The 285,114-nt window shown below is 47.8% G+C and overlaps 6 protein-coding genes, 1 long non-coding RNA gene and 2 other non-coding genes across 13 annotated transcripts; 5 read left to right on the top strand and 4 right to left on the bottom strand.

Annotated features, from left to right (window-relative positions):
• Positions 1-3,272: 3,272 nt before the first annotated feature.
• ZC3H7B (zinc finger CCCH-type containing 7B) lies at positions 3,273-59,254 on the bottom strand. Of its 4 annotated transcripts, none has more exons than XM_026479561.4 (23): positions 59,167-59,254; positions 37,006-37,064; positions 34,148-34,181; positions 33,817-34,014; positions 32,754-32,912; positions 30,029-30,109; positions 29,158-29,214; positions 23,324-23,366; positions 22,584-22,777; positions 21,917-22,238; positions 20,861-20,949; positions 19,949-20,048; positions 18,359-18,520; positions 16,421-16,626; positions 15,370-15,470; positions 13,793-13,974; positions 11,337-11,422; positions 7,696-7,829; positions 7,449-7,554; positions 7,214-7,322; positions 6,824-6,957; positions 6,527-6,690; positions 3,273-6,161 (listed from the first exon to the last, which is right to left on the bottom strand). In XM_026479561.4, exons 2-23 carry the CDS (start codon positions 37,056-37,058, stop codon positions 5,915-5,917), a joined length of 2,961 nt encoding a protein of 986 aa, XP_026335346.1. In that variant the 5' UTR covers positions 37,059-37,064; positions 59,167-59,254; the 3' UTR covers positions 3,273-5,914. The 4 variants fall into 4 exon arrangements, with proteins under 4 accessions (XP_026335346.1, XP_026335344.1, XP_026335345.1 ...); XM_026479559.4 differs by lacking the exon at positions 59,167-59,254 and adding an exon at positions 56,608-56,801; XM_026479560.4 differs by lacking the exon at positions 59,167-59,254 and adding an exon at positions 56,608-56,800 and having other exon boundaries at positions 20,861-20,919.
• A 9,102-nt stretch (positions 59,255-68,356) lies between these two features.
• RANGAP1 (Ran GTPase activating protein 1) lies at positions 68,357-97,996 on the top strand. Its single transcript, XM_026479562.4, has 16 exons — positions 68,357-68,667; positions 71,392-71,541; positions 75,849-75,976; positions 79,125-79,184; positions 81,651-81,830; positions 84,518-84,652; positions 87,040-87,198; positions 88,200-88,313; positions 88,962-89,061; positions 89,160-89,244; positions 90,242-90,434; positions 91,361-91,480; positions 93,156-93,258; positions 94,441-94,529; positions 94,774-94,895; positions 96,949-97,996. Exons 2-16 carry the CDS (start codon positions 71,430-71,432, stop codon positions 97,016-97,018), a joined length of 1,770 nt encoding a protein of 589 aa, XP_026335347.1. The 5' UTR covers positions 68,357-68,667; positions 71,392-71,429; the 3' UTR covers positions 97,019-97,996.
• A 7,023-nt stretch (positions 97,997-105,019) lies between these two features.
• Positions 105,020-109,567, top strand: LOC113241572 (chondroadherin-like protein). Its single transcript, XM_057316138.1, has 3 exons — positions 105,020-105,040; positions 105,716-106,139; positions 107,783-109,567. The coding sequence occupies exons 1-3, from the start codon at positions 105,020-105,022 to the stop codon at positions 109,558-109,560; spliced, it is 2,223 nt and encodes a 740-aa protein (XP_057172121.1). The 3' UTR covers positions 109,561-109,567.
• A 448-nt stretch (positions 109,568-110,015) lies between these two features.
• LOC130544432 (chondroadherin-like protein) lies at positions 110,016-111,226 on the top strand. Its single transcript, XM_057316139.1, has 2 exons — positions 110,016-110,233; positions 110,950-111,226. Exons 1-2 carry the CDS (start codon positions 110,016-110,018, stop codon positions 111,224-111,226), a joined length of 495 nt encoding a protein of 164 aa, XP_057172122.1.
• A 4,210-nt stretch (positions 111,227-115,436) lies between these two features.
• Positions 115,437-133,812, bottom strand: L3MBTL2 (L3MBTL histone methyl-lysine binding protein 2). The gene is made up of 17 exons (XM_026479563.4): positions 133,686-133,812; positions 131,629-131,872; positions 130,209-130,342; positions 127,243-127,366; positions 126,471-126,550; positions 124,844-124,961; positions 124,270-124,404; positions 123,907-123,995; positions 120,584-120,815; positions 120,121-120,197; positions 119,843-119,947; positions 118,990-119,137; positions 118,504-118,586; positions 117,944-118,178; positions 117,382-117,447; positions 116,305-116,424; positions 115,437-115,923 (listed from the first exon to the last, which is right to left on the bottom strand). Exons 1-17 carry the CDS (start codon positions 133,707-133,709, stop codon positions 115,811-115,813), a joined length of 2,127 nt encoding a protein of 708 aa, XP_026335348.1. The 5' UTR covers positions 133,710-133,812; the 3' UTR covers positions 115,437-115,810.
• A 5,108-nt stretch (positions 133,813-138,920) lies between these two features.
• LOC113241589 (uncharacterized) lies at positions 138,921-147,757 on the top strand. Of its 2 annotated transcripts, XR_006412038.3 has the most exons (5): positions 138,921-139,670; positions 140,203-140,242; positions 142,590-142,822; positions 142,951-143,075; positions 145,750-147,454. It is a non-coding gene; the product is annotated as an uncharacterized LOC113241589 (long non-coding RNA). The 2 variants fall into 2 exon arrangements; XR_003311627.4 differs by having other exon boundaries at positions 142,590-143,075; positions 145,750-147,757.
• On the top strand, positions 147,604-147,708 carry LOC113241821 (small nucleolar RNA U13). Its single transcript, XR_003311725.2, has one exon. It is a non-coding gene; the product is annotated as a small nucleolar RNA U13 (small nucleolar RNA).
• A 35,796-nt stretch (positions 147,758-183,553) lies between the features above and the next one.
• On the bottom strand, positions 183,554-265,804 carry EP300 (E1A binding protein p300). The gene is made up of 31 exons (XM_026479564.4): positions 264,460-265,804; positions 246,531-247,168; positions 236,863-237,039; positions 235,352-235,613; positions 234,606-234,719; positions 233,367-233,612; positions 225,800-225,893; positions 225,108-225,245; positions 222,939-223,056; positions 221,893-222,067; positions 214,983-215,060; positions 213,850-213,959; positions 211,816-211,953; positions 210,773-211,210; positions 209,328-209,507; positions 208,978-209,122; positions 206,695-206,813; positions 205,176-205,415; positions 204,256-204,344; positions 202,163-202,243; positions 200,031-200,087; positions 198,884-198,961; positions 196,988-197,055; positions 195,798-195,948; positions 195,546-195,692; positions 194,831-194,944; positions 193,966-194,131; positions 193,047-193,211; positions 191,873-192,034; positions 189,727-190,008; positions 183,554-189,485 (listed from the first exon to the last, which is right to left on the bottom strand). Exons 1-31 carry the CDS (start codon positions 264,551-264,553, stop codon positions 187,278-187,280), a joined length of 7,272 nt encoding a protein of 2,423 aa, XP_026335349.1. The 5' UTR covers positions 264,554-265,804; the 3' UTR covers positions 183,554-187,277.
• LOC113241815 (U6 spliceosomal RNA) lies at positions 196,125-196,226 on the bottom strand. The gene has a single exon (XR_003311720.1). It is a non-coding gene; the product is annotated as a U6 spliceosomal RNA (small nuclear RNA).
• Positions 265,805-285,114: the final 19,310 nt, after the last annotated feature.

Raw genomic sequence — 285,114 nt, forward strand, 5'->3', positions numbered from 1 at the left:
GTTCCCCAAATCTCAGTTCCCAAACTCCTGTGCGGCGACCTCTAAAGTTCCCCTCAGCTCTGGCTCCATGTCTCTAACGCTCCAAATTTGATGCAATAAGCATTTGGTTCCCCGCATGTAGATGATTTCTAGGCAGTTCTTCACTGCCTTCCAAAACTCTATTTTGTACAGAAGCAAAAAATTCTCCAGGAACCTCTCTGGCCTCTCTCTTCCCAACAGCTCTCTGCCTCTCCTCTAATTACTCTCCCTTCCTCCCTAATAGCCCTCCCCAAACTATGCTCTTTCCCCCGATTAATTAAAAAATAATTTCAAGTTTTGAATACAAAAAACATTATGTGGCACAAAGCTCAACACTTTTGATTTCTATTCCTGTCCTTCCTCCCCATTCCTCTTTCTCATAAGCATATTTAGTTTCTTATTTATCCTTCCAGTGCCCTTTGCTTCCGAGACCCTGGATGCTAAGGGTGAGGCGGGCCTGGTGTGCTGGTTGCCTCAAGCTGACCTGGGATTTGCAGGCTGGGGCTGACTGAACCGCTCCTTGGCCCAAGAACGCACTCAAGTGCTAGACTGGCTTACCACAAAGGTGGAGTGGGAAGGTGACCACAGAGCACGATTCCAGAGGCAACAGGAAATGCCCTACGTGTCTCAAAAACACCCACCTGCCGAATACCATTTCATCCTTGGAGATCCATTCCTGTGAACTCTCTGCAGAACTTTCTTTCTTCCCTCCTTCCTTCCCTCCTTCCTTCCTTCCTTCCTTCCTTCCTTCCTTCCTTCCTTCCTTCCCTTTCTTTTCCCTTTCCCTTCCCTTTCCTCCCTCCCTCCGTCCCTCTCTCTTTCGTTCTTTCAGATTTTATTTATTTGTTTGAGAGAGAGAGAAAAAGCATGAGTGGGGGGGAGGGGCAGAGGGAGAGGGACAAGCAGACTCCCCGCTGAGCAGGGAGCCCAACCTGGGGGTCCATCCCAGGACTCCGAGATCATGACCTGAGCGGAAGGCAGACGCTTCACCGGCTGAGCCACCAAGTGCCCCTCTGAAGAACCCTTTCATTGTACAAATGAACTAAGCGTCTAAGACCGTAAGTGCGTGCTTAGTGTGTACCTGGCACCAGCTTAGACCTTGTGAGGGATTCAAAGTTAAGTACCAAACCCGGCCAGGCAGGTCCCTACCCTTAGGGGATTTTCATGCAAGTCAGTCCACGTGGCACCCCTACTCTGCACCTGGGGTGTCCAGCTGGCAGTGTCACCTATGGTCACACAGGAGCCGCATCAGCGGGTTGCTGGGTCAAGTGGCAAGAGATAGGGAGAGGGGAGGCCGCATAGAAACCTGGAGATATTTGGAAGGGGCCTCAAGGCGGCCATGTTGGGACTGTCTGCACTTCTTGCGTTTCCTGGCTCCTAGGTCTGACGCTGGCTGCAGATGGCTCCCCGGTGGGGGGTATTATGTGGACCCAGTTTCTGGCAGAGCCCTCAAGGGTTTTCTCTAGAGAGGTGCAGAGCTTCCCCCCACCCACCTGCAGGTCCCTGACAGCCACCCAACCTGCCCAGGTGGCCCTCAGAAGCAGCTTCCCCAGACGCAGGGAGGAGCCTGCTGGGGCCCCATGGTGGTGGCGTGCTCACTGCGGCCCTTCCCACAGGAGTGACGACCAGAAACGGACATGTGCTCACTAACTGGAGGCTGCTCAAGCCAGCTCTGGCCCCTTGAGGGACGAAGTGTCGGCCACTGACCGTAAATACCTAGCTTGCCTCAGGGCTTAGAGACGCACATGTGAAATACAATAGAAAAAGAAAGATGCAGGACAGTAAGTGCACATTGCAGACAGTGATACAATCTTTCTAAGCGTCTAGTCCAGTTTCACCTCCTTCAGGAAGCCCTCCCTGGATCTGGCACCTGGAGTACCCCCCCGCCACTGTGCCTGCCCTGCATTCCTACACTCTCCCACGGCCAAGGGAAGCCACGTTTCTTCAGTAACCGTGTCCCCAGGACCTGAGGTGGCGTGGGTGCTCAGTGACTGTTTAGCAACCTGAGCTGAAGGACCAGAAGAGAATTTAGGTGAATGTAGAGAATTTAAGAATTTCGTCCACCAGGTCCACTGAGGTCCTGCTTATCTTACTTTCCTTGATTTTTCTGACTTCAAGGGAGGTCCGGATGCAGGTTCATGATCTCTCCAGCCTGAGGACGGGTCTGCATTTTTCCTTTGGGAGTGGTACCTTGCCATGCCGCTCTGGTTTTTCACGGTGCTGCCAGGGGTGCCGAGAACCCCAGAGCATCAGTGCTGAAGAGACCTTTACCAGTCACTCAGTTCCCAGTGGTCCTTGTTTCATTGTCTCCTTTCTGAGGGTCCTCGGAGCCTCTGCTGAATGGAAGAGGTGGACGTCAGACGTTCGGGTTGTCGTAGAGCACAGACACGCCGTATCCAGTGCCTGATGCACGGAAGGTGCTCAGTCAAGTTGGTGGTTTCTCTTGCTCTTCTGGTCATTTATCAAGCACCCGAGCCCCTGCGCATATCTGGCCCAGATGACTCCGCCCGTGGAGAATTCATAGGCCTTGGACCCCTGTTCCTGGTGCCACTCCACACTGCAGTTGCAAGCCGTCCGGGGAGAGCTCGCTCCTGAACACACGCAGCCCCTCCCATCAGGATTCCCCTCCATCGCCTGCAACACGCATGATGCAAGAGATCTGGAAAAGTACCTCTCACCCCAGCAGATATGGGCTTCCCCGATCGAGAATTCCCAATCTAATATACTCTCTCCTTCTAAAGATGAGAATTCTGGGCCCAGACGAGTCCAGGGTGCAGCCAGAATCCTATCCCGAAGCATGGCATGGCCCCTTACTTTTCTGGAAAAGCCACACCCAGAAAGGGCACAGAGCCAGCCCTCTGGAACTCAAGACAGTGCCCTTGATTGAAGCAGGGAGGTGCGGGCACCTCTGGACAGCCCCATGCGGAGGGCTGTGAGTGGGCAGGCTGCAGCAGGCGAAGGGTGGCTGCTGGGCCCACTTGTACACAGTACAGCCTGTCCCCGCCAGCCGAGGTGCTGCTGGAGCTGGGGTCAGCTGGGTTGCCCTGTTTACACAGGGACACAGACCTTCTGCCCCTCACCCCTTGGAATGTCCGCCTTTAGGCATGCCCAGCAGCCGGCAGCTCTGCCCCACGGGTACAGAGCAGCCCAGGCCCCCAGGCACAAGTGCCAGACAGGGAGGAACAGGAGCGACACCTCGGGGAAAGAGGTCAAAGCACACACGTTTATTTTCTAGGACAAAGGCTAAAAGAATCAAGTTTCTTTCATTTTATTTAAAGAAGGACAAAAATTGTTATTAAAACATCTACATTATTATCAAGATACTAGACCTTATGAATATTTAATATTAAAGTGTGGTATTCTTAAATTTTTAATACACAGACATTTTAAAAGGACCATTAAATTGATTACTGCCCAGCTGAGAAATGCAGCATCCCTCTTTCCCCCACCCCAAAGGGACACGCACATCGGGGGCACCTGACCCCCCCCACCACGTTCGAAGTCTTGTCTCTGCCTGCTGGCAGTGGGCATAGGCCCCTGATTCAACTCTCCAAGCCTCCCAGTCGGGGTCGTGACTGAAATAATCACCCTCATCATTCAAAGAGGACTCCTGTCCCCCCGCCCCCTGCCTCTTGCTCTCTTCCCAACTCTGGGGGACCCAGCTCTGGCCAGGCCAGGGAGCCCCAGATTCCAAGGGCCCCTGGACAGATAACAGGTTGAAGAAGAAAAATCTGGACTCTAATCCTATTCTGGGTGGGAGACAAACACCAAGCATTTTCTTTCCTGGAGCACCACTGCTCTCTCCCGGTGAGGCCGGAGTGGTCTGGAAACTGGGCCCAGGCAGGGCCACTCCTGCCCCTGCTGCCAAACCACCTCCAACCCGCGGCTCCAAGTCCCTGCATCTGAAAAATCCCTCTTAATTACACCAGGATGGCTGCATTTTCTGGCCAAATTCTTTATCTTTAGCCCTCATTAGAAGTGATTCCTTGGATACCACACACATATATAATATTATATAGAGCGATATATTTAATACCTGTGTATATATGCATCACGGGGGCGACATATATACACACTAAAAACGAGGCTGGTGACGACAGACTGCAACACCACGGATCAGGGAAAACAAGTGTCATCGACATTCACAGCCACGGCCCCCACCTTGGGTGTGGTCTCTCCTCCCCTCCAGTCATGCCACCAGCACCACGGTGCCGGCCTGCTGGGGGAAGGGGGCAGGGAGAGGAAAGGGTGCATGCCATAATTACTGGGGAAGGCTGGGCAGTGACGGCAAGAGGAACAGTGTTCTCTGTGCCCGGGGTGCCCAGAATCAAATCATCGCTCACTATCAATCCTTGCATGAGGAGAAATGAGGGGGATTCCATTCTCTCTGTCTCACCCCCACCCCCAACTTCAGCTGTGGTCCCTGGTTCCTTCCGGGGGGCCCCACTCCTTGTGCCAACCACGTGGGACATTCTGGAATGTCTCGGGAACCAGGGGAGGCTGGGTCTGCCCACAGGGGGTGGGATGGAGAGGAGGGGGTGCACGCAGACAGGTCAGACGAGAGGGATGGGAGAGGGCTTGGCGGCTGGGGGCAGGGGCTGGGGGTCGGCTGAGGTGCCAGGCAGCTGGCAGGGCCGGGAGTCAGGGAGGGCTAGGACAGACAGGCGCAACTGTACGTCTAGGTCTGGGGAGAAGGGGGAGAGGGCCATGCTGGGTCCCCAAGAAAGAGGGGCTGTGTCCGATCCTAGAATGGCCCCTGGTGCCCAGCGTCATCTCCCTTCTCTCCATATTCCCTGACCCCCACCCTTCCCCTTCCTTCCAGTTCATCCTGCAGAAGCGAGCCCATGGGTGCCCTGCCCGTTACCACCACCTGAAGTGGGCATGGGCAGTAACATGCTGCTACACTCCCCATAACCACCCTCAGGAGGGGAAGTCCCTCTACAGAGTGCTGACACGACCAACCCCCTGAGCCTCCCTTCCTCAGCCCACAGGGGGCACTGCCTGGGACCCCAATGCATACCGATTCAGAGACTGTCATATTCCTGCTAAGAGCCCGGAGGCTCCGGCAGACAACTGGCCCTTAGCCTTTTGACTAGTTTGCCTCCTGGCTCTACTTTGTGCCTTGGGCTGGAGACCCTGGGCAGGTCACCCATCCCTTCCAGGCCTTAGTCTCCCTCTCTGCAATAAGGGCATTTGGGCTGAGTCATCTCTAAGGACTCTGAGCACCTACAGTCTATATTCAGTGGCCCACAAGGAAGAGGGCTGGGCTGGTGGCCTGACTGGAGAGGCTCCAGAGATCATCAAGCCCAGCCCCTCCCACTCTGCCAACCAGAGGGGAAACTGAGGCCCCAGTGGGCGAGCGACCAGGACTGTGTTCCCAGCTCCATCCTGGGGCTGCATTTTAAAGCTAATTGGGGCCTCCAGCCCTCTGTTGTGTCCTGATCTGCCCCTTGGGGGAGGTGGGGGAGGGTGGGGGAGGGTGAGGGTGAGGCATGGAAAGGAATCCCGCTGAAGATTCAAGTGGGGACCCCAGGCTCCCCAGCCCTGAGCTCTGGGCCCCCTTTAGGACCAGACAGAAGTTAAAGCTGTAGGCTGAAGCTGGAGGGGTCAGTCAGGCCCCTCCCTCCCCAACCAGGAGAGCCGGGGGGTGGGGGGTATCTGCCCAGGGTTCCAGCAGGATGAGGACCCTGGGACCGCTTCGGGCTGCAGCACGTGCACCTGGGTATGCACACAGGTGGTGGGGGCAGAGAGGATGGACAGGGCCCCAGGGGGCCGGGGGCTGCCTGAGGAGGGCGGCCCCCCACCCCCAGCCCTGGCCTGCCCTGGCCCTCCTATCAGGCCCTCTGTCCCCACCCCCGCCCGACCCTAAGACTTCACCCGAGGCCCAGAGCTGGCCCTACTCCCCAGTGACAGCGGCGGCCACAGGGGCTTCTGGGGTGGCACCAGCGGCACTCCCATCCTCTTGCAGCAGGAAGTTGTATTTGCCAAAGTCGTCATCCCGTGGGCACAGAAGCATATCCTTACGGGCCTTGGCCAGCTTCTGCTTCAGCACTTCACGCCGGTCCAGCCACTCGGTGAGCTCCTCCTGCCCGTGAGCGCAGCGGCACTTGTCCCCATCTGGGCAGGCCTTGCCCTTCTGGAGCCTGTGGGCAGCAGGAGGCTCACTGCCCAAGCCCCGGTGCCCTTTGCACCACGGGCTGCGGACCTGGGGCCGGCCGCTTAACCTCCCCCCAGCCTTTCCCCCGGCGGCCTCAGTCCGGGTGAAAGTTGGCACATCCCAGCCTTCTCTAGGACCTGCCACAGGGCTGCAGGCGGGGGTCTGGCAGTTCTGAGCCCACCCCATCCCACCCCGCCCTGCCCCCATGCTCGTCACATTCAGGAGCAGCTGCTTGAGGACACCCCCCTCTGCATGCTACTCCAGGCCAAGGGGAGCCAGGGCTGGCGCCCACCCTGCTGCCCACCGGGTCCCACCGTGCCCACCCCACGGCCCCGGCCTCCCCGGGAGCACCTGTCGCAGAGCCGGAACTCGCCCATGGGGAAGCGGTAGGCCCAGCCGCTGGCGTCGCTGTCGGACGTGAAGACCTTCTCCTTGTGCTTCTCGGACTGGATGTGCTGCTGCCACTGCTTCTTGCTGTTGCTGTTTTTGCCGCAGAGCCAGCAGTGGTAGCCCATCTGGGGGCACAGCCGCCATGGGTGCCCATTCCTCACCCTTCGGCCCGGACTGTCCCCCCGGGGGAGGCCGGGCCCCCCCCACGCCCTCCCAGAGCAGGCTCAGACCCGGGCCGAGCATGTGCGAGGCCGTTACCATGATGTCAGCGTAGTCCGTGGGCATCTGGATCTGCTTCTCTCCTTCCCGAGAACTGATTGGGGTCCCTTCCCCTGGCTTCCCTGGGTTGTGTTTCTTCAGCCACATGTCATAGGTCTGCTGCATGTCCAGGACTGATAGGAAGGAGAGGACAGGGTGCTCGGTGGGAGAGGATCCTCCCTCCATTCTGCCCCCTCCCCCTCCCCCCAACCCCAGACTTGGGAGCTGGGGGCACCCCAGGCCTTGCTGTCAGGCTGTCGGTCAGCAACGGAGGACGCAGAGAGGGTACGGTCTGGGGTGGCAGAGGGAGAGGGAGCAGGAGCTCTTGGGCCTGCTGATGGGTGGCGGTGTCTGGCAATGCAGGGTCACTGGGCCTGCCCTTGCACTCACTCTTGTTCTCTTTCATGAAGGTCCACATGTCCCTCTCCTCCGGGCTGTGTGCAAAGGAGCAGTTCCCCACGTACTGGCACTTGCGGCCGCTCTGCGCGTGGATGCAGAGCTGCAGGGTGGGCATGGGGAGAGCCGGCTGAGTCCCACCGGATTCTGGTATAGCACCAGCTTGGGGCCCCTCAGCCCCCACATCTGAGCTCCCACCACCACCCTGCACCCCATTCCCGGCGCTCACATCGTATTGCTGTGGGAAGTTGCGAATGGAAGGCAGGGGCCTCACCGACACCCATTTCCTCTTGGCCTTTGACATCACCAGAAGGACCCGCCGCTCCTTGGTCCAGCTGTAGGACAGAGGAGGGGCTTGTTGGGGGCAGCCCGGGGCAGGGCCTTGGCTGTGTGATGTCCACAGAGCGCCCCGGCCTCCTTATTCGTGCTGCTCGGGTGGGCCCCCCCAGCCCGTCCCCGCCTGGCGCCTGGCTCACCAGTGCCGGGCCTTGGCACTGCAGTACTTGAGGTCTTTGTCAGGCTCTACCACCTGCCCGTTCCTCCAGCACTGGCCACACACAAACTTCATCTGCAGGTCGAAGGTGCTGGGTCCATGCGTCCGAGGAGCGCCCTGTTGGGGAAAGAGGCTGGTGAATCCAAAGGCATTAGAGCTGAGGCCTGGGGTCTGTCATGCAGGTGGCGTGCATGAGTGTTACAGCCCTAGAATGAGTGAGCCCATTACCGCTTCCCAGAGGGAAATAACTCTAGGGCCCCTGGCCTCTCAGTGTGGGAGCCAGGCCTGGGACGGGGCTCCCGATTCCCAATCAGCTACTCTCCGCCTTGTCTGGCTAGTCCCCAGTGGTCTGCTCTTTGGAGCTGCTGGCATGTCCCTGAGCATGGCATGCTTTTGCACATGCTGTTCCCTCTGCCTGGAATGCCCTTCCTCTGTAATTCATCAGGCTGATTCTGGAAACTTTCCAAACTCAGCTTGAGCACCACCGCCTTTAGGAAGCCTTCGCTCGCGCTCTCCTAGGTGGCAGCTGCCCATTCTAGGAGCTCCCACAGTACCTGAGAAACCCAGCTCGTTATGAGGGCTGGGCCTGGTGGACAGCAGGGCCCAGGTGGGAAGCCTGCCTTGGGTGGTGGCACAGGCTTCTGGGCGGCCCCGGACTCCTGAAGGGCCCACCGTGTTCATTCCCCATTCTCTGCTCTAGCCTTTCCTTTGCAGGCAGGAGGGCCTGCTCTTCTGCACCCTGGGATGGGGGGGGGGATGAAAGGTGGGAAACATGCCCACGCACCCTTGTCTTCTGCCACTTTCAACCCCCTCACCCAGCTGTGTTGGCTAACCTACTGACTCTCCTGTTACCTAGAGTCTCCCTGTCCTCCCTGGAGCCTCAGACGTGGGGTCACCCCTCCAGCGGCTCTCTCTCCTCCAGGCTGTCCCCCACCATGGGAGTACCCTATGTGCTTGTCACTACCTAGCTCAGGGCCTGTCCTTGAGAGGAAGGGGTTCTGTCCACGTGTGTTCACTGACGCCTGGCCCGGTGCTGGATGACTCGCAGCTTGGCTCGGCCCCAGGATGACCCCCACATCACCTCAGTGACAAGGTAAAAGCAGACCTTTGTAACTGGGGCACGGCCTGTGCTAGAGCGGGCAGGAGGTTCTCCACATCACTCCTGATTTCCAGGTGTTCTACTGGATTCTCACAGAAGCCTGAGGGGACCCATTTCACAGGTGAGGTATGTGGGGACGGCTCTCATGAACAGCCATGCCGGTTCACTGAACTTCCCTTTTCACCAACCCCTTGCTGCAGCCCTGGGGGGTAGATGGGTTCATTCCCACTTGACTGGATAGAAGCGGAGGCTCAGAGAGGTCACTAATCCACCCTTGGGTAAGTGGCCCGAGGACAGGAAGCTGGTGAGAGGCGGGTGCTCGTGCCTCTCTGTGGGATGGCACAGCTGCGTTGCCATGGGCACTGCGCCCGAGCAGCTTCGACCCTGGCACCTCATCCTCGGCCTCACGGTGGCGCCGGCCCCGCCCTCAGACGGCAGACAAGCAGGACGCCTCAGGCCCTGGTCGTGGCCAGGCCGGGCACAGTAGCCCTGTTCCTGAGCCAGGCCCAAGGGTGACATCTTGGGTGGGCTGGGGGGGTGGGGGGGCTCTGGCAGCAAGAGGAGGTGTCATGGCACCTGGGGACCCTGGCGGTAGCCCTGAGGAGGAAGAAGGGGTAGGAGGTGGTGAGGACTCCGAGTTCTCTTAGAAGATAACACTGCAGGTCCAACCCAAGCCCCTCACTGCCTTCCAGCCGGGATCCTGGCCAGGAACAAAAAACAAACCACATGGCAGAGAGGGGGCAGGGAGAAGAGGACAGCACAGGAAGGGACAGGGAGGGGAGCAATCAGGAAGCGGGGAGAGAAAGAAAAAGTAGCAGAAAGATGGGCTAGGGAGAGAGAGGGGAAGTCCCAAGGGGATCAGGCAGCCCTGTGGGCCAGCCTGCCCTGCTCCCTGGCTCACTGCCACACCCATGCCGGCCTCAGGAGGGGCCAGGGACCCAGCCTTCTCCCAAAGCGACCAGTAGGTGGGCCTGGGGAGGGGGTCGTCCCTCATGTGTGGATGGCACGGAGGCCTCACCTCACCCTATCTCTTGGGCCTGAGACCACCCCTCTGTCCCCGCGGTCACCCAGGGCCACAATGGTCCCTACCTCTTGGGGAGGATATGAGGACTGGGGAAGGCACGGGGCCCAGTGCAGAGCAGGAACTCAGCAAGCTGCAGCCTAGTCAGCTTCTGTGACCCTCATGCCCATCCTGGGAGATGGCAGACAGGATTACGATCCCCATTTTATGGGTGAGGATCAGGAGAGATGGGAGATGACACGGTCAGTGGGGAGGAGCACCAGGATATGTACACGGTCTCAAGGACCCTCCCTAGAAGATACTTATTTATTACAAAGGGGGAAAAACGTAACTTCACAGGAGAGAAACATTTGTAGTGGAGGTGCCTTTAACCAAGTGATCACCAGTAAAGGGACACATCGAGATGATGAGCCTCCTGACGAGTGAGCCGAGAACGTAACATCCCCTCTGGGATTTGAGGAACCATCAGACAATCCCAAACGGATGATGGGCCTTTCACAGGACAACTGCTCCGCAACACCACCAGCATCATGCAAGACAAGAAAGACTAGGGTCTGCTCTAGATTAAAAGAGACTAGACAGGGGCGCCAGGGCGGCTCAGTTGGTAAAGCCTCTGCCTTCGGCTCAGGTCATGATCTCAGGGTCCTGGGATCGAGTCCCGAGTCGGGCTCCCTGCTCAGCGGGGACTCTGCTTCTCCTTCTCCCTCTGCCTCTCCTCCCCACTTGTGCTCTCTCTGTCCCTCTCTCTTTCTCAAATAAATAAATAAAATCTTTAAAAAAGAGAGAGAGAGAGAGAGACTAGACAACACATGAATGCAGCGTCCCTTGGGATTTAGGGACGAGTCACAAAAACTAAATAATAGGACACCATAATCTGGGGCGCCTGGGTGGCACAGCGGTTAAGCGTCTGCCTTCGGCTCAGGGCGTGATCCCAGCGTTCTGGGATCGAGCCCCACATCAGTCTCCTCCGCTGGGAGCCTGCTTCTTCCTCTCCCACTCCCCCTGCTGTGTTCCCTCTCTCGCTGGCTGTCTCTCTCTGTCAAATAAATAAATAAAATCTTTAAAAGAAAAAAAAAAAAATAGGACACCATAATCTGAAAAATTACACCAATGTTAGTTCTGTGATGCTGATAATTGTCTTGTGGTTATTTGTAAGACAGTGTCCTTATTTTTAGGAAACAGATACTGAAGTATTTAGGGGTGATGAGGCATCATGTCTACTACTTACTCTCAAATGGTTCAGAAGAAGATACGTATATAATTGTATACAAATGTCTATGTGTGGATGTCCACACACACACACACACACACACACACACAGGACGAAGTGAGTGTGGAATGTGGTAAAATAGTTACTAACTAGGGAATCCAGAAACGGGTATACACTAATTCTTCGTACTATTCTGATAATTTTCTGGTAAGTCTGAAATTAGGTTCCGTTAAAGGGATGGGGAATGGGCCTCGGGGACCCGATCCCACCCCCAACACCGATCGAGGGCCTCACCAAGCCGCTGCTGGCCTTCCCTGCATGGGCCTCCATCTGCTGCCAGTACTTCTTGGATTCCTGGACGATGTCTTCGTGGGTCATGCCTGTGGAGGGCGGGACCAGACACGGGCGTCCATGAAGGAGCTCAGCGAGGAGGGAGGTGGGAGATCTGCAGGGAGCCACCCAGGCCCAGGCGAAGGAGCCCCAGTCCCCAGTCAGGCCCTACCACAGAAAGACATGGGGAGCAGGGGAAGCACTCATCCTCTCTCGGCCTGTTTGTTCACCTGCAGCTGGGAATGGAGGACCTGCTCCAAGCCCTCATGGGGGACAGGAGAATCAAATGCAGCCAAGAGTGGGGGAAATGCAGGAGAAAGGTGTTGGCCCTGCAGCATGGCACAGTGACTCCCCTGCCTTCATGCCAGGGTCCCCCCAGCTGCTCAGCACCCTTCTTGACCCCCACCTCCCTCAGTGGGGTCTCAGGCCTGACTCCTGCTTGGCAGCCTCTAGCCCACTGTTCTTAGGGCTCTGGGCCTGGCCTCTCCTGGCTCACTAGCTCACTGAGGGGCCGCTGTTCTTTACTGCAGGTCCGCAAAGGGGCAGACACCCGAACCTGGTGGCCCAGACCTTCCCAATCTGACTGACTACGGAACCCACCCTCTGAGGTACAGCTTAAAGCCTCTCCCATCTCCTCCAGGCCCTTTCGCAGGATGATTTCTTTTCGACCTTGTCCTGTGGATACTGCTCCACGGTGACCGCTTGTCACTGGGGGCTTACTCTGGGCCAGGCACTGTGTTGACACCCATTTTCTTGCTGAGGATTCCCAAATACAGATCGCCAGCCCAGACCTCTCCTGTGAACTTCCAGACTTCCACATCCGGCTGCCCACTCGACATCTCCACTTGCAGTCCAAGAGGCAGCTCCCCACGTCCCACACTGAGCCCTGATGGGAGCCCCCCAAACCTGGTCCTCCTACAGCCTCCCCTTCTGAGAACACAGCAACCCCATCCTTCCAGTTACTCTGGTCAAAAACCTTGCAGGTGACCTTGATGCCATCCTTTGTCTCATACTTCACAGCTGGTCCATCAACCACTCCTGTTGGCTTCACCATCAACATATCCCCAGAATCTGATCACTCCTTCCAACCCCGCCACTATCACCCTGGCTGGAGCCACACCTTCCCTGGTCCCCCTCTGTCCGCCCTCACCCCTCTATCCTCCACCCAGTAGCCAGAGATAGTTTTAAAAAATATTGATCAGATCGTATACCTCCACCCACTTAAACCCTCCAGATCTTGCACATTATATTTAGAACGATCCTGACTCTACGTATGACCTAGAGACTTCTACACACTCGGGTCTCTACCAACCTCTCAGGCCCCCTTCCCACCATGCACTAAGCTGCTCCACTCTCACGGACAGTGTTTCTGTACCAAGCTTGCTCCCGCCTCAGGGCCTCCAGCCTTGCTCTTCCCTCTGCCTGGCATGCTCTCCCTATCCTTCCTTGCTCAAATGCCACGTCCTCACAGAGGCCCTCCCTGACCATCTTATCCCAAATGCCCCTGCCTGAGTCCCTCCCCATCCTATTGCTCTGCCTTACTTTCCTCTCAGCACTGAGCATGTCTGAAGTTACATAACCCTATTTCACCAACTCTAAGACATCAATTGTTAGATGCACCAGTATTTTATGTTACATCCAAAACAATGCTGTTAAATTACATCACGATACGCAGTGAGGGAAACGTGTGTCCTAGAACAGATTACCTACTTGCTACACTGTCTGTCTTGCCCTTGCTTATAGATCTCAGATGTTCTCAGAGAGCAAGGACCTCGAGTAGTTCTTGCTTGGGACCTGACACACGGCAGGTGTACTCGTCACCCTATTAGATGAACGAGTAAGTATCTTTTAATCTCCTCAGCTCTGAGGTGGAGTTTTTTTTTTTTTAAAGATTTTTTAAATTTATTTTTGAGAGACAGAAAGGGAGAACAAGCAGGGAGGAGGGGCAGAGGGAGAAGCAGACTCCCTGCTGAGCAGGGCATCAGATGGGGGACTCGATCCCAGGGTCCTGGGATCATGACCTGAGCCGAAGGCAGACACTTAACCGACTGAGCCACCCAGGCGCCCTGAGATGGAGATTATGATCACCAGTTCACAGGTGGGCAAATGGAGGCTCAGCGAGGGGAAGTGACCTGCTGGTGACCAACCAGGCAGCCCGGCTCTGCCCCCTCTCCCTTTTCCCCGTGTGTTCCCCTGGCAGTGCCTGGCTAGGAATAAACCCAGGACATGTTAAGCCTGGAAGCTTCCTGAGAGCAGAGCCTTTGTGTCCTCCGTGATGTCTAGGGGGCAGGGGCTCCTGCAGAGCCCCCCCCCACCCGCCCCCCTGAACTCCCTCTGCCACCTGCCGCGGGCTGGCCCATCTGCCCTCAGCCAATCCCGCATCCCCCGCCCCCCCCCCCACCCCCACCCCGCCCCCTCACCTGAGTACTGCTGCAGCAGCCAGACTTTGAGCTCGATGAAGCTGTGGGCGAAGTGGCAGCTGTCTTCCCGCAGGCAGCCATAGCGCACCTCGTGGCGGCACACGTCGAACTGGAAATGCTCCTGGAACTGGCGGATCTTGGAGTACTTGAGGGAGGTGGAGCGGACGATGTGCACCAGGCACCTGGCGGGCAGAGGACGGGGCGCGATGTAGTCTGTGGGCCCCCTCCCCTTCCCCACCATTCCCGCCGGGGCTGCTATCCCTGGTACTGCGCCAGCCTGAGGGGAGGGGCTTCGCCCTCAGTGTTCCTGCCCTATCAAGACGCTTCTAGAACAAGAGAGCACAGTAGGCAAGAGGTGGGGGTCCTACACTTAGGCCGTCCCAGCTGTAGGCTCCTCCCCTGGCCTCAATCCAGGGCCAGCTCAAAGGTGGCGCTGCCAGCAGGAGGGCACCTGCTAGGAGGCTGGGAGAAGGGGGTGCGCGTGGGTAGGAGAAGGAGGTTTCCCATCTTGATGCTCCAGGGCTGCTCCTGCATCCATAATAATAATCGAGCACCTCCTCTGGGACGGCAATTTTATTTTATTTTATTTTACTATTTGTTGTCGTTTTTAGTTCATATTTCCTAATCATAAACTTAACTCTGCAGATTGTGATCTCGGGGTCGTGAGATTGAGCCTGGGTGTGGGGCTCCGCATTCAGCATGGAGTCTGCTTGAGATTCTCTCTCCCTTTGCCCTTCCTGCTCATGCTCCCTCCCTCCCTCTGAAATAAATAAGTAAATCTTGAAAAAAAAAAAAAACCAAAAAAACCAAAACCCATAATTCTGCAATCCAGCTAGATTTGGAGAGGAGTAAGGAAAATATGGAACCCACAGACCTGCAGCGAGAGCACAAAGATGACAGGGTATTTTGAGCCGCTGGGGGGAAGGGGTGCTCTCCTGAGCTACAGAAGGAATGGTCTGGTAGGTAGGATAAAACACAAGTCAAATATATCAGATTTGTGGGACAGGATTTTAATTATGCTCGCGGAAACCCTGGGAGACTGGGATCATTGTCAACTTCACAGGCAGGGAAACCAAGGGCCACGAGACATGAAACAGGCATTGACCAGGCTGGATGTGGACCCAGGTTTGTCTGACCCAGGGCCTGGGCTCTAACATCCATGCGGGGGCATGGGGGGTCAGAGGGAGCAAAGGTGGGGGCCAGGCCTGACCCAGGCCCTCCCACTCATTGTCTGACACCGATGTCATGATAGTGGAGGGTGCCAGATGGAAGTCAGAGGCGTGGCCACGTAGATGTTGAGTGAGCTACTTCTAAGCCCATCGGTACAAAAGAGACTGTAACTTCTCCTTACGGGACCGTGGAGATCGTTAAAATACCCAAGAAAAAGCTTGGAATACAGATCTCGATAAATGTGATTCCATCCTTTCCAGGTAGATGCTGGATCTGAGCCCTACATTCCGCCCCTCGCCTTGACACCCTGGGTCCGCCCCCCGGCGTCTGTGGCTCCCCAGGCATCTAGAGTACCCCGGCTCTCTGTGGGCCCCTGTTCCCAGGCCCAGGCCGTGGGTCCCACTCACTTGTTGTTGTAGAAGCTGTGCTTGGCAGCCAGGTTGGAGCAGACAGACGGGGAGTCCTTGGTGCCTTTGCTGATGATCCGGGGCTTACTGTCAAAGCAGATCTGCCCGGGGAAGGGATGGGCTGGGACCCAGCACGGCCGCCCACGGAGGGGCAGACCGGGTCCCTGCCAGCCCTGCTCTAAGTCAGGGGAGTGAGAGATAGGGCACCTCGGGCTCCGTGGTCATCACTCTCTGGCTCTAGCTCCCGGATAACCTGGGCTTTGGCTCTCTCTGGTCCCACCACTCCAGACGCCTGGGGCGGGGGGTAACTCCAAGTCTCTGAGCCTGAGTTTCCTCAACAGGAAACTGGGGTGACCACACCTGCTGTCCCACAGGCTCACTGTGAAGCTCAGAAAGGACATAACAGAACCGCAAGTGCTTTGTAAAGTACACGCAGCTGCTGGCTGGGAGCTCCGAAGGGAGCGGCCAGTTCACCTGCTCTGAGAGTTGGGGGGAAGGGCTGGCTGTGCAACGGGTCAAGGTTGGGCTGAGCCGCACCAACCCTGCCAGCAACCCGGGTCCAGAGCTCTGGCTCCACGGAGAGGGACCTGACGCCGTTACTGCCCTCACCATGCTCTGATCAGGCAGGGAAGCAGGGGGCCGGCAGGGTCTGCTGTGGCAGCTCCGGGGAAGGAATTAAGGACAACTTGCTGGAGCTGCTGGGATCAGAGCTGAGCTGCAGAGGGCCCAAGATGCAGAAACACAGGGAAGTGGGCAGGAAGGCGTACTGGGCATCGGAGCCAGCACAGCTAGACAAGGAGGCGTGGGGGGGATGAGTACCCACAGAGCCTCTGATGGCCATCCGGAAAGAGTGGGAATGATTTTCTCTCTTTCTTTAGCAAGATAGGGCCTATGGCCCTTGCTGGCAGTCTAAGGACCTACTGATTCTAAAGTCAGGCCTCCCAAACCCCCAGGTGCCAGGACTGACATTTGATAAGGGAGCCCCTCCCCCAGCCCCAACTGTGCCATCGCCCGTGAAGGTGGCAGGTGAGTGGGGCGGGGGCGCGGGTACCTCACAGAGGAAAGTGAAGATGCCCTGGTGCTCCTTAAGGAGCTTGGCGATGGTGAGGCTGCCGCGCTTGACGCCCCCCAGCGGGTCAAAGAGCAGGTCGCGGTTGAGGGTACCCTTCCGCTCCTCTGTCCACACGTCGATCTCCTCCTGATGGTAGGCGAAGGTGCAGTTATCCCCGTACTTACAGTCCTGCTTGTTAATCATGTCTGCAAAGAGGCAACAGGACACACGTTCTGCCAGGCGGGACGGCAGCCTGCAGAGCCCCCAGGACCTCCACTGCAGCAGGCCTGCTCCTCGGGACTCAGGAGGGGCCGAGTGGCCAAGTTGGGGAAAGCCCTTCCCAGGCCAGGACCCTTCTTTGCTCTACACCTGTGTTGAAGGGGGCACCTGCATTTTCCATCTACAAAGCATGCAGTCATCCCACTCGACCACCCCACGAAGCCGCCTTGGCCTCATCCTTGGTCAGGCAGGATGAGAAGTGGGACGAAGGGCTTTGTAGATGAATACAAGCCTCCACATAAACATAAGGGGTTTTATTCTTATTATTCACCAGGAAAATAGCATTGGTTAAGGGCCTGGGCCTCGGAATCCAGCAGTCCTGGGCTAGGATTCCCCGTTATTCCTCAGCTGTCTGTCCCATAAACAGAGAACACTGGGCTGTTGTGGGGATTAAGTGAAATAATAAATAAAACCCCTGGGGACCAGGGGCGCCTGGCTGGCTCAGTCAGTAGAGCAGGCAACTCTTGATCTTGGGGCTGTGAGTACAAACCCCATGTTGGGTGTGGAACCTACTTTAAAACAAAACAAAACAAAAAAAACCCAAAACAAAAAACCCCTGGGGACCAGGGAGTTGGGAGGGCAGCAGGCTCACAACCCTGAGCCCTGCCATCTCCTGGTGGTGGAAACTGTTTTTCTTTCTCTCCCCTGCTCACACTCTCTCTAGGTCTGCCCTGCCCCATCCCTCTGCCAGGCTGCTGGCACACAAGGACAAGGGGGCCCATGCACAGACGATCACCACCGACTGCTCTGTGCGAGAACCAGCTCTGCACCCAGCGGGGAACCCTGTAGGGAATGGCTTCCCAAGATCTGGGTGCCACTTGATCAAGTTCAAAGGAGTGTGCGAAGGAGTCCAAGTTCTGCGTATTTGGGGAGTGGTGAGGGCAGACGGGGGGCTTGTAAGCCTCACAGAATTTGGACTTCATCCACACTGGCCAGGGGAGAGCTGAGACCTTCAAGCCCAGAAGCAACATGTCCTTAAGATCCTGCTGGGAAAACAGCGAGCTGTTCCAGAGAGCCTGGGGCTACTGCCACCGGCTGGGTGGGGGGACAAAGGCGGAGCCTCCCGAAGGCTCAGTTTCATAGCCCGGAGTTGTGAGGATGCGTGATGGTGGGTACAGAAAGGCAACACCATAAAGCACTTAACAATGTCCTGTTTGCACAGAGCCATGAAGACTGCACCAAGACGCTTGCTTGGGGAAATCAAAGCTGGCAAATAAGGTACGCGACAAATGACCATTAAATACTGGCCACATTGACGTGAGCCAGAAGTGGGGACAACAATAACACAATAATATTTAAAAACTAATATTTATCAAGACTTTTACTATCCTATGTACCCGTCTTATGTGCTTTACACGGATTCTCCCCACACCTTTCCCACAGCCCTTCGGGACCCTGCAGCCCCGACAGCAACTGCTCTCCGCGCACCGCCCGACCCTCACACTTGGTAAGGGCTTCAGCTGGAATAGAACATCCCGAATGTTCCAGCCCCCCCGCCCCTGGGTCTGTGGAGCGGTCAAGGGAGCTAGATGCTCCTTCTGACGTGGGATTCATCCTCGATGAATGTCCCCCTCCTTCTACCGGTGACAAAGAGCAGAGCCACAGCTGAGAGGAGCTCGGCCCCGGCCACGCTGCCCGCCCCTGCCGCAGCCCACCCACCTTTGCACAGGTAGTAGGAGCCCACAAAGCTGGTCTTGGTGGGCCGGGGCCGGATCCGCTTCCAGGTCTGGTCCTCAGAGCTCCGGAGCCGGCCAAGCAGTATGTCCCGCTTGCACTTGTGCTCAAGGCCCTCGCGGTAGGTGTAGTCGCCCGCCCTGGGCCCTGTGGGGATGCGTGGACAGAGACAGGTTTCAGGTGGAGGGCTGAAGGGTGACAGCTAGGCACCCAAGCAGTGGGCCCTACCTCCATCAGCCAGGCCTCCCGCCGGCTCCTGCCACACCCTTCCTAGCCAAGTGCTCCCTAGAGACAGGGGGCCCGGGTTGAGGGGAAGCCCCCTCTACCTACCCCTTCCATCACCACTCTGACTCTCCAGGGAGCCAGACATTTTAGTGTTTCCCTAGAAGGAATGAGGAAGATAGCTCCTGGCAGAGAGCAGGCCCGCCCCTTTCTTGTCCTGCCTGGAAGGGCGCTATTTGGATTCACCCTCCCAGCCCCGCTCCTGCCAAGTGTCTGACCCAGGGCCTCCTTCCCACTGACGATGGGGAAATAGCCCTGTGGGGACCCCGTATGACACTGCTGTTCCAGCACCAGCTGCACGGCAGTTCATAGGGCATACGAGGCAGCGGGCGTGTGGACTGGGGAAGCAGTCTGAGGTCCGTGTGAGGAAGAACTTCATCACGGGCACAGCCACCCAACAAGATGGCGCCCTGCTCCCCGCCCCTGCAAGTCCATGAGTGCTTTGGTGGGATAACTCTCGGGTGACATGCATGTGGCCGGGGAATGAAGGGGAGGCCCTGAAGTGGACGACAACTAGACAACCTCTAAGGTCCTGTCAACTCTAATAGCCCTGAGATGGAGAATTCTAGACTGCTAGGATTTTTAACCCCAGCATCCCAAGGCAATATCACACTAACTCTTCAGGGATTCTGGCCAAGGAGTCTTAGACTAGAATTCTGAGATTCCAGGTGTGCTGAAAATTGTCTCCCAGCATTGGGCATCATTCTGAACTGTTTCTGTTGCCTCCCTTGGATCTGGGGGCTGGGACTCTAGGAACTACATTTCCCAGACTCCTTTGCCATCTGGGCTCCAGGCCAGGTTTGCATTCACCCAGGGAGATGCACTCATGGGAGAAGTGGACTGTGAGGGGAAGGTGGCACGAGGTGTGGGGGCTACATTTCCTCTGGCTAATGTGTTCCTGCAGCAGCCAGCTGGACTCCACTCCATGGCCGGGCACCAGCCTCTGGGCTGTGGGCGGCTGTCATACAGGCCAGAGGGTCCAGCAGCCCCTGACCCCGGTGTGAGAGCAGCACAACCCAACTCTGGTCCTTGGCTTCTGGAGGAGCAGCCTAGAGGCCAGTGGAGACTCCTGGCTTCTGCTCCTCTAGCCTTTCTGGCAATTTTGAAAGCCCCCAAACCCCATGTTCTACACCTCCCCACCTCCCACCTGCTCAAAATACCCGGAGGGGCTCCTTTTTTCCCACACTTATCTCTGACTGATACACTACGGTTCTGTCATCCTGGGAGGCTACACTCTTGGATTCCTAGTATCTCTGGGCAGAGGAGTAGAGGAGTATGAAGGTGTGACATTACCTGTTTTGGGGTAGCAGAGCTGGCAGGCCTGCTTGAACTCATGGGTGGCAGCCAAGGGGTTCTTGATGAGCAAGGCAGTGTTGGGCATGGAGGGCTCTGGCTGCAATGGGAGGACGTTGGCCATCTTGGGCACTGGACCATGGCTGGAGTCACCAGAGCCAGCCTGGGCACCAGAGGCTGGGGGGCTCTATGACCCCCCCATCCTATCCGAGAGCAGAACTGTAGCCCAGCACCCTCCCCTTTCTCCTACCCTCCTGGCCAGGGAATTCCTTATAACATGATCCAAGAATGTATAACATGGGGATTGAACGAGCCTAGTGGGGGTGCATGGGTGACAGTGATCTTGGCCCAGAACCTTCCCTTGAGCAAAAGCCCGACATGAAAGCAGAGAAACAGGAATGGCTCCAACTGAGGCCAATGCACATGCCCTCCCCACTCCCAGCCTCCATCTCCCAAGCCCCCAAGGCATCAGCAGATGGGGACAAAGGCAAGACTCAGAGAGGTTAGGTTACTTCCCCAGGGCCACCTAGCTAGTGTCTAGGCTGAGGCCAGAGTGCAGGCTGCCTGCCACCCACCCAAGGGCTCTCCTAAACTCAGAACCCAGCTGAGTCCCAAGAACAGGGATGTTACTGACCCTGGAGAAGTCACTTAACCCCTCTGAGCCTCAATGTCCTCTTCTGTCAGACAGGGGCTGGGCCATGTCCTCAGCTCACCCTCCCAGCATGTGGCTCCATTTGGAAGGGCTAGGGAGAGACCATCTCTGGCCCATCCACTCTGAGGGTGCCTCTCCTTGGGGAATGCCGCACCTCATCCCACGCAGAAGGCCCACCTCTACTCTGGAGCCCACAGCTACTTCCCTTCCACCCGAGAGGGCACAGGGTACCCGGTCACGGACCTGCGCCAAGTACTCACCGAGGGGGCTGGTTTCTGAGTACCACTTGGGGGACGATGGTCCTGTGAGTTGGTTTCCTCTGGGCAAGAAGATACAGGGGTCACCTGCCCTGCTCGGAAGGGGTGAGAAGTCCTCTGAGGACGTTCTCGTATGCATTTATAACTCGTACAGACCACCCAGGCCACACATCCTCTACTCCTCGTGCTGACCCCCTGACTCTACCCTCAAGGCCTCTGCCCAGGGACAGGGCAATGTCCCAGCCTGAGCATGTGTGCCCTGTCCTTATACCTGCTGCGCCCCCACTGCCCCTGGAAGAAAGCCCAAGCTCTCAGGGTGGCTCAAAGGTCCTCTGACACTGGCTTCAGGTCTTCAAGGCCCCCAACCCATGCTCCCCTCTGGCTGACGACTTTGCTCATTGGCCAGTCCCTCCGCCATGCAAGCCTGTGTCATACTGCTTCCCCCACCAGCAGAGGACTTCTCCTTTAAGACCTCTTCTCAGCCACCGGCTCCTCCAGGAAGTCTCCCTTTGGCTCCAGGGCTGAGTGAGGCACATCTGTGCTCCTGCGGCCTTGTGAATCCCCCTGAGCCACGACAGCCATGGGCTAGGTCTGACTGTCTGAAAGCTGGTCCTGCAAGGGCCCAGACAGGTCTGCTTCCTCTCTGGGTTCCCAGCACCCCGCTCAGAGTGGTGCTGAAGGAGCTTGTGGCCTGGCAACCCCTTCCCCCAGCCTCAGGATCATCCCTCTGGGACCCTTCCAGCGTGGCGACCCCAGGGCCCCAGAAGGCTGGGCAGAGAGCACCACACGGCAAGTCCAGAGTCCCGGACTATCCCAGCTCTGCTGTTTGATCTTGAACAAGACACCCAGCCCCTCTGGCCTCAGCCCCACGCTATGCTGAGCACTGCAGGAGACACGGCAACTCAGAGACGGTGGCCTTCGACCACAGTGGGGAGAGAGGGCCCGGACCTTGGCTGAATAGAGCTGGAATCCCAACTCCACTCCCCAGAGACTGGAGATGCGGTGGTACTTTGAAAACTGTCAAGGGGGTGGGGGTGAACGTGCCCACCCAGGCCTTACCCACAAAGGAGTTGGGCTTGTCCAGGGCACCACGGGTCGACCCAAAGCTGTCGAGGGCATCCAGCCGCGTATCCGAGTACGGCAGCAGGTCGAGGGAGTCCAGTGCCGAGCCTGGAGGGTCGAGGGCATCCAGCACAGAGGCGGCCAGCTTCTTGGAGGGGTCCATGACGAGACCAAAGGAGGCCGGGGGCAGTGGGCTGGAGACGGGGATGGACCCACCCACTACAGGTGGCAGCAGTGGGGTCCCACCGGGGAACACGGGTATCAGCTGGGGCAACTCGCTGGGCACACCGCTGCCGGGCAGGCCACCCTGGACCAGGGACTGTGAGGTGGGGAACAGAAGGAGGGGTTGGAGGAGAACGTGACCACCCAGGCCTGGGCAGGGGCAGGCACTGCAGGCCCCAGGCAAGCCAACCCCTCTGTGCCTCAGCCCCCACCCGTCCCGCGCGTGGAGCCAGGGATCTTTATGGTCCCTCTGGCTGTACATTCTAGAGCTCCGTGTTTGTACCCCAAGCAGGTCCCTTTCCCTCCGCGGGCCTCAGTTTCTCCAACTGTGACACGGGGATGGAACCTTCCCTCCACACCTTGTGGGACAGGAGGATGAATGTGCTGGGGTCCTAGGTGGGGGAGGGGTTCAGGGGAGCTGAAGGGTGGCAACACGTCTCACCAGTGAGTCCAGTAGGGTGTCCAGCTCTGGCCCAAAGACATCCCCGTCAGAAAAGTCGTCCAGGCTCTCAGTGCCAGGGAGGGCCCTGCTGCTACTGTCCAGGGGGGCCAGCAGGTCCAGAACATGAGGGAACAGGGGCATCGTGGGGGTTGAGGGGAGAGGGGCTGGGGAGCCTCGTAGGTCCACGTAGCAGTCTGTGGATGGGAGGGTGGGATCAGTAGCCACAGGGAGTCCTGCTTGGTGATGGGGGAGCTAGGGTCCTCATACAACACCTTCCTTCCTTTCTCTAGCTCGTTGTCAGGAACCCTGTCTGTTCCGCTGGCCTGACTCCATGGCTGGAGGCCCAGGCACAGTGAAGGATGGCCACTGCAGAGCAGGAGAGGGTCCCTCAGTCCTGCGATATCTCTCGAATGAACGTGGCTCAGTGCCTGAATATCCTACCTGGGCAGAAGCAATGCCCTCTCTAAGGGACACTTGGTAAGTGTGACTCTTCCTGGAAGCCAGTGAGGAAGAGAAGGGGACTCCAAGTTGGGGGAGGTGCTGGCCTGCAGCGGAGGACGACACGAGGTCAGCGCTACCCTACTGTGTGGCAGACCCCCACCCTTTCCTTCCTGAGAGGGAGTGGGGTTTCCTAGACCCAATATTTTCTTTCATGCTTCAGGGAGTCGCTAGGGCAGGGAGCCCTCAGGCTGGGGCTGGGGACCCATCTCCGCACTGTGCCCTCAAATCAGGGATATTACCTGTTTCTATGTCATCTATGGACCCCAATCCATTGGAAGTTCCCTGTGGAGAGGAAGGACACAGAGGGTCAGGCAGACATGGGCCAGGAAGGCCATGGTGCCCGTCCCACCCCCAGAACTATTGTCCATGGAATTAAGCACAGGGCTGGACGGGGAGGGGCCAGGAGGCAGGGGGAGTGGGGTCAGATAAATCTCCCATCTGCCTCTTGCTGGAGGGGTACCCTGGGAGGAAAGAGACAGAACCTCTGAGCCTCAGTTTCCTTATCCATCATAGGATAGGGTCCATACCCTGGGGAGGATAGCTCGCAGCTCAAAGACAAAAGTGCCATTTCCCAAATCACTAGTGTCCCTATCCGCCCCCCCCCATTACAGCCCCAGGCTGCATGAACCCAGGTGGGATCCCACTGCTGCAGGTGGACCTGTTGTTGGAGGGAAAGCTGGGCCGGAGCTCATCCTCCCTGGGCCCACTCCCTTACCTGTAGAGTAAGGATGGTACGGTCACCCGCATTCTAGGACTGTTTCAGGTTTGAAATCACTCGACATTTGCGTAGAACTTAGAAAGTGCTTTCTGTGTCTGTTAGGAGGTTGACCTGGATGGACTGGGCACTTTTGTCACTAGCCTCCACATTCTGGCCCCACAGACTCGCCTGCCACCTCTCCCCCACCTCGTGTCCCCCTCTGGCTGGGGCCTGACTCATTCCTCCATCCTGGCACATCCTCCCCTTCTCTGAGTCCTGCATGGTCCAGCTGAAGTCCTCCTTCCCTGGCAGGGCCCCAGGTGAGCCCATTTCCTCTGTGCGCCCGCCGAGGGCGGCAGGAGGACCAGAGCCTCCCTCCTAGCCCTCCCATCCCGTGGATCGCAGGGGGATCCTGGGGCCCTGCCTCTTGCCACCCGGGCCAGCACTTCGTGGCCAATCACGTTCGGCCCTTGGTCCAGGTGCCCTGCAAGGTGTTGTCCCCCCACCCACCCCCACCACTGCAGAGAGGAGATGTCGGTCCAGGGGTCCAGGGAGGCTGCCACTCCTGGGCCAGAGAGGGGCTGTCTGACTCGGGACTCCGGAGTCAGCCCCAACCCCAGCCCCAGGCCTCTGCACTCCCTACCCCACCTGCACAGAACCCCTTCTCAGGCCTGGCATGGCAAAGATGGGCAGTTCAGTGTCTCGGGGCTGTTTGGCTGCACAAACCAAGGCTGCCGTGCTGGGTCAGAACTGCGGCTCTCTCGGTGAGCACATAAACCATGTGAGGCGGGAGAAGAGGTACCAGATGAACAACGCCAGGGACAGCTGTGCGTCTCCCTGCCCAGTGTGTCCATGGCTCACAGGTCCCCTGCCCGCCACCCAGCTCCAGCCCATCTTGCTAGGCTCGTCCGTCCCTGCCCTTCCCTGCTAGGGACACGCACATAGCAACAAGGTTGATGGAGCACCCCCTCTGATGGGCCTCATGCCGGTGGCTTTCCTAGAGGACCCACTGTCTCCCTACAGCCACCACAACGTGGCAGGGACCAGCGGCTCCCCGAGAGGTGGCGGGGCCACCTCAGATAAGGGTGCACTCAAGACCCGTCCCAGAACACACGCCCGGCTCCAGAGCCCAGGCTCTTCCAAACCCCATGGGGAGAACTAGTCTCGGGGTCTAGGGTACGCCTTTCCCTCTCCTGCCTCTCGGCCTGCGCTCCAGCTGTTTCTCTGGCTTTGAGCTCTGCTCCCTCCTCTCCACCCGCCCGAATCCTGCCACGCGGGCCCTGTGAAGTCCTCTCCAAACAAGGCCACCTCAGGTTCTATCTGTTCCTTGAACTCACAGCCTTCCTCCTGTCTTGCCCCTCACACTGCCAAGCCCTGGCACGGACACCATGCCTGCCCGTCTCATCTCTGGGTCCCACGAAGCTCCCTGTGGGTACAGCTCAGGAGTCTCCACGACCAGGCACACACGTGGAATGACCGGTTGGCTGAATGATGGGGACTCAGGTGCTGGAGAGTCCCGCAGGGGTGCCTGCGGCCAGGCTCACACGCGATGTCTGTGTAAAACTTCCAGGGCAGGGGATCTGGCTGGCACGCTCCCCCCGGCCCACTCCGTGTATCCTTAGGCCACTGTGTGTGTGTGCGTGCGTGTGTGTGTGAGTGTGTGTGTGTGTGTGTGTGTGTGCAGGTGTGCAGCACCATGCTGGACCCCGAAGCAGGATCTGATCTGATCTCCACTGTGGAGCCCACTCTGCTTGGGCTCCTCACGGATCCCCAGCCCCATGACCAGCCCTGGCCCTATGCACGTGGTGGGGGCCCCAGCACGGTTGCAGGGGTGGGTGAATGGTTTGGCCGCGGCCAGGGTGCCCAGTGCCGTGTGTGGCACCATCTGTGGTCCCCTGGCGGCAGACTCAGTGGACACCGAGGGGTGGCCCTTGTGGAGCCGGGCATCCCAGCCACAGCTGCTGCGGCCCTGCCTGCTGCGAGGAGCGGCGGATTCCTTGTACACTCAGGCACTGGCCTGGGAGGAGCCTGGAGGCTCCCCCATCCCTGACCCTGAGGAAAGACTTGTGGGCTGGGCTGGAACGGGACGGGGAGGGGCCCCAACCCTGCCCGGGGTGCCAGGCTGCTGGCTTCCCAGGCTGCCTTCATGTCATCCACACAAGCACCCTGGGGACTGAGCCCAATCATTGGTTTTACAGAGGGGGACCCAAAGCTCAGAGACAGACCATTTCCTCTAGGTCACGGCACCAGTGAGCAGAGACCTGACCTATCTGACTCCAAAGGGTGCCACGTGGAGGCACAGGACAGAGGAACCCACAGTCCTGCTCTCGGAGGAGCTTGTCGCAGAGCCCGGCAGAAATGCACGCACACAGTCCAGGGCATGAGTAGGAGGTGCGGACGGGGAGGGGCGTCGGAACTAGACTGTCGGGGAGCCTAAATGCCAGGCAAGAGCATCCGGAGTTGATTAATTTTAAACAGACACTTTAATTAATAACCGCTGAGGGTCTCTATGCTGGGGAGAGACCTAGAGGTCTGACTGTCAGAGCTCACCTTGGGGTACAGGAAGGGGAGGCTAGCCCAAGTGGGATGTGGCTTTAACCAGGGCAGTCACTGTGGGAAGGGAAGGAAGGAACAGGGACATCCCATCACATACTCAGCCAGGGTCACCCCTGCATAGTCTTATGAGGCGCAGTCATACCACTATCAGCAGAAAACGGAAGGGAACCCCAGTTTCTTCAGCTCCAGGACTGAGGCAAGAGCCCTTGATAACCAAGAACTCTAAGATCTGCCTGAGTAACTCCCTGCCTCCCTATCACCTATGGCAAGAAGAAAGAGGAGCCCTGCACCCTGGCCTCTAGCTGCCCCCGCCTCCTGGCTGTTCTCCCCACATACTGGGCACACCCCTGCCTCAGGGCCTTTGCACTGGCCATTCCCTCTGCCTGCTCCCCTAGACCTCCTCAAGGCATATCCCTCATCTTCAGGTCTTTGCTCCAGCGTCTCCTTCTCATTGAGGTCTTCTCTGCTCACTGTTTAAAACTGCAACCGCCCCCCCCCCCCACTGCCCCAGCATTCCCCAGCCCCCGTCTCCACAGCACTGATCACGTTTGTTGTCTCTTCCAGTTACACTGCAAGTTCCACGAGGATGGGGCTCCTTGGCTGTTTGTCCCTCTGCTGTACATCCAGTGCCTCAATCAACTCTATGCTGGGTACATAGGAGCCCTCAATAAATCCCTTCTGAATTAATCAACAGAATCAATACTCTTCCCTTTCAATGCCTTCCCAACACTCCTATGATAAAGACTCAGCTCCTCCCCAGGGGCGAGGTGGTCTGGCTTCTATCTACCGTTCCAGCCCCACTAGGGCCCTGCCTCCCCTCCACCTGGTTCCTCCCATTCTCTGAGCTCCTCCTAGCCTCAGGGCCTTTGCACATACGATCCCCTGTCTGAAATGCAGTTTTACCAGCACCCCGTCCCCCTACTCCTCAACATTCAGGTCTCATTTGAAGTCACTGATGACCAATCTAAATCAGGCCTCCCTATTTCAGTGGCCCTGTGGCTCCCCATACTTTGCCTTTACTGCTCTCATGATGGTTTGTAACCAGAAATTATCAGGTTGGTATCCATTTGCCCTGGACTGTGAACCCTTTGAGGGCAGGAACCACGAATGTGTTGTTTACCACGTTCCAAGCCCCAGGCTCAGTGAACTCAGGCAAGTCATCTAACTTCTTGGGCCTTGGTTTCTTCTTTGTAATAGGGGTAAGTAGTACCTCCCTTGAGGCATTGTGGAATTATCTGCAATTCTTCAGTCATTCATTCACTGCTACAGTCTGAATATTTGCCAAATCTTCAACATATGTCAAATTCATGTTGAAATCCAACCCCCCAAGGAGATAGTATTAGGAGGTGTGGCCTTTGGGAGGTGATTAGGTCATGAGGGTGAAGCCCTTATAAAAGAGACACCAGAGAGCTCCCTCAGCCCTTCCGCCATGTGAAGGTGCCATCTGTGAGCCAGGAAGCAGGTCCTCACCAGATACCAAACTTGCCAGCACCTTGATCTTAGACTTCCCAGTCTCCAGAACTGCCAGAAATGAATTTGTTGTTTACAAGCTGCCCAGTCCATGGCACTTTGTTATAGCAAAATGTGTTTGTTTAGTTTTGAGCATGTAATATGTGCCAGGCCCCCAAATTTCTGGTTACAATCCATGAGGAGATCCACACCTGCCTCCCGTGGCACCCGGAAGTCCCCAAGGACAAGGCCGTGCCTGCCTGACCCAGCCCAAGGCCAAGAAGGGGTTCCCTGGGAGTTTGCTGAATGAATGAATAAAAGCCTCGTACACTTGGAAGGCAGCCAGGCCTGCCGCCGCCTTGCTCTGTGATGTGGGCCAAGTCCCCTCCTTGCTCTGTGCCTCAGTCTCCCCTTATGTACAAGGAGAAAGGACCCCAGCCTTCATCAGTGCTCCTAGAACCTGTCCCCTGTCTTCCAAAAAGCCTCAAAGTCCAGCTGAGCATGTGTGGTGAGCAGTGGGGGAGTCCAGTGTGTGCGCTGGGTCCTGCCACCACCCCCAAGATGAGCCAGGGTTGTACAAGGGTCTTGGCCCTGGGAGTGGGGACATGCAAAACCTAGGATAATGCTGAACTATCAGCAGTTACTGCTCCTCACGGCTCCCGCGGGCGCCACACTTCTCAGGGCATGTTCCCTTGTTCTGGCTGATGGACAGAACACCCTCATTTCACAGGTTCGAAATCTGAGGCTCAGAGGTGAAGGTTCTGCTCAAGAACAGCCTGCACAGAGACAGACTGGGCTCCTCTCTATGGGAGCCCCCACTTCTGCGCCTCTCCCCAGCAGTCACTTGGGCAGGGGTCCCAGGAAGGGCCTTGGTAGGGGTGTGTGCTTTAGCTGGGTCTTGAAAATGGAAAAGCAGAGAAAGTACAGTAGGTTGGAGGGAGGACCTTAGAGCCCTGGGGGCCTAGATGCAGAAAGGCCATTGGGGAGGAAAGCAATAACAGCAGGAAGGGTAGGGGTGAGGAAGCAGAAAGGTCATCAGGACTAGGCCACCTGCCCGTCAACAGCGGCCACAGCCTGTCCCCACACTTTGCCCCTGTGGTCACAGGAGGTCCCTCTTAAGAGGTGGAGGTGCTGTGCGTCCCAGAGCTATCCTTGAGTCTGGCCCAGGCCCAGGGTGTCAGTCACCCCTCTTCCCAGGGCAGGTGCCTGGCTCACAGGGGTGCAGACTAGGACAGATTGAGCCCAACCCTCAGTCTTATGGCCCTGGACCCACTGCTGGGGTCGTTGTGCCCCACAGAGTGAATCCAAAGCTCTCACGACAGGTTGGTACTGGAGGCAGAAAGGGTGCTTGGAGTCCAGGCCCCATCCTACCTGATCTGCCCCGCCAGCCGCAGTGCCATTACTGAGCAGAGAAAATGTTTCCAATTCCTGCAGAGATTAGAGAAGTGGGAGGAGATGAGGATTCTGGAAAGACGCTCCGGGTCCCATCAGCCAGGGCAGCAGAGGGGCCCCGACACAAGCAGTTGGGGTCTGTAGTACGCTAAGGCTCCCTGCCCCTGGCCTGCCCGAAGTTACCTGCCCTGTCTCTGGGTCAGATTCGGGCATTTTCTTCCTGTAACTGGGACCCAAGCAGAGGACTTCCACATACATGCTCCTACTGTGTGCCAGGCACTGTGCCAGGTTTCACACCAAACATTCCTTCATTTCGATCCTCCCGCGAACCCCGAGGTGGGCATAATTATCCCGATGTCCCAGATGTAGAGACCCCAGGGGAGGGAGACCGAAGCTGTGCAAGGTCGCTGACTCTGGGGCCACACCCTCTCTCCCATGCAGCTTTCTGACACAAAAGAGGTGCCAAATGAATAAAAGTGGCTCTGAAAGATGCCAAGGTCTCCAACACGCGCCTACAGAGGTTGTTTGAGAACATAAGGCCGAAGGACACCAGTGTCAACTCAGGCCACCTCTGGGGCGCTGAAGTCGGCCAGAGCACGGGAGGGAACAGGCTTCAGCAGCTGGCGTCTAAGGTGAACTGAAAGCTTTGGCTGTTCTTTCCTTTTCCAAAAGGTTCTGGAAGTCAGTCCAGGGCTTCCAGCCAACAGAGAGAGAAGATCACCTGTTATCATTCCCCTCTGTCCTGACCCGGCCCTGGCCACCCCCCCCCACTTCTGCCTGAGGGTGCCTGGTCCCCCATCAGACCTCCCCATCTCCACCCCCGCCCCCTCAGCGCCCAGAGCCCACCGACCTGGGGCCTCTTATATGCTTTCCGAACTCGAAGCCCAAGCTTCTGAGCCAGCTCCTGACCAAGCTGAGTTACGCTTTCATCCTGGAAAGGCAAGACACGGGGCGGGGGGAGGGTGTTAGTTTGCCCTAGCTCCCAGGGCTCTGCTCCGGAGACCCTGAGCAGCCTTTCTGGGGGGTTGTGCAGGGTATATGTGTGTGTGTGTGGGGGGGGATGTCCACTGCTACCCCAAGTTACTGGGGAGTGAGGCCCCAGGAGGGGTCGCTGCTGCCCAGGTCACACAGCTTGTGCATGGTGGGGCTGAACCAGAACTCATTCTTCTCTTTGTCCTTTTACTGTGGGGAGGGGAAAGGAACAATTTTTATTTTGGAATTTAGTTAAGATGATCTTTTTATTTCTAGAACTCAGCAAGTCGTAGTGTCACTGTAGAGAGCTAAAATGTTGCAGAGAGAGCAAGCACTCCCCTGGATCACCCCCCTCCCCACCCTCACCCTAGGCTCCTCCCCGGGGGGAGCAGGCCTTGCGTTCTGATCTGCTTCCTTACTGATCTTTTCTAGGAATTTACATATGTTCCCATAGACCTACAAAGGATGCTCGGTTTTGCTTTGTGAGGATCTTCTCCTTTTTTTTACATAAGTCAGATCACATCGTACCTATTGTTCTACAACTGGCTTCTTTCACCACGCAGCGTCTTGGAACTCTTTGCAAGAGAGGACATGTGGGTGGTGCCCAGGCCCATAGGAGTAAGAATGTGGGAAGTCTGGAACATGGCTGGCCCACGGTTAGTGCTCAGTACCAGCACCCAACATTCCTTCCTCCCTCCAAGGCTGTATCACTGTATGCACATTACGTGCCAGGCAAGGGCTAGGAGCCAGGGACACCACCGTCACAGGGAAGACAGGGCCTGGGCCTCATGGAGGCTCCAGTCCAGTGAGGGACACCCACCAATAAACAAAGAAACGGTGCCTATAGTCCAGGCACCTAAGGGGCAATGAGGATGCTGTTAACAACCTGTGCCTCTGTCCACCTCCCTAGCTGATGAGCTCCTGGAACCCGGGGCCAGAGCCTTAGTCATCTCTGGTCCCCAGCACCCAGTGCAGAGCAGGGCTCAGCCAGAATTTGCCAACAAAGACTGAAAAACGGGGGAGTCCCCCAACTGAGAGTCAGAAGTCCTCATCTGAGACCTTTTTTAGGCAAGCTAGCAGCCTCGCTGGGCCCCGGCGTCCTCACCCATACAGTGGGGTAAACGCCAACCTGCCTGCCCATGAACAGCAGACATGAGACTTGGATGTGACCCACTACAGACACTAGAAAATGCTGTACAGCTCAGGGACTGTTATCATGGGAGAGGATCTCATTTATGAACTAAACTGAATTAGAGGGATGCCTGGGTGGCTCAGTTGGTTAAGAGTCTGCCTTTAGTTCAGGTCATGATCCCAGGGTGCTGGGATCGAATCCTGCACCGGGCTCCTTGCTCAGCGGGAAGTCTGCTTCTCCCTCTGCCTGCCGCTGCCCCTGCTTGTGCGCACATGCTCTCTCTCTCTCTCTCTCTGACAAACAGATAAATAAAATCTTTAACCTGAATTGGAGTAGCATGAATAATAAACAAAAAGCATAGTAACAGTGAATGTTTTCTGAACTTATTGTGCCTGGCCATTGTGCCAACTGCCTTGTATGATTTTCGGATTCCATTCTCATAGCCCAATGATGCATGGCATATTATCACCCCTGTTTGACAGGGGTACAAACCAAGGCTCAGAGAGACTAAGCAATGTGTGCCCAAGGTCACATGGCTAGTAGATGGCTGCTTCAAGATTAGAATCCAAACCCAGCTCTCTGACACCAACATCCTGGACCACTATGCACATGGCCTCCCCTCTGTTCTGACCACGCAGATCCTTCCTGTATCTTCTGGCCCCACTCAAGCCCACCTTCCTCCAGGGAGGGAGCCCTCCAAGATCCTGATCACTCCTGGGAAGAACCGAGCCTTTTCTGAGCCCTTTTATACTCATTATTTCAGGGATAAAGTAGGAGGGGTGCGTTCTAGACATGGAGCTGATGTGCAGAGAGGGGAAGTGTTTTGTCCAAGGTCATGCTGGGGGTCAGTGGTGGAGCCAGGCCTAGACCCCAGGGCTGTTTCCATGTCTCCCAGTGGATTGTTGGGTCCCTGAAGGGCACAGATCTGGGCATTTCGTGGGTGCTTAGTAAATACTTAGTAAAGACTCTGGCCTGGGGCTCCAGGAGCTCATCAGCTAGGGAGGTGGGGCACAGGTCGTGGGTGGGCCAGGGCGAACGAGGCTCACTACTGGTCAATTCCCCGGCTCTCCTCCACCTAGGGACAGGCTGGACATCAGGATCCTGGCACATGTGGTACCCCTTTTAGTCCCACTGCAACCCTGTACCGTCCTAGGACAGAGGTTAAGATGCCAAGTCTAGAATCAGACTGCCTGGGTTCAAGGGTGAGCTCTGCCACCCCCAGCTGTGATGTTGGGTAAGTTCCTATCTCTCTATGCCTCTCTCCTCATCTTTAATATGGGGACAGTAACAGTATTTTCCTCACAGGGCTGACGCAAGGATTAAGTGAGTTAACACACACAGTGTGTTTTCAGCAGTGCCTGAAACATAGCCAGAGCTCAGGGTCCGTATCAGTATGTGCGAGTCCATGTCCCGGGGAGGAAGCTGGCTTCGAAGCACCGGGACGCAGGGCGCGGGGACGCAGGGCACTCACGTGGGGCCGTGCGAGGGAGCACCGGCTGCTGCACTCGTACGCCTCCTTGTGGCGCCCCAGCTCACTGAGGGCCCGTGCCTTGCGGAACAGTGCCCGGATGTTCTCGCCATCCAGGCCCAGCGCTTTCTCGCTGTCCTCCAGCGCCTTCTCATACAGGCCCTGCGGAGAGGAGCGGGAGGCTCAGCGAGCGGCACCTGTTACCCCCTCCCCCTCCAGGCCTCCTGCCCCTTTCCCTGCAGAGATGGAGGATGCTGGAGAACCGGGGTCAGGGAGGGGGGTTCCAGAGCTCCAGGAAACCGCTCTGGCGTTCCTACTCTGGTCAAGGGCATCCACAAGTCCAGCTGAAGGGGCTGCCCACGGGCGCTGACAGGCTACTGGGGCCGCCGGGCCTTCAAACTGTACAGTGATGAGCGTGGTGTTTCAGACACATCTACTTCCACATCTGCCTTCGGCTCAGAGCGCCATGGACCGAGAGTAATAAAGGCACCTCTGAGAGGAAGGGAAACCGTGTGGGCAGCTCAGGGTACAGAAAAGGGTGTGACCAGGCACCTGGTAGACGCGCTGATCCAGAAGAGTCCACCCTGCACTGCACAGGTGTTACCGGGTCCTCTACGGAGCTCACAGCAGAGCCTCCCAAAGGATCCGGCAAGTGACTGAGTCCAGGAGCAAGAGGCCAGAGCTTCAAGGGGGCAGGGGAGACAGGAGGGAGGGAGGGAGCCCAGGAGGGAGGAACAGGAGAGGCCTGGGGTTGAGGCTGGCGGTTCTGAGCCCTGACTGCCCACAGACTCCCGCCAATGCCCAGGCCACCCTGACAGTCTAACTTAACTCCTCTGGGGCAGGGCTTAGTATCATCACAAACCGTTTTGTGTATCATGTGTTAGTACTTTGAAGGCTCTCCAGGGGCATGGGCTTGAGGGCCACGGAGTAGACGGTGAGACTCGCACAGGAGGTGGAGGAGCCGGCCCTGCAGCAGCTCGCTGGGGGACCAGCCTGCCTCGGCCTGGGGGTCATGGTGGTCAGGGCCCGGGGGGTAGAGGAGAGGAAGGGAGGGCGTCAGGCTCACCATGGTGAAGTAGCAGGCGGCCCTGTTGACATGCAGTTTGCACAGCAGCTCCTGGGGCAGGGCCACCTGGTCGGAGGCGGCGTAGTCGGCCACGTTCAGCCCCTCCATGTACTGCACCAGGGCCTGCTTATAGTCCTTCTCCCGGAACAGGTCATTGCCCTCAGCAAACAGGTTCTGCACCAGCTTGAGCAGAAAGGCCTGCCAGGGAGAGGGTGCAGAGGGGGCTCAAGGGTCTTCATGCAGCCCGAGGCCTGGCACCTGGCCTCTACACGCCCCACCTCCTGGACGCCCCTGCCCTTCACCTTCCCGCAGCCCAGCACCTGACACTCACCTCATATTCTTCTTGCTTTAGGGGTAGTGTCGACCTAGCAGGAAAAGGAGAGGGGTACGAAGTCTGGGTGAGCCCAGGGGTCTCAGACTCATGGAGGCCCCAGGAGCCTGAGCCAAAGGCCACAGATCATGCCAGGAATGGACTTCTGTAGCTCGGACCTCAGATGTCACCTTGCAGATTGGGATAAGGGGACAGCAGTTTTTTCTCCCTAAACCAACACCATGTTCGTCTTCCATTTCTGATGGAAGGGTTGGAGGAAGGCCTTGTGTTTGCCCCAGGGCCACAGCCAGGCTCTCCCGGGTGCAGATGCTGAGAAAGAACAGGCCAGCTCCAGCTCCAGTCAGCTGTCCTCTTCCCAAGAAACCAGTTCTCTGGGAACGACCACACCTTGACACACCAAACCTGCAGATGCAGGCCCCAGGCAGCACCGAGAGGCCAGCCCAGGTCCCCCTGGTTGGGGAGCCTCTGCCCTTCTCGCATCCCTTCCCACAAAACATGCAGGACCCCAGACAATGCAGGTACGCTCACAGCCTGACCCTGCCAGCCTCAACAAAGCGGATGTGGCTGTGGGTACCCTCTCCTCTGCCGGGGCCAACGAAATGCCAGCTCAGTACAGAAGAAAACGTCAGCCCAGGAGGATGGAGGCACATCTGTCAGGCTAAATGGCTGAGCTAGAAGGGCAGTCTCCCAGTCCTTCATGTCACAGAGGGGAAAACAGACACTCGGAGGGGGTAGTGACTTGTTCAAGGTCACACAGCAGGTCGGCGGCAGAGCCAGGGCCAGAGAGCAGGGCTGGGGCTCTTTCTGTTGCCCGGAGCTGCCGCCATCTGGGTAAGAAAGAGCAGCCTGAGCCAGTAAGTGAGAAATGGTGAGAGGAGATGCTGAGGTCCCCTGTGTGGGGGGGAGGGGGTGTCCCTGATTGGGACGGTGGGGCTCGCATCCTGCTCTCTCACTTGCCTCTCTACTGTCAGGGACCGGGGCCCATCACTGTTCCCTGTACTGACCAGCCAGGCCCCACTGCTACCCTCCCTCCTGGCTTCCCACCTCTAGCACCAGCTCCCTGTCCAGCAGGTCACACCCTGACTTAAAGGTCACCTCATCCTGGTGTTCAAGGCTCCACACAGGCCAGCACCACCCCACCTGTGCAAACCACTTTATGGTCCTACAGTGCTCTGTGCCCAGAGGTGTCTAATAAATGCTTAGTGCACAACGTCTGTATGTGAAAACACAGTTAATTTTAAAAGAAGCAGGTCCTACTGTGTTGTCTCGTAAAGCAATCCCTTAGGAGACTACCATATGTGTTCCCAGGAGGCTGTCCTATTGCTAAACCTTCTTGCAACTCCCCTTGGAACCATTTATCCCAAGCACAATGACTCTGTGAGGGAAGGGGCTGATCTCATTTCACAGGTATGGGAAGCACCCAGGAAGTGGGGGAACCAGGATGCAGGACTCAAAGGTCCAGCTCCAGTGACTTAAGAAATCAGTGACTTAAAGACAGAATTCTTAGGAAAGACAGTATTTGCAAGGTTCACTTTGTTCGTCAAATGGGCCTCTGAATAAATTTTGAGCAGTCCCCCCAAATCAAAGCCCTCCCCCAAATGGGAGGAGACTGGCCCAGAGAGGAGTGAAAAGTGGCCACAGCTCTCACGGCGGCCTGAGCAGGCTGAGGAAGGACAGTGTGCAAACGTCGGCACGCGCTCCATCAGAGCCATGCGGACACCGCGTGCGTGGCAAGGGGCCCAGCCTGTGGGGAAGAGGCATGCCGTGTTCTCTGGGTCTCTGTGAGAGAACAAAACTGGAGAGTTGATATGAGGGCATATAGGTGTAAATCCTAGTTTTGTGGGGATTCCCATTTAAGAAAAAAGACCCATTAAAAAAAAAAAACCACAAAATTAGAAACAAAGAATTGCTCAGGGAGCCTTCCATGGCTTCGGAAAGGAACCACATAAGTGAGGGGCCCTGCAGCTAACACTTCAGCACTGCCATGATAAATGTGCCTCTGGGGATCTACTTAAGAGAAATAAAAGAAAAAAGTAAAAATACTTCGTGTGTAAAGAAAAAAAAAATGGAGGGTAGGGGACTGGGCGAGGCCGGATGGGTATTAAGAAGGGCACATATTGCATGGTGCACTGGGTGTTACACGCAAATAATGAATCATGGAACATTACATCAAAAACTAAGGATGTACTGTATGGTGACTAACATCACATAATAAAAAATTATTATTAAAAAAAAAAGGAAAAAAATGGAAAAAAGTCCCCATACATGGCATGTGGGTACTCGGGGGGCAAATAATGGAAAGGAACGTGGGTTTGGGGTCAGCCAGACCTGGGTTAGAATCCTATCACTTTACAGCTGTGTGACCTTAAACAAGTTTCTTAACCTCTCTGAGCCTCAGCAAAATAGAAATAAGAGCACCTACTTCACTGGGCTGTTGTGAGGATTAAGAAGATGATGGATGTGAAGGGCCCAGCACAGAGCCTGAGAGGTGTGCTTAATAAGTGGAAACTGACTTATTGATTGATTGGTTATAAGACATACACAGACCAGCAGGAGAATTAACAGGAAGTGTGCCAGTATACGTGGAGGGTGAGGGTAAAATGATATACGGAGCAGGACTGAAGGGTACCCAGGGCCAGGGAGTGTGTGTGCACAGGGAGTTCAAGGTCTACTCTCCCCCAGAACCCCCAGCCCCTTCCTAGCACGTCCCACCTCCTCACTCCCCCGCACACATGGGAGCCTGAGCAGCAAAGGCTTAGCGAGAAGAGAAGGGGGAGCTGAGGAGGCCTGTGCGGGCCTCAGGCATTGCCGTCAGACGACCCCCCCTGCCCAGCCTGCCGAGCCTGCCCCACACTCACTGAATGAACTGCAGCCCCTTCTCGATGTCCGCCTTCCGTCTCTGCCTCTCCATCAGTCTCTGGGGGAGAGAGCAGTCTATCGGTTAGTCAGCAGGGGCTGGTGGCTGGTCACAGTCCCCACCCCACTGTTTGCTCTCTCTCATTCACACGCTCATCCCATTTCACAGGTGCCACTGAGAGTAGTGGCCCATCTCACAGCCTACAAAGACCTTCTGAACCCAGCCACACGGTTCCCATCCTCCACGCCCACGCCCCGCTGGACTCTGGTTTTGTGCGGTGACTTCGATGGGCCGGGGGCTGCCTGGAGGCCACCTGCCTTTTCTCACACATGGCTTGGGCAGCAGTTCTGCACCAGACACCCCAAGTTCAAGAAGACAACCTTGTTTTACCAGCAAACTCAGTCCAAGGAGAAGAGACACAAAATGCAAGATGATGCCAATGATTATGGCTACAGCGTAGCCCCACACACTGGGCCGGGCACTTTGTATACGAATCTCTTTGAGGGGCGCCTGGGTGGCTCAGGCGTTAAGCGTCTGCCTTCGGCTCAGGGCGTGATCCCAGAGTCCTGGAATCAAGCCCCATATTGGGCTCCTCCGCTATGAGCCTGCTTCTTCCTCTCCCACTCCCCCTGCTTGTGTTCCCTCTCTCGCTGGCTGTCTCTCTCTCTATCAAATAAATAAATAAAATCTTAAAAAAAAAAAAAAAAGAATCTCTTTGAATCTTTCAACAATGCCACGAGGCAGGTGTCATTTTGTCTCCATTTTACCAAGGTGGAAACAAACTCAGGGAGCCCCAGTCATGAGCTGGCAAGCAGGTTCCCGAGGCCGGATTTGAACCCAGGCCATCCTCTTTTACCACCAACAGTCCCTCCGCACAGCCCACATACGCCCAGAGCCGGCGTGGCCGGGTGGCATAGTGTGTGCCCCATTTTGGCAAGATGGAGGGAATGTCCCAATTCCCACGTTCTGGATGAGGAAGACAGAGGCTCAGCAAGGCTGAGGACCGGCCTGATGACACACAGCAAGTGAACGCTATTGAATGTGCGCAGGGAACCTGCTCAGGAGAGGCAGGGAGTGAAAACTGCCTAAGAAGGGAGGCTCAGGCAGAGTAGCTCGGGGTCAGGTACCTTTAGGGCAAGCCCTTCCCCCCCCCCCCGGGGGGGCCAGGAGCTCCTGGCCAGATCCAGACAGCCCACCCGGCTTCCGCAGCACCATATACGGATTAGAAGGCCCACTGAAGGTCAGCTTGTCCCACCCAGTGGCAGCCCAGAAGGGATGCGGGCCTTCCCCTGGGTCAGAACCTGAGCCTGGGGCTCCCACCACCTAGCGGGAAGGGGGCGGGAAGCTGCCTGGTCTCAAGCCAGCACTTTCTGTCCAGGCCACTCACAGGCCCCTGCCATGCTCTGCCCCACAGTGTGGCCCTCGCTCTCTCCCCCACCAGATGGTCCCAAAGAGAGGACTGCGGGCTGTGCCGGGGAACGGGGAGCGCCACCAGCAGAGGGCTGGAGTGCAGACACAGGCGGGGGTACCAAGATGTAAAAAGGTGTGAAAAACACCCAGCTACTTTGGGGAGGGAGCAAGTGTGTCAAATTAATACCGTCCCAGACTTCCTTATTTCCTTGTTCTTTTTTTTTTTTTTTAAGATTTTATTTATTTGAGAGATAGAGACAGAAATAGCGAGAGAGCAAGAGCAGGGAGGAGGGGGAGAAGCAGGCTCCCCGCCGAGCAGGAAGCCTGATGCGGGGCTTGATCCCAGGACCCCAGGCTCATGACCTGAGCTGAAGGCAGACGCTTCACCGACTGAGCCACCCAGGCACCCCGCTTCCTTGTTCTTTATTTCCATCTGCATCAACCATGTCTTCACAATCCTGTCTCGTAAGAAGGGCAGGGGTCACTAACCCATTTTACAGATGAGGACAGTGAGGCACAAAGTATGATGTTTCTTTCCCAAGATCACTCGACCAGTGAGCAGGCAAACAGCCCCGACAGACCACATGCCATGTCCTCGGCCACACTCAGAGCTGTGCAATGCCGTGTGGTCAGGGCTGGCCATCGTGTTGCTCTAGGCCTCACTTTCCTCCTCTGTGCAGCTTGTCAGGTGACAAGCCCCACCTGGAAGCATGGCTGTGAGGCTCTAGAGAAAAGAATGTGGGATCAGGGGAGCTCAGTACCCTGCATCTTGTTCTTCCCGTGAGTCCTTCCCAGGGAGGGGTGAAGCCACTCTGAGTCTTCAGGCTCCCAGAACAGTGCTCTTCACACCAGAGCCTCACCCTGGGCAGGGCCTGGGCCATCGCCATGTGCCCACTACACATCTGCTTGCCCTGCCGGGGCCTGGGGTCAGGGCTCTGGACTCAGACAGACCTGGGTGCGAATGCCAGCACTTACACTTGCCGTGTGACTGTGTGACTTTGGGCCTCGGTCTCCTGATGGGGAAAATGGGGCCGATGGCAGCTGCGGCTGTCGTGAGCATTCACGAGACAACAGGGGTAGAGCCCCTAGAGCGGAGCAACAGTCCAACCACCACGGGAACACGTGTCATCAACCCTGCTCTTCCCTCTTGCAAAAACCTGCAAGTGTTTCCTGGGATGGACACAGCTATGACCCTGTTCTCCCGCAGGAGGCAGGCGGTGAGGGCCCTGGGCTGCCTGGGCCTTGCCAAGCACGCCTTTTGGTTAGTCTCTCTGTCCTCAGCTTCCCTGTCTGGGAAACAAGGGCTCATCCCCCTCACACCCACACGCTCCTCTGGGCCCCCATGCAGAACCGGCTGTGGTGGCCTTCCTGACCCCCGGCTTTTGCCTTTAGAGGATGCCACATCCTCTAAAGGAAACTCCATCCTTCCTTCCAAGCCTGGCTCCTCCACGGAGTCTCTCCCCTCCCTTCAACGGGACCATCATATGCTCATCCATCCTATTTCCTGGGAGCCTGGGGAGCCATGGATGGCTGAGACCCAGTCCTGGCCCTGCAAGGGAGTCTCACCTGGTGGGAGAGACAAGGGTGCACCTATCACCATGCAGTGTGGCCCAGCAAGCACAGGGGCCTATGAGAGGGGGGCAGACCCCCACAGGCTTAGACAGCCAGCACCACAGGGTCATGACCGCTAAGCCCTGTCACTCTGACCTGGGTCAGAGTGCCGCCCCATCCCTCCCCACCACCTGAAGTGTTTCCAGCACCCAGACAAGCAGACCAGCCTCCTCACTGCCCCCCACCTCCCTGAGGCCATCACAGCAGGGGTGGGGGCACAGCAGGCTCTTGAGCCCTCCAATCAGACCCTGCCCTCCCCCACCTCGAGCCTCTTGATGACTCGTTTTTATTTCGGCTGGCCATGGTTCCCCGCACCAGCTCAGGCCTGTGGGAACAGCTGGCCTATCACCCTCCCGAAGCCCAGCTCGGCCTGTAGCTCTCTCAGAAAACCGCAGCGGTCAGAGCAGTGCTTCCAGTCCCCTCTCAGCCCTGCAGTCCGAGCAGACTTCACAGAAACAAGCACTGCCCACATCCATCCCAAGAGGTGATTCTGAAGTCTGAACCTGAAGCCAAGGGAAAAGCATTCCCTGCGCCAGGCTAGGTATGAAGAAGGCTCCTCACGCGGCCTGGCGTGAATCGCCCTCTCTGACCACCAAAATCCCAAAGCCGCAGCACTGCTGTGTGCATGCACGATGGAGAGGGTTCGGAGCCCAGAGCAGACTACTCTGCCCCCACCCCCGCCCCGATTTGCGGTTTCCTGCTTTGCACAGCGGAGATTACAGATAGCACCTACCGACAGGATTAGGACAGAGAAGGCACTGGTTTTAGGGCTGGGATATTGCAGGCACTTAGCAAATAGTGACTTTTGGATCAGAATTCCTATGCTGGGCATTCAATTCAATATCCGCTCTATGCCCAGTAGACACAGGTGAGAAGGCCGGGGTGCCCACCCTCCACACAGCTCTTCCCACCTGCTTAGAGACGTGGAAAGGATATCCTGGCACCTCCACCCCACACCAGACCAGACTGCTGTGGTAGAGGCTGGGATGAGGTACAACAAAGTGGAAACACTTGGAAAACAAAGAGGACCCCATTTGAATTGGGCTTTGAAGGGTGAATAGGAGTTGGCTCACTGGTGTCAGGGAAGGAGGGCGTTCTGGCAGGCTGCATTCAATCGTTTATGAAACCCCTGTCATCTCCCACATTTTATCTGATCCTGACTGACGCCCCTGGGGCTGGGCCGTTCTGGGACCCACATCTGAGAGACCAGGAAAGCGAGGCTCAGCCAGCACGAGGGGCCCAGGCCTGGAGCTACTGACTTTATGTCAGTAAAAATGCTGCTGTTCTCCCTCCTCAAAGGCGCAGTAGAGATGGAACCACTTGGTAGACTTCCTAGGCCCCTAAGGCTGTGCCTGGTGCTCGTGAATACTCGCGGCCCAGAAAATGCAGGTGTGTCTGTGAGGCGATTCAGGGGAAGTCGTGAAATTCACACAGAAGTCGTGAAAATATTATGCTTCTTCCCATGTCCTGTTCTAGGGTCTAGTATCCACCATGCTAGGGTCATTCTCTTGAGCATAAAGGCCCTAGGCCAGGGTGGGCAAATAGACTTCATCTCGTAAGCAATGCTGCCAGGCTGGTAGGTTGGTAGGGCTGCCCCCCCCCCCCCCGGGGCTGGGCCCCAGCGGGGCTTAAAGAAAGAGTGCCGCCGAGGGCAAGATTGGCCATGATAAACTAGGGATACCCAGTAGAGCAGTGTATGCCTCAGGCCTTCAAACACGCCCTCTCCAGTGAGTATAGCCACTGCTAAAATTCACCTTAACGCCAAGTAACGCCAAGCTGGAGGCCCAGGTCTTACTGGGGCCCAGGATGCAGAGGAAACCTCCATGGCCCCTCCTCGGGGAAGATTTTTCTGACTCGCGCAACATACTGTTGAGTTAGTCTCCTCTGTGCCAAGGGCAGAGAGAGCTCCAGGACGCGAGGGCGTAATTCGGTCCAATCAACATCCATGACCTTCCTACTCGGTGTGAGGCATGGGCGCTGGGGAGATAGAGAGTGAATTGGTGGCTCAGCCCCAGCCCCGCCCTCAAGGAACTCCTGGTCCAGTAGGAGGGAAAAGACAGGTGAGCCGCCAGCTGCAGCACGGGCTAGCTGTGGGTGCAAAGTGCCTGGGAACGGAGAGGAAGGAGAGGTGGGTCCGCTGGGGGAAGCCAGGCAAGGCTCTGCAGGAGGTGCTCCTTGAGCTGGATGTGAAGGAGAATGACAAGCTTCTTGGGTACCTCGGGAGAGAAGGGACAGTCCTTACAGGACACCTGTCCAAAAACGTGCACTGAGCCTGACCTGAACCCCCCAATTCCCTGTGGCATCCCACAATCTGCCCAGCTACGATGATGGGGAAGCCCAGGCCCCAATCCGCTCCGAGGCTGCCAACAGGGGTCGGCCAGTAGGCCTGGCCCACAGCCAAGAGAAAGCCAGAGGGTCACGTGGCAGCAGGGGAAGGAAGCCCACATTTCCTGGGTGCCTACCATGCACCGGATACTGGGCTTACCTCCCTCTGATTGAAGGGCCTTCTGCTGGTAGCTCCAGTGGTCCTTGCTAATGACAGGAGGGGCGCAGACCAGCCCAAGAGCTGCGTAGTCTGGTACCATATCTGGCTTTGCCCAGCTGTGCCCATCCCAGGAAACAAGCTACAGAGCACCTGCTAAGTGCCAGATACCCAGATGGAAGGGCAGGTAAAGTAGAAAGCACACCGCCTGGAAAGGAAAACCAGAGAGGCTGCCAGACAGTGGCCCTGGGTGAGCTGGGGGAAGTGGGCAAAGCACAACCACGCCCTCAATTCTGTCATTAAATGTGAGTGGCTCTTCCATCGTGCCAAGTCCTGCTCTGGGTGCAGGGACTCGGCCATGACAGAAACAAAATCCCTGCCCTCGAAGGGCTCACCGTCTAGCAGGGAAACCAGGTTGCAGGGACACTGTTACAACATGGAAGAAAAAGAAGCTTCAATGGAGCCAGCCAGCCATCCACCTGTGCCGAGCCCTTAAGGGATTCCTTCAATGTTCTAGGCCCTGGGTATTAGCAACTAACAAAGGTGACAAAATCTCTCCTCTTTCAGAGTGTCTGTTCTGGTGGAGGAGAGGTACGACAAATAAATGCATAATGGAACACAGGAAGGATACACACGGAGAAGGAAAAAATTAGGTGATAGAGTGACAGGTGCTATAATTATATGGAGGACTCAGGGAAGGGCTTTTTGACATTTGAACAGAGATCAAAATGATGGAAGGGAGCAAGCCATGTGGGGAAAAGTGTTCGGGCAGAAGGAACAGTGAGTGCAAAGGTCCTGAGGTAGAGACTGGTGTATTTGAGGAAGAGCAGCGAGGCCAGTGTGGATGGCGCAGCATGGGTGTGCAGTGCGGAGAGTGGAGAAAGGGACGTTCAGAGAGATTAGCAGGGAAGACCATACATGAGGTCTCGTCGGCGGGGCAAGGACTGTAAGATGAGAAGGCACAGGAGGTTTTGCACAAAAAAGCAGCTTTCTGTCTGGCTTTGTCCTACATGAAAATGAGTCATCATTAAATAAACGCGATTTATTTAAGTTTCGCCACAACCCTGTCAGGCAGGAAAATAGTGCTCCAAGAGGCTAGGAAACTTCTTCAAGGCCACATAGTGATCCCGGAGCCCGGGTTCAAAGGGCCTGGGGAGACGGGCATCGGACAGCCTCATTAACAATGTGCCAAGTAGGGGCACCTAGGTGGCTCAGTCAGTGAAGCATTTTACTTCGGCTCAGGTCGTGATCCCAGGGTCCTGGGATCGAGCCCCACCTCGGGCTTCCTGCCTGCTTCTCTCTCCCCCTCTGCTGTTCCCCCCTCTTGTGCTTTCTGGCGCTCTCTCTCTCTGTCGATAAATAAAATCTTAAAACAACAACAACAACTTGCCAAGTGAGCAAGAGCCCCCAACCTCAGCAAGCACCTAACGCTCACACCCTTCCCACCTTGTCAGTTTCCTTCCTCCGGAAGGAACGTTTTAATACGTGGTTGTCAGGAACTGAATGTTTTGTCTCCCCCCAAGTGCATACGCTGAAGCCCTACCCCCAACAGTACTATACGTGGAGATGGAGCCTCTAAGAAGTCAAGTTAAATGAGGTCATAAGGGTGGGGCTCCGATCCTGTATTTTGTTCCCACAGCCTGAGGAGACTAGTACAGCTTTTGGCCAAGAGGTGGGATGCTGCTGCAAGAAATACCGAAACATATGGAGGTGGCTTTGGAGCTGCACGATGGGCGGAGGCTGAGGGAGATTTGAGGTGCAGCTAGAAAAACCCGATTGCCATGAAGGGATGGCTGTAGAAATAAGGAAGTTAAAGGCAGTTCCTATGAGGCCTCAGATGGAAATGAAGAACAGGTTATTGGAACTGGAGGAAAGGTGATCCTTGTCATAAAGTGGCAAAGAACTTGGCTAAATTGTGCTCTAGTGGGGCGCCTGGCTGGCTCAGTCAATAAAGCTTGTGGCACTTTTTTTTTTTAAGATTTATTTATTTGTTTATTTTAGAGAGAAGGGGGAGGGGCAGAGGGAGAGGGACAGTGTCTCAAGCAGACTGTGCTGAGCACAGAGCCTGATGTGGGGCTTGAGTCCTTGACTCTGAGATCATGACCTGAGCTGAAACCAAGAGTCGGACGCCCAACCAACTGTGCCACCCAGGTGCCCCAAGCATGCGACTCTTGATCTTGGGGTTGTGAGTTTGAGCCCCATGTTGGGTATAGAGATTATAAATAAATAAACTTTAAAAAATTAATTAATTGTGTTCCATTTTCTTGTGAGAGGTAGAATTTGCAAGCAATGAAAATGGTTACTTAGCAGAGGAGATTTCTTTTTTTTTTTTTTAAGAGATTTTATTTATTTCAGACAGAGAGAGAGTGAGCACAAGTGGGGGTAGGGGCAGAGGGAGAGGGAGAGAGAGACTCTCAAGCAGACTCCATGTTGTGTCCAGAGCCCAACGCGGGGCTCGACACAGGACTCCATTCCATGACCCTGAGATCATGGCCTGAAACAAAACCAAGAGTCGGACACTTAACTAACTGAGCTATCCAGGCGCCCCTAAGCAGAGGAGATTTCTAAGCCAAGTATGGAAGGTGTGGCATGGGTCCTCCTTACTGCTTATAGTAAAATTTGAGAGAAAAGAGATGAATTGAAGAAGGAATTGTTAAACAAAAGGAACTAGAACTTGAAGAATTGGAAAATTCTCAGCCTATCCATATTGCAAAAAATGAGGAAGCGCGTCCTGACGAGAACACTAAGGATGTGGCTGAACAACCATTGGATAAGGAGATGAGTATGGGTATGAACCACATATCGAATCAGCTAGCAGCAGAAGTCAGAAATAGAGATGGGATTATACCAGCAGACACACTACCACTTAGAATCAGAGGGGACAGAGAAAACTGGATGACAGAACGCAGGAACGCTGCTGGACTTCCCGAATTCTACAGGACCGGACCATAGAGCTATTTAGAAGCAAACATGCTTTATCCTTCAAGAAAAGGGAAGTCTGACCCTGAGTCACAGATCATCAGAACTGCCTTTGTAGGGGCCACCGATTCCTTTTCAGAGCTGTGAGGGTGTGCTGTACCCTGATGGGCCAGCGAGGAGGAACAGCAAGTCAAAGAAGATGATTCTCAAGCCTTTAAATCAAATGGAATTCGCCGCATTGGGTTTTAGACTTGCTCGGCCCGTCACCGCTCTCCTCTTCCTGACTGATCCCTTTTGGAATGGGAATGTCAATCCTATGCCTGTCCCGCCACTGCTTTTCAGGAGCACATAACCTGTCTGGTTTCACAGGCTCACAGCTGGAGAGGAATTTACTCTGGATGAATCTGCCTCCAATCTCACCCAGACCTGATTCAGATACTTAGATGAGACTTGGGACTTAAGACTTTAGAGTTGATGCTGGAATGAGTTAAGACTTTGGGATGGAATGAATGCATTTTGCATATTATAAGAACATGAATTTGAGGGGGCAAGGGGCAGAATTTATACACTAAATGTTTGTGTCCCCCCAAAATCATATGTTGAAGCCCTAACCCCCATTATGACTGTTTGGGAAATAGGACCTCTAAGGAGGTAATTAATATTAAATGAGGTCATAGGGTGGGGCCATGGTCTGATAGGGTTAATGTTTTTATTAGAAGAGACACCAGAGAGCTCTTCCTTTCTCCCTGCCCACACAGGGAGGAAAGGTCAGATGAGGCCACAAGGAGAAGGCAGCCATCTGCAAGCCAGGAAGAGAGTTCCCATCAGAAATTGAATCTGCCAGCACCTTGATCCTGACCTTCTAGCTTCCTGAACTGTGAGAAAATAAGTTTCTGTTGTTGAAGCCACTCAGTCTACGGTATTTTGTTGTGGCAGCCCCAGCAGACTGAGACAGTGGTTAAGAGAGCATTTGTTCTCAGCTGAAGAGGGAGATGAGTTCCTTGAGGGTGAGGATAGGGATGGGGCATGCTTGGTCAGGGCACATGGGAGAAGAGCAAGAAGCATGTGAGTCAAACAAAATTTATCTCTTTTTAAAGAAAAAAGTGCAAGAAAATGAAGGAAGGGAGGGAGGGAGGGAGGGAGGGAGGAAGGAAGGAAGGAAGGAAGGAAGGAAGGAAGGAAGGAAATTGTCCAAGGAGAAAACAGGCCAGAGTCTCCCCAGGATTCCACCACCAGGCAGGGCAGTCCCCTCTCCCCTACTCTAGGTCCATATTCTTATAATTTGGGAATTTCAAGCTGAACTTACCTCAAATGGCTCTTCCCAGAAATAGCCATGAATTAAGGAACCAACAGGAAACAATCCCCTCAGCACGTCAGCACAGTATGTCACCACATACCCACGTTCACAAGCGAGTTCAAATCCAAGCCCTGTTCCTTATTAACTGTATACAAGTCGCTACATTTCTAGTGTTTCACTTCCCTCATTTCTAAAACAGGGACACTAGTACCTTCTTTTACTTCCTTTTTTTTCTTTTTTTAAGATTTTACTTATTTATTTATTTGATAGAGAGCAAGAGTGGGCCTGAGCACGTGAATGGGGGAGTAGCAAGGGAAGAAGCAGACACCCCACTGAGTGGGGACTCCCAACTCAGCGCTTGATCCCACCACCCCGAGCTCATGACCCCGGCGGAAATCAAGAGTCCCATGCCTAACTGACTGAGCCACCCAGGCGCCCCAAGGATACTAATACCTTCTTTACGGCATTGTTGTGAAGATTCAATGAGACGCCAGGCACAGAATAAGCATTTAATATCAACCATGGCTATTGTATGATCATTATGATAACTTAACAAGAGGGGCAAAGAACATACACAGGAAATCCACAGGAACTGTGAATCATGAAGAAAAGACACTCGAACTCACTGAACCGCAGGATAAACAAGACTCCACTTGGCATCTCTGCGACTACTGTGAGAGGAAAGCCTGCTTAATGCAGGCCGAGGAATGGGCACTCTCCAATGCGGCAAGCACACAGAGAGCGCGGACTGCCAACATCTACCAAAAAGAACAAGGCACCCAGTTGCCCTTCATTCTCCCGAGTACAGCCCCCAGCCTGTTCCTTTCCCAGTCACTCAGCTGGCCCTGCACTGGACTCAGCCAATCATAATGGTCCTTTTACTTGCCGGTGATTGGATTAGGCAAGGGCACGCGACATCATCCTGACCAATGAGAGAGGAGAGGAAGTCAGCAAAGGGGTTTCTGGGAATGGTTTTCTTCACACTTCAAAAGGGACAGAAGCCATCATTCCTTTCCTGCCGCTGTATGACAGCAGGTAGTGAGATGCACGCACTGGGGATGGCGGAGCGGAAAGACAGACCAAAGGTGTTGAATGACATTTCTGACCCCTCAGTTAGCTGATCCTGGGACTGCTCCGCCTCATTTATCACCTGAGATTGTAATAAACGCCCGTTTTGAGGTAGCAATTCTGTTACTTGCAGCCAAAAGCCTTCTACATGATAAAGCGCCCTTTCCTTTGACCCAGAAACTTCACTTCCAAGAATTTAATCTACTAAAATCCTTGTACAAGCACTCAGTTATATTTGTACGGGATGTATTTTTTTAAGAGTGAAAAACTAGAAGGAACTTTAACGTCCACCAGTAGAGAATCAATCCATTGAGTTAAAGTACACCCTTCCATGGAATACAATGCAGCTATTGAATCTATTTATATGCCTTGTCATCGGGATGCCGCCATTCATAGTTGAGAAAGAAAAAAAAGCAGCAGATTCCAGAACATTCTGTATTGTATGATCACATCTGTGTGCAATGTGTGTTTACATCAAGAGGAAGTCTGAAAGATATTCTCCAATTTAACTGGTTCTCTCTGGGGACTGGGGTCTGCCAAGGGGCAACAGGACACAGAACACTTTCTGCTTTACGGACCTCAGCATTATTTGGATTTTTTGCACAGAGCAAGTATTAACCTTGTAATCTAAAATACAAAATGAGATGACTAACTTGAGACCAACCTGGTAGGGCAGAGGCCAAGTGGGAACCAGTAGCCTGTTTTCAAACCCAGTGTTCCCAGGTCTGCCCAAGTGTCATGGGCCGTTCTTCCCAAGAGAAAGACCAAACCATTGACCTGCAAACCATGAAGGAAGCATACTTTTTCTTTTTCTCTCCCCCCCTCCACTTTTGAGAAGAGTTTGATTTTGACAGGATTTCAGAGATTCAGATCTTCATCAGACCAGGCAGAAACTGCGCCAGCCTCTTCAAAATCTCAATGCCTGGCCCTGTGCTTGGTGCAGAACCAAGTGCTCCGTAAATGGTGGTAAAAGAAATGGACCAATGAATCAATTCACCCAACCCAGGCATTATATAGATAAGAATGAATGAGTTGAATAAATGAGAAAAATGGACACTGAAATAATCAAGTAATAATATTAACATTTGCTGAGGGGTTACCATGTGCCAGGGGCTGGCATGATCTCTCTCTCTCTCTCTCTCTCTCTCGGCATGTCATGATCTCTTTAGACATACTACTTTTCAGCACACCCTGTGAGACAGCCTGTCATCCTCATTTTGCAGAGGACAAAAGAGAAGCACAGAGAAGTTACATGACTTCCCCAAGGTCACACAGCCGGCACATGATAGAGCTGGGATTTAAATCCTGGCAGCCTGGCCCTGGGGCCCACACGCATCACCATCTCTGTTGCCCATTAAGCAACCAGACTCAGCCTTAGGACTCCTCAACCTGTCCTCATGCTCCAGTCTGCCCCACCCCCAAATAATTCCCTCCCCTGATCCTGAATCCCCTTCTGAATAATGTACAACCTCTCTTCCTTTTCTTGGTCACGTTTCATGAAACAGTAGTCTACACTGTCTCTACATCCTCACCTCCCACTCCACTCCCCAAATCTCAGCAACCCCCCTTCCACTCCACCAAAGGTGCTTGCCAAGGGTCCTCTCCATCCCAGAGACCTCCTGGTTGCTGAGTCCAGAAGAGGGACAGTTTGTCACTCGCCTTTTTCAGGACTCTCAGCTGCAACTGCCAGGTCCTTCTCACACCTCTCTGATCGGTCCTGTTCTGTCTGTTAGGGGCTCCTCTTCCTCTGCCCAGGTCTCAAGACCAATGCATTCGAGCTTCCGTTTAAGGGACAGTGCTCCTGCTCTCCTCACTCTGCATGCTCTCCCCAGATGAGCTCTTACATTTCATGATCTCATGAGTCATGTCGATGACTCACAAATCTGTTCCTCCTGCCAGGCTCGCCCCCTCCCCAATATTTCAGATTCATGTCTCTTACTCTCTGAGTGGTGCTACCTAGATGTCCAACACCCAGGCTGCTTAGGACCTCTATGCTTTTCCAAATCCTGAGCCCTCTACCTGGAATGCCCTCTCCCCACACACGCACCTAGCCAACTCCTATTCATCCGTTAAGACCCAGCCTGAATACTTCTGTGCCCAGAAAGTTCTCCCGGGTGCCCATCCCAGTTGGGTGCTCCTCCAACTTCCCAGGTTCCAAACTTAACTCAGCAGCATCTCTCGTGCTCCTCCTCCTCCTCCATTTCCCCCGAACTCCAGTGACAGCTCCAACTGCCATCCTGTTCTCAGTCGCCAGTTCCTTCCACCATTACCTCCGAAACAGTTCTCCACTCTGCAGCTCCTCCCACCACCTCCATGACCACGGCTCTCAGGCCCTCAGCATCTCCTGCCAACAGCCTCCGACAAGCCCCCTCCAATCTGCTGCCACTTGCTGGTCGAAGATGTTTGTCCAGCACGTATGTCAATGTCACTCCCCTGCTCAAAACCCTTCCAGGTGCACACGTGCGCACACACTGATGAATGCGGCTTTTTCTTTTTTAAAGGTGAAAACTGAGTAAGGGCTATAGGCTCCTAAGTACCAATACCAACTTTCTGGTTTTGATCCCGTACAACCACTATATGCCATCATCAGGGGAAGCTGGGTGAAGGGAACTCTTTGTACTATTTTTGCTACTTCCCGTGGATAAAAGTTGAAAAACAAACAAAACCTTCATGACACCCACTACCAGAAGGACAAAGGCCAAGCTGCTCATCGCGGGCACGCAGCACTGTAGGGAGCGCCTGGCCTCCCCTCCAGCCCCATGGCTGGCCTGGAAGGTTACACTCTGATAATGTCAGACCCAAGCTACCCACTCTGTCTGGAACAACCCTCACACCCACTGCTTCCTGCCCACCCTGGCTAGCGCCTGGTGCTTCTTTAAAGCCCAGCTGAGGTGGCTCCTCTAGCCGGAAGACTCTTTCCCCAACCCCCACCCTAACGCAGCACCCGAGGCTCACCACAACCATTGCACTCGCCCTAGTTCACCGATGGTGTGTGCTTACGGCCCCATCTCTCCCGGAACTACGAGCTCTGTGAAGGCAGAAGCTGCATGTGAATCATCTCTGGGCAGCACACGGGGACTGTAAAGATGCTGATTTCAGTCCTTTATTAAGCTTTTTCTCCTACCAGGCATAGTTCAAAGAGCTTTAAAATATAATACTTAGGGGCGCCTGGGTGGCACAGCGGTTAAGCGTCTGCCTTCGGCTCAGGGCGTGATCCCGGCATTATGGGATCGAGCCCCACATCAGGCTCCTCCGCTATGAGCCTGCTTCTTCCTCTCCCACTCCCCCTGCTTGTGTTCCCTCTCTCGCTGGCTGTCTCTATCTCTGTCGAATAAATAAATAAAATATATTAAAAAAAATAAATAAATATAATACTTAATTCTCTGGGCCCCTTGGTGGCGCAGTCAGTGAAGCGTCTGACTCTTGGTTTTGGCTCAGGTCATGATCTCAGGGTTGTGAGATCAAACCCTGCACCCGGCTCTGAGTATGGCGAGGCGTCTGCTAAAGTTTCCTTCTCCCTCTGCCCCTCCTCATGCATTCTCTCTCTCCCTCTCTCTCTCTCTCAAATAAATCAATAAATCTTTAAAAAATCTCACAACACCCCATAAGAAAGTACTATTATCATGCCCATATTACAGATGGGGAGACCAAGGCACAAGGAGGTGAACTAACCTCCAAGGGTCACACAGATTGTAAGTGACAGAGTGGGGACTTGAGCCCTGGCACTTGGGCTCTGGAGCCCACACACTCTCACCTCCCAACTCAAAGGTGCTTCCTCCCCATCCCCACCAGCTGCCTCCAGCCTCATCCCACACTCCACCTGCCTGGCCCTCACCTACCCCAGGTTTTATGGAAAAGGAGCAGTCAGTGTGGACTGCAGACTTGCCACACACTGCATGAACACTACCTGAGGTTACGTCATCTCCAAAGATGGCTGACACTTCTCCTGACTCACAAGGCCCTCGACAGCTTGCTCAGAGACCAGCAAAGATTCCATTTTGCTGTCCTTGACCTCACTTGTCAGAATCCCAGGTCAGCATTTATCCCTTACCCCACAGGCTTGGTACACCCTGTCTGTCCACCTAAGAACTCTAATCCAAGGAGGTCGAGGGAGGGTCTTGGCTCATTTCTGGAGCTTATGTGTTGGGTGTCATGCACCTCTTACGGCAACGGTTTTGAATCTGTGGACCATGGCAAGAACTCAGGGGGCCATGAACTTGGATAGGAAAAAACACTTACAAGTTCTTTTCACTAACCCCTACCTGGTACTTAGCATTCCCTTTAATTACGAATGCAAGCCATAGGCTGCAGGAGTGTCGTGCTAGAAATCGTAGCTCTTTCCCTGTCACATTTCAGCTACTGTCCGCACAACAAAATATTGTTCACGCTCATTACAACTTCAAAATCATGGTGCTTGTATTAGACTCACTGCCAGATCTTGTTTTATAGTGCACTGATAGAAGAGCCCAGCCACGGTTCAGGAGAACTGGTTTCCTCCGCAATCCTGTGTATTTTACTTTATGCATTTAAAAACAGGATTCTGGGGCACCTGGGTGGCTCAGTCAGTGAAGCGTCCAACCCTTGATTTCGGCTCAGGTCATGATCTCAGCATCCTGGGATCTAGCCCCATGTCCTTGTTATCGGGCTCTGGGCTCAGCGGGGAGTCTGTTTAACCCTCTGTCCCTCCCCCTGCTCATGCCCCCTCTCTCTCAAATAAATAAAATCTCTTAAATAAATAAATAAATAAGCAAATAATAAAACCAGTATTCTGAGAGGCTGTTCCTGGGCTCCCCCAGGCTGCCCAATGGGTCTGCAGTGCAGAGACAATTTAGAAGCCCGGTCCTAAGGAATCATGTTATATCCCCACCATAATCTCAAAGGCAGGTGCTATTATCCCCACTTTCCACAGAAAAGCTAGGCTTGAAAATAAATAAATAGATAAAGTCTTAAACAGAAGTGAGGCTTGGAGAGTCTCTGACCTGCCCAAGGCCACCCAGCTGCTGAGGAAGAAAGCTAGAGGCCCTAGGCACCAGGTCAGGCTCCACCAGAAACCACCTGTCAAGGAATGAACACAAGAAATGGACCGCCCACAGGCCTCGGCAACTTGCAGATTGTTTGTTTTTAGCTACCTTGAACAGAAACCAAAGTTCAGGAAACTTCCCTCAGCCCCCCCCCCCCCACGGCCCCACTCTAAGCCAAGCCAAGAGTAAGCGGCAGAGCATAACCCTCCCGCCTGCAGCCCTCTGCTTACAAACCGCTTTTACTTTGTCTTCTGCTCATAGCTACTTGGGGGCCGCAATGCATGGGAATTGTTCACACCCACAACTCTGTCTCCAGGGGTTCTGGGGGACCTGGTTCCAATCGCAGCACAGCCCCACCCTAGCTTTGAGGGCACCTCTCTGAGCCTTGGATTTGTCATTCGGGGGATGGAGCTCATGATATACCCGCCTTGCAAGATGATTTTGCAGATTTCTATAGTGGGCCCCTAACCCCCATATCCAAGAGATCAGACATTTGCTTTTCTCCTGCACCCGTACTGTTAGAGAGCACCTGGCAACTTACAAAAGTACCCCGTAACTGCTTTTTGATCAGTCAACACCAATTCCTTTGCAGTTTTTATCTATCTAGGCCACTCTTTTTTGGCAAGGGCTGCTCCGGACCACCCTGCTACTATTATTCATTTATTCAACAAATAACCACAGAGCACCTTTATGTGCCAGGGGCTCTGCCAGATGCTGGGGGAACGAAGTTAATAAAGTCCCTGACCTTGTAGAACAAGAGGTCCAGGCGTGGGAAGACACATAAACAGGCCAAAGTTAAATGCACACGGCAAGTAAAGCTACAGAGAAGAGTTAGGACCAAACTGAAATCGGAAATGTGGCAGGGAGTGACAGCCCTTCGGGGAGGGAGCATTTAAGAGAAACAGGAAGGAGCCAGCCATGGGAACACAGAAGGTAGGTAAGTGCGCACCAGCAAAGCGTCCAGCAAAGGTAAGGGCCCTGAGGTGCGAACAAGCTCGGAATGTTCGAGGAAAAGACAGAAAGCCAGTGTGACTGCAGCGCTAGAGTGAGGGCAAGCCAAGTAGGAAGCAAGTTTCGAGAGGACGAGTAAGGCTGGTTAGAAAGCTATGTGCAGGCCGGACTGGGGAGCCAGCACTGCGTTGTGTGTGTGTGAAGAAGCCACTGGAAGCTTTACAGTAGAGGAGGGACAAGGTCCCATTTAAATCTTGAGAAGATCCATCAGGCTGCTGCATTGAGGGTAGATGACAAGAGGGGAAGCTGGAAGATGAGTTAGCAAACTACTGCAGTGGTCCTGGCCGGATCAAGGTAGGCAGTGGGGAAGATTCAGGAACATTCTGGAGGTTATAGCCACCACAACCATGCTGTCACACCAGTGGTCTTAATATATTGTTTTCAAATTCTTTTCATTTCAGTCTCTCAGCACACCCAGGGAAGATGGGACTGAATTGGTGAGGCCATTTCACAGAATGAGACACTGAGGCCAAGAGTGACAATATGATTGTGCCCCCAGAACACGCAGCTAGTGTGTGCTGGAGTTGAGAATGAAATTCAGGACTTTGGACTCCCTGCCCTAAGTTCCTCTGCCTGCCAGGGGGACAGGGCATGACATGGAATGCTCCAGAGAACAAGAGCACAGATGAACCTCTGTAAACCCCGGAAGGGTCACAGCTTCCACCTCCCCTGCAGCCCTCACAGCAGGTGATCAATGGATCTCACTGGCTGACCCCAGCACTTTGGAAGACAAGGCTCTCCCAGGGAACGTAACACCCTGTTCCCTTTCCAAGTCACAGCGTGGAAAGGATAGGAAGAGCTGGAGGGCCGGTGACCCCTCCATTTTCTTCTTCTGCAAAATAAGGGCTTCTTACCTTTTAAAGGAGTGTCAAGAGGATTCATGAGAATATGGCCCAAAGCACAATACAAACAATAGATAATTGAGATTTCTGGATAGATAAGAGCTTCAAGGAGACTAAAAGAACTTGTGGGGCGCCTGGCTGACTCAGTCGGTAGAGTACGCGACCCTTGATCTCGGAGTCGGGAGTTTGAGCCCCACATTGGGTGTAGAGATTACTAACTAACTAACTAACTAACTAAACAAAATAACTTGAAGGCACCTCTCTTGCAGAGCAGCTAAGACCCTGGGCTCAGGAGGGCAAACTGCCTGGCTCCCTCTGACCCCGACTCCCGCCTCTACGGTAGCCCAGTGATCTTGGACCCCGTTTCCTCATCTGCAAGATGGGGCTGCGAAAACTCGTTCCTGCCTCAAGGAGTTGTTGAGCGGATTCAGTAAGAGAAGGCCCAGACAGCGCCAAGCACAGGGCTGGCGCACGGCAGCCTTCAGTACGTGGTGGCTGGGGTCCCGAACGGCCGCTGCTGCCATCAAGCCCGTGGGTCAGGCTCCGAGGTGGGGCTCGGCCCCGCGGCTGCCCGAAGTCGCCTCCGGCTGGGTTCTGAACGCAGCAGTGGCCCCACAGCCTGATGGGGAAACAGCGCTCACGCACCTGCAGAAGCCATCAGGGCGAGAGCCGAGAAACAGACCTCCTAGGGAAATAAATAAGGCAGGAAGGAGCCCCATAGCTGGTGATGACAGAGAAAGGAAAGCGAGCCCGTTTTCTATGGGCCATTAAATGTGATGAAAGGAGCTGGCTTCCGTGGAGGCTCCCAGGAGCTGACACGTAGCAGTCACTTCATCAGGCCAGGCCGAGGCTCCAGCTTCGGCTTGCAGCCAGACTTCCCCAGAGGACACCTGCACCTCTGCCCTCTGGAGCTACCACTGCCCGCCCCGTCGCTCTCTCCGCCCGTCCCTCCCAGTCCCTAGTCCCACTCGGAGCCAGGTCAGGAGCCAGGCTGCCTGGGTCTGCTCTCCAGCTCTGCCGTTGCACCTCCCGTGACAGTTTCTTCATCTGTAAAATGGGGACAGTTATAGTGCTTACCTGTAGGGCTGTTACAAAGATTAAGTAAACTCATCTAGGAAAAAGCACTCACAACAGGGCCGGACTATAGGAAATGCTGGCTTGGGTAATGGCTACAGGATTAAAAATTTTAAAAACCTACCACGCGTAGTTCTCACCTGACTCTCCTGCCCTGTTCCCCGGGGCACTGGGCTTCTCCCCACAGGCTACCATCACACACCATCAAACCTCAGGGCTCGTTTTCAGAAAGGGAGATTTCGTCCCAGAGAACCCCAGGGACATGAACTCACACCTGCACCCCACATCGTGTCTGGACCAGGTGGCCTGCCGCTTCCTTCTTCACACTGCCCTGCCTTTGCCCGGCTCAGTGCTTCTCCTCAGGATGCCTTCTCTGGCCTTTCTGAACCCACCTCCCAAATGTTCAAGTGGTAGTTCTTCTAGGAAGACTTCCACCCCGGGGCAAAAAGAAAACCCTTCCTCCTCTACAAGGGGGTATAATTCAATATGACAACACATTGGCTGAATGTGTCCTTCTGTCACCTCCACTGGGGCCTGGGGCACAGGGGGTGAATCAGACCCAGTGTCTGCCCTTGGGAAGCTCAGGTTAATCCCCCGTATCTTTCTCCTTTCCAAACGACAAACTCCTTCAAGGTGTCGAGCCAGGCACCCGCAGGCACTGAGGAAGTGAACTTAGATTCCACACTCAGAGCCCAGTCCTCCTTCACCACCATTCTGCCTTCTCCAGGCATGCTTCCAGAAATCTCCTAAGTACTTTCACTGGGCCAGCCCCGTGAGTCCCTGGGATATAAGGGAGTTCAGTAAAACTCCCCAGCCTTGGGGAGCCTGCTGGTCTTTGGGCTTAAGGCCCCACCCCCATTGCATTTACCAAATCGACTGTCCTGGTCTCTGTTCTTCGTCTACACATTTGAAATGGAGGCAAGCCAATTCTGACACCAATCTCCACATAGCACCCTCGACAGTCACATAAGCCTGGGCTCCAATCCAGGTGGCGGACATCGGGCCAGCCACATGAATCCTGCATTCCTCAGTTTTTCCATCTGTGAAATGGAGACAAAAATGCCCCCGCTCCCCCCCCCCATTGGAACCACCGTAAGAGTCAGAATGTCCATCAGCCTCCCGGCACAGAAGCAACTGTGGCCAGCCCAGGAATTCCCTTCCTCTTCTCTCCCCCAGCCAAACCTCCTCATTCGGTCAAGCTCAAGATCCAGTTCCTGGAGGAAGCCTCCCCTAACTTTCCCAGGTTACCTTGAGAGCTCTCTCTTCTGCTTCCTCCCACTGCATTGACTCCAGTATTGAGCACGTCTTGGTCTTCTCATGGGTTCTACTAGGGTTGACTTTCTTTCCAGCCAGACTCTAAATGACAAACTCAACCCCAAGCCTGCCCCACAGCATCTCACCATGCTCACAGAAGGCATTCAAAAACTAACTTGCTAAGGTGGCCCAGGCCTCTGGGAAAGGCTGAAGACTGGAGTCCGAAAACTAAGTGGGAATGCTAGCTCTGCTATGTGACTTTCCAGGGGGACGTTCGATTCTAGAAGCCTCAGGTTTCTCATCTGGAAAATGAGGATTGAATAATGTCTACCTGACATGGTTGCTATGGAGCACAGACGAGCTAGCATATGTGAAAGCCCTTTTGTTATAAACGAAAAAGTTCTATTTAAGGGATTATTATTTTCAGAGTCTCAAATCCAAACCTACTGACGCCTTAACTTTCTTATACCTAGAGACTAGCTCATCCCACAGAGCTTCTTAGCCCCAAATAATCCACCCACACCCGCATTCTTAATTGTCCATCCCAAACAAAAAGCCAACAGCCTAGAATTCAGAGGATCCATGGGACACAAACCTGGTTCCTGCTCAGGGACCACAAAATCTCTGATCCTCAGATCTCATCCCTCCTCAACACGGGTTTCTCCTTCCCAGCTTGAGGTACCTCGTGCCTCAAACCTGCCCCAATAGCATTTTGACCAGGCATCATTCTACCCCGCAGTCCAATTTCTATGGGAAGTCAAAATGGGGAAAGAAGACTTTGGGGGGTACAGTTGTCTGTGGGGAGGGGGGCAGTAGTAGCCTTGGTAGTAGAACAAAGATGCCGCTGGAATTTTGTGTCCAACAGTTGCTAAATGTACTATAATTATTCCATTTGTGTGAAAATCCAAGGATCTGCATTCTGCTATTTTCATGGGACTGGATGAATTGCAGATGCTGAGGAAAATGGTAAGAAGTTGGGGTTCGAAGTCTGGTACCTAGATACCAAAGTCTCTGTGAGCAGCCCCAGAGAAATGAAATCCCCGACAAAGCTGCTGTGGGCCCCCAGTCCCCCAGTCCAGGCCCAGCCCCCTTCACTAGCCCCAGACTCCCCCTTTCCTGGCTCCAGCCCCTACTCTTCCCCATTGATGCCATGTTGGCACCACAGCCATCAGGGGCAAAGGGAACGTTCCTACGTTTTTTGTTTTTTGTTTTTTCCTCCTGGGAAAACTGCTTTGTCTCTGCGAAAGACCCCAAACCAGGCACCTTATAAACATCTGAGCCAGAGAGATTTTAAAGGGGAAGAGGGGAAAGGAGGGAGCAGGCCCGGGGAGGGGGGTTTCCCTGAGGCCCACTGAGGGTGGGAGGAGGGTCCGAGGCCCGGATCAGTGACTCTGGGGCGCCCATCTCCGGGGGGCGCCCCCAGGCGCTGGAGCTGCCCCCCTCTCCCCCGCAGTCCCCGCGCGCTCCCGGCCCAGCGACCCGCCCCGCTCAGGCCTCCCAGCCTAGGGACGGATCTCGCGACCGGAAATGCCCCCCTGCCCAGACCGCGCCCCCCTTTCCTGCCGCCCCCTCCCCCCGGGCCGGGCCGCAGGCCCCGGATCCCCGGGCTCGCGTGGCCGCCGCAGCCGGCAGAGGCGACCCGTCGGCGGCCGCAATCCTCGGCCCTTGCTGCGGTCCCTTCAACTCTTGGCGCTGCGGGGCCAAGGCGCACACAAAAGGAAGGGGTGCGCTGCCAGAATCGCCCCTGCCAGCCCCCTCGACCCTCTTCGCGGGGGCCGGCAAAGCATCCGCGCACCCCAAAGCTCCGGATGCCGGGGCGGGAGCCCCCAAGGAAGAAAATTCCAAGGCACCCCCCTGGGAGCTGCAGGGGCGGCCAAATCACCCAGCGGCAGGTGCCCCCGGCCGCACAACTTTGAAACTTTGGGCAGGGCACGGGGACGGGGAGGGAGAGCCCCAAAAAAGAGGAAATGAAGATTTGGCGGCTCTTTCTTTATTTCTGCAAAATGCACTTTGCGGGTGGCCCGGCGCAGCTCCGGCCTGGCCAGGGCTCCCCGCGCCTCCTCCCGGCCCGGCGCGGCCCCCGGGCGCCCCCGAGCCCTCCCGCGCCCGCCGCTGGGACGCGGTCGGGCCCCGGCCTCTGCCCCGCCGAGCTCGGGCCGCGCGCAGCACTCACCTCGGCCGGGCTGCGCTCCCCGCGGGCCTGCGCCGAGCCCGATAAATGGTATGCTATGACTAGAGGTATGATTACGTTATTATTATTAGTAATAATAAGAGTAAATGCTATTTAATTACGGGCGGCCGCATCCTGCTCCCGGCGCCGCCGCCCCGGCAGCTCCGTCCATGTGGCTCCGGAGCGCTTTACTTTCATTTCCAGCCCCCTCGGCCGGCCGCTCGCGGCAGCACCCGCTGGAGGCACCCTCTCCCTGCAGCTCTTCCTCCTCGGGTCCTAGAGCGCGGCTTCCCTCGCCTCGCGCCCGGGGTGGGCGGCGCGGACTGCGCACCTGGGGGCGGGGAAGTCCCCCTGCCCCGTGGAAAGCTCATGCCTGGAATCCACCTTTATTTTCTTTAAACGTGGCCTTCCCTTGTAGGGCTTTTTCGGTGGGCAAGTCTGTATTTGTGGGCTGATGCTGGTCAAGCTCAGCACCTCGGCCCTTCCCCATCGGTGTAAAAAGCCCCCGCGGTGCCAGGTGCTTTCACAGAAAGCTCCCCCCAAAACCCTAGCTGTTTTGTGCCCTAAGCAAGGATGAGGACCGGAGGCTCAGAGAGGCATCAGACCTTCAGTCGACTGGTGTTTTATGTTTGAGATCTTTCCAGAAAGGATTTGAAGCTACTTAGACCCAGTAGGTAAAGGGAGATGAACCAGAGAGACTGGCTGTATGGCATCCCTGGCACTGGCTCAGAGCGGGTCGGGCCTGGACTGGATTTGAATCCAGAGCTTCTGATTCCAAATACGGCGTCATCCTCGCTACCACTACCGGCTCCAATGATTCCAGAGGACTCCCCCATCCCATGAGAGTTCTCTCATATGTCCTTCTTTCCCTCTTTTAATTTTGTGCACACACACGCATGCACTTATACACACACACACACACACAGGTATGTGTGTGTGTATATATCCACGTACATATGTGTGTATTTAATTTATTGAGGATCAGCTGTGAGCCCGGCAGACTTTATGTTATCTCTTCCCCAAACCTTTGCAGCAGACACATCTTAGGAGCTGGGGATATATTGGTGGGACAAAAATTTTTTTTAAGATTTTATTTATCTGGGGCTCCTTGGCTCAGTCGTTAAGCGTCTGCCTTCCGCTCAAGTGTGATCCCAGAGTCCTGGGTCCAAGCCCCTGCATTGCATGGGGCTTCCTGCTCAGCGGGGAGTCTGCTTCTCCCTCTCCCTCTGCCTGCTACTCTCCCTGCTTGTGCTCTCTCATTCTTTCTCTGTCAAATAGAGAAAGGGGAAGCAGCAGGCAGAGGGAGAGGGAGAAGCAGGCTCTCCGCTGAGCAGAGAGCCTGACTTGGGGCTCAATCCCACAGGACCTGAGCCAAAGGCAGACACTTCATGACTGAGCCACACAGGTGCCCCGTGGGACAAATTTTTAACGTTTAAACACACCACAGTAAGTGCTAGGAGGGCAAGCACCTGGAGATGTGTCTACTTATTTAATTCTCACAATGATCTTGGAAGGTTTGTTTTGTTGGTTGATTGATTGATTTAGATTTATTTATTTATTTTAGAGAGAGGGAGAGGATGAGCAGGGGGAGGGGCAGAGGGAAAGAACAGACTCCCCTCTGAGTGAGGAGCCCTGGGAGAGGAGACTTGTTCTTAGGACCCCAAGATCATGACCTGAGCCGAAATCAAGAGTCAGATGCTTAGGGGCGCCTGGGTGGCTCAGTCGTAAAGTGTGCGCCTTCGGCTCAGGTCATGATCCCACCGTCCTGGGATTGAGCCCCGCATCAGGCAGCAGGGAGACTGCTTCTTCCTCTCCTACTCCCCCTTCTTGTGTTCCCTCTCTCACTGGCTGGCTGTCAAATAAGTAAATAAAATCTTAAAAAAAAAAAAAAAAAAGGAGTCAGATGCTTAACTGACTGAGCCACCCAGGTGCCCCTGGAAGGTTGATTTTAGCATGCCCATTTTATAGACAGAACACTAAGGCCGGGAGATTCATTTGTCCCAGGTGGCAATTCAGACTCCAGAGCCTATGTGTTTTATATGACCTCCCACGATTTTCTACTCTCTCTGCCTTAAGGAAGCCTTGAGATGGGGGGGAATACACCTGCACCATCAGATGTTCTCAGACTCCTTTTTCTGTGAATGCTTTCTGTCTCCTCGATACTCTAAGAAATAAAAACGGCAGCCTCTGGCATGAAGAGGATGGGCATTTATGTCCAGAAATGAAAAGCAGAGTGCAGAGGCTCTCGGACTTACCGCAGAGCAGGGTTTGCTTAAAATGCGGATTTCTAATCACCTGCTCTCAAGAGATTCTAAGTCAGCATTTCTAACAAGCACCCCTTGGGGATTCTGATATTTTGTGGGAAATCAATCCCTGGGTTACCTGGGATAGACCCAGGATCATGGGTTAAAGGCAGCCACAGGCAGAGCCTGACAATTTAGGGAGGCTGGGTAATATGGTGTGATTAGGAAGACCGGGGCGGGGGGGTCGGAGTCCCAGCTCCCACCTCTTGCTAGCTGGGTGATCTGGTGTGGGCAATCTCACAGCATCAATTTCCTCACTTGTAAAATAAGGATAAGAGTATCTGATAAATATGCCCCCTGTACAATTTACAGTGAAACACTCTTGAAAATTGATCAGATTAGGCACCACTCTTGCTATCACCCCCATGTTATGGAGGAGGACACTGAGGCCAGTTGGATCCCCACATCTTGCCTCAAATGAACTAGCTGGCAAATGATGTGATTCCACCATCCCCAGTGGCCAGGAAGAGAACACATATCCTTAAAAGACTGTCCATCATTTAAAAGGGATTCAGCTGGACATCAACCCCCCCTTCGATCTGACATCAACTAATGAAACTGTCCATGCTGCCTGAGATGGTAAATGGGCCTTTACAAGATGTCAACCCTATGTGGTGGCGTTTTTGAGAGAAAACCCTCGAGGCTGGCACCAGTAGGCTGCGTTTGGGGAAGGCCAATGTCATTGGGCAGCAAATGCCCTATGTCCACACACTGAAGCCCAAATAGCAACAGCCGGCACGTCTTATTTACTATGAGCCAAGTACTTTGTACATGTTGATTCTCTTACACCCTCCCCCCTAAAACCCTATAAGGCAGGGATTGTTTTGACCCAGTTTTGGATGAAAAAAACAGGCACAAAGCAGTTAAGTAATTTGGTTGAGGCCACACAGCTAAGAAAGAGGCAGAGACGGAATTCAGACTCAGGCCTGTCTACCTATAAAGCCTGCCCCCTGCCCCCATGATGTGGACATCTAAAGTCTGGATGCATCCCTGATCACCCGTAAGGACCAGTCCCCTGAGAGGGTTGCCAGAGAATGGGAGTCAGACACTCATGCTCTCACCTTTGAGGAACTGACAGTTATGTCGTTAGGTTATCCCTTCTGCAGGGAGCACCTCCTCTGCTGAGCTCAGGGCTGCCGGGGTCCGGCCCTCAGAGATGCCTTGTTATCTCCTGGGGGGGGGGGCTCTAAGTGCATGGCAGCCTTTGCCGCAAGCATGTGCAATGTTCATTCAGTCACTCAACAAACGTTCATTGCCAGGCCCCATGCTGGGTCCTAGACTCCAGAGAAACCCCATGTCCCCACAGCTCTAGCATGGTTCCATGTTCCAGCCCTCCAGCAAGGGATCTTAACTTGGGGTTTAGGGAAGGGCCCTGAAGATGCGACGCACAACTTGAGGCTCAGGTCGGTGATAATAAGAGCACTATCCCCACAGGGTCATTGTGAGGATTAAACGAGTCCTCGCATGCAAAACGTTGAGAACTGTGTGATGAACTAAAAATAAATAATAAATTCTTCTGGGAAGTAGTCCGGAGAATTCAGATTCTCAAAGGTGAGAGTGACTTAAAAAGAGAGAAAGGGAGGGCACTGAGATAGGCTAGTCCCCAGACTAGCATACAGGGGAGGAAATGCAGGCAATAAAACGTGGTTACATTGTTCCCAATGTGTCATTATGAAAATGTGCAAGCATATGGAAAGGTGAAAGGACTGAGCAGTGAATATTCACACGCCCTAGATCATGCTACAATTGTTAGCATTTTGCTCTGTTGCTTGATCACCTACTCATTCAGCCATCCAACCACTCATCAAGCCACATAACATTTCTGTTCAAAAAAACCCAAAACAGGTAATTTTTAACTTATTCTTTTTTTTTTTTTAAAGTAAACTCTATGCCCAACGTGGGGCTTGAACTCACGACTCTGAGATCAAGAGGCACATACTCCACTGACTGAGCCAGCCAGGTGCCCCTTAACTTTATTTTTTTTTTTTAAGATTTTATTTATTTATTTGTCAGAGAGAGTACAAGCAGGGGATCAGCAGGCAGAGGCAACTCCCTTAATTTTATTCTTTTTTTTTTTAAGATTATTTATTTATTTATTTAACAGAGAGAGACAGCCAGCGAGAGAGGGAACACAAGCAGGGGGAGTGGGAGAGGAAGAAGCAGGCTCCCAGCGGAGGAGCCTGATGTGGGGCTCGATCCTAGGACCCCGGGATCATGCCCTGAGCCGAAGGCAGACGTTTAACGACTGAGCCACCCAGGAGCCCCATAATTTTATTCTTAATACTCTTTTGCATTTATACTATTTTTTAAAAATTTCTGTATTATTTTAAAAATCATTTCCATTTTGGAACAAAATAATTCTTTTTTTAAAAGATTTATTTGGGGTGCCTGGGTGGCTCAGTCGGTTAAGCATCCACTTTTAGCTCAGGTCATGATCCCGGGGTCCTGGGATTGAGCCCCAAGTAGGGATCCCCGCTCAGTGGGAAGTCTGCTTCTCTCTCTCCCTCTGCCCCTCCCCCTGCTTGTGTTCTCTCCCTCTCTCTCTCAAATAAATAAATGTAATCTTTTTTTTTTTAAGGATTTTATTTATTTATTTGACAGAGATAGAGACAGCCAGCGAGAGAGGGAACACAAGCAGGGGGAGTGGGAGAGGAAGAAGCAGGCTCATAGTGGAGGAGCCTGATGTGGGGCTCGATCCCATAACGCCGGGATCACGCCCTGAGCCGAAGGCAGATGCTTAACCGCTGTGCCACCCAGGCGCCCCACAAATAAATAAATGTAATCTTAGGAAAAAGATTTATTTATTTATTTGAGAGAGAGACAGCACGCGGGGTAGGGGACAGAGGAAGAGGGAGAAAGAATTCTAAGCAGACTCCATGCAGGGCGTGGAGCCTCATACGGGGCTTGATCCCAGGACCCCGAGATCATCACCTGAGCCAAAACCAAGAGTTGGACATTTAACTGACTATGCCACCTGGGCGCCCCTAGGAACAAAATAATTCCTTTTTTTTTTTTAAAGATTTTATTTATTTATTTGAGAGAGAGAGAGCACAAGCACGGGGAGCGGCAGAGGGAGGAGCAGACTCCCCACTGAGCAGGGAGCCCAATGCGGGACTGGATCCCAGGACTCTCGGACCTGAGCCAAAGGCAGATGCTTAACCAACTGAGCCATCTAGGTGCCTTGGAACAAAATAATTCTTAAAAGAGGAAATAATCTATCAAAAGCATTTGGTATCAGGAAACTCCAGAAACATTAGACCAGATTTTAAGCTCCTCCACAGACGACATCCTTTTCTGTCTCACTCACCTTTGGATTCCCAGAGCCGGAACAGTGCCTGGTACATAGTAGATACTCAATTACCATTTGTGGAGGGAATGAATTATTTTAATTATGGTTATTTATCAAAGTTTAAAAAGGTCATGTATTCTGATGGGGAGCCCTGGGCTTGAACCCAGGGGAGAATGTGGTTTGAGTGGTCTTTAACAGATGATGTAGCAACCGCTTCCCAACAGGGGAGGCGACACTGGGGGTGAGGGGACAGGCTCCCCTGCAATGATGGGAGGCCAGGCCCACCACCTTTCCCTAGGAGCCCTAAGCACCCGCACCCGGATGGATCTTGGGAATTTCTCTCCACATTCCTCACATGTCTGGCATAATTCAGGCATTTGTTTTTGATCTTACTAAATGGCAAGTCTGCAGCCTTAGTAGCTCTTAGTACCAGTATAAATATTGTTATTTATTCCATTTACAATTAGCATTTAAGTTTGTTTTCAGGCACCACAATGGAATTTAAAACACTCAGTTAAAGTAAACCAAACTAATCAGAGGCAGCCTGCTTTTCTCTTCAAAACATTCTTTAAAAGAAAAGAGAAAAAAGCTGTGTAACAGAGAAAGGTCTGAAACATTCCTCTTTCCCCTTATACCCACCTCATACTCACAAAATGACTTGTTTTGCATGTGTGTCGAAAAGGACCCCAGAGATCTGGCTTCTGCTGTCTCTTATCTTGGGGTGCCTGGCTGACTCAGTTGGTAGAGCATGACACTCTTGATTAGGGGGTTATGAGTTCAAGCCCCATGTTGGGCATAGAGCTAACTTTAAAAAAAAAATCTACTGTCTCTTGTCTAAATTTCTGTGTAATTTGAGCAGGTTACTTAACCTATCTGGTCCTCAATTCTTTGTGTTGAAAAGAAGAAAGGGGTGGCTTGAGATGGCTCTATCCATCTGTCAAAGTCTATGATTCCATTTACTGGGCATGGCAAACTAGCTCTCAGGTGATAACTTGAAAGGGAGAGAGAGAGTTGGAGAAGGAGAAGGAGAGACAAATGTGTTGCTTGGAAACACTGATGGCTCTGGACTCCTCTGACAGTGTGTACCATTGGGTAACCTCCTTCTCCTTTTTAAACCCCAGTCTTCCCATTTTAAAGTGGTTTGAGATAGAATCTAGATTCAGGAGTAACAAACAGAATCTGGATCGCTAAGGGGAGATGTCTGGCTGGTTTGGTGATTTTGAGCTTTGAATGTGAACATATTCAGGCAGAACATTTACTCTCCAGTTCTCCACAAGCTCCACCAGGCTCCCATTACCTCCTAATACCTCTCTAGCCCTTGAAGGCCATTGTTTCTTTTTCTTTCTTTTTAAATTAAGTAGGCTCCACACCCAGCACGGGGCTTGAACTCACAACCCTGAAATCAAGAGTCCCATGCTCTACCAACTGAGCCAGCCAGGCACCCTGAAGGGCATTGTTTCTTGCTAAGAATTCCCTTCCAATCCTGAAAACCCTATGATCCATCAGCTAGGCGAGGACAGGAAGATCACCTAAGATGTTCTACCATCTGCCCTTCTCTTCCCTTTGGAAGGTTTTGTCAGAGGGTCAAGGGAGGCCTCAGGAAGGAAAACTGGAAAAGTGAGGCTGGGGATCACCCCAAGGGAAATCCAGACTGATTTGATCAGTCCTAGCTGTAATCAGCACAGGAATAGCATCAGGCCTAATTGGGAGCATCTCAGCCTTCTCAGAGGATGACTCATTTTAAGCAAACATCCAGTGGCCCTGACTGGAATCCAGTTCAAATGAGGAAACGTGTAGCACTTACGACAGGTGAATCCCGGAAAAGATGCTGCCAAGATGGGCACAGTACCTGCCCTGAAGCTCTCCCAGGTTGACAAGGACGCTGCCAATAACACTATTAATGTTGTGAAAAAGCCCTCAGAGCTGCAGATCAACCACGGTGGGGACTTGTAGCTTGCTGTAGGGCCCAGAGGAAGGTGACTCATTCTGGACAGGGTGGTGTAGAAAAGCTTCCCGGAGGTGATGGCATTTGACATGGGGCTTGTAGGCAGAGGAGGAGAGGGAGGGTGGAAAGAGGACCTACATCTCAGTAGTGGTGTGAACCAGGGTATGGAGTTTGTTTTCTCATCTCTGTGTTGGAAGGGGTGGCAATGATGCCCACTTCCTTTGTGGTTGTAAAGATTAAATTAACTGTGTGTGAAAAGATCTGGCACATAATATATTTAACTTTCAATTGCAGGTAAACCAAAAGCATGTGTGTGGGCCGAGTTGTGAGAGGTGACTTTGGAGAAGGCTGCATATGTTGATGGTGATTATCTCTGGGTGCTAGAGTTTCTCGGGTAATGTTTACTTTTCTCTTTATCCTGTTCTATGTTGGTTGAAGTATTTATGGCAAACACATGTTATTTATGTAATGGATAAAATGTTCTTTGCGAAGAGAAAAAAAGAAAAGCTATTTGTGTTCTGATACCTAAAAAATTCAAACCTACAGAAAAGTGGCAAAAGTATTTTAAAAAGCTCCCATATACTCCCTCACCCAGATTCACTTATTTTGAACATCTGGCCACATTTGTGCGCTCTCTCTCTATGTATATACACATTTTTTTGAACCATTGGCAAGTCAGTTGCTGGTATCACACCCCTAATTATTTCAGCATGCATTCCCAAGAACAAAGGCAGTCTCTTACATAACCCACCACAATAATAAAAATCAATAAATTTAATATTGCTACAATACTATCATCTAATATACGGTCAGGTTTTGCTAATTGTCTCCACATTGCCCTTTACGGTAATTTCCTCACCAGTCCAGGATCCAACCCACGACCATTGATTGCATTTAGTTCTCATGTCTTTTTAGTCTCCTTTAATCTGCAACAGTTCCTCAGAGTTTCTTTGTCTTTCATGACACAGACATTTTTGCAAGAGCACAGACCAGTTATTCTGTAGCAGAAGAAATTGTAACACAGTTTGGGTTTGGCTGATGCTTCCTCAGGATTAGATTAATTTTATGCACTGCTGACTGCATGGTGACGCTGTGTCCTTCTCACTGCATCACATCAGCAGGTGTGCAATGAACGTCGGTTTGTCGTGTTACTGATGTTAACGTGAACCATTTGGTTAAGATGGTGTCTCAGCTTCTCTACTCTAGGGTTAACTATTTCCCCTTTTTAATTATCAAATAATTTGCGGCTCTTTATGTGAAAGGCTTCGAATGGCCTTTCAATTTCATAGGAGAAAAAGGCGAGGCTTCCCTTAGAAGAAATGGATACCTATTTCTTGCTGAACAGATCCAACAGCTCGCCTTCGGTAGTACCAGCCTTTGTCAATAAAGTTACGTGAGCGTGAACCTTTCCGGAAGGGCTGAGTCGGATGGACCGCAAGGCATCAAGGGAATTGTAGTCTCCCTGGGCGTCCGGGGTTACACGCCTCCCTGTGGCCTGCTGGAGAAAGAGCCAGAAGCCGAAAAGGGAGGGCTCAGAGGGAGCAGGCGGAGGAGCGCTTGGGACGCGATGCATCACGGGACTAGTAGTTTGCGGGCCCGCTCTTGCCGCGGCCGCCGCGCCCCGCGCAGAAGAACTAGACTACCACACCCGGTAGGCCACGCGCGCGGGGGAAGGGGAACCTGGCCTGGGCCTCGAACAAATCAAATCGAAGGAAAGAAACTGCCGGCTTTCAAAATCCTCCTCCTCCGCCATCATCAGCCGCCGTGCGGGGAGCAGGTGGTGTCGGGCACGCGAGTGGCGAGAACTGCCGGGAGAGCTGACGGAAGAGCGGGCTGGGTATCGGGACAGCTGGGTTCCGAGGCGGCGACCCCGACCTGACCTGACCCGGACCCTAAATCATTCCCCGCCCCTGCCGGGCGGCCGCGCGCGCTCAGGTCGACCCACGCGGCGGCGCCGCCTGTTTACGGTAAGGGTCGGGGTCCCTTCCCTTTCCCCGTCACCTGCCTGGGATGGGGCGGGGGGTGGCGCGGCCCTGCAACTGGGCGAGGAAGGTATGGCGCCCCTGAGCGCCTTGTGGGTGTCTTCTCAGCCTTCTCCCCTCGCTTCGACGGCCAAACGCGAAGGGGCTGAGAGAGGGGGTGCTGGGGGGCGCAGGCCCCTTTCCCAGATGGGGAAACTGAGGCTTGGAGGGGGCGTCTGGCGCAGCTGCCAGCAGTGGCGTCTGCTCTTGGCGTCGGTGACAACTGGGGGCGGTGCGCGTCCGCCGGGGATCCGGATGGGGCTCCCGCGCCGCCCGCCTGTCATTTGCGGCCCGCACTCGAGCGTCGCTCCCCTGCCGCCGCCTCCCAGTAGTCTCACGCCCGCGGAGGGCCTGGGCTGGCGCTGTAGCCCCTGGGATCGCCATGAGTCACTGCTGACGCCTCGCAGGAGCGATAGATGTGCACCTGAGAAAATCTGCGACTTTCCTGCCCAGAAAGGAGAGGATCGTTCGTGTATTTACTGTTTGTCTTTGCCGCCGACCCTTTGCAGACCTTGGGCAAATCAAGTACCTCTCTGTGCTTCGGTTTCGTAGTCTTTAAAGTGGATGGTGCGTATGTGTATTGGACTGAGCAATAGGCCCTTTTCTAGCTGAGAAGTTCTGTGTTCCAATAGGAACATATCTGGGAGCCCCACCACCATTTTTCTTGCCTCAAATTGTCCCATCCCAGAAGTGCAAGTGGTGGCGGGGTTTCAGGCTAATCTTTATTTAGTTTCAGCTCTTCATTCTTGGAGCATCTTCTAGATGCCAGGCTTTAGGTTGCAAATAAGTGATCATGTCAAAACATCTATCAGAGCCTGCTCTTCTCTGTGAGAAATCCACCAATGACTCTCCTTTTCACTCAGAGTACAAGCCACGTTCTTTAAATGGCCTTTGTGACTTGGGCCTCTTGCTGATTCTCTTTTCTCACTGCTTGCTTTCTTTCTCCTTCCCTCTCTGCACTCCACCCCCACTGGTCTCCTTGCAGTTCCTGTAATCTGCCCCTCCAACCCCCCCGCCCCCCACAAGAGCCTCTGCTCTTCCCCCAGATATCTCTCTGGCCCAATCCTTGATATGCTTCAAGTCTTTGTTTCTTTCGTAATAATATTTTCTCTAACCATTCTGGTTTGGTGTGTGTGTGTGTGTGTATTGTTGTGTGTGTGTGTGTTGTTGTTGTTGTTTGTTTTGTTTTGTTTTTTTAAGTAGGCTGTATGCCCAGTGTAGAGCCCAGCATGGGGCTTGAACCCATGACCCTGAGAGCAAAACCTGAGCTGAGATCAATAGTTGGACAGTTAACCAACTGACCCACCAGGCGCTCCTCTAACCAAATCTGTTTTAAATTGCAACCCCCAGAAAACTCCTTACCCTCTTCTCTGTTTTTCTTCTTATCACTGTTTTAAGATACTACATATCTTGTTTAGATCACATGTTCTAGGGGGTGCCTGGCTGGCTCAGTTGGTAGAGCTTGCGACTCTTGATCTGGGTGTTGTGGGTTTGTGCTCACGTTGGGCATAGAGATTACTTAAAAAAGTAAAATCTTAAAAAAAAAGAGAGAACACTTACTTTAAGAGGGCAGGATTTTTGTTTCATTCGTTGCTGTGCTCCCGGTACCTGTAACAATGTCCAGAACACAGTAGTACACGATAAGTGTTTGTTGAATGAGTAGACGCCTCCTTACCCAGAAGAATAATTCATGCTTACAGGTAAAGCTAGGCAAACCAGGGTGATCAGGGTTAAGATAAGGACAACGAGGTGGGAAGCGCACTGTAGGAGCCCAGAGGAAGCCTGGGGCGAATAAGATGGGGGGGCCATCACAATTGTATCTTGAGGATGAATAGATTGGGGAAGAACATGTTCTGGATAAGGAGTCTCTGTGGGCACCTGCTAGTTCTGTCCCCCATATCAGTCTTCCTTGGTCTCTCCTGATTACCTGCCATTTCCTCATTGGGGAAATGGAGTAGTCCTTTCTGCCAGTCCGCTGAGTTCTGCCAGGCTGGAAGCTCCTTTCTTCAGCAACTCTGCCCTTGATCTATTGTGATGGTGGCTGTTGTGATGTAGAGACCTCTGGTCTCCTAGGAACCTCTGAGGTCTGGCCACCATGGGTTGCCCAGTCTCCTGGGCAAGGTTGAAACTGGACGTGCAGTGGGCTGACCCCTGTGCCCCACCCCCAGAGACATGCCAGCGTGGGTGGTGGGGCATTTCCTGGGATGGATGACCTGGATCCCATAGCCATCTTAGTCCTGTTTGAGGAATGGGACCCTCAAACAGAGAGCAGCCAAGATGATCAGGCAGGTGTGTGCTTGGGGCTCTTTGCAGCTATTGGTCTGGGACTCAACTGCTGTTCACTGGGGGCCCAGAAAATGGACAACTCACATGGCTATGCTTGGTGTCCCAGCTGGGGCATTTGGGCAGGGGAAGAGTTAAAGTGAGATAGTGACTCTCCAGAGGCTAAAATGATTTTATTACATTCTTGCCACTTTCTCCACCTTTCTAGAATTGTTCCTTCCGTAATGCTGTTTTCATTTCTCCCAGTAGTTTAGCTGTTGGAGTTTCCATAGTAGGGGGTGAAGGGGTCAAGCCCCTGAAGTGGCTGATGTCCTACCCTGCCCTCCCCAACCGGGGGCGGGGAGAGCAGGAGACTCCTCTCTCTTAATGAAACTTTGTCCTGCTCAGTTTGCAGATTTCCAGGGGAGCCCAGCAACGTGGCCAGCATGGCCTCTGAAGACATTGCCAAGCTAGCAGAGACGCTTGCCAAAACCCAGGTGGCCGGGGGACAGCTGAGTTTCAAGGGCAAGAGCCTCAAACTCAACACTGCAGAAGATGGTGAGTTCCTGCTTGGGCTGGCCCCCTCGGAGGAAAGGGAGTGTGCGAATGACCACTTACTCTTACTCGGGTTCGGGCTTGTTGAGCTGCATTATCACGTTGTTTGTCCTAGTAGTTCTGTGAGATATCTTTGGGCCCATCCCGCAGTGAGGCTCAGAGATGATGTGTCCACAGCACATATAGATTTCCCTGCCGGTGGTCATGTTTTTGGAGGCCATCCTTGCTGGTGACCGCTTAGGTTGGCAGGTGGAAAGGGCCCCTTTATGTCCTAGAGGGAGGGGATAATAAACACCGAGGGACCACGACAGCCGTCTTAGGATATAGCCCCTGACTTCTTACTTCAGACCATTAGCACCATGATCCTAGGCTGGTCTGAGAATACTGGTTGCCTTCCCCAGAGGTAAGGCTCTCTCGGGAGGTCTGGTCCATGCAGCTGAATGCCCCTGGGAGAGGGATGGATGTTACTGTCTGTGTGTAGGAACCAGGACTGGAGGGAATTAGGAACCAGAATGCAGGCCCTGTCTTTTCATCCCTAGCCAAAGCATGGCTAACACTGGTCAACCCCGAATCCCCTGGCGTTTGGAAGTGAAGGCACCTACGTCAGTATTTGCACGGCCTCTTGAGGTTCTGGCCCAACCAGGGAAATTGGTCTGGGCTAGGCTGGTTGTCATGGAGTGCAGGCAGGCTTGCTCTCCTGCACCGGCTCAGAAACTGCCTGAGTCCTCAGGTTGCTGGGAGCGTGGCCGTGCACATTCGTTGTATCTCTAAAGGGCCTTAAAATTTACAGAGCTCCTCCCTGTGCCCTTGTCCCTTCCGATCATTCATCATTCCGGAAGGAGGGAGGGAGAAATGTTACCATTTTATAAATAAGGAAAAAAGATCTGAAGACCTAACTTGCCCAAGGTCATACAGCTGGTACATAGCAGAGGCCAGGATTTTAACAGAGGTCCAGCTGAATCCCTGTTCCTGTGTTTCTCAGTAGACAGTCAGCTCAGTTCAGTAAATGTGAATTTGCTATTAAATTCCATTCACTGAACGCTGAGTCAGGCAGTCTTAAGTGCCATGCAAGTTGTGTCTCAGTTTATCTTCACAAAAGTCCTTGAGGTGGGTTTCATCCCCGTTTTGTAGATTGGAAAATGAAAGCCCAGGGAAGTGATAGGACTTGCCTAAGGGCGCAGCTAGAAGCCGCGAAGCTGGGGTTAGAACTCAGGCTTGTCTAGCCTTAAAATCCATGCAGATCACCACTTCACCAGCTCAGGCTGGACATGCTGCCTCCATTTGGTAGGTCACCAGGGATGCCCAACTTACAGCCCCAGCCTCTGAGGAGCTCCTAACCTGGAGGAGAAAGGAGGCACTCAAGTAACTACCGGGGGCAGAAGGTGAAGCATACTCTGAGCGACGTGAACAGAAAGCTGTGGGAAGTACGGCGAGGGAAAGGGGTCACTTCTAGTTTAGGGGGGCCCCGGAAGTCTCCATGGGTGAGGTGGTATTTGAACTGTCCTTGAGGGGGAACAGGCACTAGAGGCAGGGAGGACCACATGAGTTAGGCACAGGGGCTGAGACGCGTAGGGTGGGCTTGGAAGAGAAGAAATCAGGATGCCACAGGAAGCCTAGTGCAGAGCCCCTTGAATGCTGTGCGGATGAATCCTGGGCCCAGAAAGGGCCTCCATCTTGGCTGCGAGTGAGCTGGCACCGTCAGGAGAGGGCAAGGGCCTGTGTGAGGAAGCCACAAAACTGATGATGGGAACAGGGCTCTTTTCTCTCCCTAATAAGCATTTAAGAACCAAAGAAAGGCCTTTCTGCTTTCCATGGCTGCGTGGTGAATACCTGGAACCTGTTACCGTGTGAGGTGGGGGAGGCTGAAGAGCAAGCCCTGCGCTCAGCCTCCTGACAGCTGGCTAACCGGCAGTAGTTGGGACGCAGCCCTGACCGGTGTTCGAGTTACATAGAACTCCGTTTGGGATTGGAAACCAGTGCGAGAGGCCACCCAGCAGTGATCCTCCCTGCTCCTGTCCCTGCTCTTCCCATGTCGGTGCTTTTTCTTCCCGGCTCGTGTTGTGCCTGTGACTCTCCTCGGAGCTGAACTCGTGCACAGTCCCCGTGTATCTCTGTGCTTGCAGCACTTGTACGACAGAAGTCTTTCCTCGGGGCCCTGGCATCGCTGTCGCCTGGCTCTCAAGGACTGCATAAACATTCTTGTGAGCCGCTGTCCTCCCTCCTTGTTCACCTGGCCAGTCCCTGGGTGTTCGAGGGGCTCCGTTTTGGAGCAGGTCTTCCAAAGGCCTGAGAGATTATCTCAGCCCTCGCACAGCGCACTGTGTGCCAGCTACAGAAGACGCCTGGGCAACTGGGACCCAGGGGAGGGGGGGAGGGATTTAGGGGCTTCCTGCGGAAATGGGGTGTGGGGGAGTGCTGCATAAAATCCATGATTGTGCACGGAAGCAAGGATTTGGGGAGGAGCACATGGGTAGAGTTTTAGAAGGCCAGTCTGAAGCCTAGCTCTGCCCTTTTCCTGAATTCCTGGGCAGAGTTGCTTCATTCCTTGAACCCTCAGCTTCCCCTTCTAGAAAATGGGAGGTTCATACCTGTCCAGCCGTCCTGATTGTGAAATGAGAAAAGGAAAATGAATGCTGGTCACCACTTTCTGGCTGTGTGACCTCAGCAGGCATGTACGTCCTGTCTCTGTGTCTCGACTCACTCGGTTGTGAAATAGACGTAACAGTAACTATTAGGTGCGGGGGGAAAATGCTAAGTATTCCTCTCTGCGGGGCATGGTAGTGAGCTGAGGCAAAGTCCCGGCTGGAGCTCGTGACCCAGCGAGGAAGGGGGTATGAACAAAGTCTCCACGTAATGGTCAGGTAATCACTTAGAAGAGGGTAAAATTGTAGCAGGCAGCGTCTGTGGGGAGACCAGGGCTGTGAAACCTGCCAAGCAGGATCTGATCTGCTTGGGAGTTCAGCAGGGTTCCTGAGGAAGTTTTGCTGGCGGCTGGGGGAGGGAGGCATGTGCAGAGGCCCCCACTGGGACAGCTTCTCTGGGAGCTCCTTACAGGTTGCAAATCACCACCTTTCTGAAACCCTTTCTGTGGCCTTTCTCACCTAAAAGGTCAAATCCAACTGTTCTCTCCTGCACACATCTCCATCTCTTCCCCACCCCCCCCACTCCGTCTTGTGCCAGCTAGGCTGGCTGGGTGTTGTCTCGTGCATCTTGTGTGTTTTTGTTCGGATTGTAAACACATGGTCACTATGGTATATAGAAACATTGACAGAAAGCAAAAAAACCCACATCTTGGTTATCTCACACCCTAGGGTACAACTTCTATTAATTTGGGTGTTTTCTTTCTAGCTTTTTTCCTAACCATAGCTGAGTTCCCTTTTTCTTCTTTCTTTTTCTTTCTTTGGACCATAATTAGAGATACTTTAAAAACCTGGTTTGTAACCTGATACATTAGGAATAAATTGAGCAGATGGTGGAAAAACACAGAATCACCCATAATCACAGCACCTAGAGATAACTGTTTTAACATTGGGTTTCTATCCTTTTAGACCTTGTGGGGGGTGTGTGTGTGTGTGTGTGTGTGTGTATGTGTGCGTGTAAGATAGAATATCTAGCATTTTATTTTTTTATTTTTACTTATTTATGTATTTTTTAATAGGTGTAACATTTTAAAAGTGTGATCAGACCAAACACCTGTGGAAAACCTCCTTTTTCATTTGTCACTATGACATGAATATTTTCCAAGTCAGGTAAACACCTGTGTCACCATTCATAATGACGTCAGTGTAACTGTATAATGTACTTCGGTGAATTAACTTGTTCTTTGTTGATAGATGTTTAGCTTGTTTGGAATTTTTCATCATAACAAAAACAATACAGTGATGAACGCCCCACGCATGAATCATGTAACACTAAGAGCCTTTATGCTATTGTACCTGCTGGTCCTCTCACTTGGACGCCATTTCCCTGCTTGGCCTCGTGCACTCCCTGTGCAGGGAGGCTCCACACTCACCACCATAAGGGTGCCAAGCCTCTTCTTTGCCCCACGTGGCTAGTTTCTTTCCTCCTTTGGCTCCCAAGCCTTCTATCCGAGCCCTTTTTAACACTCAGTACAGAGGAATTTTCTTTGTAGTCGTGTCCCTGCTGGACTGTGAACTCGTCTGATTCTCCTTCACAAGCCAGGGCCCAGCACACAGCAGGCATACTATTGCTGCTGGAATTGTGAGTGACGCAGTAGTGGCCGGACTCTCTTCTGCCTCAGCTGTTCATGACTCCCAAAATCTAAGTGTCTGTTCTTTGGTCCTTGGCAGCCAAAGACGTGATTAAAGAGATTGAAGACTTTGATGGTTTAGAAGCTCTGCGCCTGGAGGGCAACACGGTGGGCGTGGAGGCAGCCAGGGTCATCGCCAAGGCCTTGGAAAAGAAGTCAGAGTTGAAGGTGAGATCTGCATGGTGAGCAGGCCCTGCCTGGTTGGGGACAAACTTCCACTCACGGCACCGCAGCCCCTGCCTATGTCCTGCGTTGTTGGCAGTCACCATGAACAGCTCCTCTTGTGCTGGCCTCCCCAGAGGGCAGAGCACTGGCCGGGGCCCCTCTCCCTGTGTCATGTGTCCATCTGGATCCCCCAGTAGCAGACAGAGTGTCAGAGGTGTATCAGGTAATATGCCTGAAAGATAAAGGGGGAGGAAGTGGGACTGGACAGGGAGAGCCTTCAGCTAGCATTGGAGATTTGGCATCTGTGAGGAGGGAAGGGCACAGAATTGGGCCACGAGAGCCTTGGACTATGGGGCCATTCTGGCATGCACTGAGCCTCCCCAGCAGGGACCTCCAGAGCAAAGATTGCCCAAAGAAGACTCGCGTGTTGGGCAGAAGTGGCCAGACCTCAGTTCAGATGCTGTGGTGGGTTTGGGAAGGTGCTGCACTCATCACAGCTGAATGGCGAGTTCGTTTTTAACGGTTAGATTCAAGTGGTGCTCCTCTTTGGCCAACACGGAGCTCCTTCTGTTTCATTGTGTCCTAAAGGGGGGTCCCACGAAACACCGTTCCTTCGAAATGCTCTGTGAGACCTCTCTGGGATATCAGGTGTTTAAAATGTCAGGAGGGTGTCCCTGCATGCTCTCCATTCCTGGGAATCCTACTGTGTATCAGCACATTAAAGCCTCTGCAGAGTCATGAGGGAGAGACCTGCTTTTCTGACTACAAATGGTGCTCAGTCCTTGCAGGGCCAGGCTAGTGCTGGGCTCTTCTGCACGTGTCGTTAGTCCTTGGGCACCCCAGGTAATAAAGATGGCGTCCATGTTGTAAGTCAAGGGAATTGAGGCTCGGAGAAGCTGAGTAAACAGCTGAGGATCCTAATGCCATGAGTAAGCCACACGGCACACTCTGAAGCCCGGTGCTCTTTCCTGGCCCCACTGTGCTTGCTCAAGGGAAAGAGTGCAGGGCAGCGCAAACGGAGTGGATTTGCCCACTGGGGACCTGGAGCTGGCTCGTGAGGTGGTCCTTGCTGTTTTCTCAGGAAGATCGTGGTCAAGGTTAATAGCCAAGGCGATGGTTGTTTCTTCTCTTCTGCCCAGGGCCTCTCGTTTCCCTGAGCAGAAGCTGGGACGTTTTCCTATGAAAAAACTCAACCCTCCCCAGTGGCCAGTGAGGGACAGGAATGGAGGAGATGTGGCCCCGGGCCTGGAAGCTGTAGGAACTGCGCTTTGTCATCTGAAGGTCTGGGTTCAAGGACTACTACCCTGTGTTCTGTGGCCTTGCACCGATCTCCGCTCTGAGTCTGGGCTCCTTTATAAAAATTTTTTCTTCCCTATGAGGCTGCCGTGGTGAGCAGATGCAGGCTTGTGTCATGAGAGAGCAGGAGTGCCTCGTGCATCGTGTCATCCCACGTGCAGGCCTAGTGCCTTGTGTCACCCCACCCTAGTGGGGTGGGGGCCGCGGCAGGTGGGAGCTGCCCTTGACCCCAGTAGTGCTCTGGCCAAGGTGCTGGTGTGAGAGATGTTACCTCTCCTGTTGGAACACAGGCACAAGTTAGGTCTTGACAGATGAGGGAAGTGAGGTCCAGGGCCACACATGCCAGGAGGGGGCTGGGCCTGGGGCCCGGATAACAGCCCAGGCTCACAACTGCTCTGCAGTAACTACTGCTCATTTAGAGATTGTTGAGGCCAGGAGCTCTATTTCAGAGATGACATACCAGGGCTCAGAGGTGGGGAGTGGGGAGTGGCAGGCCTAGAGTCCGGTTAAATCAGAATTGGAACCTAGTCCTTGTGTCCCAAATCCCCTTGCTGAGCCTTGGCCCATCAGAGTTGGGTTGGGGAAGCTTCAGGGTGAGGAGCCAGTTGCTAGAGGTTCCGGTGCTCAGGCTGTGGCCGCCTGTCCTGGCCCTGGGCACCTGCATTCAGGCGTAACTCACTGAGTAGACCCATATGGACTGTCTCCTAAGGCTCCACGTGTGTTGGTAATTTGCGTTACTGGAGGCCTTGAGAATTCTACAAAAATCAGTTTGCCTAGTACTTAAGGTTGGATTTAGTTCATACATTTCAAGGACTGGATTTTCAGAGGAAAGTGCTTTCTCTGGGTTTCATCATTCCCAGGTTTGGCCCAGGAAAGACTGGGGCTGCCAGAGTTGATATTTTGGGTGGACACAGCGACCAGAGTTGGAGGGTGGCTGTGTGCTTAGAGACTAAATTCTGCTGGCCTGCGAGGTAACACGATCTAGTTGTAGGACCACCACCTTTGTGGCTTTACCTAGTATTTTCTTTAAATCAGCTCATTTTGATATAATTTAAAAGAAAACATGATCTCTTCTGTAAATGGAAGGCGGTATTCCTTACCATAAAGATAACAAAATAGTGCTACTGAATTCTAGTCACCTAAAGGTTGTCACCTAAAGGTTCTGAGCATGAGGCCTGCTCACCCTTTGTTCAAAAGGCAGACGAGCAAGAAGTGGAGAGTTGGGCAGGATCCACCAGCCCCAACGCAAGACCACCTTCTGGAGGTGATCAGAAGGGTTGGAAAGAGTCTCGAAGGGTGCCTGGCTGGCTCAGTCAGTAGAGCCTGAGACTCTTGATCTCGGGGTCATGAGTTTGAGCCCCATGTTAGGCATAGAGATTCCCTTAACAACAACAACAACAAACACCTTAAACGAGTAACTTCCAAGCTGCTGGATCCTGTATTGCTTACTTTCTGCCTCTGCCACTCAAATCCTGTCACCTGTCACTTGGACCCACAGTGTATGGGGAAACCGGTATTAGACACAAGGAGTCTGGCATATTGGCCCTGGTCCTGCCACTGCTGTGCCTTGGCGCCTGGGGCCAGTCTCTTCCTTCTCAGAGAGCCTGATTCTCTCCTAGAAAACCAGAAGGTTGGGCAGATCAGCATTCCCCTACATTTCTGCTGAGCCCTGTATGGCCTTTGGTGGCCTTCAGGTACCTCCAGCTTCAGCCAGAGCTGGACCAGCTTTTCGTTGAGGAAACCCAACTTTAGAAGTATTGTAATGCTCAGCAGTCCATGGCCACAAGGATGAGGCGTTGTCTGCAGGCCACCTCGAGGGGCTCCACTGACCCTTCTCTTCCTCTTCCTTCCAAAGCGATGCCACTGGAGCGACATGTTCACTGGGAGGCTGCGGTCCGAGATCCCACCAGCTTTGGTGAGTGCACCAGGCCACTGTTCCCCTCCCCTGGGCACAGGGACCCCTTTGGCAATTCCCAGGACTATTTTCACACTGTGTTCACGCTGTGGGTGACTGAGGTGCTCAACGGAAGCCAGGCAAGTGCAGCATCTGCCCGTGTCCTGATGGGCTCAGCCTCTGGGAGACTTGAGACCCAGTCACTGGAGATGCAGCAGAGCCCCAGGATCCCCGGGTTCATTCCTGAGCTTTGTGCTTCACCCCCACTGTGGATCTCGCTCCCTTCACTCTTATCCCTCTTCTCTTTGCACTTCCCTGTTCTGCTCCCTCACCCGCTTCTGTGGGCCCCCCTCTCCCTCCGGGCCCTCCCTTTCTCCATACCACTCTTTTTGCTTTGCTTCTCGTGGGTGGCTTCCATCCACTCTGTTTTCCATTTCCCCATTCCTGGGGCTCAGCTTGGCTTGGGTCAAGTTCCCAGCCTGGGATTGGGTGGCTGGAGTGGCAGGGGGCGTCACTGAGCAGAATGTGGCTTGCCTGGGGCTCAAAGGAAGGAGGCAGGGCTGGTAATAGGCAGCCTTTCAGTAACATGGGGCCCAGCCCATGAGGTGCCTTCAGGATGAGGTTCTTGGTCAGTTATTGGCATGACTGTGTTACTGGGTCTCTCACCCTGTTTGAGCTGGGCTGTCTTCTTAGACCTCCATGCGTCTAGCCAGCACTGTGGTTTTTGAGGTGCCCAGGGACCACCCTCATTTCTAAAGCACCTCAGTCTGGGGGCACCTGGCTGGCTACGTTGGTAGAGCAAAAGACTCCATCTCAGCGTCGAGTTCAAGCCCCATGTTGGGTGTAGAGCTTACATTTAAATGAATGAATGAATATATTAATTAGTAAGTTATTAAGTTAGTATAATAATGATGATGACGATGCACGTTAGTCCGGTAAACAACTAAGGGTCATTCAGGGAGTGACAGATGCCCTAATGAGAACCCCAGGGGGAGGGCTCCTCCGTTGGGGGATTGAGGAAGCCCTTGGGGAGCTGGTTCCATTAGTTACCAGCCTCAAAGGGTGAACAAGAACCAGGTGAAGGGAACATTTAGAGTGTAGGTTAAGGAAATTCATTTGGGGGTTTGCAAGTAAAAGGATTTAAAGTTAGAAGAGGGGGTGAAGAAAATGTACTTGGGAGATAGGAACTTTGGGCCCTGTGTGCATTGTTTTACCTGAAGTTTAGCATTTAAGTTTCTCAGTGTTTGAGGGAGGTGTTCTTATCTCCATATTACTGATGACCAGAGTGAGTCTTAGAAAGGGGGACAAGAGAATTTGGGGTCAGGGAAAGGCATGAGATGCAGGGAAGGTAGAGCAAACACAGAGGGTTTCAGCAGCTCTGGCTGCGGGAGGGCTGGAGGCCAGTGGGGCCAGGTGACAGGGGCTGGGCCTTCTGTGGGCAGGGGCAGCCAGAAAATGGCCCTCCATTGCTGAGTCATGGTGGGGAGGACAGTGGAAACTGCCTCAGCTATCCTGTCTGAGGCCTAGGCAGGGAGAGTGTCTCCCCTCCCCAACTCTGTCCCCTGGGAACCCCGTGCAGGATGCATGCCCGGCCCTGTTTCGGCCCCCAGTCTCTGGCAGAGCCTCCTCTCCTCAGCTGTCTCTCCTGGGGAAGTGTAGGTATCCCCAGCCCAGCAGGTTCCCAGGAGAGCTTAGCATCTTGCCGCGTGGTCTTGGGCTGTGGCTCGGAGATAGGCACCCATCTCCAGGAGCCCTGGAGTCAGCACCAGGAGCCCCGGAGGCCTCAGTGGTGCCTGTCTCCTTCCTGCACATCTGCTGAACGTGCCACTTCTGCAGGTCTCCCTCCCTCTGTGGGACCGAGAACTGGCCTGAGGCTCTGTTTGCTCTCTTCTGTCTCCCACACACTGGCCAGCCAGCTTCCTCCTCTGCTGCCTGGATCACTGTCTCACACTCCTGAGCGGGCTCTCGGCCTCCAGTGTGCCCTCCTCAGGTTTGGGGGATGTGTGTTCTATATCCCTCACCCACGTCAAAGCCCTCAGAGCTCTCAGGCTCAGGTTCATGGTCCTTGGCCTGATGTTCAGGGCTCTAGCCTGATTTGATTCCTCTCTTTCCTTCCAGCCTCAGCCTCTTCTGGAGTCCACTGCTTGTCTCTAGACACACAGTATGCTGCTTCACGCTATGTCTCTTTGTTCATGTTTGTACTGTTGGCTGGAATCTCATGTTTGGTTGATTCTCATTCAGCCTGAGCTCAAGTGCCCTCTCCTATAGGAAGCTTTCCCTGACCACCCCCATGTATACCGCACCCTACGCCCCACCTGACTTGGGAGACCTCTTAAGGGTTTTGGGTCCTGGGTATAAAATAGGGACAGCTCTGTAGCGAAATGGTCTGTGTCTCTGCCTGGGTGCCCCCTGAGGGCAGGGGGGGCCTGGCATAGAAGCTGCCCCTGGGAGGTATCTGAAACTGAGCTGAACCCTCTCTGTGTCCAGACCTCACTAGGGGAGGGACTCATCACAGCCGGGGCGCAGCTGGTGGAGCTGGACCTGAGCGACAACGCATTCGGGCCCGACGGCGTGCGAGGCTTTGAGGCCCTGCTCAAGAGCTCTGCCTGCTTCACCCTTCATGAGCTGAAGCTCAACAACTGTGGCATGGGCATCGGCGGTGGCAAGGTGGGTGCGGCGGCCCTCCCCCGCATCCCCATCGTCCCTACCCTCCCTCCCGCCCTGCCCGGTCTCTTGCTGTGCTGGAGCAGGAAGGATGTGCTCTTGGCCACCATCTGGGATGGCTGGCCTGTTGTTTTTCTCTTCAGAGGAGAACGGCCTCAAAGGCAGCAGCCTGTGGCCAGTGGGGAGAGGAGGTGGAGGCCTGGAGGGCGGGGTTGCCAAGCAACCATCCCCAGTTCTCGTGTTGTCTTGGCAACACAGAGGCAGCTTCGCATACATGCGCTGACCTGCTGGCTCTGCAGAGCGCTGGGCTTGGGCATCCCAGACACGCTGTGCCCTCAGAACAGCTGGCAGAGCCACGTGAGGCCCGTGTGGGGGTGTGGGGGAGGGAGCCCAGAAAGGGAAACGGCTCAGGCCTGGGCACAGCTTACCTTTTTCCTGGACTGGCCTTGCCGGAGGTGCCTTCCCCATCCTGCCAGCCAGTCAGGCCAGTCAGTGCAGAAAGGCGTCTCTTTCCTTCCTGGAACCTGCACTGAGGGAGCTCAGCCTTGTTTATTCTTTTTTTTGACCCGTTCTCACTCCTTTAGGCCCAGACACTAGAAAGGCCAATTCCCATCCTCCCTATCCCCACTTACGTTCTGACCAAAAGGAGAAAAGGGCTGGGACACAGGGACCTACAGTGACTAAGGATGTCTTCTCTTTGAAGATGGGTTAAATGCCTTACCCTAATTCCCCCACCCACACCAAAAAGCGGGTGATGTTATTCCCAGTGTTCCACCTAACCGGACTGGGGTTAGAGACCTTGGGTCAAGTCCCCAGATGGCATCGCTGGGGTGGGACTAACGTGGGATTTGAACCTGCTTCCGTGCCCGTCAAAGCAGCAAGAGGAGCCTGTGTGATGCTCACGCAGGCTGAGGAGCCAGAGTGGCCTCCCCTACAAGGGGTGCCTGTTGCCTCTTGCCCCATGGGAGGGAGAGCTGGGGTGTGCTCCTGGGTGGCTCAGCCAGCCCCTCCCCCCCACCCCCCAGTCTAATTGGGCAGTAAGCCGTGCACGTGTGTGAAAACATTAAAATGTTGGCATCAGCACAGAATATAGGTCCAGCCCAACCTAGAGCGAGGTGTGCTGAGGGAGCTGGAGATGCACCTGGGAAATGCCCCAGCTTTCCATTGGCTCTCCTCTGCTGCGTGGCTGGCCAGGGAAACTGAGGCTCCTAGAGCTGCCTGGGGCTGGTGGTAGACCTCGCCTTTACTCGAGTGTGTGGCATGGCTCAGGGACGAAGATGGTGTGAACCCTGTAGCCAGAGGGTCTCCCTGGCAGCCCAGCTCCATGCTGGAATTTGGCCTGTACTTGTCTTTACCTCCCTCAGTCTGATTCAGTGAGACCTTTTTGTCGAATCTTGTGGGTGCTGGCCTTGCTGACCTGCACCTCCTGGGAGCTGCGAGCGCCAGGGTCTCTGGGTCCTGTGGCATCTGTTCCCTCCAGCCAGGATGTATTCACTCTGACCCATGTGCCACACACGTGGGAATTGGAGGGGCCCGAAAGATTCACTGGGAGTGAGATGTAGCCCTGTGCTTGGAGCTTTCCAGACCCAGGGTCCCCAGGTTGGACTCTTGTAGGAGCTGTGGCCTCACCATGGTGGCCCCAGAGGGAATTGGGAAGAATGGGATGCACTGGTATGGTTGGTTCCCACCTCCTCAAAGTTCCTCAGGAGGCTGGTTTACGGCGGAAGTCCACAGTCTCTGTGCTGAGCACGTGCCCGATCCCCCAAGGAGTCAGGCTGGTGGTGGCCCTTCTGTCTCCCGAGGACAGAGAGCTATGCAGTCAGGCTGACCTGGCTGCCACTTGTGGCTCCCCTGCACATTTGCTGGGGGACCTTGGCCAGCGCAGTTACCTCTCTGAGCCTTGGCTGCCTTCTTTATAGAGTCAAACCAATACCACCTTCCTCCTAGGCTTAATTTGTGGTTGAAATGAGAAGGTGTGAAAGTACTTTCTTGAGAGTGCCGGTGATGTAGGAGAGACTCTACAAACATTGCTTCTTTCCTGCTGCTCTTCTTGGGAATCTTTTATGTTTTATTTGCCGGGGTCTTTCTGACTCCCAGCAACAAGCCAGCATTTTTAAACTCTTGGTCTGTTGGTATCACCCAGGTGGAAGCTACCTGCTGGCACCACCCCAGCCGTATGGTGTGTGTCCGATGAGTGTGACAGGGCCATGGTCTCGGCCAGCTCCCCTTAGGCGCTGGGCAACATGAAAGAGATGCCAGAAGATTTGGGTTCTGGTCCAGAGTCTTCCACTTGTTTAGCAACCATAGGAATGTCTCTGTGCCTCTCTCAGCTGCGGTTTTCAGCTGGAAAGTGGGCATCACCATAGCTCCCCCCTGACAGAGGGCTTCCGGCAGCACAGTGAGCTGACTCTGACGCCCCTTCCCCAGGAGCTGTCTTTCAGTTGACCTCTCCGTGTTGGTGTCCCCCGTCCTTCCGGGTGTCTGTCCCGTCTCTCACACGAGGCTAGACCCCACAGGGTAGTGGGACACACACATGAAGCAAGCTGTAAGGTGCTGGCTGCATGTGCAGCATGACCGTGGTGCCTGTGAGCCGTTCTTTGTCCCCAGGTCTGCCACCAGTAGGCGGCATGGGATGTCGAAGACCAGGGCTTCCTGCCTCAGGGCTGGGCCTCTTGCCTTTTCCCCCACAGATCCTGGCAGCGGCTCTGACTGAGTGTCACCGGAAATCCAGTGCCCAAGGCAAGCCACTGGGCCTGAAGGTCTTCGTGGCCGGCAGAAACCGTCTGGAGAACGACGGAGCCACTGCCTTGGCAGAAGCTTTCGGGGTGAGTGGTTTCTGCACACCCTGCCCCGCCGTGCCCCGAGGCAGCAAAGCTGGTGTGCATCCAGCTCTGGAGTTGAGGTGCGAGACCCAGGGCGAGTTGCTGCCCGCCCCCCGGCGCCTGCTGGCTCGTTCTGCAGCGGGGCACAATTCCAGCCACGTGTCTGAAAAGTTGCGTGACCCACCACTGCAGGTGCCTTGGTGGCGGCTCCCCGGAGTGCTGTTCGAGAAGATGTGAGGTTGCTCCGGTCCGTGGGTGAGGTCTGCCAGGCTCGGAGTGGGAGCAGGGGTGCCAGAGCAGTTAGCGGGATGACAGCCTGGCACGGCGTTGGCCTGGGCTCACAGAGGGTCGGTGTCTGTGTACTGGGTGGCACAGAGATGGAGTGGTTAGCCTTACCTTTGAGATGGGGAGGGAGGGGAGCAGTGGTTCAGGGGCACTTCTGCCCTACTTCTCTCCTCCCACTCTCCTCTCCCTTCACAGCTGCCCCAGTGCCCCCCAGGACACTGCTGAGACCCTGACCGTGAGTTCCATGAGAGGGCCACACCTGCCCCAGGATGCTGGGAACTTTGGAGTCCATCTTTCTTTTCTCTTAATTTAAATGTTTCCTTTGGCAAACCGTATTCTAGCAGCATTAACCACACTCAGGCCAGAGCGGCACTCCCCGCCGTCTCCCTGCCGGGACTCCTCTACCTCAGGCAGAGAGTGAACGTAGCAGGGGAGAAGTGCCTGTGTCTTACTGGACCCCTGGCTGCAGGGAGCTCCTGCTGCCTCCAGAGCGGGGGGAGCCTGGTTGCCATCCTCGTAAACACCGTGCCGTTGAAGGTTCTGCCTTCTCTGTGTCCCTCAATCAGCTTGCTGTCCCCAGTGCACTGTGTCTGTGCTAGGCCTCCCACAGATGTCCTCCAGTGCTCTTGGAGTGGGGTTCTTCAGTCGGGGTCCCTGGGATGTCTCTAGTCTGTGGATAGAATTCAGGGAGTCTTTGAACGTGAACGGGGGAAGATTGCATGATTATTACCACTAAAGTAACTAAAATGTAGTGTTACCTTAAATTGTGAACGTGGGCTGTAAACCTCAGCAACTTTTGAAATGCCCGTGATTGTGGTAAGTATAGAAATCCCAGATATTTTCACGTCGAGTTACAGTTGTTACAGAGACGTAGAAACCTCTGTTTCTCACGCATCAGTGTGATGGTAGCTGTGGACTTGCCTCCAGGTCCTGTTGTTCGGCGCCTTGGTACTAAGGAGTGCGTGTACTACTGCAGCACACATTTGGGGTTTTTCTAAATATTTTGCGGACTCTCTTCCAATTGAATGGATTTCCTTTGTGGTCGTATATGATTTATCTTAAAATTTTGAAATATACTCAGAAGGGAGCCAGGGTCTTTACCAGACTTCCCAAAGGGTCTGGTATCAGAAGATACTGAGAAGCCTTGACTGGTAATATTCCTCAGTTGGCCTGCCTGCATTTACTCTTGAACCCCCTGTGCTGTTCTGGGCACTGTGGAACTATAAAAGGTACCTAGGTGGAGAGTTCTCACAGGCCTGGCCTCAGTCCTTGGTAACAGTAGAGGCGGGGACATGGCTCTCTTTGGAGCTCAGAGGCCGGTGGGATATAGACAGGAAGGCGACACTGATAGTCCAGGTTGATGAACACCACGGTAGAGGAAAGACAGTGCTCTGGCGGCATAGAGGAAAAGCACTGGACTGGGCCTGGTGGGAGGATCCTGGAAGCCCTCCTGGGGGAGGAGGTGTCCAAAATGAGAGGTATATAGAAAGACAACATAGGAGTCAAATCTACCAAGAAAATGCCAACAAATAAGGACAGAGTGTCCCAAGCAGAGAGAAGGAGGTGTCAGAACGTTGGGATGATAAAGGGCTAGGTGGTTGGAGAAGACCCCACCCCCCAGAAAAGGAGGGAATGTTGGGCACCAGTTGTACTGTGTAAATAGCACAGGAGAGCCCCAAGAAAGACAGGCACAGTGGAGCTGCATGCAGTATGCAAGGAAGGACTGTGGCTGACCCCTGGGCCAGCGCCCACAGTCCTTGCAGGGTTGAGGACACCAGATGCAGGAACCTGTGTTCTGAGCTGTGTGACCCTGCATAAGTTACTTAGCCTTTCTGATCCCTAGTCCTCTCTATCTGGTGGAGTTCCTAATCCCAGGTAGGTCTCCTCATGAGATTGTGGAGGGGATCAGATACAGCCCTGCCCAAAGTTCTGCTTTGAGATCTGTGCCCCTTGATAGCCACGGATGAGCCTAGGCCCAAGCTGATGGCAGCCTCTCCCCGTGTCTCGTGTGGTGCCCCCTTCCTGCCTGCTGGATATTGTTGGCACTGGGCCTATCCCTGGACTCGGGAGCCTACCACCCTGCTCTGTCCCTCCTGCCCTTACAGATCATTGGGACTCTGGAGGAGGTCCACATGCCACAGAATGGCATCAATCACCCGGGTGTCACAGCCCTGGCCCAGGCTTTCGCCATCAACCCCCTGCTGCGTGTCATCAACTTGAACGACAACACCTTCACTGAGAAGGGTGCCGTGGCTATGGCCAAGGTAAGGCGGGAGTGGCGGCGTCAGGGTGGAAACAGGCAGGGTCTGGCTGCTGCCTTTTTGACACACCCATCGACAGGTGAACTCCTCTGCCCATCCACCAGGTGTGTGCCCTGGCTCTTTTGAACATTCCAGAACAGGGCACATGTCACAGGCTTGCCTGTGCCCTTTTTGGGCGTGTGCATACTGCCTTCCTCTGAGCTGCCTCTGTACGCCCAGCTGTTGGTGCTGGATTTGTTCTCAGAGGCTGCATGGAAGGCTGCTCCAGCCTGGTTTTCTCACTGATTCTTTCATCAGCTGTTTATTGAGACCTGTACCTAGTGCAGGCCACGAGGAGTTGAATCAGACTCTGCCTCCAAGGAGCCCCTAGTTCGGGGCGGGGGGGGGGGGGGCAGCGACAGTGCAGGTACTGAGTCTGGCTGGCTGGCGAGACCTCACAGGGCCCCAAGCCCCACGAAAGGCTAGTCCTGCTGCTGTGGGGTGTTTGCAGAAGTGTGTGCAAGTGTGGGGGAACACACAGGAGGTTCAAATCAGACTTAGGGCAGGCCAAGTTGTATAGGACAAGTGGACTTTGAACAGAGAGGGGTGTTTGGGCAGAGGTATCAGCAGCATGGGAGAGGCCCAGAGGTGGGAGGGAGCCTTGTTCCATTGGTCCTGGTTTGAAACGACCAGGGTTCAGCATGTGTCTGAGGACTGGAGGAGAGGAGAAGGGGACAAGACCTTGTGAGCTTGCTAACTCTGAGGCTCTCCCATGAGTAATAGGCAGCCGTGTAGGCTTTTAAGTTGGGGGTTTGATTTGGTCAGATCTGTGCTTCAAGAAGGTTCTGGCTGTAGCATAGAAGTAGGGTAGAGGGAGGTTTGCCAGAGGCGGGGAGGGGACAAGAGCTGGTGAAGTACTGAGAAGGCCAGGCTAGAGGGAGGGTGATGGTGTGGCGACTGACGGGGTGTGCCGTGGGCTCTCGGAGGCCTGCACCCTCACCCTGGCCTTTGCCTCCTCCCCGCAGACACTGAAGACCTTGCGGCAGGTGGAGGCGATCAACTTCGGGGACTGCCTGGTGCGCTCCAAGGGCGCCGTCGCCATCGCGGAGGCCGTGCGTGGGGGCCTGCCCAAGCTGAAGGTGCCTGCACTCACCCGTGTCTTCCTCGTGGGTCTGGGCTTCCCCCACACTTGGGGTTGCTGCTGTGGGGGCAGGGGTGGGGTGGTCTCGAAGGCCAGGTGGGCCTCAGTGCGTGGCTTAGTCCTTCCACACCTTCCTTCTGATGTTGTGCAATTCCTTTCACCTATGTGACGTGAGCCGGTTTCTTCATTTTCGAAATGGGAGGAGGGAGCAATGAGGTCATTAGGGTATAGTGTGAGAGAACATTCTGAGCATCTGGCACGTCGCGAGGTAAATGGCAGTATTTTTTTTTTTTTTTAAGAGAACTCTTTTTTTTTTTTTTTAAGATTTTATTTATTTATTCGATAGAGATGGAGACAGCCAGCGAGAGAGGGAACACAAGCAGGGGGAGTGGGAGAGGAAGAAGCAGGCTCATAGCGGAAGAGCCTGATGTGGGGCTCGATCCCATAACGCCGGGATCATGCCCTGAGCCGAAGGCAGACGCTTAACCGCCAGGCGCCCCAAATGGCAGTATTTTTATTATGTTATTATGCCTGGCTGGAGGACAGCCTGCCTTACCCTCCCTTGGGGAAAACAGAGGCTTCGGAGTAGGCCCCAATCCCCTGGCCTGTGGTTCTGCTTGCCTCTACTCCTTCCTCTTATTTTTAGGAGCTGAACTTGTCGTTCTGTGAAATCAAGAGAGATGCTGCTTTGGCTGTTGCCGAGGCCGTGGCGGACAAGACCGAGCTGGAGAAGCTGGACCTCAACGGTAATAGGGGTGGTGGCCTTTTCCCAGACCTGCCACGCGGGCCCTGCTATCCCTCTTGACCTTCCTTCCTCCCCCCACGCCCTCCTGCTTATGAACAGGCAACACGCTGGGAGAAGAAGGCTGCGAGCAGCTCCAGGAGGTGCTGGACGGCTTCAACATGGCCAAGGTGCTGGCCTCCCTCAGGTAGGGAGCTGTGAGCCAGTGGCGCCTACGGTTATACTGTGTGAGGCATTAGGGATGCAAGGAGAAGGCAGTGAAGGTTTCTGACCCGTGGGACTTCATTCCGGCAGGACGGGTGGGCAAGGATAATTAGGTTACTGTATGTTCAGCAAAGGGGCAATAAGGGTCTGAGAACAGTCACCCTTTGGAGTGGGTGAGTGGGGGAGGCTTCTGAAGGGATGACCTTTGATCCGAGCTGACAGGTAGGTAGGGGAGCAGTGAGGTCAGGGTGGCAGTGGGGGTGGGCTCAGTCAGGATTAGAAAGGAGTCTGGAAAGGAAGAGGTTGATGCAAGAGAGTGGGGAGTTCTGGGTTTGCGGAGCCCACATGGAGCGGGAGCAGGGGCCGGGGTGGCGGTGGGGCTGCCGCCTCTGTCTGGATGGGAGTCGGTTTGGGCCATCAGCATCCATCCAGTTCCCTCTGCCCTTCTAGCCCTCAGGTCATCTTCATTCACCTGTCAGCCTCTCAGTTGTGTCCCCTCAGGGCTAGGCCTGTGCTCCTGCTAGGAACTGGGGGCTCAGAGATGGCCCCAAGAGGCTCACGGTCCCAGAAACCCACATACCCCTGCCCCCCACAACTGCAGCTTCCTGTGGGCAGTGAGATACGGGCGGCCCAGTCTTGGCGTCTCAGCCTGGGCAGTGTTCCTGCCAAGCCCTGGGCCTCAGCTGTGACAGACCGTTGTCTTCCTTTTCTCTGTTTCCCCAAGGGGACTGGGGGCCCATTTGGGACAGGGATGATATCTGGTTCTTCCGTGTTCACAACATGGGCTTCTCTGGGTGATGAGAGATGAATGATGGGCTCCCTGGTGACCCACATGCCCCCACCCTGGGAGCAGCTGCTCCCCCGCCCTCTGCAGGCTCCCTCCCACCTGCCCGGGGTCTGTGGGTTTGTGGAGCCAGTCTTCGGAGCCAACATAGGCCACTGGGTAGGGAGGGTCTGCTTTAGCCAACTCCCCTCTGCAGTGATGATGAGGGCGAGGATGACGAGGAGGAGGAGGAGGAAGAGGAGGAGGAAGAGGAAGGAGAGGAGGAGGAGGAGGAGGAAGAAGATGAAGAGGAAGAGGAGGAGGAGGAAGAGGAGGAGGAAGAGCCACAGACAGGGCAAGGAGAGGCGGCATCCACACCATCAAGGAAGATTCTGGACCCAAACAGTGGAGTGAGTTCCTTGTCGTTTGCCAGGATCAGAGCCCTGGCCCTTGAATGTGAAATCCTGAGACATCTTCCCGGGGGTGGTAGGGGTACTTAAGTACCTTGGGTGCAGACTGTTTTTGAATGCACACTCCTGTTAAGTAAAAAAAGAAAAGTTTTCCAGTGTGGCTATACTTATCTTTATTTATACTTAGCACAGATGTGTTTATTCATTTGTGCGCTGTGATGGGATTATAGCACGTATTACGCGGCTGCACTGTTTATTATGAAACACGTATAAATGTCTCTGAAAGAATAGGGTAAAAATCAGCATAAATAGAAATTCTTTTTCTACCCATCTTGGTGACCTGTACGGACAGCCCCCCGTTCTGGAGACTGTGGCCCAACCGGGACACTCGGTGTCGCCTGGCTTCACTGAGAGGCTGGTGTCGTCAGGACGGACATGTCTGTTCCCTCATAGACTCCCAAGCTTCTGGAGAGCTACGGGTTGGACAAGGACCCCCACGCTCATGTTGGATTTCAGTTTTTTTTCCAGTTTAGGAAAGCATTTCCAAATGGGTGGGCACCCCTCGGGTTCAGTTGTTCTCTGGGCACCTCTGGTGCTCGCTAGCAGTGCTTCTCCCGGCTAGATGCGAGCTCCTGCTGGGGTCCCCTTTGGCCCCCACATGCCTTACTGCATCATTTCTGGGTCATCGTGTCAAGGGGAGGAGCCCCTTGGCCTGAGGAGATGGCTTGCCCCCACCCCAGAAGCTCCTGCAGTAGGAGCCAGCCAGGGCACCATCTGCGGGCCCCTCACCCTTTGGGGACTGCCCGTGAGCGGGAGGGACAATACTGAACTCCGAGCCTTGGCCTCCTGGAGTGAGGGGTGCGTGTTCTGGGTGAGGCGTCTGGGTTCGGACCTCTGCAGAGCCACCTGTGCCACCTGTCCCTCAGGAGCCAGCTCCCGTGCTGTCCACCGCGCCTCCTACAGACGTCTCCACTTTCCTGGCTTTCCCCTCTCCGGAGAAGCTTCTGCGCCTCGGGCCCAAGAGCTCCGTGCTGATAGCCCAGCAGGTGGGTGACAGCGCCGCCAATTCCAAGCCGGCGGGTGCTGCGGCTTCGGGAGCTGCAGGGGGACAAGCAGAGCATGGATTGGGAGTGGCCGCTGTCGATGGGAGTGGGGGACTGACCGGTGTCTGTGTGTGTTTTAGTTGCAGGCGTAGAATTTAGTGATTCGTCAGTTGCATTTAACACCTAGTGCTCGGTACATGACGTGCCGTCCTTAATGCCCATCCCGTAGTTACCCCATCCCCCACCCACCTGACTCCGGCAGCGCGCAGTTTGTTCCCCGTAGTTAAGAGTCATGGTTTGCCTCTCTGTGTCGTTACCTTATTTTTCTTTTCCTTCCCTTACGTTCATCTGTTTTGTTTCTTAAATTCCAAATATGAGTGAAATCGTATTTGCCTTCTCTGACTTATTTCACTTAGCATAGTACCCTCTAGTTCCATCCACATCATTGCAAATGGTAAGGTTTCATTTTTTTTGATGGCTGAGTAGTATTCCATTGTGTGTATGTCCCACATCTTTATCCATTCATCTGGCCGTGGACATCTGCGCTCTTTCCATGGTTTGGCTCTTGTGAGCATTGCTGCTATAAACGCTGGGGTGCAGGGGCCCCTTTGGATCACTGTGTTTGTATCTTTTGGATAAACACCTAGACGTTTGTTTTTTAAATCCACGGACACATGAGTGAGTGTGACCCGGGTATCTGTCAGACCTCTGCAGGCTGCAGATGACGTGCCACTGGGAGTGCACGTGGGCTGCCGGACTAGTGACGACTGGGGAGTTAGGGAGCTTTCCCAGGACTCACTCATGTGCACACCTCGACTTCCCTCCCAGGTTCTGCAGGACCGGCTGTTCTAGAACACCTGTCCTGCCCAGGGCTCCCACGGAGGCCACATGCCTACCGTGCCCTTGCTCCGGCCTCGCTTGCTTGCTGGTCGTTTGCTCACCCAGCGGTTCGCTCCGAGGTGGCTGTCAGGCGCCTGCTGTCTGCAAGGCACTGTCCCGAGTATTCGGACACAGTTCTGGTCTTTAAGCCTTTTGGCAACCCGCCGTGTAGACTGCGTGACCCTGTGTTACAGATGAGAAAACAATTTTGATGAACAAAAGTGATAAATATAGAGAAATTAAATGGGTCCGCTCTCAGAGCTGGCTTGGCATTTTGGCTGATGTCCTTTATATGTTTTATCTGTGTTCTTTTTTTTTCTTCCTGTGATACATGAGATGAAAGGCCCACTTTTTCCTGTAATACCATTTGTCATCTCCTGTGTCTTGTTGTCGTGCTCTCCGTCCCCACCCCTAAGTGGAGGTCGCACTTAGGCAGTGCACTGTGTCTGCCCACTCGCACCGTTTCCCCTTGTCTCCACCTCGGTGAAGTTAAGCTTCCTCGCACGTGAATGTTGTCTGTACTCTGGGTTATTCAGGTTAGATTGCAAGAAGGGGGTCATGGGGTCATGGGAATAACCGTGCTTAATGCTGACTCACTTACTCTGTATGTACTGCATACCACTCTGGGCCAGGCACATGCCTAGCCCCAAGGGGACCGTGTGGGGTAAGGCAGGACCCATCCTTGCCCACTAGAGGCCTTGGCGAGACACAGGCCTCTTCCAGCCAGCAGCAGAGTGCAGGGACGTCTTCACTGCGGCTCTGGCCCCTGGTGACCAGCCATTGTCTCTTGTGTCCTCAGACTGACACATCCGACCCAGAAAAGGTGGTCTCTGCCTTCTTGAAGGTGTCCTCTGTGTTTAAGGATGAAGCCACAGTGAGGACAGCCGTGCAGGATGCAGTAGGTAACGCGGGATGGGTGGGGCGTGGCTGGGTCTGCGTCCTTGCTGCGTCAGGGCTCAGATGATGTTTATAGTTGCGGGAGCCCCTTGTCTTCGCACTAATGTATGTACTGCTCTCCGCCCCCTCCTGCCTGTTCTTCTGTTGGGTTCTTGCCATGGAGTAGGCTGGCTGTTCTCTTATTTTTTGCAGATGGGGAAACTGAGGCCTTTCCAAAGCCATACAGTTATGTCTAGTTAGAACTCATCCAGCTGGCATGTGCCATAGGAAGACCAGATAGTCACGGCCCCAAGGCCCTTATGGGGGCGGTCCTCTCAGAGGAGAGGTCATGAGAGCTGAGCTTTTGTCCTCATCTGAGCCTCTGCACACAGTCCCCTCCACCTGGAACCCTGGAGGATGCTTGCTTTCCCCATAGTGTTCCCAGGGCTTCCTGAGATTTCCTGGTCCCGTCGTGACCCTCCCTCGCTACCCCATTCCCTCCACTGCTTCCGTTGTAGCACCTGTCACCTTCCAGCTTGAGCGCGCATGTCTCGGCCCCGCTGTGCGGGCCAGGCTCGGTCAGGCAGGGAGGGAGGAAGGGCTGGGCATGTGGAAAAGGGCAGAGAGGAGTAGAGATCCGTGTGGTGCTTTGTCCTGGATTGGCGCGCCGTGGGTGGCATTGAGGCAAGAGGGCCGGTGGGGCGTGAGGCCGGGTAGGCTGGCGAGGGTGGGGTGGAGCCTCTAAGTCTGCTCCCTGAGGTCCCAGCCCTGTGGGTACTGATGGGAACAAGTTACCTGAATTCTGTTTCCCTGAACAGCCTAGCATGGAAGCACGTAGCCCCACAGTGCCTGTAGGCCCTCTGCCCCACCTTTCCCTCCCTTCTCTGCTCATCCCTCGCCCCCACAGAGTACCTGAACCCTCCTCCAGGGCGATCTGCCTCACTTCATCTCCACATGCACCCCCACCCCCTGGTTGTTCAAGGTCCCCAGGCCACTTCTCAGTGTGTGAGGTCAGGACGAGAAGGGCAAGGGGTCACGGCTGGCAGGTTGAGCCTTTCCCCTGGTGCCGGCCGTCCCCTCAGCCTGGGACCTGGGACTCATGTAGAAGGCAGGCCCAGCCCGCGTGTGCCAGGGCTGCATGCCTGTGGCTCGCGAGCAGCCATTCGCTGCCATAAGCTCCCTGCCCCCTGGCCATTTCTGCCTTGCAGATGCCTTGATGAAGAAGGCCTTCAGCTCACCGTCCTTCAACTCCAACGCCTTCCTCACCCGGCTCCTTGTCCACATGGGTCTGCTCAAGGTGCGGCTGCGGGGGAGGGAGGACACCAGGGACGGTTTAGGCCACGCCTGCCCACCTACCCCATCCCACCCCTGAGCCCTGCTGGGGCCTGGGTCTGCTTAAGCAGCCTTCCTTCATGGTGGGATTCAGCTTCGCCTCGGCCGGGGGGCTCTTGGAGCCGGGGCTGGGTGGTGGAGACCTAGGGCTTCCCAGCCCAGGGGGCCTTGTGGCTCACCCCGCCTCGTGCTGTGTGTTCCCTTCACAGAGTGAAGACAAGATCAAGGCCATTGCCAACTTGTACGGCCCTCTGATGGCGTTGAACCACATGGTGCAGCAGGACTACTTCCCCAAGGCCCTTGTACCCCTGCTGCTGGCGTTCGTGACCAAGTGAGTGTGCTCTCGTCGGCTCGCGTGGCAGCCGCATCACGCGTATGCAGACGCCTAGTCCCTGGAGGTTTCCCTGGCCTGCTCGTTCAGGCTTGTGAGCGGCTCTCCGCATCCGTGCTTGCGTCTCTCCCTCGCTGTGCCAAGCTGAGGACGTGGGGCTCAGGAACGGTGTCTTTTCCTGAGAGACAGAGGACATGGAATGGCCTCCCGTTTCCTAATGAGGAAGCAGCACCGGATAGTTAAGGGGTTTGTCTACACTCGCTGTGCTGATCAAGGTCCCGTCCTCAGGGATGTCTCTGGGAACAGTTCTGTGTCCATTCCCTCAGCCACAGGGCTGCGGCCAGAAGGGCCTGTCACACCGCCTGCCACAGCTACAGGCCCCTCCCCTGCAGATGCTGGATGCTCAGAGACTTGGAAACCTTGGCCTTGTCCTAGAGGAGGGTCCTGGGCCATGGTGGGGCAGTGGCCACAGTTGGGTAGCAAGGAGTCTTCAGACCTAGCACCTATGAGGGGTGGGTTGGAAGGCCTGTTTCCCTGTCCTCACTGAGGTTCTCTGTGGCCCCAGCCAACTCCTGGCCTTCCTCAGGCCTTAGGCTCCCTATTTGCCCCACCAGGCTATTGAGTGAGGCTGTCTCTGGTGATTCAGACCATCCACACTTCCTGTGAATCCAGTGCCTTCGGGGAAGGTGGGAATAGGGCAGGGGAGAGAGAACGTAGTCCTTGCCTGGGGGACGCGAACAAGTGTTGTGGGGTAGTCTGGCTCAGGGCATGGTGAGGAACACCGGCCAGCTTCGGGGACTGTTGGCGCCATGGCCTCTTTGGCGCCACGACATCTTGCAGTCCCCTGTGCTCACTGGGCTTGTGCTCTTGCATGTCTGCCCACCTGCCTTCCACCACACCACCCCTTCCACTGCAGTTAGACTGGCCCCTGTGAAAGGTTGAGCTCTGGGGCGCCTAGCTGGCTCAGTCGGTGGAGCCTACGACTCTCGATCTTGGGGTCATGAGTTCGAGCCCCATGGTGGCTGAAGAGCTGTGCTTGGCCCCTCTGCCTGAGTCCAGGGCAAGCCCTCACCCTGGCCACAGATCTCATGGCCCTGCCTCCCCACAAGGTACACTGTCTCCCCACAAGGTACACTGTCTCCGTGCCTGTTCCCGCAGTAGGGGACATTGCCTTGACCCCAGGGCTTAGCTTACTGGAGCATCTCCGTACAGTGGCCCCAGCCCCTGCCTGCCACCCCCTGACAAAGCCCGGCTCCTTTTGTCTCCTTCAGCCTTTAGTTAGAATTGTTCCCTTTGCCTTTTTGTCTTTCTCTGCATTGCCCTTGAAAAGAAACCCTCGCCCTTGCCCTTGTTGGTCAGTGACAGGCTGCTTGTCTGCCCCCAGCACAGGCCTCAGTCTATACCACTTTAAAAGAGGGGGATTGGTAAAAAGCTGTCCCTTCGGCCTGCTTTGAGGTGACTGAGGGACCACAGAGTGACAGGTACATTCCCCCTCCTTCAACTCCTGGCCAAATGGTCTAGGATCCCAGGGCGATGCTAGACCAGGTCAGATGTCTGTGGGCTGCAGATCCTGGCTGCACCCTATACCCGCCCAGCCTCCTTTCTTCCTCTGTAGTGAGATTCATGATCTTGATGGTGACAATGACCAGCCCGTTAACACGTGAGGACCCAGGTGGGACTCCCGTGGCTGTGAGGACGCCGTGGCCCTGTGCCCACTGGAAGGGCCCTCGGAGAGGCTGCTGGGTGGAGAGCAGGGGCCTGGGTTCCTGGCTGCACGGGCCTGCGTTCCGGCCGGCTCTGGGCCGTGTGGCCTGGGGTGCATTGCTGCGCCTCTGAGCTTCACACACGCCCCACCCCACAGTGTGCAGAAGGCGAGGCTCCTAACATCTCCCTCGCAGAGTCATCGTAATCGTCAGAGAAACGGAGTCTGGCCCATTTCTAGCCTCAGAAATGGCCCCCAGCCCCTCTCCATAGTGAGGAAAGTGCCCTTGCTGCAGCCTGAGCTGTGTGGTGTTCCCTCCCACCCCCTACACCGACTGTTCTTTCCTCACAGGCCCAATGGTGCTCTGGAGTCCTGCTCCTTTGCCCGCCACAATCTGCTGCAGACGCTGTACAAGGTCTAGATGCGAAGCCGGCCTCTCCCCACCCCTTGGCCTGGACCAGTGACTTGGGAAGGGACTCGGATGAAGGACTCTGGCCAGAGGCAGGGAGGGTCTTTGTCACTTGTGTCATGTCGGTCCCCGAGTGTGCGTGTCGGTGTGGTGCGTGTGCAGGTGTGCGCTTCCTGTCAGGGTTGGGGTTTTTAATGTCTCCCTGCTGGACTGGCTCTGGTCCCACTGGAGGGGAGCTGGCCCCCCTGAAAGGGCTGCAGGCTGCTCTGCCATTAAACTCATTGCCATCTGAGGGCACTCTGCTGATCCATGCCTCAAGCTCGAGGCCCTGGTGGCTGTCCCCTCCCACCTTGCCTTCCCTACCCTTCTGGGCTGCACCAAAGCCTGGGGAGTTGCTGTCTGTATGCCGTCCCCTCCCTCTGTGTTGCGGCTGGGCTGCGTTTCCCGCCCTGCCTAGGGCTGCTCACCTAGTGGCTGACTTTGCTTCCTGTCACTAAGCCCTGGTCCTGTAGCCACTGCCGTCCCCACCATCCATCCCTGCTGGGCTGACCTCTACGGCCTGTAGGGCAGAGACGTGGACATGGGGCCATGGGACAGTCAGCAGAAGGCAAGACCCTGGTTCCCGTGCCGTGCGGACAGGAAAAGCCAGTGGCAGACACTGGGGGTCTAGTCTAGGAGCAGGGATTGCTGGGTAGATGGTGCTGGCTTCAGATCCAGTGGGGCCTGCCCCTTGCTGCTGAGATGTCTGACTGGCCTGGGGGCCAAGCTGGAGGGGGCTCTTTGGCAGGCCCAAACCTGTCCTCCGGCCCAGGGGGTAGGGGCAGGGCCGACGGAGCCTGAGCTGCAGCTCGGGGTACTCTTAAAGGACCTGGACAGGGTGGGGACTGCGCTGGAGCCTGCCCCCTGATGCTCTGTGCTTTCCCCTTTGTGCTCTTTGTGTGTCTGGGCTGTGCCCAGGGCTTCACAAATAAAGTCATGTGTGGCAAGTGGGGACTGAGAAATCTTTCACCTTATTAAGTGGGCAGTTCTTGGGGCTTGGTACCTGGAGTCCCACCTCAGTCTGTACGGGCTCGTCCGTCTGCAGAAGAGCCCCTGCGCCAACCTTGTATCGTCCCACGGGGCAGCCTCTCCTGCTTAGGCCCAGATGTGTCTGGATGTGCCAGCTCCCCTTCAGTAGCAGTTCGTGCCCAGGAGCGGGCAGCGACTCCTGGGGGTCAGGGAGGGTGGAAGGATCTCCTTCTCTGGGCACTGAGGGTCCTGAGTTGGGCCTGTGTCATGTCTCCAGCTTTATTACCCTTTCCTTAGCCTTTGGGCTGCAATTCCGCCAGCCCCTACATTGCTCCATTTATGGACCTGGCTAAGATGGACACTGTCTGGATTTTGCCACGAGCCCCACTGGCTGCACAGTCAGGAACCCCCCTGGGTCTGGCTAGCAAGGTCACTTCACAGGGTTGAGCTTGGCTGGGAAGCCACCACAGGGTATCTGGCCGTAGGGCCCGGAGTGGAGGTACCTCCGTCAGGGTCCTTCCTTCCCTTTGCCACATGTGGTATGAAGACAGCTAAGCAGACCCTCCTTACTGCCTACCTTACACAGCAGGCACACTTGGGGAGTCCGTGTCTCCCATAGAACTGAAGAGGTCCCTCCAAGCTTTCTTGGGGGCAGTGTTTCCTTATTGGCTGTGGACCACTCAGCCAACAGGCACCGTCTGTCTTGGCCAGGTGGTGGCAGAGATGCCCATGCCTTGCCCTCTAACCCCCACCCTTTCACCAGGCCCTGTTTTGAGCTCTGGGCCACAGGCACAGCTTTTGAGGGGCTCCCAGTCTGGTGCAGGAGACTAACAGTCATGGCCCAGTGTAAGGGACAGTGGGCAGTGAGGTCAGGGAAGTAAAAAGTTAGTGGTGCAGGAGGGGGGTGGCGCCTGGGTGGCTTAGTTAAGCATCCAACTCTTGATTTCGGCTCAGGTCATGATATCAGGGTCGTGAGATCGAGCCCATCATTGGACTCTGCACTCAGCTGGGAGTCCGCTTGAGATTCCCTCTCCCTCTTCCTCTGCCCCTCCCCCTCCCTGTTCCTGTGCACGTGCTCTTTCTCAAATAGATCTTAAAATAGAAGGGATGCAAGAGCTGAGTCTGGAGATTCAAGTAGAACTTCTCACAGGTTATAATTTAACAGATGGAGAAATAGGTTCAGGGCTGAGTTAGGGGCCTGCTCAAGGTTCTCTAGCCCGGCTCTTTCTTCCAGGCTGCCTGGTGCTGGCCCCTGTCACCTCCTAGGTTATGAAGGCAGAAGCTTCAGTTCATACTGAGAAGTACACCACGGGATCTTATTTAACCTTGCAACAGGCCAGCACTGCCTGGCTCCTTGGACCCGCACACTGAGAAGGGTCCTGTTGGTCTCGGGTGTACGCCCTGTCCCCTACTCAGTCCTTCAGACCGGCTCAGAGTTCAAGACTCCTGACCAGCTGCAGGTGCAGGGAAGGGCCTGAGGCTCAGTCTCTAACTCAGCTGCTTACTGAGAGAGCTGTGTAGCCTTTGGAACTTGCCCTGACTCCAAACGCTCCCAAGAACGACAGCCAACCCTGAGATTACAGAGGCTTCGGGTCCGTGAGTGCCATGACTTGGGGTCTGCAAGATCAGAGATGCCTTGGCCTAGACGGCATGTAGCCCCCAACTCCGAAAGGCCTGCTCAGCACCAGGCTGTTCTCACTAAAGGGAGTCCAACCATGGGCTTAGGGCTAAACCAGCAATAATTTCATTCTGAAGCTCAGATGAGAAAACCCCAGGATGCATGGCCAAGCGTGCTCCCAAGCAGCACTTCCTGATCACAAGAACCTAAAAGCAACTCAGGCCAGTATCAGGAAAGGAGATCAAATGTAAAGCTATACAGCGTAACATCGCACAACCATGAAAACGCATCAACTCTGGCTACGTGCATACCATGGATGAATCAGGAAGGATGTTGAGTGAAGAAAATCTCAGTACCATACCCTGGGTTCAAAAGCAACTGTGTTTAGGCATATGCATGTATGTGGGAAACCCAGCGTTCGAGATAGGAGTTAGTCTGGGGAAGGCCGGGGACAGAATGGAGTGGAAGGACAATCACACCACAGCCGTCCACCAAACGTTCAAAGTGATCCAGATCCATCCAAGAGCCATATTTTTTTAAATAGAGGAGGTAAAGTACAAGAGCATTTTTCGATGTCGCCAAAAGCACAAGGCATAAGGAAATTTGCCTGTCAAGATAAAGAGTGAAAAACAATGACCAAAAACACCCCAAGAATTTGCAAGGTGATAGAATACAAGAAGACTGCAACATAACGTTGGTTGCATGAGGATTAGTGTTGAAAATAGTACATCCAGTTGAAAGTTGGGCAAAGGATATGAACAGGCAGTTCACAGAGGATGCAACCTGAGAAGCAAAAAATATGTTCCCCTTTACTGGAAATCAAGGAAATGTAAAATAAAACCACAGAGATGCCATTGGACCAGACTGACAGATGTCATTGAGAGGTGACCCCAGGAAAGAGCTGAATCTCTTACATTCCGCCTGTTGCTGGAGGGATATCAGACTAATAAAACCACTTTAGAGGGTGATCCGGCAGGTACTCAGGTGAAGATCGTGTTGCCTGTGACCCCAAATTCCATTTCTAAGGATCTGCTTTAGAGAAACCGATGTACACATGCACAGGGTGACAAGTTACAAGGGCGGTTTCATAAAAGATTCCAGAAAACTAATAACCTAAATGTCCACCGGGGGAAAAGTGGTTAATTACAGCGTGTACAGCATGCAGTGAGATAATATGCCGCAGTTACGGGGTGCCTGGTTGACTCAGTTGAAAGAGCATGTGACTCTTTTTTTTTTTTTTTTAAAGATATTATTTATTTGACAGAGACAGCCAGCGAGAGAGGGAACACAGGCAGGGGGAGTGGGAGAGGAAGAAGCAGGCTCCTAGCGGAGAAGCCCGATGTGGGGCTCGATCCCGGAAAGCCGGGATCACGCCCTGAGCCGAAGGCAGACGCTTAACGACTGCGCCACCCAGGCGCCCCAAAAAGAGCATGTGACTCTTGATCTCAGGGTTGTGAGTTCGACCCCTACGGTGGGTGTAGAGATTACTTAAATAAAAACCTGTAAAAAAATTTTTTTGAAGATCTTATTCATTTATTAAGCACGAGCAAGGGAGAGGGAGAAGCAGACTCCCCGCGGAGCAGGGAGCCCGATGTGGCTCGATCCCAGGACCCTGAGATCATGACCTGAGTCGAAGGCAGACGCTTAACCAACTGAGCCACCCAGGCGCCCCTAAAAAAATTTTTTTAATGCAGCAGTTAAAGAGAATACAGGAGATGCAGGAACTGTCTGCATTCATGTGAATAAACCTTGAAAATGTTGAGTGAAAAAAAAACCAAGTTTGCAGAACAGTATGTACTGTTGATAGCTTAAAGGTTTTAATGCCATATATTATAGTGAAGTTATACTACCTCAGGAAAGTGGTTGCCTCTGGGGGGAGAGAGAGAAGAGAATGAGACAAGGTGGAGAAAAGGGGTCTTCTGACTGCCTGCACTCCCACTTCCAGTGTATGTGCACCCAAAAGAAAGGAAAGCGGGGACCCCAGCAGATGCCTGCATGCCCGTGTGCACAGCAGCATTACAATAGCAAGAGGTGGAAGCAGCCTAGAGTCCATTAACAGGCAAGCAGGTTAAAATGTGGTCAATATACACACGTACTGGGTGCGCAGTCGGTTGAGCGTCCACCTCTTGGTTTCAGCTCAGATCTGATCTCAGGGTCATGAGATCGAGCCCCGTATTGGGCTCCATGCTCAGCAGCGAGTCTGCTTGAGTTTCTCTCTCCCTCTTCCTCTGCCCCCACCCCCTGCTCACTCTCTCTCACCAAAATAAATATATCTTTAAAAATACACACACACACACACACACACAGTGGAGTACTGTTCATTCATAAGAAGGGCTGAACTTCAGACACGTGCTACAATATGGATGACCCTTGAAGCAGTGTGCTCGGTGCAAGAAGCCAGACACAACAAGTAATGTGACTGCACTGGTAAGAGGCAGCTCGAAGAGAGGTTGCTAGGGGCTGGGTGAAGACACAGTTACTGTCTCTTGGGTGTAGAATTTTTCTGTTTGGGATGACGAGAAGGTTCTGGAAATGGGTTGTAATGGTTTGCACAGCATTGTGAATGCATTTAATGCCACTAAATTGTACAGCTACAGGGTTAAAATTGTAAATTTCATGTAATGTACATTTTATGTAAAATGTAAAAGACCAAACTACTGATCTTTTAGGAGTTCGTGTAGGTGAATACCTTAAAGACCTTGGGAGTATAAAAAGATTAATATATAAATCTGCATTTAACCTCCTTGGTTTGCCATTGTAGGGTATTCACACAATGGATACTGTGTAGCAATGAGAACAGAATTTTGTTTATCAAAAGGCATCATAGGGGGTCTGGGTGGCACTGTTAGTTAAGGATCCACCTCTTGGTGTCTGCTCAGGTCATCTCAGGGTCCTGAGATAGAGCCCTGCATCGGGCTTCGTGCTCAGTGTGGAGTCTGCTTGACATTCTCTCTCCCTCTGCCACTGCCCTTCCTGCTCATACTCTCATACATGCTCACTCTCTCTCTAAAATAAATAACTCTTGGGGGCGCCTGGGTGGCACAGCGGTTGGGCGTCTGCCTTCGGCTCAGGGCGTGATCCCGGCGTGATGGGATCAAGCCCCACATCAGGCTCCTCCGCTGGGAGCCTGCTTCTTCCTCTCCCACTCCCCCTGCTTGTGTTCCCTCTCTCGCTGGCTGTCTCTCTGTCACATAAATAAATAAAATCTTTAAAAAAAATAAAATAAATAACTCTTAAAAAAAAAAAGGCATCATAGGGGCACCTGGCTGGCTCAGTCGGTAGAGCTTGCCACTCTTTATCTTGGAGTCATGAGTTCAAGCCCCACATTGGGTGTAGAGATAACTTTAAATACTTAAAAAATAAAATATTGGGGGCACCTGGGTGACTCAGTTGGTTAAGCATCTGCTTACGTCTCAGGTCATGGTCTCGGGGTCCTGGTATCAAGCCCCGAGTTGGGCTTCCTGCTCAGTGGGGAGTCTGCATCTTCTCCCTCTGCCCCTCCCCCACTTGTAATCTCTCTCTCTCTCAAAATCTTCTAAAAAAATAATATATATTGCAATTATTTTCTCTCTGTGACTTGCCTTTTTACTCCCTTATTGATGTTTTTTTTTCTTAGTTTTTGTTTTTAAGTAATTGCTACACCCAGTGTGGGACCTGAACTCGTGACCCTGAGATCAAGAGTCACATGCTTCACTGACTGAGCCAGCCAGGTGCCCCTGCAGTATATATTTTTAAATAATTTGGAATATATAGAGTCTCTACAAGTTAATAAGACAACTCATTAGAAGAATGAACAAAAAGTTTTGAATGGGGACTTCACGAAAAGCATATAAAAAGCTGCTTACTCTGTTAGTCTTCAGAGAAACGCACATTAGAATCGTGTGGTGCTCCCGTACCTCAGTAGGACGGCAAAAGCGCAAGACCGACGATACCAAGCATTGGTGAGGCTGGAGCAAAGGAGCTCCGACACTGCTGGGGAAAGTGTAAATTCCTACAAACACTCCGAAAAGCTGTTTGGCAATATCCACGGAAGCTGAAAATAAGCATACTCTATGGCCATAGGTCTATCCCAACAGAGATGGGTTGGGCTATGTTCTCCAAAAGACGTGCAAATGGAGCACCTGGGTGGCTCAGTCAGTGAAGCGTCTGCCTTCGGCTCAGGTCATGATCTCAGGATCCTGGGATCAAGCCCCACATTGGGCTCCCTGCTTCTCCCTCTGCCCCCTCCCCTTGCTTGTGCACGGTCACTCTCTTTTGCTCTCTCTAAAATAAAATCTTTGAAAAAACAAACGTAACGTCGCCAGCAACCCTTTTCGTGATAGCCCCACCCTGGAAACAACTGAAATGTCCGTCAAGAGTGGAATGGATTCATTGCACCATGTGGTACCAAGAAGGTGGAGGTGAGAACGGTCCACCCAAGCAGGGAGGAATATTTTAGCATCAGTGTTGTTTAGAATCACCAGCGTGTGATGACAATAAAGAGCAAGCCAACTGGGTCCCATTGCATTTAAGTTCCCTCCCGACCGCACACCCCCTTATTGCCTGCATCAGGCAGGCAGATGGCTCTCCCGCTTCCCCCCATGCCACCGTTGTGGAATATTTATGGAATGGAGTGCTGAAATGCTGTATAAAAATTAAACAAATTTTAAAAATATGCATCACAGATGAAGTTCACAAACACAATGTTGAATGGAAAAAAACAGGAGTACACACACTGCCATGTCACTGACATGAAACTGGCGGAGTGAAATAAAGCACAAGCACAAGCCTGTGGTATGGCACTATTTCTGGTTTAAAAAAAAGAAAAAAATCCAAGCAAACTGAATAACGACAGATATAAATCCACCAGAAACATGGATCTGAACAATCACAGGATGTATAAAAGTTTGCTATGGTTTACATGAACTGTTGCATTAAAAATTTTTGTTTTGTTTCAGTGGGCTCCACGCCCAGCCCACTGCAGGGCTTGAATTCATGACCCTGAAATCAAGACCTGAGCTGCATCAGAGGTTCAACCGAGCCACCCAGGCGCCCCTGTTGCATTTTTTCTAAATGTACATGTGCCCAGGAAGATAAGTATTTGGATGTTGTTTTGCAATATTATTTGTAATAAGATGGAGGCCAAAAAAAAAAAAAAAGTTGGAGGCAACCAAAATCTCCAAGATTAACGGATAAGTAGAGTTGCCACCTGTATACAATGGAATATTACACAGCAGTTAAAATGAACATGACTAAGAAGAATCAACCAGGATCACTCGATAATTTCATGTTGAGTGAAAAAAAATTGTAGAATATCGTGTGTAGAGTGTTAGAGAATGTATGTCAATGTGTAATAATCAGGACACAGTGAACCATTCTTGGGCACCTGCTATGTTCCAGGTGCCGACATGGACCCTCACAGCAACACTGTGAGCTAGTTCCTAATACTGCTTTTTCAGAGTAGGAAATGGAGGCTCAGGGACAGGCAGTCCCACCCGACATCCCACAGCTGGGAGGGAGCCCAGGTCTGGGACCTACAAGTTGGCCCCGAGACCCCCCTGCCTGCCAGCAGGCCCGGGACCCAGCTCTCCAGGCTGGGCTCTCAGGCCTGGCCCACGATCCTGAGCCCTGAGCCGGCGCCAGGCAAGAGGCCCTGTAATTCCAGACGCCTCTCCCGCCCCTGCCTGCCCCTCCTTCACCTCAGCCTCCGTCTGGGCTGCCCACAATGCCTCCCATTCAGCCCCGTCCCTGCTGCCAGGCCTGCGGGCCCAACAGGGGGGCTCCCGCGGCATCCAGGCTGGACTGGCAGCGCGAGGCGAGGCGGCATGGAGGGGTGAGTCTTTGGGCCTTGGGGAGTACCGGGGGGTCTAGAGAAGCGGAGGGGCTGCAGGCAAGCCCCTGGCCCTCTCTGGGCCTCTGACAGGTTGGGGGACAGGGGCTCTGGGATCTGTTGGGGGAGAGATACTCCAAGGGTGTCTCCGAAGTGGTTTCTGAGGAAGGTGGTAAAGGGGAGGGCGGCTGCTTCAGCAAGCCTCCGTGAGCGCGTCCCTTGGGGCTTGTCTGAGAGCTCAGCAGGCCTCTGAACCTGGACACTTGTCCCTAAGGGCTCTGTCCCCACGGGTCCCCCTTCCCCGGTCCACCCTGAGCCTCAGGAGGATGCCAGCAGCCCCGGCCTTCAAGAGGACTGGGACCTAAAGGAGACTGAACAGTTGGCGGCGACGAGCAGTGAGGGGCTGAGGGTGGGGGCACAGCCCAGGGACCGGCAAGGGCTGCCCGGAGGCCGCGATGAGGGCTGCGAACAGCAGGAAGAGCCGGGGGCCTTAGGTGTCACAGGCGGCAAGGAGGAAGCTCTGTCGTGTGTGCTTAAGATTGGAGAGCCAAGGGCGACCCTGGAGAATTTGAGCACGTTCCAGGTGGGATCAGGAGTCAGGACTTTCCACCAACGGCAGGGGGAGATGCTGGAGGGTTTTCAGTTGGCGGTGTCGGAAGCCCGTCTGTATTTTGGAAAGTTCCCTAAGGTTGTTGGTGGTGAGCAGTGTGGGGGAGTCAGGAAAACCCCGGTGGCAGCAGTCACCCCTAAGAGGCAATAGGCAGTGGTTGTCGTTGTGAGGAGAAGGGGTCCCACTGGCTGATGGATGGATAAGTTGGGGGAAGATGGACAGGGAAGGGGATGGAGCTGCCCAAAGCGCAGCCCAAGGCCATCCCCCAGCTCTCCCATCCCAGTCCGGGCTGGTGGGGTGGCATCAGAAGGACAAAAGGGGAATAAACAGAGGCCTAAGCCTCCTGCTTACCTGCCAATGTGACTCTGACCAGCCAGTAAGGCTCCTTGAGCCTCTCGGACCCCATAATACCTGGTCCCCCAAACCTTGCCTTACACACTCGGGCCCGGCCTGGGCACCCCTCTGGCTGCAGGCCATCTTCTCACAGTGGGTGCCATTATGCTCTCTGCCACCGTGTCTGTCTGGGGACTGGTTGCTTCTCTCTCTGCCACCCTCACACTGGGAGGTCCAGGCCTCCCCCTGGACCCAGGAGCCTCACCACAGCCCGGGCACACCCTTGGAGCCTTCATGTCATCCTTGGCATTCAGCAAGGCCTCACTGAGCTGCTGGGCAGGCAGTCAAAGAGACTTGCCAGGTTGCCTTTCTGAGCCTCAGTTTCCCCCAGTGTTAAAGCTCACAATAGAACCTTTGCTGCATGGGACTCAGGGCAATGACGCCTTCCCTGGGGCCAAAGGAGGAAGACACCTGAGGGGCTCTGTAAACAGGAGCTGGGCTCAGTGAGTGCACAGCGTGGGACACTTGCCCCTGTGAACAACTGACCCTTCCTCCCTCTCCCAGGCCCCAGAGCGTCTCCTTGGTGCTGCTGCTTCCTCTGCTGCTACCACTGGGACCAGCTTGGCATACAGCTGCCCAGCGCTGCCCACAGACATGTGTTTGCGACAATCCCAGGCGGCATGTTGCCTGTCAGCACCAGAACCTCACTGAGGTGCCAAACGCCGTCCCTGAGGTCAGCAGGGTGAGGGGGGCAGGGAGGACAGCAGGAAGAGCCTGGGTTGGCACAGGTGGATCTGCCACTGCCTGGTTGGGAGACCTTGGCACGTCACTTTTCCTCTCCAAGCCTCAGTCTTCACATCTGTAAAATGGGAATAACAACCCCCACTAGGGAGACATCTACTTAAAATTCTATGTGATTGGAACAAGTGGATGACCTATAAGATAAATATGGAATTGGGACACCTGGGTGGCTCAGTTGGTTAAGGGTCTGCCTTCAGCTGAGGTCATGATCCCAAGGTCCTGGAATTGATTCCCGCATCGGGCTCCCTGCTCAGCACAGAGCCTGCTTCTTCCTCTGCCCCTCCCCCTGCTTGTGCACATGCTTGTTCGCCCTCTCTCTCTGATAAATAAACAAAAAATCTTTTAAAAAAAGATAAATATTGAATTAATTATAAACCCTGTGGGACAGAACTACAACAGGGGATATAGTAGAATAAGATAAGGTCTCTCCTCTGTGGCATCAAGAGCTGGGGGGGGAGAGAGAAGGTAAATGTGCAGCGACAGTTCAATGTGAAAAGTGTCCAGGTGGCTAGGGAGGAAGACTTCCTGGAGGAGGTGTCGGGGAGCAGGATGAAGAGAATGAGGAAAAGGTGAGGGGGAGAAGAGTGTCCAGGTGAGGAAACAGCACGTGCAAAGGCTGTAGTCCTCCGCTACTCAGCCTCCCCCTACCTCTCCCCGCTCAGCTGACTCAGCGGCTGGACCTCCAAGGCAACATGCTGAAGGTGATCCCCCCAGCTGCCTTCCAGGATCTGCCTTATCTGACACATCTGGACCTGCGGCACTGCCAGGTGGAGCTGGTGGCCGAGGGCGCCTTCCGTGGCCTGGGCCGCCTGCTCCTCCTCAACCTGGCCTCCAACCGCCTGAGCTCGCTGCCGCAGGAGGCCCTGGACGGGCTGGGCTCGCTGCGGCGGCTGGAGCTGGAGGGGAACATGCTGGAGGAGCTGCGGCCGGGGACGTTCGGGGCGCTGGGTGCGCTGGCCACCCTGAACCTGGCCCACAACGCCCTCGTCTACCTGCCAGCCATGGCCTTCCAGGGGCTGACGCGCACGCGCCGCCTGCAGCTGTCCCACAATGCGCTCAGCGTGCTGGCCCCTGAGGCCCTGGCCGGCCTGCCCGCCCTGCGCCGGCTCAGCCTGCACCACAACGAGCTGCAGGCCCTGCCGGGGCCGGCCCTGTCCCAGGCCGGCGGCCTGGCTCGCCTCGAGCTGGGCCACAACCCCTTCACCTACGTGGGCGAGGAGGATGGGCTGGCGCTGCCTGGCCTTCGGGAGCTGATGCTGGACCACGGCGCCCTGCAGGCCCTGGACCCCAGGGCCTTCGCCCACTGCCCACGCCTGCACACGCTGGACCTCCGTGGGAACCAGCTGGCCGCCCTGCCGCCGCTGCAGGGCCCCGGGCAGCTGCGCCGCCTGCGGCTGCAGGGGAACCCTCTGTGGTGTGGCTGTCAGGCCCGGCCATTGCTCGAGTGGCTGGCGCGTGCGCGCGTGCGCGCGGACGGCACGTGCCGGGGGCCGCGGCGCCTCGGAGGGGAGGCCCTGGACGCCCTGAGGCCCGCAGACCTGCGCTGCCCTGGGGACAGGGCGGAGGAGGAGGAAGAGCGGCGGGCCGCCGCGCGGCCCCGCGCCCCCACCGGCGCCCCCCAGGAGGCTGACGGGGCAGCCCAGCCCTGCCCGCGCGCCTGCGTGTGTGCCCCCGAGTCCCGGCACAGCGGCTGCGAGAGCCGGGGCCTGCGGGCCGTGCCCCGCGGCTTCCCCAACGACATCCAGCTCCTGGACCTGAGGCGGAACCACTTCCCCTCGGTACCCGGTGCGGCCTTCCCGGGCCTGGGCCGGCTGGTGTCGCTGCACCTGCAGCACTGCGGCATCACGGAGCTGGAGGCTGGCGCCCTGGCGGGGCTGAGTAGCCTGATCTACCTCTACCTCTCGGACAACCAGCTCTCCGGCCTCAGCGCCGCTGCCTTGGAGGGGGCCCCCCGCCTGGGCTACCTGTACCTGGAGCGCAACCGCTTCCTGCAAGTGCCCGGGGCCGCCCTGCGCGCCCTGCCCAGCCTCTTTTCCCTGCACCTGCAGAACAACGCGGTGGACCGCCTGGAACCTGGGGACCTGACAGGCCTGCGAACCTTGCGCTGGCTCTACCTGAGCGGCAACCGCATCACCCAGGTGTCCCCTGGAGCAATAGGCCCAGCTCCGGAGCTGGAGAAGCTGCACCTGGACAGGAACCAGCTGCAAGGGGTGCCCACTGGGGCCTTAGAGGGGCTGCCTGCCCTCTTGGAGCTGCAGCTCTCGGGGAACCCGCTCAAAACCCTGCCAGATGGGGCCTTCCGGCCCGTGGGCCGCTCCCTGCAGCACCTCTTCCTTAACAGCAGTGGCCTGGAGCAGGTGGGCACCGCAGCTTAGGGGTGGGGGAGGCAGCAGGAGGCCCCTTGCAGCATGCACTCACTCAACAAACACTGCTGCCCCCACAGTCAGGCCTGAGGCTGGGCTTGGTGGCCCTGGGATAAGCCAGAGACTATGCCTGCCCCCAGGGAGCTCAGGTGTGGTGACAGACCAGGTGGATTCCAGTGCCACACAGCGCGGCCAGCCAGGGAGGGTACTGCCAGAGCATGGAAGAAGGAGGAAGTGGGTCCATGGGGTTCTTGTGCACGTTGAGGGTGGGGCCGGAGCCACCAAGGGGATTTGCCATTATGCGGGCATGTTCAGGCATAGCAGAAAGAACCATGAACTGGGAGTCCAGGTGAAGGTGCTTTGGGATCAGACCAAGCAGGGTTTCCATCCCTGCACTGCCCTTTCTGCCTGGGCCATCTTGGGCTCTCTACTTCCCTTCTGCATGGGGCTAGCGCCCAGGCCTAGGGATGAGACGGGCCTGGCAGGAGCTCACACCAAAGCTTGGCATCTTCTTGCAGATTTCTCCCAGGGCCTTTTCTGGCCTGGGGCCCTGGCTCCAGAGCCTGCACCTGCAGAAGAACCAGCTGCGGGCCATGCCTGCCTTGCCCCATCTCAGCCAGCTGGAGCTCATTGACCTCAGCGGCAATCCCCTCCACTGTGACTGCCAGCTGCTCCCACTGCACAGGTGGGAGCCTTCACCAGGACTCTCAGCTGGGGACCCACCAGCTGTCAGTCAAGCCCCACCCTCTCCCCAGGGCACCACGCTGTGCCAGCTGAGCATCTTTGGAGGGGAGGGTCCTGCCAGAACCGGCTACTGTGCCTGAGGGAGCCAAAGTACATGGGCTTGGGGTGGACTTCTCTGGGCCTGGATTCCCTCACCCGTAACATGGGAATGCGATTGTCCCAGCCTGGTGGGTGGGACCTAATAAATATTTGTGGGCTCTTCATTAATTTCATAAGAAAATAACAACAACCTTAGACTCCGGCAGAGCTGGGCTCCAGTCCTGCTCTGTGACTGACTAACTTTGGGCCCTTTGGGACTTCTCTGTGCCATTCCCTCATCTGTAAAGGGGATGGAAGGAACTGTATCCACCTCACGGGGGTTCTTCGTGAGGATGACACGGTCAGCTCGCATATATAGGTTGATTTGAACAGTGTCTGGAGCACCATAAGCTCCCTGCAACTATTTATTACTATTACTACCCCCTTTATACAGAAAAAAGATCTGAGGATTGAAGTGACTCACTCAGAGTCCCCTAACTGGTGAGGGGCTGCGCCAGGATTCCCTCCAGAGTCTGCCCTCACCCACCAGGCTCCCCTGCCCCCAGTTCCCGAGGACCTCCTTGCTCCCCTCAGGAAGGCTCAGCACAGTGGGTTCCCTGAACTCTCTCCTCTCCTCAGATGGCTCATGGGGCTGAACCTGCGTGTGGGGGCCACCTGTGCCACCCCTCCCAGTGCCCGTGGCCAGAGGGTGAAGGCTGCAACTGCTGTCTTTGAAACCTGCCCGGGCTGGGCTGCCAGGAAGGCCAAGCGGATGTCTGCCCCCAGGCCCAGTGCCAGGAGAACCCCCATGAAGGGACGACGGTGGACAGCAGACAAGGTTGGCCTGGGGGCAGGTTTCAGGGAGGCCTCGGTGGGTGGGTCAGGTTCCAAAGAGCCCAAGGTATCAGGGATCTGACTTCTCTTGGTCCTAATTCACGTGGTTCCAGATCTGGACAATGACTATTGCTTCCATTCGTAATATCTGTCCCTGCTCTTCGCTTCCTCCACCTCTGGCTGGGCCCAGGTGGGTTTGTGAGGAAATGACTACACCCCTCATCCTGTGGGACAGTGGCCTTTCTGAGAAGCCACAGAATACCTGGACCCAACGTGTTCCTAAAAGCCATGCTGCCGTTACTGTATTTGCTGGATCATTGTTGATTCCACCCCTTCCTGGCCTCAAGGGCCTGGCTCGGCCTGGGACGGAAGGAGCAGAGGCGCAGGTGCTGTTGCCGCTGCCTCCCGCTGCTCGTCAGCCACACGCTGGCCCCTGCTCTGTGTTGTTCCGTCACCCGCCTGACATTTATGTTCGCGTACTTGAGCCCTCGGTTGTAGCAAAATTGTGCAGCACACAGTGAAGGGTGAGCAGGATATGGGGGCCCTTGCATGTGGGAACCCCTGCTGTGTGGCGAGGGCACAGGGAGGGTCTTTAGGAGAAAGGTCAGTCCTGAGAAGGAAAATGAGAACAGAAGGGGGGTCCTGGTAAGACAGAGGGCTCAGCCTGCCTCTGGACTGGCGTTTGCAGGACTTGGAGGCCTGGGAACCATGAGATGGTGTATTAGCTCTCAGGGGCTGCTGTAAAAACGTACCACAAATGGGAAGGCTTTGGACGACAGATATTTTTGTCTCACTGTTCTCAGAAGTCGGAGATCAAGGTGTTCACAGGGCTGTGCTCCCTCTGGAGCTGTAGGGGAGATCCTTCTGAGCCCCTTCCAGCTTCCGGTGGCCCCGAATGGTCCTTGGCTTGTGGTCGCACAACTGTAATCTCTGCCTGACTTCACTGGCATCTCCCCATCCCTTCACATCTTCCTGCTGGATTGGAGTCCAAATTCCCCTTCTAGAAGGTTATGAGTCATATTGGATTAGGCCCCACACTAATGACCTTGTTCTAACTTGATTACCTCTGTGAAGACCCTATTTGCAAGTAAGGCTTCATTCTGAGGTATATCTTCTTTGGGGGGAACACAGTTCTCTTCATAAGTGTTGTCAGGTAGGCTGGGAGGAAGGAACCCTTAGAAAGACCCCAAGCTGAGGGTGATCAGTTGTGCCTTAGAGGTCAGATCTGGAACTAGCATTCATGACAACGGCGTTAATCTCTGCAGACTGTGGCGCCGACTTCCTGCCAGGTGGCCTGTTGAAGAGCGTCAGTCAGTGCCCTCCCCCTGCAGCAGCCCTGGGGAGCTCCTGCGGATGCTGGACTTGGCGTGGCCGCAGCAGGTCTGATGGCTCCAGCCACAGGTCTGGGCTTTTGTTAAAAGGGAAGACCCTGCATCCTGACTCCCGCCCGTGTAATGGTGGTTGCAGCAGGAACTGGTACATCCGAGACCATTCCACCCAGCCACCCTTTCGGACATGGAGATCTTCCACCAAATGTTAGCCCTGGAGCTATAGGTCTTACATTCTTGTTGAAAGTGGCAGTTTAGTTTCCTCCCAGGAATACAAAGGAATTGAAAGATAGGGGCCCTGGGAGGCCTGGCTGGCTCAGCTGGTAGAGCGTGTGACTTTTTTTGAGCATGAGACTATTGAGCTCAACTCCCATGTTGGGCATGGAGCCCTAATACTTAAAAAAGAAAAAAAAAAAAAAAGGAAAAAGAGAAAGAGAAGGACCCTGACCTTGAGGATCAGACAGGGCCCTGAGCCCTGTTCTGGGCGGGCTCACCTTGCTCACGGCCACAGCTGGACCATGCATGCATCACGCTTTTGAGGCCCAACCTCTAGCATGCTGTCTGGCATGTGGAAAATGCTACAGAAAGGACACTGAATGAATGAATGAATGAATGAGAGTACTTACTGGTGGTAATATGGCAGACCACCCTGGGTTTAATCTCCCTGCTGTCATTTAACAGCTGTGAATTTAAGCAAACAAGTTACGCAACTCTGATAAGCCTTTTTCTCCCCCATAATATGAAGTCAAGGTGTACCTCAGGGTTCCTGTGAAGATGGACTGTGTAAACGTGTGTTTACCCTCATACTCGGCGGATGAGGCTGTTACAGATGGCAGTTGCCTCGCTTCCCCCGCCCCTGGAGCAGAGTGTCTAGACTGGGGAACAGTAAAAGAATGGTGTGTGCATTTGCACTTGGTCTAATCTACACTGGGGAGCCACTGCAGGTCATGGAGCAGGAGGCACGGGGAGTAGAAACAGTTCTTCAGGTCTCACAGACAGCAGCCCCCCCCCTCCCGCTGCTGGACTCCAAGGTCTCCGGTTCTCCCCAAGGGCAAGTGAGGTACAGAGTTGGTCCTGTGCCTGGAGTGAAAACCTCTCAGAAGCCCACATTCCATCTGTGATGAATCAAGTGGATCTTTCGGCCCCAGCAGCACGAGTCACGTATTTTCAGGTCACACTCATGGGGGTGGGGTTAGTACCAGGCTCCTGCAGCAGACAAGGTGCAGTCTCGGCCTCTGGGGAGCTCAGGGTCTTGCAGGAGAGGAACAGCAGAAACGTAAAGAAGAGTAACCCAGCGTGTGGTTGCTATGGAGATGGGGCGCTTAAATGAGGACATTTATTCTTTGTGCTCATGTGTGAACCCAGCTTTCATAATTGATCCCATGAGGTGACAGATGAGAATACACTCCTCTCTAAGAGACAGAAATCGGACAAACGACTTCAGGAAGTCTGGGGCGACCAGTCGAGGGCTGGAATGACAGCTGGCCTGCCCGCCGACCCCGCCGTCCTTAGCACAGCACACGCAGGAGTCACTTCAGTAAGGAGGAACTGAAGGTACAGTGCCGTTCAAGTCCAGTTTTCCCAGAAGCTCCACAGTCAGAGCTGGACCCCCGAACCGCAAGGCGTGCGGGGAGGAGGCACCAGCTTCAGCTGGGAGCAGGAGCCTCCAGAGTTCCACGGGGACACCGCGAGCCCAAATGCATACCCAGGCCATCTTTCTCCCCTGGGGGCTGAGGCTACTGACCTGTCATCGCCCAGGTCTGGGGTGTGTGCGTGAACGACAGAGGGGGAAGAAATGGCCCCTGTCGTTGATCTTCATTGTGTTCCAAATCTAGTGACTTTTTGGGGGAATTCAGGCTGCACCAACCAGCCACTTTCTGGGCCTGGTTTCTACACCATGTGGGGCTTTCTAGTGCCTTTAGCAAAGGAGTGGGCATCAAGTTCTCTATGGAAGAAATGGCTGGAAATCAGCTTCCCTTGGGCTGGTCACCCCATCTCTGGATAACACCAAATAGCCCAGGTCCTGAGCAATTGCACGGCCAGCACCCTACCCAGCAAGCACGGGCAGTGGCAGCCTGACAGACCAGCTTGGAGAATGTAGCTGGACACCCACAGCAGCACAGCTGCACCCCCTAAAGGACAATATGGGGACCCACCTGCAGTACATCTCCACCCAAAGACAAGAAATAAAGGTTAGCCTGCCTCCACCGTACATTCCAAGAAGAGTTATTGAAGAGATGGAGAGAGGAGACCGCTTCCAAGGAAACTAACTGGGAAAAATAAAAGCAACTGAAATTTGGGCAGATACTAGGGGAGCTTCTAGAATGTAATTTCAGAAAGGAGGATGGACAGTAAAGGACAGAGAGCCAGGAACCATGACCTGTTATCCTCTTCTCCCTTCCTCCAGGGGCTCCCTTAGGGCCACCTCAGCCAGCAGGGCTGACTACTCCCCTGCCCCATGACTCTCGGGCAGGGCCGCATCTGACCTGGTTAACATGGAGAAGGCGGGGGGGGGGGGGGGGGTGAAAGGACAGGTCCTAGCTAAGCTGGGCTCAGAGTAGGTTAGGCGCAAAGCTGGCGGTGGTCTCCCGCCCAGCTGGGGCCTCCTCATAGCACGGGCCGGCTCGCCTTCCAGTTCTGCTGCCTCTGCAGTCCCCTCTGCCACCAAGCCTCCCCAAGTGGTGCAACAGGCGCAGGCCCCACCTCCACTCCACTGTTCCTTTTGGGAAATGAGGGGTCAGTACTCTTGCCAACAGAGAAAACAGGTTAGGGCCGCCTCACAAGTCACCAGAACCTTCCTCGTTGTCACTGCTGCTTAGCTGCCTGCCAGAGGTGGGTGCCTGCATGGGGTTCCCTGCCCACCCCAGGCTGCTGGGAGGAGCACAGCGCCGTCCCCAGAGGGGAGAGGCTGCTCTACTTGGCTGCTTTCAGGCACCCACCACACCACTCACCACCAACCACAGCTGCCTCCCCCTCAGAGAGCTGCGCCAGGCCTTTATTACAGGACTTGCTTGGACACACGCACATGCACGGACTTGTCTTGCACGATGCCTGGGGGCAGCCCTCTACCCCACGGCAGGTGCGGGGTATGTGGGTGTGGGCGGAGGTTACTGTGAGGAAGAGCTTTGGGAACTGTAGCTGGAGGAGGAGTCGCTCACAGACAAATCTGGAGGCCTCGGGCAGCCCCAGTCACGCAGGCCTCGCCCGGGGTCCTTTGGCGCCCGGCCCTCACAGCACCTGCCAGAACTTAGGCAGAAAGGCTCAGTCTCCGAACTAAAGCGGTGGGGGGTGGGGGGTGGGTAGCAACAGTGGAGCCCCGGACTGGTAGTAGGGAAGGCTCAGTTGTCTGTCTCCTGTTTGATGTTCTCAATGGCAACAGGCAGCTCCGGACTCGGGGCTTTGTCAGGCGCGGCCATGTCTAGATGTTCTTCCTTCACGCGCACAGCAATGACTAAAGAGGAAGGGAGGGAAGCGGGGAGGGTGGGAGAACAGAGTGAGTATAGGTGAAACTCTGGGAAGGGCAGGGGGCTCTGACTCCCTATGAATGGGGGCCCTTGGGATGTGGCGGGGAGGTGGGAATGGCACCCTCCCCCCGGGCGGCAGGCGGCAGAGATGGAAAGGGCCCGGCTGGAGATGTGCGGCTACGTCAAATTGGTGGTGGGCGTTTGGGAAGCTCTCCAGGCCGAGTGGTCCAAGAAGGACTGCCTGGTGCCCAGAAAAGTCCCTTCACACTGGACTCTCCTCTTTTGTGCCCAGGTGGGGAAGGAGGAGGGCCGCCTCTGAGCACTGCAGCAGGCTGGCCCTGGCTTGACCCCGCCCGAGAGGCTCTTACTCTCTTCAGGAACAGGATCCGATGAGACCTTCTCTGCGCCGGCCGGCAGGTCATCCTCCAGCAGGGCCTTCTTGGACCCCTGTCTGAGGGGCCGGGTCTTGGTCGGTGGTATTCTTTTCCCTTTGAATAAAAACAGAATGAAACCCAGCACAGGCCTATCTCCATGGGAGGCTCGAAGGCTGGGGGTCTAGCGGTGAGCAGAGGGGCAGGTGCCGACGTGGGGGAACAGAGTGTAAACTCTGACACTGCCCCTCAGGGCTGTGTGCCCGAGCCTCAGAGAGCTTCTCTCCAGGAGGGGGTAACTACCAGCTGCTCCCACCCCCCCACCAGGTGTGCTTGCTGAGCTTCCTTCCTTTCTTCACCTGTGAAGTGACTTTCCCAGCCCCACCACTATGGACAGCACAGGGTCTTCCCACATGATCAACTCCATACCCTCACACGACCCTGATCCTGCCCAGGGACTGCATCTGCTTCCTCCTTGTCCTGTTTCTGGACAACCTCTTCTCTGTGTGGTGCCACCTCACGGAGACCATCTCGCTGCCACAGGCCGGCAGCTCTAAAGGACGGCTTTACCCCCCCTCCCTCCCCACCCCACCTGCCGTCCCCCCAGGCTGAGCACGCATACGGCTGAGGATCTGTTCAGAGTGGGGCCCCGCCTAAGAAAATGATATCGAAGCTCCCACCCAAGGGTCCCAAGGGAGGAATGACAGGCTTGAGGAGAAACTGCCACCCCCCCAAATATCTTACTTTCAAACAGCAGTTGTGCACTGCCGATGGGGCCAACGGGGTTGTGCTGACTTCTGACCACAGGCCAGCAGGGATGGGGATCCCTCCCCCTTTTCTCTCATAAATACCATCTTTGGCCTTTTCTCCTCGGGATCCTGAAGAGACTGAAGGCTCCCTATTTGTGCTTGCGTCCCTTAAGACACAGGCTGACAGGCCCGTTGGAGCCGAAGGGCAAAAGAGAGGAGATGGAGGGACCACGAAGAGCGCTACCTACGTGGTGACCCCCCTGCCCCAGAGGCCCAGCTGATCCCAAGTCCCACACCAGCCCAGCCGCTTGAGAGAAACACTTACTTTTCTTCCCAAACTGCTTCTTTTTCTTCTTTGTGGCCTCTTTGGCCTTCAGAGGTGTGGTTGGCTCTGTTGTTGAAAGATGAGGGGAAGAGGTAAGAAGAGTTTGAAGAGGACACAGTATAGGCACATCCCGAGACCCCCTGCCCACACTTCACTAGCCTCCCTTACACAAGGGACACCCCAAGAAGGAAAGCCAAAGTTGGGCAATGAGAATGGGGGACGGACTGGAGAGCAGCTGTCCCTTCTTCCCACCCTCGTCACCGGGGCTGCTCCGAAGGGCCTGGGTGGTTTACCTGGGTGCACAAGGGCACGAGCATATGACAGAGTGGGCAAGATCAAGGAAGGCGCTCTGCAGGCCAGAGGGAGAGGGAGACAGACAAGTCAGGAGTGGGAGGGGGGGGGACACGAGGGCCACTCTTTCATTAGAAGTGGTCCAGGAGACTTCTCGGTCTCATGCCAAAGAATGAGGTAGGCATGGGGCAGGGGGAGTGGTTGGCAGGAAGGAAAAAGGAAAAAGGAAAAAGAAAAGCCAAGAGGCCCTGGGGGCCGCGAGAGCCCAGACCTGCGGCCACAGGTGGCTGGAGCTGGTAGCCGGTGAGCTCACACCAGCCGACGGGGTAGATGTCCGGGGACTCGCAGTCCACCCACTGGTCATACTCGCTGTCCCAGCCATCGAAGTGGATGCTGAGAAGCCTGTGCACCACCCGCTTCACCGTGGCCACGCAGATGAGCCGGGGTTCCATCAGGTCCACGGCCTCCAGCTTCATGCCCACCTTGAAGCCATGGTTGGGACAGTCCTGGGGAGGGGGACGAAGCAGTGACCATGGCAGCCAGATCCCTGCCCGAGTGGGGCTGAACCGGGGAGAGGGAGTGGGCCGGGAGTGCCTGTGGGGAAGGGTCCCCTAACAGTGATCCCATTGCTCTCTGTTCCCAACACCAGCCCCTCTGGGAAAGGGAGCAGGCTGGACTGTTTGGCAGAAGCCCTGTGGCAGAGTCTGGGACTTGTACCCTGAAGTGGCTGGTCTCCATAGTACAGACTCAAGGAAGGAGAAGGGGCTGGGAATTAACACTGACGACAGTGGCAGGGCCGCCCCAGGCCCCATGCCTCCTCGCTCTCCTCACCATGTTAAAGAGTCTCGATGGGGCTGCTTTCGACTTGGTCTTCTCCAAGTAGGTGTCCCAGCAGAAAGTGTGTGCCTCGTAGCCTGGTGGGGCAGAAACACAGATGTGGAGGGACAGGAGGGGAGGTGGGAGGGAGTCTAGGAGAGGAGCACAGACCAAACAGGCACCTGAAGCTCGGTCAGGACCCAGCCCGGAGTCTCCCCAGCAGCCTTCTTCCCTCCTCCCCAGGCTGGTATCTGCTCTAGGACCCTGGTCCTATCGTATAGGTTGCTCACTGCCTAAAGGAAGAAGTGGGAGCTCTGCTCACCACGACACCCATCAGCCACGGAGCCAAGTCAGCCCAGTGTACGGGCTGGTAGTGCTGACTAGGCTGGCTCTGACAGCTCTCCAATCCACTCTGAGACTCCAAGCCCCCGGGTCTGGCCTGGCCAGGAACCTGGGCCTGTGGGCACACTTTGCCCTTTCCCACTGTGAGGACCGTCTTACCTTTTGGGGGTGTGAGCTCAATGTCATTCTTTTGGCAGAAGGTGGCTGGGAAGATGGCGTGGGAGGAGGCATGATAACAGAACCAGTCTGAGCCATCTGTGGAGGGCCCCCCATCCACACAGATCATCAGGTAGCCGTCTAGGAGAACCTAGTGTGGGGGGGCAGGTAGATACCATGGTATCATGAGCTGCACCCCCCATCCCAGGGTAAGGTGGCTATGGGTGGGACACAAGGTGGATGGTTCCAACTGGAGTTAGATCTCAGCCTTCCCTGAACTTCTGCTTCTAAGTACTCAGCCCCCCTGGAACCCATTCTTGTGAGGTTCTTTATCTTCCGCACTAGACAGCAAATGCTGTTCCCAGAGGGATTAAATCTGTCTTTTTCCAGTGTTTTGGGTGGTGAGCACATGGGACCAGCCTGGAGATGCTGGCTAGATGCACAAATCAGCATGTCCCCGGGGAGGGGGGGGGGACCAAGGTGGAGTCGTGAGCTGCTCAGGCTGCAGTAATAACGGAGGCGGTGTGCAGCGAAGTCAGCACAGCTACGGCTCTGGGCTAGGAGGGCGTGTGGCAGTGGGAAGCCCCCAGGGAGGCTGACAGGGCGGGGCCTACACCTGACACAGGACCAGGCTCAGGCCAGGTGTTCAATAAGCATCTCTCCAACGTGCCTCGGGCCTGACACGAAAGCAGGTTCTGAGCAAGGAGCAGGTTAACACCCCTACTCACAGAAGCGTGGCACTCCTGGAGCAGCCAGAGTGGGGAAGGGAGGATGGACGGGGAGTGCAGGGCTCTGCGCCACCTTGCCACCTCCCGGAAAGCCACCTTAGAGGCTGCAGGGCCAGGCCCAGGCTCACCTTGCAGATGGTTGCCACGCAGATGTTGCCCAGATTCAGGGGGTCAATGGCTTCCAGTTTCATGCCCTCCTCAAACCAACCACCTTCCGTGTAGACAGCTCGAACCTTAAAGGAACGGGACAGCTGGGGAATCTGGGTGGCCCAGGTGGAGGGTGGGGGGAGCTGGCCTCATCCACAGGCCTGGGAAGGAAACAGGGAGGGAAAGCAACACCCCGGGGTCGTGAGGCCTGGAATGGGCCTATGGGCAAGATGAGGAGTGCCTGAGGGCTGTGCCTCACCTTCTTGAACAGGTAAGGAACAGCGTCACAGTAGATTTTCCGGAAGGTGGGATGGTGGGCCATGTCGCTGCGCCTCTCTTTTGGGGCAATGGCAGGGGGAGCAAGGGAGAGAAGGGAGTTGCAGGCTGCTCACAGGGCCATCCCCCTCCCCTCCCCGGAAATGTGGGGACTGCCCTACATGTGCTGTAATCTGTATCTCGGCACCCCGTGCCTCCCTGCCTAGATCAGAAGACAGAACACATCGGGAGCACTCTGTAGGAACTCCTGAACCTCCAGATGCTTCCCACATCATGTAGCCTCCAGGTTCGAATCGGTGAAACCCTTAGGGACTGAGTGACCTTGGTCAAATACGCAACCTCTCTGGACCTCGGTACCACCATGCACATGCTGGCGATGGTCACCCCCACCACACGGTGGTGCTATGGGGTGCAGAGGTGCTCCCACCCCGGTCCCAACAGCGGACCTGACAGCTTGATGCCGTGGCCGACTCGCCGTGACCAGCCCACTGGGTGGATCAGGGGGCTCCACATGTGGCACCAGAAGTCGTCATCACTGTCGCCGTCCTCATAGAGGAGCCGAAGGCGACCCCCGATTACTGTGTCCACCACGGCCATGCGGGTCCGGGACACCTGGGACTTGTCCACCACCTCCAGCCGCATGCCTTGCCGGAAGGGGTACTTCATGCTCTCCACCATCTGCAACACCAGAGCACAGGCCTGCTGTGGTCCTGGGGCTCCCTGCCCCACCTCCCTGTGTCATCTCTTACCGTGCCCAGCACGGAGTCAGGAAATGGGCAGATGAGCCCTCCTGTCCCACCAGGTTCGACCCCAGCCCCCAATTCCCCAGGATGATGTGGGAAGACAGCACACAGCTTACAAGGTGGGCACCAAAATGCCAGCCAGTCAGTATGATGGGAAGTACAAAACCCATTTCAGACAAAGGAAACAGGTGCCCCAAAGGGCTCAAGTGACTTGCCCACACTCACCCAGATTCATTAGTGCCAGAGCTGGACCTTGAAACTGGTCCCAGCGTTCAGCCTTGTGCGCTTTCCTGCTGCCCTCCACCTCCCGGCTGATGGCACATACTACACTCATGGCCAGAGAGCTGAGGGCCCCGGGGCCTCCACGTGTCTAATTACAGCTGTGAACCCACTAGGCTGCAGCTCTGAACGGCTACCCTACTCTGACCCAGCAAGGGACAGTGACTGAGATGCCCACAAGCTGTTCTAGAGAGCCTTGATGACAGGCCACGGGATGAGGGGGTAGGAGAGTCTTTCAGGTCACTGTGATCTCAGTGCCGTCCTGCCTGGGGTAGGGAAATGGGAACAGTGAGCTCTGTAGGGCTTTCCAGCCCAGGGAAAACCAGCCCCAGCCTAGGCATGGTGGGGACTAAGCCGTGCTATTTTTTTTTTTTTTTTTTTAAGATTTATTTGTCAGAGAGAGAGAGGGAAAGAGAGCGTGCACACGCACAAGCAGGGGGAGAGGCAGGCAGAGGGAGAAGCAGGCTCCCTGCTGAGCAAGGAGCCTGATGTGGACTAGATCCCAGGACTCTGGGATCCTTAACCGACTGAGCCACCCAGGCGTCGCTAAGCCATGCTATTTCAAAGCCCACCAGGATGGGGAGCATCTCCAAGGTCACAAAGCAGCTATCAGACAAAGCTGATAAGAGTCCTACACCACAGTCAGACATCAGCTCAAAACTGACTGCCTGATTGGCCCATTTAGGAGAAAGACACAGGGTGAGGCCTGGGTTGGGGTCCCTCCGGGCCACCTTCCCCTCCTAGCCTTTCCTGACTCATTCCTTTCTTTTACGAACACCCAGGGCAGCCCACAGTCCAACACTACTTTTGTGGCCTCTGTTCAGTCACACCCAGAACCTGAGCTCCATAGTGGTAGAAGCCAGGTTTGGGAGGATTCATTTCTACTATCTCAGCTCCAAGCACAGAACTAGGCACAGAGTTAGTGCTCAATCAATGTTTTTTCTCACCTGACAAACACATAGTACACCCCTGACCTTGGCTGATGGGTCATTCATTCAAAACATTTTACTCAGCACTTATCACACTGTAGGCATCAAAGGAACTAGACTGGATTTGGATTAGAGCTTCCTTTACAAACCTACCCCCCTTTACCCTCCCTACCCCCAATCCTCAGACGCAGCTGCTTTTGTATCCACTGCAGGACTGGGTATATGACAGTGAGTCATCATGTGCTTGCTGACTGGTTCACACGGAACCAGAATCAAGCTTTTTTCTTTTTTAAAGTAGGCCCCATGCAGAGTGTAGAGCCCAACTCGGGGCTTGAACTCACGACCCTGAGATCAAGACCTCAGCTGAGATCAAGAGTTGGACGCTTAACTGACTGAGCCACCCAGGGGCCCCAGAATCAAGCTCATTTTAATTTAAGCAGTAGAGAGGTCGGCTTGATGATGCTGGTGGCCTGCACCCCCCACAATCACCTGCCTTCGCTTCAGACAAGTCCTGGCTGAGGACGAGTGAGCACTCGTTTTCAACTGCTGAATCTGCCCGCTGTGCGAGCTGCTATGAGTGCAGGAGAAAGAGCTTACAGGTTTGTTGGAGAGTATGTTGGAGAGTATGGGGCGCCTGGGTGGCTCAGTCGGTGAAGCGTCTGCCTTCGGATCAGGTAACGATCTCAGGGTTCTGGGATCGAGCCCTGTGTCGGACTCCCTGCTCAGCAGGGAGTTTGCTTCTCCCTCTTCCCCCTGCTTATGCTCTATCACGATCGCTCTCAAATAAATAAAATCTTTTTTTAAAAAAAAGTATAAAAAGAAAAATTAGCAAAATACAGAGAAATAAAGAGCAAATGAACAGTACCCAGCAAGTTCAAATAAAGCAAAAAATCATTTCTACTTTAGGGAAAAAAGCCAGGGAAAGCTTCCTCGAGGTGCTAGAACCATTCCTTTCCATAGGCCCACTCTCCACCAGCTAAGACTCACGGTGGCAACCTCCTCACCAGGTGTCCGGTGCCTTGGATGAGAGGGCCCCAGCTTCTAGTCCATCCTTACTTTCCACTCTTGGCTTCCAGACCACCCCTACCCCACCCATCAGGGTAGAATTCAAAGGCCATTTTCTCCAAGAAGCCCTCCTTGACAGCTGCTCCCCTTCAGGCCACAGGACCCGTTCAACCATCTGCCACAGCTGCAGCTGCTCGGCATCCCCTGGTCGCTGCTGTGCCGCTTACAGAGGCAATGTGGAAAGCACACCTGTGCGCATGCGGGTCAGCAGTCCAGGCCCCCATGCAAGCGAGCCCCACAACAGAGGCTCTGGCATACAGAAGTGGCAGAAACGAAGTCTTCACTATGTATCCTTGTATTCCCTTTGAATTTTTACCATGTGCGTGATTCTTTAAGTTAAAGAACTAAATTTTATAAAATTAAAATTAAAAGCCACAGAGATAATTCGGAGGCACACCCCTGGTTCAGAACCCAGGCTATTTTATAATTATTCCTGAGCTAGACTTCATTTCCTCTGCCAGACCGGAGATTCCTGAACACAGGGTCTGTATTCCCACAGTTCCCTGTACACAAGTACCTAATAAAATCTATGGAACGAATGCTCCTGAAAAATGCTATGAGCAAAGGTAAGGCTCTGGAGACAAAGCAATGTGATCAACATGGCTGGATCAGAGTCTGGGTTGGCACGGCTAGTCTGCCAGCTAAAGACTGGCAAACAAGGGAGTCTTTGAGAAATGAGTGGCATGGACAGAGAAAATGGAAAAGGGGCAGGAAGGAGATCAGTTAAGAGACCCAAAGTGCTCACTGCCAGACCTTGATATGGAAATCCACGGGAAGTGTCCTGGAGCCCACCAACCGTTTCATGAGGTACCCCTTCCAGTCGGTGAACTTGGCATGGATGGCTGTGGAGACACAGCAGAATCCTGGTTATACAGACTGACAACGCTCCCACCAACAGGGGGTGCCAGAGAAACTTATTTCTGCGTCTTCAGGCCAGCCATCACATCTTACAAAACCCGCTGTACAACCTGGATCTGCCATGGGGCTTCTGAGACTGGGGAGGACAGGAAGCAGGCTGGCAAGTGGGTTCTGTTCTGGTCTAACCTAAGACAAAGGGTGCCCCTTTTACCAAGGGCTCTGCAGGAACCACGACAGGGAATGTTCTCATCAACTCACTCCGTGGGGGCACCAGGATCTTGCTGTTGATGGCACACCAGCCAATGGGGTGGACGTCCACCGTTCCCAGGTTACACCAGAAGTCATGGCTGGCATCATTTTCAAAGCCCTCGTACCGGAGCAGTACCCGGTACCCTGAAAGAAGGAGGGCACCAGTGAGCAAGGGCGGGATGGGGAAAGGTATATTCTCAGGCCTTCTTTCTTCTCAAGCCTAAACTCGACTCTTATTCCAAGAACTCCTTCTGGGCAAGTGGGGTCCCTGTTGTTCACAAAGTCACAGCCAAAATAAACCCATGCCACTTGGAAAGCAGTATGGCATAGCAGGAAGAATTAATTTTCTGCAGCCTGGTCATTCCTGGAAAAAGCCTTAAAAGGGGGAGTTTCCAAACTTGCCATGCTTTGCAGCCTCTTCGAAGCCAGGGAAGGTAGGAGAATCCCAAGAACGGACGGGCAGAAACTCCAGCGGGTGGTCTTTTTGTTTGCTCTATGAAGCCAATTTCTGCCTGCGACACTGCCCATCTGTGCGATGTCACTCTCCGAACCTGGACCCTGTCTTGGCCAGAGGAGTACCCACCTGCGGCCTGGATGACAGAGGCGATCCAGTACACCCGGCTGGGGAGCACGGCATCGCTGTTGAGCACCTCCACCTTCATCCCCTTCATCACATCTTCCCACTGGTCATAGAGTGGGACCTGTGTGGGCATGAGAGCATTCGGGGGGACGGTGAGCAGCCTGAGCGGACAGGGGAGAGTGGCTGGCCTCATGAGCCGTCGCGTCCTTCTCTGCACCTCAGTGCACATGACTCACGGCGTGTGGCAAGCCAGGCATGGGACTAGGGATGAAGAGATGAGCAAGACGAGTCCACTGTCCCTGAAGAGCTGAGGCAGGGCTATGGGGGTGGGGGAATGGGACGGGAGGGTGGGTGTAACAGCCAGACATCCAGTCAGCCAGCCAAGTGCTGATCTTTACAGGACCAGCTCCTCACTCTATCGTCCTGGGCATATCACACCTGTGCCAGTTTGTGCACCAGTGACAACACCCAACAACGCCTGGTGCTCGCCATGTACCAGGAACTGTCCGTGGCACAAATACCACCTCTTTCAATCGTCACTCAAGCCTGGGCAGTAGTCTCCTAGCTATCACCATGCTGGCTCTCACACACTACTTCTGGTACATTCTTTCTCCACTTCTCCAACTGGTCTCCTCTTCAGATACTCTCCAGCAGCAGTGGACCCTTCCTGCTTGCCTTCCCTGTATCTAATCCTCACTTTGCACCAACAGCACCTTGATTCTCTGGAGAAACTCACCCTTTTATTCATTCTCACCCTGGCTTAAGCTAATTGGGGTATCCCATTCCACCTCTCTGGCCAGAGAGTGGGTCTCTCAGAGAACCTAGAAATGTTTATGCTACCCAGGCACACAAGGGCTGGCTTGGCAGAGCTTATGAAATCAGGTATGCTGAATGCAAGTATGACATAACTCCCCTGCAAGTGAAAACTCAGGGCAAAAGAACTTCCCACTAGGAAAGCTGTGCGCCTGCAACAGCGATGCAGAGAAACTTCCCAACTTTCCACTGTCCACGGCACTGCCAGAGTTCAGCGGCTACCAGGAGGGGATCCTGGTCAGACGACTCCAAGAGTAAAGAGGCCTCCTCTTCCACTTCCTGGCTTGGAAGACCGAACAGGGGTGCTGCTTTAGGCGGCTCCCTGGCCCACAGACAAGACAGCGGGCAGCATCTCTGCTTGTCCTTTCACTCCAGGCCCAGCCCCCCAGGGCCTCACTCTTCTGTGCTCTCTGGGCAGAAGTGGGCTCCAGGAGGATTCCCATCTGCCTCCCACGGACCAGGGGGCCCAGGGCAGTTCAGAACAAGCTTTCAGTGGGAAAACACAGAACAACGGGGAAGAAAGAAGAAAAGGATTTCTAGTACAAAGTTCCATTATGTAAATAAGCAGAGTGAGGACCTCAGAGGGAAGCATGGTGCTAGAAGGCCTTGATGAGGCTTTGTAGGAAGATGCTGAAAAAAGGTGGACAGAAAGGTAATCGAGCAAGTGGCAAAGCTGGACTGCGCCCACCCAGACCTCACCACTGTTCTCTTCCTGGTGCTAATGCCCAGCTTGGAATGCCTGGGAAGCTGGCAGGTGAGAGGGGCGGCGAGCGCCCGGGTTCCCAGCTCTTCCCTCCCTCATCTCCAGGGCACTCACATGCTTGAAACAGCTGACAGGAGCAGCTTTGTAACTGTGATCCTTCAGGAACTTCCCCCAGTCGAAACCCAAGACCAGCGCTGCAGAAAGAGGAAGAGTTGAAAGTCAGCAGCCCTGCTAGGAACCTGGCCCCCAGGAGCCTGTAGAAGCAGGTCCTTCCCCACCCGGGCGGCCCCATACCTGCCCCACCAGTGGCCATTAGAACAGGGCTGGACCTTATCCAAAAGGTGACAGACTCTCAGAAGTGGAGGAAACATTCAAGGGAAATGTCTGATCTTTCTTCCCCGGAAAAGAGAAGGGAATCCAAAGACCTTGAGGCTTAAATTCCTTTGACCTCCCCCAACCTCTCGTTGCTTATCTGAACAGGTGGGAGGGGCACAGTCAGAACTCAGACCACCTAGCGCTTATATGCTTAGAACCTGCTATACACACTCAGGGAGAGAGGTTCTTTCCTTACCCCACCACCCCTCTCCAAACCAGAGGGGGTCTCCGCTGCCCGAGGGAAATAAAAGCCACAGGGCCAAAAGCAATACAAGAGAAAAGAAGCTAATTCTTGGCTTCTGAATTCCTGGCACTTCAGGAGTGACTAAAGGGATTTTCTGGGGTAATTTCCACATGACCTACCAATGGGGAAGATGGAATCCACAGTGAGCCTGGGCCAAGCTGCCCCATCTTTCCCATTCCTGGCTCCTAAGCAGGCCACCCCAGAACAGGCACCCCACTCCCACCGACCGCCAGCAGCTTCCTGAGCACCAGTGCCCTGCTGTCTTACCGTCTTGCCCTGTTGGTGTCCCATCTGCTAGCTGTCCTGTCCCTTGCGAGTGGAGGAAGGCTCCGATTTTGGCAGACCAGGCTGCCTTGTGCAGGACTTTGGCTTTCTTGGTTGGTGGTTTACCCTGAAGGGAGGAGAACAGGTGTGTCGCCCAATGGCTGAGACTGCCTAGGTTCAAATTCTGCTATTCAGCCAGTTACTTAACCTCTCCAGTTTCATTTGTAAATCAAGTGGATAACAATAACAATCTTAACTCAGAGGGGGTGGCAAGGATGAGAGTTCCGGTATGAGGCCCAGCACTCAGTAAGTGCTTAGCTATTGTTCAGGGAGGACTGGGGTCTGCGAGCTACAGGACAGGGAGGGACACTTGTTCTATCTTTTCTTTTAAGCCTTTGATTGCTCCAGGAAATTTTCCCTCCCGGCTTCAACTCTCAGACATCTCCGCTGTCTCCTTCCTCTGGTGCTCCCACAGACTTACAGCAGAGAGTGGGCTTCGGACGTCCGTAAACTGAGTCAGGAGGCAGTATTTTGTACAAATACATGAATGTTTTGGAGCAGGTCTGTGGCTTTCATCAGGTGCTCCAAGGGGGCATCCCAAAATGTGAAAGGCCACTAATCTGGTCTATAATTTGTAACTTAAGCACTGCTCAGAAAGGCCCAGAGAATTTTTATTTTTTTATTTTTATTTTTAGAGAGGGAAGGAGGGAAAGAGAGGGGGAGAATGAAGGTGGGGAGGGGACAGAAGGAGAGGGAAAATCTTTTTTTTTTTTTTTTTTTTTTTTTTTTTTAGAGAGAATCTTAAGTAGATTCCACGCTCAGCTTGGAGCCTGACACGGGCGCCATCTCACAACGCTGAGATCATGACCTGAACCGAAATCAAGAGTCAAATGCTCAACTGACTGAGCCACCCTGCCAGATAATTTATTTAAAAAGATCAGTGAAGTAAAAGTGTGAGTTTAAAGCCCACACAGACCTGAGGTCAAAGCCTGGCTCTTAAATTTCATTTGTATACCTCTATAGTAAGTTACTAAAAATGTTTGAGCCTTTAAAATTGGAATTTAAGGGGCACCTGGGAAGCACAGTCAATGGAGCATGCAACTCTTGCTCTTGGGGTTTTAAGTTCAAGCCCCATGTTTGGTGTAGAAATTTCTTTAGGAAAAAAACCTTAAATAAAATAGGAATTAAAAAAACTCATTTTTAAGAGATCATTGGTTGAACTCAGTCCAAATGCTTAGCAAGTACTCCCAAACTGTAGCTATTAACAATACTATTATTAGCTCACCGAGGAGAGAGATTTTTCCACACCGACTAAAATCTGCACTACGAGGGAAACAACAAACAGCAATTATCTCACAAAAGTGAGAGATAAATTGTAGGAAGTACTAAGCAGAAGACCTGGCACATTGTGACTTTCAATAAATGTCAGAGCAGTGGGTCTCAAGCTTTGCTACGCATTACAGTCACCTGGGGGGGGGGGGGGAGCGTCTTTAAAGTCCCTATGTTCAGGTGGCAACTGGCTGGCTCAGTCGATGGAGTGTGTGCCTCTTAAGACTATTTATTTATTTGACAGAGAATGAGTATGAGGCGAGGAGGGGGAGGCAGACTTCCTGCAGGGAGCCTGGCACAGGGCTTGATCCCAGGACCCTGAGATCATGACCTGAGTTGAAGGCAGATACTTAACCGACTGAGCCACCCAGGCACCCCGAGTGTGTGACTGTTGATCTCGGGGTTATGAATTCGAGCCCCACGTTGGGTATATATATTTATGTGTATATATATAAATATACACATTTATATATATATATATATTTATTACATATAAAATTATATATATTAGATTTATAATTTACATAAATATATACACACACACACACACACATATATATAAAATATATATATAATAGTAAAAAATAAAGCCCAGGCCACAATCCATCCTAATTAAATCAGAACCTAGGGAGTAAGACTAAGCATCGATATTTTATTTTATTATTATTTTTTAAAAGTTTTTTTTTTTTTTTTTTGGTAATCTCTACACCCAACATGGGGCTCGAGCTCACAGCCTAAGATCAAGAGTCTCAGTATTTTGAACACTCTCCAGGTGATCCCAACGTGCAGGGAAGTTTGTAAACCAGTGTTGTGGATGGTGTCCATAGTTACCAGGAAACCACAAAGTCAGGCACCTGAGATCACAGTCCAGTTCCAGCTCTGCTGCTCTTCCAACAGAACTACCTTAGGTAAGTCATTCTTCCTCTCTGGACCTCAGCACACTTCTCAACTAATGTGTGGGTTAGACAACATATCTCTTTAAGAATCCTTCCATTTACAGGGGTGTCTGGTGGCTCAGTCCATGGAATGTCCGACTCTTGATTTTGGCTCAGGTCATGATCTCAGGGTCATGAGACTGAGCCCCAAGTTGGGCTCCACGCTGGGTGTGGGGCCTGCTTAAGTAAGATTCTCTCTCTCCCACTCACTCTGCACCGCTCACGATTGCTCTCTCTCAAAAAAAAAAAAAAAAAAAAAGTAAGACTTTCTAGGTGGCTGCCTGTGACATGGAGGCAGAGACAAGTTATCAACTTCCCAAACCTACACTGTGGTTGGTGAAACATATGCCTGTCTTCTAGCTTCCTTTCAGAGCATTTATAAAAGAATGGGGGGGGGGGCAAAGACCAAGGGTATCAGGCTCCCCCAAGGCTCTTGTTTAAAACATACTAAACACATCAGACTATGCAGGAGGTGAAGGTGGGGAATGAGAGCAGCTCTAGAAATCTGCAATTTAACAAGCTCCATAAATGGATTCCTCTGCCCTTTAAATTTCAGAGCACAATAAATAGCAGGAAACTTACAACCTCAGATGGCCACAAGCAAGCTCCTCCCCAGCCCTCTTGGCCTCTTGCCATCAGCCAGTTGGTTGCTCCTGTCTCTGCTCCCAGGACCCCAGAAGGGTCTTCCAAGTGACTGCCTCTCACCTGTAATCTGGCCAAGATACTGGCTTTCTTGGAGTTGGAGGAGTAGCTCCTGGAACAGGAAACGCTGCAGAATCTCTTAGTCTTGGAGAAGAAGGCTTCCCTTGTACCCACGATACCACACATCTCACAGACAGCTGGGAAGAGAACTTAGCACGTGACCCACCTAATATGATCACGCCAAATCAAACAAAACGATGGGCTCTTCAAAACCTGGAACGGTGCATTAAGCAGGTGAGTCCCAGCCCCCAGTCAGACTGACACGACTGGAACAGGAGCAGGAGGTTTGTGTACAGCTGAATCTGTTTTGTCTAAGATAAGCTGCCTGGCATCCCCTGGCTATATGTCAACAGTGGAGCGAAGGAAAATCCACAGGGCAACACGTGAGTGTTGGAAAGTCTGTAAAGAGGAAAACGAGAAGAAAAAAAGTGCCTACATACCTAACTTCTGTGGATTTTCTTCTCATCTATAAAGAGACTGAACTAGATCAGTGTTTCCATCCTGACATCATATTAGAATCACCTGAGGAGCTTAAAAACTACCTAAGCCTGAGATTCTCATTAACTGGTCTATGGCGGGACATAGGCATCTGTAGTCTGTTAAAAGCTCCCCAGGTGATCCTAATGCACAGCCATGATAGAGAACCCCTGGACTCAATGGTCTCTAATGGTTCTAGTTCTGGAGTTCTAAGATTCTAAGAGAAAGGCTGGAAGAAGATAGAAGAGAGAAAGATTTTTAAAAAAAGGGGGGGGGGAGAAGACAGGTAGATGGAAAGGAAGAGGCAAGTGGCAGAGTATTAGATCACTGTTCTAAAGAGTGCAGGCACTAGGGGACAGGAGTATCCTCACAGACATCTAGCCCCTCCTTCTTCACGGGCAGTCCATACACTGGGGCCCCTGACACAGGGATCCAGCAGCTGTCCAAGTAGCACAGCTTGGAAATTAACTGGCTTCCAGATGCTCTATGGGGATTCTCATCAGTAATCCTCTCCCCAGGAAGTCACTTTGTTCTGTATTTTCCACACCCCCATCCCAACCAAAGTCCAATCCACAAGCTATTTCTTGTCCTTTCCCGGATAGTAAATCAGAACATTTTAGGTGTCCTTCTCAACATCCAGGCTTAAAAATCAACCAGCTATTCACAAAAATGTAAAAGCAGCACCACATTAATGACTGGCATCTAATGTGTGCCACATAAATATTACTCGTATGAAAGACCAAAGGAAATCGCAATTTGAAATCAGATTGCAGCAGAGGAAATGCCCCTTGGGGCTACTTGGGGCACTTCTGTCTCTTTCAGAGGCCCTTAGACATCAGGTCAAGCAACTTTTACACCTGGACAGCTCTGCCCACATGGCCTATATCCCCCTCTTCCTCCATAGCCTCCCGAAACCGCCCATCTTCAGGGGACACTCTGAAAGCACCTGGCTCAGAACCACTGCCATCCAAGGAGCGGGGAGTCCCAGGGCTGAGCAAATGCAGGGGGGAGGTAGGCAGCTCCCCTGCTTCCCGATCCTCATTTTCTGCTTCACTTGACTCCTCCAGATAGGAGCTGCTCTCGCTGCCCGCACTGCTGTTATAGCTCCGGAAACTGTCATAGCCACCAAAGAGCTCCAAGTCGTCCTCCTCTTCCTCTTCTTCTTCCATACGTTCTGAAGATGGAGTCTCCTAGTGGAAGGATGACACAAACCAGGCAGGAAGAATCAGGTCTGACATAGTGTATGGACAAGGATGCAGGTGTGTGTCAACTCCCTTTTTAATTCTTGGTCAACACCTTTGGGCCAAGTGGCAGGCAGAATCAAATACCCCTTTTGCAAACACCAGGATCATTACTCTTGTTTATACAGTTCTTAACTGCAACTCATCAGAATAGCTTAACAAGACAGAAAATATGTATTAGGAATTCACCGAGCCCCTCCTGTGGATTTGTAAATGATGACATTTTAGCATGATTTACATAGAATACAATGATGTGAAAATACTCTTATTTCATAAAGACTTTCTGGGGAAGATGTATATTAGAATATCATTCTTCCCCCTTTAGCATATGTACACCAAAACAATCTCAATTCAGAAACAATTTCAGCCACAGAAAAGTTAATTTGGGACACAGACTGCCCTAAGGAGGATTTGGGAAAGAGAAGACACAGTAGTTAGAACATAGTGGGATGTACCATAGCTCTGGACTCAGCTCCGATCCTAACTAGCTGTGGGTCTTTGTGCAAGTCATTTAACCACTCTGGGTCTCAACTTTCTCATCTATGAAATAAGAAAAGTAGTTAGTTCACAGGATGTGAAATGTAAATGAGGTATTGTGTATCAGTCTAACTGGCACTTGGTAGAAAAGGTCCCAGACCAGGGCTCAAATACCATCTCTACTCCTGACTAGCTGTATGATCTGCAGCAAATCAGTCTCTTGGTGCATTAGTTCCCACATCTGTAAATGAGGATATCACCGCTTTCAGAAGCTTTGAGGGAGAAATAAGGATTAATACAAGTATAGCACTCAAAACAGTGACTTGCATGTAGCAAGTGTTCGGTACATGTTGGCAATTATTACTGGTTAAAACCATGGGCTTTCAAACCAGATTTGCCTGGGTTTGAATCCTGGCTCTACCACTTAACTGTGATTTTGTGCAAGATATCGAACCTCGCTGCTCTCAGTTTCTTCATCAGTACAACGGAGATAATAGCAAGCTTTCTTTAGATGACTAGAATGAAGACTGAGATATAAACCCTAGTTCTGTTTCCAGCAGTTCGTGACAGCTCTAAAAGCATGAGCTATTATTCTTATTCTCCTTTACTCTTCTTTTGAGCTATTCCATTTTATGTTTACAACTACATACTCAAATGTATGACCGAATTTAAATACAAGGTGACCAGAAGCCAAATGACGCAAGGATGAGTGGGTGACAGGTTGTAGGAGAGTGGGGGAAAGTTTTGGAGCCTGCAAGACTGAGTGTCCATCTCCTTCACTTTACAGCTGTGTGGCCTTCCTGGGGAGTCACCACCTGTCTGTAAGCCTCAGCTACTTTAACCATAACAACGAAACAGTGACACAGGATTGTTGTGAGTATACTGGGCGATAATGCACGTGAACGCTCCAGACACGTAGTTTTATGAAACTTTAATCTCCCCCACGTCCCACCAGGATGTCGCTGGCCTCCTAATCCCCAAAGAAACGACCACGAGAGAGGAAGGACAAAGGAGATTCAGGAGCTCTCAGATCCTGAACCCAGTTCCCTTTTCCCCAGGCCAGGGAGCTGTTCCGCCCTGAACCACTCGCCGGACGTCGGCCCCAGCAGTATGGGCGCAAATGGCAACGCCAATCGCCTCTGGCCCTGCTCAGCGTAACTACCTCAGTTTATCCATCCTTCTACTCTCCACCCTCCAGGCGTCGCTAAAAGGCCTAAAGAACGGTCCCGCGTGCGAGGTTCTCGGGGCTCCCTTTCCCAGTCACGATAAATCCTCTCCCTCTCACCTCGACGCCCCGAGTTTTCTCCATGAGACCTAACACCGTTTCTTCAACCGTCACCAGGTGCAGGAAGCCATATTGGCCTCGCGGCTCTTCCTGAGCGCAGTCATTGGCCGCCTCCCAGAGCCGCGGGCCAATCACGCTGCAGGAAGGAGGCAAAGCCGGTTCTGCGCTCGTCCGCGCTCCTGCCCCTGGGGGCGGGGAAGCCGCGGAGGCTCTTGGGACTTGTAGTTCTCCTGTGGTTGAGCGTGGAAGCTGACGTTGCTATAGCGATGTGAAAATCCCTGGGCGCTGCCCCTGCCGCAGCCGGGGCAGACCTCATTTCTGTACACTAAACTCCTCCTCTCACCCCTACCCCATTCCTTAGCAATTACCGAGCACATACGATGGGTACTGTTCCAGACACCAGGAATGACATCGCATTCTCCCTGATTAGAAGAATTTTAAGGTGCCCTTGGGCCGGGCTGGCTAGCAGAGAGACTCATCTCCAGTTCAGGCAGAAACTGGAATGCTCTTATGCCCAGTGCTATAAATGTCTCACACGCTCAAAATCCTGCAACGCTGCCCCTCCATCACCATCTCCTGAATAAAACCTCGAATATGAGGCACTCTGCCTCACTCGTTTTGGATGTCCCACACCTCCTTTAAACACTCAGTTCTAGGGGCTGTGGTGGAGCTTTACAAACAGCTCAAATCTGGAGACAGCCAATCACCCTATCAAAGATGAAGCAGTGGCTCTTTCCGAGATCACACAGGATTGGAATTTAAGGTTTAGTCCAAATTCTTTCCCCGTGCTACACTGTGCTCTAATTAATTAAGAATTGAAATGTAGGGGTACCTGCCTGGCTCAGTCAGAGAAACGTGGGACTCTTGATCTCAGGGTGGTGGCTTCGAGCCCCACTAGGTGTAGAGATCACTAAATAAATAAAAAATAAATAAACTTTAAAAAATAGACAAAAGGAAGAATCTAAATGTAATAAGTGGGGGCTGAATATATGTTAAAAATATTTCTAAATTTAAGGTCCTCCACATAGATATGAAAGTCTTTGATTTTTCCTTTCTTCAACCCCTTCTACCACCATATTCATGCAATCAACCAGTATTGTTGGTTCTACATCCAAAATATAGCCTGTAACCCTCCACCACTACCACCTGAATAGAAGCCACCAGCCCATACAACACCCCTCCAACAGTCCCTGTTTGAGTTCTCACCCTCTTTAATGCATACAGGTCATTTAAATCATAAGCCAGGCCATGTTCATCCTCTTGCTTAAAACCTCTGCTAGCTTCCCCTTGTACTTTGAATAAAATTCAAACATTTGGCAAGACCTGAATGACCCTCTGCTTTCTCTTCAACCTGGTCTGTACTACCCTCTCCACTTTCACTGCATCCATCCACTCACTTCCTCTTCTTGACTGCCAAGCTTGAGTTGGCCTAAGCGCCTTTGCACTGGATGTCCTTTGTGTGGGACATTCTTCCTGTGGCTCTTCTTATGGATGGTTCTTCATTTTTCAAATTTCAGCTCAAAGTCACCTTCTCAGGGACCTTATTTAAAGTAGCTTTTCCCTTGCCTCACTCTGTAGCCCTTCACCCATTTTATGGTTCTTTATAGTACCTGTTTCTGTCTGAAATTATCTTGTTCACTTGTTTATTTCTTTATTGTCTATCTCCCACCACTGGAACGTAAGCCCCATAGAGGCAGGGACTTAGCCTGTCTTGTTCGCTACTGTATTTCCAGAGGCAAGAACTGAGCCTGTCATGTACTAGGTGCTCAGTGACTAGAGATAGATAATAAGACTTGAAGGATTACAACAGGCTGCTTCGTAAAGGCAGAGCACCAGATTAGGTAGCATGCTGTTCTAACTCTGGTGAACTGTTTTGTTTGACCACTAACAGGGTTCTAGGCCCCGTTCCTTCATGAGGAGACTTCAGCCTTCCTTCTTGGGCCTCACCTTCTTCATCAAGTAAACTGGATTAAGTTACTCTCATTCAACTTGAAAAATTCCATGATTTCAAATGGAATATGGAATCGACAAGATTCAACATCAAGCATGATAGATAGAGTCTAGGTTTTACTTTGTACAGTGGAAATAATAGGGTCACCTCATTGGGTTGTAAGAACTAGAAAGAAATGTGCAGTGCCTGCCATAGACCAGGCACAGTCAATGGTGGTTATCATCATCCTATTAGACACCAGAAGGGCAGCAACTAGAAGAATAAAACAGCCAAGAAGAATCCCCTTTATGTGTTGCTTAATCTTTTACTAATTTTCATAAAAGGACAACCATAGGGACACCTGGCTGGCTCAGTTGGTAGAACATGTAACCCAATCTTGGGGTTATGAGTTCAAGCCCCATGTTGGACATAGAGCTTACTTAAAAAAAAAAAAAAAGTACAACCATAAACTTCACAGGCAAGGAATCTGCTCACAGCAAATCATGCTGTTCATCAAATATTTATTTACTGCATGCGAGGCACGGTGCTGGACTCTGGGGAGACACAGATGAACATCTCTGTCCATCCACGTGGAGTTCACTGCCTCCGGCAGGAAGATGGTGAAAACTTAACATTTAGGTGAGCTGAGAAGGTTCTTGGCAGGGTGCTGTGATGGAGACTAGGGAAGGGAGTGCCTAGAAGGGGATATGACTTGCCTGATGAGAAGTAGCCGGTTAGGGTAGGAAGGTCGTTTGGGGAAAGGGCATTCCAGAGACACAGAAGTTAGGGAGGGTGGTGAACAGCTCGTTGGCAGGAGAATGTGATGGGAAACCTTTGAAGGTTTTAAGTGGGGCAATAAATTGATTTGATTATGCTTTAAAAGACCACTCTCTGGTTGCAGTGTGGAGAGTGGATTGGAGATAGGTTGAGAGAAGCAGTAGTTAGAAGGCTCTTGTAATGATCCCAATAATGATGGTGGCTTGGACCAGAGCAGACTCAGAAGGCATGCAGAAAAGTAGAATTTTTGAGAAATGTGTTGGAGGCAGTAATTACTTGTACGGAGTGGATAGAGTGAGGAATCCAGAATGACTCTGGGAAGACATGTCAAATGGGTAGATGCTGGGAGCATGTTCTCTAATAGTTAAAAACCGTAGGATGAATGGGTGGTTGAATAGAAGGTATTAAGGATTCGACTTAGTCCGAGATGCTTGTGGGGAAGAGGGCAAGAAGGCGGTTGGATTTCACTGGAGGGCTCTGAACTGGAGAGCTGTATCCTGCATGTCCACATCTTTAGCACCCTCCCTTTAAGACTGAGTGATAGTCCCCAGTTTTCACATCTTGAGGCATACATACATCAACAGTACAAGAAAGTAGAAACTTGAGCTTTCCATCAGGTTCAGAGAATTTCCACAAAAGAGTCTGAAGTACCAGACTGTGGGAGAGGGAAAGAAGCAGAGTGTGAACCCCGGTGACAGGAACCGTTAGCATAAGTTGAAATGACCGTTAATTAGGAATTCAGTTGAAACGTCTTACTAAACACAGGTTGCTAAGCAACAGTGGCCACCGGAACCATGTGGCCATTCCTTCTGCCACAGAGCTCCTGGGCCTGAGTCTCATGCTGGAGCACAGGTACGCTTTTCGGCTGGTTGGAGTCAGGCCTTTATACACAGACCTCATATAGCTCTCTCTTTTCGAGGCCTCCCTTCCGTGAGTCATCATCTCTCTCTCTGTCTCTGTCTCTGGGGTCATCGATCTCTCCTACTCTACTGGATTATTCCCAATAGCAACACGAATGTGCTCTTGTGTCACCCAAACTATACAAATAAATCCCTTGAACCCACCTCCTCTGTCCGCTGCATTCCACCCCAATTTTTTGAAAGACTTGTCTGCACAAACTACCTCCACTTCTTCTTCTCCTTGCTTCTCCATCTGTCCCCACACTCCACCAAAACAGCTCTGCCAAGTTCACATACAACTTCTCGGATATACAAACATACCTCTCTTCTCTCAGCAGCATCTGACACAACTGGTCATTCCATCCTTCCTGAAACGCTGTCCTTTCTTGGGATCCCTTTGGTCTTCCTCCTGCCTCTCTGGCCAGTTCTCTCCCATTGCAGGGCCTGAACCCTGAGTATTGGCATTCTCCAGGACTCTGCCCTGGGCCTGCTTTTTTTCCGCTTTACTTCTCACCATAAGTGAGGTCTTTTATTTTTAGTACAGTAAATACCATTTATATGCCCCAAATTCACATCTTCAGCCTATGTGTTTGTCATCTGAGCTCCAGACTCCTATACCCATCTTTATAGATGACAACTGGATGTTGCATCATAAACCACAAAACAAAACACTTTATTCCCTTACCCCATACCTATTTCTCTTCTAGTTTTCCCCATTTCAGTACATAGCACTACTAAACCACTCAAGGAACTTCTTGATTCCTCCCTCTCCATCCATCCTTTCTTTTTTTTTAAAGATTTTATTTATTTATTTGACAGAGATGGAAGACAGCCAGCGAGAGAGGGAACACAAGCAGGGGGAGTGGGAGAGGAAGAAGCAGGCTCATAGCGGAGGAGCCTGATGTGGGGCTCGATCCCAGAACGCCGGGATCACGCCCTGATCCCAAGCCAGACGCTTAACCGCTGTGCCACCCAGGCGCCCCCCATCCATCCTTTCAATCCGTCTGCAAATCCCATTAATTCTCCAAAACCTACCTCAAATATTTCCCCTTCTTTCTAGCCCTACTGCCACCACTTAAATCCATCATCCCTCCCCTGGGTTCCACTGAAGCCTCCTAGCAGGTCTCTTCTCTTACCCTACCCCATAAATTAGATGGATTAACTCCCCTGTGTCACTGATTTGCAGGCTGGGTGCTCTTTTCCATACCAAATCACCCACGTCCGCCTGGCCTTCCCCCAATTATTTTACAAGACCTTTGGGGGAGGGGGCGGAGAGGACGTCACGGTTCCTGCCCTCATAGAGCTTCCATGCCAATGTGATCTAAAGGAACGTAGCTCAACGCTTTTGGCCCCGACCTCAGGCCCGCACGGTGCTAACCGCTTTCACGCGGGCCTGCGACCCGTGACTCTGGGCAGGCCTCAGTTCGCCTAGTCTGCATAATGGGACGACAAAGGGTAGCTCCGACCCCTGGTACTCCGGTAGCACGCAGTGCAGGTGCAAGCAGAGGGGAGAAGCGGTGGTCGCGGGCGGGGCGGGGCCGGTGGCCACGTGGTCCGGGGCGCGCGCCTGTTCCAAGCGTCAACCGCCGGCAGCCCCGCCCGCCCCGCCCCGCCCCGCGGGCCGGCCCCAGCGCGAGGGTCGGGCTGGGAGGCTGCCGCCCTTGCCCGAGCGAGCCCGGCTGGAGCGGGGAGGAGCGCGGCGCGGGCTCGCCTGAACACCGGGGCCCAGGCTGGGGGGGCGCTTAGTGCCGGCCGCGTAGGACCGAGGCGCCGGGGGCGTAGCGGGCAGCCGGGCCTCGGGGAGCTTTAGAGCTGGGGGCTGGCAGAGCTGGGACACCGCCCCGGGTTTGCGCCCCTGGGCGTGGGAGGGGCGGGGAGGGCGGCGAGACCCCTCCCCTCTTTGTCTTAGGTACTCGGAAGTGTGGGGCTGCGCCGGCTTGAAGCAATTAGCACAGTGCCTGGCCCTGAGCGAGCCTTTTGAGTGTCCGGGCTTTGATTGCAACCACCGTGCGAGGGGGAAACAGGAAAGGGAGTGGGTAACTGCCATTATTAAGCACCCAGGCTGGCCGGGCGTGGTCACCACCCCTTCCTTCTCGCGGTGGCAGCCGAGGCATAGAGGACACGAAGCATGTGTCCTAGGACTGTGGAAGAGACAGAGCTGGGATACGAACCTGGGACCTCTGGTTCTTGGCCCGGTGCTCCAGGCTGAGGAAAACGTGTATTTGAACCACGCTTTGAACCCCGGGAAGGGTTTGATGAGTGGCGGTAACTGAGCGAGCTCTGCCCCAATCGCCCTTGGGAAGACGTTTGGTTTTTTTATAGGCCATACTTTCCTCCTCCGTAAAAGTGGCTGGACTTAGGAAAACTAATAACTAATATGTAAGTAGTGCTTTGCAACGCTTAAAGCACTTTCAATTACGTTGTCTTAGATAATGCCTCACAATTAACTCACCAAGTAAGCTTTTTTATTAGCCTCCTTGGACGGATGAAGAAATTGTGTCCTGGAGAGGTTAGATTGGGGAGCAGTGACAGAGCATTACTATTGAATAAATCAGAGGTTTTTCAGGATAACCGCCTTGGATGGGCATAAAGCTCAGAAACAAACTTCCTGTGACCTCATCATCTGCTAGTCTAGAATAATACTTCTGCCGGATCTGCTTGCCCTCCCCAACTACCAACAGCTCTATTCCAGCAACCCAAATCGCCATAATGGAGCAATTACTATTATTTTTAATGTTTCTTTCTGGTTTGGGCTGGGCTATGGGGAGTCCTTTAGGCAAAGTCAAAACTGAGAGGGAGTCGGATGAGGAGTTGAATTCTGAAAATTTCAACTGTTTTGGGTTTTCTGAGTAACGATTAGTTTGAGGGCATTGGTGATAAATAGTAATAATTTTGTCCTTCTTATTGACAGGTCCACCTCCTAGCAAATTATTGGAATGAACATGAGAAATGTAAGTAGGGATTTTTAAGTATCAGTTAAAGGAACCTAAATTGTTATTTATGACATGCGGGCAGTTAATTTGGCGATACCATTTCTGGATGTATACCATTAATTAGCAGTTAATTATCACATGCCCATTTTCAAAGAGTATATTTAATACATGGAGAGGGGTCTACACAGGTCTGTCACCACAAGCACTGACAAGTATTCTGAGAGATGCTTTTTTTTTTTTTTTTTTTTTCCCTCCCTCTGGGTCTGTGAAAGGGAAGATGGGCTTTGTGTTTCCTAATGTCTAGGATGTGTGGCAGGTGTTTTCTGGCCTGAGTGTTTCCAATGATCCTGTAACCTCCTTTATCCTCATAACAAACTTAAAAGGCAGGAGGCATTCTTATCTTTTTTAGAACTGAGGCTTAAGCTTAGGAAGGCTAAGGGAACCAGCCCTGTTGGTGTCAAAAAAGCCCTTTTCACTAAACCACACCTTTCATGTTGTTGATCCGGGTTCAGAGTCGACAAATATTTAAAGAACGTCTACTTACACCAGGTGCTTTTGAGTATTTTATTGAATCCTCATGACAACCAACCATCCCTTTTGCTCATTTCAGCTGATCACCTTGAAATCAATTAGCAAGACTTCTAAGAAAATAGCCCACTCCCACTGGTAGGACAGGAGATAAGCATTGGTGAATCCACGGGAATGTTATGCCCCCCCGACTTTCTAAATATGATGGGTGCTGTGGGGATACCCACAGCAGCAGTTCCTATAGTATAATCCTGACGTCTCCAAAAGAGTGGGGCAAAGCAAAAATGTGGGACTTACGTGGCGAACTGAATTGGAAGAGCATTGTCTTCCACTGATGACAGTTAAGTCTGAAAATGCCATTGGTTTCCTGTGATAGATGCACACAAAGTGATTAATTGGACTAATCATTGATCTGACCCTTGGATCAATTAGGTGTTACTTATGAAAAAGTATCAGGTGGAAATTCTGACATGGCTCTCAGCCAGGCTGTAGGAAGGGGCTGTATAGGTGGGCAGGCAGGGTTCTGAGTTTGAAGGGCCTTGGATGTTATTCTAAGATATTTGTCTTTTAATCTGTGGGCAGTGGGGGCCACAACTGTGTTTGAAAGGAGAGTGACATGTTGGCTATGTGCTGTAGGTGGAGTTCTGCAGCGGAGTTGAGGAGGGATTGGAGCAGGTGGAATGGAAGCAAGGAGGCCGGGAAAAGAACTATTGCAGTTAGTTAATTGGAATGAATGTGGAAGTGTCCAGTAACTGATAAAAGTGCCAACTGCTATCATCCACTGAGCTCTTCCTGTGCGGCCAGATTCTGTGCGAGGGGCTTTGCACACTTTATCTTATGGACCCTTTGAGCTAAATATTGTTATCCCCATTTTACAGGGTAGGAGGTCATGAAGATGACTTGTATAAGGTCACACAGTGACTAAGTGGCAGAGCCAGAGTTCAAATCCACGTCTGTCTGAATCTAGAGCCTTCAGGCTGCAAATCCAAGTCTGTGTTGCAAACTTAAACACCTGTGACATGTACTAGGCAGACTATCCAGATCTCCGTACAGCAGAGCTTGCCATATAAAGGTCTAGTCTGGTTGATCTGTATCTAAGACACGTCCCAAATCTGTCCTCTTACCCTCTTTCGCCTGCCACCCCAGATGAGTCAGCATCAGTTTCTGCCTGCGGTCCTACAGTAGACACCTGACTATTTTCCCAGTGTCCTCACTTGCCAACCGAAAGCCTATTCACATAATAGCCTGACTGATCTCTTTAAAATCTAAATCGGGGTGGGAGACTGGGTGGCTCAGTCAGTTAAGCGTCTGACTCTTGATTTAGGCTCAGGTCATGATCTCGGGTCCTGGGATCAAGCCCGGCATCCATCTGGGCGCTGAGTGCAGAATCTGCTTGAGATTCTCTCTCTCCCTCTCCCTCTGCCCCTCCCCCCCCCACTGGTGTGCTCTCTCTCTTTAAAATAAATAAAATCTTTAAAAAAATTAGAATATATATTTTAATCTTTAATCTTATTTGAATCTTTAAAATTTAATATCAATCAAGGGCACTTGGCTGGCTCAGTCAGTAGAAAACACAACCTTTTATTTTTTTTATTTTTTTTTAATTTTTAAGTAATCTCTATACCCAACATGGGGATCGAACTCACAACCTTGAGATCAAGAGTCGCATGTTCCACCGGCTGAGCCAGCCAGGCACCCCATGTGCGGCTCTCTATGCTTTTCCATTGATCTTCATGTCTGTTTTTGTGCTAGTTCCATACTGTTTTAATTACTGCAGCTTCATAGTGTATCTTGAAACCGGGACTGTGGTACTTCCCGTTTGGTCCTCTTTCTCCAGATGGCTGGGCTATTCAGGGTCTTTGGCGGTTCCGTACACATTTTAGCAGTATTTGTTCTAGTTCTGTGAAGACCAACACCCACCCTCTCAACGAAGTGAAAGCAGGCACCTTATCTCTCCCACCTCTGCATCCGGCACCTTGGACGTGGCATGGCATTTTGAAGGCTCTTAATAAAACTCGTGGACTGAACAATCGCAGTCAGAAGAGAAATACAACTGTATCATTACCAGAAGTAAGGAATTATCCTTGATTCTGCTCTCTGCCACTCGCAATCCCATCTGCAAATCCTGAAGCAGATCTACGTCTCCCCACTAAACATATCCCCATATGTCCACTCTTCTGCATTCCCACTGCTCCCAGCCTCCTCCAGCTCCTGATTGGCTCTCTCCGAGACACCATGACCACCTCCCAGCTGCTCGCCTGAATCACCCGCCTCGGGCCCCTCTCCTGACTGCAAATTGATATCTGCGGAAGCAAAGAATCAGGTGTGTTATTAGGGCAGAAATGTTTACTTACGTTTATTGTGTTGAATGAAAATGTGCGAGCTGACCCTGGCGTGTGAGTCCGCTGGGTTGGTGTAACGAACTACCAGAGACCGTGTGGCTTAGACAGCAGAGCGTTCATTTCTCACAGTCCTGGAGACCAGAAGCCTAAGACTCAGGCGTCAGCAGCTTTTCTGTTTTTCTGAGGTGTCTGTCGTGGGCTTGCAGAAGCCGCCTTCTCCCTGTGTCCTCACGTGGTCTTTTAACTGTGCGCACACGTTTGTGTCCTAATCTGTTCTTATAAGGGAACCGGTCAAACGGGGGGATGGCCCGCCTAGGTGACCTCATTTTACCTTAATTACATCTTTTTTTTTTTTTTTAAAGATTTTATTTATTTATTTGACAGAGATAGAGACAGCCAGCGAGAGAGGGAACACAAGCAGGGGGAGTGGGAGAGGAAGAAGCAGGCTCATAGCAGAGGAGCCTGATGTGGGGCTCGATCCCCTAACACCGGGATCACGCCCTGAGCTGAAGGCAGACGCTTAATTGCTGTGCCACCCAGGCGCCGCTACCTTAATTACATCTTTACTGGCCCTGTCTCCAAATACAGCCACAGTCTGAGGTACGGGGGTTAGAATGAGGTACGGGGGTTAGGAATTGAAAGGGGGTGGCACGCAATTTAGCCCATCACACAAGCGACATCTGGTACCGCGCAGAACGGCTGGCTTGAGGCAGTTTCAAAGCAAGCTCACGTGACAATCCCTCAGGTAACATCCTGTCTTTGGAAAGCTGAGGTTGTGGAGGTTGTTGTGATAAAAAGTACTGTGTGTAGATGCATGTGGACCAGGAAGGGCATCCTGATTCCAAGGTTTGAGAAGGTGTGTGGTGCCAAACAGGCATTAAGTTCTTAGGACACAATACTTACTGAATTTGTTCGGACTCACCTACTTAACGAACAGAACTGTTAGGTATTTCTATAGGCCTAGAGGGTCATGAAACAATTATGGAAACACTAGATGCACCATGAGTTGTGAAAATTTGGGAACCTCCTTTACTCCAAATAGGTCAGTGGATCCCAGAGATCAGAAACGCCAGCGAAGATTTTTTAAAAAATTTTATTTATTTATTTGAGGTAGAGTGAGAGAGTACAAGGTGGGGGCAGAGGGAGAGGGAGAAGCAGACTCCCCACTGAAGAGGGAGTCCCCAGGCGGGGCTCAATCCCAGGACCCTGAGATCATGACCCCAGCCGAAGGCAGACGCTTAACTGACTGAGCCACCCAGGTGCCCCACCAGGGAAGCTTTTAATTAAACAGATTTCTGCAGGTCCCACCTCAGACCTATTAAAAAAATATTTGGGAGTTGAGCCCTGGGTCAGTTTTGGGGTCCACTGGTCTAACCTAACCCCTTCATGAAGGCCTAGGAAGGGAAATGTTTTGCCAGAAGTCATACAGCAGGTTAGTGGCTGAGCTGGGACTAGAATCCAGATTCTAACAGAACCATCAGTTTCTTTCTTTCCTTCCTTTTCTTTCTTTCTTTTCTTCTCTTTCTTCCTTCCTTCCTCCCTTTCTTTCTTTCTTTCCTTCTTTCCTTCTTTCCTTCTTTCTTATTTTATTTATTTATTTGACAGAGAGAGACAGCCAGAGACAGGGGGAACACAAGCAGGGGGAGTAGGAGCGGAAGAAGCAGGCTCCCAGCAGAGGAACCTGATGTGGGGCTCGATCCCATAACGCTGGGATTACGCCCTGGGCTGAAGGCAGACGCTTAACGACTGCGCCACCCAGGTGCCCCTGGAACCATCAGTTTCTCTTCCTCTTCTTGAGCATTTCTCATATTCACACCTGCAAATGTCATGGCCATCTTCTTAAAACCAGACGTGACCGTGACCTCAAAGACAGATAGTAATTACGTGGACAAACTCCATGTTGAATACATCAGTTGCATTTTTTTTTTATTTTTTATTTATTTATTTTAGAGAGAGAGCAGGTAGAGGGGCAGAGGCAGAGGGAGAGGGACAAGCAGACTCCGTGCTGAGTAGGAATGTGGGGCTCAATCTCAGGACCCTGAGATCATGACCTGAGCAGAAATCAAGAGTCAGACACTTACCTGAGCCACCCAGACGCCCCACATCAGTTGCATTTTAAAAATTTATATCGTGTAAGACCTACATGAGGAAAACCATGAAACTCTGATGAAAGATATTAAAGAAGAATTAAGTAAATGGAGAGATAGTTCATGTTTTTGGATTGGAAAACTCAATATTGTCAAGATGTCCATTCTTTTCAACTTGGTCTATAGGTTCAGTTCAATCCCGGTCAAAAATCCCACAGGTTCTTTTGTGGATGTTGACAGGTTCTAAAGTTTGTATGTAGAGGCAAAAAGCATGGCCAACTCAATACTGAAGAAGAGTGAAGTCAGAGTGATGTAGGCAGGCCAGGTCTGAGGATCCAGAGGGGGGTCCCGCAGGACCAGCCAAGATGGTCCCTGGGTGCATGCGGAAGAAATCGAAGGGGAGCAGCAGGAGGTGAGAGGAGAGTTTATTGAAGGTATAGAGAGAGTGCAGGTACAGACAGAATGTCTGGGAAACTCAGAAAGGAGAGAGAGTCTCATCTTTGCCCAAATTTTTGTCTGCAAAGGGGTTTTTACTGAGGATTGTAGTCTGGTGTATGTGTCCTCTTAGGCAACCAGGAACCAGCTGGATGAGAATAACCAGATGTTCTTCCTTGGAGCTGTCAGTGTCTAGCACCTGTGGTCTGGAACATGCATGATGGCTTGTCCAGTCATTTTCACCTGGTCCTTCCTTAGATGTTGTCTATTCTAGAGAAATCATCAACTCCTTGTCCTTTACAAGGAGGACATACACTATTCGTATTCTGAGGCTTGTGTTAAAGTAGGGGTGCAAGTCCTAGCAAGAATAGAAGCAGGAAGAGGAGCAAAAAGCCGGTTTCTCTGCAGTCTTTCAGTTTCCCTATCCCAAGAGGACTGACACTACCCAACTTCAAGACTTCCTATAAAGCTACAGTAATCAAGCCAGTGTGGTATTGGTGAAGAATAGACAAACGGGTCAATGGAGTAGAATAGAGAGCCCAGAAACAGAGCCACATAAAAACAGCCAACTCCTTGACCAAGGAGAAAAGGCGATACAGTGGAACAAAGAGTCTTTTTAACAAATGGTGCTGGAACAACTGGACATCCATATGCAAAGAAATGGATCCAGACAGGACCTTACACCCCTGACAAAATTTTACTTAAAATGGGTGATAGACCTAAATGTAGAATGCAAAACTGTGAACCCCTGGGAGATAACCTAAGGGAAAATCTGGATGATCATGGAGATGGTGATGATTTTTTAGGTACAACAAAGGCATGATCCATGAAAGAAATAACCAATAAACTATACTTCATTAAAATAAAAAATTTTTGCTCTGCAAGGGACATTGTCAAGAGAATGAAAAGCCAGACTGGGCAAAAATATTTGCAAAAGACATTTCTGATAAAGGACTATTATCCACAGTAAACAAAGAACTCTTATAATGCAGTGATAACGAAACAACCTGATTAAAAAATGGACCAAAGATTTTAACAGACACAGAAGTAAGCATATGAACAGACGCCCTACATCATATAACCCCAATGAGATGCAAATTAAAATAACAATGAGATGCCACGATACACCTGTTGGAATCCCCCAAGTCTAGAGCACTGACACCACCAAACGTGCTCAAGGATATGGAGCAACAGGAACTCTCATTCATTGCTGGTGGGAATGCAAAGTGGTACAGCTGCTTTGGAGGACAGATTGATGGTTTCTCACAAAACCAACCATAGTCTAACCATGCCACCCAGCGATTGTTCTTCTTGGTGTTTACTCCAAGGAGTTGAAAACTTAGGTCCTCACGAAAACCCACAATGGATATTTATAGCAGTTCCCAAAACTTGGAAGCAACCAGATCCTTCAGGAGGTGAATGGATAAATAAACTGTGGCCCATCCAGACAATGGGGTATTATTGTTCAGCACTAAAAAGATACGAGCTCTCAAGCCATGAAAAGACATGGAGGAAGCTTAAATGCATATAACTAGGTGAAAGAAGCCAATCTAAAAAGACTATATGCTGTACGATTCCACTTATACGACATCTGGAAAAGGCAAAACCATGGAGATAAGAAAAAGATGAGTAGTTGCCAGGGGTTGGGGAAGGAGAGATGAAGAGGGCACAGAGGATTTTTAGGACGGAAAATATTCTGTGTGATGCCGTAATGGTGGATACATGTCATACATTTGTCTAAACCCATAGAATGTGCAACACCAAGGGTGTGCCCTCATGTAAACTGTGGACTTTGGATGATAATGACATGTCAACGTAGGTTCACCAATTATAACAAGTGTACTACTCTGGGGGGGGGCATGTTGACAAGGGGGGAGGCAATGAATGTGTGGGGGCAAGGGGTGTAGAGGAAATCTCTGTACTTTCCACTCAATTTACTTTGAATCTAAAACCATTCTAAAAATTGAAAGTCTAATAAAAATTTTGTATCCTTTTGTGACTCATAGATGTGATGATTGGGAATTCATGCTATTATTGTGTGAGAGGTACTATCCTCAAACCTCATCACGGTCCTGGCACATTACCTGTCATGTGGGAAAAAATCTGTCTAGAAGTCAATAAACAAGTTTATGTATCCCCATTAGTAGCGTTACCTATTTAGTGAAGTAAAAAGAGGGTGGCAGGAATTATACAATGCTAAATAATCAAAAATATTTTAATAAGTATTTACCATGCACCTATTTGGGGACAATACAAGAGAAATATAAAATGTTTTTCCTGGGGCTCCTGGCTGGCTCATTTGGTAGATCAGGCAACTCTTGATCTCAGGTTTGTGAGTTCGAGCCCCATGTTGGGTGTAGAGCTTACTTTAAAAAATAATAATAATAAAACAAAAAATAAAGTGTTCCTGCAAAGCTAAAAGTCTGCTTCTTTGGTCTGAATTGTGATAAATCAATAATGCAAATGGACTTTAAACCCTCAGTGCTCTGTTGTTCCAACTCTGTATCTATAATTCAGAGGCGGAGAAAAAGTGTCCACTGTTTTTGTTTTTAAGATTTCTTTATTTGAGAGAGTGAGAGTGTGGGGGAGGGGCAGAGGGAGAGACAGAATCTTGAGCAGACTCCCCACTGAACATGGAGCTGGACATGGGGCTCAGTCCTACGACCCCGAGTTCGTGACCTGAGCTGAAATCAAGAATTGGACGCATAACCAACTGAGCCACCCAGGTGCCCGCAAAAGTGTCTACTGTTAAAGGCGTGCTCTCTAGCAGATATGTAACATCTTGTTTGCCTCAAGCCACAGAAGGAATGTAAAAAAACAAAAAACCAACCCCCCCCCCAAAAAAACCCACTCTGTAAACTAGAAAGTGCTTTACAGAGGCATATTATTACCGTTACTTTGTGAGATGAACAGCTTAGTTCCAGGACCTGTTGAAAGTATACAGTGACGCAAAAAGATGGTGTAGAATTTGAAAGAGGATTAGAAAGGAGTAAATCCCTGAGGATTTTCACTTCTGGTTACTTGAGAATTCCACTAAGTTTCAGATTTGAGGAGCTGGATGGGAGCCTTCAAGCCCAGTGGAGAAGTACAGAGATTACAATGTTTTTGGAACCCGGGACCCAAGAAGAAAGACTAAGGGAATTAGAACCATGACACCCAAAGATAAGGTGTCGTTATTCATCGGGAAGAAAAAGCTAAGGGCTGTCTCGTGTTGAAATAGGTCCAGGGAATCTGGAAGATCACTCTTCCACTCCCACCTCTGGGAATTGTATCTGGGCTCTGGGAATGAGCCCAAGGCCTTCTTAGTTCTTCCTGGTACTTGTCTGAAGTGTCTTCTGCGTAAGAAGAGGCTCAGGCCTCCATTCTGAATACAGAGCTGCTGGAGTTCTAAGAGCCAGGCTTCTAAAGGTAGGTTGAGGTGGGCTGGGGAGGAGGTTAGCCCGTGTTCACCCTGAGGGTCTTTACTAATAGTGGTCTCGGAAAGTGTTCACAGTCGCTCCCTTGGCTAAGAATTCTTGAGGAACCTTTACTCAAGAGGTCCACGATTCCCCATCACCAGCCATGCCCAGCCCCTTAGGAAGCCGTAGTATTGGTAGTTACACCCCCTTTGCAGTGGCAAAAGGGAACCCATAGCCCTGTTTGGAGCAGTTCCTAGTGATGGACGTTCCAGAGAAATGCCACCAGGCCTTGAGCAGGCGGCTAGTGATTCTTTCACAAACATGCAGGGTTTCAGTTAAGGAGCTGCACAGGGGTCAGGGTGCCCGGGGAAGAAGGGCAGAGATAAAACGGTTTTGGCACATGGGGCCCAGGAAGAAAGACTGAAGGGCTCAGAACAGTCCCTGGCACATAGTAAGCCCTTTGTGAGGGGCGCCTGGGTGGCTCAGTCGTTAAGCGTCTGCCTTCAGCTCAGGGCGTGATCCTGGCGTTCTGGGATCGAGCCCCACATCAGGCTCATCTGCTGGGAGCCTGCTTCTTCCTCTCCCACTCCCCCTGCTTGTGTTCCCTCTCTCGCTGGCTGTCTCTCTGTGTCAAATAAATAAATAAAATCTTAAAAAAAAAAGCCCTTTGTGTTTGTGGGAGAAGAGGCGGCAGATTGCAGGTTTAAGTAGGGTGGTCAGGGTAGATCTCATGGAGAGGGCGAGACTCCAGCAGACGTGAAGGAGAGGGAGTCTGCTCAGTGGGTCTCTGAGGAAAGAGTGTTCCAGACCGGAGGAACAGCCATAACAAAAGTCCGACAAGTTCTGGAGCAGCACAGACACCCTGGGGCTGGGGTCGGGGGAGAGGTGGGAAAGGCAGTGTTTCTGCTCACGTCAGGCCTGTGAGGCCCTGGGGAGGATTTGGACTTTCACTCTGAATGAGATGGAGCCCCTGACTGTTGAGCAGAGGATCCACAAGATCTGTCTTCGGCTCTGCTGTACTGGGAGTGACAGGGGGTGGTGAGGGTCGAGGGTCAGAGCAGGAGGACCTGGTAGGAGGCTCTGGCGAAATTGGGCAGGATGTAGTGAGGCCAGAGGAATCGGGTGGTGGTAGGAGAGTCTGATTCTGGAAATGTTGGGAAGCCAGCATTAACTCCCGGGGAATGGTGCAGGGTAGTGAGAGTGGGCCCAGCCCTGTTTGCTGTCTTTCCTTCTGTGCTTGATGACCGTGTTGTTTAGCCTGGGTTGGATGGGCGTGGTTGCCATCAAATGGTTGGGAGAAATAAAGGATCGTGTCAAAGGCCGTTCTCTCGTTCAGAGCCTTTACTGGGCACCCGCTACGTGTTAGGCACAGGATGACCGACGAGATAGGTTGAGGTCATTATCCACATGGAGCAACCATTCTAGTCGGTATAATTAGACAACAGCCGTGTAAGGAATGTCAACCAGGCGTAAGGGCTAGGAGGGAAATGAAGGGGAGTATTTGACAGCATCTTGGGTTACTCAACTTGAGGGGCTGGAATAGCCAGCCCTCTGTGGAGGTGACATCTGTCCTGACGCCATTTCTCCCGAGATATCAAATGCTTGCCCTTAGAATGATCTAGACCATCAGAGGATGTGTCATGACCTCTCATGGAATTGCTTGAACTCAACTTCATCGCAAGACCTTTTAAACCACAGCCAAATGGAACCCTGCGTGGAAACTGAAGGTATTGTTGACAATCTTGTCCACCACGAGGCTCAGTCAGTGAACTTCTCTCATAGCCCAGTTCCAAAAATTGTGAAGATACTGAACTAATTTTTTTTTAATGATCTTTTGGCTGCATTCATATAACCAGTTGTTTTTCATTCTTTGCTTCTGTCGCTAATAAGCTAAAAGTAAAATCTACAGCCCCTCGTCTTGCAAGTGTATAGGACTGATGGCATGCATTTTGTATACTAGCTGAATCCCTGTTTCAGCTTTATTTTACTTACTCAAATTCATTCATTTTATTTTATTTTTTTTATTTTTCAATGTGTGGCTTGAACTCATGACCCCAGAATCAAGAGTCATGCTCTCTACCAACTAAGCTGGCCAGGCATCCCTCATTCATTTATTTTAAGTGAGCTCTAGGCCCAGCGTGGGACTTCAACTCATGACCCCGAGAGCAAGAGACACACACTGTACCGACTGAGCCAGCCAGACACCCCTGTTTCAACCGACTTTAACAAAATTTTGAGATTATAATTTATATATAATACTTCTACTCCACACTCCACAGGCAACCATTATAATGATTTCTACGATCACAGTTTTACTGTTCTAGAATTTCATATACATAGAATTATGAAGTATGTACTCTTTTGTGTTTTCTTTCACATAGCCTAATGTTTCTCAGATTTAGCCATGTTCATCCATGTATCAACAGTTAATTCATTTTTATTGTGTAGTATTCCATTGTATCAATTTGTTTAGCCATTCACTTATTGATGGACAACTTAATTGTTTCCAGGTTTGGCTACTATGAATAAAGCTGTTGTGAACATTCCTTTCCTGGACAAATATTTTCATTTTTTCTTTTTTCTTTTCTTTTCATTTCTTTCCTTTCCTTTCTTCTCTCTCTCTCCTTTCTTTTTCTTTTTTTTCTTTCTTTTTAAAATATATTCATTTTCTTAATGAATAAATACCAGAAGTAGAACTGCTGAGTCAGAAGAAAAGTATATGATTGACTTTAGAAGAAGTGGCAGGGGCACCTGGCAGGCACAGTCGGTAGAACATATGACTTTTTATCTCGGGGTTGTGAGTTCAAGTCCCACATTGGGTATAGCGATTACTTAAAAATAAAATCTTAGGGGCACCTGGGTGGCTCAGTCGTTAAGCGTCTGCCTTCGGCTCAGGGCGTGATCCTGGCGTTCTGGGATCGAACCCCACATCAGGCTCCTCTGCTGGAGGCCTGCTTCTTCCTCTCCCACTCCCCCTGCTTGTGTTCCCTCTCTCGCTGGCTGTCTCTATCTCTGTCAAATAAATAAAAAATCTTAAAAAAAAAAAATAAAATAAAATATTAAAAAAGAAAAAAGAGAAAAAAAAAAGAAATGGCCAAAACTTTTTTCAAAATGGTTTTACTCTGTTCTAGCTTGGTGTGAGAGTTTGCATTGCTGTATTTTCTTTATGGTCTTTTCTAGAATTTCATCTAGCATTTAGTCTTTTGCATCTGGCTTTTTTCAATTCGCATAATGATTTTGAGATTCATCCATGTCATGTTTATCAGTAGTTTGTTTTTTAAGATTTTTTATTATTTATTTGAGAGAGAGAGAACGAGAACAGGGGGAGGAGCAGAGGGAGAGGGAGAAGCAGACTCTGCACTGAGGATGGAGCCCAACATGGGGCTCAATCCACGACCCTGAGATCGTGACCTGAGCCGAAATCAAGAGTCGGAGGCTCAACCCACTGAGCCACCCAGACACCCCTGTTTGTTTTTAACAAAACCCTACCCCTCAGTAGTTTGCTTCTTTTGAGCGCTAAGTAATAACGTGACGCTTGCATATATCCGACTGGTTATACATTCACCCTTTGTTGGGCTATTTGCACACACATTTGGCTGTTTTGTAGAAAGCTGTCAACTCACACGGAAGTCTTTGTGCTGACGTAGGTTCTTTGTTTTTTCTCTTGGGTACATATCTGCAAGTAGGGCTGCTGAGTCGTGTATTAAGTGTATTTTAGTTTTATAAGAAACTGCCAAAGTGTTCATGCCATTTTACATTCCCACCAGCAGCGGGTGAGTCCTGTTGCTCCACGTCCTTGGCGAAACTTGGTCTTGTCAGTCTTGTTCGTGTCGGCCCCTCTAATAGGTAGGTAGGGGGATCTCACAGTGGTTTCGACTCTCATTTACTTAATGCTAACCTTAAAAATAAAGCAGTCAATTATTTTACCAGCAAAAATGGGTTTATTCAGGAATAACAGAGAATTGCAATCCGGGACACAGAAGCTACAGCAAAACCATAGGCAAGTCCAACAAACAAAGGAGAGAAAAGTTATTTTATGGAGAAGGAGGAAGTTTGAAGGGGCTGTTTTGGATGAAAGTCCATTGGAGAAGAGAAAGAGTTCAGGGTGACAAGTTTCTCATTGGCTGAGTTGAAAGGGTAGTTCATTTCTTGTAGGAGATGCAATGTAAATCTTTCCCTGTTGGGGCCCGCAATTTATGATTCTTTCCTGTTGACATTCTTCTGTTGGGATCTGGAATTGACAGTTTTTCCTGTCATTTATTTTGAGTGCGAGGCTCTTTTTCCAGGCTCCCCTTCTAGCCTCCAAGTCTACTTTAATGAGATTTCCCTTTATTAATTTTCTCAGTAATTACTAGCAATGTTTAATATCTTTAAATGTGCTTGTTAGCCAGTTTTATACATTCATTTATGAGATGTCCAAGTCTTTTGCCCATTTTTATAAACTGGATTAAAAAAATAAATTGGGTTGGTCTTTTTTTTTTATTGAGCTTTAGGAGGTTTTTTATTTTTTAAGATTTATTTGTTTACTAGAGAGCCTGAGTTGGGAGAGGGGCAGAAGGAGAGAATCTTCAAGCGGACTCCCTGCTGAGCAGGGAACCCGATGATGTGGGGCCCAGTTCCACAACCCATGAGATCATGACCTGAGCCAAAACCATGAGTCTGATGCTTAACTGACTGAGCCACCCAGGCACCCCAGAGTTTTAAGAGTTTTTAAAAAATATAATCTGATTATAAGTTCTTTGTTATATATATATATATATGTATTGTGAATATTTTCTCCCAATCTAAGACTCACCTTTTCATTTTTTTTGATTAGCAGAAAATTTTAATTTTGATGAAGTTCAATTTATCAGCTTTTTTTTTTTTTTGATTAGTGTGTTTTGTGTTCTAAGAAATTGTTGCCCATCCTAAGGTTGAAAAATATTCTCCTACGCTGTCTTCTAGAAATTGTACGGTTTTAGATTTTACATTTAGAAATATGATCTATCTCAAAATAATTTTTATATTTGGTATAAAGTAAGGATCACGGTTAATTCTTTATAATGCAGATATCCAGTTGTTCCAACACTATATGTTGAAATGAATGTTCTTTCTTCATTGAATTATTTTGATGCTTATTGAAAATCAGTTGTACATGTGAATTTATTTTTGATCTCTCTCTTCCATTCCACTGATTTGACTTTACATCAATACTGCAATGTCTTGAACATTTACCTCGTATCCTGCCACTTGGCTAAACTCACCCTCGTAGCTTTCTAGGATATTCTTTAGGACTTTTTTTTTTTATTTTAAGAGAGAAATTGTGTGCATGTGGATGTGTGACTGGGGGCAAGGGAGGCAGAGGGAGAGAGAATCCCAAGTAGGCTCCACGCTCAGTGCAAAGCCTGATGTGGGGCTTGATCCCATGATCCTGAGATCATGACCTGAAATCAAGAGTTGGATATTCAACCAACTGAGCCATCCAGGCATCCCTATTTAGAACTTCCTATTTACACAATCATGTAGTCTGTAAATAAAGACAGCTTTACTTACTTATATCCAATCTTTATGCCTTTTATTTCTTTTTCTTATGTTACACTGGCTGGGACCATCACTACAACGTTGACTAGTGTTTAGAGCAGACATCTTTGCATTGTTTCTAATCTTAGGGGGAAAGCACTCATTATTTCACCAATAAGTATGATGTGGTTACTATAGATTCTTCACAAATGGTCTTTATTGATTTGGAGTAATTACCTACCACCTCTACTTTGAGAGAATTTTTATCTAGAATAGGTCTTAAATTTTGTCAAATACTTTTTCTATATTTGTTGAAAATGGTATCTGATTTTTCTCCTTTATTACATTAATGCAGTGGACTGCACTGATTTTTCTTCCTTTTTTTTTTTTTTTTTAAGATTTTTAAAATCTATACCTGACGTGGGGCTCACACTCAAAACCCCGAGATCAAGAGTTGCACACTCCACTGACTGAGCCAGCCAGGCACCCCATGATTTTTCAAATGTTGAACCAACCTTGTATTACTGATATAAACTCTATATGGATATGATTATCATTTTTATATATTGCTGGGTTTAATTTGCTAATATTTTGTTTTACAACTCAATAATATTTTTCAATTCATGAATTTTTTGTCTATGTTCACGAATTATATTATCTGCAATTTTCTTTTTATATAGTAACAGGCTTTGGTATCAGAGTTATGCTTCTTCATAAAGCAGGTTGAGAAGTTTTTCCTTCTCTCCCTCTTTTTGAAGGAATTTATGTAAAATTGGTGTTATATCTTCCTTAAATATTTGCGATAATTCACCAATGAAGTCATCTGGGCCTGGAGTTTTCTAGTGGGAATGTTGTTAATTATGAATTCAATTTCTTTAATAGATAACAGACTATTCACATATTTTATATTTTCATATGTTTTAGTAAATTATATTTTTAAGGGATTTGTCCGTTTCATTGAAACTAATATATTGACACAAATTTGTTCATAATTTTATCTTATTATGCTTTAAGTTCTGTAGAGAGGTCCTCTCCTTCATTTCTGATGTTGGTAATTTATGTTTTTTCTCTTTAGTCAGAGACTTATCAATTTTATTGGATGCTTGTTCCATTTACATTTAATGTAATTACCGATAGATGGTTATAAGTCTGCCATATTGATATTTTCTCTTTGTCCCCTCTGTTCTTTGTTCCTTTATTGTTTGGGTTAATTGAGTAGTTTTAAATATTTTCATTCTTTCTCTATTATCGACTTTTTAGCCGGTTCTTTGGATCATTTTTTCAAGTGGTTACTGTAGTGATTACGGTGTGCGTCCTTAATCTTCCACAGCTGATTCGTATTTAATGAAAAGCTTTACAGCAATGTCATTGTATTTACACCCCTACTGTCCTTTGTATTATTGTCATTTATTTTACTTTTATAAATGTTATAAATGTCACAATACACTGTTATTTTTACTTTTTTAAAAAAAGATTTTTACATTTTTACATTTTTAAGTAGTCTCTATGCCCAATGTGGGACTCGAACTCACAACCTTGAGATCAAGAGTCGCATGCTGTACCAACTGAGCCAGCCAGACACCCCTGTTATTTTTCCTTTAAACAGCCAGATGACTTTTTAAGACAATTTAAGAAAAGAGCAACCATATTTTATATTTACCCGCCTATTTGCCATTTTCAGTGTGCTTCTTTTCTTCCTGTAGCTTTGCATTTTCATCTCTCCCTCCAGCCTGAAGAATTTCCTTTAGCATTTCTTGAAGTAGGTGTCTGCTGGCTACAAATTATCCCAGGCTTTGCTTATCTGAAAATGTCTATTTCATTAAAAATTTTTATTTAATTGTAGTAAAATACCCATAAGATTTACCATTTTATTTATTTTTAATTTTTTATAGATTTACCCCCTTTTTCTTAGAAACAGCTCTTTTTTTTTTTTTAAGATTTTATTTATTCATTTGAGAGAGATAGAGAGAGAGACAGAGCAAGCACAAACAGGGGAAGAGGCAGAGGGAGTGGGAGAAAGAAACTCCCCACTGAGCTGGGGGCCCGACGTGGGGCTCAATCCCAGGACCTGACGATCATGACCTGAGCTGAAGGCAGACGCTTAACCATCTGAGCCACCCAGGCGCCCCAAGAGTTACCATTTTTAAGTGTAGAGTTCAGTGACATTAAGTACGTTCACATTTTTATGCAGCCATCGCCACCATCCATCTCCAGAACTTTTTCATCTTCCCAAACTGAAACTCTGTCCTCATTAACACGAACTCCCAATGGAATAGAGAGCTCAGAAAAATACCCCTTGCATATACAGTCAAATGATTTTCTACAGGGGTACTAAGACCCTTTAATGGGGAAAGGAGTCTTTTCAACAAGTAGTCTTGGGAAAACTGGATTATCCACATGCAAAAGAATTACCTTACATGTAAAGTTTAACACAAAATGGATCAAAGACTTAAGAGACCCAAGAGACAGAACTATAAAAACCTAAGAGCTAAAACTACAAAACTCTTAGGGGTCCCTGGGTGGCTCAGTCAGTGAGTGTCCAATTCTTGGTTTTGGCTCAAGTCATGATCTCAGGGTCTTGAGATCAAGCCCAAGTCAGGCTCCGTGCTCAGTGCAGAGTCTACTCAGGACTGTCTCTCCCTCTCCCTCTGCACCCCCCCATGCATGATCTCTTTCTCTCAAATAAATAAATCTTTAAAAAAATAACTGTAAAAGTCTTAGAAGAAACCATAGAGAAGAGCTTCTTGACATTGGATTTGACAGTGATTTCTTGGCTATGATACTAAAAGCGTAGGAAACAAAAGTTAAAATTGATCAATTGGACTACATCAAAATCAAGAATTTCTGTTTGTCAAAGGACACAATCAACAGTGAAAAGACAACTTATATGGGCACTTGGCTAGCTCAGTCAGTAGAGTATCCTCTTGATCTTGGGGCCATGAGTTTGAGACCCATGTTGGAGGTAGAGTTTATTTTTTATAAAAAAGGAAAAAGAAAAAAGAAAGGCAGCCTACAGAATGGGAGAAAATATTTTCAAATCATATATTTGATAAGGGGTTAACGACCAGAATATATAAAGAACTCTTACAACTCAAATAAAACTCCAGATAACCCAACTAAAAAATGGGCAAAGTGCTTGAATAGATATTTCACCAAAGAAGACCTACAGATGGCCAACAAGCACATGAAAAGATGCTTAACATCACTCACCATCACTCAGGGAAATGCAAATCAGAACCACGACAGAAAATAACAAGTGTTGGCAAGGATGTGGAGAAATCAGAGCCCATTTGTATTGTGCTGGGAATGAAAAATTATGCAGCTGCTGTGGGAAATAGTATGGTGTTCCTCAAAAAACTAAAAAGGAAAAAAATCCAGCAATTTTACTTCTGAGTATATATCCAGAAGAATTGAAAGTAGGGTCTTGAGATGTTTGTTTGTTTATTTACTTACCATTTTTTAAATATTTTATTTATTTATTTGAAAGAGAAGGGTAGCAAGAGAGAACACGAATGGAGGGCAGGGAGAGGGAGAAGCAGACTCCCCGCTGAGCAGGGAGCCTGCTGCGGGGCTCGATCCCAGGGCCCTGGGATCATGACCTGAGCTGAAGGCAGACGTGCAACTGGCTGAGCCACCCAAGCGTCCCTTGAAGAGATATTTATACACCCATATTTATAGCAGCATTGTTCGCAGTAGCCCAAAGTAGAAGCATCCAATTGTCCATTGACAGTTGAATTAATAAAATATATATATATATATCCCTATATATATGAAACGTATGTTCTACATAATATTCCGACATGTGTATATACACACATTTATATATGTGTATTATACATATATTACATATAACACATATGTGAACGTGTGTATACATGCACACACAGGAATGTTATTCAGCCTTAAAAAGGAAGGAAATTTTGTGTTACGTGTAAGTGATGAGCCACTAAATTCTACTCCTGAAACCAATATTACGCTATGTTAACCAGCTAACATTTAAATAAAGATTTGGGGGGCGCCTGGGTGGCACAGCGGTTAAGCGTCTGCCTTCAGCTCAGGGCGTGATCCCGGTGTTATGGGATCGAGCCCCACATCAGGCTCCTCCACTGGGAGCCTGCTTCTTCCTCTCCCACTCCCCTGCTTGTGTTCCCTCTCTGGCTGGCTGTCTCTATCTCTGTCGAATAAATAAATAAAATCTTTAAAAAATAAATAAAGATTTGGGAGAAAAAGAAGAAAATTTGACACATGCTACGGATAATGCATTAACCTTATACTAAATGAAATAAGCCAGTCAGAAAAAGGCAAACACTGCATTATTCCATTTGTATGTGGTACCTAGTCAAACGCGTAGAGACAGAAATTAGAAAGGTGGTTGCCAGGGGCAGGTGCGGGTGGGGATGGGTTCTTGTTTTGTGGGTACAGAGTTTCAGATTTGCAAGATGAAATAAGTCCTGGACAGTGGTTGCAAGACAACGTGAATGTGTCTAACACTACTGAACTGTTATACACATAAGAAATGGTTAAATGTTGAATTTTATGTTATCCATATTCTATCACAATTTTAAAAAATTTTGGGGAGAGGAAAACTAATTTCGATTTCCAGTTTTTGATGATTTTGAATAATGCTGCTGCATACATTCTTGTACAGGTTTTTGTGTGAACATAAGTTGTCCTCTCTTTAGGGTAAATATCTAGACGTAGGACTGCCGAGGTACAGGTGACAAGGGGATGTTTAACTTTATAGGAAACGGCCCAGCTGGTTTTCACAATGGTCTTACATTTGCACTCCCCGTGCGTGCAAGTCCCTCATTCCATGTTCTCACCAGGACCCTATGGCCAGGTTCCCCCTATTCTAACAGGGGAGATGTGTTGTGATATCTTACTGTGGTTTTAATTTTTCATTTCCCTAATGTCTAATGATATTGAATCTCTTTTCCTATTTTTTTGTTTTTGCCATTTATATGTCTTTTTTGGCAAAGTGTCCAGATCTTTCACTTGTTTTGAAAAATTGGGTTGATTGGGTGGTTTGCTTTGTTTTGTTGAGTTTTGGGATATAAGTCCTTTGTTTTGGATACTAGTTTTTTTTTTTTATTTAAATTGAGCTATAATTGGCATATAACAGTATACAGAATCAGTTACAGGTACTTGGCATAATGACTTGATATAAGGTATATATGGTGAGATAATCACCACCATAAAGTTGGTTAGCATTCATCACCACACTTCGTTACAAATTTTTTTCTTGCGACTCTTCCAACTGAGCCAGCCAGGCACCCCTGCAATACAGTATTACTAACTATAGTCACCATGCTATACATTACATCCCTAGGACTTGTTTATCTTATAACTGGGAGTTCGTACCTTCTGGCCCCCTTCATCCATTTTGCCTCCCCACCCCCGACTCTGTTGACCACCAGTCCATTCTCTGTATCTATGAGAGTTCAGAGGTTTTTGTTTTGTTTTGTTTTTGTTTTTAGATTCCACATATAAGTGATCATATGGTATTTATCATTTTCTGTCTGACTTATTTTGCTTAGCATAATGCCCTCAACATCCATCCATGTGGCTGTGGATGGCAGGATTTCCTTCTTTTTTATGGCTGGGTAAAATTCCTTTGTGTGTGTATCTGTATTTATACATACACATATAATACTACATTTTCTGTATCTGTTCATCCACTGATGAATGGATATTAAAGTTTCTTCTGTATCTTGGCTGTTGTAAATAATGGTGCAGTGAACAAGGGGTGCAGATATCTTTTCAAGGTAGTGTTTTCATTTCCTTCAGATAAATACTCAAAAGTGGAATTGCTGGATTATATGATAGTTCTATTTTTAGTTATTTGAGGAACCTCCATAATGTTTCCCAGAGTGGCTGCACCAGGTTACATTCCCGCCAACAGGACAAGAATGTTGCCTTTTTTCCCTCCCCGTCCTCACCAATACTTGTTATTTCTTTTCTTTTTTTTTTAATTTTATTTATTTATTCGACAGAGATAGAAACAGCCAGCGAGAGAGGGAACACAAGCAGGGGAGTGGGAGAGGAAGAAGCAGGCTCATAGCGGAGGAGCCTGATGTGGGGCTCGATCCCATAACACCGGGATCACTCCCTGAGCCGAAGGCAGAGGCTTAACTGCTGTGCCACCCAGGTGCCCCAATACTTGTTATTTCTTATCTGTTTTTTAAAAATTATTTATTTATTTAATTACTTACTGACTTATTTTTAAGTAATCTCCACACCCATCATGGGGCTTGAACTCACAAACCCGTGGTCAAAAGTCACATGTTCTATTGACTGAGCCAGCCAGGTACCCCTCTTGTTTTTTGATAGTAAACACTCTAGCAGGTGTGAAGTGATATCTCATTGTGGTTTTGAATTACCATCTGTATGTCTTTTTTAGAAAAATGTCTATTTAGATGCTCTGCCCATTTTTATTTGGATTTTTTTTTTTCGTCTTGAGTTGTGTGAGTTGTTTATCTATTTTGGATATTAACCCCTTAGCGGACATAGGATTTGCAAGTATTTTCTCCCATTCCGTAGGTTGTTGTTTTCTTTTTAAGTAAACTCTATGCCCAGCATGGGGCTCAAACTCCCCACCCTGAGATCAAGCCTCACATGTTCTACTGACTGAGCCAGTCAGGCACGCCATAGGTTGCCTTTTCACTTTGTTGATGGTTTCCTTTGCTGTGAAGAAACTATTTAGTTTGATGTCGTCCCACTTATTTACTTTTGTTTTTGTTGCCTTTGTTTTCTTGGATACTAGTTTTTGTTATATATGTGATTTCCAGATATTTTCTCCCAGTCAATGGCTTGTCTTTTCATTCTTTTTGCAAAGTAAAAGTTTTAAATCTTGATTAAGTCCAATTTATCATTTTTTGAGTCCCATGTATAGAGGCCTACCTAACCCAAAGCCATGAAGATTTTCTCCTGTGTTTTCTTCTATGAGTTTTGTAGTTTTATGTTTTACATTTAAGTCTATGACCATTTTGAGTTAATTCTCGTAGTTGATTGGAGTATAGGTTGAGGTGGTTTGCGCGTGGGTGTCCAAACATTTCAGCACAATTTGTTGAAAAGACTTTACTTTCTCCACTGAATTACCCTTTGTGAAAAATCATCTGATCATATTTGTGTGGATATATTTCTGGAGTCTCTGTTCTGTTCCTTTGATCTACGGGCGTGTTCTTTCTCCAGCACCACACTGTCTTGAGTACTGTAACTTTATAGTACGTCTTATCATCAGGTGGCATGAGTTCTGAAGTTTTGTTCTTCTCTTTGAAAATTGTTGACTACTCTAGTTCCTTCGTCTTTCCACATATACTTTAGAATTGGCTTCTATCTATGGAAAAACAGTGCTGGAATAATCATTGGGAGTTTGTTAAATCTAAAGATCAATTTGGAGAGAATTGACATTATATCTGCATTGAGTCTGCCAATCCATAAACATGGCATTTCTCTCCATTTATTTAGGTTTTCTTTGATTTCTTTCATTGGTGTTTTATACTTTGTAGCACAAATATCCTACCTACATTTTATTAGATTTGTACCTAGGTATTTCTCCTCCTCTTTCTTTTTGAGATATTGCAAATGGTACTATAAAAGGTCTCATAGTTCGGGGGCACCCGAGTGGCTCAGTTGGTTAAGCTCTGACCCTTGATCTCAGCTCAGGTCTGGATCTCAGGATCGTGAATTCAAGCCCTGTGTCGGGCTCCCAGCATGGAGCCCACCTTAAAACAAAAAATCAGGTTTTTAAAAAATATTTTATTTATTTATTTGAGAAAGAGAGACTGCATGAGTGGGGGTAGGGGTAGGGCCAGAGGGAAAGAGAGAAGCAGACTCCCTACTGAGCAGGGAGCCTGATGCGGGACTCGATCGCAGGACCCCAAGATCATGACCTGAACTAAAGGCAGATGCTTAGCCAGCTGGCGCCCCAGTTTTTTTTTTTTTTTAAAGTTTAACTGCCACCTGAAACTAATATAACAATGTGTGTTAATTATATTTGAATAAAAAAAATAATTTTATTGCCAATTCCAGTATTGCAGTGGTCTGTCTGCCTATTTCTGTTGCTTGGTAATTCTTTGCAGAGTAGATCACATTTTCCTATTTTTTGTATGTCTAGCAGTATTTCATTGTGCTGTGGACATTTTGGATGATAGGTCATAGTGAGGCTGGATGGGTCAAATTATGTTTTAGTGGGTAAATTCCTGGCAGACCACTGTGATCTTTTTTTTTTTTTTAAAGATTTTTTTTTTATTCGGCAGAGATAGAGACAGCCAGCGAGAGAGGGAACACAAGCAGGGGGAGTGGGAGAGGAAGAAGCAGGCTCATAGTGGAAGAGCCTGATGTGGGGCTCGATCCCACAACGCCGAGATCACGCCCTGAGCCGAAGGCAGACGCTGAACCGCTGTGCCACCCAGGCGCCCCCACTGTGATCTTCTGGCCTGGTTTTAGGATTCACTGGGAATGAACTTGCCTGGCGCCAAGTCCGACTGATCTGTTCGCTTCCTCCTGCTCCCTGAGCTCCGTCTTTTGTTCTCCTTACTCTCCCTCGCCGTCGTCTGTCTGTTCCAGGTCACTTTAGTATTCTAGCACTCGGGCTAGTAGGCGTGGAGTTCACACTCCTGAGCTGATGTCTCCCCAGGGGAACATCAGTTGTTCATTTAATAACTTTGCCTATAGAGGCACAATCAAAATACCTTCCACACTACATCCAAGAGGGCTGGGGCCTTCCTTGTCCCCAGTGATGTGCTTTATGCAGTCCTGGCCTGGGCAAGGCCTCTGTGGCCAGTCAAGCGATGCTTCAGCCCGTGAGAACCCCTCCCCGCCCAGATGGACACGTGGGCAGGCGGCCACCAGCTCCCGGCTTCCAGACGGCCCTGACATCCTGTCCCTCGCACCAGAGGAGACGCTAATGGGAGTTGTGTCCAACACCGTCTCCTCTGCTCCTACTCCTCTGAGAGCTGAGCCTCCTGTTCCAGATGAGGGCACTGTGGTACAGAGGGACCTGCGTGATTCTGTCACTCATTCTGGATCTGACTTCGGGCAAGTTCCTTAATCTCCCTGCATCTCAGTTTTCGCCTGTGTAGAGCTGGAGTAACTGTGGCGCTTACCTCAGTGGGATTTGGGGAGTATTAGTGGCGTTTAGCAGTGCCCGGCAGGCCACAGCTCCTCAGGAACTTGTAGCTGTAATTTTTACTCTTGCTCAAAAGCACAGAGCTAGTGGATAGGAGATCCAGGACTTAAGCCAGTCGCCGGGATCGAAACCAACTCTCAACAGGAAGAATGACAGAGGGTTCTGGGGAGCATGGGTGCAGGGCAACGTGCTGGAGCACAGCCGTGCGCCTACTGCAGCGTGCGTCGGGCCCTGGCTGAGGCGGTGATGCTTTAGCAGAGAGCCGATGATCAGAAGGCGGTTGTTGTGCGATGGTCAGGGGCAAGGCCGGGCCAGCTCAAGTGCACACGCGCCTTGACGTGGGGTGAGCGTGAGCTCAGAAGGCAGGCTGGCATGGCGCAGGGTGAGCAGGAATGTGGTGGCATGTGCAGCGGGGACAGCGTGTGGCTGGAGCTCAGATGTGCTGCGGGAGCAAGAGCTCTGTAAGTTGAGAGGAGAGGAGTCTGTGGGCCAGCGATCGGGGCAGCTTTCTGGGAGAGGCGGGCCTTGAGCCACCACTGAGCGCTCTCTGCACGCCCTGGCTCTGTGCTCTGGGCCATGGACGGTTGCACTTCAAACTGGAATTGAGACGGGCAGAAAAGCTGGGGAGTGAAGGGAAAGACCAGCTGGCCCGAGACAGATGCCCACCAGGGGACACGCATCACGCTGGCAAGCCAGCTGTGGTCTTCGGCGGGGATCTCTGCATGCAGGCCCAGAAACCCAGCTCAGCCCCCGGAGCGCACTTCCTGTCCTCAGCGAATCCCCACGGGATGAGGAAGGGTACAGAGGCTGAGAGAACAAATCCTAGCTCATAGTCTGGCATGGAGAAATTGGGAACTGATTGAGCACGCTCTTCTGGGAGGCAGGCCAAATGGGACGCCCGATTATCATTTGGCCATTGCTGGGAGCTCTGGGACTCAGGCAATGGGAGTTGGTTGGCAATGAGTGTCCTTAAGCTCCGGGAGCCTGAAGACTCATGGGTATGTGTGGGCTGACCCTTTGCCAGGGCTGGGATGTGTGTTTGAGATGGCACTGTCTTCTCTCTCTTTCAATCTCTCTCTCTTAAAGATTTTATTTATTTATTTATTTATTTATTTATTTATTTATTTATTTATTTACGAGGGAGGGAAGGAGGGAGGGAGAGTGCGAGCTCCGGGAAGGGCAGAGGGAGATGGAGAGAGAAACTCCAGCAGACTCCCTGTTGAGTGCAGAGTCTGACATGGGGCTTGATCTTAGAACCCTGAGATCACGACGTGAGCTGAAGTCAGTAGTCGGGTGCTTAACCTACAGAGCCCCCAGGTGCCCCGACACTGCCTTCTCCTGATGGAGCCGGGTGGATGTTTCTGGCCGTCCTTTATTCTTTATTGCTGTTGGCTGGCCTTTCTTCTGATGTGTTAACATCTGTTGTGGATGTCAGTGGAGCCTCAGGACCTGCTGTTTCTTGTGCTGACTTTGTATCGTCAAGCTCATCCACAGGGGACGTTCCATTTCACGTTTCTGTTTTCCTCCCTGAGTGGCTGGGAAAACCCTAACATTTCCCCTGTGTACTGATACAGAGACCTCAGGAGAACCCCGGTTCATTCACTTGCAAAGTGCAGATTATTATCATCATCCCCCCTTCAGGGTGGGCTAGAGCTGGGCTTCGCCATGCAGCAGCCACTGGCCACAGATGACTATTTAAGTTTAATTAATTACAATTAAAAATTCATTCCCTGGGGCGCCTGGGTAGCGCAGTCGTTAAAGCGTCTGCCTTCGGCTCAGGGCGTGATCCCGGTGTTCTGGGATCGAGTCCCACATCGGGCTCCTCGGCTGGGAGCCTGCTTCTTCCTCTCTCACTCGCCTGCTGTATTCCCTCTCTCGCTGGCTGTCTCTCTGTCACATAAATAAATAAAATCTTTAAAAAAAAATTTCATTCCCTGTTGCATCAGCCACCTTTCAAGCGCTCAGTGGCCCCTGTGGCTGGTGGCTCTGTTCTGGACAGTGCAGAGCTATGACATTTCCACCATCACAGAGTGTCCTCTCCACGGAGTTTAGTGAAACGATGTGTAAAAACACAGTGTGTGGTGCCGAGTTCAAGTGGTTGTTGGGCTTGGTGGCCTGGTGCCAGGGAGTGCTAGAGAAGACGCGGCCTCTGGCCAGGAGGCTTGTCTAGATGAGATAAGATGGGACATGTCTGGGGCGCCTGGGTGGCACAACGGTTAAGCGTCTGCCTTCAGCTCAGGGCGTGATCCCGGCGTTATGGGATCGAGCCCCACATCAGGCTCCTCCACTATGAGCCTGCTTCTTCCTCTCCCACTCCCCCTGCTTGTGTTCCCTCTCTCGCTGGCTGTCTCTTTCTCTGTCGAATAAATAAATAAAATCTTAAAAAAAGAAAAAGATGGGACATGTCTATGAATCGACCCATGATAAGCTCATAGCAGACTGGAGGGGCGTATGTGAGTTGGAAGATTCCTTCTAGGCTCACTGAAGCTTGAGGAGAGCAGAGAAGGGACTGAGAACGTATGCTGGGAGTCGGGTAGGGTGGGCTCCACGGGGACACTGAACCTTAAGTTGGGCCTTGCTTCAGTCCCTTGAGAAGGAAACCATCCAGACTTGTCCTTGCACCTCCTCCTCTTCTTTTGTTGCTCCTTCTGACTTCAGGATTTTTCCTGGAATTCATCAGTTGCGGGGGAAAATTAGGGCTCAAAGTTCTGAACACCCCCCCCCCCCGCTGCCCTCGTTGATGTTCTCTGCACTCCCACCAGCTGGGGTCTCTAGAACTGTGCAGTAGGTCTCCTGTTGCCATGACAACCGCTTGACCAGGCCGACACTTCATGATGCTCATACAAGGATTTTCAGTTGTTCATAAAATATAACAGGCAGAAAAAAAATGGCAGGAATATTCAGAAGGAATGAATTGGAGATGGATGTGAGTGTGTGCATGGATGCGTCGTATTACAAAGTAGAAACCACTGGGCCCAAGAGCTTCCTTTTCTCTCCTTCATTTAGTCATCCATCCATCCATCCATCCATCCGTCCAACCATCCAACCATCCATCCGTCCGTCCATCCATCCATCCATCCATCCAACCATCCATCCATCCATCCATCCATCCAACCAACCATCCGTCCAACCAACATTTATTGAGCAGCTACTCTGTACCAAGCACTGTGTTCTATGCTCTAGGCCCAGAGAGACAAAGATGAATGACATTCTCCAGGAGCTCAGTCCAGTGGGAGACACACGCTAATGGAGAACGTTATGGTACAGTGTAATAGGTGCGTATATGCTGGCGTCTAGGCAGAAGTCGAGTTCTTTAGGAACATGGAGGGAGGGCCAGAGAATGCTCATGGAGCAGGGATATGGAGCTGAATCCTGAAGGATGAGGGGGAATTCCAGACAGAGGAAACCTCATGATCCCAGGGAAGAGAAAACACATCCAAAGCATGTTTTAATGAGAAATAGTGTGACATTCTGCATGTTGGAGTTGTCGCAAGATGGTGTTGAAAGGTGCTGATACTGGGGATGGGAGCAAGACTGGATTGTGAATGCCATGCTAATTTGGAATTTGGAATCTGACCTATAAGTAATTTGTGTTCTAGGAAGTTTTTAATCGAGAGGATGACAAAGGTAATCTGGCTGTGGTTAGGGGGATGCACTGAGGGAGAAACGCTGGAGATTGGGAGGCAAGTTTGGAAGCTGCTATGATAGACTAGGAAAGAGAGTCTCTGATGGCCTGACCCAGGCCAGGGTGGGGTGGCCAGAAGGGTGAAGTTCGTGAATGACTTAGGGGCTAGAATAGCCAAGACTGGCACTGGATGGGAAACGAATAGGAGGGAGGAACCAGGAAGACTCCCTGGTTTCCTACTTGAGCAGCTGGGGGTCCGTGGTCATTAAAGAGACAGCAAGGTGTGTTTAGGGAGTAGGTGATGAGCCAGGTATCGGGCATGTGGAGTTGGAGGTGTCTAGGATATTTGAAGAGGAGCTGTTTCTCTTGCCTTTGGGGAAAGTGTGGGCCTGTGGGTTGGGGGGCAGACCTGGGCCCAAAATAGAGGTTATTAATTCATATAGAACTTTGGAAGTGGAGGACTTTGGCCAGGAAAGTGTGTTGAGAGAGCATGCAGAAATCTGAGCGGAAAAAAAAAAAAAAACAGCCAAAAAACAAAAACAAACAAAACTTAAGAAGTTGGCCAAAATTGTGAAACCTCTCTGGGAAAGGTTTAAGGCGTGTGGTTGGAGAAGGAGGAGGAAAATCAGGAGAGATGGTATTAAGGAAGTCAAAGCGAGTGTTTTAGAAACAAAGAAAGGCAACAGCATCACATTTTGCAGAAAGATGTAAGGACATAAGGGGGAAAAGTTAATTAAATGTCTTTTAAGTCAACTTTATTTCGATATGATGCATCAACAATAAAACACATCCACTTTAAGCGTGTAGTTCAATGAGTAACCCCCACCACAAGCAAGAAATAGAACATTTCCACCATTCCAAAGAGTTCCTGCTTACCCTTGGCAGTCATTCCCAGCCCACCCCCCCACCCTGCCCCTTGAAAACCCCCACGTGGATTTTTCCTACTAGAATTCCACAGACCTGGAATCATACAGTATATGCTTTTATATCTGGCTTTTCTCACCCACCGTGAAGTTTCTGAGATTCATCCGTGGTTTTGCGTGTATTAGGTTGTTTCTTTTCATTGCTGGGTAGTATTCCAGCGTATGGGTATCTGTTTGCCCAGTGACATTTAGGGTCTTTTCCGTCTGGGGCTACTGTGAGTAAAGCCGCTGGGAACGTGCGTATACAATGGACAAATGTGCGGGGTAAATGCCTCAGAAAAGAATTTCTGGGTCTTACAGTAAATGTATGATCACCTTTATAAAAAACCATCAAATTGTTTTGCAAAGTTTGGCATTTTACACACCAAACAGAAATTGAGGCGAATTCTAGTTGTGCCAGCAGTTGGTATGCTCACCAACACTTGGGGTAGACAGTCTTTTTATTTTGAGCCATCTTAGTGGGTGTATAATATATCTCCTTGTCATTTTAATTTGCATTCCCCTGAAGATTAATGCTGTTAAGCAGTTTTCATTTGCTTATTGACCATTTGCATATCTTACTGTGTGAAGTTTCTGTTTAAATCTTTGGGCCACTTTTTAAAATTTTTATTTTTTAAAAGATTTCATTTATTTATTTGTCAGGAACAGAGAGAGTGCGAGAGAGGGAGCGAGCACAAGCAGGGGGGAGCAGCAGGGAGAGGGAGAAGCAGGCTCCTTGCTGAGCAGGGAGCCCAATGTGGGACTCGATTCCAGGAACCTGGGATCAGGACCTGAGCTGAAGGCAGACGCTTAGCTGACTGAGCCACCCAGGGGCCCCAATGTCTTACTCTTTTGATTATTGTAACTTATGTAAGTCTTTATCAGGTAGAAGTCCTTGAACTTAGTTTTTCCTTTTCAAAATTGTTTTAGCTATTATATCGTTTGCATTTCCATATACATGTTATAATCAGCTTGTCAATGAAAAAATAGCCGTGGAATTTTTACTGTGATTGCACTGAATCTATAATTCAATTGAGGGACTATATCATCTTAATAATAATGAAGCTTCCAATTCATGAGCATGGCATGTCACTCCATTTAGGCTTTTTATTTTTTATTTTTATTTTATTTATTTATTTTTTTTAAGATTTTATTTATTCATTTGACAGAGAGAGACAGCCAGCAAGAGAGGGAACACAAGCAGGGGGAGTGGGAGAGGAAGAAGCAGGCTCCCAGCGGAGGAGCCTGATGTGGGGCTCGATCCCATAACGCCGGGATCATGCCCTGAGCCGATGGCAGACGCTTAACGACTACGCCACCCAGGCGCCCCTTTATTTTTTATTTTAAAAAAAGATTTACTTATTTTTTATTTTTATTAAAGATAAGATTATTAAAATTTTATTTATTCATTTGAGAGAGAGAGAGGGAGAGGGAGAGAGAATCTGAAGCAGACTCCACACTGAACGTAGAGCCCAACGTGGGGCTTGACCCATGACTGTGAGACCATGACCTGTGCCAAAACCAAGGGTTGGATGCTCGACCCACTGGGCCACCCAGGTGTCCCTAAAGATTTATTTTTTTTTAAAGATTTATTTATTTGAGAGAGTGTGGAAGGAGGAGCAGAGGAAGAGGGAGAGAGAATCACCAGCAGACTCCCTGCTGAGTGAGGCGCCAACACGAGGCTCAGTCCCATGACCCTGAGATCATGACCTGAGCTGAAATCAAGAGTCTGATGCTGAATCGACTGAGCCACCCACATGCCCCTACTTAGGCTTTTAAAATTTCTTTTGCTGGTGTTTAGTACTTTTCATTGTATAGGCATCTTACATATTTTTTTAGATTTATTCTGAAGTATTTCATATTTTAATGCTGTTATAGATATTGGAGTAGACATAATTTCCCTATTTCCCCTGCTAGTTACAACGATAAGCCCTGGGCGCTTTATATATGGAGACTATAAATTGAACAAACAAGAGGATTATGAAAGGTGGAGAGAAGGAGGCAGCCCAGATAGGGAGATTTGGACCCAAGGAATGACATGGTGGTGAGTTCTTGAGTTTCTGCCTCACGCTTCCCAAACTGGATCTGGAGAAGCCTAGAACCCAGAACCTAGAACCTAGAACCATCAACAGGCACAGACAAAAAGAAATCCTCTATCCAAAGGCCCGGGAAATGGGCAGCCTTACAAGTCAGGACTAAAGAAGAAATCAAGACATTCCGAGATGGAGGAAGACAAAGAGAATTTGTCTCCAGCAGACCTACCTTAAAAGAATGACTAAAAAAAGTTCTCCGAACAGAAGGGACATAACAAAAGAAATGGAATCTTACAACATCAGAAAGGAAAAAAAGAACAGTTTTAAGAACGAAAATATAGGTAAATACATAGACTTCTTTTTTTTGAGTTTTCTAAATTATATTTAACAGTTGAAGCAAAAACTTGAGTATTACCTAACATGGTTCTCAACGTTTGAAGAGGAAGATACTAGAATGAGGCAGGATAAAGGGGTGTGAATGGAGGTAAAGGTTTTAGTACTTTATTCAAGCAGGTAAAATGTCAACCCCAGGAGATTTTATAGGTTATGCATATGTAATGAAATAGCTAGAGTGCACACCAAAAAGCTATGCAAAGAACTGCCCTAACAAGCACTGTAGATAAATTCAAATGAAATTCTGCAAATGTCCAGGTAACTCACGGTAAGGCTGGAAAAAGAAAACGGAAATGAAAAGCAGAGAGAACAAACAGAAAATTAAAAAAACAGGGGCGCCTCGGTGGCACAGCGGTTAAGCGTCTGCCTTCGGCTCAGGGCGTGATCCCGGCGTTATGGGATCGAGCCCCACATCAGGCTCCTCTGCTATGAGCCTGCTTCTTCCTCTCCCACTCCCCCTGCTTGTGTTCCCTCTCTCACTGGCTGTCTCTATCTCTGTCAAATAAATAAAAATAAAATCTTTAAAAAAAAAAAGGCAAACTTAGGCCTTAACATACTAACAATTATGTTAATAGAAATCTTCTAAATACACCAATTGAAAGAGACTGGCAGAATGGGTTTATTATTCTTTATTTTTTAAAGATTTTATTTGACAGAGAGAGAGAAGTAGACAGCACAAGCAGGGGGAGCAGCAGGCAGAGGGAGAGGGTGAAGTAGGCTTCCCATTGAGCAAGGAGCCTCACGCGGGGCTGGGATCATGACCTGAGCCAAAGGTAGCCGCTTAATCAACTGAGCCACTCGGGTGCCCCGGAAGAATGGATTTAAAAGCATGACCCAGGGACTCAGCCAGTTAAGTGTACGATTCTTGATTTAGGTCAGGTCATGATCTCAGGGTCACGTAGACCCATGTCAGGCTTCCCCGCTCAGCATGGAGCCTGCTTGAGATTCTTTCCCTGTGCTCCTACCCCTGCTTGCACTCTCTCTCTTTCTAAAAAGTAAAAAAAAAAAAAAAAAAAAAAAAAAAATGAAACCCAAAAAGCAAACTATGACCCATTAGGGATGCCTGGCTGACTCAGTTGGTGGAGTGTGTGACTCTTGATCTCAGGGTTGTTAAGTTCAAGCCCCACTTAAAAACCTTTTAAATAAAAAATAAAAACGATCCAATTACATGCTGTTTATTTTTTTCTTAAGATTTTATTTATTTAGAGAGAGGAGAGAGAGCATGCAAACAGAGGGAAGGGCAGGGAGAGAGAGAATCTAAGCAGACTTCCCATCTAGTGCAGAGCCCGAAGCAGGGCTTGATCTCATGACCCTGAGATCATGACCCGAACTAAAACCAAGGGTCACATACTTAACCAACTGAACCATCCAGGCACTCCTATATACTATTATAAGAGATACATTTTTAAATATCACATAATGATAATTAATATAATAATTGTAGATTGAAGGTAAAATGATAGAAAAAGAAATACCTGCAAACATTAATAAAAAAAGCATGAGTGACTCTGTTAATATTAAAGTAGACTTTAGAATAAAGGAAATTACAAGGGACAGAGAGAGGTATTATATAATGATGAAAGGGTCAATATACCAAGAAGACAGAATCCTAAATGTGGGGGCGCCTGGGTGACTCAATCAGTTAAGTGTCTGACTCTTGATTTTGGCTGGGATCGTGGTCTCAGGGCCGTGGGATTGAGCCCTGTGTTGGGCTCTGTACTGAGTGTGAAGCCTGCTTAAGGTTCTCGCTCCCTCCCCCTCTCCCCCATCCCCCCGGCTCAAGTTCTTTCTCTCTCTTGCCAAATATGTGAAACATAAACTGATAGACGTCTTCACAGTTATAGTTGGGAGACTTCAACATCGTTTTCTCAACAAATGGTAAACAACTAGACATAAAATTAGCAGGGATATAGAACTCAATAATGCCATCAACCAACAGGATCTGATGGACATTATAAACATTATAGAACTATCTACCCACAACAGCAGAATATACATTCTTTTTCCAGTGCCCACGGAAACAAGATAGATTATAATTTGGGCCATAAAGCAAATATCAACAAGTTTAAAAGGATTGAAATCATACAAAGTATATTCTCTGACCACCGGAATCAATGGAATCAAACTAGAGATCAGTAACAGAAGGATAATAGGAAAATCTCCAAACACTTGGAAATTAAACAACACACTTCTAAATAGTACATGTCTCAAAGATAGTACAAGTCTCAAGGGAAATTTAAAAAGAAATTGAACTGAATGTAAATTAAATATAGCATATCAAAATTTGTAGGATGCAGCTAAAGCAGATTGGAGAGGGAAATTTATAGCTCTTACTGTTTATAGTGGAAAAGAAGAAATGTCTCAAATAAATGACCTGTGCTCCCACCTCAAGAAACTAAAAAGAGATTTAAAAAGCCCCAAAGCAAATAGAGGGAAGGATATAACGAAGATAAAAAATCAATGAGCTTGGGCACCTGGCTGGCTCAGTCAGTAGAGCACATGACTCTTAATCTCATGGTCGGGAGTTCCAAGCTCCATGTTGGGTGTGGAGCCTACTTAAAAATAAAAATAGTGGGACACCTGCGTGGCTCAGTTAGTTAAGCACCCGACTCTTGATTTCAGCTCAGGGTTCTGAGATTGAGCCCCACATTGGGCCCTGTGCTGAGTGTAGAGATGCTTGCCCTCCACCCCATTGCTCACTCTCTGTCTCACAAATAAATAAAATCTTAAAAAAATTAAAAATTAGTGTTAAGGACCTCAATGAGATTGAAAACATAAAAATAGAAAAAATCAACAAAACAAAAATCTGGTTCTTTGAAAAGATCAGCAATATTGACAAACCATATTACTAGGATCGGTAATGAAATAGGAGTTATCACTACAGAATCTGCAGACATTAAAAAAATATTAGAATACCCGCTCTATATACTATACACACAGATTTGACAACTTAGGTGAAATAGACCAATTCTTTTTTTTTTTTTAAGATTTTATTTATTTATTAGGGATAAAGAGTTAGCTAGAGAGAGCACAAGCAGGGAGGAGAGGGAGAGGCAGGCTCCCCATGAGCAGGGAGCCCGACACGGGGCTCGATCCCACAACCCTGGGATCATGACCTGAGCCGAAGGCAGACACTTCACCGATGGAGCCACCCAGGCGGCCCAGACCAATTCTTTAAAAGTATAAATTACCTCACTTCATCAAGTAGTAAAGAGAGAATCTGAACAGTCCCATAACTATTAAGGAAATTGAATTCATAAAATCTCCTGAGAAAGAAGTCTCCAGGTCCAGATGGTTTTATTGGAGAGTTCTTAAAGATGTTTAAAGAATTAATACCAGTTCTACACAGTCTCCTTGAGAAAGTAGAGGAGGAGAGAGATTTCTCAACTCATTTTATGAAGTCAGTATTTTTTTTTAAAGATTTTATTTTTTTATTTGAGAGAGAGTGAGGGAGAGAGCACATAAGCTGGGGGGATAGGCAAAGGGAGAGGGAGAAGCAGACTCCCCCTGAGCAGGGAGCCCAACACAGGGCTCATTCCCAGGACCCTGAGATCATGACCTGAGCCGAAGGCAGATGCTTAACTGCCTGAGGCAGCCAGGTGCCCCTCTATGAAGCCAGTATCACTCTAATACTGAGACCAAAGACAATAAAAAAATAAAATAAAAAGTTGAAAAAGAAAATTGTAGAGCAATATCTCTCATGAACATAGATTCAAAAATCCTTTTTTTTTGGTGGGGGGAGAGGGAGAGAGAGAATCTCAAGCAGACTCCCCTTGAGTGTGGCACCCCACACAGGGCTCGATTTCACGACCCTGAGATCATGACCTGAGCCAAAATCATGAGTCAGTCACCCAACTGACTGTGCCACCCAGGTGCCCCAGATTCCAAAATTCTTGACAAAATATTAGCTAATAGAATTCAGCATTGGATAAGAAGAATTACACATCATGACCAAGTGAAGCTTATTCCAGAGGTACAAGGCTCGTTTAGTATCCGAAAATAAATCAATGTAATCTACCATAGTAATAGGTGAAAGAAGAAAAATCATGTGATCATATCAATTGATACAGAAAGAGCACTTGGGAGGAATTCAACACCAATTCATGATAAAAACTCAGGAGACTAGAAATAGGGGGGACTTTTTCAATTGATAAAGAACGCCTGCAGAAAACCTACAACTGACATCATATTTAATGGTGAAATACTGAATACTTTCCCTCTAAGATCAGAAACAAGGCAAGGATGTCCACTCTCACCACTGCTAGTCAACATAGTCCTGGCAGTCCTTGCCAGTGCAATGAGGCCATTAGAAGGAAATAAAAGGGATATGGATCAGGAAGGAAGAAAAATAAAACAGTTCTTTTTGCAGATGATGTAATGGTCTATGTAGAAAACTACATGCAATCAACAGCCACGAAACTCAGTGGAACTAAGAAATGAATTCAGTACAAGAGAAACATCCAAAAATCAATTGTATTTCTGCATATCAGTGAGACTCAAATGAAAAAAAAAACACCTTAAAATTGAAAATCAAGGGGTGCCTGGCTGACTCAGTTGGTGGGCATGCAACGCTTGATCTCAGGGTCGTGAGTTCCAGGCCCAGGTTGGGTATAGAATGTACTTAAAATATAAAATCTTCCAAAAAAAATCAAAATTAAAGTAAAATAGCATTGGGATGCCTGGGTGGTTCATTCTGGTAAGTGTCTGCCCTTCAGCTCAAGTCATGATCTCCAGGTCTTAGGATCAAGCCCCACATCAGCCTCCCTGCTCATCAGGGAATCTGCTTGTCCCTCTCACTCTGCCCCTCCCCCACTCTGGCGAGCGCAGGTACACACACTCTGTCTCTCAAATCTTTTTTTTTAAATTTTTATTTATTTATTCATGAGAGACAGGCAGAGGCAGAGGAAGAAGCAGGCTCCCTGCAGCGCAGGAGGCTGGATGTGGGACTCGATCCCAGAACCCAGGACCACAACCCCAGCCAAAGGCAGAGGCTCAACCGATTGAGCCACCCAAGAGCCCCTCAAATAAATCTTAAAAAAAAAACAAAAGTAAAATAGCACTTATAATCACTAAAAAGAAAGAAAGAAGGAAAGCAAGCAAGCAAGCCAGCAGAAAAGAAATACTTAGGTGTAGATATAACAAACCGTGTAGGAAGTGCGTGCTGAAAACTACAAACCATTGATGAAATTGAAGGGATGTAACTAAACAGTCTGTGTTCCTGGACAAGAAGATGCAATGTAGTGAAGATGTCAGTTCTCCCCCAGTTGATAGAAGGTGTAGCACATTTCCTATCAAAACCACAGCGAGATTTTTTTTTTTGTAAATAGACAAGATTTTTCTAAAATTTATAACGAAAAGCAAAAGAATTAAAATAGCTAAGACAATCCTGAAAAAGAATAATGTGGGAAGAATCACTCTGCCTGATTTTAGACTTCTAGCTGCATCGATCAGCACTGGTGGTATTGGCAGAGGGACAGACAGAGAGATCCACGGAACAGCGTAGAGAACCCAGAAATAGCCCCATACAAGTATAGCCAACTTTTGTTTGTTTTGTTTTTGGCGAAGATACACAAGCCATCTAGGGGAGAAAGGAGAGCCTTTTCAACCAAGGATGCTAGAGGAACTTGGTATCTGTAAGCAAAACGAAACGAAACGAAACAAAACCCAAGAAAACAAGCCTCAAGCTAAACCCCTTTGTATAAAAATAAACTCAAAATGGATCATAGATTTACATGTGAAGCATAAAACTATACATTTTGAGATGATAACGAAGGAGACAAGCTCCAAGACCTCAGAGTTCTTAGACATGATGCCAAAAGCGTGATCCATAAAAGAAAAAATTATATTATTGGACTTCCATCAAGTTTATAACTTTGGCCCCAAAAAACCCTATTAAGAAGATGGCAAAGCAAGCTTTAAACTGTTAGAAATATTTGCAAACCACCCATCTGACAGAAGACTCCTATTTAGAATATATAAATTTCATCTTTTTAAAGATTTTATGTATTTGTCAGAGAGCAAGAGAGAGCACAAGCAGGGGGAGCAGCAGGCAGAGGGAGAAGCAGGCTCCCCTCTGAGCAGGGAGCCTGAGGTGGGACTCGATCCCAGGACCCTAGGATCATGCCCTGAGCCGAAGGCAGACGCTTAACTGACTGAGCCACCCAGGCGCCCCTGAAAATTTCATTTTCTGTTAATTGCTGGTATATAGAAATGCGAGTGATGTTTGTGAACTTTTCTTGTGTCCTCCCCTTGCTCAACCAACTTATCAGTTTGAGTGGCTTCTGTAGATTTGTTATGGGGTTTCATTTTTTTTTTTTTTTAAGATTTTATTTATTTATTTATTTATTTATTTATTTATTTATTTATTTATTTATTTATTTATTTGACAGAGATAGAGACAGCCAGCGAGAGAGGGAACACAAGTAGAGGGAGTGGGAGAGGAAGAAGCAGGCTCATAGCGGAGGAGCCCGATGTGGGGCTCGATCCCAGAACGCCGGGATCACGCCCTGAGCCGAAGGCAGATGCTTAACCGCTGTGCCACCCAGGCGCCCCTGTTATGGGGTTTCAATTTACACAATCATGACGCTGAGAATAAAACAGTTCACTTCTTTCTTGCTAACCATTTTGTTTTTGATTTTTTTTTTTTTTGCTTTATATTGCTACCTAATACATCCAGTATAATGTTGAAAAGAATTGGTGAGAACAGAGATTCTTGCCTCATTCCTAAGCTTAGGGAGAAAGCCTTTGCCCTCATTATATTACATATACAACGTAATAGCTTTTTTTTTTTTTTGGTAGATACTTAGGATTTTTATATCTATGTTCATGAGGGCTATCGGTCTTTAGTTTTCTTATAATTTTTAAAAATTTTGGTACCAAGGTAATGTTGATTTCATAAAAAGGAGTTGAAAAGTGTTCTATTTTCTGAAAGAATTATATATGATTTATATTGTTTCTTCCTTAAATGTTTGATAGAGTTCATCAGTGAAATAATCTTGGCCTGGAGTTTTGTTTGTGGGAAGGTTTTAATTATGAATTTAATTTCTTAAATAAATTTAGACCTAGATTTTTTTTATTTTTCTTGTTAGGTTTGTTAAGTTTTGTGTTTCAAGGGATGTGTCCATTTCATATAAATTTCAGATATATTGGCATATGCATTAGGACTGTGACATCTTTTTGACGAATTGACACCTTTACCAGGAGGAAATATCCCTCTTCATCCTTGATGATGTCCCTTGTTCTGAAGTTTACTTCTTCTTTTTATTTTTTAATTTTTAAAAAAGATTTTATTTATTTGAGAGAGAAAGGAGAGAACACAAGCACGGGGGAGGAGCAGAGGGAGAGGGAGAAGCAGACTCCCTTCTTTTTTTTTTTTAAGATTTTATTTATTTATTCGACAGAGATAGAGACAGCCAGCGAGAGAGGGAACACAAGCAGGGGGAGTGGGAGAGGAAGAAGCAGGCTCATAGCGGAGGAGCCTGATGTGGGGCTCGATCCCAGAACGCCGAGATTATGCCCTGAGCCGAAGGCAGAGGCTTAACCGCTGTGCCACCCAGGCGCCCCTAAATCTTAGGTCTTGCTCTTTGTTTATCTGCTCTTGGTAACCTTTCCCCCCTTTGCTTATTTATCTTTTGCATTAATTTGGCAACTTTTTATTATTTTTTTAAAATGTAGGCTCCATGCCCAATATGGGGCTTGAACTCACAACCCTGAGGTTTAGAGCTGTACACTCTACCGACTGAGCCAACCAGGCACCCCTAGTTCAGTAACTTATAAAACTGCATTTGAGGGGCGCTTGGCTGGCTCAGTCTTTGGAGCACGCGGCTCTCGATCATGGGGTTGTGAGTGAGCCCCATGTTGGGCGTAGAGTTTACTTAAAAGAAAATGAGGGAGGGGCGCCTGGGTGGCACAGTCGGTTAAGTGTCTGCCTTCGGCTCAGGTCATGATCCCAGGGTCCTGGGACTGAGTTCTGTGTCAGGCTCCCTGCTCAGTGGGGACCCTGCTTCTCTCTCTCCCTCTGCCCCTCCCCCTGCTTGTGGTCTCTTGCTCTCTGTCAAATCAATAAATAACATCTTTAAAAAATATATATTATTATGTTTTTCAGCAATTTTGTTATTATGTGTCTTGGTATTATTTTCTATGAGTTTATCCTGCTTAGGGTTCACTGAGCTGCTTGGATCTGTGAATGAACTTACAGTTTTCATCAAATTTGGAAAATTTTCTGTCATTTATTTCCAAAAGTATTTTCTTGCCCCTTTTTCTGGAACTTTAATTACCACATGCTTGATATTGTCCCTCGGAGTCTCTGTTCATTTTTTTTTCAGTCTTTTTTCTCTACTTCACATTGTGAAGAGTTCCTATCATCACATCTACCAATCCACCAATCATAATCTCCTGCCGTATTTAGTCCTCTGTTAATCCCATTCGTTGACATTCCAGAATGTCATGTTTGTCATGTCTAGAAGTTCCATTTGTGGGAGTCATGAGCGTCCCCCACTCGCCCCACCGTCAGGACAGCGCTCAGCGCAGGCCTGCGCCCTACCATGCCGTATGCCCTCGCTCCACGAATAGAAACATCCAGCCATACACTCATTACGTGCTGTGTTTTCTTCTTTTCTTTCTTTGTTTTTCTGCCTGTGACCACCTGGTAGCGCTGAGAATCGAGGGGTCGGTTCTGTGTATCTCATTGCAGAACGTCACCACGTAGTGCTTCATTTCACATGGTTCTTCTCACCAGGCCATGTATGGAAAATGGTGCTCATCTCGTTTGCTTCAAGGACACAAGCCCCCATCTCTCCCCCTCCTTTTGGCAGTGCCGTCTGTCGGGCTCTGTAGTATGTGTGAACTAGGAGGAAGGACTAGAATTCATGGCCAGAAATCTCTCCATCATCCTTACACGTAATAATATATAGTTGGCTCCTTTTTGGATAATTGACTGACAACATCCAGGAAGGAAAGAAAGAAAATAACATATGGGTCCAAGCTTTGTCGTTGACCACATACTTTTATTAACATGATTTTATGTAATCTTATTGTGAAATATACATAACACAAAATTGACCGTTGTAACCATTTTTAAGTGTGCAATTCGGCGGCATTAAGCACATCCACATTGTTGTGCAGCCCAAACTGAACTCTGTACCCATTAAACAATAATCCCCCAGGCCCCTCTGTCCCCAGCCCCTGGCCGCCACCATTCTACTTTCTGTCTCTACGCACTTGACTAGTTAAGGAACCTCACACAGTGGAATCCTACTGTATTGGTCCTTTTGTGTCTAGACCATAATGTCTTCATGGTTCATCGTTCATCTATGTTGTAGTCTTTGGCGATTCTCCTTCCTTTTTAAGGAATAACGGTCCGCTGCATGGATACGCCACATTTTCTTTATCCGTTCGTCCGTCGATGGACACTTGGGCCGCTGCCTACCTCTTGGCCATTGTGAATAATGAATAATGTGTCTATGAACACGGGTGTCCAAATATTTGTTCAAGTCCCTGCCTTTAGTTCTTTAGTGTATATGCTCAGAATTAGAATTGCTGGATCGTATGGTAATTTTATGTACAGTTTTCGAGGAACCACTATCCCGTGTCCACAGTTGCTGTACCATTTTACGTTCTCACCACCAACACAGAAGAGTTCTAATCTCTGACATGTTCGCCAATTCTCGTATCTTTACAACTGCTCGGTAAGGCAGCAGGGACAAGATTATCTCCATTTCCCAGCTGAGATCATTGAAGTTATGGGTTATAGACTGGTGAGTTCGCTTCACAGTCATCAGTCCAAACCTTTTGATGTTTTTTTATTGAAATATCATTGACATGTAGCACTGTGTACGTGTGAGGGTTGCAGTGTGTTGACTTGCTGCATTTATACAAAGCAATGTGATACCCACCGCTTTAACTTAGCTAACATCTCGTATGTCACGTAATGAGTTCTTTTTCTGTGATGGGAACAATTGAGAGCTAGCCTGTCAGCACCTTTGAAGCCGATACTACAGTACCGTTGACTGATCACCGTGCCGTGCATTGGACCTCTAGGACTCCTGTGTCTGTCTCCTAGTTCCAAGCTGGTACCCTCGAGCGACGTCTCCCCAAGTCCCCTGACCCCTGAGCTTCCGGTGACCAGCATTCTGCTCTCTGTGTTTGCAAGTGTGCCTTTTTTACATTCTACATATAACTGATACCAAACAGGCTTTGTCTTTCTCTGTCTGACTTATCTCACTTAGCATAGTGCCCTGGAGGTCCGCCGATGTCACAATTGGCAGGATTTCCTTCTTTCTCAGAGCCGAATACCACTCCCTCGTCTGTATGTAGACCGTTACTTCTTTACACATTCCTATCTTTTGGCATTTAGGTTGTTTCCCAAACCTTTTGATTTATACTTTACTGTGACTACCGCTTCATTCTGGTTTTGTTTTTGTTGTAGCTCTTTCTTCTTCTGTCTCCGGAGCTTATACACAATAGGTCTTCAGTGCTTCATAAATGGGAAATGGGTTATGGTTGGGAGGGGCTAACTGCTGCATAGTCTCACTTTGGGGTAATTTCTGTATGGCCAGTAGGAAGGGTGATCCACTTCCCTCTCAAAAATGTTAGTTTCGGGGCACCTGGGTGACTCAGTGGGTTAAGAGTCTGCCTTCGGCTCAGGTCATGATCCCAGGGTCCTGGGATTGACACCTGCATCAGGCTCCTTGCTCAGCAAGGGGCCTGCGTCTCCCTCTGTCTGCTGCTCCCCCTGCTTATGCTCACTCGCTCTCTCTCTCTCTGATAAGTAAATAAATAAAATCTTTAAAAAAGAATCAATCTCATAATTCAGGGGTTTTTAGTATATTCAGGGCTGTGCAACCATCACCACTGTCAATTCCGGGACATTCTCGCCACCCCAGAAAGCAAGCCCGTGCCTATCAGCGGTTGCTCCTCATTCTCCCCTTTACCCAGCCCCTGCAACCGCTGATCTACTTTCCGTCGCTGTGCCTTTGCCTGTTTGAGACATTTCACATAAACAGAACCATATAGAATGTGGTCTTTTGTGCTTGGCTTCTCTCACTGAGCGTCGTGTGTTCAAAGTTCATCCAGGTTGTTGCATAAATCACTACCTCACTCCTTTCGATGGCTGAATCTCTTCCATTGGATGGATATCCACTTACCAGCTGGTGGACGTGTGGGTTGCTTATTATTTTAGCGATTATGAATAATGCTGCCATGGATGTCTGTGTACAGATCTTTGTGTGAACATATGTTTTCAGTTTTCTTGGGTCTATAACAAGGAGAGGAATTGCTAGGTCATGTGGTAACTCTATGTATAACTATGTTTTATGTTATGGACAGATATTTACTGAGATAAATTTTCTGCAGTGTATAAATCATTCTTAAAAATATCTAACTTAAAAAAATTTTTTTGGGGGCGCCTGGGCGGCTCAGTCATTAAGCGTCTGCCTTCGGCTCAGGGCATGATCCCAGGGTCCTGGGATCCAGCCCCACATCAGGCTCCTCTGCTGGGAGCCTGTTTCTTCCTCTCCCACTCCCCCTGCCTATGTTCCCTCTCTCGCTGGCTGTCTCTCTCTCTCTGTCAAATAAATAAATAAATAAAATCTAGAAAAAAAAAATCTTTTTGGGGGGGTGGGGGGGAAGGATGGGGGGAGGGGCAGAGGGACAGGGAGAAAGAGAATCTTCAGCAGACTCTGTACCCAGCACGGAGCCAAAGCGGGGCTCGATCATGACCTGACCCGAAACCAAGAGTCAATACTTAACCCACCGAGCCACTCAGGTGCCCCTAAATATTGAACTTTGTAGAGGAACTGCTACAGTTTTCCAAAGTGGCTGCCCCCCTTTTCTGTCGCCCAGCAGCATGCGAGTTTCCACTTCCTGCACGTCCGCACCAGCCCTGATACCAGCCATCCTAGCGGGTGTGAAATGCTACATTGGCGTTTCCCTAATTACTAATGACGCTGAGCGTCTCTGTTGTTGATAACCAACCTCGGGCTCTGGAGCCCAAGCAGAACACAAAGTTTGGTGATAAAGAGGAACGATAATTGTATTACTTGGCCAGCCCAAGGAACTCCCCGGGCCAGTGTCTTCAAAATGCAGACCAGGGGCACCTGTCTGGCTTGGTCAGCAGAGCACGCAACTCTTAGTCTTAAGGTCGTGAGTTCAGGCCCCACATTGGGTGTGGAACCTACTTGGGGAAAAAAAAAAAAAAAAGCAAAACTGCAGAGCTGCCTGGGGGTAAAGGCTAAAGGGTTTTAGAGGAAAATACAGGATCGGGGCAGTTTCGATAAGAATCTGGTCTGTGCTGCTGGCCACGTCCGTCCTGCCTTCAAGGTGGTCTCCTGACCGGTCCTGGCAACAGCCGTCTGAGTCTCGTCACTAAGTACACAGGGAGGTCAGTGAGATGTCCACATTGATAAGAAGGGAGTTCCTGCACAAAGATCTATAGAAAAACAAGTTCAGGGGAGGAGGAGGCTTCAAGAATGAAGGAGAGAAAAACTCGAGTTTAAAGTCAAGCCTTGCTGAAGCCGTCATGTGTCCGTCTTATCTCCATGCATCTGTACTTTTCTTCCTTTTCTTTTTTTTCCCCTAAGATTTCTTTTTAATTTTATTCCTTTGAGAGAGAAAGAGAGACAGAGCACAAGCAGGGGTAGTGGGAGAGGGAGAAGGCTCCCGCTTAACCATCTGAGTGACCCAGGCGCCCTGCATCCGTACTTTTCTGGAGCGGTTTCATTTCCACGTGCTTATGGGCATTTGTATCTCCTCTTCGGGGAAAAACATCGATTCAAATCTGCTGCCCAATTTTTCATTGGGTTGTTTGTCTTTTTGTTGTCGAGTGTCAGAGTTTCTGTAGAGTCTGGATACGCAGACTCTTATCAGATGCGATTTACAAATATGTGATCCCGTTCTGCGGGGCGTCTTTTCACTTTCCTGATGGTATCCTTGGGTTGGATGCGAAGAGTTTCAAAGTCTGTTCCAGTCCAATGTTTTCCCCTGTTGCTTGTGCTTTAGGTGCTATCTAATCACGGATTACCAAAGTCCTGAAGACTTCTGTGTTTTCTTCTATGACTTTCGTAGGTTTAGCTTTTACTTTTTAGTCTAATGGTCTATTTTGAGTTAAGTTTTGTATTTGGTGTGAGGTAGAGGTCCAACTTCTTTCGTTATGTGGATATCCAGTTGTCCCAGCACCATTTGCTGAAAAGACTACTCCTTCTGCATTGAGTTCTCTTGGCCCCCTTATCAAAAATCAATTGACCATAAATATGTGGCTTTTTTTCTGGACTCTGTTCCATTGATCTAAATGTCTTTCCTAATGCTACTATTGTCTTGATTGCTTTAGATTTGTAGTTTAAGTTTTGAAATTTGGACGTACGAGTCCTCCAAATTTATACTTCTTTTCCGAGATTGTTTTTGCTATTTGGCTCCTTTGCATTTCCGTATACATGTTAGGATCGGCATCCCAGTTTCTGCCAAAAAAAAAAAAAAAAAAAAAAAGGAAAAAGCCAGCAGATATTTTCGTAGGGCTTGCATTGACTCTCCAGATGGCTTTGGAGAGTACCTCTTCCCTAACAAATTAGTGATGTCTTCCCAGTCTTCTGATCCATGAACAATGTCTTTTCATTAATTTAGATCTTTAATTTCTTTCAGTGTTTTTAGTTTTCAGCGTAGACGTCTTATACTTCTTTTGCTTAATCTATTCCTAAGCATTTTGTTCTTTTTGATGCTGGTCTATGTGCTCTTTAAACGCGGTGACCTCATGAACGTTAACATTCCAGGAAACCATCGTCTGGAGACCAGCTTCCTTGTTTGTAAGAGAAGCCTGGGGAACTTATCTTTAGGATTCCTTGGTTTCTTTCACCCCTTTCAGTTTTTAGGCTGTGTGTTCCACTTGCTTGGAGCAGGGCCCCTGTGTCGTGTGTATGAGTTTGCTGCCATCACTAGGGATTCCCTACAGTATGGGAGATGAAGGGTATGGAGAAGAAAGGCTTTGGAGCCCCACAGACCTTGGACATTCTGGTAAGCCATTTCCTGGCTGTGTGACCTTGAGCAAGTTGTCACTCCAGCTGTCTTCTCATGGATCCGTTGAGGCTGTTTTTGAGGATTTCGGTAAGCTAAGTAAATGAAAGCACCTGAACACTGCTCACCCCCATTGGGTCCATTTCCTAGACTGATGTGTTATGAACAGCTCAACTGGAGACTTGTGGCTCCTTTCCAGCTCTTTCCAACTTTTCACGGTGATAATTTTCAGATACACAGAAACATTGAAATCAGCTTCTTGTATTCCTGATTGGATTAATCCTTATCTTCGACCTCCCTAGCACTGCCTCTGGCCTGGACAAGGACAGTCCCCCCGCCCCCCGTTTATTTACTTCTGCTTCCACTTTTCTCTTTGCAACACTGTAGTGAAAATGTGATTGAATACTTCAACCCAGCTGTCTTTAAGCTAGAGAGGCTAGAGCTGTGAAAGCTGGATATTTACTGCTTGGAAATGGTTTAGAATTCTTGAGTATTTCCCTGTTGGGGGCTCAGATCAATCAGTCAAATCTGGGCCCCTAATACTAGGGAGAAAATGGGGGTCTTTCTGTAACAGGCATTCACCCTCTTCTGTAATCTCGTGTCACCCAAGTGGGACCTGAAGCTGTTTTCCCGACAGGATCTGATTCTCCTCTCCTGGTGGAGTTCCTCCTTACTCCTACCTTTTCCCATTCACCTTCCCTCCAAGATCCATTTTATTTTATCTAAATAAATTCTGTGCCATACGCACAGGACTCGAATTTATGATCCTGCAATAAGGAGTCACATGACTGAGCCAGGTGCCCCTCTAAGATCCATTTTCGATACTATCCTTTCCAAAAACGTGCCCAATTCCCATCGGCAGGTTTCCTGGACTCCATCTGTTCCCTGCTCACTTTCTATTTTATCTCACGTAAGCATCCTTCCATCTTCTTGCAAGGCTGCATCCGTCCTTGTGCCGCCTGGCCTGGCACATGATGTAGGTGCTCCAGGTGGATCTGCTGGACCACTGACCAGAGGCTGGTAGGCACTTGACGCATTTTCTGGGATGGTCTCTAGATTTTATTCCCACACATTTTCCTTTCTTACGACCTCATCTCCCTATTGACTTCTCGGTTGGCAGGTAGCAACACCAAAGTGTAACAGGATAGGAACACATTGTTGTCGGAGCATCAAGTGCTGCTTTTTCAAGGAGTTACTTCTGAGGCAGATCCATGATCCTCTGACGTGCTCATTCTCATCCCTGTAAGATGAGGGGTGACTAGAAGACCGTGAGGTCATCCATATGGAACCATGGAAGAAGGTCCTATATAAAGCTGTTAACGGCTAATTAATATCAAGTCAAATTGGTGAAACTGACATTTAGCTGGTCCTTGGGTTTTTCCCTGAGCTTTGGATAAATTTATCAAATCTACTTGTGAATTCACTTTATGTGATAGTTTAGGAAGACTGCAAGCTAGTGCTTTTGCTTTTTCCTCTGAATCCCATGTATCAGGCACTTACTCAAACTGATGCATTCTAAGACAGAGATGTGATGGCAAGAAATAAAACAAGGTCAGGTGTCTGTCTCACACAGTTTATTTAACAATAGGTAATAAGAAATCAAATTTAACAGTCTATACAGTGATCCAAAGTTCATATTTATAAGTAATCAACTTTAATTGCATGATTTACAACAGTTGAGGGTTTTTGCTTTCTATTTTCAAGTTTTACAGAAAGTGTGTGCGTGTGTGTGTGTGTGTGTGTGTGTGTGTGTATGGGGTAGGGGCAGGGTAAGGAGGAAGAAAGCAAGCAAAGAAGAAACCCCAGGGACATTTTGTATGTTAAAATCATCCCACTGGAATTGTTTCTTACCCTCTTTTTAATTTTTTCCTTTGTTAGATGTAAAAATAACGAAAAAAATTCTTTCAAGAAACAGAACCACAATATATAATACATCAATTTGGCAGCTGCCCCTGTATATTTTGAAAAAGTCATTTTTCTCTACATGTACAAATTATTTTAATACTTGAAGTTTTTTACGCTCAGACTTACGGAATAGAAAATTTTCTGGAGCACAAAAGTTGACTTGAGGGGAGGAAAGGGGAATTTTTTTTTTTTTTTTTTTTACATTTTTAAAAGAATGAACATCTTTGCACCCAGAGAAAAAAAATTGGTATTTTAATATATATTTATATATATTTATATATATATAGAATGTAATTTTAAAGTAACATTAACCCCTTTTGTCCTCTGGTTTTAGAAATGTTCTAACTCTTCCATAAAGTGAGGAAAATAGGGAAAAATGTCAACCATCTGCACCAGTAAATAATAACTATTAATATTACATATTTTCATTAATTTAAAAAAAATAATAAAACCTATTGGAGGTGCAAGGCAGGAGCATGTGGCTGGCTTCACAGACCTCAGCCTCCTCCCAGTGCACACCTGAACCACACACACAAGGGAAAAAAAAAGGCCGGTGGTAACCAGCCATAACAAAAATATACTCTTTGTTTTCTATCATCCCTCAGGTTCATCTGGCATGTTTGCTTTAAACCACAAACAGCTACTGCACAGTTCTTATGTGTTCCACAGAAAATTGTCTTTTAGGCTAAGAAAGATTCAAAAAAATTGTTTTCAGTACAAAAAGTCTTGTTAAGAGAAAATAATTTTTTTGCTCCCAAAATACTACAAGGTGTCTCTAGTGTATGTCTAGCGTACTCTGCGAGAGGTTCGAATTCAAGTCCGCGTTATCGGGGCCGAGCCCCAGGTCCGTGGCGCCCGCACCGTGGAGGTTTGCCATGCCCGGATTGCTAGCGAGCTGAGAAAGCATCGAGCTCTGGTCCGGGCTGGCAAAATGCCCTTGTTCCATGGGGTTGGCCTGGGCGGCGACCAGTCCCGGATGTGGAGAACTGGTCTGCGGGGAGACGTGGTGTGGCGAAGGCTGAGGCTGCATCCTTGGGGAAGGGCTGGAGTGGGGGGGCTGGGACTGCGGCCGTGGAGAAGGGACAGGCTGGGGAGAGCGCACTTGATTGGAGAGAGAAGAAGGGATCTGCTGGCCTTGGAGGTGTGGGGACTGCGCCTGGCTTGGGAGCATATGCTGCTGGGGGCTCATGGGGTTGGGCTGAGCAGGGGACCCCATCTGCTGCTGGAGGAGTCGTTGCTGATACGCCTGCAGGCCGGCCCCCGCCTCTGCTCCCAAGGCCTGGGGGAGCTGGCCCATCTGCCCCATGCTCCCCGGTTGCATCTGCTGCAGGTGGTGCTGCATGCGCTGCTGCTGCGGCTGTGGCGGCGGGGGCGGCGGCGGGGGGTAGCCCACCCCTTGCGGTTGCTGGAACTGGTTATGGTTGGCCATCCCGGGACCGATCCCGGGCCCCGCTCCCTGCTGCTGCTGCTGCATCATCTGCTGCCGCCGCAAGATGTCTCGGAACTGCGAAGGCATGGCGTTGTGATTCATGTTCATTTGCTGAGCCTGGGGGCTCATCCCTCCCATGGGGGGCTGGAGCGGCTGCTGCGGCTGCTGCTGGGGCAGGCCGGCCCTCTGAACGCCCGCTTGCATGGGGCTCATGTTCGGCATGGCTGGACTGGAGTGGACGCCCTGCTGGCCCGGCATGGCAGGTGGCTGCAGCCCCGGCTGGCCCTGGGGCATGCCGGGCTGCCCAGCGAGGGGCTGCGGATTCGAGCTGGCGTACTTGGCAGCCCGCTGCTTGATGAATGCAGCCAACAGCTGGGGGTTGGCGTGAAGGATACTGAGCACCTGTTGCTGCTGTAGGGGAGAGCTGGGAGACCTGAGAGTCCGCAAAAGGTTTTGTAAGGCTTGTTGAGACACAGTGCCTGGTTTGAGAGGGCTCACACCTACCTGGCCCAGTCCTGGCTGGGGAGCTATATTCAAGGGCTGGCCGTGCTGGGCCACTGACATCATGGCTGGCCTCGGCATCCCGGGCTGTAGCTGCTGGGGCTGAGGCAACCCTCCTTGGACCCACTGTGGCTGCTGCTGCATCCCTGTGGGCCCCATCCCTGGCTCCAAATGCCCACTGGGACCTCTGGTCATAGGGGGTGGGTTCATACCCATGGGAGCCATTGGAGTCATCTGGGGCATCTGGTGCTGTATTGGCCTTTGAAAAATTTGCACGTGGGCCATCTGGCGCTGCGTCTCAGCCGCCCTCTGAATCTGCATTGCCATTTCCACTGCGGCAGGTGGGGGCCCCGGGAGGGGTGGCTGAGCAGTCTGGGGGGGTGTGGGAGGGGTCACCTGGCCCGCCGCCTTACCCTGGGAGACAGGGCCAGCAGCCTGAGTCCTGGGCAAGTAGGGGGGCATGCTGTTGGGAGGCGTGGGCTGAGGCTGAGAGGGAGGCTGGGGCTGGGGCGTCTGCGGGGTGGCCGGCTGCTGGCCCGTCGGCGTGGTGGGAGTGGCAGGAGTGGGGGAGGGCAGGCCTTGCTGCTGCCCCACCACACCGGTCCGCTGCATGCTGGCCATCCTCCTGCGGAGCATCTGGGCCTGCTGGAGCCGGTGCTGCAGCTGCTGCTGCCGCAGCTTCTGCTTGATGTTGAGGCAGAAGGGCACCGGGCACTTGTTCTCCTGGCAGTGCTTGGCGTGGTAGCAGCAGAGGGCGATGAGCTGCTTGCAGATGGGGCAGCCGCCGTTGGTTTTCCGCTTGCAGCCCTTGGTGTGCTGCACCACCCGCTTCATCTTCTGGCAGGACGGCAGCGAGCAGTTGGCGTTGCGGCACTGGCAGGCGTGCACCAGGGACTGGATGCAGCGCTGGATGCTCAGGCGCCGCGAGTCCCCCGGGCTCTGGGTGGCTGCGGCCTGCTGGCTGTTGCTCTCGTCATCTAAGCCCAGACCTAGTTTCTCCATTTTGTGGTCATGGTTTTTAGTGTTATAGCAGGTGATACACAGATCATAATCCTGGGGGGAAAACAGGTGTGGTCAACTCTCCAAGATTTCGGTCAAAAACATCTGATGTAGTTTGCTAGGGCCCCGAAGCCCCCCTTTAGAGACAGACTCTGCCGCTCTACCACGACAACGGACCGGCCGCTGCCGCTCCCACTCTGCCTCAGCACAGGCCTCTGTAACATCTGTTCTGACGGCCTCTCGGGAACCTGGACCCCCCCCCCCACGTCCTCTGCTCCCCACCCCCGGGGCCTACCTCGCAGACAGTGCAGTGCCAGCGCGTCTCCACGTGGTGCTTGCACTCGTTGCAGGTGTAGACAAAGCGGTCCTGGCTCTGGGTGTGCAGCTCCACCAGCATGCACATGGTGGACCACTGGGCTCTTCGGAGTGAAGAGAACTCCAGGTGCTTGTCCCTTGCGAGGGTAAGGAAGGCGTCCCGCCCATCCATCAGATCGCAGGGGATGAGGGGGTCGGGATCGACGATGGGGGGCAGGGAGTTGGCGGCAGGGCCAGCGATGAGACGGATCACAAAGAAGACCTACGAAAGAGACCAGCTCAATCGGACTCTGCAGCATGAGTGTCGCAGGGCGCTGGGGCGACAGCAGCAACCAGGTGAGTCAAGCTGGATGCTTGCGAGGCTGCGACACAAACCTCTGGTCTCTTCTCTGAGCAGAACTGCGATGGGCCTAGAATCGGCATCTTACTCTCTTATTTAATAATGCCTTTAAAATAAAAAGGGCCTGGGGACAATACGGTACACGTACAGTGGACACTTCACCCTAAAGTGGTCCACTCTAAGATCCAATCCACGGCTGACCCCGAATCTCATCACAAGGAAACAAGTCAGACAAATCCAAATTGAGGAACATTCTACAAAACGATTTTGGGCCTTGACTTTCAATAAACTGCTCATGTTATGAATGAAAAGAAAGCCAGGAACCGAGAAATGGCAACTCAACCTGACACGTAATCCTTGACCAGAGCATAAGGACCAGACATCAGATGGTGGCACTGGGGGGAAATCTCCGGAGTGTGAAGCCACAGTGACGTTAAGGAGAGAAGGTCTTTTTGCTCAGAGGGTGCTTGCTGAACTACAGATGAAGAAGGTACAGCACAATGTCAACAACTGGTGAGTGGAAGTGAAGGGTACGGCAGGGGGTCCACTATGCCACTTCCGGTTTGTGGGGGGTGGGAAAGATTAAAAAAAGCAAAACCTTCTTAGTCCTTGCTGCAGAGACAAGAAAATTCTTGTTCATTAAAGTCTGAAAAGACACAACCACCCTTAACTCCCACAACCATTAATGTAAAGGCTGCAACAGGAAGCTGGTATTGCGTATCTATTTTACACTATAACTATAAACTCTTACTAAACTAAAAAATGCAAAGGTACCTTCAAGAGATAAGGAACCTGTGAGCAACTGCTGTACTACCCACTATATTCTACCAGTTTCTCTGAGACTGAAAATCTGGGCAAACTGGCAGCAACACTTGTAATATACTTGGGCAGCAATATTTGCATGAAACAAGACATTTCTAGAAAAAGAACATAAGGCAAGAGAGCACACTGAGTAGAGATACCTCTTGAACAGATGTCAAAAGTTAAAAGCATCAAGGGAGGACTGTGACATGTGTTTGACCTTATAATATTAGGTTTAAGATTACGGCTTTGTCAAAAGAGCATCTTGAAAATGCGATGCACAGGAAAGCACTGAATCTAACAAGTGGGGACTGCCTCTAACAACTCCTTCGAAATAGAGGCAAAGAAAACCATCTGGTGACTCCCCTGGAAATCTTTACTACGGCCAACCCTCCAGTCACAATCCTCATGACTGTTTCCGCTGTACGTTACCCTCTAGCTAAGACAATACTCAAATTTAAGCTAAAGTGACAGCATTAGATTCTAATTCCCAACAGGTATCCACAACTTACATCTTCAGACTAAACAGAGTCAGAAGACTAGATCCCCAACTTAAGCCTATTATAATATACTCTAGGGACCTTTCCCAACTACTTCGTTATGCCAGAATCTTGTGACACTAAATAGTGCTCGAATAGCTAATAATTATTAATAAATATTAACTGTTGATAATATCAAAATGAGGCACCCACCAGAGCTCCGAAACCCTGAGGATTACAAACGGGGTTGGACAAACTGCACTTGTACTTTTAACGCATGACACACACCACCACTGAGATTTATAATAGCTACTAATCAAAGAAACCTTATCACTTCCTGTTCTTACCTCCCACTCTGGCTATCCTCTTTTCTTTCTTCTTCTTACCCCTCGAATGATTTCTTCCTTCTGAATTTCACATGGCCCGGTACTCACATCTTCAATGCCGACCATGGTGGGCGGTGTTTCACACCCTCCCTGCTCTCCCCACAAGCGGCTGTAACTCACCTCCTTGTGCTTCTCCATCGTGGCGTACAGCTTCTGCGAGAGGTCGTTGGAGACATTAGGCATGCCGGGCTTCTTCTTGTTGCCCCTACTCAGGCTGCTCTTGTTTTTGCTGGTTTTCTTATTATTTTTCTTTTTAGCATTTTTGCTGTCTCCCTTCGTCACCTGCAGGTTAGCAGAGGCAACAAGAAAATGTTAACATTTTTAAGCGATTTGAATAATACTAATGGTAAAAGAGTCTCCCTTTCTTTCAAACTAGAGATTCTCATCTTTTGCTTCTACCAACTCCTCTTTTCACAGACCCTCTTTTTTAAGCTGTTATTTACAGTAGGCTAATGTTTACTAAAGTTTTTGCGCTAATTTTCTTCCAGTGACGAATCCCTACACTAAGACCCTTCGATAAGACAAGGGCAGCCTTAACTTTCTGACTAGAAGAACCCCATAGTTTGGACACCATTCAGATCAATCCATCTTATTCCAGATTTGAGGACAGGGAATAAGGAGTGGAAGGGTGGGATACCAAACATTCTAGGATTTATGGGTCTACCATAAAAAAACAGAAACAAAAACAAAAACCCACAACAACTTGAAAAGACAATGAATTCAAACTACAAGGCTGTGAGAAGTTTAACAGGCTACTAAAAAGTGACTTTAGTTAGGTCGGACTCAAAGGAGACCATGGTAGTAGCGATGCTATGGGGAGATAACTGACCAGGAAAAGCTCCTCAGATGATCCCCCTACAAAGCCAGATTCTGTATGGAGGACTGGCAAACTCTGGCCCAGGTCTTGTTTTTGTATGGCTCAGAATGCTTTGTACATTTATAAAGTAGTGTTTAAAAAAAAAACCAAAACACCCAAACATTCAATCTGGATCTTTATGGAATGCACTCTTGCCAGCCCCCTGCTCCATATAGCTAATTTTCTCTCAGTTTTTCAGGGTTTCCTTCCATTTTCCAGAAATCCAAGGTTCCAGTTAAAAAGGGGGTCTGATGCTAAAAAGGTTGAAAACCCTTGAAACAGAACATTAGTAACTTCTCCAAGCCAATTATTTCTTGACCAATTTAAAGAGCTCTTTCACACCTGAGAGCTTCAAGACCATGTCAAAAGTCGAAGCCCGCTTGTGGATTACACGTGAGATCAAGGCAGAAGCTGGAAAGGAAAACACAAAGCCCTTACATCTGTGCTCTCATTGCTGGTGTTCTCCTCTCGCTTTCGCTCTTCCTCCTCCTGTTCCAGTTCCTTAATGCTCTCTTCCAGAACGTTGGGCCAGAAATCGCCCTCAAAGTAAGGCAGCTCCTTTGCGCTTGTTAGTCGATCTTCAGTCGCTTGTTTAAAAATATCCTGTGAGAACACCCCGGAACAAACAGGTATTTGTGTTTTTTTTTTTTTTTTTTTTTTTAAAGAAGTATTTATCATTCAGAAGCTGTCACAGCTAGCGGACACAAGAAACACAAGGGATTAAACGTCTTCTGAAAGAAAGGCAGCAGAGGCTTTACTGATGGCCCAGGGAGACATTTAGTCCTCAACAGTGAGAACTCAAGGTCTGAAGTCAGGAGTTTGGGTTCTTTCCTCTGCTTGTGAGGACAGGGAGGGTACCTGCCTTTATAAAGCCAAGTGGGACTTCGTCCTGCTAGGACTGATGGCGCAGGTGGAGGCACCATCAATCACGCCATGGCCTTTACTACTGCCGATAACAATGTGAGGAATGCCTGCCTTGTACCCATCACCCACCCCGACTGAGAAATATGTTCAAAACAACCCAAATCACAAATCCTGGAAACTGCATGGCTACAGGCTGCTCTGCTCTGCTGCCTGGGAAAACATCCAGTTCTTGCTTTTCTCCCCAGGAGTAAAAACAGATAAGAAACTTATCTGTTCAAGTTCTTATCATGAGATGCCCTCTAATCATGAATGGCTATTAAGAATACGTTTTTCATCACATCTTTAAAACAGAGATTTGTTGATCTAAGACTCTTTTAAAACTGAGTTTTTCTTGCTTTGAAAAAGGAAGAACAAACAGAAGATTTTTGTTAAGATAGTCGAGCGGCAGAATACAGAGCAACAGGATCAGTCATCGCCCCCCGCTCCTCCTGACCTTGTAGTCATGGACGATTCGCTCAGACACGGCCTTGTCAAGCATCTTTTTGTACCACTCCTGCAGTCGCTTGGGCTTGGGTATCTTCTGGTCAGGAGGATGGCAATGGAAGATATAGTCGTCTCCCTCACTTGGGGGACAAGCCCAAATATGCCCTGTTGTGTACCTAACAAGAGAGGGAATATTCAAGAGAAAAGTTTACCGTCCATTCCAGAAAGATGCTACAAGGTGAAGTCAGTATAGAAACCAATGATTTTTTTTCTAAGACAATACTAAGTGTACAATCCAGCATCCGGCCAGAAGAACCAGGCCTAACCCACAGCACATATAGTGGGTCTCACCCTGGATTCCCAAATCCTGTATTTGCATTTGAAGAAACAAAACAAACAAAAGCTACAATGCAAAGGAACGTGGGGGTCCATTCCAACAAGAGAGCTAAACAATGCAAAATGTTAAAGAGGAAGAGCGCGCAAGGTGAGGTGGTGAATATTCTCAAGCACACGTTTACCTTGAAGGTAAGGAATCAGACTCATCTGTGTACCTCCAGACCTTTGTTTTTGGTTCTGAAACCCAGGTATGAAAGGATCAGCTGCCGTTTCAGGTTCTGGCCCTAAATGAGTAACAACCTTCCAATCAAACTGTACCTAACAGCTTAACAGAACAAAATAAAACTAATTTGGAGTGAGTATGACTAGGGTCAGAATATCCAGTTCTGTCTGACTGGCAACACTGAGAAAAGGGAGCAAAAAGTCACGCATCTCTGTTTTAAGCTACATCTCATCACAATACCGCGGTGGTAATTAGTTTAAAACCTAATTAGTTCATGCTAATTGTTTTTAAAGATAGCATTTATCAATATGCTTACCCTAATTTCTTGACGTATTCTAAATATCCAATTAGAATTTCATGATAGACTGCAGTCCTCAAGCATTTAGGACGGAAGAAATGAACACTGTCAAGGTATGAAATGTAAACTCTCCTGTATCAAGTGGGGAGAAAGAAACCAAGTCAAGTCACATAGAGTTCTTACTGATGAGCTAAAAACACAATCTCTCTCTCTCCTGTGCTTTTTTCACCTCATTTATAATGCACATCACACAGTCACAGTCAGATAAACGACAAGACTGTGCACCCTTTAGGGGAGTTTGATGAGCCTATGGCTCTATTATAGTCTCACTACCCTGTAGTGCTTGAAGCATAGTACTGAGTATTAATGGACCCAAATGTATTCTGGCAACATTCTTATTCTGGCCTTTATACTATTTTCAAAGCAAATTCTAAATCATATCCTAACTTTATTTGTGTGACATTCTTTCACATACTTCCCAGGCAAGGTACTTAACACAATCTAGATTTAAGCCCATTTTCTGAAAAACAGTCTGCTTCCCACTTCAATTTCAGACTGCTGTTCATATTCCCTTCCTTATTACTATGACCGCAGAACAGCAGTGTTGAGCAGTGAGAATTTGCATTTCCATTTCCAAACCAAGCACGTCAAATAGTTCCTTGTCCATGATGTTTTTTGCCTATTAAACTTCAAATTCCCCCTCAAACTGGAAGGTAGCTGTGTTAAGTCCTACCTCTGGTTGGGTGGAGGGCAGTCAGAGCCATACTCTTGAACGTGCATGCCAAAGAAACACAAGTCAACACCGTCGATCTCTTCAAAGGCAAAGAGGGCTTTGGTTCGGTATGGAAAGGATTCTGCCATCTCTCCACTATCTACAAACCTACACAATTCAGATTGGAGAGAAATCACGACATCGCATTCAGATCAGAATCATCAGAAGTAGCTGTATTAAGCACAAGAGAAGAAAAGCGAAAACTACTGGAACCTTGCTTTCATTCCTGGTTTCACTTCCACAGTTTTGTCAGAAGCATGAACTACCCGAACAGTGACTTCCCCGGACTCGGGGTGATTCTGTCGCCTAAGAAAGTCATTTACACGATTCTCCAGAAAGGTGCCAAGCCTGGTAGATGGCAACCCTACAAATGAAGAAGTGACAAGTTTAGCAGTAACCAAGGTGCAAATTTATTATTGTTAAAAGTCTTAAGCTTCAATATCAAATATCGTTTCTGCTTTTTTCATACAAATAGGATAACCTGATTTTGTTAACAGAAAGCAATGCGGTCAATACTTGAAAACAATTTTTTTTTTTTTTTTAAATATGGAATACTTCATGAACTTGTGTGCCGTCCTTGCGGGGGCGCTATGCGAATCTCTGTATCATTCCAATTTTAGTATATGTTCAGTTGAAGCAGACATGGTAGCCAATTTTAAGTGTCTTCCACCCAACTTCTTTTTAAAAAATATTTATTTTATTTATTAGAAAGCATGAGGGGGGTGGGGAGAGGGCGAAGCCGACTCCCCGCTAAGCAGGGAGCCCTATGCCAGACTGGATCCCAGGACTTAACCAACTGAGCCACCTAGGCACCCCTCCCCCCAACTTTTTATTGGGAAAATTTTCCAATTTCAGAAGTTAAAAAATAGAACATCCGCATGCACTTTGCCTCAACTGCAGTAATATTTAAAAATGACAATGGTTGGGCATTACGAGAAACCTTACAGGAAAAAAAGCGATCTGTAGGTCAGTAAAAAACTGCAAAGGCATCTACAAAATTAAACCAAGTACCAAATAATGTGATAATCTCAACTGTATGATATAATTTTTAACTACCACTCCCCCAAACCCCCCAAGCGAGATAGGACTGAAGGAAGCCCTGACTAATGGTATGGACCAAATCGAGGTCATCACTCATGGAATGGGAATTCTGGACAGTATTTCTACAGGTGGCCCCCATTAGGAACGCCCCAAAATGAAGAAATATAGGAAAAAGAAAAACACGTATCAAATCCTGATCCTTTAAGTAATCACTACACCCAATGTGGGGCTCGAATTCATAGCCCAGATATCAAGAGTCACATACTCTTCGGACTGAACCAGCCAGGCGACCCTTGGATGGCTTATTTTAACTATGCTTCAGTGAAGTACTGCCAGGATCTACTTGTAAGAATAAAACTTACTTTTAGCAGAAAACTTATTTTCTTTCCTGGTTCGTGCAGATTTCTTTAAGCAGCCATCACAAACAAATCTAAAATGTAAACCAAGACTTTGCTTACACAGCTTAGAGAAACATTTAAAGTTAACATATACTAGTAAAAAAATCTACCATATGTATGTACCAAGTTAAAATTCAAAAGACAACCTGGGAGAAATATTTCTAAAGATCCAACAACGACTTAAAATACGCAATATACAAAGGGCGTTTAGTAATCATTAAGAAAAAAAATAAAAATAAAAAAGCCTAATTGAAAAACAGGCAAAAAACCATGAGGAAATGTGAAGGGCATATAAACTGGTGGACATGTGAAAAGATGATGGATTATAGATTAAAACAGGAATTTCAGTTTTTGGCCAAAGTCTATATTCCTACTGGTAGGAATGAAAATCAGTATGCTTTGAGTAGTACCAATAGATTTAAAACGTACATTCTCTTTGTCCCAATTACACAAGGATGTGCATGTGTAAGTAGAATTTCTTACAAAAACTTGAGACCACATTAACCATTCCTTAACCAAGTGACTGATCTTAAGTTGCAAGAATCACTGCAAGTCTCATTTTCTTACCCAACTCTTTAATTAAGGAGAGCACTTAAAAGGCATATGTGAAGACAAGTCATATATACATCAAATGACTGTGATGTTTCCCTGCATGTTATTTTCTAGAAATATGTCAATTAGCTACCTCTTTCCTGTGACCCCCAAACCAGCATCAACACTCAACCAAAGTGAAGAAGAGAGGACAGTGTAGAGATCCCATCTTTTTCTCAAGTTTGTATTTATTTATTAAGTAATCTCTACCCGCAATGTGGGGCTCCAACTCATGACCCTGAGATCAAGCGTCACATGCTCTTCCAACTCATCAGCCAGGCACCCTGAGATGCCATCTTAATGAGTCACTTCACGTACAGACACCCCCAACCTTGCAACAGAGCTGGGATCAACTCCATTCCTGGAGAGTGAAAGGAGACCTAAAGTAGTAGACAAGTGTCACAATGGACAAAAATCCACTTACTGTTGTCTTTGATAATGTGCAGCTTAAGTAAATATGTGGAGAATATTCAGAAACAGAACATGAGGCCGAAGAACAGCTTGTTTACTTAAGTCTGTTTGTAGTCATTCTATGAAACTCTTTCATTGGACAATAGCCATGTAACTAACTTACTGTCCCATCCCCCAAAACATCAAATCCTAACCCATTCCACCATCTAGTAAACCATTCACAGCATGACATTTTCTCAGAGGTAAGAACAGAACTGCCCCATGGACACCCTCCATATCTTCTAATTTTCCTACTGTAGTCAGTGTAAGTAGCACTCAAAATCTGGCAAGTTTAATTTCTTCTAGCAACTCTTTGATAGTTTCCAGGTGTTAGAGATTTCTTATCTCTACTGATAAACCTTTCAAAAATACTTACTTTTGATGTATAATGATTACAAAAGAATTTTAAAAACCAGCAGAATAAAGTACTTGTTGGATTAAAACAAGGCATGCAAATTAAGAGAAGGACCTATATTTTTGGATTCTAGCTTAATATTTTAAAAGTGAATTTTAGAATTCTTTTTTAAAGATTCTATTTATTTGACAGAGAGAGAGAGAGAAACCCAAGTGCAAACAAGCAGGGGGAGTGGCAAAGGGAGAAGGAGCAGACACCGATGAATAGGGAGCCTGAGACGGACCCCGGGATCATGACCTGAGCCGAAAACAGATGCTTAATAGACTGAGCCACCCAGGTGCCCCTAAAAGTGAATTTTACTTATCTCTTCCCAATCTAAAACTATTTTTAGAGACAGTCATTGCAAAGACAAAAACTGGATAAAATTCACAAAGAAAAAAATCTAGAAAATACTAATGTCTCACCCAGATGGCCAGATAATTTCATGATGAAGAACACAGATCTGATGCATCTTTCTTCCACACTCTGTACATTCAACAAATCTGGAATGAAAGGTTAAAAAGTCAAGATTAAATCCAAAACTTTAACCAAATTGAAACTTTCCAACATTTCCCCTGATTCCTGACAATTTAAGATAGTCAAGATCACTCCAAAAAATTGTTTTTAAAAAGCTCTTCAGTGCTACAGGCAGAGCAAAATTCAAAAGCAATTAAGTCATCGAGTGTGACAATTTTATTTATTTGAGAGAGAGGGAGAGTGAGAGAGAGCACATGACACAGAACTCAAGCAGACTCCCTGCTGAGTGTGGAGCATGACCCCAAGATGAGGCCCTGAGCTGAAACCAAGAGTCGGACACTTAACCAACTGTGCCACCCAAGCACACCAGAAATTTTATTTAAAAGATTTTACTTTTAAGTAATCTCTATACACAATATGGGGCTCAAACTTACAATCCTGAGATCAAGAGTCACGTGCTGTACCTACTGAGCCAGCCAGGTGCCCCTGAATGTGACAATTTTAAATGTGATTGTGGGTAGGCAGTAAAAACTGAAAGATTACTACTGCTTAAACTTCCAAAGAAGTCTGATGCCTTTCGGGATGGGACGCCTGGGTGGCTCAGGTCATGATCCCACGGTCCTGGGATTGGGCCCCACATCAGGATGCTTGCTCAGCAGGGAGCCTGCTTCTCCCTCAGCCTTCCATTCCCCCCTGCTTGTGCTCTCTGACAAAGAAATAAAATTAAAAAAGAAGAAGAAGAAGAAGAACAAGAAGAAGAAGTCTGACACAATCCTACCCGTTCTAGGAGTGCCAGAGTACTAGCATGGTTCAGTACTCTCTGAGTGGCCTCACTACAAAGTAGGGGAGTATGAAGATGTTTGAAAATGCACAGGACAACAGGGATGGAACACATGACAATGAGCAGAGGTAGGCCGGGGCTTCACTGGAATGTGAATGAATATTAACTGTAGTGCAGACTCCCAGATGTCGACCATCCACGTTGCACGTGTGTCGTGTACATTTATCCTCAGGCCGCACTTGCTATGCAAACAAACAGAACGAAAGGAAGAGGGAGTATCAAAGTATACAGACTATTCAAGGGGAGCTACTTACAATTCAGGATCCAGTGTGTCATTTTTTCTCTTGGAAAACTGTTCTTTATTTATCGTACTAAGGAGAAAAGAGGGACACAATAAGGAAAAAGCAATATGGAAAGATGAACAATCTGACTACTATTCTAACCAAAGGAACAAGTCTTGTGAAAGTGCATTATTTAAATCTTCCAAGATACTCAGGGTACATTAAACAGCTATATTCTAGGCCCCACAAAATGTACATTTACACCAAGGAATGCCTACGTTTTTGGAAAGGACTTTATAATAAATCTACTTCCCCTTAGAGGAAATGGAGAACCCAGGAACTTAACAACTGGAAACGTGAGTTTGTTCTTGTTCTTTTTTAAATCTTGTCTACAACTCTTAGTATTAGGTATATATACCTTTTTTCTTTTTTAAAGATTTTATCTTTAAGCAATCTCTACACCCAATGTGGGGCCTGAAATCACCACCCCGAGGGTCAGGAGTCCCAACGCTCTCCTGACTGAGACAGCCAGGTGCCCCCAGTATTCATACCGTTTAATAGTTTACTGTTGCTAGACTGAGCTATGGAAGATGGTATATGTGGAAAGAGCTAAACCCCTATTTAATATTCATTTCTTAGGACAGTCTAGTCAAACAACATTTTATATTAATAAAAAAAGGTGAATATTAAAAATACGTATTTCAGGTTACTTATCATTACCCAGAACAGTAATTTTAAAGAGTAAAAATTCTTTATTTTATAATATTCATTTTAAAACTTTCACAGGGCCTCCTATGCCCAAATCTAGCACACCACATTGCTCATAGCCTCACAAGCACAGAAGTTAACGTCTTAACCTTCTCTACCTAGAATAAACTCCAGGAAGCCCAACTTTGACTACTGTGAGTCCTCCTCACAAAAATGAGGACATCTCCATATTTAAACTCTTTCCTACTAGGTACAGCCTAGAGATTATTATCTAAATGGCCGAAGTCCTTGCTTCTCAAAGTGTGTTCTGAAGACCAGCACAACAGAAGGACCTGGGAGCTTGTCAGTAATGCAGACTCTGAGGCCCACTACAGACCTATAGAATTGGAATGGGGTTTCTATCCTCTTCAGTCTAAGAGATTTGCTGTCCTAAGGTTTAGATCTTGTGGGAAAGCCACTCAACCTTACCAATGGTAAGGCTGCCTTCCTTTCAGAGCTAGTCAGCCTGATTTATTTAGCCAAGGGTCAGAAAATCTCCTTAAGGCTCAAGGGACCCCAGCATCTACTCCCCAGACTAGCACCCAACTCTACTATATTGTAGTTCAATGGTGACTGAAGGAAAGTGCAACTTCAAGACTTAATTCGGAAAAATTAACCACTTTTTCCTCAGAAGCCCTGTTTTTTTACTAGTAACAATCCCATACTTTCTGGAATGTTCTGAACTACTTCTGTTTATTATAGGTTAAATCAGGAAAGAAAGAACTGAAGAATATTAAAAGCACACCAAATCGTTCTTTCTTCCTTAAACAGTTCACACTTGAACCACAGTGTCTAACTACATCTTGGCAATCAGAAGAGCTAGTAGCCAATTTACGGCTATGTCTGAAAATCTGTCCTGGCATTCATCATACACGGTAAGAGCTTGTGAGACTGCAAAAGCCCAACCAAGTCTCTTTCTTCTAGGCCACTCTAATAAGTGTCTAAACCCCTAATGTGAAATGAATGATTCTCAACAATTATAGTGATTTCAGTACTGATAACCTACATGGGAAGGCTGTAAGGAAATTATTTGTTCAATTTCCCTCCAACTTAGAACAGTTAATAACGAAGTTCCCTTGTACTACAGCCTTACAATTTTTGGGAGAGCAGCTGTTTCCTTATGGAAGAAATACCTAAAATGACTATCCAATCCAGTGTTGATAAAACTTTCCGCTATGACAGAAAGGTTCTCTATCTGTGCTGACCAACATGGCAGCCACTACCCACCGATGTCTACTAAGCATTTGAAGTGTGAATGTGAAATTTTATTTCCTTTAACTGATTTGTATTTAAACAGCCAGCCATCTGTGGCTAATGGCTACTAACCTGGCAGTGTAACCCAAGACCACTTAGAAGCTTAAGGATAACCACCTGACGACAAACCAAGACAGTACTTTCCAAAATAATGCATTACTTACGTTTGAGGCTGGGAAGGGTCATCCCCCAAAGAAACGCTCTCCCCTTGGATTTCATTGAAACACTTCTCACAGAAATGATACCTGTCGGCAAGAAGGCCATACTGGGGTGAACTGTTCCGTTCACACAACACAGCCCAAGCCAAGCAACGAAGCCACCAATCACAGCAGGCCAAGGAGGGGGACGGGAGCAGAGAGCAGGTCATCAACGGCGACAAGGACATTCAATGATGCAGATTTATGGGCCCCACAGTTTGGGTGTTTTTTTTGGTTTGTTTTTTGTTTTGGTTTTTTTTTTGTTTTTTGCAATCAAAGCCAAGTGCAGACAACGACAAGCATGAGGGAGAAAAAAAAAACACAAAACAAACGAAGAAATGAGGGATTGCAGGACAACAAAAAACATAAAAGCAAGACAAGACAACACAAAGCAGAAAGCCAAGGCAAAGCACAGATTAGCATTAAATATCTCAAATGGGATCACAAGTAGCAAATGATTACAGCAAATAAAACAAAGAAGTTTCACTTACACAGACCTACATTCTTTCAATCTAGTAATTAATGCTACTTGATGCAAATAATCAAAAGGAGGAAGGATAAATATACTGGAGAGAGAAGAATTGCTACTCTATTACTGAAACATAGCAATCACACACTTCTCCCCATTTCCAACAACAAAGTAAATAACAAATAAAAATCCACTAAGGATATGGAACCAGGAAGCAATCACCTAAAAACAACCCTGGATTGAAAAAAAACGCATAAAATTTCTTTTTGATCCCAAGGAAGCCAAATTAAGTTAAAATGTTTTTTTTTTTTTTTCAATGAAAAAATCTACACAAGTCCTTAAATACAGATTGCAGCCATCAACTGACATAGCTTGAAAGGCAAAAGAAAGGCAGTGGTGCATGCCAGCACACGCCTACCTGTTCCTTGGGTACAAAGATTACAAACACTGCACACTGATGTTAAAAATCCAAAAATGGTATGTCAAGACTGCTGCATGAGAAAAGTTTCAAGCGAGTTGTCACTTTTTTTTTTTTTAATGTTAAGTGCTTTTAAGAACTTGATTCACCTTTCCTAGGTATTAACAGTGAAAAACTGTGGATTCTAATGATCACAACAAAGCATTAGGACAGTGCACCTAACTTTTTGTAAACAAAACAAAAAGTTTAAGTCACTTTTGCAAAGCTAGAAATGCAACTGTAGCAACACAAGTTCAGCGAGAACCACCACTATGGGCTTAGTTTTATTAAAGAATATTAGCTGCCCGGCGCTGTGATGACCTGTCTCAGAGCCCCAAGTAAACATCCTACACAAGTTATACTGTAGGCTGATGACTGAAAATAGGAGACAGGTCATGCTTAAGACAGATTAATGAATGCCATCTGTGTGATTACAGCCATTGTTTGGCCAGGAGAAAATAAGGCAGAGGTCCTTAATTTATTAGAACTCTACCATCCACGGTCATATCCAAAATTTTTAAGTAACAGTCTAGTGCAGACCTATTTTTTGGAGATGCTCCTTTTTATGTGCTTAACAGAGGCAAAGCAACAAACTCTGAAACCCTCTGTTTTCATATGCCCTGAGAAGAACAACTTAGTGGCAGGCTACACACAAAAAGGAGACATTTCCCAAAAGATACAGCTGGCCAACAAACTTTTGGCTGTAAGTTTTTTGGACAGTTTTTGGGAAGGAGATAGATAGCAGCAATATCATGGACAAGACTAATTCCTTTAAAAATTTTCTCAGTTTGCCTCAGGCTGTGCTGGGCTGTGAAAAGACAGGGCAAAGAGAAGTGGGGGCTGGGATGTAATCCCATCTATGGCACCGAACTCACAAAGTTGCTCAACCTCTCAAGGATGCGGGCTCCTGCCTTATAAAAATACGGGGCCAGACAACTGACACAGGCTACTTTCTGCTAAAAAACTGTACTGATTCTGCAAACGAAGGCAGAATGGTAAGACTAGAACTTGTGCTGTACAGTTGTTTTCAAGCAAGGTACACATCAACCATGAATGTATGTGTGCTGGTCCATCCGCATGCAGTCCCTGGACACACGGATACGCGGACCATGGTCCACACACGGTCGGGCTTACCTGTTCTGGTAACTGTAGTAAGTGGCATCACGAGGGATTGTGCATAACTGTTTGCCATAGCAACAGAGTGTCTGTGGAGAGAACTCCAACTGCAACAGAAACCATTTGTTAAATAGTACACAGGCCTGAAAGACAAGCTGGAATATTCATAATGGCCGATCAGAAACAAAAGTCAGTGAACTCTTAGGTTCTCATTTACATAATGGGCTAATTCAGCTTCCAAGAGCATACACAGAACTAAAACCATTCTAGTACACTGTAGCAGTCCCACTTATCCCAGGCAAAGACCACACTAGTGGACACCTAAGATCGTGGATAGTACCAGACCCTATATATAATTACGTTCTTTCCTATACATATACACCTATAATAAAATTAACTTATAAATCAGACACAGTTAAGAGATTAATGAATAATAAAATAGAACAACAATAATATACTATAAACAAAGTTAGGTAACCGTGGCCTCTCTCAAAGTATCTTACTGTACTGTACCCACCCTTCTTGTGATGCTATGATGCCTAGGTGATGAGATGAAGTCAACTCAGTGATGTAGGTATTCCGACGTAGCATAAAGGCTACTACTGCCCTCTTGCTAGTAATGTCAGAATGTAGATCATGTTTCTGGACCGTGGGGGAAGGAAACCCACAGATAAGGAGGGACTACTGTACTCTATTAGCTCACCACTCCGAGGTAAGCTTAGCAGTCATGTCCTTTAACCACTTAGCAAAAAACTCAATAGGACAAGATGAGCTCCATGTGAACTGGTATGCACCGGAAAACCAGCACATGCCAGGCACTGTGCACCCATAGGTGAAAAAGATCCAAAGTCCTACTCCAGATGAGTTTATAATCTGATGATTCAGGATTCTATTTAGTCAAATTTTCAGTAATTTTTATCCATGCTAAAATTTCTTACCTTTCTGCCACAACAATATCCGAGGCTTTGCATTACTGGGTCAATTTCTTGTTCAAAGACTTCAGACAGCTTGGAGCAGTATTTGTATACCCGAGATGTTTTCCGATTATACAACCAGGCATTGTTGAACATAAGCCAAATGTCATCCACATACTGCCAGGGCTCCTGATACTGTCCAGTGTCTAACTTCCTCTTGATGGTAGAAAGGTCCATGGGGCTCTTCACAATATCAAAATAATCCTAGAAGGATAAGGGACACCGAGGAACATTACCTCAAAGTCTCAGTATGTTTTTAGGTGGAGGTGTGTCTTCCTATTATCATCATTGAGTTTGCCAGAAAAGTTGAGTCTTTGACCTGACTGGATGTCTAAGAAATTGACTGATGCCCATCACTTGTTTTAAAAGATTAGAGAAAGAGAGAACACATGAGCCAGTGCGTCAACTGGGGGAGGGGCAGAGGGAGAGAGAATCCTCAAGCAGACTCCCGAGCATGGAGCCCGAACCCGGGGCTGAGCTGAAATCTAGAGTCAGCCACTCAACTGATTGAAGTTATTAGTCTACAGAGATACGAAGCAGCTCTGAGAGCAGAAATAACAGAGCTACTATCTAGACTTTCCAGACAGTAGGCCGATGATCTACCGAAACAACTCCAGATACTTTACCACAGTGTATGTGCGATCCATTTAAAGACCAAGAAGTCAAACGGCCTTAACGTTTTGGTACTAAAAAGAGCCTACTGATGAGAAAACTAAGCCCAGTGAACAACAGTGATCTAAGGCCACAGAAAAATACAGGAAAAAAGAAGTTCCGAATGGAGTTTGCCTGTGTAAGCACTCCACTGCCTTAACCAATACCACCTAGAAGCCCCAAGTGAAGCCTGCCAGCAGCCTGGTGTAGAAAGGCAACTTCAGAAACAGATGAAGCTAATTTGGTCCATCTTTTCTACCAAATAAATAAACCTATGACCCAGTAATCACACTCCTTGGTATATACCCCAAAGAAACAAAAACATACACCCACACAAAATTTTGTATGTGAATGAATATTCATAGCAGCACTAGGCCCAACAGCCAAAAAGTGTAAACAACTCATGTCTATCAACGCATGAATGGGTAAAGGAAACGTGCTAAAGCCACACAGAAGGATACTGCGGGGCTACAAAGAGGAATGAAGTACAGGTTCCGGCTATAATATGGATGAACCTTAAAGGAAGTAGGTCATAAAGAAAATTTACTACTTAATTCCATTTAATGAAATGTCCAGAATAAACAAATCCACAGAGATAGAAGTAGACTAGTGGTTGGATGGGGGGAGAAAATGGGAGTGACTGCTATGGACGTGGAATTTCTTTTTGGGGGTGATGAAAATGATCCAAACTAGTGATAGCTGCACAACCCTGTTAATACACAAAAATCATTGACTTGTACAGTCTAAATGGGTGTCTTGCATAATATGTGAATTATATCTGAATAAAGCTGTTAATAAATAAAAAAAATCAAAAGTACCACCACATACTTACAGGGATTCCTAGAAGTTGAGGGTCCACAGGTTGACGAAAGGGTAGGGATTCCGGATCCTGTCGGTAAAGTGCCTCCAAAGTTGGCATCAGTGCCTGTCGTAACTCTTCTGGTTTGAAAACTAAAGAGCACATTTGAAATTAGTTATCAATTAAGCAAAAGAAGAAAACACACTCAAGCTGAAGCTATAAAAAGACCTCACAAACCACAAATCTGCCTACATTATCTCCATGAAGTTATCACTTAAGATATACTTCCTATTTCTAATTCCCGGTCCTTATCAGGTAGCGCCTTCAAAACACCATGTCTAGTCAGCTTTAAACACCCTTCATGGATCAGCTAATTTTTCAGTCAGAAATGTAGTTAAGATCGTCTTTGACCAAGTAGAAACAGGAATACCAAGTATTCCTAAAATTTATGAACAGACTTGTCAGAAAACATTCCAAAAGATACTAGTGATGGGGAGGGGCTGTCAAATAAGAACAGAAAGAAATCCTCATTCTTGATAACAGTATTAGACCTGGTACTGTCTTCACACTAAATGAATCCGAACCCCTGAAGGGAAGAGTCCCTCATTAAATTTAGCTTGGTGTTTCAGAGCTGAGGAGGACGACATATTTATTACCTTAATGACAAATGTTAGGTTTAAGTCTAAAAAAAGAACTAAATTGTTATTGCCGTAACAATGGACTGAGTTGATCAAATTTCATCCCAGTGTGTTTTTAATGTTTCCTAAAGGTCAGGAAAGATTTGCTGGTGTGTCCCAAATGGAATTAATTTGGTCCAGTTTTGAGCTTTAAAACACTCTCAGGGGCGCCTGGGTGGCTCAGTCGTTAAACGTCTGCCTTCAGCTCAGGGTGTGATCCCAGAGTCCTGGGATCGAGTCCCATATCAGGCTCCTCCGCTGGGAGCCTACTTCTTCCTCTCCCATTCCCCCTGCCTGTGTTCCCTCTCTTGCTGGCTGTCTCTCTGTGTTAAATAAATAAATAAAATCTTAAAACAACTACAACAAAAACACTCTTAGCAGAGGCCTTGTTACTACTTCTATTTACAAATTATCTTCAGGAGGGGACATTTGTTAGTACTTAGGTATTTTTCACTCCATGGTGGGGGTGACCATTAAAAAAAATGAACAAACTGGAGAGGATATTTTGTTTTTCGTATCTGGTTGTACTCAAAAGAAACAAAATTCGAACAAACTTGTGAAATTAGCTGTTTTAAAGACAGATTCCTAATAGTAAGATTGGGTTTCTTGCAGCTTATATTAAAATAACACCTCAGTTATATAAACCTTATTTAAATATTTTTTTTTTTAAAGATTTTATTTATTTGACAGACATAGAGACAGCCAGCGAGAGAGGGAACACAAGCAGGGGGAGTGGGAGAGGAAGAAGCAGGCCCATAGCAGAAGAGCCTGATGTGGGGCTCAATCCCAGATCGCCGGGATCACGCCCTGAGCCGAAGGCAGGCGCTTAACCGCTGTGCCACCCAGGCGCCCCTATTTAAATATTTTTTAACTCCAACATTTTAAACTGCATTAATGGAACACCTTTATATATACTATCTTTAGGAGCCAGCAGATTCCTCCCTTGAGAGAAGTCCTACCTGTGCCATAGAAGGCATCACTAGAGCCATGAGAAGGTCTAGTCCTGAAGTAGTTGGTAAATCAATTTTTGTGGGAATTAACTAAAAAGAGTAACACTCTGTATTAAGCAGAGCAGCATTCTCGGCTTGACTCATTAAGTTAGCTGGGAGCAGAGACTCTGAATCAGCCTGCCTGAGTTCACTTACCAGCCGAGTAAGCTGGGGCAAGCTACTTAACCTTGCTGAGCCTCAGGTTTTCCCTGCCTGTAAAACAGGGATCAATAACTCAGAGTTGTTGCAAAGTTTCTAGATGAGACAACGCCGGTGGCACAGTGCCTGGTGCCCAGGAGGTTAACAACAAACAGTACTATTATCACTGCTATTATTTCCTGCATTTTAGTATGGATATGTAACAATTTTTCTCCTCTGGGGAAAAAAAATAATTTTGAGAAGTTGTTAACCACCCAACCCTGAAGAAATGATGGGTGTGACTGATCCAATGACTGCAGGAAGGAAATACACCTAAAGGAAAAAGTCTTCTCCCACATTAGTAATAACCCAGAGACCAGGCCAAAAGGGCTCTAAGCTTAATGAAATCACATTAAAATCAATTTCAGAAACCCAAGAAGCCTGATCCCATTCTACTCAAAGTCTTTGGTTTTTTCCCCTGCCTCCAGGAACAGAGGGCCTAAGAGACCTACTCTTCTTCTTTGACTGTCCCGGGGCTGGAGATGACTGTGTAGCTGAAGTACTTGGCTGGTCTTCCTCCTCTTTTGTTTCAGTTTTTAATTCAGTGCCTCTCTCTTCTGTTTCTGTAGGTTCCATTTTACAGTCTTCTGCTTTAGTCTGGAAGACAAGGTAAACATTTTAGTATTCCAAAGACTTGCCACCAGGAAGCAACAAGATCATTATCTTATTTACTCTGTCCTGTAGACATATCCGAAGACCCCTTCTCATGTGGAAATCAATGAAATAGACCTAATTACCAGAATGCTCAATTGGGTTCCTAGCCTGAGGCCCGAACCAACAGCAGTCCTCGCCCTGCTCTCACCTCTGGAATATCCTCTGGCTGAGCATCTGCTGGTTCTGGTGGATCCACTTCCATCTTTGCCTCCATTTTCACTTCCTGTGACGGCTGCTTCTCAGGAATGGTCTGAGAATTCACTTCTGTGCTACTAGTGGATGGAGGATTTGATACCTGACCTTCAATGCTTACAGCTGGTTGGGAAAGCTGGGCAGAAAGAGAGGAAAACACACAAAAAGTCTGCCAATTATACAACCAGAGTTTAAGCTCCACAACAGGATGGCATGATTGACCACCTAACTCTAGACTCCTATCATTATATTCATTTCTGGTGCTTTCACATCCTCGGCCTATTTCACTCCCTTGAAATAAACTGTGCTTCAGAAAAGGAGACTGAGGACTTGCAAATACTGGCTGGCTGGCTATACATGAGAGAGACAGCAACAGTTTCTGCACTAGCTTCATTCCGTGGCAGTGTGTGAGGGCTGGGGTCTCAGAAAGGACTGCCTCAGAGGAGCTCACATTTACAGATAAATTGAAAGAAAGTAAGTACTGACTAGCTATTTTGTTTTGTTTTGAACTTTCCAGTGGGAAAAGCTGCAAGTGTACAGAAAAAGCAGAGAGCATCTAATCAACTCCCACACTGAATGACTGTTCTGAATCACCACATTCTAATGGGTAACTAAGCAATCTTTCTTCCTTGGTCTTCCAATAAGAAACCTCATGAGTAGTTAGTATTTTCAGGAACTACCCTAATCAAAAGTTTCCTTTCTGCATTCTGCTGTTCCTTGCCTATCAGTGGTGGGATAACCAGTTGCTGACTTATGGTGTTTTATGAAGTAGCTATGACTCATGGCACTTCTCTGTTCACCAACATAACAGAACTAAAATATAAAGTATCAGTGAACAAGTAGAAAGCTCTGAGCCTTGACACAGAGAATTCTATTAGTAAGGATGCAACTATTAGAAGTGAACTTGGATTTCCGCTATGTACGTAATGAGCCACTCCCAAGGAAGCTATAGACTATTCCAGGTCCAACTTTTCTCATCTTACGTCATGATTTTCTAACCTTGGCTAGGACCAGAGACATTCACAGATCTATGGTTTTGTTTATTCACTCTCAAATATTACAGCTCAGACTGTTTGAAAAAGATTCTTTAAATAAACAGAAAACTTATGTGGTGTAGTAATCATACTACAGATTCTTTCCCCTTGTCACCCTGCTTATATGACTTCAAGTCTCAGACACAAAACATACCATGGTCAACGTCAGACCTAAACAAAGTCTTTGAGCTCCCTCTATGCTAGGTACTACAATGGGAAGAAAGAACAGGAAGGAAAAGAAAGTCCCTAACTACAAACAGATTCTAGTTTAACTGGGGAGACAACACAAATAGAATAGAACCAGCATACAAAAATTCACACTACAGTTCAATCTGAAAGGATTCTGCCAAAACCCGTCTCTGCTTACTGGAGTCGCAGGCTGTGGGGGCAGCAGCGGCGCCGTTGGGGTGGGAACAGATGCTGCGGTGCTCTGCTGTGAGAGAGGCTGCTGCGGTGGCTGGTCAGCCGAAGGAGCAGCAGGAAGTGAAGGCTGAACTTGAGGAGGAAGCTGCGTTGGTGGTGGTGTGGGTGTCTGCCTTGGAGGTGGATGTAGAGCCTGGGTCTGCGGCCCGGGGGGCATGGCTGGAGGTGTAGGAACAGGGGCTGGAATTGCTGTTGCTGGTGGCTGCTGAGCCCCTATGCTTGGGGGAGTGTGGTGAGGTGTAGGGGTGCGACTAGGTACCGGAGAGGGTGAATTCTGATGCAGAGCTGATTGAGGGAGAGGGGGACAGTGAATGTGGCTCCCTTGCGACCCTGGAGGCATTATAGGAGAGTTCACTGGGCAGGAAGAACTGGACATTTGTGCCTGTTAAATGAGAAACATAACAAGATGGCAATTGAGAACACAATAAAAGAAGTATTTACACAGGCAGACCATACGCAATATGCTTCCATTTCAACTGTGTCAAAAATCCTGTTTCTGGGGGCATATCTTCAGATAATCCAACCACTGTTGTACTTAATTAAGTAGACTTCAAACAAATTCACCAAAAACCAACAACAAAAACAACCCACAGCAGAATGGCCTCAGCCACGTCAGGGGCACGGGCCAGTTGAGTACACGGTATTTTCTGCCTGGCTATGCTCTCTTCAGCCACACTTCATTCTTCTGCATTATAGTTCTAAGATTTCATTTTAACAAGTGTTTGCTACTATAAAAAATGGTTACAACTATCAATTTAATCTCTTTCCTAGTTTGTAACAATTAGCAGCACTGCTGTGTCACAGAATAATCTATGTGCAGAATACCATATGTCCATAATTGCTCTTATTAAAAACTTAAAAACCATCTATTTTCACCCATTATTTGCTGCCACGCTTTGCTGTAAAAACCTAGATCAAGAGAAGTTTAAAGAATCACAAAAAAAAGTGAAAAAAAAAAACAACAAAAAACCCATCTGTGAGACCTACTTGAGACACTGGTGCTTGACCGCCAGACGGAGCCAAAGGCATATTCGTTACATTCATTCCCTGTGTTGAGAACTGAGTCTGGGGAAGGAACTGGCTCTGGCTGGAAGGCTGCTGCATGCGAGGCCCATAGCCCATAGGCTGCATAAGGGGGGAAAAAAAAAGTAACACAGAGCACCAATTGCTTCATTATGTTAGTCCACTACTGCTAGAATCACAACTGCTATGGCTCTGCTGAGGGGAAAGTGGGGTAGGAAAGGAAGATAGTGTGCAACACTGGACTCTCCTGCAAAAATGATGGAGAACAGCCTTACAGCTGACCCAAGCCTACTCTAAAGCAATCAGAGGAGGTTACAGACAAACTAATTCTCCTGATACACAAATGCACCTGAGAAGGTACAGAGGTAACTGTTCTTTGCATACTATTTGTTAAGTGACAGTGAATTACATCTTCACGCAGTCTGTATTCATGTCATGATGTTGTAATAGCATAAACTGTAAGACTCTATAATAGGTACAATTAAAATCTTAACAAAAGTATGGCTGAACTTGGTAGCATTCATGGTCCACAAATATTTGAGGATTGTACATTTCATTTCCTTTTTGGGGGGGGGGAGTGTTTATAGTAGCTTTATTCATAAAAAGTCAACAGCTGGAAACAACCAGAATGTCCACCAATAACACAAAGAATAAACACATTCTGGCACACTCACGGAATACTACTCAGCAAGGACAGACATAAACAACAATGTAGATGAACATTAACACCATTATGTTGAGCCAGAACGGTCAGATACAAGAGTACATCTGAATAATTTCATTTATTGTTGAAAAAAGGTAGTTGAAAAATGGTTGAAAGAAGGTCATGGTGATAGAAATTGAGGTATCAGTTGTCTAAAGGGGACAGCAATTGAGTGGAAGGGGACATGAGGGCACTCTCTAGTGGAAATGTGCTTTATCGTGAGGATTATTAAATTTCATTTCTAAAATTCTCCCAAATATAGGCCTTTAACAGAGGAAGGAATTACGGAAAAACAAAGGTCAAAAACTTCATAATCAAAGAAAGGTATTTATCTTACAAACGTGGCAGTCTGGTGCTCAAGGACTGAAAGCACTACCTAACTCTGAAAGCCTAAGGGTGGGGGTTAATGTGGAAAGGTGGATCGCCTCAGAATTTGCATAAGGAGCGATGAATGCTCAGAGTCCCTCTTCTCCAGTCTCTAGAACCAAACAACTGCCCCTACACCACTCGTCCAACAGACAGTTTCCTGGAGGATAGGTTCTGTGTTTGATGCACATTATAAAAGACTATCAAAGTGTGCAGGCCACTAAATATTGAGACTCCAGGGAAAGGTGACTGGTTGCCCTTACCAGCTTTCTAGTACGAGGACCATGGGTTGTACTTGGAAACAAAACTTTCTTTTAGTTTTTATTTTATATAGATTATAATCAAGAGAGTTCTTAACTACACTGGATCCTCTAACTACATACACTTCAGAAACTTGGTTCTTCATTTAAAGCTGTAAACAGCTTTTATGCCACCATGAAAGTTCTGAAATTATTGCTTACAGAGCACTCCAATTTACAAATGTACCATAATTTAACCATAATAAATCCCTAATGTGCATTCAGGATATGGCCTTTTTTCAAAACAGGTTACATAATACAAGATCTTTAACATGCATTTTCTCCAAATTCTATCCTTTTGGTACCTTAGTGATGAATTTGCAGGATAAATTTCTAAATACAATTTATTGGTAAAAGAGATAGATGAAAATTAGGGATTATATAGCATTTACTGTGTAACTGTGGTATATGGTTTATGGTTTTCTCCTATTCCACTTTTAAAAAATAACTATTTATTCTCACCTCTAAAACACATATATAATCATTTATCATGTGTTTAAGGTTAACCGCTTATAGTTAGCTGTTTAAGCAAGCAACTGTTAAGAGTTGTTTACAGAGCAGAAACAAATAAAAAGGATTTTTAAATATTAGGTAAAGGCCAAAACGATTACCCAAAGATGACACACTTACCGGGTTGAGAGTTCCAGGCTGAGCTAACTGTCCATGGTGCTGAAGAGGAGAGGTTTGCCGGGGTCCAATTGGGGGCTGGGGCATACTCATCTGGCCAAACTGATTCAAACCTGTAAGTACAAAATATTAGGTCTAAATACCTTCATGGAATTGGAAAACTAAAGAATGAATTCTGATTCTGTACATCTTTTAAATGTTTTTAAAATAATTTTAAAAAAAGATTTTATATATTTACTTGAGAGAGAAAGAGAGTGCACAAGCAGGGAGAACAGCAGGCAGAGGGAGAAGCAGGTTCCCTGCAGAGCAGGGAGCCCAACGCAGGGTTTGCTCCCAGGACCCTGCGATCATGACCTGAGCCGAAGGCAGCCGCTTAACCAACTGAGCCACCCAGGCGCCCCTGATTTTGTACTATTTTATCAGGACAAATAAAGGAACCTGCTTTCGACTGCAAATAATTTGTTTAATTCACAGTAGCCACAGAAGAACACCGTTAATTAACATATGTTCTCTGAATAAAATTTTATAATTTGGAATAAAATCCATCCTGACCAGTTGTTTTTATTTATTTTATAAAAGATTTTATTTATTTATTTATTTGAGAGCAAGCATGCGTTGGGGGAGGGAGAGCAGATGGAGAGGGAGAGGCGGACTCCCCGCCAAGCAGGAAGCCCGACACAGGGCTCAATCCCAGGATCCAGGATCATGACCTGAGCTAAGGCAGACGCTTAGCCGACTGAGCCACCCAGGCGCCCCTTGACCAGCTGTTTTTAAATGGATGCTTGATCATTTCATGTCTTTGCCACCTGACCTGCCAGCCAACCTGTGCTCAATACCATTCTCCTTTCTCCCTGGGCTCCAACTCCAAAATGTGCTCTGATTTCTCAAGTAGGTAATTATGATACACACTGCTGGTCTGAGGCAGGAATCAAGGTGGCAAGAACAATCTTGTAGTACACCAGAGACTCTTTTCAAAAGCCATGGTTGGGGCACCTAGCTGGCATAGTCAGTAGAGCATGGGACTCTTGATCTCAGGATTTTGAGTTTAAGCCCCATGTTAGGCATCGAGCTTACTTTAAAAAAAAAAAAAAAAAAAAAAGCTATGGTTAGATACATGGATTTCTTTTGTAACTCACCAGGCTGTGGAGTTATCCGAGGCATCATCTGGTTTGGCACACTGCCGCGGATCATAGATGGGTCAGGTAGAGGGCCATCTAGGGTGGAATAGAGAAATGGTTAGATTTTTTTTTTTTTTAAGATTTTATCCATTTATTTTTGAGAGAGAGAGCATGCATAAGCAGGGGGAGGGGCAGAGGGAGAGGGAGAAGCAGACTCCCCACTGAGCAGGCAGCCAGACGCAGGGTTCCATTGCAGGACCCTGGGATCATAACCTGAGCCAAAGGCAGACGCTCAACTGACTTGAGCCATCCAGATGCCCCTAGAAAACCATCTTTTATCCAGTGCCCTTCCATTAAAAAGAGGGACAGAGAGAGAGAGAGGGAGAGAGAAGGAAAAAAGAAGAAAAAAAACCTCACAAAATAGTAGTATCATGAAAAATTCAGCCTCAATCTCCAAAGAATAAAGCTATGAACTTAGGAACCTGAAGTTCTAGAATATAAGAAAAGCCTCCAAACAGTTATAATCTTTTTGCTTTCTTTCAGTGTTGACAGGAAAATAACGTAAAATCTTAAAAAAGCAAGCAAGCAAGCAAGCAAGACAGGCTACTATAGCATTTAATATGCTCTGTTTGACTAAGCTGGATTCTTTGGATTTTGTTCAGTGACCAAATTTGATGTGTACCCCCATGTGTTCTTATTCGCACAAACCCACTGTGAACCCTGACCTTAAATAATTTACATATTATATTGTTCTAATACATCAAGGACCTCTTAAATACAAAAGCAGAACTAATTAAAAATGACATCAGAATATTAATACCCTTGAACAACATCTGAACTCCGCAAGTCCACTTACATGCAGGTTTTTTTGGGTAAATATGTATTTCTTAGGATTTTCTTAGAAACGTTTCTTTTTTCTCTAGCTTATTTTAAAAATACAGTATTTAACACATATAACATGCAAAATATGTGTTAACTGTTTATGCTATCTCTAAAGCTTCTGGTCAACAGGCTATTAATGATTAAACTTTGGGGGAGTTAAAAGTTTTATGTGGATTTTTAACTATGTTGAGGTCAGCGCCCCTAACTCCTGGGTTGTTCAAGGGTCAAAAGTATGTAAGTTCTAAGGGTTTCTTGGATTATCTGGACACCCTCTAGCACAGTGCTTTCCAACCGTTTCCATATCATGGTGCAGAGAAAATAACACTTCTACAGCACTCTGGGAAAAGACAAGATGCTTGCAGTGACCCAATTCTGCCCTGGACACCCCGCCAACCCAAAGTGCTATGCACTCAAGCCTCAGATATGCTTGTGGCAGACTATGCTCTAAAGAAAGCCTACCACACTTCAGACAATTCGAAATTCCCCATCACTTCTACAAGTGTGCTATACTAATAACAAAAATGACCACACAACTAAGTGGTTTAGTGTAATTCAAGTAACTAAACCCACCAGGATTTACCACTAATATTGTTCTTAATAAAACTAAAACAGTCAAATTGAATACTGGAGAGAATTCTAAACATTTATTCATATACTCTTATCCACAACTGTGCAAGATTTATAAAATTATGCATATAACCTACATTCACTATATAAAAATTAGAGAACGTATGACAGATAAAACCTCTATAGTTTTAATCTTCCACATGTGTATTCACTACACTTTATGTAAAAGCAAGATTTTCACATAATATATAAAGAATGTTTTTCCTGTCAATGTGGACAGGTGTCACAAGTTAAATGCCAGCAGGGACCAAGCAGTTAGTATCAACAAGTGGGAAAGACTAGGCATCTGAAGTACAGGGAACAGGGAGCAACTGGGATGAAGCAGGGAAAGCATAACTGTTATAACAAGCAGCCACAACTCGGTACCCTTGTAGGAGGGAGGGCCAAATCTGCTAGATCCTTCCCTTCTTAAAGGAAACCAGAAATCCATATTCTAATGCAAAACCTTTTCAATTATGTGAGACTAATCAGATTAAATGAAAAAACTAAAACCTAATTCTACTGCCCACATCTGGCCATGACATCTTCACTTACAACTACGATGTACATGCTAGTTTTTACTGGCTACATGGTATAAATGTGTCATAAAACCTACTGTTGGCCCATGAGGCAGCTCTTCAATTCTCTTATAAGGAATATCTGATGGACATTGAAGGAACATTTTGATAATTTTTGATTTAGAAAATTTTAAAAAGTATATACATACACACATATAAAACCATTAATTAAAATGCTTATCATTCACATTGAAACAAAACACTCTCAATGCAAAATACACACATAGATTGGACAATCAAAAACCTTTTAAAACACAACACTAAATTTATCCCAAGTAAGCCTATCACCCCCACAAGAAACCAATATTAACAGGTTAGCATTTATTTCTTCCAGAAATTTTTTTCTGGGAATTGTCATATTAAATACTATACAGATAATATACATACTTGTCAAGTTTCTCTTAGTATTTTTATGTTTGAAAAAATTGAGGAGTCAGCTCCTTAGCTCCTTATTCCAACTCATTAACAATTAGGTTCATCATTTAAAGACTGCGCATATATGTTGTTTATATTCACTTATAAACACCTTTCTAGGCTAATACAAATACCTACCATAGCCACCCTTTGATTATATAACGCATGCCCTTTGGGGGGGGGGGGCTTTACAGAAATACAAAAATGAGAAAGTACAAGTCTTCCATAATCCTTCCTTGTGCCCATAATCATTTTCTCATACAAATATAAAAATGAGGTAGAAATAAATTCATACTGAACTTGACAGATTACATTGAATATAAAAATTGTGTTTTCCACATTTCCTACCACGTTTTTCTATCTTTTTTAAAAACTGAGATATAACCGACATGACAATGTATTAGTTTCAGGTGTACATGATTCAGTATTTGTGTGTATTATAAAAGGATCACCACAGTAAGTCAGCCCCACATCCATTACCATACAGAGCAACAAGGTGGGTTTTTTGTGTGTGTGATCAGAACTTTTAAGATCTACTCTTTTAGCAAGGTTCAAATGTCTAATACAGTACTAACCATAGTCACCGTGCTGTACATTACACATCCTCAGGACTTAATCATAACTGGAAGTTTGTACCTTTGATCTTCCCCCCTATCACCCACCCCCATCCACACTGCTGCCCCCACCCCGCCTCTTGCAACCACCAAACTGTTGTCTGGATCTGTGAACTAATTTTTTAAAAATAAATATGCCAAATATAAGGGAGATCATGTCTTTCTGATTTATTTCACTTAGCACAGTGCCCTCAAGGCCCATCCATGTCACAAATGACAAGACTTCCTTTTTTTAATGACTGAGTAGTATTTGTGGGTGGGTGTGTGCAGACACAGGCGCACACACACGTTTTCTTGACCCACTGATGGACCTATCTTGGCAATTGTAAATAATGCTGCAATGAACATGGGGGTGCATATATATTTATCTTATTAACTAGTTTCTTCCTTATGGTGCACTTCGGGTGTTTCATCTGGTCAAATTAATCACTCCCTTTCTTCATGGTTTGATTTTATTTTCTGGATGTTTCCTCATCTACTTTTATGTTAAGACAGTTGTAAGCTAGGTTTGGTTGGGCAATTCAGCCTTTTCTTTCAAGAAAACTTTCTTTTATTACTTTTTAATTACAACTGTATTTAACATATTGAATGGTTTATAGAGCAGACTGTGAAGACAAAATGCCTGGGTTTGATTTTTGGTTCTGCCACTCACTAACATCGTGACCACAGCAAGTCAGGCCACCTTTCTATGCCTCAGTTCCTCACTGGTAAAATGGGGCAATAGTACCTAACATTATCCCTCAAATCTTTTTTTCTATGTATCTGTCACCTACTAATTTTCTTCTTACTGTAAGCTCTACAGCCCAAAGTGGGGATTAAACTCATGACCCTGAGATCAAGAGTCACATGCTCCACTGACTGAGTCAGCCAGGTGCCCCATATTTTGTACCTTTTTAAATAAAGCTGTTTTAATTCTTATCTTCTGTGGTTTTTTTTTAAATTGCTAATCTGGCTTTAAACTCAGTCAACTCTCCTAGCTCATTCTCCTCCCCCCTTTAAACATTCATTCATTCATTCATTTGACAGAGAGAGAGAGAGAGAGAAATAGAGAACATAAGCAGAGAGAGGGAGAGGGAAAGCAGGCTCCCCACTGAGCAAGGAGCCCGATGCAGGGCTCAATCCCAGGACCTTAGATCATGACCTGAGCCAAAGGTTGACGCTTACCTGACTGAGCCACCCAGGTGCCCCTCCCAGTTCATTTTTCATCCCCTTTTTGTTTTCATTTCTTCTGTGTAGTAATTTTTTCTTTTGAACATTTTCTTTTTCTATAATGAATTTCCCTTGCCATTTTAATTATCTATACAAGGACCACAGGATGAATCCTTCCTGATCATTATTTATCTCTACATAGGGAGCAGTCCCCTGACGGTAAGCCGTCTGCTCAGGAGGTAGGTGGAATTACCTTAGAGTGGTTTCTGTAGCAGCCACACCTTGCCCTTCACCTTTAAGTAGAGGGCTCCAGATGGCTGGTTAAATCTGTTCAACCTTCCAACTGCTTGGGTAAAAAGGGAATGCTCTGGAGAAGCCTCAATTAAAATACTCCAGTGTACAGCTATGTGGCTACTTTAGCAATGCAATCCTGGGGGGCACTGTTAAGATGTTTCCATAGTATACATAATGCTATTGTGAATATTTCTGTGCAATTGTACATTACTCAGAATTAAATTTTTAGAAACATAACAACTGGACTCAAGGGAATGAAAAAAACATTTAAATTCTCACCAACACCATATTCCAGAACCATGTTACTATACAGTCTTTAATACCCACTTTAACATTCAAAGACCCCAAAAGGTCACATTGATTTTACTTGTTCTTTCCTTTTCTTTCCCCATTTTTCTTCCCATGTTTCATCTTTTCCCCCCAAGTCATATATTAAGAAATTAGCACCTTTAATATTGAAAATATTTACCTTGATTTGTCCATTAATTATGTTTATGGTATCTTCTGTTGTCTTTTCTTCAAAATTTCTAGGTAGTTATCTAGTTTAAAGATGTTTTTCATTTCACTTTATATTTTCTTCAATACATTCTGTGTACTACTTTTAATTTTTTGTTTAAAATTTAAAACTTTTGTTTTATAAATTAATTTGCATATGGGATAAGGTAGGGATCTCATTCACAAAATGCCAGATTTAGAAGGCCAAAGGTCAACATATATTTAGAGGCTATTCAGTTCCATTAATATTTGTTCCTGTCTGCATCGAGACACCATACTGCTTTCCCTCTAATGTAAGACCACAATTTAGTATCTGCAGACTTTAGACTTGGCTCAAACTTCTAAAGAACTTCAGAAAACTATCACACCCAAGTATCTCAGGTTTGTCCACTTGTCTCTATACCTAACTGTCCTGGTTTAGACCATCAGCACTGAATCAGTCTACTTGGTTCTAGTCTTGACTTTGTTTCTATTCATTTGTTTTCCTACCTACTCAAAAAACAACTGCTTGGGCATCTGGGTGGCTCAGTAGGTTAAGCGTCTGCCTTTGGATCTAGTTATGATCCCAGGGTCCTGGGATCAAGCCCCGCATTGGGCTCCCTGCTCAGCAGGGAGCCTTCTTCTCCATCTCCCTCCTCCCTGATTATGCTCTCCCTCAAATAAATAAAACCTTAAAAAAACAAAAACAAAAACAAAACCCAAACCAAACCAAAACAAAAAAACAGCTGCTTTGCCTTTGCCAGTGGACCTCCATGTATACTCATCCTCTGCCAGAAAAACTGTGGCTCTTCTCAATTCTTCCCACATCACGGCCCTATGAGAACATGTATCCAGCACACTGCATTTAACAAATGGGGCTGCGTAAGTTCTGCGGCAACCAGGAGTTCACCACTTTACTATTTCAAGGCCTGAGGGAGATGAATTTCTCAGCCCACCTAAAATCCTGACATATGAGTTGGTACCTACTGGCTTAGATGGCACTATCTACAGGTAGTCAGATTTCCCTGATTCAATAAATACAGGCTTTTCCCTCTCATAGCCTTTCTCACAACATTCAAAATAGCCTGTGTTGTTCTTCACCATGTGTACAAAACTCATTTCACTGATTGAAATCTAGTAATGAGTCAGTGAATGAATAAGGGGATGTGTAATAATCTTGGCTATCTGGTTATTCATTTGGCTGAGAAGGCTCCTATAACCAGAATACCAAAACTGTCAAGATGAATTTTAAATGCTTCTAAAAATTAAATAGTTCTTAGCCTTCAAACATATTGTGTCAAGAAGAAAGTGTGACAGGGGCGCTTGGGTGGCTCAGTCTTTAAGCAACTACCTTCGGCTCAGGTCATGCCCGGGATCCTGGGATCGAGCCCCGTATCAGGCTCCCTGCTCAGCGGGATGCCTGCTTCTCCCTCTCCCTCTCCCCCTGCTTGTGTTCCCTCTCTTGCTGTGTCTCTGTCAAATAAAATCTTAAGGAAAAAAAAAAGGAGAAAGTGTGACAATGCTAACTAACATGATCTCTATTATCTGTTCAGGATGTATGAAAGCTGGTGGGGACTTTGAACCGCTTGGCCTACATCTATTGGATGCCGACCAAATTCAAGTCAGTGTAAACTTGTGCGCTATCATTTTCTAGGTGTCACTTTGACAGAAAAGTATCTTGGGCTTCTAAAAATGATGCCAGATTATCAAGATTTAAGTACTTACTATGCTCAGAAATCTTAAATATGCTGTTGTTACTTCTTTTACTAAGGGATGCATTAGTTTCTTTGCAAAGGCAAAAAAGGATCATTCAGACACTCTAGGAAAATAAGCTAACGCAAATTAATGACCTCGGTTAGAAATCATTTATTTTATTACCAATTTCTCCCCGAAGTAACTGTAACAAAAAGCACTTACTGGAAGTCATTCCTGGTTGTGGCTGCCCCATATTGGGCCCTGGATTCATAGAAACTGGCACCATGCCTGCAGCACTGGGCAGCATGTTTTGTTTCTGTAGTCTAGTCCTTCGTTTTTCTTCTAGTTCTTTCTGGATCTTATAGATCTTCTCAGCTAGCAAGTGGTAGTATTCCGCCTTTTTGAATGTTGGAAATAAAACAGAGGTAAGGAAAAAAAGAGGAACTACATTAGGTAACAGAAAAAATGACCGAAGAACCGACATTAGCTTCATTTAAAGAGGTAAGCAGAAACCCCAAGGGGGGAAAATCTAATCTATTTTTTTAAGTTTTTATTTTAATTTCAGTTAGTTAACATACAGTACAGTATTAGTTTTAAATGTATAATATAGTGATTCAACACTTCATACACCATCCGGTGCTCATCACAAGTACACTCCTGAATTCCCATCACCTGTTTCCCCATTCCACACCCCTCCCCTCTGATAACCACCATCTAATCTACTTTCTTAGATCACTCCAGATGTGAGTTCATGTTTGAAATCATTATGTGAAAAGCAGCTTTATTATGAACCTACATAGTAAAGCATGACCTCTCAAAGTAGGTTTACAAAATATAAACTGGCAATTTGCAGCACATGGAATGAATGTACTTTGAAAAACTGCCAATTTATAGAACAAAGTTCAAATGATGTAGAGAAACTGGAATACTACTTGAGATGAACATACTAAGCAGCTGATTCACCATACTCTAGTGAAAATAGCACAGAGCTGGTAACAGCTCAACCACTTTTTAAGTTGACAGAAGGACAACCCAGATAAAGTGTCATGCTAGTGCACTGTATTATTAAGAGGAAAAATGTATGATTCTTGATGACATACGCTTTAAGAAAATTGCTTTGTTATCTTGACTGTGCACAGTGAGAATAAGATAGGATAGCTAAAGGGTACCCTTCTCTTAAGTACAACAGTACTTGTATATGTTACAAAGAAGAATAAAAAAATAGAACAGGTCCATTTCTGACTTTATATAGAAAAACAGATGCTCACTCGATTATTTGCAGATTCATACATGTCCCCTTCCACTTTCCGGGCATATGCAACTAAGTTTTCCATTCGTCTGTCTTTTAAAGCAGCAGGATCCGGAGTAGGAAATATGGCTTGAACACTAGGAAAAGAAAATTCTACCACTATAATATCATGTCAACTTTTCATTTTTATCACAATAATATACAGCACTTTAAACTTTTTCCTGATTACGGTTTTCTCATTTTTATACAATGTGCACATTAAGTAAGATAATAAGGGGTGGGATGTACTCAAATATTAAATAATACTGGTCCAAATGAAATTGTCTCTGTGGTAAACAAAAGGTTTCCCTGATCAGAATGTAAGAAATGACACCACAAAAATCGCCTCTGGTCCCTGTCACTCTAACATAGAGCAAAAAAATTATACCAGGCTATTTGCATAAAGGAAGTGAGGAAACCTGACCTTTGTCATAGTGTCAAGGACCAACTGCCTTTTCAGATCCTTCTCTTCTCCTGAATTTATTCAGCTTAATAAAAATAAAACCTAATGGGGCGCCTGGGTGGCCTAGTCAAGTTAAGCATCCAACTTTTGATTTCAGTTTAGGTCATGATCTCAGGGACACGGGATGGAGCCCAGTGTCGGGTTCCATGCTCTGAGTATGGAAGCTGCTTAAGGATTTTCTGTCTCCCTCTCTCTCTCAATAAATAAATAAATAAAACCTAATAATCACTACAAAGTCTTACAAGATAAAAAACATGAAGTGGAAGGGGCAGAGATGCATAATGATTCTGTCCCATTCAATGTCTTTTACGGTCTAACAGTTCCCTACAAAATGCTTGGCACTAGTGTTCTGAAGATTTAACAAACATATTTCCAGTCATTAATTTTACTATTTGGATATTTCATGTTCAGTTGTGCAGGATTTGGAAAAACCAGATGGAAAAGAAATAAATGGAAGTTTAGAAGAATATCTGAGTTGGTAAAAAATTCTCAAGCACATAATATACTTTAAATGTCAAATCAGATGATCAATCCCAAATAATCTATTATCTGTTATGAGATAACGGTTGTTAAATAATCTGAATGGCACAAAATAAGTTTGTTTTGGTTGTTCTTTTTTAATTCATTTTATTAAAATAGAGTTTTCTCCTTGTTATCAAATTCCACTTCTAGTGCCATCATTTTTGAATTCCTAAATGAAACTTAACTATACTTGGTAGGCTAATGTAAGATAAAAGTAAGTTTAGATAAAAGATAGGCCACATGGTTCTTGGGGCGCCTGGGTGGCTCAGCCGTTAAGTGTCTGCCTTCGGCTCAGGTCATGATCCCCAGGGTGCTGGGATCGAGCCCCGCATCAGGCTCCTTGCTCCGTGGGATGCCTGCTTCTCCCTCTCACACTCCCCTTGCTTGTGTTCCCTCTCTCACTGTCTCTGTCAAATAAATAAATAAAATCTTAAAAAAAAAAAAAAAGGCCACATGGTTCTAAACCAATAAAACATATGGATGGAATGAAGGAGACCCTTCTATTAAGTCAAAAGACTGCTATCTCTGAGAAAAAAAAGCTGGACGTCATTCACAGTGCAAGCTCTGTAATGAGTGAGGTCCAAGCTCTACTTTTATGATATCAAGCACATTATATTTTACTGCTTTCTATCCCTCCCCCTCTTTCATCTGACAAGAGGTCTTTAAAGAAGTCACTTCTTTAAAGAAGCTGAATGCCTGGCATACATCAACTCCACAACAGTGGACAAACCACGGACATGTATTTTTGGAGGGCCAGAAGACCACAGAATGGCCACCACTCAACATCTTAAGAGTTTTATTAAATAAAAGTGTTACCACTACCATATTCTAATGCACTGAGACCTGGTTCTTCTTTTAAAATTTGAGTTTTGCAAAAGGCAGTGACACTAAAATAATTTTGAGCTGATATACTGAAAACAGTCACTAGGTAGAATAGTTTATACGCTGTTACAGCTGGGCTCCCACAAATGATGGTAGAAAAGTTGAGAAGCAGAGAACAGGAAGCAAGAAAGCCACAGGAGCAGAAGCATTAGCAGCAACAGCCAGGCTACAGAGAAATCAGTAATACTCCTCTTGTGGTTAAGTGCCTGGCAGATTGGAAGCATGTTGACATGGTAACTCTTTATGAATAAGACATGCCCAGTCTTTATGAATAAGACATACAGTTTGTGAACAAGATGATTTCGAAGATCCTGAGTAATATCTTCATGCCATTGTTTCCGAATTCCAGTATTGGATGGTTGAGCTGCTGTTGGCATAGGACCCAGGGAGGCCACACTGGCATTTTCACTCATCATTGGGCTTTAAAAAGGAATTGTGAAACAGTTTTAGTGAAAAAGGTAGGAGAAAGATTTCATTTAGAGCTGACAGTGATGACCACAATGGATCCAACACACTATGACAAGTCTATTTATATAAAGAAATAGAGTGTATGTGTTTGTACTTGTGTGAGGCAGAGTTAACCCACAACACTTCATCCTCTGGAGGGGAGGATGAAGTCCTGGGTTTAGAAGATTTAAGTGTTACACGTTCTAAGACTAAACCGTTACTTTGACACAACTTATCCCAGGGAAGCCACTGGGCAATGGATTAATTCTTACCTCTGGGATAGAGTAAACTCATTCTTCAAGCAGCTGCATACTTGCAACTCATTACTATATCCAGGGAAAGTACAGGTTACCCCCGATAATTGACACAATTTCAAATAAGATTGTAGAAAGCCAAAAGCAGGGACTCAAATATAACATTTGCCTTAATTCATCAAGGACAGCTTCAAATCAAGGAAACAACTCAAATAAGGAATTCTAACAAGTGTTTAAAACATGACATAGGGCAAACACCGAGAAAAAACTTACTTTTGAGAATTTATGGCTGAATGCAACATTGAGTCAGAAAGAAGATTTGACGTTTGAACCCCTACACCTCCATTTACTCCCATAGGACTAGCACCTAGGTCAAAACAAACAAAGAATATTTTAAATACCAATAGCAAAAAGAACAAACGACAGAAAGAAAAGCTTTTATAGTACTAGGAGAACATACCGCAAGAATTTTTTGTCCTTTCAAAGACTCAAAACCCAGAAGCCGTAAGGACATTTAGAAACTTGAATAATAAATAAAATAATCACCAAGAGAAAAAAGACAAATGACAAACCAGGAAAAAAAAATACTAGGGCTATTTGGCAAATGCTGACAAAAAAATCCATGCACACGCTTTGACTTAGTATTTCTACTTCTGATATTTTGTCTTATAGGTGTACTCATATACGTACGGATAGACACTGAGTTCAACGATGTTAAAAGGAGCAAAAAAACGAGAACCAAAACTGTTTAGGTAACAACTACATATGCGTGTTTTCATAAGCACAACTTATGTAAGGACACAAGGAACCTAGGTGTGATGATCCTTGGAGAGGGGGGAATGAAAGATGATGATGTGGTTAAACATTTGAATACTCCTTCAAACTGGCCAGAACAGTTCTGTGTTCATACATTACCTCTTCAATTAGCAATTTTAATGAATAGTCTATTTCTTTAAAAACAAAAACAGCAATATTCCACTAAACCAGATTTTCATGTGGTTAAAAAAAAAAAAAAAAAGGAAACTTTTTGAATACACAATTCTATTAATATACCTAAAGGTAAAAACTTCCCACTATAATGCAAATAACTGGCTAAATCTATAACATTTAATGAAGAAAATTGCTGGTGCTTTCCTTCACCATGTTTCCTAAATACTTAAGCAGAAATTTGCTTCTGTCAACATCAACCCAGCTCTGAAATGTAGTGGCTGGAAGTGGTCTTTTAAAACAGAATTGTATTGTTCGTAATTCTGTATTTGTCAGTGTAAACAATTCATGGGTACATACTCATTTTTTAAGAGAAATTAGGTACCCATAACATTTATTTGCTTTATTGATGGCAACAGCATGAAGGAGTAAAAGAAAAAGTGACGACACTCCACCAATTTGCTTATTGTTTTCTGACGGCACATGAAAACATAGCAAAACATTCTCTATGAGGTCCCCAGGTCCATTTAATATTCGGCACGGACTCCAAGTTAAGGCTCAATCATAACTTGAGAAGGAATACCCTTATATAGGTTAATATTTAAGATCCTAAGAGGGGGTTAAAAAAAAAAGTCCCAACAGTGAACATTCACTTGAGAATACAAAAATGAAGGAAGTATAACGATACTGGCACTGCCAGAGATTAAGTCAGAAAGTGGGGAGGGGGAAGGAATCATAATACCTAAAAATCATCAAGAATATATTTTTGTTGGGGCACCTGGGTGGCTCAGCCGGTTAAGGGTCTTTTTTTTTTTTTTTAAGATTTTATTTATTGGGGGGGGGGGCCACTTGTGTGCACACACAAGCAGGGGGAGCAGCAGAGGGAGAAGGAGAAGTAGGCTCCCCGCTGAGCAGGGAGCCTGAAGCAGGCCAATCCCAGGACCCTGAGATCATGACTTGAGCCCAAGGCAGATGCTTAGCCAACTGAGCCACCCAGGTGCCCTAAATCTGACTCCTGATATTGGCTCAGGTCATGAACTAGCTCTGTACTGGGCGTGGAGCCTGCTTAAGATTCTCTCTTCCCCTCTCCCTTTCTTTGCCCTCCTTCCCCTCTAAAAATAAAAAAATAATATATTTTTGTTCTCTAACCCCTAGGAGGAATCCCATACTAACCTTTATAGAGTACAGGAACTCAGCAGGGACTGTAAGAATGTGGTCAAATATGGTCAAGGAAGTCTTATACAAAGAGGCTCTAATTTAGGGCTCCAGAAGGGGTTCCAACTTCTGGCTACAAAATCTCTATAAACTGATGTGTGTTAACAGAGATCTTGTAGTTTTGTCTGCTTAACTGCTTCCTCGCCTATACAAACTAGAGATGTTTCAAAGTAGGGGCCATGCCCCTTTCATATGTGGTTTTTGTTTTTGTTTTTAGCACATAGCGCATCTGAATGAATGCTGTTTCTCATTTATTCAAATGTCCCCAACAATCAAAGGTACCTGAAATTTTTAACGGAAAATTCCAGCATTACAGCCAGTTCTGCCACAGTGGGAGACAAACCTGTAGTCCCAGGTTGTTAGAGTGACAATATCTCAGTCTGCTTACAAGCACTAGTATAAAGGTTTGCTTAGGTGCTTCATCGTACCCAGTACTACACACCTCAGGGAAAGATGGTGTGACACAGACCCATAAACACAAATACTACTTTTCTAAAAATCCAACAGCCTCAGAACATAAACTAGCACTTGTGTCTGACAAATAGGTGAGACAGAAGACCATTAGAAGAGAGTACAAAACAAAACCCAGGAGTTCTTAACAGTAATATTTCCAGAATTTCCATAAAATAGCTGAAAGATAGCTAACCAATAATTTGGAGGTCCATAATAAAGAGAACTGGGATACTACAAAGGCCAGTTAAAGGCAAATAAAGAGTCCCAAGACATTTTTATGCTGAAATTATTTAAACCTGATCACATACACACCACTATACATGACATATTCGTACCAAGAATGTTTGATCTGGATCTAATTACAAGGAAACAATCAGACTAATCCAAATTATAGGACAATCTACAGTGTTCATCAAAAGTCAATGTGTGATGAATAGAGGGGAGATGACTTCTAGATTAAGAGAAACAAATGGCACATAACAAACTGGAGAAAACTCAAATGACTTTGAGGACAATTGGAGAAATTAAAATATAGACTACATTAGATGACACTGACAAATGTTAAATTTTGTAGGCATGATAATGGTGTTGTGGTCACGGAGAAGAATATCCTTTTTAGTAGGAAATATGCTGAAACAGCAGTCAAATGTCGGGACAGCTCAAGAACATACAGAAACAAAGCAAACGTGGCAAAAATGCTAAGAATAAAGAAATCTAGGTAAAAGGTATGTGTATGGTCTTTACTGGAGTATTACAACTTTTAGGTAAGTTTTGAAAATTCCAAATGAAAATTTAGAAGAAAAAAAATGTATTCATATGGAGGAAAGAAAACATTTAAATACCACCTTTACCTTTAATCTGCAACGATTATGAAGAACTTAGAGTATTTTAAACTGCTGTAAAGGAGGATACGAAAAAATGTTTTTATGTCCCCAATTTTTTTAAAAAAGATTTTATCTATTTATTTGACAGAGAGAGAGAGAGACAGCAAGAGAGGGAACACAAGCTGGGGGAGTGGGAGGAGGAGAAGCAGGCTTCCCGCCGAGCAGGGAGCGTGACGCGGGGCACGACCCTGGGATCATGACCTGAGCCAAAGGCAGATGCTTAACGACTGAGCCACCCAGGCGCCCCTATGTCCCAAATTTTCTGATGATGCCCCTATGTCCCAAATTTTCTGATGAAGTTTTCTCATGGATTTCTGATTATATATCCAATCTGCCCTCTTGGCAGGGTCCCCAACAATACTTTAGGGTTAAAATAATATGGGTGAGACCTGACAGCACTAACCACTTGGGAGTCCCGATCTTGGAAAAACATAAAAGATAAACAGTTTAGGTTGCGGAGTAAATGGAAATATACTCAAGTAAATTGCTTTTGTTTACAAATGCAATAAAGATCTTAAACTTTTGGAGGACACAACATAGTCCCGTTTGTGGATATAGTCTACCATATCAGGTTCAAACCTAAAGTGTCCTAAAATAAAGACCATTAGTGAAAGAAAACAGGAGTGAAAAAAGTCTGGTTTAGTATTTTAAAATCATGAGACATCAAAAAAATACAGTTAACACTAATTTGAGTATTGAACTGCTCTTTACTCTATTTTTTTTTTTAAAGATTTTATTTATTTATTCGACAGAGATAGAGACAGCCAGCGAGAGAGGGAACACAAGCAGGGGGAGTGGGAAAGGAAGAAGCAGGCTCATAGCGGAGGAGCCCGATGTGGGGCTCGAACCCACAACGCCGGGATCACGTCCTGAGCCAAAGGCAGACGCTCAACCGCTGTGCCACCCAGGCGCCCCTACTCTTTCTGATAATACGGCTCTTGGGCTAAGGCCAAGATGCAACTCCAAAGTCATTATTTCTGATCATCAAAATCATTATATTCCTAGTAAAATCCATTATAAGACTCTAAAAATAGAAGCCTGAAAGGATCACTTTAAGTACCCCCCAAAAAATCAATTTATAGTAATCCTCAGTCCAAACATTATTCAGAAGTATAAAGTTTTGGTTAAAACTAATAAATTGCTGGGGTTCCTGGGTGGCACAGTTGGTTAAGCATCCAACTCTTGGTTTTGGCTCAGGTCATGATCTCAGGGTTGTGAGACTGAGCCCCACGATGCGCTCCACACTGAGCGCGGAGTCTGCTTAAGATTTCCTCTTCCTCTCCTTCTCCCCATGCTCGCTCTCTCTTCCCTCTCAAATGAATAAATCTTTAAAACAACTACTAATAAATTGGTTAAGATTTTGACGTGAAGTGTAAAAGAGGTCACATGTTCATAATATGCAATAAAATACTTTCTTAAAACCCTCTTAAAGACTGCAGAGAGGGGTGCCTGTGTGGCTTTGTCAGTTAAGTATCGGACTCTGGATTTCAGCTCAGGTCATGACCTCAGGGTCGTGAGACTGAGCTCCACATCAGGCTCTGCGCTGGATGTAAAGCCTTAGATTCTCTCTCCCCCTCTCTCTCAAAAAGGAAAGAAAAGAATAAGAAAAGACTGGAGAAAATTACATGCCCTAATCAGGGGGATTCCATTTTCAGATGCATTTATTATCTAAGTTTTAGGGAACTCATAAAAACAAAGGGGGCACCCTTCAACATAAACACACAGGACTAATTATTATTATTATTTTTTTAAAGATTTTTATTTATTTGACAGAGAGAGAGACAGCCAGCGAGAGAGGGAACACAAGCAGGGGGAGTGGGAGAGGAAGAAGCAGGCTCCCAGCCTAGGAGCCTGACGTGGGGCTCGATCCCAGATCGCCAGGATCACGCCCTGAGCCAAAGGCAGATACTTAACGACTGAGCCACCCAGGCACCCCATGGACTAATTACTTTTAAAAGGGCTTTGGTGTAAAAGAATAACACTTCATATGTAAGCCTTGCTCATCTGGCTTGGGCCTGATGAACAGAAACCACGAGGATGTAACATGCCCAAAAGAAGAGTTTATGTTTTCACACTAGTTCTTAAGATGGGATTGAACACAACAGAAGAAATAAATGAGGTATTCCAGAAGTTTTGGCTCATGGTGATAATTACTAATAAGGCATCATTAACTCAACTAACAAGAAATAGATGGAAACTTGATTAATCTTCAATCCTAAAATAAAGACACTGAGAAAAGGGAAAAAGAAATCTCAAGAAGCTAACTTTCAAATGATTCTGTACACAGATGATACAAGAGGAGACAAAAACAACAAAACTAGGAATTAAACACAGAGATGTGAAAAAGTAATGGGAAAAAACCAATTATAAAAATGAAAATCCAGGCCAAGCACAGGCAGACAACTGCATTGGCTTGAGATCCTAAAATTCAAGGAAGAGTTTGGGTAACACTTGGATAACATGGGAAGAGAAGAAAAAAGCAATCTTAAGTTAAAAAAAAATGAAGAGGGGGAAATGAAGTCCCCACATCTTTATTTCTGACCCCTTTCCATGTATTTGAATACACACAGTTTGAAAACTAGCCTGAAAAGGCAGGATTAGCTCTTCATCCCAGTTTCTGGTCTAGTTTTTTCAACTCCTCACTCAATAATTATTTAACAAGTTAGCACTGCTTGTCAAGGAATGATGTACTTTCAAGTTAAAAAGCACAAAAATCAACAAGATTACATTTTTTAAGAGTAGCGTGCCCAATTTTCTTTCCTCATTTAGCACTGAACAATAATGGGCAGAAACAAAAGCTTGCTACAAATATTAAACTGGAGGATGACAATGGACTTCATAGGGAAAAAACATGGTGGACTATACAGAACCAGACTTCTATTTTTTTTTTTTTTAAAGATTTATTTATTTTAAGGGAAGAGACAGACAAACAGCACAAATGAGAGGGGCAGAGGGATAGGGAGAAAGAATCTCAAGCAAACTCTGCACTGAGCGCAGAGACTGACTGTGGGGTTTGATCCCAGGACCCAGAAAACATGACATGAGCTGAAACCAAGAGTTGGATGCTTAACTCACTGTGCCACCCACACGTGCCCACACTGTTTTTTAGTTACAGAAGAACTCATCACCAAAGACAATTTTAGAATAGAGAGGCACAGTATTAAAAGTCACTGACTCACCAGTGGACTTAACTATTTAAACAAAATGGCATAGATGTTCAACTGCTTAATAGCAAAGGGATACAATCTAAATGCAAATCTCCTTTACTTCACTACACAGAGGAAAAGAAAAATATGCCCCAAATAAGGATACTAGAACACTGCTCACTCTTCCCCTCAGTCATATCATAGGAAGAAGTTAAGTCAACACATACATTCACTAAGCTATTTCAAAAGGCAGACTACTTCAGCAAGAATATGGGAATCTGTATTAACAACAACCACACTCATCTCTACACATTTCAAACCAAAACACAACAATTTCCTTTCCTTTTTTAAGATTTTATTTATTTGAGAGAGACAGACAGAAAGCGACAGAGACTGCGAGAGAGAGCACAAGCAGGGAGGAGAGGGAAAAGCAGGCTCCCCCGAGCAGGGAGACTGACACATGACTTGATCCCAGACCCCGGGATCATGACCTGAGCCAAAGACAGACACTTTACCAACTGAGCCACCCAAGCACCCCCACAACAATTTCTTTGTGTGGTTTAAGATGGGGGGGGGGGTGGAGAAAGAAACCTAAATGTCCATGTGTAAAAGATTGTTCTATATGATGTATTACTCTTCAACCATTAAAAAGGATACAATGGGTATGTCAAGTCAAAGATGTCCTAATTGTGTTAAAGAAATAGTTTGTTATAGAATAACACACAAGATCCCACTTCTAGAAATACAAATTCACAAATGCATGAAAGGATTAAGAAGGATATAAATCACCAGCAGCTGCATCTGGTATACTGACTGTGATGAGGCTTTTATACTACAATCTTTAAAAAATTATTTCAAGAATTAATCATGTGGGGCGCCTGGGTGGCTCAGTCGGTTAAGTGTCTGCCTTCGGCAGAGGTCATGATCCCAGGGTCCTGGGATCAAGCCCTGCATCACGCTCCCTGCTCAGTGGAGAGCCTGCTTCTCCCTCTCCCTGCTGCTCCCCCTGGCTTGTGCGTGCTGTCAAATAAATAAATACTTAAAAAAAAAAAAAAACTTAAAAAAATTAATCACATAACAAAAAAAATTAAGAGTGGGAAGAGACAGACACACACACATAGACTAAAATAAACTAAGGAGGTAATTCTGCATATTACATGGCATTTACATATATAACCAACACCACATCTGTCACCAGGGAGAACACAAACTTACTCATGTTGCTCATGGGCCGCATGCCTTGGGGAGACTGCCCAGACTGCTGATTCTGCTGGTTCTTTGCTTGTACCTGGGGCTGCGTCGGCATCTGATTTACTTGATAGGGCAGACCAAGAGCTGCATAGGCCCTTTCTATAGAGCTGGGATCAATCTGACTAACAGTGCTTAGGCTAGGGGTAGACTGTTGACCCACACCTAGAGAGCTAGTATTTCCAAGTCCAACTGGTGCTCCAGTCAGAATTGCTAGAGAAGACAAAAAAAAAAAAAAGGGATTACAACGTTAAAGATGTAAGAAAAACAGACTAACCCATCATGAATTTCAAAGACACAAAATTATTGTTATGTGATTATGAAACAGCTCAGTACATGCATCTTGTTTCTCCTTATTTCCCTGAAAAAATGTCTAGATGCAGAACTGAATGGTCAAAAGAAGGTCACTGGCACGAAAGGCTTTTGATCCAGAATACCCAAAAGCCTCCCCACAGGCTGTATCAGTGTTCCCACCAACAGTGTATGAATGACTCAGAGCCACACCAACACCAAGGAGCATCATTTCTGCCAACGTGATACGAGAGAAACAGCACCTTATTTCGTTTCTCAATAGTGAACTTTTTGGTATGTCCTCCCTCTATTAAACTATTTCCTTATCCCAATTTTCTCCTGGATTATTTATGACTTGTTCATTAATTTATGGTACTTAATTTCTTCTTCACATGCTGCACGTATATTTCCAAATTTGTCTTTTCAACCCTAAGTGCTTAATGTTTTGTTTCTAGAGAGGAGGTGTGGTAGCTGCACTTAAATCTTTCTACTTTTACTTTTGTCTTTCTCTAAGAAAACCTCATCATCCCAAGTTTCTAAAAATAATCTCAAACTTTTTTCCTTTCTCTTCAAATAATTTCAAGTTATCTAAATATTCAGACCACAAGAATAAAAGAGTAACTTGCCCAATGTCATTGTTTTTTAAGTTTTCATGAATGTAAAAACGAAGCATAAATTCACCGTTTTTATACAGAATGACCATTAACAGTTTCTGGATCTTAGTTTAGGTATTAAGCAGATCAATTCTCATCTCATTAATATGAGGTTAACAGGAGTGAAAACAACCTAGTAGGATAGCACAAAGCAGTTCACAGGAACTTCCCATAATCAAGAAGTACTCTAAATCCCACCAAACTGCACTGGTAAGAGTCTAATATTTTCGGTATAAAAGCTTCAAACGATTTCATCACTTACACTGCTGATTTCTCTTATCTCCAGCATTTTTAAGGGGGAGACACACAGGACAATCATGCCTTGTACAATTCTTCCAGTGTGAAATGATTTGTCGAGAAGATGCACAGTGTGCCACTAAAAAGAAGAAAAATAATTTTTTCAAATGAAGCTTATGCTTTTTTACATTACTATCAGCTAACTTACTGATCACTTAACAAGTGCTACAAATGTTAACTCATTTCTTCTTCCTAACATCCCTGTAGGGTAGCTATTAGCACTCACATTTTATAGTTGAGAAAGCAGGCAAAGCCTGGCTAACCAATTTGCATAGTCAGAGTACTCAAAGTGGGATTCAAACTTAAGCAACCTGGCTCCAAAGCCCATATTTTTCACTAAGATGTGTAATCTGCTTTACTCTATAAAAACAGATTTCTAATGACTCCATAAATATACAAAATGTACTAAGTTGGGTCACATTGTTTTTAGTATCTGCCTATCTGACAACTAGCAAATCCTCAATAATATTTAAAGTGTGCTATGCTGGACCAAATCAAAGTCGATAAGGATCACCACAAAAGGGATATCCTTTAAAATTTCTACCACGTCCCTAGATACTGACAAAATGATACTGAATTTTATTCACATCCTAATATGGAGTAAGACATTATCAGTAAAGGAGTTTCAAAATACAGCAGATCACATTTTCTCTCTTCCCTTGGACTCTAAATGTTAATTGCTGCGCACAGAAACCCTTTGAGCCCACTCACCTTGGCAGGACTTGCCTGACTGGCAGTGTGTCATGTGGTTTAGGACGTTCTTCATTGTGCGACAGTGGGGAAGGTTGCACTGCCTCACTTCCCCATTAGCCTGCTCCCGGCGCTGGCACTTATGAGCATGTAAAAGAAGAACAAGCTGCTGCTGGATGAGCTTGCGCTTCTCTGGATCAGCTGTATGTGCTCCAGAACCCATCCCTTGGGCCACTGGAGTCACAAGGCCTGGCTGCTGGACTTGTGGGGCCTGCTGTTGACCCTAAAGGATAAAACAACAAAGATACATTTAACATTAGGTGTCACGGTGTGCTCTTTAATAAATACAGACCTAGACATGTTCAATTAAAACCTTTAAGGACAGTCTACCGTGCCACAGGGGATTCCAAGGTAAACAAACAATGGATCCTACCAAGAAGCTCAGTAAGAAAAAAAGTTACATTACCAAGTAATATAGTCAAAGTATACACAGTATACAAAGCAAAAATAAAGAGAAGAGCATGATAAGCTGCGGTGGGAGAGGAAAAGGCAAGGAGTCTGTAGTGAAGAGAATGTCCAAGTCAGGTTTTGAAACACAGTATCAATGAAGAACTCCTTGGGAGACCCAGCAGGGGCCTTTTAGGTGGGTGAAAAATTAGTTTTTGTAATTATGGAAGAAAGCCCCCTTTTTTCCCTAGTGAAAAAAGTAAACATTGCTGGAGACAGATGCCTTGTTTTATTCATTATCTCTAGTACTTAAACTACCTGAAATACAGGCAATTCAGTGAATATATGACACACAGAAAAAAAAAAAAAAAAAATCTGAAAGAGAAGTAGCATTTCTACAGGACATTTTTTGCCAAAGGTGAACACAAACTACTTAACAAATTTACAACTAGAAATCGTTTTACTTTAGAAAAATAGCAAGCAGCAGCTCCTTCTGCCCACGGTCCTGTCCCCGTGCTTTATTAAAATTCCTTTTTGCACCAAAAAAAGGAAGAAAAATAGCAATGTTAGAAGCTTTGGAAGATTTCCCAAAACAAAAATCACTGTTTAAAACAATGTGTAACTTTGAGGGAGGTTATTTTTGTATGAATATCAGATACAAATATATGAATATTAGTGAAAAATATCAGATACAAATATATGAATATTAGTGAAAAATATCAGATACAAATCAGTAGATACGGTCACTGAGAGTCGGAATCCTTTGCCAGAGAGTCCTTCCCAAGATGAGAAATGTTCTACTTTCCTATTCCATAGAAATGCTCACAAGCAGAAGATATGTACTATAGCAGGCCACAAAATTTTCGTTGTAGCAGCCCCAGTTGCTCCCATTTGGCCAAGCACCCTTACTGAACAATACTGTAAGAAACAAAAACCCATGGGAAATGGAAGGAAGGCACAAGCCTCCTCAATCACAGGGTCCATCCATTACCTCCTAGTGTGTATAGCAGACGGCATGAAAGTTTAACAGTTCCTTTGTCAAAATGCCAGTTTAAAGACAAATCTGTAGATAGATTACTACCCACCATGTTGGGCATTCCTCCACCAGGAACTGCCTTTTTGTCCATTGCAAATGGAGATAAGTTATTTGGTAGTACAGACTTTGTCTGAATCTGGAGACCAAGGCCACCGGCTCCAATCTGCTGTCCAGAATTCTGAGTGTATGGTGAACCGTAAGGATTAGGGTTGTTCATCATTCCCATCTAAGAATAAAAACAGACAAGAAATTAAATCTTATTTAATTAAACAGAACATTACCATTCCTTTTCCTTTTCCACTTCCTAATTTATAAAGATAATTTTAAAGGTAGTCCTTTGCTGTTATAAACAGACTATTGAAGTATGTTCATGAAAATACTCATGTTTTCAAGAGTAAGATTTATGGGGGGGGGGGTGCCTAGGTGGCTCAGTCAAGTCAAGCATCTACCTTCGGCTCAGGTCATGATCCTGGGGTCCTGGGACAGCGCTCCGAGCTGGGCTCCCTGCTTAGCGGGAGTCTGCTTCTCCCTGTGTCTCTGCGCCCCCCCCCCAACATGTGCACACTCTCTCTTTCAAATAAATAAATTCTTTAAAAAAATTATAAAAAAAGATTAAGATTCAGGGGCTTCAGCTCAGGTAGAGTAAATCTACAGAGCTTTTTTCTGTAAATATTTGAGATAAATGTGTTTTAAAAACTTATAAGCATCTTCATTAAACTGTATCTGCAAATCAAGGTTTGCCATTCATCTTTGCTTGAATGAAGTAGATGCATTTATTTAATTTACAAAATATGGCTTAATAAATTAAACTCAATAAATGACCTAATCCCTAAATATGTCAGAGAGTGTGATATGTCAAGAGCATCTGAATGCTTATTTCAGCATTTTGTTCATATGAAAGGTAGAAAACGGATAATTTAGGGGATGTGTCCTTTTTCACTTAGGGATACGGTGGCACAGTGATTTTAAAACTTGAAATCTGAATCCCTTAGATAGAACAAGCAAACTTCATTCCTTGCAGCCTTAAACCTAGCTGCTTTATTCATTAAATTACCTGCTTGGCACCTAAGGTTATGAATTTCTCTGTACCCCTATATAGTTAAGAAAGATTTGTGTCTGTATTTATGACAATCTGGAGCGATCACATTGGATAGATATTAATTTAAAGAAAGAATTAATTATTCAGATGCCAATGTTTTACTGATAGCAATGATGCAACTTACAATCCTATTCTTCCATAGAAGAACCCACCACAAGTGAAACACCACCTATTAAAAACATACAACAAAGCTCTCAGAACTGAACTGAGAAGACTAGTACTACTACCCAATTAAAAAGAGTCATACTAGATTTCTATTCTTCTTAGCCAGATCCAGTTCTATCAGAGGGGCCTTCAAATTCTATCTCTAAAGACACCCCCCCCAAAAAAAACTGTTCCCAGTACACTGTCACTGCCTTAATTCAAGTCCCTCATCACAGCTTGTGTAGACTGTGTCCAACAGGTTTTCTTGCCTTCTGCTATTCTATTTTCTCCCCAGAGCCTTCATGATGTTCATGAGGCCTGACTATCCACAGTATCCTACTATAGCCTGTGCCCATTAACTTGCAAATCTGAGGAGCAACTTGCTTCTTCAGTCTCTAGCATTTGCCTTAAAGATTTTCCTTTTCCCTATAACTAGGCAGTGGCATACTCTCCCTTCCTATTTGATTCCTGAAAGATAACCTGTAAAGGAAATAAACTACTAAGTTCACAAAGAGGCAGTCCAATTTTCATTTTCTATTGCTTACTTAGTTGGTACACCACAATTCACAAGCAGCTACAGAGTCTCTACTCATCCTGTAAGATACATTTCAAAAGTTACCATCTCTGTGAAGCATCTATTGTTCTAGACTGCTAAAGAGTTCTTTTCCTACCCTAATAAATGTTTGTGCATTTTGATACAACACAGATGATAAAATAAAATGCATGCCTCTTCTATCCCCTTAGACCACGCACATTAAGGGAAAGAACCTTAGTTCATTTATCTTTGTAGCCCCACTGCCCTAATCCTGATAGACAAAAGAGCCCGCTGACTCAGGAAAACAGAAATATGAAAGTCATAAAATAAACACATAAACCTCTGTAAATAAAACTGTTCTTTAAATCATATGCAGTATCTATACTCTGAGAATTTATAGAAATATGACATCTTTATCAGTTTAAAGGTTCGCCTGTAATGAAAAATTAAAGAACACTTACAGTTTCCAGATGAGATCAGAGACTAGGAGTTCAGTAACTCAGGGAATAAGCCCGAGGGAAGTGGCAAGGTTTAGGGGAAAGCATACAAGAATGGGGCAGCCTGAATGGGAAGCGTCCACAGTAAAAAACTTACTGCTTCAGTCTCCAATAACTGGAATTTCCTAAGTGGATCTGGCCAATAAGATTGTAGGGACGATCAAATACAGAAACAGGCTTAAACACAAGTTCAAGTTTCTTTTGGTAGTTTCAAGTGTGGCTACAAGTGCCATTCCTTCACATGCTTTTAAAGTACGAAAGTACATATATTCGTATGTATATGAATATAGTTCATATACATAGGCCTACATCTGGGGGAGTTACAGTTCACTTGACTGTGTTTCCTCTACTAGCATGGAAATTTGTGACAAACATAAAATGAAAGCCATTCTAACACAGAATCTGCAGGACAGACCATAAAAGACCAACAGACAATAAATTAGGCTTTTAGGAGTCCATTATTTATGAAAATAAAACACAGGGATTTGTAAGCTACCTTGATGTCTCTTAATAAGCACAATATCTCTACTCAAATATATCACAGTATTATCTAGTCCTTCACATTTGTTCACATAAGACACTGCATTACCTGCTTACAATAACTGGGTTTCAACCAGTTCCTGACATTGCTTGTTTTCCCAATTACAATGCATTACCTAGAAACTCCAAAGTGGACTATGGTCTCAAATATACAGACTGCACTGATCAGCTGGCAGTAATTCATTCCTGACACTTCTGGTCACTCTGACCAACAAAGACTCTCAGGCTTTTTTTGGCTTTTCTGTCTTCCTCAGAGTTCTGCTGCCAGTGTTAGACAGAATACAACCAATCTCTCCATCCCTATCCTGGAGTACCTCCAGTACTCCTCCACCAAATGTAACAGGAAGGGAATATACCGTACTTAATTTCAGCTACACTGTAGTTCGTTATTTGATCTTGTTCCCCTTCTCTATATCTCAAGTGATCCTGATGTCCAACTACCCACCACCTACCTGCATCACAAGGATACAGACAACCACCTAAACGGAAAAGGCAAAGGACCAGGAGTCTGACCAGAAAGCCACAACAGTTCTAGGCAACTAAAACAAAAAATAACTTAGAGGAGTACTTTTTTTTTTTTTTTTCCTTTTAAAAATCTGACTCTACAGGGGCACCTGGGTGGCTCAGTTGGTTAGGCATCTGCCTTTGGCCCAGGTCATGATCCCAGAGTCCTGGGAGCAAGCCCTGCATTGGGGGTGGGGGGGGGTGGGGAATGGCACGGTGTGTCCCTGCTCCTCCCTCTGCCCCCCCAATTCTCTCAAATAAATAAATCCTTTAAAAAAAATCTGACTCTATAGGTTTTTTTCTAAGTTTTCAGTATATTAAAAGCAGAAACTTACGGAGCACAAGAATTCAAAAAACACTCAACAGTGGCAATCATTGGCAAATATGTAGGAAAAATAAGAGTAATACCTCAAATATAAAGAAAATAATTGTTTGGGAATATTTAACACAGAGGGGAGAAAACCCTTAATAAGATTTGCAGGCACCACAGTAACTCAAACCAATACCATGCGTATAACTCCAAGATTCATCAAATAACAAAAACAAAATTAAACTACAAGCAGACATTTCCTACTACTCCTGGATTTAATAAATGCCCATGCTATCTATCTGTATCCAAGTTAGATGCCAGACACTACATTAATAACTGACGGTACGATGATACACAAGGAGGACTAGGGCTCTCTTAGAACCTACAGCAAATCCTAAACATTACTTTTCAGGCTCATTCCCATTACTCCTATACCAATGCCTTAGTTAAGGAGGCCTCATCACCCTACTGGGACTATCCCTCAAACTATTACTACACACCTAAAACCACATCCATCTAGATGGCAAATTTGGGCATAAGACTTTCCTCTTTCAAACCTGTCAGGTTACAGCATTTACGATTAGTCTTTCTCTCAACATGGATTCTTCCTCCTTTCCCTATTACACTTAATACCTGCCGCCCCTACTGGTCCTTCCTACTTGCTTCACTCCTGGCCGATCCAAGTTCTAAAACAGATCAATCACTGCTCCTGTACTTTAAAATTTTAGGTTAAAAACTCTTTAACATCATATGCCAAAGACTATCATTAATTGATGTTAATTTTGAGAACAACTCCAAAAACATTACTGTTCCTACCTCAAAAAAATTTTAAAAAGAGAAAAGGAAAGAAGGAAAAAAGGAATTATTCCTAAGGCCAATATTCATTTGAGTGAAGTTCAAGAGGTTTTTTTTTTAATATCAATTTCATAAGTCACAATTCATACAAATTTGGATATCAATCTATCCAGCCAAGTAACACACAATTCCTCACAGCATGTGAGGTAACCAGAGTCAGAGGAAAGGAAGGTTAGGACCTGTCATAGAATAAGAGCTAAAAAGTAATACATAAAGATGTTCCAAGATAGGGCAACTGGTGGCACCTGGGTGGCTCATTCAGTTAAGTGTCTGTTTTCCGCTCAGGTTACAATCCCCAGGGCCCTGCTAAGTGGGGAGTCCGCTTCTCCTTCTTCCTCTGCCCTTTCCCCTGGCTTGTGCTCTCTCTCTAAAATAAATTTAAAAAATCTTAAAAGATGGGGTGCTGAGGTGGCCCAGTCGGTTGGTTAAGTGTCTGACTCTTGGTTTTGGCTCAGGTCATGATCTTGCAACTCATGGATCAAGCCCCACACCCAGCTCTGCGCTCAGTGTGGAGTCTGCTTGGGATTCTCTCCCTCCCTGTCGGCCCCTCCTCTCGCTCTCTCAAACAAATAAATAAATAAACAAACACACAAATAAATAAATAAAATCTTAAAAACAAAAGGATGCTCCAAGGCTGTGTCTGTGAAAGGGCCAGCGATCACTAAGACTGAAATATAGAAAACAGGCAGGATTCCTGCTCTTACAGGTCTCAGTCTAGCAATGATCACCCCTATATAAGGTTACAAGTTAAGTGAGGAGGTGACTATTGCTGTTAAGAAACATGAAAGTATTTTATCTGTTTTTAGCTGCGTTAAGTTTTATCAATATACGGATCATAATAATAGAATGAAATTATACTACAGTGATAAACAACATGCACTTTTAAGTCAGAAAGACAGGAGTTCTCTGCAATACCCATTCCCTGACTCTGTTCCTTCATTTGTAAAATGGGAATAAAACCATAGGGTTGATGTTAGAATTAATGGCCCTGACATATTAAATACCTATTAACATTTAGTAGCTCCTTAGCTTTTGGAGCCTAACACTAATTTAGAAGTAATTATACTGTCTGATGTTGTTATTTATTAATATTCTGGATTTTGGGGGCCCCTGGGTGGCACAGCGGTTAAGCGTCTGCCTTCGGCTCGGGGCGTGATCCCGGCGTTGTGGGATCGAGCCCCACATCAGGCTCCTCCGCTATGCGCCTGCTTCTTCCTCTCCCACTCCCCCTGCTTGTGTTCCCTCTCTCGCTGGCTGTCTCTATCTCTGTCGAATAAATAAATAAAATCTTTAAAAAAAAAAAATATTCTGGATTTTGTCTCTTTAATCATAACAAGCTCTTTCACAGATTTTTTTATTCTTTTTTTTTTAAAAAAAGATTTTATTTATTTATTTATTTATTTATTTAAGAGAGAGGGAGAGCGTGCACTGAGTGGGGGAAGGGGCAGAGGGAGGGAGAAGCAGACTCTCCACGGAGCAGGGAGCCTAGAGATCATGACCTGAGTTGAAGGCAGATGCTTTCACTGAGCCACCCAGGCACCCCTAGAAATTTTTTTTTTAATTTTCTAAGGGGGGAACCCTCCAGAGTATTAATGAACACTTCCTGAATAAAAAGTCCTTAGTTCTAAAGAAAGTTAATCTTCTACCAATTTATAGAATATTAACCCACTGAAGTCTCTACTAGTGGGCATTCCCATATCCTCCAGCCAACAGCTGTTCATGTGGTAAGCTGTTTGATCTCCTGTTACAGCCAAGAGCTACGCCTCTAGAAGACTACTCCTTAACTTACATGATCTAGATTTGATTTCTCCCCCTCCCCATAAAAATGTTTTAAGAACAGGGGCGCCTGGGTGGCTCAGTCGTTAAGCATCTGCCTTCGGCTCAGGTCATGATTCCAGGGTCCTGGGATCGAGCCCCACGTCAGGCTCCCTGCTCAGTGGGAAGCCTGCTTCTCCTTCTCCCACTCCCCCTGCTTGTGTTCCCTCTCTCTCTGTGTCTCTCTCTGTCAAATAAATAAAATCTTTAAAAAAAAAAATGTTTTAAGAACATCACAAAATAGGAACTACAGTAATACTAAGCACTTGCTACCACTAGTATTACTACTCTGCAAGTAAGTCCTTACTATATACCACTCACAAAGAGCTTACTTCTATTAATCGTTTAGTTCCCCAATAATCCCATGAGGTAGGTTACACCCACTTTTACTATTTCCATTCTACAGGTGGGAAAACTGAGGTACAGCAAGCAAGCTGCCCAGGGTAATATAGCTACTACGTGAGTGACTGAGTTCATTTTTAACCCAGGCAGTAAAGCTCCACAGTCCATGCCATTAACTATGATGATTAACTTCATCTCTTTCTTCATACATAAAGGGCAGCTATTAGGGACTGGATTTTCAAAAATGTTTATTTCTTTTGTCATCAGCATTTTTAAGGAGGCAGATATGTTTTGTGACGTTACTGGAGAGTGAAATGATTTAACCAAGAAGTTTGGCAATATGCAGCTGAAGAGGAGGATGACTGTGGTAACAACCCAGATGCTAACCCAGGTAGCGTGATTCAAGATCAGCACTATTCCACTCTTCAGTGTACCCTCCTGAACTGAGCAGTCAGAAATAACTTTAAGACATAAAACATTTTGTCTTTATCTTATGCTAACTCTAAAATCCAAGACTAGATTAAAAGGGGGTATGATCCAACTTTTCCCCATAAACCACTGTTAGGCTTTGGAAGAATGTTATTAGTAACGTCACAACCTTCGTGCACACTCTGAACCACAGGTTCACCCGTAAGAAGTACTGTGTACAAAAGCCACTGCCATTTGCCAAGAGGGTTCAAATCTTCAGGTCTCACTGAAAACTTCCTTAATTCCTGATTCTTAAATATCATTAGAACTCTTAAGAATTCTGGAGAAATGTAATGAATATAATCAGCTCTTTGAGGTAATTTTATGACCTGGTCCCATGGAAGGGGAACTGCTATCCAACAATTTTACCACCTTCAATTTATTTTAATCTTCAATAGGAAAATATAGAAGGCTTTTCTTCCTGCTATAAAGAGAAAACTCATTGTTTTATGAAAGTACTTAGTTGTATATTATTGGGTATCTCATCCTAAACTTCCGTAATTCCCCAAAACTTATTTACTAAGTAAGCATTTAGAGTTCTTACGTGTTAGGCACTGCTCTAAGTACTTTACAAGTATCAACTTTTAAATATAGGTGGGACTCATTTAAAAACTACAAAATATTTTAGTAATAATATTTTTATATTTGAATTCCTCCATCCCTTGAAACAGAAGCTCCACAAAGACATTTTGTCTGTTTTGTACACTGCTATATATCCAGTCCCTGAAACAATGCTGATACAAGAAATTTGTGATTTAGATCATAAATAGAATAGTGCCCCACTCCCATTGAGACTTTCCTTTTTTTTTTTTTTTTTTTGAAGATTTTATTTTTAAGTAATCTCTACACACAATGTGAGGCTCAAACTTACAACCCCTGAGATCAAGAGTTGCACGCTCAACTAACTAAGCCAGCCAGGTGCTCCTGAGCCTCTCCTTTTTAAATTTTTCTTCATAGCACATACCTAGAATACTATAAACTTATAACTTACATGCACACTAGAAAGTAAGTTCTATGAAGTAAGTCTATTCACTGTTCTATCTTCAACACCAAAACTAGGGCTCAATAAATATTTGCTCAATCAGTGAAAGTTTAGTCTGTCACCCCACCACTCCCCACTGGAGTATAAACATCAGGGGGGCAGGGACTCTTCACAGGTATGTTCTAGAACCTAGAAGAGGTACCTAATAAATATTTTACCTTCTTGTTTCCGGTTTCCACTCCAAATATTCGAACTTAACCATATCAACACAGCAACATGAAAGTGCCAAAAAGGGAGAATGTACAGAGGAGGTAGGAATGACAGAATCTTCCCCTAAGTTAAGAGGTCAATATTCTCTACTGTGTAGCAAAAATAAATAAATAAATAAATAAATAAATAAATAAATAAATAAATAAATAAAATAAAAGAAAAGGGGTTTTCATATATGAATATGACCTCTGTCTCCCCACTCCCAATTCATCCCTATGTCTTTTTTTTTTTTTAAAGAAGGCTCCATGCCCAGTGTAGAGCCCAACGAGGCACTTGAACTCATGACCCTGAGATCAAAACCTGAGCTGAGATCAAGAGTCAGTTGCTTAACCGACTGAGCCACCCAGGTGCCTCCCAATGTCTTAATTTCATCCCTGAACTCTCTCATCATCATGATTCTCAGGAACACAAAGTCCCAATGCCTACTCAGTTATTCCTCTTACAGAGAAAGCTTGCTCTTAACTCCTGGTGAAAATCTTACCCATCTCCGATATCACCTTCCAAGCAAAGTCATCTTTTTCATTCCACAAATATTTTTACTAACTATATGCCAGGTGCTGGCAATTGTAGTGTGATATCACTTCAAGAATAAATAAATATATATGTAGGAAAAATATGAAGGAATAAACATCAAATATATGCTTTTAACATCTTAATTTTATAAAGAGCACATTTAAAAAGTTTTGAAGAATATATTTAGCATGTTTTACGTAAGAAAGCTAAAAAAGTAGGCTTTTTGAAAAAGAAAAGCCTTTCAAACAATGACCAAAATTAGGTTAACTGGACACTTGGAATGTTAGTTGAGGTTTCAGAGTAAACGAATGCACCTTAATAGCCAACAAATAACGAGAAAAAATAACATTTAATATATCTTTTAGAATAAATACCTCTTGAAAACCAGCGACATTCCAAGTAGTGGAAATAAGTGATATCTCTCTGAAGACGGTATAAACCCAGCTAGCTCAAAACCGTGTTTTTACAAGGAGGCTATGAAGGCTAAAGTGGGCTTAGGAAGGAGTTAAAAATACTCTAACACTTGTGAAAATATTCTTATACTTACTCTAACACTCTAATACTGAGAGAACAGGAATTAGCTAGCTGTTCAGTTGGAATAAACTGAAGGTATACAGTATCACTGAACTGTAAAGTAACTGTTTTCCTTAAAATTAATGTGAGAGCTTCATAAAACCTGTGACAACACAGATCCTTGGCATATATGTGAGAAATGGTACAGCATGTAAGAAGATAAAGCATAAATAGTAAAGAATAAATGAGTAACTGATCTCAAGTCCCCCCTCCATCATTGGAACAATCAAAAACATACTGATAGTGCATACAAACCAAAACTGCACTTACCTTAAGAGGCTGAGGGCCTCTCAATCCCGTTTGTCCTCCCATCTGAGGAGAGCCTTGCTGCAGTGGCTCGGTCATTAAATTGCCAGCATTTCCCATGCCTGGGTTTGGGTACTGCATATTGGGTCGCCCCCGGCCTGCTCCAATTGAACCGTTCATGACTTGATTAGGCATCATCCCCTGTCCATTGCCTGCATTCAACATTCCAGGATTCATGCCAGCATTCATCCCTGTGTTCATTCCCATGGCAGGCTGATTTACTGGACTGTTCATCATACCTGCTGCAGATGGCGTAGGACCTTGATTTGGTCCACTGGTGCCCATCCCCATGTTGGGAGAAGTCAAGCCTGCCTGTGCCATTGGGCTTTTAACCATGCTATTTATCAAACCTAATCCAGGACTGTTCTGTTGGGGCTGGCTGGCCATGCCTTGGCCTGGGCCACCAACCCCCATATTGAGGTTAGGGGAACTACCAGACCGTAGCAACTCTGACAGCTGTTTATGTTTAGAGGCTGCATCTTGTACTATGCCAAGACTTGTCTGAAGCTGACTAATATCACCACCATTGGTTAGTCCCAATTCTGTAGAGTTGATTAATTCATCTGGTAAGTCATGCTCCAAATCAAATAGAGAGCCAAAATCTAAAAGCAAAGAGAAAAGATAAAAGTTAGAGTTTTGATAGAATCAAAATTACAAATGTCTCTGTTCTGTTCTTGATAAGCATTAAATAATTTCCAAACCTAACTCCATGGGATGCTATTTGTATTGCAGTCTTTCGTATTATGCTAAAAAATTTTTGTTACACGTGTATTTAAAAATTAGAGAGTATTTGGTTATGCCAACAAGTTTAAACACTTATGAACTGTACCTAAAGACAGACCAAAGGAAAAAGGATTAAATGTTAGCACAACACCCATTACATGAGTTGCCCAGTTTGTACCGACGTTCATGAAAAAGATATACAATTGTTTATACAATTCCAGAATTCCTTAGAAGAGGTTAAAATAACTTCTCTTTTCTTTTTTTTTTTTTTAAGATTTTATTTATTTATTTGACAGAGATAGAGACAGCCAGCGAGAGAGGGAACACAAGCAGGGGGAGTGGGAGAGGAAGAGCAGGCTCATAGCGGAGGAGCCCGATGTGGGGCTCGATCCCATAACACCAGGATCACGCCCTCAGCCGAAGGCAGAGGCTTAACCGCTGTGCCACCCAGGCGCCCCTAAAATAACTTTTCTATACACAAACTAAGTTCAGAATGAAATAAAAGATTTAAAATATTATAATAATAAAGACAACTGATGGTTTCTCAGCCTTTTGGCTAAGATCAAGTGAAGACAATTGATACAAAAGATCTATCATTCCCAGAACATTCAGTGTGAGCTCGATGAAGACAGGGGCTATCTGCCATTCTTTACCAAGTGCCTATCACAGTGCCCGCCACAAAGCAAGTCCTTGATCTGAGTGAATTCACTTTCACCTGACCTCAGCTTACAGATTAATTTTTCTTAACCAAAATCTTGCTGGAATAGGATATAAAACCATGCCTAGTTCCTTCAACAACATACAAATCACCCCGATCACACCAAAAAGAGGATACAAATTATGGATTAACTCAGGGTTTTTCAATCTTGGCACTATTGAATATTTTGGGCTGAATAGTCTTTGTTGTAGGGGAAGGGGAGATTGTCCTGTGCACTGTAAGATAAGCAGCAGATCCTTGGTCTCTCTCAATGCCAGTACTACCCCCACCCCATCTGTAACAATCAAAAATGCCTCCAGAAATTACCAAATGTCCACTGGAGGGAAAAAACTATGCCTGATTGATCTGTGGACTAACAGTATTAACTCATTATATAGACGGAGGGGTTGATTCTTTTTGTCCCTTTTAATTCTCCAAGTAGTTTTCACATTAACAAAGAAGGCATAATTGGGTATTTAATAATTAGATACACTTGAATCAACTGATTATACTAGTAAAAGACAGTCCATCCCCTGAAGACAAAATACCACTTAGTAATGATCTACATGGTCTGATCAATCTTGGTTCGAAAGCCCAACTCTTCCTCTGTGCCCTTCCTGTTCTTAAGAGCATTCTATCATGGCACTGAAAATATCTGTGTGTCTGTCTCACTCCCCTCCTCTCTGCTATCTCTTCTTCCTACCACCACCCTTCACCCCACCACTGCATCCAGACTGTAGCTTTTTGGGAAGGACAAGTTTCACCACTTACACACCAACTCCCTGCCTAATGGTCCAACGTGTGTAGGCATCTGGTCATATTATAATTGCTCTGAATCAGGACACCTCGGTGGCTCAGTTGGTTAAGCGTCCACCTTCAGCTCAGGTCATGATCTCAAGATCCTGGAATAGAGCCCTGCATCAGGCTCTCTGCTGAGGAGGCTCCCTCCTCCTCTGCCACTCCCCCTGCTTCTGCTCTCTCACTCTCTCTGTGTCAAATAAATAAATAAAATCTATTAAAAAAAAAAAAAAGAATGGGAAGTTCTTATACATATATTTGCTCCGAATTACATCCCAGGATCTCAGCACATGATTCAGAGTCCAGACTTTTACAGTATTATTCTTCCCTTTCCAAATCATTTTGTGTTCCTCCATTATAAAAACAAAATGTGTCTTAGGTGTTCTGGAATACAAATAAGGTTTCAAATAAAATTTCCCAGATATCCTCGGGACGCCTAGGTGGCTCAGTCAGTAAAGTGTCTGCCTTTGGCTGAGGTCATGATCCCAGGATCCTGGGATCGAGTGCCATACTGGGCTCCCGGCTCAGTGGGGAGCCAGCTTCTCCCTCTGCCTGCCACTCCCGCTGCTTTGTGCTCTCTGACAAAAAAATAAATAAAACCTTTAAAAAAATTTCCCTGATATCACTACTGAAAGACAATTGCTTAATATGTGGATATATTTCCTTCACTGTTTCCACTTACATAATTCACAAAACTAAAATCATACATACTTTATGAACAATTCTGCATTCTACTTCCCCCGGCAGTATACAAAGAAATATCCTATCATCTGCACAGTTTTAGTGTTGAACATTTAAGTAAAAAAAAACAAAAAGCCTCTGCTGATTTAGAAATTTTAAAAGCATACATACACAAGTGACAAGATGAAATCACAAAAGAAAAGTTAATACATTTCAAAACTTAAAAAATAAAGATAAAAATTGAGTTAAGTAGCCAATTTATGTTAGAAAAAATTGTAGCAAGATAATCAAAGAGAAAAGCAATTATCAACAGAAGAGAAAAATAGGGATACGACTGAGAGAGTACCAACAAAACCAGAAGAAATTGGTTCTTTGAAGAAGAAGAATAAAAAATAAATTTCTGCGAAGGTTAAGGAAAAAGGAAAAAATAGAAAGCAATACAGCTAATCAACTTCACACAAAAAATTGAAGACACAAAAATGGATATGTTCCTGAGAAAATATTCACAAAACCTTAATCAAAAAGAAACTCTATAGGAAAAATGTGCCAGTTTCTGCAAAAAAATCAATGACATAAAGAAAAATATAAGGGAATGGGAAGAACTGTTATTAGAGATCCAACAATTAGATATACCTTGTTTGGAACCTGCAAACCAACTATAAGGAGACACATTTTTTTTTAAGATTTTATTTATTTATTTATTTATTTATTTATTTGACAGAGAGAGAGACAGCCAGTGAGAAAGGAACACAAGCAGGGGGAGTGGGAGAGGAAGAAGCAGGCTCCCAGTGGAGCAAGGAGCTCAATGCGGGGCTCCACCCCAGGACCCTGGGATCATGCCCTAAGCGGAAGGCAGATGCTTAACGACTGAGCCACCCAGGCGCCCCAAGGAAACACATTTTTAAGACAAGTATCACGAAGGGGTACCTGGTTGGCTCAGTCAGTTGAGCACCCAACTCTTGGTTTTGGCTCAGGTCATGAATTCAGGGTCATGGGACTGAGCCCTGAGTTGGCCTCTAGCCTGCTTGAAATTTTCTGTTCCTCCCTCTCCTTCTGCCCCTTCCCAGACGCCACTCTTATCTCTCAAATAAATAAATAAATAAATAAATAAATAAATAAATAAAATCTTAAAAAGAAAAAGAAAATCAGGAAAATTAAATATGACTGAGTGGTGAGTAATATTAAATTATCAATTATGGCGGGTGTGGTAATACCACAGTTACTATGTTAAAACAAATCCTTTTAACTAAAAGATACATATTGAAGTATTTCTGATGAAATGACTTGTCTGGGATTTGCTATAAAACACTCCTGCAAAAAAAGAAAGGAGGGAGCATGTATATGTGTGCAAAAATAACCTGAAGTAACAGGCACATAGGAGTTCCTTTATACTATTCTATTAAATTGAAATTTCCCATTTAAATAAGTTTAAAAGAAGGAGACATAGAAAGCCCGAATAACCCTTTTACGATTAAAGAAATAGTCTGGGGATGCTTCAGTGGTGCAGTAGGTTAAGTGTCCGATTCTTGGTTTCAGCTCAGGTCATGATCCCAGGGTCATGAGATTGAGCTGTATATCAGGCTTCTGCTCAGGGAGGAGTGAGCTTGGGATTCTCCCTCCCTCTCCCTGTGCCCCTCCTCTGGTTCGTGGGCACTCCCTCTTTCTCAAATAAATAAATCTTAAAAAAAAAAAAAAAAAGTCTGTCTTACTCATTGGTTAATCTTCCCATAAGGAAAACACCAGATCTAAATGTTTTTACAGGCATGTCCTACTGAACTTTCAAATAAAAAACTTCCACCTCCTACAAACACTTCTAGAAAACAGAATACTCTAAAAATCACATGGCCAGTACAAGAAAATCATGAACGTAAGCAGCAAAAATCCAAAAAAAGCCCCCAAAACAAAAACAAACCCCCCAGCAAATCAAATTCATCAGTGTCTTTAAAATGTACTGTAATGATCAAATTGGGTTAATGTCAGGAATCCAGGGGGGAGGGGTTTGCATTAGAAGCCTAGAATATCTACAAATGTCATTCATCATATTAACAAAGGAGAACGAAAATACAAGGTTCATCTCAATGGATGTAAGAAAAGCACTGTATAAAATTCAATACCCAATCACTCACAAAAAAACCCCAACCCAAACCAAAAAAACTACAGCAATCAAGAAAGTGATGGGAAGGAACTTCCTTAAAGTGATAAAAAATGTTCCTTCCAAAACCTAAAAACTGACAGCAAATATGCATTAGTGGACCAACGTCAAAAGCCCCTTTAGCATCAGAACAAGACAAAGATACACATGACAAACACTTCTAATTCAATGTTGTACTGGAGAATCTAGCCAAAGCAATAATACAAGAAAAATTATACATTCAGTGCAATGCCAATCAAAATCCTAAGTTTTTCAGGGAACCAGACAAGAGGATTCTGAAGTACACACAGAAGAGCCTAGTTTCCACCTCTGTATAATAGGAAAGTACATACTTCATAAGTTATTTGTATTAAATGAGTTAATATATGTATTTAGAATAGTGCCTAACACATATTAAGCACCATGAAAATGTTTTATCTATTACTACTCAATGGAATCATTACCCTTTTAGGAGACAGAACAATTTAATAATGAGAACAAACTTTTATCAGGCACTTTCAACATGTCAGGGATTGTCCTTGGCACTTCAATAACTGTATTATTCCCACTAATCCTCTCAACAATATCAGAAGTAGGTAAAAGCCACATACACAGAATTCACTGAGGAGAAATCAATCAGTAATATGAAAGTCTTACTGGAGGCCCTAGAATCTTGAGGATTTTAATTTAATCTGTACTACAGCCAAATTTGCTCCATTTGATTGCTGTTGCATGTTTATGCAAAACATTCCACATCACATTACAAAGTTAAGCTCCACTGTGAAGCCAGACAAGAGGGTTTACATTGGCAAACCCTGAAAATAAAAGTTTAGGACTGTTTATAAACGCCAATCCTGTACTTTGAACAGACCTAAACTGTAGCTACTACTACAAGAGATCCGCTCATGTTTCAACACAAAGATTGATCCCAATACTCCTGTTTCCCAAGATGCCCCTCAATCTCAACTACGCACTTACTACCTTCTACCTTTTGTTAAGGCTAAATATTTGTGTGCATCTTACTTCATTACCAAATGATGAGTATCTGAAGGATAAGGGTTGCATTTATTTTTTAAAAAGATTTGAGAGAGAGAGCTCGTGTGTGCGCACAGGGGAGGGGCACAGGCAAAGATTCTCAAGCAGACTCCCTGAGCGGGAAGCAGGATGTGGGGGCTCAACCCCACAACCCCAAGATAATGACCTGAGCCAAATCAAGAGTTGGACACTTAACTGACTGAGCCACCCAGATGCCCCAAGGGCTGCATTTAATACTTACATTTCTCACATGATTCTAGCATATGCTCACAGAATTAAATAATGTTTTCAGCAATTCTAAAATTGCATATTATAATTATTTATATCTGATTTGGTATTTATAACTTAATAAAAGTTCTCTTACCTCTACTTAAAACATTTTCAACAGCTATACTGATTAAATTTGGAAGACTATGTAAAAGTCATATATACTTTGGTCAAACAGACCCTATTATTTCATCTAATATCATTAACAGTCATTATTACTCCTAAGCTACTTTGTGCCTCAAAGCTCTGGACATTTATGATTCCTAAATGCCATCAGCTATCACTGTTATCTATACCTTGGCACTGCTCAGGGAGTCTAAACCCAATTCTATTAAGCTGCCCTCATTTAGCAACTGTGAGCTCAAGTCACCCCTTCCATCAAGAGATAGTAAAACTTGCTCTACTTCCTTCATGGAGTTTTATTGTTGTTGTTCTGTTTTTAGGGATAGGGAAGAGTTTTTACTGAGAAAGGTAAACTCACACAGAAGATTCTGGTGTCCCTGGCTGAGTGATAGAGAATCTGAATGCCTGATGAGAAATTTCAGAACCTTCTGTCCAGAGGGAAGGGCCAGATAACTTCCAGGGTGAGTCCTTAGCTACAACTTTGTCCTAAACAGAAAATGAAACCCATGGTCTAAAACTAATAGAAAAGCAAGTCCCAAACTAAAAGCAGTATTATGAAGATATAAGGGAAAAAAATAATTTAAAAATTTAATGTCACAATTTAGGAAATCCTAGGGGATGGTGGGTTTTAGTACTGACCAGCCTCAATTCCATGCTTGTTACTGAGCTCTTCAAGTTCTTCCTTTTCCTTCAAGGAAAGGGAAAAAATGAAGGTTCAAAGAAATCATCTTCTCAGGCCCCTATCTCAATTTGCCCTTCACAGGGATTAGTTCAGATCAGCTGAATAAAATTTAGATGCTCAACAAACACAAGAAACCTAGAAGATTCCTTAACCTAAGAGTTTGGAATTTTTATTCTAACGAGAAAGTTGATCTACTGAAGAATTTTAAGCAAAAATATGGTATGAACAAATTTGTATTTCTTAAAGCCCACTCAGGCAAACAAGATGAAGAATGAATTGGACTGACATGTCTGGAGGCTGCTGCTGGAGAATTAACAAAAACTAGCAGTTGATCCTGGAACAGAAGCACTAAATGGGAAGATGCATCAAAGATGCCAACTGAAAGAACTCTTTTTGACTAAAGGTGGGGGTTAAGAAAAAAGACAAAGGTGACTCCCAAGTTTCTGGGTTGGACGACCTAAGAATATATAGGGGTTCTGTTATCCAGATGGTAAATCCAGAGGAATAGATGGTGATGTAAGAAAAAAAGTCACCATTGGACATTACGGGGACCATCAGATATACAAAAGCATTTAAGGGACAATAATCTTAACCATCAAAGGGTGTTAAAACCCAACATTCCCCAGCCCATCCCCCAGGAATACTGTCCTAGAAACCAGGTTCCAAGAAGAAAATGTTAGTGGTGATCCATGCTCCAGAGAGAATTTACTAAATGTAGATACTAGGAAATATTTACTAATCTAGGTAAGAGTAGTTCAGTGGAGTTGTAAAGAGCAAGTGCCAGACCGCAGCGGATCGAGGAGGAGGTAAAAAAGGAAAACACAAGTATCTTTTCTAGACAGTAAAGTAAGCACCTACCTAAATATTTGCTTAATTGCCCCCTTTCTCTATGATTAGAAATTTATAAACATGAAATTTGTTCCATTACCTTTTAAACTATCCTATGGCAAATATCACAAAGCAATATCACAAACAATTGTTGAATGAACTCACACTATCTCCAATAACACAATTCCTGCTTACTGTCAAAAAATTATCAACCAATCAACACCATTAGTGGACGATTTCCACCAAACAGTTCGTTGACCAGTTCCCAAAATACCTTTAGTGATGCTCAAGTACAGAGTAACTTATGAATAAAATGTTTCTTCACCTGAGTGTATATTCAAACCAAACACAGTGATACAAATGTGACTGACAAGACACATTCAAATGTTATTTGCAAAGTTTAGAATACATGAGGCGTATCCAATGGACCAGGTATTAGAAATGCGACAATCTAAACAAAAACAAATTTGGACTGAATATGTGGGAAACTGGTGTTGAGTCAAAACATCCTTTCATTATTACGTACTGATTTTGTAGGTCACCCTTGGTGTTTTCTACATTGCTATATGGATTTAGCCATATGAACTCCTGTAAATGAATACCCACATCACTTAGACTTTCCAAAAATCAAGATCAGGATGATTCCACAATATATGAGAAACTAAATAAATACTACTCACTATGAAATATATAAATAAAGCATAACCTTCAAAATTAGAATTCTTAACAATACAATCCCACACACTGCACTGTGCTGTGAGAATAAAGGCCTTTTTTTTTTTAAAGTTACTAATTAGGATGTGAAACTTGAAAAAATTTTGGCTGAAAATCTAATTCTACTGAATAGCACCTCTTCTCAGTTATACACTTTTTTCCCATTTAGAAGGCCCAAACATTATTTGTTTGTAACAAGCTTATTTTTGTGCTTCAGGTAAACTGAAAGTCAAATAAAAACTCAGTTCTGCTCTTACACTGTGCACATAAGCAAAATACCCATACTAATATTCATACTGTTCCAAAACTAGTCAATTCTCAAGTATCCATTTAAAAGACAGAATTCATCCACTGATTTTTTCTTTTTCAAGATTTTATTTATTTATTTGAGAGAGAGAGAGAGAGAGAGAGAGAGAGCGCGCATGCGCACAAGCAGGGGGAGCAGCAGAGGGAGAGGGAGAAGCTGGTTCCCTGCTGAGCAAGGAACCCGATGCAGGGCTCCATCCAAAGACTCTGGGATTATGACCTGAGCCAAAGGCAGACACTTAACTGACTGAGCCACCCAGGTTCCCCAATTCTCCTTTCATTTAGTTTTCTCTATGGCATTAAAATGCTTAAAGAAGAAGAAGAAGAAGAAGAGGAGGAGGAGGAGGAGAAGATGATTCCAGATCTCAAAACCTTTCTTTCCTCTAATCCAGTGGTGAGGCCAGAGGACAAGTAGGAACAGGACAAGTGGAGAGAAAGAAAACGGGATGTGTACAACCTACAGCTCAGCCAGTTCAGCAACTGAAAGAATTCAAAGTAGGGAGAGCAAAGTGAGTGATGAGGTTGGCAGAGATCAAAACGCTTCAGAGCCCCTATTCCAAGTGAGGGATCTGGGATTTTAAAAAATAAGGATAGAAATGAAAGTTAAATCTATATAACTTCAATAAATCTGCTAACAGTTTGGCTAGACATTGACAATGTAACAAAGATCTCTCATTCTTATTGGTTTAGGGCACTCCCTGCATTATTAACTCAGGTGTTTGGGGTTCTTAAAAACCATGACATTTTAAAACATCAGTCTTTAAAATGAGGCAAATTTGCGAACTTCATGGATTAGGTTGAAACAATTTTCCTAACTTTCATTTCCTAACATTCATGCTTTATTTAAAAACAGTATTTTGATATTCTGTAGATGTAGAACTAATCTAACCGCAAACAACCCATCTATCAAGAAAGATGCACAAACATTTAAAACTACTTTTGAAAGACTAAGAAAATTAAATGAAATATGCATGCTAGAAAAACAGATATGACTTCTAATACTTTTCAAGACAACTGGAAACAATTTGTGAATTATATATAAATTTGGATTGAAGATGATGATCAATACTAAGTTATACACTATCACATAGATATGCATGCTAACGAGTGCTGAATTTGGAAATCCAATGGAGTCAAAGGGCAGAAGTGCAAGCAAACTTCAAAATATGCATTCTTAACATTGTCCTGCAACCGTGACATCAAAAGGCATACCTACACTTTGGCAAGTGACTGACTTGGAGTTGACTCTTAATCCCAACACATTTAAGTTAGGTCTCAAAATTTAGAGAGATGAAGTGCTATAACTGATCAAATGTGTGACCTTGGGCCCACTTTTGGAAGTTTTATATTGACTATCTGCCTTGCTCTTTATCAATTTATTTAATATGGTGACACTTCTTGGCATGAAGTTAACTAAAAGGTGAGAACACTATTATTTATCAAAAACCCACCTTAAAAAGCAACTCAATGACATGTTCATATTAAACCTAAACTGCATGTTTATTTAACTGCCACTGATCACTGATTTTGACTAGTGGTAACGTCTTGGGAGAAGCTTTACGGTGCGTGTAAGATTCGTTTGCTTGACTGGGGTTTGTTCTGAGGGAATGAAATGCCTATAGGGGATCCTACGTGATAGAGCTATCATACCACCTCTCCAAAAAAACAAAACCAAAAAAATTCCTAAAGATTGCATATCTGTAAAGAAAAAGGAGAAAGTGAATGATTTCTGAGTTATCTGCTGTATTCTCTACATTCAGGACAACTGGTAAACAAAACTTGGACCTTAAAAAAATCAAACAATTCACATCAATAATTACAGTCTACCAAAAACTTCCAAGGCAAATGCAAGCGCACTTCAAAAGATAAATGACATAACCCTAGTCTTCCTGCCATTAGGTACTCTTCTTGCTACTGATCCTGTACCATGTCACCAGAATTAGGCCTCCCCCTTTCCCTGATCGCATCATTCTCTTGTTCATAAAATTTTTATCCTGATGGTAAGAAATGTCAAACTCCTTACCACATTTCTGTCTTTTCATAATAGGACACCAAAATCCTTTTCCATCTGTCTCACATAAAGACACACCACCATAGTCTACATTCCAGTCGCATTAGAACCACCTGTACTTGTTCCACCTGAAACAGAAATACTCTTCCAACTTTCTCTACTTCTAAGTAAGTTATCTTCAAGTTCTCCTACCTCTGTTCAAATACACGTTCTCTCTGAAGTTTTCCCTCAGATCTCCAAACCCACCCAGTCAGAAACAATCCCTATCCTCTACCTTTATCCCCAACTTTTTTAAACACTTATCAGAGTATAACTCACAGGAAAATTGTGTGGACATGTACACCAACCCCACTAAATGCTTTGAGAGCAAAAAGTGCAACCTTGATTCATTTTTACATTTCCAGGTGTCTAATAATTGATGTTTGTTGGCTGAAATGAGAGGACACACCAAATGAAAACAGTGACTACTCAACTCAAGAGAATCACACAACTTCAAAATGTTCAAAATTTAACTCATGGTAACCCCTCCCCATCACATCCATACACAAATACTTCACTTCCTATGTTTGCTATCTTAGAAAATGGCAACCTCACCAATTCAGCTGCCCAAACTTGAAACTTTGGAATTACCCTTGATCCCTCTATCACAAAATTCGAACATGTAATTAATCACCGAGTTCTGCTGGTCACCCACTTTCCTCAAATCTTTTCACTGCTCTCCATCTACTAATTCAGACCACCCTCAGGACAGCTGAAATCCTGAAACAGCCATTTCTCTGGTCTCCTTGTTTCATTTCAAAGCATATCTCACTTTAGTCAATCATTGAGGTACAATTATGCCCCATCCATTTGAAAGAGCTAAAATGGGGGGCCCCAGGATGGTTCAGTGGGTTAAGCATCTGCCTTCAGCTCAGGTCATGATCCCAGGGTCCTGGGATCGAGCCCTGCATAGGGCTCCTTGCTCAGAGGAAGCCTGCTTCTCCCTCCCCCTGCTGTTCCCCAACTGTGCACATACTAGTGCCTTCTGTCAAATAAATAAATAAAATCTTTTTAAAAAGAGCTAAAATGGAAAATCTAAACTCCAGTAAGCATTATAAGCCAAGCATAACTGGCTCCATACTCACCTCTATGGTTGTATTTCTTGCTATCCCCCCCATCAGATGGAACTTAATAGGTTCCCTGAACAGGCTGTTCCCAGCCCGGGCTCACTCTTACTAACCCTATACTCTTCCTTCAGATCTCAGGATCAGACACCAATTCCTCAAAGACAGCCACCAGAGGAACAAAGTTACAGGTTACAGGCCCTCCTGTTTCTCCCACTATACACAGTACTTCCCAAATATAATGCTGGTCACATCAGTCTTGAACACCACTCTCATCCCCTTATCTATGAGGTAAGGGAAGGAAGGGTCCATATCTGTCTTGATTACCAGAGTGTTCCCTGCACTGAGGATAAACGCCTAGTATACAGAAAATGTTGGTCCAATACAGATGAATGCCAGCTTGTCAACTCTTCTAAGCCACTATTTTTCAAATTGTGGGTCACAAGCCAATAGTGGGTCATAAAATCAATACAGTGGGTCACAACCAGCACTTGAAAAAAAAAAAAAACATAATAGAAAACACCAGAGTATATTACAGATAGTAAGGATAAGTAGTTTGTCCACTTGCTGAGGTAGGGTCTCTAGTTCTCCATGTAAATGTAACTCTTACTGGGTGTGGTCAAAAAAATTTGAAAAGCACTGCACTGCTCCTTCTTTTCTTCTCCCTCTTCCTTTTGAAGAACGTCTTTTAAGACCCAGATAAGCAAACAGAAAATATAGTGCTCAATCACACAGTTCTTTAGCAAAAAGCCATTCTAACTTGAGCATTTCCAGTAAGAACAATCTTTCTGATTTCTCATTATGCTTTACTTATTGATTTCCATTTTACTTACTTACATACACAAGACACCCTATATGACAGTACATACAGTACTTCTACTTTTATTTTAGTCTCTGCTACCATATTCTTACACTCTTCAGAAGCTTAATCTTTGAGTAAATTTATTGGCTAACTGCACCATAAGCTTTACTTCTAAGACTACTACTCTCTGAACTTCATGAAATTGGGTTTCTCTTTATCCAATCTGTAAATCCATGAAAAAATCTACCACTGCTTTGTTGTCGTATGTATTTAGCCAGTAAGGTTAAAAACCGTCAACACAATGAGCGCATACTACACTGCAGCAAGCACTCTATCCTAAACATTTGATAAAGAGAATTTTCATTTATTCCTCATCACAATTCTGTAAGGTGGGTACTACAGGTGAGGAAGCTGAGAAAAAGAGGTTAAGTAATTGGTCCAAGGTTCACAGTTAATAAAGGCACATCAGGGATCAGAACTCTAAAGCAGTCTCTCCAAAAACCCCTTTTCTTAACCACTTTTTTTCAGGAGTTTTACTTTTTGTTTCTCTCTCTCAATTACTCCTTTTGAAGCATTTATAAAATAAGATCTACATCTAAAAACAAAGGATATCTAAACTGTTCAGAAGAAGTTTAACACCTTAATATTTATTCTCTTAAACCTGTGAGAACTGAGCAATAAAGAATTTCCAACCAAAATTTCAGAAGAAAATTAACACCCATCACATGAAAAAAACATCTGCAGAATTCAATGCTTTAAAATTTTTACACTTGGTGTAATTTAAGTTTCAACTAGCCCATTAATTTAGTGTTTGCCACACTGAAAAATTCAACTTCAGAAATTCTCAAAGAAGAAACCCTAAAACCACAAAATACACACAAAACAAGCATATCTTATTTTTCTATTAATTGTTGGCTGTTATGAATTGGCAGAACAGCTCCTGAACTGTTTTTGTAAATATACCAGGAAGAGGTATTTTACACTCCCACTTGTATCTGCAACATTCTTCCTACTCTTTTTTTTTTTTTTTCCCTTTCCTACTTACCACTTAATGTCCCTACAAACACCACTAGGCACTTATTTTCAACTTCTTGTTTCAATTTATCTCACTTTTTATAGACTAGACTAAGGAGAAGATGAAAAAAAGCAAAGTAAAACAGAAAATAATGCAAAAAGGCAACCAGAGGCAGACACTGTTTCCTCTCTCTCCATTATACATTCACTGGACATGCCAATATATTTCTTACATCTGTGACAGACACGAATTTCTGCTGGAAAAGGGTACCCATACTGTATGTAACACGTACAAGATTTACAATTTAACAAAAGTCACTTTATCTCACTATCAACCACATATAGCCTTCTTGAAGCCATAATAAATGAACTTACAAAGCCTTGAGAATAAGTAATTGTCAGAGTTCAAGGCACTTAATAAAATGCTTTGCAACTTAACACTGAGGTCAGCAATACCTCATTGGACCAAGGAGCCATAACTGAAAAACTCCAGAACTCTAATATAAACATGCATGCCTTAAAAATAAAATTAAAACACAGTATCATAGGTTTAAGAGCTGAAAAAGAAGTGGCCCCCACCAAAAATATTCTGTTTAGATAATAAACCACTAATCCACAGTGTTTTGAGAAAATATAACTGACATTAAAAAAAATCCTTGCCACTTCTCTGTTATGTATATCAATCTAGTGGTCAAAATGATATATTCAATATACTATCTGCCCTGCTCCTTTGAAATGAAAAACAGGCATAAAATCCAAGCTAATTCTGACCCAAGTACACAGTAGGACTACAAAACTGGTACCAAGACCAGAAAGATCCTTACTTAATATGCCAGATCCTAGTGCTGTCATCTATCTTTCCAGAGTCTGTTCTTTCAGTGCATATAGCATTAAGTGTTTACAAAGCAGTGATAGAACACATCCAATGAACAATGAAGGCAACTATAGCAACTTCATCAAGCCCATCGCTCAGATTATTAGAAACAGGTTCAAGAAATACTTTCAGGACTTACCTGTTAACTTTCCTGATCAGTAATTTTACCAAAATATTTTTACAAATGGCTTTTATAATCTTTTTTTGGGTGCAGAACATAAAGTCATTTGATTTATCGAATAGTTCTGACCTAACCATACCAAGTTAAATAAAATTTTCAATGGATCAAATATAAATATTGAAACAGGAACATAAAGATTCAACAGCTGAAAAATAAGTCTCTTCCTCCCCATTCCACATAAAATTTGAACTTAATTCAAGTTATCTGAATCAATCCAGAATGTTTTAGAAGAATCTTTGACTCCTCATTAAGAAGTCATCTCTATTCTGCATCAGTGGCTAATTAAAAATTCAGAAGTTGGAATTTAAAAACTAATTTGTTTTGTTAACACATTAGTATGTCAACCCACCTGGGTTCCAGTTTTTTCTTCTATAAAACTGGCACATGCCAACACTCTTGGTAGGGACACTTACACTACTAAAATCACAAGACCTAATCACTAAAAAAAAAAAAAAAGTTTCTGATGTCTAGAATGTTGGGATCATTTTGACCCAGTTCTAGATAAAATTCCTAATCAATTACCAAAAAAACAACTTACTTTCACATTTATAAAATATTCGGGTAATAACTCAAAAGTAAAAACGTATAAAGTTACATGTTTGAAAACTTAAAGTTTTAAGAAGTGAAGTGTCTCTGTTAAAAGTTCCCTGCCAACTTACACTACACACTGCGGGCTGGGGAGGAAAAAAAAAAAAGTAAGATCACCAACTTGAATTAAGTTCACAATGGGACAGTATTTTCTTTATAACTACTTCTCTCCATCCCCCGCCCAAAACCCAGACTGATTAGGATTAGAATTGTCACCAAAGAATTCCTAGAGTACAATCCTAACAGGGGACTGGGGGATAAACTCTCATCACAAAATTTAGAGAAAGGTAACTTTCTAAGTTAAACTCTAGTTTACTAAGTTAATACTAAGATAAACTCTTAGTACTAAAACTGAGTTCATCTCAATGTTGAGGGTTTTTTACTCTAAAAACCCACTTGATACATTTAGGACTCTTTTAATTATCCAAAGATATTTCAAGTAGCAAAATAATTTTTGTGTACTAGACGGGTGAGACACTACTAAAATGAGTTAGCTAAAGTTGCCAAGTACACAGATCAAATATGGAGAACGGAGTAGTGCACCTGAACAGAGGTGTTTGAATAACAGAGCACAGCTTTCCTTTCAGGCCTTGCATTACTCCAAGACTAAGCTGTTCAAATCAGGAGTCATCGAAATGACACACATTAAAGAAGTTTTCTCTACAGCATCCCAAGTCTCTAGTGAACTCAAATGTAAAATCCATTATCACATGACACAAAAATTAAAGAAATAACAAGCAAGAATATGTCTAAAAATGATCTGAAAATCCTTCGGAACATTTTAGTAAGTGCAAAGGAATATGATACTCATTATGTGTAATAGTTCGGAGGAAAAAAAGGCAAAAGAAAAAAATCTGTGAAGACGACAGAAAGTTCAAGGAATAAGAATAGATCAAAGTTCTTGCATTGCCAATTTTACAAGTCTGAAGTAGAAAACTGCAAAAATCCTCAATCTTTACAGGTTACCTTAAACTCATGACACATTTATCCTATAAAAGCGAGGAATTCAAAGCATTTGCCATATCCTTACATTTTCACTCCCCGAAACGAAGCCTACTTAGAAACATGCTTTAGAAGTTCTCCACAAACTCATAGGGTACATTTAACTTCATTATGCACTCTCACTGGCAGATGGAGGGATGACGTTGAGTTAAAGAGATGCTCCGTAGTAAGGGGGAACATCTTGTGGACTGTCAGATGGCCAGCCATTCTTCCTCTTCATTATCCTGGCACCTCAAACAACTACGACAGCAAAAGAGTAGGTCGGTGGCCATCAGGACAGCACCAAACTAATTATAAGAAGGGGATGATGGAGGGAAGTCTCCCTGAATTTCCTTTGACAAAAGGGCTGGTCCACAACTGAGTGAAGTAAAGAACGGTAGAGCTTTTTTACGCTGAAATATGGACCTCCAAGTATGTTTAAAGCACAAAAAAGCAAAAACACACAAATACAGAACCTAACACACATTTTAAACTTTTGTACGATCAGTTTATGTTTGCAGTTCATGACTGGGACCCTTACAACTCCTAATTTTGATTTACAAGTACATAGCTCCACACAATTGGTTATCTCCACCGCCCCTCCCAAGAGAAAGTGACTACAAACTGCAAAGAAAATGCCTCTGCTCTCTCCCAACCTAAAACCCCAGAGTTTCAGACATTTTGGTCTCACACCAAAGAAATGGGAGATGTAAAATGAACTGCGCTCCATATTGATTCTTAAGGCAAATAAAAAAAAGGGGGGGGCTGGGAATGGTAGGTAAAATAATTCGAACAAAATTTCAGCTTTGACGTTAAACCTAACGTCAAACCTGAAATCCTGGATCACACACACACACACAAATAAAATCAAGATTTTTTTACACTCTCATCCTCAACGGAGAATCTTGTGCAAAAAGAGAAAATCTTGAAGAGTGGAAAGTAGAGAAAACAGAATAAGTGCAATCGAGGAGAAAGGATTCGCAATTCCTCATTTCTCAACAACAAAACATTCAAAGCAAAATTGCATAAAAAGCCCTTACACACAAATGCACTGGCATTTCAAAAATTAAACTGCATGGAAGCAACAATAAAGGCGATTTCCATAGCACCACTCAAGAGCTCTAATTCCAGAACACACATCGATATGACATAGTGTTGCAACGAATGTATTAGGAAGCAAAGAAAATGGTTGGGCTACTGGACGTCTTCGACCAGCTCATTCAAACACCTTTAAAATTAATCAAAAAGCAGAGAACTAAGAAGAGAGAAAAAGGAAGAAAATATGGAAGAAAAAAGGTGTACCGAGCAGAAAAGATTAAGGGGGATGTGGAAGGCCAGGGCTCCCGGGACTAACCTGTGCCATCGCTGGCCGACGCCGAGAGGGCCGGAGATGAGAGTTTAGGCCGCTTGGCTGAAGGCGGCCCCGGTTCCACCACATTCTCGGCCATTTTTAATTCTTTCGGAGATACAGGCGAGGAAAACGAGAATCCTCGGGAAATCTCTTCTTCGGCCAGGGCTCCCCGCCCCGCTCCCTGGGGTGGGCTTGGGGGGCTCCTCCGGCCCCCGAGGGGGGTGGGGGAAGTTCCTTTTTCTTTTCGCTGGGTCGCGGTGGCTGAAGAGGGATGCGGACTCGATAGAAAAGGTAGGGGCAAGTGCGAGGGGCCGGGCCTGGGCCCAGGCCCGGAGGAGGGCACAGGAGCACAAATCCGCCGAGCGCGTCCGCTGCGGCGAATTCCCGAGAACTCGCGGCTCTAGAGGCGCAGTCCCCGGCCCGCCACGGCCGGCCCCTGCCCAGCCGAGGTCTCTCGGAGCTCCGCCGCCGCCATCAGCCTCTTCCTCCTCGGCGCTGTCCTCCTCCTTCTCATCGCCACAAGGAGGCGGGGGCGAAAAGGGGGGAGAGGAGGAGGCGACGAGAGACACTCACCTCCTCCCGGTGCCCCCTCCCGGACCTGCGCCCCCACCCTCCGAGCCCTCCTCCTGCCGCCGCGCTCCGCGCCGCCGCCGCACCGGCCCCTAATGGCCGCAGAGAGCTCGCCCGAGCCCAGAGCCAGGCTGGCGCCGCCGCCTCACATCGCGCGGCGGGCGGCGGAGGCGCGGCGAGGACGCCCGGCGCGGAGCTCGCCGGTCCAGAGGGCCGAGGGGGCCGGGCCGAGCAGCGCCGCCCGCCCGCGCCGACGCCGAGCCCACCGAGGAGGCCCCGCTCCGGCGGGCGGCGCAGGCGGCCTCTCCTCGCGCCGCGCTCTCCTCCTTCGCCCTCCTCTCCCGCGGCACAGAAATAAATACGGCCGCCGCTACGGCCCCCACCCCCGGCGGCCAGGTGCCGGGAGCGCCCGCCCCCCGGGGCTCCGCTCGGGGCCGCCCTCGGCGGCGGGCGAAGGCGCCGCGGGGCGCGGGGTTATGTAATGGTCCCCCCTAGGCGTCGACGCCGGCCCGGCTGCCGGGCCGCGGTGGGGGTGTGTGCGGACGGGAGGGGGCTGGGGTCGCCTCAGCCCGTGCGCCCCGGGCCCCCTGCCACTGTCTCGGCCCCTGCCGCCTCTCTTCGGCCCGGCTCGCCTCCGCACTCTGGCTCCCGCAGTTCGCACTCAGCCCGGCGTCCCGCTTGCCCACTCTCGCCCGCTCCCTCTCGCCCTCTCTCCCCCCCAGCCTAGCACACAAACAAGATGGCGGCTGTTGTTTCTTCCCTCTGCCGAATCCTCCTTACAGGCTAGCGGTAGCAGCGGCGGCCGGAAATGAGCCAAGGGGGGGTGAAAAAAAGGGGAGGGGTTGGGCCTCCGGAGGGAGGTGGCAAGGGGGCGGGGCCTGGGCCCGAGCCGCTCACACAATGGGGGAAGAGGACCCGGGGGCGGGGCCAGTTCCAATCACGGGATCCGCCCAAGGGCCCAACGCGGTTGGCGCTTCCGCAAACTCCCCCGGCGTCACCCGGTGGCTCCTTTTAAAGGGGAGGACTTGACGGCGGGGGGAGGGTTCGGGGGCCGACTCGGGATCTATTTTCAGTCGGTGGACACTTGCGGGGGAAGGTCCCTGGGTTGGGTCTCTGCGTAGGGGACCGGTGGGAACCGGGGCTGACGGAGCCCAGGAGCTGCGCTGGGGAAGGCGCCAGGTCACCGCGCAGGTGGCCGAATAGGAGCGCGGGGGGATGACCCTGCGTCCCGGGCCCTTGGGCGGCCAGTCTTCCGAACCCCAGTTGAATCAACGAGACAGGGGGTACCCCGTCGTTGGCCAGTGTTGTGGCCAGAGACCCAGAGCGTCCTCTCTCCTCCATCTCTTTCCCAGAGAGAACGGTTCACATCCCAAAATCAGACTGATTATGAGTTGTTTCCCTTTTCTCTGAATCTTAGGATCTGTTTTACAATAAGCATATATTATTTCGATAATCAGGAAACAAAAATCACAGCGGTGGGAAGACGCTGTAGGACCAGACCTAAATTCGTTTCTGCCCTACCACGTGTCCACTAGCCCCTACCAGGTACCTCTCTCACCAAAGGAGACTTGAATTATTTTTCTGAATACATCTGAGACCTGAGGACATTTTATGGTACTTCTTTTCACCCACCCCCCGTAGGCTAGCTCAATAAAAGACCACGTTTAGGTAGTGCCTTAAAGATAATGTAGTTACGGAAAAGGGCAAAAACGTAATATGCTAAAGATAATCTAAGCATGGACAAAAGCAAAAATGTTAACTACGGAGAAAAATTCTTGAATATAAATAAAGTGTGTGCAAAACACAGTTTTGCAGAGGAGGGCCTCTCCAGCATGCTTTCACATTCCTACACATTACGGGATTCCGCTGTGTTTGGCCTTGGGTAAATTGGTACTTGAGGAGGTGGCAAGGTTGTTAGTGTTCCCCGAGGAAACCCCCAAACCAGTATCTATGGAGATCGTTGAAAGCTTTTTCACATATTTCAGAGCTCATGCTCCTTAGTTGGTGTTTGCTTATTGTTGAATTTACTCTGGTGGTGGTGGTTGTTTGCTCTTTAAAGCGAATGGTGAGGAGAATAAGAAGCTAGCCGTGAAGATGTTAATGGAGCAACTCAGGTTACCAACAAGGATGAGTTCTGTCCTGTGATGTTCAGGCCCAATTCACCCCAACTACAGTAGAAAGCGGGTAAATTGAAAGGGTACTTTAAGAAAGTTGTTTCGGATGGATTCAGCATGTAGGACTAAGGTCAAAACGGGCCTTCAGGAATGATTCAGTTGTTTCTAATAGTTTATACCCACTTCGCAGTAAAGAGGACATAGGAAAGAAATGTGGACAACACCTGGAAACCTGACTGGTAGTTTCCTTCTGGAAGGTTGCTCACCCAACTTTTTGAAGAGTTTCTGACCTTTGGGGAAAAATTTGCCTCCTTTTGCAGAGGATCCAACCTGAGCCTAAGCACCATTCAAACATAACTGGCCTGCCTGGCCAAAAATACCTTAGGACTGGGTAAAGGAAGCCTGCCCAAGAAGATCTGAGGACCATCTCATGAGAAAATTCTGCAAAAAGGAGAATCAGGAGCCATGGACCTGCCCAGAAGGGAAGGCTCCACAGTCAACTGGGAGTTCTCGTGCCTCCTGCTCCTTCGCGGGATTTGTGCCTGGGGGTCTTTACCCAGGACCTTGAAGTCAGCCACGTTGAACATGGCTGGAGAAATAAGGGTCACACAAATGCAGTCAAAGTGAGACTTCAGATAGTTTCAGAAAAGCAGAATGGAATCATCAGCCTGGATTATATCTAGCCTAATCAAATGAAAATTTGTGCCAACTGTACAGTGGTATGCGTAGATTGAGAGTGTTCATGAGGAAGGAATTGTCTGTCAGTCACTAGCTGGGAGGTGGGAGGGGGACAGGAGAGGGAGACACAGGAGAGAGCAGAGACTGGCAAGTAAGAACATGGGCACTGAAGGCTACCAGGCCTGGGCTTAAATACCAGCTGTGTGACTTGGGCAGGCTCCTAACCTGTAAAATGGATTTCTTGATTAGACCTACTTTACTGTGAAGATTAAACATGATAATTTATGAATAATACTTATCACAGTGTTTGACACATAGTAAGCACTCAATACACGTTAGCTGTTTCTAGTCATTTATTCTAAAATTAAGTTAAAAAGGGCTATTCTAGGCGTGACCCAACAAAGTTTGTCTCAAGCACTTGTCATCAACGGAAGAATGGCTCATGAACTTGGGTTCCTCCCGCAAATACAAATGGGGACGGGGCTGTGAAAGTGGCTGCATATCCATTCCGAGGACTTATTGATTTATATACTCTTCTAAAATGTTGTCGGTGTTTGCCAGAACACATTTTTATTTATATCATACATTTAATAAAATCTGTTCTTGAAAAAAATTTTAGTAGCCACTATTGGCAAGGATGTGGAGAATTGGTATCTACATACAATGTTAATGGGAAAAGAGCATGGAACAAATGTTTAGGTTCATCCTATTACACTTATAGATTTTGAAAATCCCAGTATCTCCAGGATGTGTTCTGCAAGTGCAGAGAGATAGATATGAGAATGTTTCTTTCAGCATTATAATAGCTCCCCTCTCCACTCCCAAAGGTAACAAACCAACAGCCCATCTCTAGGTGAATGTTAAAAACAGTAACAACGGGGCACCTGGGTGGCACAGTGGTTAAGCGTCTGCCTTCGGCTCAGGGTGTGATCCCGGTGTTGTGGGATCTAGCCCCACATCAGGCTCCTCCGCTGTGAGCCTGCTTCTTCCTCTCCCACTCCCCCTGCTTGTGTTCCCTCTCTCGCTGGCTGTCTCTATCTCTGTCGAATGAATAAAAAATTAAAAATTAAAAAAAACAGTAACAACAACAACCAACTATGGATATGATTCCACTTATATAAATTTATGAAAGTACTCTGAGAAGAATAGGAAGTTACTGTTTAATGGGTACAGAGTTTCAGTTTGGTGAGATTAAAAAATTCTGGAGCTGGGTGGTGGTGATGGTTGCATAGCTGTGTGAATGTACCGAATGCCATTAAACTGTGCACTTAAAAATGGTTAAGATGCAGGGCACCTGCGTGGCTCAGTTGATTAAGTGTCTTGCTCTTCGTTTTGGCTCAGGTCATGATCTCGGCATCATGAGATGGAGTCTGGAGTCAGGCTCCAGGCTCAGCTTGGAGTCTGCCTGGGATTCTCTCTCCCTCTCCCTCGGCTCTGCACCCCATGCGCACATGCACTCTCTCTCTCTCTCAAATAAATAAAATCTTTTTTTTTTAGGTTAAGATGGTAAAGTTTGTGTTATGTATATTTGATCACAATTTATACAAAAAAATTTTAATGGTTAAAATGGTAAATTTTATGTTACATATTTTTTACCACAAAAAAACCAAACCAAACCAAACCAAATTAAAAAAAAAAAAAAAGCAATGAAACGACCTTACCATGGTGAGATATAATGCAGTCATTTAAAAAGGAGTGGGTAGATATGTACTACCATAGAAAGATATTCATGTATTGATAAAGACAAAAAGAAAATTATAGAACAGCAGATATAGAATGGCTCTATTTTTAAAAATGTAATTAATAACACTAATGGGTTAGGAGCTGCGAGAATATGTACCAAACTGTCAATGGCGTTGAAGTAAGGGAAGTGTTATGAGGAGCTTTCATTCTACATTATAAAGTTTGTGGTATGTGAAATCGGAACTAAAAGGCATTTTTTAAAAAAGCCTAAATGATTCGTCTTTGCTGTTAGGATAAAGCTTCATGTACAAGAAATGGCCCTTGTCTACCTGTCTCATTTCTCTCAAATTCCCTCCTTGCAACAAAGTGGAATCATTTCTGTGCTGCTTGTGATGTGTTTTCTCTGTCCCTGGGACATTCGCCCGTATTCCTTCTGTCTGAAACACTCACCACCCCCACCCCTTTTATCCCCCTAATTCCCAATCACCTTTCAGGTCTCAACTTACATATCGCTTTTCCTGTAAAAGCCTTCCTGGTCCCTCCCAAATTCTGGTTGCTGACTTCTCCCCTGCTGTCCCATGGCAAGCATCCTATACTTCCGAATCGCCTGCATTCTGCACTGTGTTACAGTCCTTGTTGGCCTTTTCGGGTGACCATGTTGTCCATCTCTCTCTCTTTCCTGGCTCCTAACTCAGGACCTGAAGCATGGTAGGAACTCAACTCAAACTTCTTGAGCAAACGAATAGATACCACTGATTTGTCAATCTGGTCTGAGTGAGTGGGTCTCCTTGCCCATCCTTTATTCACCTGCAGCAACGAAGACACAGTCTATCTGGCCCTGAAAAGGACAGTCTATATTACCTGTCCACCGGGTACCAGCCAATCTTCCTCTCTCCTGGAATCATGAATATCTTGACCCAGATTCTTTATAACAGAAGGAGAATAAGTGTTTGTATTCATTAATGATCTGGGAAACCGAGGCTCTAAATCAAATAAAATGTCCTTCATGAGACCCCAAACTGAGGCAAAGGGAGGGATTGAACTCAGGTTTTCCAACAGCACATACAGGCCTCTCACCACTGAACCCTGGGCAGGAAGCAGGTCTCATGCTTTCTCATGCCGCTGGTAACTGGTACAGGAACTGCTGCAGGATTCATAGCCAATGAGTGTCTGTTGAAGGAAGGAAGGAAGGAAGGAAGGAAGGAAGGAAGGAAGGAAGGAAGGAAGGAAGGGAGAAGGGAGTTCTATATGTAAACACATACTCAAACACACACATTCACAAAGTTTTTTTTTTTTTTTTAAGTAGGCTCCATGCCCAATGTGGAGCCCAATGTGGGGCTTGAACTCATGACCCTGGGATGTGGACCTGAGCTGAGATCAAGATGTGGGACACTTAACCAACTGAGCCACCCAGATGTCTGCCCCACCATAAAATCTTTTCTATAAAATTAGAACACAGAGTGCCAAAGCCACAAAAGCAGCCACAGAATTTGTAACTTTCCATGTTGATAGGCCTGGTGCCCCACCATAAGGACTGAAGTGGACTAACAGAGCCTAACTACTAGCAAGCAAGAACTTGCAATCTTGACACCCTGAACCAGCCTTTCCTGAGCATCTTCTCTGTGCCCAGCACTTTGTTGGGGACTGTGGATTCCAAGATGGAGAAGACACTATGTCCATCCTCTGGGCACACCATCTAGTTGGAGAGAAACCTATAGTGATAAATAGTTACCAGACAGAGTGATGGAGCCTCTCTCAAGGCAAACAAGGATGGATAATTCATGAGCAAAACACTTGTCACATTGGTGCCTGGGTGCTGCTCACCAAGGCTGGAGCATATGCTAATGAGAGGGCCCAGGCAGCAGAGGATGCTGAAAGAGAGGTCTGGCCAGGCCACAAAGGACCATGTGTGCCATACTGGGAAGTTTGGACTGAGACCTGCTTTTTATTTGGAACCTGTGGCCATTTGATCTACGAATTAGAATGTATAGCAATTCAGTGGAATATTAAAATACATTAGCAGTATTATAAATAAAAATCTGATTGACTTCAAAATAAAATCATGACCTAAAATTTCGTCCTTTATATTCTAAAAGGGTTCTTCAAAGGATGGCAAAAAAGACAGACATGCAAATCAGATGTTTTCAGTGCCTTGTACCCCTAAGCTGATGGTAACCATCGCCACAATGTGTGGGCCTATCAGACTGTGACTCTACCTAAAGGATCTCAAAATAGCTCTGCTCTGCTCTCTGCGGCAGGCAAGCGTCTGCTCTATTCGGCAGTAGCTCATTCTTTACTATTGTTGCTATGTGACAAACTATTGGCTCTCACTGTTAATCTAAGCCTGCCAGAGAAAGGAGGGCGGGCAGAGGGCTTTGGGAGAAGCATCTTTCCTAGAATCGAATGTAACAAATGTGTCCTGAGAATTTCCTAAGTATTCCTGTGGTACCTGGTCCTGAAGATACAGATATCCAGTTCAGATCACTGAACATTTATTGAATAGCTCCTATATGGAGGCACTGTGCTGGGTTCCAGCAATGCAAAAATAAGCAAAATTCACATGATTTCTGCCCTCAGTTTCTCACTGTCTAGTGGTAGAGATAGTCTCATAAGCAGGAAACTATAATCTAATATACAAGATGCAGTGATAGAGTCTTGGGTGCTATATGAACACTCAGAGGGGATGCTTTAGATGTGTTCAGCTTTGGACATGGTAATGTGCTTGTGGGACACCCATACGGACATCTCCCATGGACTGATGAACATACAGGTCTATAGGGAAATCAGACTCAATCATTGCCCTGGAGGGTGTTGCTGTTGAGTGAAAGAGACAGAAATGTAAATACACAGATCAATTGCAATACTCACAATTACAATTCACACAAAGATGATGGTACAACTACCTTGGCCTGGAAGTTTTGATGTCCCTTTAGGAGACAGCCTAGGAGCTGAGTCTTGAATGACCCAGAGTGCCTATCCTGGTACACCAAACCAAACCAAACCAAACCAAACCAAACAAGCGAACAAAAACAAAAAGTCTGACATGGAATAACTGAACAACTCTTTGGCTCTGTAGTCCAGGCATAGGTAAGGGGAGGCACAGCAAACACATAAAGCCCAGACGTTGGGCTATGGGCACTGGTGAGCTAGTGATGTGGCTTACTGGGGAGCTAAATGTGTGGGATCACTTGGTGACAAGAGATGCCCTGCGGTGTTGAGGTCATTACAGGCATACAAAGCAAACCCAGTGTTCCACACACTGCCAACCTGAAAAACATCTCCTTCCACGGGACTTCAGGTGCATCTCCATGAGACACAGGTGGAATATCTGCCTTGTCCTCCCATCTGTAGCCTCATTGCAGGTTTATTCTTTGCACTTTGCACTTTGACTCATCTTGGCATATGTCAAAGTCAGAACAATTTCGGGATTGTGAGTTCGAGCCCCACACTGGGTGTAGAGATTATTTAAATCAATAAATAAAAAGATAAAAAGAATCGGCACTTTGGCAAACAAAGGGTTAATTCATTTAACCCACAGAGCTCTTGCATAGGAAAAAAGAAAAAGAAAAGAAACTGGACGAAAAACCTCACAAAACAATAAACAGTGGCGGCTGACAAACCCTAAGGTGACTCCCCCAAATTCCCACCTCCTAATGTTCATGCCTCTGTGTTAATCCCCTCCTCTGATGTGTGGGCAGAATCTGTGACTTGCTTCTAATCAATAGAAGTGGCAACGGTGATAAGATATCACTCCCAGATCATGTTGTGTGATATAAGACTGTATCAAGACTTAGCCCAATCAGATCAAGAGATTCTCCTTGCTGGCTTGATGGATTAAGCAGCCATGTGGAGGAATCCAGCTGGCAGGAAACTGTGCATGGTCTCTAGGAACTATAGGCCAATGGCCAGCAGCAACAAAGCTGGAACGTTCAGTCATACTGCTACGAGGAAATGGATTCTGCCAACCATCTGAATGAGCTTGGAAGCAGATTCTTCCCCACTCAAGCCTCCAGATGAAACGCAGCCCAGTCAACACCTTGACTGCAGCCCTGGGAGAACCTGAGCTGGAGACCCAGCTAAGCAATGCCTGGACTCCTGACCTGTATCAACTGTGAAATAATAAATGTCTGTATTGTTTAAGCCACCAAATTTGTGGTAACTTGTTATGTAGCAACAGAAAAATAATACAAACGGGACTTTTTCAAAAACGCAAATGTATTTTTAAGTAGGTAATATATCAACATGGTTTAACACCTTAAAGGTGTTACAAGCTGTATTTGGGGGCACCTGGCTGGCTCAGTCAGTGGAGCATGAGACTCTTGATCTTAGTGTCGTGAGTTTAAGCCCAGTGTTGGGTGTAGAGATTACTTACAGTAAATTAATAAAATGTTTAAAAAAGAAAAGGTATATTTCTCCTTCTGCTCTTGTCTGCTAGTCATTTAGTGCCCCACTCCAGTGACGATCTTTGTCACCAATTGCTTGCATATGCTTCCAGAGCAAAGCAGTGCATATTTGAGCAAAGAAATTTATATTTCTTTATATGTTTAACTTTTTTCTTTTCATTTAAATGGTATACAAATGCTCTTCTGAACTTTTACATTATTTTTAAAAAATTGTGACAGACAAGGGCACCTGGATGGCTTAGTCGATTAAATGTCTGCCTCTTGATCTCAGCTCAGGTCTTGATCTCAGGGTCGTGAGTTCAAGCCCAGCTCCACACTGGGCATGGAGCCTACTGAAAAAATAAAAATTAAAAAAGAAACTATTCTCGGGGCGCCTGGGTGGCACAGTGGTTAAGCGTCTGCCTTCGGCTCAGGGCGTGATCCCGGCGATCTGGGATCGAGCCCCACATCAGGCTCTTCTGCTATGAGCCTGCTTCTTCCTCTCCCACTCCCCCTGCTTGTGTTCCCTCTCTCGCTGGCTGTCTCTATCTCTGTCGAATAAATAAATATAATCTTAAAAAAAAAAAAAAGAGCAAAAGATTGAAAACAGCTTCAATCCCCAGTGGCTGAGGACTGCTTAAGTAATTTATGATACAAATTTACAAGGGAACACTAATGCAGATTTTTTTTTAAGTTTTATATAGGCTGAAAAGGAATATCTTCCAAGATACATTGTTTTGTTTTGTTTTTAAATATTTTATATATTTGTCAGAGAGAGAGAGCACAAGCAGGGGAAGAGGCAGGCAGAGGGAGAAGCAGGCTCCTTGCCAAGCAGGGAGCCCGATGTGTGACTCAATCCCAGGACCCTGAGATCATGACCTGAGCCAAAGGCAGACGCTTAACTGACTGAGCCACCCAGGAGTCCCCCAAGATATATTGTTAAGAGATGTAATAGGCAAGTGTCCCATACTGTGTATAATATGCTACCACACTCATGGTGAATATGCATATATACTTGTATTTGTTTAGAATATCTTGGAAGGATCCTCAAGAAAATAGGTATAGTGGTTGTTTGGGAAATCAGGATGGAGGGAGACATTTTTTATCATACGTTCCTTTGCACCTTTTGGATTTTCTACTAGTTGCATGTATTACCTATTTTTTAAAGATTTTATTATTTATTTGAGAGAGAGATAGCGAGAGAGAGAGAGAGAGAGCATGAGCAATGGGGAGAGGAAGTAGGCTCCCCACTGAGCAGGGAGCCCGACGTGGGGCTCGATCCTAGAACCCTGGGATCATGACCTGAGCCAAAGGCAGACGCTTAACCAACTGAGCCACCCAGGCCCCCCACATGTATTATGTATTAAAAGTGAATTAAATAATTTTAAAATGTATTGCGTTTCTATTATGGGGCAGACCTGTGCTAATTCCTAGAGATATGGTGGTGAACAAAATAGAGATTTTTTCCTTGTGGAGCTCCCAGTCCAGTGACAGGAGACAGTCACTGAAGCCATCGTTGTGGTGACATGTGATGAGAGCTAGAAGAGGGGACACTGAGCCACTTTGGAGGAAAGGGACACGTAGCAGGGACATCCATCAGAGTTTTGGAGGAGAGCAGGCAGCGTGGGGAGCAGAAAGAAGAGGGAGCCAGCCCGTAGAGGTGGCTGGCAGAGAGCAGAGGCCCCGGCAGGGAAACAGCATTTGTGGAGGGAGAGTAGAGCTCTGTCCATTTGAGGAACTGAAAGAACTTCAGCTCAGCCGGAAGTTGACATGAGCTGAGTTGGTTTTCAGAAAAAGCCACACTAGAACTACGGAGAAAGGATTGAAAGAGGGCAAGAGTGGAGTCAAGAAGACTGGTTAGGGAGCTTCGGCCGTCATTAGACAATAGAGGACTAGAGGCTGGATTAGGAGGGTGGCAGTGGGGACAGAAAGGGTGGGACAGAGTCAAGAGACACTGAGAATGTAGAATCTACAGACTTAGTGGTTGGATGATGGGTGAAGGAGGGAGAGGATCGTTACCATAGTAAAGACTAATATTTGGTAGGTATTTACTATGTGGTAGTGCCCGCCCAGCACTTGGTGTGATTCTACCGTTCAGTAACGTGGGGAGGTAGGTACTGCTATGATGAGGGTCTGAGATTTAAAGTCTGAGACGGTGCAGGAACTTGCTTGAGGACACATAGGTATTATGTGGCACAGCCACTATTAGAAGCCATTTATCTGGCTGCCACATTCATGCTCTTAAACCATCTCTCTCTCTCTCTCTCTCTTTTTAAGTTTTATTTTATTTATTTTTGAGAGAGTGAGAAAGAAAGTGGGAGGAGGGACAGAGGGAGAGGGAAAGAATCCCAAGCCGACTCCCGGCTGAGGGCGGAGCCCCACAAGGGGATTGATCTCACAATCCTGAGATTATGACCTGAGCCGAAACCAAGAGTTGGATGCTGAACTGACTGAGACACCCAGATGCCCCTCTTCACCCGTCTCTTAAAGGTCTGGGCAACTGAGCTGCCAGGTTTGGGCAACTCAGTGGTGGACGATGCTATTTATTGAGAGAAAACACAAGAGAGGAAGAAGGTTCAAGGAGGAAAACGGGCATCTGACTTCTCTAGTTTAAGGTCCCTGCAAGACACCGGAGTAGGTAAGCAAAATAGGCCATTTTATATCTAAAAGTAGGGAAAGTTCTGGGCTGGAATTTGGGCCTCATCAGTACACAAATAGTGCCCGAGGTCAAAGGAGTGGATGAAACTAGACCATGACAAAGTAAGAATAAAGAGGAGCCAGTAGAGGTTTTTTCCAGCAGGGAAGTCACATGATCAAATCTTGTTTATAGGAAGATAAGTCCGGCAGTGGTGTAGAAGATTGAGTAGGGAATCTTGGTAGCAGCAGAAGAATCTTGGAGAAATAGGTAGCAGAAAACCCAACACTTGCGTTCATTCTTTCCTTTAGTTATCTTCTAAGCATCGCCAGACACTTTGTGTGAGGTACCACCAAGCCCAGGGAACACAGAGACAAACCAGACCCTGTCCTTGGCCTCATGGAACTTCGGGAGCCAGGAAAGAGTGAGATTAGTGAGCCTTATGAGAAGGGTAGAGGGGCACAGGGCACTGTGGAAACACAGAGGAGGGAAAGGAGACTTAAATCCACTTTGGGCAGGAGGTTCCGCAGGAGAAGATGTGACTGGAGGTAAGCCTTGATGAACAACTGAGTGTCCCCTCGATAAGTAACAGGCAGAGCATAGCAGGCAGAGCCAGCAGGGTGGGTAAAGGTACTGCTACCTTAAAATCACGACTTCAATAACTGCAAAGGGGTTCAGTGGGTAGATGCAAGGGGAAGGAGGCTGGATAAGGCTGGTGATCCTGATAAGCTCCTGAAAAGCTGGGTTCTTAACCAAGGAGTTTGAATTTTATCTTGAAAATAGTGGTGAGATATTGGGGGTAAGCAGGGAAATTGTGTGATCAGATTTGCCCTTTAGAAAGATCCCTGTGACCACAAAGTGGAGAATGGGCAGGAGGAGGCCAGAAGACAAGCAAAGAGGATAGCTGGGAGGATGTTGCAGTGAGAGTCAGGAAAGATTGGTTGCAGTGATCCAGGTGGAAATATTAAGGACCTGAACTCAGGTGTTACCACTCAGCTCTCTCTAAGTTCTGCTGCATAACAAACAGCTTTAAAATCTCATGGCATATAGCAATCTATACTTAACTTTTTGCTCACATGATAAGGTTGCAGGTTGGCTATCTCTCTGCTAGACTCAGCTACCCATACCTTTTCATTTTGGAATTGAAGAAATTGAAGGAACAGCCATTATCTGGGACCTTTTTAGGTGAAGGACCAGAGCAAAAGTACCCCAGTCAACCCCACAATTGCATTTAAAACTGGTTGAGTGCAACAAAGTTCCCATATGCTCCCATTGGCCAGAGCATATCATGTGGCAAAATCCAAAGTCAATAGGCCAGGGAAACGTGTTAAGGGTTGAAGGAAATGAATGCTTGTGAGCATATAGGAATAGTTTCTAGCAACCAGTTGTTGAGGACAGAAAGGAAAAATGGATTTGATTTGGAATTCAGTGGGATTTGATGGGTGCACCAAGGATCACCTCAGGTGGTTAAATTGAAGGTAGTACCACTCAACAAGAAGAAGGATAGGGAAGAGGAACCTTGTAGTAGACGATGCCCAGCATCACATCTGCCCTCTTGTGATCATGGTACCCTGGTTTTGCTTTTAGGGAACCATTCTTTCTCCACTCTCAACCATTATGCTTTGGGTGAAACTTCTACCCTTTACCAAGGGTGCGTGTGACCTCATCCTAAGCCAATGAGAACATACTGTACTCTCAAACACACGGATTCATTCGAGTGGAGGTTCATGACACACACATGGCCATTCACAGCCAGTAAGGTTCAATTTTAGGTCTTTAATTTGTGGATTTGAATGAGAAAGGCCAGCAGGAAGAGAATGGAATGTAGGAATCTAGGAATTGAGTCAGCGCAGAGGAAGCAGAGCAGGGAGGAGGTAGAAGAATGGCTTCTGGTGATATCACCTGAACTTTGACCAAGCCATATGTGCAACAACCTCAGGGAAATATTAATTCTAAGCATCAGAGACCTGGAGGAAAAAGCTAGAGAAAAAGCAGTTCATGGAGGTCAGAATAGTCCAAGCAAGAAATAATGAATAAATCAGTGGCTTTGGAAATGGATAGAAACACTGAATGAGAAGCATATCTGAAGACCATGGAATTTGTTGGCTCACGGCATTTGGGGGGTAATGGAGAGAAAGGTGAAGATGATGACGTGCTAGTATATAGTGAGGAATATTTGGGGAGATGGTGAAAGCACTAAGGTCAAGAGTACATGGGGGCATAATTGAGGGTCAAAGAACAACTTCCACTTTGGACATGTGAAACTTGAAGTGCCTATTGCAGATAGAAATACTGACATGGAGCATGATAAATAGGTTGAGAACGGGGATGTAGGCATGGAAAATGTCAACATATAGTTAAGAGTTGCAGCTACAGGGTAAAGGAGCACTCCCAGAGAGCGCTGATAAAGACGGAATGGAAGAGGGTCATGGACCTTGGAGAAGCACACCCATTTAAGGAGCAGGCCATGAATGCAGAGTGATGGAAAGATGGGGAGGCATGGTTATAGAGAAGGGAAGGGTGAAGGGCTGCAGAAGCCAAGGAATTAGGGAGTCCCCAGCAGTAGGGGGTTTTCATAACACTTCCCTCTCCCATGCACTGTACATCCAAGTCATTGGCAAAGGTGATCAATCCTATTTTAAAAACGTGTCTCAGATCCGTCCACTTATCGTCATCCCCATTACCAGCATGTGATCTAAGCCACTATTTCTCCTACATTACAAGACTTCACTGGTTTCCCTGCTTCTACTCTTGCTCCATTTCAAATTCATTCTCCACACAAAAGCCAGAGTGATCTTCTAGAAATCTAATTTGAATTATGTCATTCTACAGCTCAAAGCCCTCTGAAGGGCTCCTGCTGCTCTTAGAATGAAGCCCATAGGTGACAAGGAACCACTGGAGGGCTTTAAGTAGGGGAGTGACACAATCAAATTTGAGAATTTGGAAAGCATTTTGGAAAGTCACTCTAATAGCTGGGTGGAGGGTAGAGAGAAGAGGAGCAGAGAGTGCAGTGAGGAAGCTGTTGCATGGTGACAGAAAATGAGAGGGGATGTGTTTGAGGAGTATTTAGGCAATTGAATGTATAAGGTTGGTGGTTGAGTGGCTGGTTACATGTGTGGTTGAGGTTTCCAGATAGGGGACACTAGTGCCATAACCAGTTAAAAGGAAGCAGGGAGATGAGGCAGTGATGCAACAGGCAGCTGTAGAGGGTGGATACAAACTGGTATGACTTAAAATTCGAGGTCACCCCTCCCTGAGCCTTCAACAATGCTGAGAACATTCCCGAGCATCTCTGGTCAGCTCTCTTGCCCACTCTGCACAGGATGATCGCTAACCTTCTTTTGCTGAACTGTGCACTCCCCTTGCCTTCCTCTTTCACTCTCAGTAGATGGCCTCACTTCCTACCTTACAAAGCAAAGATAAAGCTTCCAAAGACAACTGGTTCACATCCCTGCTACCAAATCCCCATACCTGTACGCCTCTGGTGCCTATCCCTTCTTCCAGTTTCAGTAGTATGGCAGAGTGAACCAAACCCTCTTGAGATTAGAGGAGAAATTTGAGAATCAGAGAAGATCTAGTTCAGAATGGGACCATCCTTCCCTGGTAGCTTAGATGGGGGCATTTTCATGCAATCATTTTTATGAAAAAAATCCCCAGAAGGAGAGCAAATGCATCCTTGGGATCAAAAGACCAGGAAATTTTTATCATTTCTCAAGGAACAGGGCAAAATCCTATCAATAGGAGGAAATTGTATTTTTCATATGACTAGACAGTATTGAGTTGCAGGAAAAGAAATTCCGTGGTGATAAGATGAGTTTGCCCTTTGGTAACTGAGGAGCGAAACAGCTACAGCTACTACTGGTACAGAGCAATCAAACTGAAGAGGAAATGCCTAACACTTTCCCCCCTGTAAGAGTCTGGTGCTCCATCTTGCCCCCAATCACCTTGGAAAACAGTAGATGCCCAAGCAGAGGAAGGCTCCACTGACATCCAGTGGGAACGCGCCAGAAAGGAGATGGTGTGGCACTGCTCCCCTGCCAGGAGGGATGGGGAGTCTCAAGGGGCAGAGGGGGACTCAAAGTGAGAAAGGGCTTACAGAGGCGGCTGGCAGAACCAGAGAAGTGAGAGAGGGGAACAAGGGAGGATCCACAGGCCAGGAAGGGGAGGCCTTTACTCCTTCTGTCTCATTCTCTGGGTCTTCTTCCTCTGCGTTTAAGATGCTGAGATCCCCAATCTCAGTCCCTGGCCCTCTCATACCATTCTCTATACTCGGGCAGGCTGTAAGTGCCATCTCTATATAGGTTCAGCAAATGTTTGTTGGATGAGTCTGTGAATAAATGCAGGTGAAGATTTCTGGAGCAAGATGATATTAGGGGCTCAATGGTGTCCCTCCCTAAATTCATAAAGCCCTTACTCCCAGCATCTCAGAATGTAGCTATATTTAGAGACAAGATCTTTGAAGAGGTGATTAAGTTTAAAATGAGGCTGTAGGGTGGGGCTCTAATCTAATATGACTAGTGTCCTAATAAGAGAAATAGATACCACGGATTTGGGTACACAAGAAAAAAGCCCTGTGAGGACACAGAGAAGGCAAAGTGATACTGTGAAGTAAGAAATATGTATTTGGTCTTTGTCCCCAGTTCCTGGCACAGAGCTCCTAAAATCCTTGGAATTTCCTGAGTGATAGGGGTGAGAGGACCATATTTTGTTATTCATAATTGGCCCCTTTCAACCACACCTGGGTTTATTTGAATGAGGTGACTCTTGGTGCATCCCTAGCCCACAGATAGCTTCAGGATCCTCCCCTGACAAAGGATCCAACCATGTGATTGGAACTTTCAGGTCCACCCCAACCCCCACCTCTGGGGAGGAGACGGGGTTGGAGATTGAGTTAATCTCAATGGGCCAATAATTAAATCAATCATGCCTCTATAACGGAACTTCCATAAAAGTGCTAAACAATGGGGCTTGTAGAGCTTCTGGACTGGCAAACACATCAAGGTGCTGGGAGAGTAGTACACCCAGAAAGAGGGCATGAAAGTTTCAAGTCCATCCTCCCATATCCTGCCCTATGTACCTCTTCCATTTGCCTGTCCTAAGTCACAGCCTTTATAATAAACAGATAACAGGAAGTGGCCTTCCTAAGTGAGCCATTCTTGCAATTTATTGAACCTAAGAAGGGGGTCGTGGGAACCCCCAATTTATAGCCTCTGTCAAAAGTAGAGGAGGCCTGGGAATTGTGATTGGCTTCTGAAGTAGGGGGCACTCTCTCATGGGACCGAGCCCTTAATCTATGGCCTCCGATGCTAACTCTGGGTAGTTAGTGTCAGAATTAAATGGAATTGTTGGATGCCCAGTTGATGTCCAGAGAGCTGGAGAACTGGTTTTTGGTGTAGAAAAACAACAACATACATGTGATATTATGAAAATTGTTCAGAGTGGCCCCCTGCAAAATGGAGAGCAGTCTCAACAGACACCAACCCTGCCAGCACCTTGATCTTGGACTTCTAGCCTCCAGAACTGAGAAAATAAATTTCTGTTTTTTTAAGCCACTTAGCCTATGGTATTTTGTTACGGCGGCCCTAACAAATGAACACAGAGGGGGAAGCTCTGGGACGGGGGGACCTGTGGAAAGACCGCGAACGGATGGCAGCAAGCAAGTTGGATATGTGGGGTCTCAACCTTAGAGTGGGGTCTGGGCTGGATCAAAAGATTGCTGGGCAAAGTGTGACATCAGTCTGTTGTGTCTGTCTCCTACGGAGACCATGGAAAGTGAGAAGAAAGTCATCACCTTTTATATTCAGTCTGGGAGGATGCTGTTGGTTGACTTCCCAGTGTTCATGTCCCCCTTCCTCCTTCCAACCAGAACCTTGGTTTTGTTCGGGTGTTTGCACCTCCCCAGGCAGCCCAAGAGAAGCTTGGGAATCTGACCCCATTCCCAGCTCCAGCATTTGATCCTGTTCCATTTGAGGCAGCATGGGAAATTCATTTTTCTAGTGAGTGATATTAGTTCCAGAATTTAGGCTTACGCTAATCATCTCAAACCATTCCTCTGGTCACTGTCATGTTCTAGGGGTTGGCAGAGACTGTAGGTAGCCTCCAATATTCCTTCTTTCTGTAGAACTCTCAATTTTGAGCCAGGCATTGGCCACCCTCCCCATAAAGACTATATTTCCAGCACTACTTGCAACTAGGTGTGGTCATGGAATAAATTTTGACCAATCAAATATAGATATGATGGGTGAAAGCAAATTCTGAGAAGTATCCTTAAACAGGGATGTTGTAATTGTCCATTGCTGCATAAAAAATTGCCCCAAAGCTAAGTGGCTGAAAAACAACAAACATTAGTTTCTTGAAGTTTCTGTAGGTTAGGAATCCAGCAGTGGCTTGGCTGGGTGGTTCTTTCTGGTGAGGCTGTAATCAAGTTGTCAGCAGGGGCTGCAGTCACCTAAAGGCTCCACAAGAGGAGGGTTTCCTTCTGAGCTCACTCATGTGGCTCTTGAGCAGTCCTCAAAGGAAGGATCCATTTCTAAATTTACTAACATGGGGCTCTATGCAGGACTGCCTCATGACATAGCAGCTGGATTTCCCCAAAGTGGGCCATCAAGAGAAAGTGAAAGAAAACACCCAAGATAGAACCATCATCTTTTAATGAACTAATCTTGGAAGTAACATCCTACTACTTCTCCTGTAGTCTATCCCTTACAAGCAAATAAATAAGCCCAGCCCACGCTTGGGGAGAGAGGATTACACAAAGATGTGAATACTGGGAGGCAGGGATAACTGGGCACCACTATAGAGGCTGCCCCCCACAGTGGGAATGCGCTCACCTCTTTACCTTTTTCTTCTATCTGCTGACTAGAAAAAGAGAACTAGTGGCTGGAATTCAAGCAGCCATGTGGTGCCATGAAGTGATCTCGGGAATGGAGGGTGTGAATAGCACAGCGAAAGGATAGAAGGAGCCAGGGTCCCTGACATTGTGGAGAGTCATTCCCTCCATAGGCTGTGTGTCTCTCGGCTTCTATTTATCTTGTTTAAGCCATTGCTATTTTGTACTTTCCATTTCTGGCAGCCAAACCTAATCCTACATGATCCAGGTCTTTAGCGGGGCTCTGGAAACTACTCTGGTTGGTAAAAGAGCTGGTTTCTTATCATTTTTATGCTTTAGATATGATAATTACAAGGATTGGTTCTCTTTCTTTTTTATTTGTATTTTTTAAAAGAGTTTATTTGAGAGAGAGAGAGAGAGAGAGAGCGAGAGAGCACACTTGCACAAATAGAGGGAGGGGCAGAAAAGAGAGAGAAGCAGACTCCCCCCTGCTCTGCTGAGTGTAGAGCCCAACGTGGGGCTCGATCCCAGGACCCTGAGATCAAGACCTAAGCCAAAATCAGACCCTTAATTGACTGAGCCACCCACGCACCTCTCTCTCTCTCTCTCTCTCTTTTTAAAGATTTTATTTATTTATTTGACAGAGATAGAGACAGCCAGCAAGAGAGGGAACACAAGCAGGGGGAGTGGGAGGAAGAAGCAGGCTCACAGCGGAGGAGCCTGATATGGGGCTCGATCCCACAACGCCAGGATCACGCCCTGAGCCGAAGGCAGACGTTTAACGACTGCGCCACCCAGGCACCACCCCCCTCTTTTTTAAAAAGTATAGTTGATATACAATGTTACATTGTATGTTACATTGTATGTTACAATGTTTCAGGTGTACAATATAGTCTATATGTTATACTATACTCACCACAAATGTAACTACCATCTGTCACCATGCAACACTATTACAATACCATTGACTTATTCCTTATGCTGTATCTTTCATCCCCGTAAGTGACTTACGCATTCCATCACTGGAAGCCTGTACCTCCCACTCCCCTGCCCCCATTTTGCTCACCTCTTCACTCCCCTTGCTTCTGCCAACCACCAGATCGTTCTCTGTATTTATGGGTCTATTTATGCTTTTTGTGTGTTAGTTCATTTGTTTTTAGATTCCACAAAACAAGGACTTGCTCCTGATATATGTTCACTGAAATCACTTTCAGTCTCTTGCCTTCTTTAAATTCAGCCACAAACTGTTCTGAGTTCCCTTGCCCTTGACTCATCCTCTCCCCCCTTTCAGCTATTTCCCCTTTAAGACGCAGAGACTTGCACATATTTGCAGAATGTGAAGAAGAAACTGGCATAGAGGAAGAAATTAAAAATCCAGGAGGAGTCAGGAATAATTGGTGGAACAATGCCCCAGAGCAGGGGCAGGAACTACAGAGGGCAGCTGCTGGTTTTTGTAAATCAAAATTTATTGGAACATAGCCCCACCCATTCATTTACCGATTGTCTATAGTGGCTTTCTAGCCACAAAGAAAGAAAGCCAGCAGAGCCTGAAATATTTGCTATCTTGCCCTTTATAGAAAAGTTTGCTGACTCCTGCCGTAGAGGAGGTAGGCTTGGGTACACAGGAGTCAAAGATGCTGGAGAGGTAGCAAATAGTGGGGCCTACCGCCTGTAGGAAAAGTGGCATGATTAAGGTAAGCCTGAGAGGAAGGAGGAAGAGACAAGAGGCATGGGGAGGCTCCATGCTTCTGAAAGGTGGCGGGGGTG

The sequence above is a fragment of the Ursus arctos genome, unplaced genomic scaffold, assembly GCF_023065955.2.
Source record: "Ursus arctos isolate Adak ecotype North America unplaced genomic scaffold, UrsArc2.0 scaffold_21, whole genome shotgun sequence".
Classification (NCBI taxonomy): domain Eukaryota; kingdom Metazoa; phylum Chordata; class Mammalia; order Carnivora; family Ursidae; genus Ursus; species Ursus arctos.

Excerpts from the sequence above, each read along its gene's own strand:
- LOC130544432 (XM_057316139.1), top strand. The coding sequence starts at position 110,016 with ATGAGACGGGCCTGGCAGGAGCTCACACCAAAGCTTGGCATCTTCTTG. Across the intron at positions 110,234-110,949 it reads CAGCTGCTCCCACTGCACAG|ATGGCTCATGGGGCTGAACC; the intron begins GTGGGAGCCTTC and ends TCCTCTCCTCAG.
- EP300 (XM_026479564.4), bottom strand. The coding sequence starts at position 264,553 with ATGGCCGAGAATGTGGTGGAACCGGGGCCGCCTTCAGCCAAGCGGCCT. Across the intron at positions 197,056-198,883 it reads GAAATTATCTGGCCATCTGG|ATTTGTTTGTGATGGCTGCT; the intron begins GTGAGACATTAG and ends TTTACATTTTAG. Across the intron at positions 189,486-189,726 it reads GGCACTGCACTGTCTGCGAG|GATTATGATCTGTGTATCAC; the intron begins GTAGGCCCCGGG and ends TTTTCCCCCCAG.
- LOC113241572 (XM_057316138.1), top strand. The coding sequence starts at position 105,020 with ATGGACCCTCACAGCAACACT. Across the intron at positions 105,041-105,715 it reads TGGACCCTCACAGCAACACT|GGCTCTGTCCCCACGGGTCC; the intron begins GTGAGCTAGTTC and ends CTTGTCCCTAAG. Across the intron at positions 106,140-107,782 it reads GTTCCCTAAGGTTGTTGGTG|GAAACAGCACGTGCAAAGGC; the intron begins GTGAGCAGTGTG and ends TGTCCAGGTGAG.
- ZC3H7B (XM_026479559.4), bottom strand. The coding sequence starts at position 56,763 with ATGCAGGATTCATGTGGCTGGCCCGATGTCCGCCACCTGGATTGGAGC. Across the intron at positions 11,423-13,792 it reads GCTGCTGCAGCAGTACTCAG|GCATGACCCACGAAGACATC; the intron begins GTGAGGGGGCGG and ends CGCCCTCCACAG. Across the intron at positions 7,830-11,336 it reads GGAAGGCCAGCAGCGGCTTG|GGCGCTCCTCGGACGCATGG; the intron begins GTGAGGCCCTCG and ends TTTCCCCAACAG.
- RANGAP1 (XM_026479562.4), top strand. The coding sequence starts at position 71,430 with ATGGCCTCTGAAGACATTGCCAAGCTAGCAGAGACGCTTGCCAAAACC. Across the intron at positions 94,530-94,773 it reads TCCACATGGGTCTGCTCAAG|AGTGAAGACAAGATCAAGGC; the intron begins GTGCGGCTGCGG and ends TTCCCTTCACAG. Across the intron at positions 94,896-96,948 it reads CTGCTGGCGTTCGTGACCAA|GCCCAATGGTGCTCTGGAGT; the intron begins GTGAGTGTGCTC and ends CTTTCCTCACAG.
- L3MBTL2 (XM_026479563.4), bottom strand. The coding sequence starts at position 133,709 with ATGGAGAAAACTCGGGGCGTCGAG. Across the intron at positions 124,405-124,843 it reads CTCTGTCATCCAGGCCGCAG|GGTACCGGGTACTGCTCCGG; the intron begins GTGGGTACTCCT and ends TCCTTCTTTCAG. Across the intron at positions 119,948-120,120 it reads TTCCTTACCTGTTCAAGAAG|GTTCGAGCTGTCTACACGGA; the intron begins GTGAGGCACAGC and ends CGTTCCTTTAAG.